The following is a 288,358-nucleotide window of genomic DNA, read 5'->3' as shown; positions in this document are numbered from 1 at the left end:
AGAAACAAAAAGAAAATTTAAATGTGACCCTCCATCTTCCCTGGCGGTCCCTCCCTAGGGCTATTGGCACCCGCATTTCTGAGTTGAAGCCCACCTTGTCTTGGCTTCTCTTGCCCTTGCCTGGCCGGCCTGCCCCTTGAGCTCAGCGACGGTCTGCACTGTGGCTCTTCCAATCCCAAGTGTCTCTGTCAAAGCCACCTATGTGTCAGGTTGATGTCACTCTCCCAGCAAGTGCGGTTTCACTCTGCTCCAGAGCCCACAAATTCAGCTCTCCGTTACTACTACCTTCACTTTCTGTCAGCCAAACACAATCCCTCTCTAGTTTGGGAAAATTGCTTTTTTCCACTCAATGCTTCTCCAGATTTAAAAAAAAAATTGAATCTTCATCTTCTAAGGGCTTAGGCATTTGCTTCCAAAGGTGGGAAAAGAAGTCTTTTCTTCAGGGCCTGCCACAAACCTCCTGAGAGTCAGAACACAGTCAACATCATTTGCTTGAATGGGATAGGAAAAGGCGGCACAGGCAGGAAAGAAAGGAGAAAATGACAATGGGGATCTAGCTAAAAATACTATCTAGCTGACACGCCACACACCGCAGCTCTCCTGGTTTCCTTGAGATTTGGATGCCAAGCATCTGTTAGGAAATACCATCTCCCCCCCACCCCCCCAGCCATGTTTCCTGATTTCTGTGGGTTCAGGAACCTGTGGCCTCACATACAAACATGGACAGCAAATTACAGGGAAGGACTGGAATCTTGGGGGAAAAACTATCCCCTTCCTGAGAAAGGAACCCTGGGTGAGTTCACTGAGCCACAGGATCAAAAAAAGAAAAAGAGGGCTGGGGATATAGCCTAGTGGCAAGAGTGCCTGCCTCGGATACACGAGGCCCTAGGTTCGATTCCCCAGCACCACATATACAGAAAACGGCCAGAAGCGGCGCTGTGGCTCAAGTGGCAGAGTGCTAGCCTTGAGCGGGAAGAAGCCAGGGACAGTGCTCAGGCCCTGAGTCCAAGGCCCAGGACTGGCCAAAAAAAAAAAAAAAAAAAAAAAAAAAAAAGAAAAAGAGCCATGTGTCTCTGCACCCCATGGCAAGATGTGAACTGTTCTGAGTGGGTTTCTCCCGTGCTTGTGTGCTGGACTGTAGGAGTCAAACAAGCTACCCAGAGGGGCTCAAGGAAGGCAGCTCCCCACCTGCATCTTCCTACCACCACATTCAGGCAAAATGAAATACAAAAAAAGCAGGGAATTGAAGGTGGAAATGTGTGTCTCCAGCCAGAGAGAAACTTAGAGTGAGCAGGGAGTTCAGCGCCCATAAGCAGCTGGAGGAGGTATGGAAGATGGCCCAAGGTTGGCTGGAGGTCACAGGCACCACACCGAAGCTTTGGCTGGTCTGAGAAAGCAGCTACAGATAACATCATATACCTGCCGGAGGACAGCAGAGAACAGCCGTGCCTACTGCAATGTCCCATTGCCACTGAGATGCTCTCAGAGACATGGAAGAAAGGTGAAGAAAGATGTTCTGTCTTCATGTCACTGAGGAACATGCTGGGGAGATGACTATTATTTTAGCAGACTGAAGGACAAGCTATTAAAAAAGTTAACAAGGATCTGTAGTGAGAAGGAGCCAGAACAGTTACATAGCTCCACAACGACATCCCTACACTGTATTTTCACCTAGGCACCTTAGTGCATTAAAATGTGCCTTTTGTCCAGCTGATCTTCAGTTTAAGTTCTACATCTGTTATTTCGTAGCTATGAAGCTCACATATTATGTGATTTTTGTTTTCTGATCCTGGGGCTTGAACTCTAGAGGGCCTCGGCATTGTCCCTGAGCTTCTTTTGCTCATGGCTAGTGCTCTACCACTTGAGCCACCATACCACGAATAGCTTTTTCTGTGATTAGTTGGAGCTAAGAGTCTCATAGACTTTCCTGTTCTAGCTGGCTTCAAATAGGCTGGCTTTGAACCGTGATCCTCAGATCTCAGCCTCCTGAGTAGTTAGGATTCTAGGCATGAACCACTGGAGCCTGACTATTATGTGATCTTGCTAAACCTCTGTTGTTTTTTTTTTCTTCTTTGTTCTCATCTAAAAAGAGAATACTAGTTTTTAAAACATCTAGTACATTGTCTGCCATTCAATAAGCATCAAGTAAATGAGAGTTACTATTGTCTTTGTTATCAATATGATTAACACCTGAGTCCTCAGTCTCTCCATTGAAATACCACGTCAAGATCCTACTGCTAAAGGCATTCAGGTTGTTGTTTTTTTCCTTCTAAGAGCCAATGTTAGATCAGATGATCAAGCACAACCACATGTCCGATGGATGACTCTTGTGAGACCTTAGACAAGCGGTCACTCTTTGCTCACTCATCAAAGTCACAACGCTTGAGTTGCCATAATTTCACTGAGTGTATTGAGACTAAGTCTGCAGAAGTGATGGCATTTGCTGAACTCGAGCTGTGAACAGCTGTGCTGGGCTAGAAATAACTTTTCAAACGGCAAATTCCGCTGCCAAGGCAAAGATGGAGCTTACAGTCAGCTCAGAACCACAAAAGTGTCTAACAGAGAGGTCTCCTTTTCAGGCTGACCCAGCCAGCCATCTCTCACCTTCAAAATAGGGAGCTGGCCAGCTCCTAGATCCTATTCTTTGGACTCTTGTGGAATGATTACAGAAAGAAAGATTCAGGGGAAAGAGGAGCTTCACTAATTTATTAAGGTGAGATAGATTCATCAAATCAAAATCCCAGTGGGAGCTACAGATTGTGGCACTTCAAGCTTTTGGCTCCTATATTCTTTTGTTATCTGTTGTCTAGAATATTTATGGATGTAACAGTCAAATCTGTGTCTTTAAATCCAAGGCCTAACTAAAGAAAGCAGCAAAAACGAAGTGCTATAGAAAGATCCTGTTACTATCTATGACCTACTCTTAAAAAAATTCATAACTCATAGAATGTTGGCAATGGAAGGAGCTTAAAGGTGTAACACATCACCTCACTGTCTCCCAAAGACTTCAAGTTAATATGTGTTAGAATCAGAACTGGAACCCAGGGCTCTAACTCCCAGATGGAAACTTTCTGCCATCTAAGTAGATGTCTCAGGTTTAGGCAAGAGCACACATTTTTTTGGAAAATTCTCAAAGCGCTTTAAAGAACAGAATCACCTAACCCACACCAACATTTGCCTCTGTGGATTGGGAGTGAGCTTAGTTCTGTATGGTGAATCTAAAGGGACCAGGCCAACCAACAAGAAGACAATTCCTCTCCCACTTCTGATTAGAGCTAAAATCCATTTGCAAACAATTTGTTTGGATACTTTGTTATTCCTCAGATAGAAACTATGATATAAATGATCATTGAATTCCTAAGTCAGTTTAGAGAAGTTTATTTAATATGCAATTTTACCCAGAGTATCCAACTATTCTGACAAGGTGTCAACTGCAACAAGCCACTGTGTTTTCTTTTTCTTTTATTTCGCTTTGAGATAAAGTCTCACTACATAGTACAGACTCCCCTTGAATTCACAATTCTCAGCCTCCCAAGTACTGGGCTTACAGGTAGGCATAATCATAAAAACATGAATAAGCCACTATTAAAAACTTTCGTTTGTTTTATAGAAAGCAAATTCCAGTCTCCATCTCAGAAGGTAACAGCACAACTCCATTTTTTTTCCCTGGCAGTTGCCTAGACTGGATTTTGGGGTTCAGGCAATCCTTGAGAGCAATCAAATCCACTCCTTGATTGTGCTGAGCACTGGCAAGGGTTCCCCTGATTTCAAGGGAAACATTTATGTCTAGTGCAGAATATTTTTTTTTTAGTTAAAAACCCTTTGATGGGTGTTGGTGGCTCAGGCCTGTAATCCTACCTAGCTACTTGGGAGGCTGAGATCTGATGATCACAATTCAAAGCCAGTGGGGGTGGGCAGTGAAGCACCCTAAGACTCTTATCTCCGATTAGCTACCTAAATAATTTTTTAAGCCAGAAGTGGCAATGTGGCTCAAGAAGTAGAGCACTATACTTGAGCAAGAAAGTTCAGGAGCAGGTCCCTGGTCCTGAGTTCAAGCCCTAGGACCAGCGCATGCATGCGCGTGTGCATGCACACACACACACACCAAACAAACCAACAAAAAATATTCCCCCCAAACCTTCATTTTACTTTTTAGTACTAAGTTGTCTTTTTGGAAATGATTGTCACAACTGGTATTTATTTTCCTAATGTTCTCCTTTTTGGATATAATAAAATACATTTAAAAAATGGACAACATATGTAAACGTTTTTCTTTGTCACAGGCTTCAGAATATAGCATATCAAGCCCAGACTTTAAATCTCTGCAGTGGACACAGGAGGAGGAGAGAGGAAGGGAGAGGAGGGAGGAGAGAAGAAACATCTTCATTGTTGACTCAGTAAACAGTTTAGTTGATTTTTCAGGGGATCGTGGAGTATATATGAATAAATAACAGGTTTTGTTAAGCGTACAACACACAGAAAAAATCATACATACAGGATCTCGTTGCAGAGTGAGAGTATCTGCAATGAGGAGAGACACAGAATCTTCGTGTTGCAATGATCACTTTAATGTAGTGTCCTAAAAGCCTTCCTTGGAAATTAACAGAATGCCAATCCTATGTTATTAGTCCTCAGAATTAGGTTCCAAAATTCTGGGAACTTCAGACCTGAGAAACACTGCTCAGCGCTTTCCCCTTCTTTGCTGAGTAGGGGAAGGATTATGTACCAAAGGCTTCAGGAGAGAACCAAAGGGGAAAATGAAGGAGCAGATGAGAATTGGGAGCAAGGGTCTCTAATGCTTTCGTTCAGGCTGCCATAATAGAATCCAATGGGCTGGGTAGTCCAAATAACAAAAGGGGAAAGTGCTTTCCCCTAACTACTACAGCTTTCTTACCTCAAAGTCTGCATGCCATATGTTTAGCTACCCAGGTGTTGTCGTAACTCAAAGACCAGCATCTTATTTTTATTCATCTCTATTATCTCTAGGATCCAATGTTATCAGTACACAGTTGACTAGTGTTGTGGTTTCAATATGAAATGTCACTCGTAGGCTCATGCATTAGGAGATTGGTTGGCATCCGATAGACTTTTGTGAAGTGATTGCATCCTTAGGGCTCTGACCTAATCAAGGAGTTCATCCCTTGTTGGATTCATAATGTGATGGCATTATTGAGAGGTGGTTAAAGTAGGAGAGGAGGCCTAGTTGGAGGAAGACAAGAGATGTTTCTTGTCTCCTGTCCCTTCCCTTCTCTTTCTGCTTCCTGTCTGCTATGAGGTGAGCAGCTTTACTTCTCTAAGTGCTCCCTGCCATAATGTACAACTTCACCGATAGCCCCCAACAATGGAACCAGCCAGCCATGGACTGAAACCTTTGAAACTAAGCCAAACTAAGTATTTCCTCTTTTAAACAGTGTCTCCAAGGTATTTCTCAGTGTGGTGGAAAAAAAGTGTGATTGACACAATTTGGAATCGCAAATTGGTTTTATTTCACAGGCCGATTTGTGTGGATAGTTACTAGTTCCTTGAAATGAGCGTTATCTGTGGTAAGTGCCAGTGCTATTTATGGATCACCTATTTGGAGCAAGTCAAAGATGGATGAGAGCCTGGGAAATACAAGTTAGCACCCTGGCACCTATTCTTGCATTCCAATGAGATCTAAGATGCAACTTGGGTCATATAAGCTTTAGGAATAACAGTTTCTGAAGAAAACAGTGGTTAAGAAATAGTCATCAATGCTATAACATACACTCTTATAACCACTCATGTAATTTCAATTGATTTATTACAAAAAAAGTTCTGTATCAGAGTCATTTTTTACCAGAATGGCTAAAGGAGCCACATGTGAATAATAGAGTCCTGAAATCATTGGTTAGTTACAAGTTTCTCCAAGGCCTTTGATCTGGCTTGGCTTGCAAAAGGGACAGAGTGAGGATGAGAGGGCCATCTTACAGTGGTGACATTTAGACTGAAACACGGTTTCTTAGGGGAAGGAAGGCAACCTGTGTTCAAATCTTATGCTTAGGTCAGATGTGATTGACATCATCTGCCACTGACCACTGTCATCTGCCATGATGCCCGAACAAGAGCTGTTGACATTTACAATAAGGAAGTTTGGACAGCTTGTACCAGAACTCTATGATTTTAATTGGTGAGATAGGTCTGTAGTCTGAACCACTGTTGTTTGGGTAAGGGGTAGGGGGAAGGTCCTTCTTAATGTTTTCACAAACATGATCAGGACCCTCCCACCCTTTCTGGAGGCAGCAATTCAGTTCCAGTCAGATTGTTAAACCCAGATTGTGAACCATCTGTTCTTCATGTTTTCCCAGGTTGCAAACTTAATCCAGGGAAGATAAAGTGTTTTGCAAGCTCTGCAGCTATTAGTTTTCCTGCTGATCACTCTTCAGGGTGGTGGGATGTCTCTTTAATGGTAACACTCCTTAAGCTGGACTCATTTAAAATGTATGATATCAGCAGTGTTCAGAGGAAACATATTACAGCTGACCAAGCAGTAGGCCTCTGGAAATCTCTTTGCTTCTGCTCTGTTATTTCATTGTCCTGTTCTTTTTCAAAGAAAACATTTAACCTTCAAGGAGGACGGAGTGGATATTTTCTCTGTCCCTTATCAATAGCTTTCCCAGATGCTATTCCCTCCTCCACTTTCTCAGCAGCAGGAGATGCATTTTTGCATGCATCGGAAGGTACCTGGGAGTCCTGAATATTTTCAGCGGGTATGAGAACCGACAAGACCCCATCCTACCCATCTCACCTGGGGAGACACGCCTCAGGGGGCTCTCATCACTGACTTTATTTCCATGGATGTTTCGTGCCAGCTGAAAAGTACCTGAAGGCTCTCTTGGATTGTGTTAGGGAAGGCATTTTGATCACAAACCTTGGTAACTGGGGAGATGAAACTGTTTATGTATTAATTGGCCATTAGGACTTTACCTTCTGTACCTTTGCTTATTCAGATCTTTCACTGATATACTAGTATTTTTTTTCAGCTCTTGATCAAGGGTTGAAACACTGATCCACTGGCCAGCATACTGTTTTCATAAATGATGTTTGATGGGACATGCCCACTAGCTTATGCATTATTTGGGGTTGCTTTCTCTGCTTTCAGGGTCAAGTACTGCAACAGAGGCTATGTGGCCTAAATTATTTACTATCTGGCCCCTGAAGGAAAGTGTTTATTGTCCTTGTTTCACTACTTCAATGGTTGAACGCTATCTAGACAAAAAAAAAATAAGGCAATGCATAAGCCAAGGTTATATCATTTCACATACCCATCAGGAATTATCACAGAGCATAAAACTAAAGAAGATTGAAAAACAAATGCCCTAACATCAAGTCTAAGCTTTGGACTTGTGTTCTTGAGAAGCAAGGATCTTGGGGAAAAGATCCCACTCCCTTCTGTCAAGTTCTGAAGGTAAACCAACTTCAAAGTCATCTCATCTAGGTATCTACCCTTTATCCTGGCCCAGCCTTCATAGCATAGTCAATCTTGTTATAGGTGGGATGTGTAGATGAAAAGACACCATTCTCCTGAATGGAAAGACAGCACAGATAAGCAGGTTTGGAAAAGGGATTTAGTTGACTGAATTGATTTGGGATTGCCCACATTTTCCTTCATTTTCAAATGTGATGCCTTAATAGTTTTCTATTGCTGTAAATGAAATACTTGAGAGTGGTAGTTTGAAAGCACAGAAAGGTATTTGGCTCATGATCCGGAGGCTGGGAAGTTGAAGAGCCAGGCATTAGCCTCTGAGACCTGGTGAGAGCTACTCTGGTGGGCCGTGGCATGGTGATGGGAGCATCCTGGGATATATTTAACTCTTCTTTACAAGAAAGCTAAAGGCAAGCCTGCATTATGCCTGAGCTACAGTAGTTCACAGGACCTAAGACGTGATCTCTGGTGGTAGTCATGGTAGCTGGTGCCTCTTCCCATCCTCACTTCTTCTTATTAATTTTCTTATGAATATTCACAGGGGCTGGGAATATGGCCTAGTGGCAAGAGAGCTTGCCTCGTATACATGAAGCCCTGGGTTCGATTCTCCAGCACCACATATCTAGAAAACGGCCAGAAGAGGTGCTGTGGCTCAAGTGGCAGAGTGCTAGCCTTGAGCAAAAAGGAAGCCAGGGACAGTGCTCAGGCCCTGAGTCCACGCCCCCAGGACTGGCCAAAGGGGGAAAAAAAAAAGATTAAAATATTAACAATATAACTATTCTGGCTTGGACCACAGGCCTACACTTTGGGAAAGCAGATGAAGGCCTACTGACTGACAGTTCTTCTAAGGCACACACTATGGGTAAAAGGTGGTTTCTCAAAGAAAATTAGTCTGTTCAGTCCAAGAAGATAAAATGGATGCTGATTGGTCAAAAGCACCTTTGAGAGCCCTAAAATTCAAGAAACTCTTGCATGTGGTGGGGCATGGGGAATGAATGGAGCCTCTCAAGTATGGCTGAAGGCTCTTTACTCTCTCCAGTGCCACAGAAGTGGTGAGAAGTGGTGAGAGATGGCAGGAGTAGATGGGGAGGTGGGGTGGGAGTAATAGGAGAAGGGTTAGAGGAGGCCCTCTAAAGGAAGCCAGTCTTTAACCAAGGACTTTGGCCTCTTTAAGGCCTTGTGAAATTGTTTCCTGGATCTCTTTTCTTCCAAGACCAGAGGGCAACAGGTAATTCTGAAACCTTTTGGCAGTGTCCTAGACTAAGCTTAATGGAGGAGGGAGGTCAAGTAGCTCATATTTTCAGACAATCTGGAGGATAGTCCCCCAGAAAAATGTTTAATTATGAAAAATTTGTAAAAAGGTATCTAAACTAGAATCAGAGCTTATGACACATAGACAATTAGAAGCTAAGCTCTTATGAGGACAAGCATGAGATCAGGAATTATTCACAGGAAAGGGGAAAGCCTCGGGGGGTTTCCAAACCAGCTTCAAGTCTAGGTCTAACCTGCAAGCTTTGGTGCCAGGCACAGCTGGGGACATAGTTAGGGTCGTTTTAATCATTATATTCACTTGATCCTGTGCTATAGTTCCAAGGTAGAGAAGCATTATAACTTGAATCCTACCCAACTCTGTCCTTACATCTGAAGGATATATGCTACCCAAGGTCACTGAAATGGAGACTCAAGCACAAGTATGACTTGAGTACAGTGACCCTAAATGTCTATGGAAAGGATGTCTGAAAGGATTAGGCTGAAGAGTTCTGATGTGCCCACCTTTGCCCATGCTATTCCCCAGCAGGGGCAAACTGTGAAGCTGCCCTGGGTTGTTACTATAGCAAAAGGCTCCACGTCCAGGTCTCTTCATCAGATCATTGCTATACTCATTCGATAGTCCTCATGAGAGTGTTTGCCCAACACTTAATCCAACTTGGTCAACAGACACTAAGACTTGACTCAGCACCCAAGGATAATCCTTAGGCACATCTGTGATCAATCAGAACAAGGCAAAAGAAAGAAGCTAAAAGGTTGGGTTAATGTGGAAACAGTTAACATACCCTATAATACACCAACAAATAGCCTGGCTGGCTGGTAGCAAAAGCCCTAGACTACTAAAGGCACCCATACATGGTCTGCTAAGTAAGTTTAGTAAGTAAAAGCCCTTCAAAAACTATTGTGCCCACTCAGCCTTTACCTTCTCACCCTTCCTCCCAGCAGTTAGTTATAATTTATCTATGTAATTCCATCTATATTAGTGTCCTTTCCTTTTTGTATCTGTCTGAGCCACTAGATGACAAGTTCCTTGAGATGAAGGATGGTGTCTTATTTGTCTTGTTCTCACTAGAATTGGATACAATTTTCCCTATACTGTCAGACTACGTTCATTATGGCTGTGTTGGATGGAAGGTGGTATAGAAATGGGACTATTAGAGAAGGTACAGTGTCTCCACCTGTGCTCATCTACAACCAAGGAAAACTGTAAATGATAACAAATCCCTTACCTGACTTCCAATCACAGACACTTCAGAAACAATGGTTCTATTTGAGCACACTGACATGTGTCTGTGACAATCTAGGCATCTCTCTGCCCTTCTAAGGAGAAAAATGAAGCATCTACCCTAAATAGAGCTATCAGCCAGCCAGCCCAGTTCCTGCCCCAATTTTGGACATTTCAGCAGCTTCCTATCCTACCTCTTAAACCTCTGCCCAAATTTATCTCTTGTTGACAGGCATCTGGCCGGAAAGGTCTTGTGGGTTATCAGTGGGAACGGAGAAAGGCACTTTTCCACCTAAGCATTTCGAATCCAAATGCCTTTGTTTCATTGGCCAAGAACCTTGGGCAGTTTGCAAACAAGTTCAATAGATCCAGCCCTGCACTGGCATCCAGCCAGCTGTCCTCCCTCCCCCTGGAAAGCAATGCCAACCATTGGCCTTCTGCTCACGCTGACTGTGCATGTGAAACCGACATTTTGATAGGAGGAAGGTGCAGTTCTGAGAAAAAGTTATTTCTTCTACTTAAAAAACAATGTTTACACGATCTAGAAGGCCTCACCCTGCATCTTACTTGTACCTCCAGTGCTGTGAGTTGTTGGGCAGTTCCTTCCTGGACATGGCCTGACTGCGAATATGAATGAAAACACTTCCCTTGAATCCCAGGTGAGCTCTGGGACTAATCATTGTTCCAAGGGCTGCAGTGTGAGCTAGTAGTTGAAGGGCAATGACTGCGCTTGGGTGCTGAGGAACAGTCACGGCAAATAAATGTATCCCAATGCCTGTAGTGATTGTCTATGGAAGGTGCAATTCTGGGTGACAGTTATTTCTGCCTTATACTTTTCTGTGCCAGTTGGCTTTTTGGACAAGAAGCAGGGATGACTTATAATTGGAAAAAACACACATCCATTTTTCAGAAAGGTCCAGCAGGCCCTTGCCTTGTTTGCCAAGCACGTCATGCTTCAGGGACCCCAGGCTCCATTCAGGTACTTCTTGCCTCTGATCAGAATGCTACATGTCAGGCCTTCCCTTCCACACAGCACTTCTGAGAAGCCAGCCTCCCTCCTTCCCACGAAGCTCAACGATTTCCTCATATTCCTCTATTGATACAGTATTTGTCAGTATTTTGAGTAACTTATCTTCAAGCACTCAAGGAATGATATAAATCTGCCCTGTAAAAGTAAAATTTCCCCTCATCTTCCTTCTCCCTTTCCAGAGTTAAATCACCACATTTAGTGGTTATAGTTCCTTCTAGTTCTTTCTGTTATGGACATACTCATAGGGGCCCACATGCCATTAGCTGCGTCTTTTTTCACCTTTTTCCTAGTTTCATAAATAGCTCTATTTTCAGTTCCCGCAGGCTCCTTCGGGATAATAATTTGTCATGAAGATCATGAAAAATCAATTTTTGTTGGACATGGCTAGGTTTTCTGCTGGAGTTTGAAATTCTTAGTTATTGTAAACGTTTGCCTGCAAAGGTAAGGCCTTATTTATCTTCAGTTGTCCATTCCAGGGAAAAACAATTTTGCCATTAAGTATCCTTTTCTTTTAAAATGTTGCATCGTATTCTAAAGTATGCTTAGTAATTTCTCACTGTTAGATATTCAGATTACTTCCTCTTTTTATTGCTATAGCATTGAACATCATGGATATGCATGGATTTGCATAAGGATGAGTATTTGTTGAGAATAGTTACTAGGGTGTGAGGTAATTTGGTTAAATGAGATGAAAATTTTAGTTCTTTTAGTAGGTTCTTTCTACCAGATTGCTCTTCAAAGTGGCCTTCTAATTTACATTTTCATTGGGATCATGTGATCCCATATCTGCTTCCCCACTCTGGCCAGATTCCATCTCAGGACATTTTTTTAAATTGTTACCAATGTGATGGGTATGTATATTATTGTTTTGATTTTTCTCTAATCATCAGTGGAATTGAACACATTTTCTTAAGTTGATTTGCATTTTCTCCTATGTAAATTGATGACTTTTTTCCCCTTATTTTTGGAAGGCTTGTAGAGATTCTTTAAGTGTTCTAGACAATACACCCTAGTTACCTAGATGCGTTGCAAAGATCCTTCTTTAGCTTTATCGTATTTCTGACTAGATGAAGGATGTCTTTTGTGCTATGGAAAGGTGTGTAGTGTTTTGGCTTTTTTGGTCTATTATCCCTCTATTTTTATTGCCTCAAAAATAGTTGTGGATTACACAGGACTTCTTGTCTTTTCTTTTGTAAACTTTATTGTGTCTGTTCCATCTTGCTGATCTTGGGGTGCACAGCCATGACATCCTGGGGAGAATGGACTGGCCATTCTCCAGCACCTTGCTCTTGAATGTCTTACACCAACTCCAATACCCAGGACCTTCTTCCCTTGCCCGATCACTGTGAATAAACAACTTTTGTCAGAAATAGGTAGGTGTCTTCAGCTGGAGTTGGAAATAATTTTTCAGAAATTTGTAAAATGTCTTGCCAAACATGGTGGCATATGTCTACAGTCCAAGTACTTGGGAGCTTAGGAAGGAGGATTTCATGCAAGTTCAATACCAGCGTGGGCCAACAAGTGAGACTCTGTCTCAACAAAAGACAAAATAAAAATTCCTGCCATTAGACAACTAAACATACATGGAGCCGAGGGACAGGAGGAAAATGAAAGCTATTATTTTCATTGCTCATTCATTCATCCATTTAGGTAATCAATCAATCTTTCAATAAATGCCTACTACTTATTAAATGTTTAGTCTGTAGGTACTAGGATATGAATATGGGATATAACTCCTCATCTAAGGTTTACACTGTTTCTGCCTGTGATCTATTGGGCACTTTCTCTTCTGCCTAGAGCTCCAGTTCTCAGCAGTCCTCCAATTGACTTTTCCTCCATGGAGCTTAATATTGAAATATAGTTTCTTCAGGAAAAACAACCCAAGGCAAACAAACCTTTCAAACAATTATTATGCCTCCCAGCTTCCAACTCTACCTCTTCAGAGTTTTCTTATCTTTGTCTTGGTCTTCTCCTCTTCCTCCTCTTTCTCCTCCTCCTCTTCTTTCTCTTCTTCCTCTTCCTTCTCCTCCTCCTCTTTTCCCTCTTCCTCCTCTTCTTCTTCTTCCTTCTTTTCTTCTTCTTCTCCTGCTTCTCCTTCTCTCCTTTTCTCCTTCTCCTTTCTTCTTCCTCTTTCTTTTTTTCTCTTCCTTTTCCTCCACCTTCCTCCTCCACCTTCTTTACTTAAAATAATATTTATTCCCTCATAGATCTCAAGATCAGAAATCAGAAGCCAAGGTGTCTGGAGAACCTTGGCTTCTGATTTTTAGGAGTGCATTCTCTCCTTGCCTCATCCAGCTCCTGGTGCTTGCTGGCATACCTTGGCTTCGTTCATATCACTCCATTTATTTTTAATTTATTTTATTTTATTTTTACTGTCAAGTTAATGTACAGAGGGGTTAGATTTACATACTTAAGGCAGTGAGTACACTTCTTGTCGTACTTGTTACCTCGTCCCTCATTTTTCTCTCACCTTCTCTCTTCCCTAACCCCCTCCCCTGAGTTGTACAGTTGGTTTACAGCATATTGTCTTGTAAGTATTGCTATTGCATTGGTTTGCCTATTACCCTTTGTCTCACCATTTTGATGTTCCCCTTCCCTTCCCTAGTTCAAATAAACATATATACAATACCCAGGGTACCATAACACACTAGAAAGAGAACCTTTTGTACCATAAGTCAGATCCTGTCACCCAGTCCAAATCTTAGCCAGTAAAACCCTAGGTCAGGCCAGTTTCCTCTCCAATCTTGCCAGCAGCTGCCCTTGTTCATGTTCCAGCCACAATGAGCACTTGCTGCTCCTGCAATATTCCAATTATCCTCCCACCTCCAGGCCTTTGCACTCACCTGTCCCTCTGCCTGGAATTCTTTCCCCCCAGATATCTGTATGACTTACTCCTTCACTGGTTTGACTTTGTTCACATGTCAGTCTCTCAGTCAGTCACACCTATCATTGTAAATTAAATGTATCCTCCCAAAAGATAGGTTGACATCCTGATTCATTCCTATGAATTCTACCTTACTGGAGCCTTTGTAGATGAAACCAAAGTGAGAGGTTGAAGTTATGCCTTCCTAAGCCAAAGCACACTGGCGATCATTACACTACCCCAAACTAGAAGAGTCAGGGAAGACTTCTCCCCTGGGCTTCCAGACAAGTGTGACCTCTCTTACACGTTGGTTTATGACTTCTAATTTTGATAAGTGTAACAGAACACATTTCTGTTGTTTGAAGCCATCTCAGTTGAAGTATTGTAAGGCAGCCCCAGGAAACAATACAGTGTGTGTGTTGGAAATGGGAAAGCCCCAGTTTAGCCAATTTCTATCTCCCTTTCCAAGTATATATTTAATAACATTCATCATTTAAAATATACTATATAATTTATTTAATTTAGTTATTTAAAAACTGGATCCCTCTATAAAACCTCTGCTCCCTGAGTTGGGAGCTGAATCCTGCAGGTCTACTGTAGGATTTGGAAGATTGCAGATAGACCTTCAACAAATATTTGTTGATGAGTGGATGAGTGAGGATGCCTTTTCTCCTTTAGCATAACTCTGCTGTATAGAATGTTAAGAGGGTCACAGCTTACCCAAAAGCTCTTCCATTATCTTGGCTAGATAAGGACAAGGCACTAGAAGGAAATTGAGTAAACTCTCTGTTTCGAGGGCAGACTAGCAGGAGGAGAAAAGCACCATCCTGTCAACAGTGCAAAATTGTCTTCCTTTTAGCCTGTCTGATGTAGACTATAAATTTTGGATGGATATATATATATATATATATATGTCTCTCTCTCTCTCTCTCTAGACATTAAAGTCAGTATGGAAGCCTCCAGGCTTGCCAGCTGAACTATCTCTAAACAGTTCTTGGTACTATTCTGGGCTCTTACATTTGAAGATAAAGCCATTAAGTTTTTCCCCAGGAAGCCATTGAAGCCTGGTTCTAACGGGTCAACTCCAGGGCTGCGGTGGACTGGATATCCTGCATTTATTTTTGCTTCTGCCATTGCCTCTGCCTCTGTATGGATTTCCCAGCACTTCTCTCTGCTTCAAAGGCTTTGGGGATGGTTCTGAAAAAATAAAGAGATACTTATAAAAGAACGCATTTTTATTTTGAGTTCACTATTCTCTGGCAGTGTCTATCCAGATAGCAACACATGTTTCTATTTAGTACTTAGGGGATATCGGAATACAGTCCTGCAAAGAAATATTAAGCCATGGTAATAGAACATTAGATCCTGAATTTACTGAATGGGAAGAATTAATGAGCAGGAAGTTCAAAAGCTATATGCTCTATGATGCCATTTTGCATAGCATCGTTTCAAACAGAGACTTGGAATTTTTCAGAATCGGGGTGACAGTGGATACTGAGCAATATTTTGCTTCACAATGAAATATAGATTTCAACATGTCATGCTATGTTATCTATAACAATTATCTTATCATATCTGAAGGTTTTGCAATAAGAATAGATGATCTTACAATTAAAACTTAAGATAATCTTAAAACCTGTTTCTGTAGCTTTGGGTAATTATTTTGGCAATGCCTGTAATAAGTATCCTAGTAATCTAGACACAGTAGGGACTCCTACCTGACCTCACACCTACCATCCTTATTGTTTAAGTAGTTTCACAGGGCATGAAGAAGAGGATTTATTGTATAAACAATTAGTACTTTATAAAGTACTTTATTATATAAACTTATTAAACAAATTTATGATGTAAACAGATGAACACTTTATAGATTCATGTTCATAATAAATTATTTCTCTTTATTATTGTTTATTCTTTCTTCTTAACATATTGAAATGATTCCACTTTTCCAATAATTGAAAGGGGTGGGTTCTAACATCTCCATTTGACAGATAAAGAAATAGGCTCTTAGGGGCTAAATCCCTTGCTGCATATTACAGTATACTTAGAGCATTTGACCTTTACAAACTGGTTTGAGCCCACTCCAGCCTCGTGTTCTCTCTCTCCCTCCTTCCCTCCTTCCCTCCCTCCCTCTCTCTCTCTCTTCCTTCCACCCCTCTTCCTTCCTCTCCCTTTTCCTCTCCCTCTCCCTCCTCTCTCCCCCCTCTTCCCTCGCCCTCTCTCTCTTTTCGTTGCTTCTTGGGGCAAGGCTGAAAACCAGTTTGATTTTTTCCCCCCAGGAAAGTAAATTGGGAACTGAGTCATGATCCACTTGCTTGCGGCTGGGATCCACCCAGGAAGTGGGAAGCCACCGTCTCCTGCCTGCCACTAGGGCAGAAGCTTAGGGAAAAGCAGAACAGTACCCTCTTTCCTGTGGGTCCAGACAAATTTCCTTTCTGAGGCCCAACTGTGGTCCCACGTTGAGTCCCTCCAGACACTTTCCTATCTTAGCTCTGTCCTTCCTAAAACCAGAAGAATCCCAAGACCCTAAGTCAGGAAATGACAGAATCAAAAATCCAACCCGAATTGCCCAGCCCAAGGGACTGCTGTCCGTGAAGCCTGGCCTCCCTTGGCTGTCTCCTCCATTCCTGGAGAAGGTCTCCATTCACGAATGCTGTCAGCAAGCGCCCAGGCTCTCCATGCTTCTACTGAGGGCGGGGTGGAAGTGGTGAGAACAGGCTGCTACAATAACACAGCTGTGTGACAACTCTGGCGACAGATGTGCTGCTTGAATCACACTTATTTGGCTATAAACACTTCACAAATGTGTGGGGATGTGAAGGACACCTTTGTTGCAAACAAACAACAACACTAGGCTGCATCACCTCTCCCTAATTGAAGGATTCCAGTGAGATGTTTGTTGTTACTTATTAATAATTATCCATAAACACATCCACCATCTCCTGTGCATTCCACAGGACTGCCTGCTAAAGGAGCACAGGTGTGAGGATGGGAAAGGAAATGAAAAGTGTTTGTAAGACTCACCTCCCTTCCCAAATGGAGATTTGCTCACGGAGAAACTTAGAAAGTTTACACAAATCTCCTTTATCAGTGGTTTGCTTTCCAAGGTTTCAGTTACCTGTAATCAACAATGGTCTGAAATGTCAGTGATCCCTCACCTACGGTGGGAGTTATGTTCCAGAGACCCCCGCTATAGGTGAAAATCGACAATGTAAGGACATTAGACAGTCGTTCCTCTCTTTATCACGGTTCCCCGTATTGCTACTTGGTGGATTTTTCCATATCGAGGGGGCCTCTGGAAAGTAGCACTCACGATCAGGGAGAGATCACCATGAATTAAAAAAACAAAACAAACAAAAACAGGCGATGCAGTGAAGCCACAATAAGTGAACTGCGGCGATATAGCAAAGGATGACTACATACAGTAAAAAATTCCATAAATAAACTATTCATGTTTTAAATGGTGGGCCATTCTGATTATCTCTGACAAGTTCTTTTATTGTGGTATATTATTGTTCTATTTTATCATTTGTTTTCCTTGGTAATCTCTTACTAGGCCTAGTGTATAAATTCAAGTTTATTTAAATTATAATAAACTTAAGTCTTTTATCATATGCATATGTGTATAGGAGAAAAGATAGTATATGTAGAGTTCAGTACTAGCTACAGTTTGCAGGATTCCCCTGGTGGGAGGGATTTGGAGGTGGGGGTGTCTTGAAATGGATTTCTGTAGTCCAATTCTTCATCTCTCCTTGCGCCCACATCCTGTGCCATGTAACTATAACCCATCTCTCTCCAGTTCTGGATCCAGTTATGTGACTTTAGCTAGTGGAACATTAGCAGACATGAGAGCAGCAAAGGCTTCTCACCTCCTTGCTCCTGTGTATCACCTTGAGAGCCTTCAGGAGGATGAGCTGAGCCTTTATCAAAGCCATAGGAGCAAACTCAGCTAAGGCTAAAGAACTGCCCTTCGGAGCCCAAGCTAATCCAACCTGACTCATGCACATAACAAATGCTCATCGTACATACATTTTTGGTGTGGCAGCTACTATTTTGGCAGTAGATAGCTACTTTGTATGATGTTGCATCTATTTGCTCACTCATTGATATCTTTATTTCTGTGTACATTAAGACAGGTTAGGAGACCTACTAAGGAAATCAGATTTAAATGTAAGCCCTTTATAAATTTGGCCTCACCATCATTGAGCAAGAAAGGGAAATGCTAAATCCTTACTTTTACCAAAAGCAGAAATCAACACCTGGGGCTTTGTGGTTGTAATCTATTCACTTCCTTAGAGCTCATGATTTTTGAAAAATCCATTTTCAAAAATTGTCAAATGGCTATACTCACCAAAGAAAAGAATTAAGATGCATTGAAGCACGTCCTCCAAGCAGGCTGAGAGGACGTGTGGAGTTGTGCTCACTGAAGAATTCCAGTCCATCTAGCCTTCTGAGAAATTGAGCTCTAGGCCAGGAGTTTCTCAGATTCAAAGCAGTAAGGTCAAAAACGAGAAGGGTGAATGTTTTCTCACATCTAAATCAGTAAAATTAAGAGAGGAGAGAGAGAGACAGAGACAGAGACAGAAACAGAGAGACAGAGAGAGAACTACATAGGATAGTCACGTTTTAATCTTGGCAAATTGTAACCAGAATCCGAGGTCAGAGACCTGACTCTGGGAAATCTCAACATTTCCAGACAGGTCACTCACACTAAAGAAAGCACACAAGAGTAATGATGAAAAGGTAGGAAACTTAGTCAAATCAGCCATTTCAGAAAGAGATGAAACATTTCAGCAGGTCTTCATGGTACTGACTTGAGTTTATGTTTAAATAGAGGAAGAGTTGGGACAGGAATGAGAATGTACATAATTAAACAGTCCTAGTCAAACTGGGTCAAAATGGTCTGGTTGATCATTATCACACTTCGGTTCTTCAAGATGGTCCTGGAGATCCTTATTTGAAGGAACTATCTGGTTCCCATGATATGACTGCCCCTGCTTGAGGTGATATCATCATGAGATGATGCATAAGTCTCTCCTGTTTCTTTATTGTTAGTCATGTACAGGGGTTACAGTTTCATACATAAGGCACTGAGTACATTTCTTATCCAACTTGTTACCTCCTCACTCATTTTACCCCGCCTCTTCCCTCTCCTCTTACTCCCCGCGCCATGAGTTGTACAGTTGGTTTACACCATAGACTTTTGTAAGTATTGCTGTTGCATTGGTTTGTCTTTTTATCCTTTGTCTCTCCATTTTGGTATTCCTTTTCCCTTCCCTAGTTCCAACACATGTATATACAATACCCAGGGTACTAAAATCAGTTACAGTGATATCAGTGGGAAAACCATGGGAAAGAAAGGCAAAGGAAAAAGGGCATCATTTCACATGGTATGTTAAAAATAACAACAACAATAAAGCACTTGTTTCCATAACTTGGAGTTCATTTTGCTTAGCATCATCTTATAGGTTCATATGGACATAGCTATTGAGCTATTGTGATCTTCTGCTAGGACTATCCTAGACATTACTTATTATTCCCAATGAGGGAAAGCACAGAGTCTATGTTTCTTTGGGTCGAGCACTTAGTATGATTTTTCCCCCAAGTCCTTCCATTTCCTTACAAATGGGGGCAATATCCTTCTTTCTGATAGAGGCATAGAATTCCATTGTGTGTATGTACCACATGTTCTTGATCCACTCATCTACTGAGGGGCATCTGGGTTGGTTCCATATTTTAGTGATGACAAATTGTGCTACGATGAACATAGCTGGTGGCCTTGGTATGTTCTTTCTTGTAATCTTTTGGGTAAATGCCCAGAAGTGGCACCACTGGGCCATAGGGGAGCTCTACGTATAGCCTTTTGAGGAACCTCCATACTGCTTTCCAAAGTGGTTGAACAAGTTTACACTCCCACCAACAGTGTAGTAGGGTTCCCTTTTGGCCACATCCCCTTCAGCATCTGTTATTATTAGTATTCTTGATAATGGACATTCTTACTGGGGTGAGGTGGAATCTCAGTGTTGTTTTAATTTGCATTTTTTATGGCCAGTGATGTTGAGCACTTCTTCATGTGTCTCTTGGCCATTCTCATTTCCTCTTTAGACAAGTCTCTTTTTAGGTCTTTAGCCCATTTGTTGAGGGGGCAGTTGGTTCTTTGAGGATTTGTTTTGGAGGAATTTAATTTTTGAGTTCTGCGTATATTTTTAGGTATGAGGCCTTTGTCTGTTGTATGGCCAGTAAAGATTGTCTCCCAATCTGTGGGCTTTCTATTTATCTTGCAAGCAATATTCTTTGCCTTGCAGAAGCTCTGCAGTTTAATGCAATCCCATTTGTCCAACCTTTCTTTGATGTGTTGTGTTTCTGGGCCTTTAGTAAGAAAGTTTCATCCTGTGCCAAGGAGCCCAAGTGTTTCTCCTATTCCTTCTTGCAATGTTTTCAGGGTATCTGATTTTACCTCACAGTCTTTAATCCATTTGGAATTGATCCTGGTGCAGGGTGATATATAAGGATCTAGTATTAGTTTGTTACAGGTGTTGAACCAGTTTTGCCAGCACCATTTGTTGAAGAGACTGGCTTTCTTCCATCCTATTTTTTTTTAGCTCCTTTATCAAAGATTAAGTAGCCATAGGCTTGCAAGTTCATTTCTGGGTCTTCAGTTCTATTCCATTGGTCCTCGGGCCTGTTCTTGTGCCAATACCAAGCTGTTTTTATTGCTAGATCTTTGTAATACAGCTTGAAGTTTGGTATTGAAATTCCTCCAGCACTGTTCTTTCTGCTTAAGATTGTTTTTGCTATTCCGGGTCTTTTATTGTTCCATATGAGTTTCTGGATTGCTTCCCCTATTTCATTAAAGAATGATGTTGGGATGTTGATGGGTATTGCATTGAATTTATAGATAGCCTTTGGCAATATTGCCATTTTCACAATGTTAATCCTCCCAATCGAGATTTTTCTATTTCCTTAGTTCTGCTTTAATTTCCTTTTTCAGGTTTTTAAAGTTCTCATCATAGAGGTCTTTCACTTCCTTGGTTAAGGTTATTCCTAAGTATTTTATGCTTTTTTAGGTTATTGCAAAAGGAGTTGCTTTCCTGATTTCAGCCTTGCTCTTTGCATTGTTGGCATACAGAAAAGCTATTGATTTTTGAGGATTTATTTTATATCCTGCTACTTTGTTGAAGCTTTGGATCAGCTCAAGTAATCTGGGAGTAGAGTCGATGGGATTTTTAAATACAGGATCATGCCATCTGCAAAGAGAGAGAGTTAAACTTCATTTTTCCCTATTTGGATCCCCTTTATATCTGGCTCTTGCCTTTCTGCTCTGGCTAGGAATTCTAGTACTATGATGAAGAATAGTGGAGAGAACAGACATTCTTGTCTTGCTCCTGGTTTTATTTATTTATTTATTTATTTATTTATTTTATTTTTTGCCAGTCCTGGGCCTTGGACTCAGGGCCTGAGCACTGTCCCTGGCTTCTTTTTGCTCAAGACTAGCACTCTGCCACTTGAGCCACAGTGCCACTTCTGGCCATTTTCTATATATGTGGTGCTGGGGAATCGAATCCAAAGCTTCATGTATATGAGGCAAGCACTCTTGCCACTAGGCCATATTCCCAGTCCCTTGCTCCTGATTTTAAAGGAAATGGCTTTAACTTTTCAACATTAAGTATAATGCTGTAGGTTTGTCATAGACAGCCTTTATTATATTCAGGAATGTTCCCTGGAATCCCAGTTTCTCCAAAGCTTTCATCATAAATGGGTGTTGGATTTTATCAAACACTTTTTCCACATTTAAAGAAATAATCATGTGATTCTTGACCTTGCTCCTATTGGTATAGTGAATTAAAGTCTCTCCTGTTTCTGGAATCTAAGGTGACTGCAAGTTTAGGGCAATGACAAGAAAGTTTCAGGTACCTTTTCAGGGGTCTGGACAGAATATTATAAAAGTTACCAGTTACTCTGTGCCATCAGCCTTTAAGGGGGATGATCTTCAAAACAGATCTTGAGGTAACACCAGATTTTAGACAGGTACTCCTTGAATAACTATGCCTATGTAGACTTGACTAAGAGTCTGACCCACAGTAAAAGAAAACATACAAAATGAAAGCAGAGATACCAGGCTTTTATCCTATTTTTAGTCACTTTGAGACCCAGGTGAGTTATGAATGCTTTTCAGCAAAAGATAGTCTAAGTTCCTATTATAAAATGATAAATTAAGGCAGGCGTTGTTACTCAAGTGATAGAGTGCCAAAGTAAGCATGAGTCCCTGAGTTCAAACTCTAATAATGCCTATCAAACAAAATAAAATGACAAGTTAACTTCTAAAAGAATAAAACCAAACCCCCTTATTTTTTGTCATAGTTTTATCACTTACTCATCCCCAAATAGGTGATTAAAAACCTAATTTCAGCATAATAAACAATATTTCTCCCTAGAAATAATACACTATCCTCCATCCATGCATCACCTATATGTAACAATTTGTCCACTGGTCAATCAACAAAGGAAGGCTATCATCTCTGTGGGGTGATGGGTGTGGCAGGCAAGACTCAAAGTCCTCAGCACCATGAGGCATCGGCATGGGTCTAAGATGTTCCCCATTCCAGGAACTTACCTGAAACAGTCTCAAACAGCCCCTGCATTCCCTTCTCCCCCACCTCCACCCCAGTTTTCTCTTATCCATCTTCCTGTTCTTCCTGTTCTTTCAATCACAGTGACTCATAGAGCAGTACTGATACCAAGATTACAAGTCATTAACAAATCCTGTACAATCTAGGTCCTTGTTTCAAAATTCAGATTTTAAAGTGTGTATCACCTGTTTAGAGAGAAAGGGTAAGCCAGAATTGCTTCCTGCAGCTGTAAAGCATGCAACTTCAATTCATCATCTTTATGCTCTCTGCTGTGACAGCAGATGTCCTGGGACGGTTCCTGCACATGTAACATAATTGAACTTCTGAAGGGATTACTGCAACCCATGGCTTGTTCTTATTAGCAAATAGGGAAAGGTAAAAAAAAATGCTAATGGTGGGCTAATTAGAATAGATTGGGACTCTCAGGTATTTGCAGGTGTTGAGACGTGAACAATATAATCATTTAAATGTAAAGAAACTGCTCAGCTACTTCCTCCCCAAATTACTGAGACTAAATAGATAAAGCTGGGAAATCACCTTCAAGACAGAACCATAGGCGGTCTGTAGAGTTTCTCTGCCTGTGCAAATGCTGGGCATCTGAGTATGAATCCAACAACAGTGGGAAACCAATGTCGATCAGAAAAAGCTCCCTACCTTCAAAGGGAGGGGTGGGTAGACAAATGAAGAGAGGGAGGGGAGAATGCAGTCATAATATCCAGTGCATATCCTAGGAAAGTAGGAAAATTGAGGGAACGGATACGGTTAAGAGAGACGGGGGAGAATGATGAAAGGGATGGCATGGATCAAGATCATACTCATAAACTGTCAAATGGTATCCCCTTTATACAACTACTTAAAGTTAATCAAATACAATTTTTTAAACTAAAAAGCTGCCTTCACTCCAGCACTACTGAAGGTTGACAATAAACTCTTGTGATTAAAGTAATTCTTTCTTTTCATCTCCCTTCCCCTGTTTTTAGGTCAGAATTAACATCAGACCATTTGAGTAGTTTAAAAATGGTAACAGTTCAAGTATTTCTTTTTTCTTTCCTTTCTCCTTCCTTCCGTCCTTCCTCTCTTTCTTTCTTTTTTTTTCTCTTTCTTTCTTTTATCAGCAGCCTTGAATTAAGAGAGTGCAACTGGTAATCTTCTCACTCCTACTCAGGCCCAATTTATCTTATTTTCAGCCCTTAATTTGCTTCTCTGGGGACCAGGAGGCTTGAAACACTGGTGACTCTTCACAGACTTGAAACACAGGTGACATTCAGTTTTCCCATTAATATTGAAATGGAAAATGACTTAAGAAAGACACAAAACCAGGCTTTGGGTGTATAAGAAGACAGGGGTTGCAGGCTTAGGTTGGCACTGGTGGACTATAATGCCAGGTAGCTGTCTGAGATGAGACCTACCATGCAGCCAACTACAGTGCTAAAGAGTTGTAATGCTAAATGTTGTAGGAGAAATGGGATGGAAAATAGTGTTCACCGGAATTATTTTCAGGAAGAGATTTGGAAGCAATCCTTTGGTAAGCTGCTAAAGGGCAAAAGGGAGGTGCTGAGAGTACGATGGAACTTTTTCAAGTAAAATATAGGTGAGGGTTGTGTTTGAGCAAAAGCCAGAGCTGAATTGCTCACATCAACAGAAAAAGGGCAGAATGTCACTGGCCAGGCTAGCTCCAGAGAACTGCTCAAGCAGCCTTTTCTCTAAATAGATGTGAACACATCTTCCACCCCTATAAAACCATGAAGAACCCATTGAGTACTCTGAAAGGCCATAGATTGGGAGTGGATTCATCTGTCAAAATGATCCTACAGTGCATCTTAGCACATCAATGTCACATGCCAGTGGGTGGATCTAACTACCTTGAGCGCTTCCCCTTTTCCACAGCGGGAGCATTCCCTGCGCTTGTACCCATGGGTGGGCACCCCAGGGGTATCTTGGAGATTGTGGTTTTGGAGGTAATACATACAGCTTATGATGCCAAGCCCTCCAGACTTTCCATGTTCTCCAAGGTAGGCCTGGGCTTCATGGAGTGGGTTTATTATTTTTTTTTCCAGAAGATTACACCAAAAACATCAGAACTGTGATCCAGTCAGCTCACCCAACTCCAGCTGGGTGTGCTGGACCAGAGAGGTGCTAAGATTTTGAAAGGAATTATTTTGAACATGTAAGCAGCTTTTACCTTCAAATAGCCTAGGTGAAGAGCACGATGGTGGATTCAGCATGGCTCTGCAGGGCAGAAACCCAGAGGAGGGGAGGGGCCCAGCCTTTGTGAAAAGAGGTAAAAGCTGGATCCTGGAGAGTCTTAAATATCTCAAGACTCCACCTCACCCCAGTAAGAATGTCCTTTATCAAGGAAACTAACAATAATAAATGTTGGAGGGGATGTGGCCAAAAGGGAACCCAACTTCATTGTTGGTGGGAATGTAAACTGGTTCAGCCACTCTGGAAAATGGCATGGAGATTCATCAGAAGGTTAAACATGGAGCTCCCCTATGACCCAGCAGCCCCACTTTTGGGCATCTGCCTAAAAGACCACAAACAAGAACACACTAAAGCCAGCAGCACAACAATGTTCATTGCAGTACAATTTGTCATAGCTAAAATATGGAACTAACCCAGATGCCCCTCAGTAGACAAATGGATCAGGAAAATGTGGTACACATACACAATGTAATTTTATGCCTCTATCAGAAAGAATGACATTGCCCTACTTGTAATGAAATGGAAGGGCTTGAAAAAAATTATACTAAGTGACGTGAGCCAGACCCAAAGAAACATGGACTCTATGGTCTTCCTCATAGGGAATAATTAGCACAGGTTTAGGCTAGTCACGGCAGAGGATCACAACAGCCCAATAGCTATGCCCCTATGAACACATAAGATGATGCTAAGTGAAATGAACTCCATGTTATGGAAATGACTGTTATATCACTGTTGTAATTACTGTCAACATGCCATGTGAAATTGTAGCTTCTTTTGTTGATGATCCTCTTGTATTCCCTTCCTGTGGTTGTACCTGCACTATCTCTGTATCTTATCTGAGTACACTGGATACTGTATATACTAGTATTAGAACTAGGGAAGTGAAAGGGAATATCAAAATCGAGAGACAAAGGATAAAAAAAGAAATGACCCCAAAAGCAATACTGCAAAACCATTTGGTGTAAACCAACTGAACAACTCATGGGGGGAAAGGGGAAGGGGGGTGGAAGGGGATAAGGGAGGGAATAACAAACAGTATAAGAAATGTACCCAAGGCCTAACGTATGAAACTGTAACCTCTCTGTATATCACTTTGACAATAAATAAGAAAAAAAAAAGAATTAGGTGGGCGTGGGAAAGCCCATCTATTTTGCCCTCTGAAACCACTGTCTCTTATTCTTTATCTTAGTAACAAGACCAAGGCTTAGCTGGGCATGTGGAGAGATTATATTTACCAGCTGTCTTGATGGCTTGGTAAAGGCATGTATGTTAGTTCTGGCTGGTTCTAAGAGAAAATGATGCATGCAACCTCCAGTCACATCCCTAAGGGAAGCTGTTCACTTCTTTTTCACCTTCCTGTGGGTGGAACACAGATACAGTGGTGCTGAGCCAGACATCATGAAGGTGAAGGCCATGTCCTAAGAAGAGTAGACAACAGGGAAAGAGAACTCTGGCTCTCTGGCCACCTTTTCCCTACAGTTAGATGTGTGGAAGGGAACTGAACCTCTGTCCTACTTGAGCTATAATATTTTTTTCAATAGCTTAATGGATACTCAAGTTGGCCCATAGCCCAAAATTACTTTTGGAAAGGAAACGTTAAATCATTATAGGAATAATTCTCAACCAAGTGAGAAGAGTAAAGGGTATTTATTCAGATCTGCCTTTAGGAAGAGAGTCAGCCTTTATCATTTATTTTAGTCAAAGACTCAAAGGTAGGGACAAAGGACACTTGAGCCTGTTGGTCTCATTTGAAATGGGACATCCTACAAATTGGTTGGTTAGAAGTGCATATTCAGCTTTTCTGTAGTTCTATATTGGATACAGGGACAAAAATAGGAAGGTTCAGTTGTTAATCAAGTCAGAGATGGATGAAGTGTTACACAAATGACAATTTAGCTTTCTTAGACATGGTAGTTTGACTCATTGCAAGGTTTGTCTTCTTGGGCTCTTTGTAGATAAGCGGGGAGTTTCCTGGGAAGGTTGCTTTAGCTCATAGGTCAGTTCTATTTTTACATATGGTCTAGCCATGTCCATTTGTATATTAAATGTCTCATGGCTAATGGGAACATCTATTGCTGAGGGAATGTAGCAGGAATGAGGCGTTGTTTTAAAACATTATCACTGGCACACAGCGGTGTAAGTCAATAGAGTTTATTCATTCCTGATGGGTATAGAGAATGCACTGATGGGCTGCACTAAGAACTGGTCAAAACACAGTGGCAAAACAGGGGCCCCGAGGCCATGGTCTAGCCAGGCTGTCCAGGGGCAGGATTCCTGTGGTGCCCATGGTTAAAGGGCACTAAGGTTTGAGTTGATCCTGGAGCTTGCCTGAAAAAAGAAGTGGCTGGTGGTTTCAGTACTCTCCATCCCACAAAGTTTCAGGGAGGGGACAATGCACCAAGCCACTTTCTTCACCCAGAAGCCCAGCAAACCCCACAACATACTTGGTGGATTTGACAGACCAGTGTCCAGCAAAATAGTGCACTTTTCTTAGCATGAAGTCAGCTGCATCCAAGACCAAATGCACGAGGGAGCTGCTGATTGTCCACAGATGTCTGAACGGTACCCAGCTGGCGGGCCTGAGCTCGCTTTCAAATCTGGTTTCCATTCCAGTGGCGTGTGGAATGAGGGACCCTTCATGGAATGGAGGGCAGGGTGCCAGGAGCTGGCCTCGCTGCCTTCGTGATTGGGTAACACCTCTCCTTCTGGTCATTAGCTGCAGACACTCCAGCTCCTGTACTTCAGTTTCCAAGAACATTGAGTGTTGGTCTCTGCTGGAGACAAGCGCTGCTTTATGCTTTGTTCTCTTGGTTCTTTCTCATCTCCAGCGCTCAAGGCCCTTCCTTCCCAGGCTCTCTCATGGCCCTGAGAACACGGAAAAATCTCAACCGAGTTTGGGCTGTGTTCACATCCAGGGAAGAGCTCAATCCTAAATCTAGGAGCTGTTCTCAATTCTGTTTTGTCCTCCATCTCCAACCTTAAAAAGTCATGTCTGTGTTCCAAATATCTGTGGAAGAGATCTAGTTCTCTTCATCTGTTTTGTCATGATTTCTTGCAACAACCTCTGCCCTTCCCTCTCTGACTTTCTCTCCATAGCAGGTTATATGGTTATTTCGTTACTTTTCTTGATTGCTCATGGTTTTTGCCATCCCTTCACGCTACAGACTAGTTTATGATAGTTTTTCTAGTGCCTAGCACAAAGTAGTGCTCTAGAAATAATTCTTGAGTTGATGGATAGATGGATGATTGGCAGATTGGTAGTTTTCTTGGGGTGGCTTAAGTCCAGACCAAATGCCTCATAAAAGCTACCTAGGTCTATAATTCCCAGAGCTAAGCCAAACCAAGCCAGCTCTTAGTTCATAATCTCAGACAAATGCCAATTCACTCACTTAATTCAGTATTTATGGAATGTTTACAAATGTGCTAGTCTCTAGGGATACAGCCATGAACAATAGAGACATGGAATTCGCAAGAAAAAGAGGGTGGGAGAAAATGAAATCTACAACTAGAGAATAGAGCAGGTAATGCATCATTGTGACGGGAGAAGTAGAGGATACTCTCAGAGCACATCAAAGTAGCATCTAAATAGGGTCCAGGGTATTCAGGAAAGGCCAGGCTGCCTTCCTGGGTACCACAATGGCCCCTTCTCTAATTATCTTCTGGTTTGCAAAGGTGGAATTGTGAATATCTGAGTCTCACAAAAGCTATCAGTTTCCAGTGCCTATTTTTTTTCAGTGTTAGGTTGAAACTCAGAATCTTGAATTTGCTAGGCTAGCATCCTTATCTCTTGATCCATAATTTTGCTTTGACTTGTTTTCCTGATAGGGTCTCATGCTTTTACCACACTGGCCTGAGATGATGATTCTTCTGCCTCTACCTCTCCACTAACTGGGTTTACAGTTTACACCCTTAAACCAACCCTCTTTTGCCTTAACCAGGCAATGTTCTAGGTACTTTACATATTGCAAACCTTCCAGGTAGGTATAATTACTACCTCATTACAAATGAGAAAACTGTCCAATGAAGTATTTGCTTAATGATTCTAAAAACAAACTTCTGGCTCTCTGCCTCTCCCTGCTTCCTCCCACAGCTTTCCCATGTCAGTGAATGGCACCTCTAGTCGCCCAGCTGCTGGAGCCAAACACCTTGGCTTTTCCCTTTCTCTGACCACCCTCATTGAAGTCATGAGGAAATTCTTCAAAATATATTCTACAGCAGCTGCCTATATCGCCCAAGGCAGCTGCAAATGGCTCAGTTACTCTTGGTTGCCTCAATCAACACAACTCATACCCTGAGGCTCCCCATTCCTTGCTGTTCCTTGAGCACTTCATGTATGTTCTGCACCCTAGGCCTTGCGTGGAACTGTCTCCATGTCTCATGTCATCATTAGAATTCACTCCTTCACTTCCTCCAGTCCTGCCCATTATGTCTTCCCTGTAAAGTATCCTGTCTCCCTATTTCTACTTAATACCCTCCCTAGCACCAGCCCTCTGAGCATATGTGTAACTGTGTCTCTGCACCAGCACATAAACTTGGTGATTTTTCTGTTTCGTTCACTTCTGCCTACTTGTGGCCTGGCACAGGATGGGCACAGAGGAAACACTTGGGGGTAATGTTTGTTGATTGCATGAATGAGTCAAGAGAGGAGACATTCAAAGGTAGATCTATCTTGCTCCCACTGTATGGCTTGGTCATGACCTGTCGCTATTGCTTTCCTATATATTTGACTCCTTCAAGATGCCGAAGGGTCCAAAAGCAATTCTTGGCCAGCCATGCACAAAGTCACATGACATAGCTGGCTAGGGTCTGGGTGTAAGAAATGATTCTGAGAAGGCTTCAATAACTGGGCCAAAATCATTTCTCAAGGTGCTTTATAGACCAAAGAGCTGGCCCCAGCCCACCACGCATGACTGGAAAGCCAGTGTCAAAGTTCTGAAGCCTGCTCCCAGTAAGACAGGTGTGAGTTTCAGAGTCACTCCGTGATTTATTGAGCAGCTGTACGTGTTCCTTGCTGAGGTGGGGAAACCTGACCTGCAGGCTTACGTAACAGTCACTCTGTCTATTCATTAAAACAGGCCCAGTCCTGACTTTCCACATGGGCTTCCCACCAACTTGCTCAGATTCTGAGGCTATTCAGAATCTATTGCTAAAGGAAATCAAGAGCAAAGGAGTTTGACCGCATCTAACGGAAAAAGAGCAGCTTGTAAGGAGTCCTTTATGCACAAATGTTTTCTTTTGTTAAGACTAGAGACAGTAACAGGCAGTGGAAAGATCCAATCTTGCAATTAGAAACCCAAAGACAGACTAGTCCTGACTTTATACTAAGAAGTATTAGAATACTAATACTCAAGGATAGAGCCTTGAAAAGCTCATTTTTGTCTAGGTTGTGTTTCCTGCTTGCCTTGGGGAACATTAGATGGTGTGCCAGGAAGCTGGTAGGTTCCAGGTAGAATTCAGCCAGCACATGGGCTCTTTTCATCTTCAGTGATTTTCAAAACTAGAATCTGAGAGCCAGGAGTGGCGACACGTGCCTGTGTATTTCAGCTACTTAGGAAACAGAAAGCAAGAGGGTCATGGTTGGAGGCTGCTCAAAATAGAAATAAAAGTTAATGAAATCCCATTTCAACAAACAAGCTGTGTGTGGCATAGATAATCTCAGCTATGAGGGAGACATAAGTAGGAGGATTGCAGTTTGAGGATAGCCAAGACAAAAATGTGAGACCTTCTCTGAAAAAGAATAAAGCCAAAGGAGCTGGAGGCATAACTCACTTGATAGATAGAGCACCCTGTCTAGCAATGTTGAGATTCTGAGTTCAAACTCCAGTACTATTAAAAAAATAATAAAATAAAACCTCAGTATTTGTAGGTGGGGTTGAAGTCTCCATTTTGCTATAGTTTGTTCTATTTCTGTTGTCTTTTGTCTGGATGGATTCACTCATCCGTGCTCCCTACCTAGCCTGAAAGCATAAGAGCTTCCCTCAGAGTCCTACCAATCCAAATCACACATAGCTGTCTTTCTGTAAATCAGGGTGCTGCGGCAATGATGGAGAAGAGCAATTTCTTTGGGGGTTATAGAATGAAGACAGAGTTTACACAATGGATACAAACAGAGTCTGTTATATGCTAACCTATATTAATTTTGCTGCAATTCATCCTCTAAAGCTTGCACTGTCAGGGTTGGAGATCCTGAGTTTGAAGTCCAGTCTCAGACCTAAAAAAGAAAGAAAGAAGAAAGGAAAGAAGGAGGGAAGGAGGAAGGAAGGGAGGGAAGGAAGGAAGAAAGAAGGAAGAAGGAAGGAAGGAAGGAAGGAAGGAAGGAAGGAAGGAAGGAAGAAAGGAAGGAAGGAAGGAAGGAAGGAAGGAAGGAAGGAAGGGAGGGAGGGAGGGAGGGAGGGAGGGAGGGAGGGAAGGAGGGAGGAAAGGAGGGAGGGAGGGAGGGAGGAAGGAAGGAAGATTGTATAGTCTTAAACAAGGTCTATGAACTCAATGGAATCTATGATGTTAAGCAAGAAATTTGCTGTAGAAAGGAGGATGAGAGTTTATGTAAAAAAGCCCCCACAAGACACGGGCTCAGAAGTACCAGGAAAAGTGTAATAGACACTAAAAATGGAGCTTTAGGAGGGGGATGGGAAGAATAATTCCTTCTTTAGATAACAGAAATAAAGAAATCAAAACTAGTCCATGCCCCTGAGCTGATGTGGAGGTAGCTCGAAGAAATTGGACACAGGCAAACTCCCGGAGTGCCAGACATGGCCTTTCCAAAGTGGGTATACTGGATATAACCTATGTCTAAGAGCCTCAAAGAGGGGCCTCTGATCAAATTATTAAAGTAACACTATAACTGAAGTCATTAAATAAAAGAAAAGGAAGAACAGTACAATCAAAAAAAAAAAAAAAAACCTGAGCGTTTGAAGATCAGAGTTTTGCTTTGACTCGAGCAAGCTCATCTATTCAGGCTCTCAGACTTTCCTGAACCAGTACATGAAAGGGTGAGGTATTTTTTTCAATTGACAAATGAAAATGATATACAAGCTCTCAATAAATTAAACAATTGCATACAGGTTTGTGGTATGCAGGGTGATGTCTTAAAGTATGAAGACATTCTGGAATGTTCAGCTACTTCCGCACTTCTCTTCTGTGAGACGGCACACAGAAGGGTTTGGGGGGGAGACTGAAAAGCTGCTTTCCTCACTTAGCAAGGTGAAGCACGTGCTCCATCGTGCACTGCCCTCCTGAATACATTCCTCCTCACAAGAAGATGGTGTTCTTCCACATCCCATTCTCCAAGCATCTATGTTTGTGGATGCTGAGTACACACATCTTGAGATTTCAGGTCCTAGGGCGCTTATCTCAAGCTTCAGCATTCCTTGGCTGCCTGCTTTCTGGCTGCCTGGTGGTTCCTGTCCTGCAGGTCTTAGGAAACCACATGGCTTTGCTGTCATTTCCCTTGCACCACCTAGATTTACAGGATTGGGCCATGAGAATGTTCCATCATGAGAAAAACCAGCATGATTTCTACTTCCTCTCCCGTGTGCCTATGGCTAAGTTTGGATGGAAATCTTTTGCTCAAGGCTAGCACTCTGCCACTTGAGCCACAGTGCCACTTCTGGCCGTTTTCTATATAGGTGGTGCTGGGGAATCGAACCCAGGGCTTCATGTATATGAGGCAAGCACTCTTGCCACTAGGCCATATTCCCAGCCCGGAAATCTTCTTGTCCTGTTTTAATGTGATTTTTTTCACATTCCTAATATTAAGAGCTATTTTATTGGTGGCAGGGGAGGAAGTTTCAGGAAGGTGTTCTTAGTTTTACTATTCTCCTTAAGTATATGCTAAGTCAAATTATAACACAGTGTACAACCCTGTGTGCACTGTTATACAAGATATTCTAACATAGGATACGAAGAGGCTTAGCAGGATTCAAGATGTTTGGAATGGGGAAAACAGCATTTTCTTTTTGTAAGGATAAAATATCACCATGTGTTCTCTGAATCAGATTTTTATGACATATGCCCTTTAGTCGAACGAGAGTTAAAAGAGGAGAAGAGCATAGGAGAGGTGATATACCACCTAGCACTTTTGTTGTTGTTGTTGTTGGAGGGCAGGTAGTACTGAGATTTAATCTCAGGGCCTTATGCTCACTCAAGCTTGCTTAATCACAGCTGGTACTCTACCACTTGAGCTATGCCTCCAGTCTAGCATTTTGCTGGTTAATTGGAGACTTTTTTGCCTTTTATTCAGCCTCCTGAGCAGCTCTAATTGTAGACATGAGCCACCAGTACTTGGCTTTGTTCCATTCTTAGCAAAAATGTCAGGCCCCTTGGAATCAGGTCTTTTACTTCAGGCCCAGATAAGATCATCATCCCTTGCAAGGTTGAATACATGTATCAGTAGGATGTCTGAAGGTCACACTTGAAGGGTTTCTGCTTCATGAATGGAGGAGACACAATGTTCCTAGCAGCCCACAGTTCCTCTTCCTGCATGGCTCCATTCTCCTGTGAGAACATACGGGAAAGGTAGCGAGGAGAAATCCTGCAACATGGACAGCCCACAGTCTTCTGGGAATGCCCAGCCCAGGTATCCAGGAATCCAGAAGAAACTGTTTTCTTCATTTCAACTGCCTTTATACAAATGCCAGCCAACCCAGCCCACGGGGCCTGTGCAAAGTGAAGGGAAGTGAAGGCAGAGTGTTGAAGTCTGTTCCTTTGGCCATAATGGATGTTCTTTTGCAAGCAGGGGAAGAGCTATCTTATTTTCAGGAATCTTTAATGGCATGCTCATTTAAAAATTGTTCTGTTATATAGACGTCACCAGTTCCTTAATAGTGTTTAGCTTCTGAAGGTGATATTATTTTTCTGACCCAGTTAAGACAACTGGGCTCCACATCTCTCTTTCCAGCCTTTAACACATGGAAAATACATTACTACTGGGTTTCCCGAAGTAGATGAACCCTAAACTTCCACTGCCCACACCCTACCTGACACCCTCTCCCCCATTCCACTGAGTTCAGCTACCATTTGGAATGAACATTCACTTTGCAGAGTACATTTCTTCCATTGACCCACAAAGAATGAAAAGAGAAGTTTCCTTTCCCCTTGGGCCATTGTCAAAGGGAGAAACTTTCTAAATAGTCCTCTACAGAAGTCACCAAGAAACAGAAAATTAAATAAATTATGAAGAAAGTCATCCTCGTTTCCCTTTCTGATTAATGAAGACAAGATGCTCCAAATACAACACCACACAATTAAACAATAAGACAGGGGTGCAAACATTACAATTTTTTTTGCCTTTTAAGTATGGAAATCATATTACAAATTTTCTCCCAACCCCTCCCTAACATTTAGGGAAAATGACATTTCTTTTATAAGAAAAAACTAGGAATTTGTATTTTGTTTGTCAGTGGACTAAGCCTTTTAAGTTTCTTGTGACCTTGTTGAAAAGATGTGTCTTTGATTTTGCTTTTTAGAATAAAATGTACAAAATGGTGAGAACAAGTAGAAATGTGCTTTGATCAAATCATATTGATCAAAATGCTACCACGGAGTCAAAACCCACTGGGCTTCTGTTGAAAGCTCTAAGCATAAAAACAAGCAAGCCACAAACAAGTATGACAACCAAATAATAATACAATCCCTACACAGATCACAGCTGGAAGAGCTCTAATTTGTGATCCATGTAAGTCCCCCCCAAGGGCATTGGGAATGATTAAACCAGCATTTCAGGGTGATTGATGGGTAATTGATCTACTCTGAGGCCTCCCCTGGCTGCAGGGGCTGCTGGGAGTATTTCTAGTATCACCAGGAGATCAGCTTTTTATTCTTTGGTGTCTCTGTGCAGATCCCAGGAGTCTCTCTCTTAACCTCAGGACCCCATTCCACCCAGCATCGCTCCTGCACTTTCCAGCAAGCCCACACATCCCAATATGGTCCAAGCCAGAGCAGCACCAGCCAGGGCCAACAGGTCCATCCCTACCCAGTCACTGGCTGGAAGAATGCAAAGCCAGAGGCGGGCAGACTGTTGGGTTGTGTGTTACTTAGTGCGTTGATCTGGGAGGTTCTCTGAAATATTAGTCCCCTGTTCCAGCAGCTCTCCTTGCAAGGGGCTGAACCAGTGTCATTCCAGTCTGTGTGTGGCCACCAAAGATTTTACACAGGCTCAACTTCACTAGGAGTTTTCTGGAAAAGAAATTAGCTAGGCTTTGCCAATAATGTGCACTAGAACCTCGACTACAATTATTGCTTGAGATTCACCCTGTTATTTTCCAAATGCAGGTGTTTTGTTTTAATTGAGGATCAAGTAATTAAAATAATTGAGACTGGTTGTACCTTTTCCAGTTGAAAGGAGAAATGTGTAGAGTTTTTCCAAACCATTAAACTAGCTCATAGTTGTATACTAAGGAACAATGAAAAATGAAAGTGTAGAAGATTATTTGTCAGCCTATAATAATATCCTTGCCATATTATGGAGTGGAATATACAACACAAAATATCCACTTACTTTTGGTCAGACATAGGACTTGAACTCAGGGCCTGAGCACTGTTCCTGAGTTCTTTCTCTCAAAGCTAGTGTGTTAACACTTTCAGCCACAGCTCCACCTCCAGTATTCTGATGGTTAATTGGAGATAAAAGAGTCTCACAGACTTTGAACTGTGATCCTCAGCTCTCAGCCTCCTGAGTAGCTAGGATTATAGGTATGAGCCACCAGTGCCATGCTAATATCTGCTTTTTACAGAAAGTACAATATTTATATTTCATAGGTCAATTTCTATTTCAAGCCCTCAGGACATGCGTATGTAGCATCTTCATCAGTCAGCTTATGCTTCCTTCCTCTTGTCTGTGATCACATCTAAGTTCCCAGGACCACACAGACCATATTGGCATGAAGCCAGGTTGAGAAATCTGGTTCCTTACCATTCCTCTGCCCAGGTACCTGCTGGGGTGTCGTCATCACAGCTTTGTCTTGGATATTAGGTCCACACAGGCCAACTTCCTCATGAGAGCCACAAGCTGCTGTGAATCTAGCCTCTGATCACTTCTGCTGTATCTAGGAACCACTCAGCAGACCCCCTATACTTTCACTCAGCTTTTTCACTCATGGCTACTGCTCTACCACTTGAGACACACCTCCACTTCTGGCTTTTTGCTGATTAACTAGAGATAACATTTTCTAAGATTTATCTGCCTGGGTTGGCTTTGAATGCCGATTCTCAAATATTAACCTCCTGAGTATCTCGGATTATAGGCATAAGCCATTGGCACCTGGCTTTTAGTCTTCAAATTTTTTTTTTGTTTTGTCCTCAGCTCTTAATCACAAGTTACGAAAGAGTATCAGACATCAGAGGGGAATTTTGAACTGAGAAGATAGGCACAAACAAAGTATAAAGCAGCCTGAGGAAAACCAGGGAAATAATGTTTATTAAACAAACCAACAAATATGAATTACATAATCCAAGAGCTAAGATACTGTTTCCATGAAATAAAAACAGGACACTATATGCTATCTCTGCACACAGAGAACCAAAGAACTCTTGAAAGTTAAAAATGTAGCTGAAAAATTAAGAAGAATATCACTAAAAGAGTTGGAAGATAAAGTTGATCTCTGCCTATGCTAGTGGATAAAAATACAATTGATTTTTATGTCATGATCTTTTATCCTATGCTGCTGCCATACTGCTTTATTATTTCTGATAGGTGTGTGAATGTGTGTGTGTGTGTGTGTGTGTGTGTGTGTGCGCGCGTATTCCTTTGGAATTTCTTTATATAAAATGTCATCTACACATAGGAATAGTTTTATTTCTTCCTTTCTAGTGTGAATACCATTGGTTTCTTTTTCTTACTCCAAACTACACACACACAAGACTCTTATCTCCAATTAACCACCTGAAAACCAAAATGTGGCTCAAAGTGGTAGAACCCTGAGTTCAAACCCACAATCAGGAAAAACAAAGAGAGAGAGAAAAAGAGAGATTTTGAGGTTAACCTCATCACTTTTTATGAAGATGTATGTGGTGAAATCCACAGTCATGTGATTAAGGAAATATGAATTCTTCTCATTTAGGCTTTCATCATTCTGTGTCATTTGTGAACCCTTTTCCTTGTCATCCTTCTTCATTAAAAGGAAATGAGATAGGAGAGGTTTTTATTCCCTCAAGGCTAGCACTCTACCACTTAAGTCACAGCTCTATGTCTGGTTTTTCGGTAGTTAACTGGAGATAACTTTTCTGCCTAGACTGTCTTCAAACCGCAATCCTCAGATATCAGCCTCGTGAGTGTCTAGGATTACAGGCGTGAGCCACCAGCACCTGGCTTGAAAGTAGATCTTGGCATAAGTTCCTTTACAATCATTAAAGACAACTATCTTTCCTCTGAAATTTCTGAAGGTTTGTTGTTTTAAAATTACAAAAAAATGAAACAAGGTAGCATTGTCATTATGAAATAAGTTTATTTCTGATGTAAAATAAGTCTATTTCCATTTAAAAATACCAAACATAGAGTTAAAATCATAATTCCTCTTCACAAACAGAACAGCTTCTGATATGTGTCTGTTATTGGTCCAGACTTACTTTTCTGTGCACAGAAATTATAAATTTTCTACAAAAACACATAGCAAATGTTAGGTCTTCAGGCAGGAGAGAAAAGTTTATTACCGAACTGCTGGCCTCTGGCAGAGATGATCCATGGCCAGAGAGAAGGGAGATGGGGGGGGGGGGAGAGAGCGAGAGAGAGAGGGAGAGAAAGAGACAGAGAGACAGAGAGACCTCCACCCAGCACTGCCTTATCTTGGGCAGAGGCAGGGGGTGTGGCCAGGTGGATTAGCATGTGACCTCAGGGAAAGGGGAGGTAACTGCTTCCAGGTCTGGTTACCCAGGTAACTGGGTGGAGACAATGAGGTGGGGGCATCTACATGGAGCCTTCCAGGGATGACCTTACATTCCAGCCTTTTCATAGTTATGAAAAAGGATGAAGACTCTCTCTTGCTGCTTCCTGCTGACAAGGGGCGTCGACATTAGGGGTAAAAGGCAGAAATGCGGCCCCTTCTCGGCCCCTCCTGGAGAAGGCGAGCAGCAGAGTCCCTTGGTGGTAGATGCCAGTCCTTGAATGAAGCCTGGAAGAAGTCTCATGAGGCAGGGGCTGGATAAAAAAAAAAAAAATATTAAGGCAAAAGGAAGGGCTTAGGGCACAAAATTAAAAATTGGATAACTTGGATACTTCTTATACTCAGGTGTGGACATTAGATGGACAAGCTACTATCTCTTGATCCCCCCTGGCTCTGATTAATTTTGAAAGGGCAAGATAAAGTGACTCCATTTAGGATGTAACATTATTCTCCTCTTACTCCTCTCCATGATCCTTGTTCCCTGAAATGGCTGAGTCCCAGGGGTCTAGGTGCTTGTTGCTGGGATGGCTTGCCCCTGTTGGCATTCACAGGGTTTGTATATTTGCTACTGCCACTAAGATCTGCACCTGTGGGTGGCTCCACCCAGGCCCACGCCCTAGGCTTCAAGGCTCACCCCAGCAGCCCTCCTATTTGTCACGGTTTAGCGTCCCAGGAGCTTTCCTCCAGGCAGGCGGCGGTGGGCGGGGAGGTCCGGAGACCCCCGCGATCCTGCAGCCCTGCAGCAGACTGCCGGTGACGGCCGGATATGGGCCCGACGCTCCAGCGCCATCCATTTTCAGGGCTAGTTCATCCCTGTAGGCTCCATGTAGACGCCTCCACCTCATTAAGTCTCCACCCAGTTACCTGGGTAACCAGACCTGGAGGCAGTTACCTCTCTTTTCCCTGAGGTCACATCCTAATCTACCTGGCCACACTCCCTGCCCCTGCACTAGATAAGGCAGGGCTGGGTGGGGATCGCCCTCTCTCCTCTCCCTTCTCCTGGGCTGTGGATCATCTCAGCCAGAGGCCAACAGTTTGGTAATAAACTTTTCTTTCCTGCCTGAAGACCGTGTGGGGTTCTCGTTTACCGGCTACCTACTTTAAAAACCTAACATTTATGGTGCCGTGACTCGGACAGGGCTGAAGAGTCAGGACAGGTGGAATTCCCCTCTATTTTTCTTTTTTTTCTGGGAGTACCCCCAGTCCTGACGGCCCTTTTTCCGCGAACCCAACTGCTGCGAGTCGCCACAAGGCACTTTTCACTAATACCATTGCTGGCCTCCACACCCACCTCCACCTCCACACCACTTGTCTACCCTGGTGAGTGAAACTGCTGCTGCTCTGGTTCTCTGCCGCTCCGTCAGCCGCTTCTGTCCAGTAAGCTCTCATCCACTCACCTGGTGCCTCCCTCCCATGCTTTTTGGGTTTTTGCATCACAGTCACAACCAAGCCGGGAAAATGCTAGCATGCCTCTTGACAGTGCAATGAGGCCTGCTCGAAATACTTGCACAGATAGTTTTTGCCACTGCAATGGTAAATGGTCAGGAGTCACTTATATTCAGGCTCTCTCTCTTTCTCTCTTTTCCTCTCTTTCTCTTCCTTTTTCTCCCTCTCCCTTTCATCTGCCTGCTTACTTTATAAAACTCCAAGTCGTACCATCCTAGTAAAGTGCCTTGCTCACAAAGCTGCCTCTTTTCACAGACCTCCAAAACTGAGGCTTGACCACCAATGTGCTTCGTCAGCAAAGATATCTAAAAGTTATTTTCTCTAGCATTGACCACGTGGTGGATATTGGGTTTAACAGGCACCAGCTCAGGCGCCACCATTATGCCATGCTACATGTTCTCTGTTAGTGTTTTGTTTTTTTTTTTTTTGGCCAGTCCTGGGCCTTGGACTCAGGGCCTGAGCACTGTCCCTGGCTTCCTTTTGCTCAAGGCTAGCACTCTGCCACTTGAGCCACAGCGCCGCTTCTGGCCGTTTTCTGTATATGTGGTGCTGGGCTCTGTTAGTGTTTTTGTGTCCTCTTGCCCAACCCCTCAACATGGCATCCCACTGTAGTTTATCAAAATATGGTTTCTCCATTTTATAATCTGAAAATTTTTTTTTTGCTAGCAAGATTGTTTTTCTAACTGACCACGTGGTTCTAAAGTATTGGGCAAAAAAAAAATATTCATTTAATCTACTGGAATTCCAAGAGTCTACCGCTGAAATTCATTTTTGTATGCTGGAAAACCTTTGTGCACAGTGTGTATGTGTGTTCCATGTGTGTATATGTGTGTAAATGTCGTTTGTTAGTGAAGTCTCAGAAAAGAGAATTGAAGAAATAGTGTAGGAAGAAGATGATATGGGTATGTCTTAAATTCATACAAGACAAAGCTTGTTAAATTGGTGTATAATTGTTGGCTGTGACTTAAACTGATGTAACCAGTATGCCATTCTCTATATGTTAGGTTTTTAAAGTAGGTAGCCGGTAAAAGAGAACGCCACGCGGTCTTCAGGCAGGAGAGAAAAGTTTATTACCGAACTGCTGGCCTCTGGCTGAGATGATCCATGGCCAGAGAGAAGGGAGAGAGAGAAAGAAAGAGAGCGGCCCCCACCCAGCCCTGCCTTATTTAGGGCAGGGGCAGGGGGTGTGGCCAGGGGGATTAGGCTGTGACCTCAGGGGCAGGGGAGGTAACTGCCTCCAGGTTTGGTTACCCAGGTAACTGGGTGGAGACTTAATGAGGTGGGGGCATCTATATGGAGTGTTCCAGGGATGGACCATACAGCAAACATACAGTTAAAATGAGAATATGCTATGCATGCATTTTGTTACTTGTTTCTTTTATTCATGAATGTGTTGTAGCCACAAGAAATATGGAGCTACATCTTAATTTGTTTTTATTTTGAGACAGAGTGTCATGATGGAGTAAAGGCTGTTCCTGAACATGTGATCTTCTGCCTCTACCTCTGATAGATAATCTTGGAGTTTCAGAGAAGATGGCGGAGGAGCAGCAGAGCCCTAGCTGAGCTACCTCCGACATCACAGTTTTCCCACTCCAGAGAAACTTTTCCTCCTAGAAAGACAGTCAAAGTAAGTTCTAACAGTACAGGGATTCTGGCCAAGAAGGAAAAATCAACTTTGCTGGCCTGAAAACACAGACTTGAGCTCCGGGCGGTGACCCACCACCACGCCAGTGCTGGCACCGGCCCAGCGCCCCGCAGTCCGTACCGAAAGCACCCAGCAGCGACGAGGGAGAAATCCTCCAGACAACAGCAGACACATGCGGATCGCAGGCTGAGCATGGACGGGCTGAAATCACAGAGAAAGCGTGAGTACCCCACAAAAGACATTCTCACTTACGCCCACAGAGCAGCTTCTAGGAGGTAGCCCTTCCCCCACCGCCAGAGCAAAGCGCCATCTTTGACACTGGCATAGGGTCAGACCAGACTGGAACTAAAGCGGGCCTGGGGAAAGTGAGGACAAAGGAGCCATCTTTGAAAAGGGCAAGAGGGACCGACCAGTGAGAGCCAGCTCTGCCCAGGAGAACACCCCTGCCCTGGGCTGCACTCAGTCAGAGGCACCCCGCCCCACTGAGTCCACAGCCTATTCAAAGCCAGGCATTAAAGGCAGCGGCCCCACAGCAGATGGGAGGAACCACAGTTCCCGAGACTGCTCAAGTCCCCATCTACAGAGGACGCCCAAGTCTTACCTGCAAGCTGTGGGAACCACAGAGAACCAGGATTGCACCAACAGGGGAGGAGGGTCAGAACAGATCCAGCCCCTCCAAACTGAAATCAAGTCAAGCCAGCCAAGTGGCAGAATAGACGGCAGACCATTGCAAGGAAGCCAGAGACTGTAGAAAGCCCACCCAAACAAGGAACACTCCATTTTTAAAACTTTTTAACACTTTTTTTTGTTCATTTCTGAGACGTTGTTGGGTTTTTTGTTTTCCATTTTTATTTGTTTGTTTTATCAGGTTTTGGGGGGGGTTGTTTGTTTTTCTGGTTTTTTAAAATAATTTTTCTCTGTTGTGCATTTGTCTTTCAGTATTTTTTCTTTGTTTCTCTCTTCACATTCTCTTTCGTTAAAATTACTTTCCTAGAAATAACACCTTCACTCTTTTCTGCTAACTCTCCATTGTCTATCATTTTAACCTGTTCTTTCTACTGATTCTACTCTTCTTCACATTTCCACGTCACTGAAACTAAACCAAAATCATCACCCCCCCCCCATGTATTTTACTCTATTCTCTTCACTACCTCTAACCTACCCTCCTGATTTACTTCCAGAACCTCCAGATTCCATTGACCCCTGGTTATTGGATAGAGGGTATCTCTGCTCAATCAGAGTGAATCAAAGGGGTTCATAGAGAAAGCTAGCCAGTCCAAAAAGAACTAAATATAAGAACAAAAATTGCTCATAGGGTTGTAACAGTAAATAAGTAACTACTGAATACAGGGCTCAGGAGTGGATGTCATATCGAAATTGTATTCTTTAGGAATACCAAATCTAATTTTATATACAAGTATACAAGGTATCTGTATATGATAGTGAACTTCTAAGATTTACACAACAGTTCTTGGTAAGGTCTGCTTTGGGTCTTAAATGGTGCTCACAGGTGCTTGTAGATTGGCATTCCCAATCCAAATGGGCAGAAGAAACACAAGAAAGATGGCAAACAATGGAGTCTCATCTCCCACTCAAAACAAGCAGGAAGCAGAGCAGTCAATCAAAGACAGAAGAGAACCCTCAAAATGCTCTACAAAGTCTACTGATAACCATGATAAATGAAAAGTTTGAATCAACACATCAATCCACCCATAAAGCAAAAGACGATGTCATGGCCTTGACAAATAGAAAGATAAATGAACTTCAAGAGTCAAATGAAAAGATAGCTAAAAGATTTGAGAGACAGCACTCAAAACCAAATTAATGAAGTTCAAGTAAAGGAGTCCATGCAGGACCTAAGAGATAATTATACGAAGGACATGGAAATCATCAGGAAAGACCAGTCAGAAGGAAAAGAGATTCAAAATCAAGTAGCTAGCCTACAGTCCTGACTAGATGAAGCAGAGGATCGAATCTCAGGAGCTGAAGATAATCTTACCTTTTAATGATTATATATTGTTACGTATATGGGACATATTATAATCTTAAAAATATCTATTAGTAGATATTGCTTCTGAGTTGGTGCTATCTATACTTGCTCTTCCTGTCTTCTTATCACTTACCACTACAGTATAAATTCCTAGAAATATAATTAATAAGTATAATATTTTGATATAAGTACAAAATTTCACACAAGAAAGAATTAATCAGTTTTGTACCCAAAGGTGTTAATAAAAGTTGTCACTTTACCAACATTAGGTATTTCTGAACTTTTTAATCTCTAGTGATCTGCTATTAAAATAAGTAATATCTCATTTTTAAAGTTTGTCAAATTGTACAGTAGGTACATTTCTTATCCAACTTATTACCTCCTCTCTCATTTTTCTCCCAATATCTCATGTCTATTTGCCTTTTAAACACAATATTTAACACATTTTCATGTGTATATTGGCCATTTGTTGCCTATTTTTGTTTTTCCATATAATGTGCTCTGTAACATTTCTATAGGAATGTTATATCTTAGTAACCGGTTAGAACTCTGTGTATCAGCAATACTTATTCTGTATCCTTCCTAATACACAAGAGTCACATTTAAATACTTTTTTTTTGCCAGTCCTGGGACTTGAACTCACGGACTGGCACTGTCCCTGAGCTTCTTTTGCTCAAGGCTAGCACTCTACCACTTGAGCCACAGCACCACTTTCAGCCTTTTCTATTTATGGGGTATTGAAGAATCAAACCCAGAGCTTCATGCAATCTAGGCAAGCACTCTACCACTAAGCCACATTCCCAGCCCCTAAATATACTTTCTATAGGCAGGAACTGCCTATGTAGAACTTCAGGGGCTCAGCAAATATGAGGAAAAAAATTGTCAAGTGGATTGCATCAAGTTTAAAAGTCCTACACAGCAGAGAATATAGTTAACAAGCATTAAGCACAGACTACAAAATGTGAGATCTTTGACAAGAGCCTAATATCCAAATTATACAAGGAGCTTAAGTAAATAAACCCTCAATAATAACCCAACTAATAAATGGGCAAAGGAGCTAAATAAAGACTTCAAAGGTCACATACACACATGCGCGGGGAGATTGCAATAGTGTAACTCCTTTGAACAACTAACTTACAGTTTAACAAAATAAATATCAGGAAATTGAATGGTGTGTTGGAATGCAGGAGGTAAGGGGAAAAGGAGGGCAAACAAATGGAAAGAGAAAGGATGGGCAAATAGTCATAATATTCAATGTACACATATAAAAATGGGACCAGGTCACTTAAGGGGATGAATGTGGTTAGAAAAGAACAGGGAGAATGATAAAAGAAATAACACTGATCAAAGATGCAGTATACTTATAAATTGACATGTTGAATTGAAACCCCTTTGTACAACTACCTAATACAGTTTTTTTTTTAATCTAAAGAAAAGTTTGGGTTAAATTATTTAGTTCTCATCATAGAGACAAAAGTCCCTTACTTGTTTGTCCTTAAAAGCAAATACTTAATTTTCACTTGCCACATGAAATGAGGGTACATATTTTCAAAGCATTGCAATCTTATTATATGCTTGGCTACATATGTATATGCCGCAGGGTAGCCACTCAGAACAGGACATGAAGATCAACCTTAAGGAACATTTTCTGTGGTGATGTTTGTTTGTTTTTTGTTTTGCTTTGCTTGTATACACTAGGAAGTATTCACAGAGTGGAAACTCTGGTTCTTTTTTTTTTTTTCTTTGCTGAGAGGGAGGAAAATTATTTTAAAACTGAATGAAAGATTTTGCCTAAGGAAAGAACTTGTGTTTGTTCAGTACACCTAAACGGTAAAGTAGGTGCCTAGCCTCCAAAATGGTCTTAACCATCCATCTAAATTGTTCCATTTAACAAGCAGGAGCTGGGGAAGCTGGAGATGCAGCTGAGCAGTAGAGAGTGTTTGCCTTGCATGTGTAAGGTCCTGGGTTCCAAGAAACAAACAAACAAACAAATAGGAATTTGGGGGAGAGAAGAGGCTGCATTTCTGCTGATTGAGCAAGGGTATGAGATAGAGAAAGGAGCCTGAGGAAAATGGAATGGGAGGCAAGGATATGACTGAAAGGATCTCAACAATAAGCAGTCTACACTCAATTCCCCTCTCCTGCAGTTGTCTGGATCCTTCCATTAAGTCTGCTCTAGGGCTTGCATCAGTGGTCCTTTGGGCTCTGAAGGAACCATTGCTGTGATAAATGCCTTGTCCTGATGTAGTAAGCCAATTAGATATATGATGTAAAACTCAGAATATACAAGAAATCACTCAGGCCCAGACTCTCAAATCCGCCAAAGGAAACTTGAGAGCTATTGAGAGGAGGCTCAGTTTTTGTAGTGTATAAAGCTACAAAGCACATAAATTATATAAAGAATGTAAGGCAATTTAATTAAGTCTTAAAAGAGAAACGAACCCCTACAAAGGAGAAGACTTGGTAGACAAGAAGGCTGCTGATATCTAGACTGTACTGCATTCCTTATAGTTCCTAATTTGTACTTGGACTAGCTAAGTCAAATGGTTCATTATATGTGAATACATAGTATCTAAATAACAACACCCTCTGTGATATTCTTATTCCCTTAGTCCTCTCCTTCAGGAAATCTTTGTCCTTTGGTTACTCTTCTATCTCTCAACATTGAAAATGGCCTAGAAAAACTAAACACTCTGGATATAGTACCTGGGAGGCAAAGACTAACCAAAGACAAGTTCAATTATTTAAAACTTGCCTTGGTTTTATTTTTAATTAATTTATTCCTATAGCACTTATCTTCTTATAACACATATTATGTCATTTGTTATTTATTATATCATTTATTATGTCAGACAGCACCCAACTCCATCCATTCTTCAATACTTCCCTTTGTACAATCAGGGTTGTAAAAATCATAAGCTACTCAGTGGTCTCTCTCACCCATACTTTTGCTTTGTGAAATTTCAGTTGCTTGAGATCAACTGCAGCCCAAAGATATTAAATAGGAAAACTCCATATAGAAGTAATTGATTACTTTTGAATTATACCTCATTCTGGGCAGGGTGATGATGAAATCTTATGCAGTCCGTCTCTTCCTGATCTTTCCCTAGAGTATCCATGCAGGCTATGCTGTCTGCCTGTTAGTCAGTTAGTAGCTCTCGTAGTTATCGGTCTGCCATTTCAGCCCAGTATTTGTGTTCAGAGAACCCCTATTATACTCAATGAGTCCCACAATGCAATTGTAGCAATCCTGACAATTTGTATATGTCTTTTTTTTTTTTTTTTTGCCAGTTCTGGGGCTTGAACTCAGGGCTTGAGCACTGTCCCTGGCTTCGTTTTGCTCAAGGCTAGCACTCTGCCACTTGAGCCACAGCGCCACTTCCAGCTTTTTTTCTATATGCAGGGTGCTGAGGAATCGAACCCAGGGCTTCATGTATAGGAGACGAGCCCTTTACCACTAGGCCATATTCCTAGCCCCTGTATATGTCATATAGAAGCTGAAAAATGCTGCTGTTAGGTGAAAAGGTAAAAGTTCTTGATAAAAAAGGTATTGCTATCTAAATGTTTATTGATAAAGTTGTAAAGAAGGAATTAGATTGGCTCAAATTAAAAAAAAAACCCAACAATCCTGTGACCATAATGTGTAATAATTGCTTATTTAAGATAGAAAGGCATTCAATGATTGGGCTTGTTGTTATATCTACAGTTTCATGCATCCACTGGTGGTCTTAGAACATACCCCCCATGGCTGGGGGGTATCTACTGAATTTTCTGGACCCCCTGTCAGCTTTATTCTGGTTGGTGGCTGTCACTGGAGACAGCCATAGGAGCTGTGCAGGGAAGGGGACTAGCAGGGACAGCAGGGGTGACTTTGTTCATTAACTTCTGCCGATTAGCAGAAGCAATGCCTCCACCACTGTGGAGCTCATGAGTTCCAGCCAAGGGGTGGGAACAGCTTTCTGACTTCTGGTGATGATGTTTCCAGCAGCACTAACAGTAGTCTCCAGCAGCATTTGTAGCCGTGACAGTGTCTTCATCACCACGGTGGTAGTTGGCTTGTGGGCCCTCACTCAAGGGGTTAGTATTGTCCAGATTGCTGTGTTAACCTCCCACTTTTTACCCTCCAACTCCAGGAGTCATGCTAATTTCCGGATTTCTTCATGCTTAAATTATGCCTTGGCAAAGTAGTTAGTTCAGTGGAACATCCTTACATACATTTTCTAACTCTTATTTACCAATCTTTTTCCGCAGAAGATCTTTGTCCTTTTTGTGACCCTTCAACCAACCATACATTTTAGTAGAAGATAAAATGAAAGAAATTCTTACATGTCTCTCTGGGGTCTACTCCTGGTGGGCTGCTCGGCTGGCGGTCCTTATCTAGGCAGGTTGTGGCTGGGCAACTGGACTCTGAGACATGACATCCCATCCTCTTGCATGGTAGCTTGAGCCAGATAGTCTCAGGGTGTGAGGCAGTCCAAGCAGAAAGGTACAGGGCCTCACCAGCCTCACCTCCAAATAGGCTTGCCCTCACTTCTACTTCACAAGTCACAGAGAATGGGGACACAGACTCCACTTTGAGGGGAGAGACTACAAAATCACATGCCAAGACGTTGGAATAACAGGAAGAGTAAGAAGTAGAAAGCTTTGAGTACCACACCAGATCATATACCTGTTCTTCTTCTTTGGTCTTTTGGCCTTACCCTGCAGGTTTTTGCCAGTGCCAGGAATTAAATCTGTCTTTGCTTGAGATATTAGAGAGGATTCTGTTTTTCTAACTTGATGCTGTCCTTCTGTTGAGTGTAACATAGTCACTGGCTCTGCAAATTTGGATGTGCACATCTGTCCTGCCAATGACATTGTTTATCATGTCTCCTCTTGCTAGGAAATCAACTCTGTGAAAGGAGAGACATTATTCCATCCGCAGATACAACCCAGGTATCTAGAACAGTGCTGAGCCTCAAGTGGGCAGTCAATCAATATTTACTGAATTAAATAAATGAATTTATTGAATGAAGTTTAAGTTTTGTTTATGAAATGAATACCTTTCTCACTTCCTGCCCACATTTTCTCCTATTTAACCTGAAGCCAATGTCTGTATCCCTGAAGAGAGCTGGAGAGAGACTGAACTGTTGTCTTCCCATGGCTACCATGTAATCAATCTTCTTTCTCTGTCCTTCACCATGTCTCTTTATGGAATATTTGAGTGAGTGCCAGACCTGGTACGTGCTACACCTGGAATTTGAGCCTGGCATCTGGAACTCCAATTCAACTCATTCCTGTTCTCATGTGTTTATATAAGGGAGTTAATTACACATACTTCTAGGTATGTATGTTGCTAAGGATTATGTTAAAAATAATACATATGCAGCAGATATACAGTTAACATAAACATAACAAAACTGTGTGTCTTCCCTTTTACATTCACTCCATTCAGCTAGAGATAGCCTTTTTACCTTATAGGGAGTTAGGATTATTACAAAAAGAGACCAAAGTAGAAGTGGGAGGTTATGTATAGTTTTAACATTCGACGTAGGACATAAGGGGATTAAGTTTCACAGAAAGATAAGAACTTTCAGACTAAATTTTCTTGATAAAGAAACTTTTTAAACACCTATTAATAGTAACCTCATAGAATCTCTTTCCTAGGTAGATAGGACACCATTTCTACCATTATAGCTGCACGGTGAAACCCTTTTGGAGAACAGAATAAACTTAGGAGAGACTCATAGGAGACATAAAAATAAAGTACAAATTTAGCCCTGCCACTCTGATGGAATTACAAAGAAATGATAAACAGGAAGAGGGCAAAGAGGTAGTGCATGAGAAAGTTCTGGGGAGAGGAGATTGAGTCATTAGGAAGCCATGTTGACTAGGCATAGTTTGGCTAGGGCTGCCAAGTCTGGAGGACACAGCTGTCTCATAGAAAGTTAATGTGAGCCATAGATGTAGTTCCACATTTTCTAGTAGCTACATTTTTAAAGTAAAAAGAAACAGGTGATGTTTGGCCACAAGAAAGGTTAGGAAGGAACTGTTTAGCTTTTCCAGTTTCTAAAATGGAGTTTAGCAAAGCAAGAGAGGATGAGGAATGAGCTGCCCCCTCAGGAATGTCCAGAGAGAACCACTTTGTGGTGCTGACATGAACCACCAGTCCTTTACTAGGGGAACAAACCATGATGAGGTCCTTTGGTTTCTTCCTGTTGTGGCATTCAGATGTACATTAGATTAGTGATCTCAAGGTTTCAGGATACAGACACATCTTAGGTTGCTTCCACTAAGGAGGGTTAATTACAAGGCTCCATAGGGACATAAAGGAAACAGGAAGTTGTCTCAGGCCACAGGGCCAGCCTTTGTGGTAACTAGGATAGGGTCTAGGATGCAGCTGTAGTCCTGTTATTCCAGTGAGAGATCTGGTGACACTGTCACAAGAATACCTACCGGGGGACTCTTCTGAATTGAGCCCCTGAAGAGCTCAGCTCCAGGAATGCACCCTGCTGGGGATGTGTCCGTATAGACTGCCTCCTGCTTTCATCACCAGGCTTTTCCATGTGTCATCTCAAATCCCCTAAACTAGGGTGACATCCTTCACCACCTAGTAGAAGAACATCCATTGGATGGGCTGATGGCCACCTCAGGCTCTGATCTATCAATGACTCCCTTATGCCATTAGTGATGGTCCAAGTGCTGGCACTCCTGTCACCCTCAAGGAGACCATGTGGGTGAGGTGGGTTTATGAGGCTTTTCAGGAAAAGCAGGGAAATAAGGGCTGGTGCTGGCCCTAGGCTATCAGCTGAGCCAAATTATTCTGCCAATGTTTTGACTTGTACTTATGTTTTATTATTTACAAAGTTGTGTATCTTCCTATCTTCATGTGCTTAAGGCTACAGCCCCAAAGCTTTCTACTTTGTCTACTTAGATCAGGACAAATAACTAAAACAAACCCCAAAAAGCCTAGAAAAAAGAAGGAAGAGGGTAGGCACCAGTGGCTCATGCCTGATAAAAATCAGGAAAATCATGGTTCAAGGCCAGCCTGAGTACACACATGTGATACCCCTTTTTAACCAATAGCTGGCAGAGGGGCTCATGACTGTCATCCAAGTCGTGTGGGAGACTGAGATAGAGAGAGGCATGGTTGTAAGCAATTCTTGGCAGAAAAGTCCCTCCAAATAGATTAAAGAAGCTGGGTGTGGTGGTGTGTGCTTGTCATCCTAGCTATAGCAGAAAGCAAAAAATAGGTGGATCACAGTCCAGGCTCAGGCAGGGGCAAAAAGTGAGGCCTTATTTCAACATAACTAAAGCAAAGAAAGAGCTGGAGCTGTGGTTCAGCGGTAAGGCATTTACTTAGCAAGCGTGAGGCCCTGAGTTTGAAACCTAATACCTATAAAAAACAGAAGGAAATTATAATAACTTTAGTGATATATCTTATTTAAATCAATGTATCTAAAATAGTATTATATCCACATACAATCAATATAAAATATTAACAAGGTATTTACCTTTTGGGCTCTGACTTTGAAATCTGATGGATATTTTATGCAGTACATCTAAATTCAGAATAAACTCTTTTCAAGTACACAAGGAAACTTCTAAAACTCTTGCAACACACACACACACACACACACACACACACACACACACACACTGAATGATGTATTTATGCAGTGATTCTAGAGGTTTCCCTATGCTTCAGTGAAGAGACAGGAGGACATGAAAGGTTGACTAATTGAGTCCCAGAATCAGGACAAAGCAAACTTTGTATAAATGGATGTCATAACCAAGGACCAGGGTCAAGGATAATAGAACCTAGTGAGAGGTGTCAGTGCGTCATCATGAACGACCTGGCACCTTAGTGGTCCCCAGCCTGAGGGCGGGATCAGACCATTCACTATGCACTGACACCAATAAGGATAGAGCAGGGGTTGGAGGGAGAGGTTGAAGGGAAGGTTCAGCTGCAGTCCCAGGCTCTATCACTCCCCATCTCTTTCCAGTCCCAGCTGTGTTTGGAAGGTGTGCCCAAGAATGTAGACTCCTGATAGCAGGTCCCAGGCCAGATGTCACCTCCCTACTCCCCCAGTACAGCTTCTCTTTGGCCATGTCCTGGGCTTAATAGTATACAAGGAGAAGGAATCTGGGAAGAAGCCTACACAGTCCCTGGAAGCAAACTGGAGAGAAAAGATACCAGTTATCCCATGAGTGGTGCAGAAGTGCATGTTTAGAGTCCAGCAAGGAAATCCCCTGGGCTTCCTGGACTTCCTATCCCCTGGGTGTGGCCTAGGACGAGATGAAGGCCATGGTTCTCTCTTAGTCACACCTAAGGACAGCACAGCTCCAGGATCTGACTCCCCTTCCTGACATGTCATTGAGGGCCTTCAAAAGCCACATTCCTACCCCCAAATCAAAATCTTATTGTAAAGAGAATTGAGTGTGCAGAGAGGGAATCTGAAAGGTTGTGCTCTAAGGGGATGGAGTCATAAGAGAGAGTTTAAGTTGAAAGAGATTGATGTTATAAATGGTCAAGTTTAAATTCCACTTGTGTTTAGCCTACAATTCATCCTGAAAGGGAAAGTGGAGATCGGTAGGCAAATAGAACTCATTGTGAGAACAATGTTTTCTTTGTATATTATGGTATAATATGGTGTATACATTTTTGGAGCCCCATTACGTATACAAAGTGTCATTTGGTAAGAACTTGCTAAAGTGAGGGGATTCTAATGATGATAAGGATGCTGACGATGGTGGTGACTGCAGCCATGCAATTCTGACATGACTTAGAGGTGAAAGACTGCAGGTCCAAGGTCACAGACCCCACACAGCTCTGTTCTCTACAGACATCACCTGTTACATTCGAGGGCTCTCAGAACACTCACTACAATTCTTAAGTCCTTACTAAAGCCTCCAGTTCAAAAATTCACTAGAGTGACTCATAGAACTCAGGAAAGTGGTACAGTTACAACTGTAGTTTTATTGTAAAGGATACAAATCAGGCCCAATGTAAAGAGGAAATTGGAAGGACAGAAAGGCTCCTTTAGGGCAGAGTTTCTGTGTTCTCAGGATGCCAAATTCTCCTGGACATCCAGGTATCACCAGCAAGGAAGCTTAACTCAGTCTTCAGCTCGGAATTTGATTGGATTTTATTCTACAGGCATGATTGGCTGTACAGCCAACTCCAGCTCCCATCCCCCTCTTTCTGAAGAAGGGAATTTAGGCTCATAGCACACAGCCCAAGCCCTAGCCCTCTAATCACATGATCAGTCTTCCTAGCTTAGCCAGCCCCATCTTGAGTCCTGTCATGAGCATATACACAGGTATGAGGCCAGAAGTGGCCACCTATAATAACAATGACCCTCAGCAAATTCCATGAACTTACCATTCAGGAACTAAAGTGAAAATCCAGTCATGGTTCCTGCTATATAACAATGACAGGGATGTAATTTCTAGTGTCCCTCACGACTCCCACTTCAGGAATAAAATGAGTCTAATGCGGCTGCATACCTATCTTTTGAGAGGATGCCTACGATATGATTCTCATAGGACAATAAGAGGCACAAGTATGGAGCTGTATTTCAAATACTGCTTTGGGACAGAAACTTACTCATAGCCTCAGCATTAACAAAGAAGCTTCCTGTTGGTTGATCCTCCCCAGTCCTTACTCTGAAATCTTATCAAGCTGTTAATTTCTTTCCCTGTGATAACTTCAGTTAATAACCATTCCCTGAGCAGTTTCCAATGGAACATGGAGTTGTTGGCTTTCCCTAGCTCCTGTTTTACTGCCCAGCGAATTAAAAGATGAACCAAGAGGTTCCATACTGATAGAATACAGGTGGAAGATTGAACACAGGAGGATGTCAAGTAGTTCATCTGAGTCCATTGGGATCAGTGGAGGGGAAGACTGAGAATGATGCAGAGACTGAAACAGCAGAAGACACACTATGTAAATAGGAGCTGTTATAATGAGAATGTGTCACCTCAGAGCCAACAAGAACTTAGCAGATGGGATGCACCTGTCTCCTGAGAGCCTCACAAAGCAAAATCAAGCACCAGAGCCCAGATTGGAAACAGGAAAACCAAATCAGACTCTTCAGATCAACTTCAGCAAATGAACTCTCAGCTCCCCAAACAGCAGGTGTTAACTTAGAGGGGGTGTGCCTAACAGTCTCCCCCCACCCATCTCCATCTTCTGAAAAGGGAGGGCTATTCAGGGAATCTCAGAACCACTTTACTTGATCATTCTTAGAGTAACTGTTTTTAACCACCAACACTCATCAATTTAAATTAAGTCAGGTTGCTTTGGCTACCATGAACAGCTGGAGTTTGAATGGCTCGAATCTCTGGGGTTTCCTTTGCAAGAGGATGATTTGAACTCAGGTAGTAAATTCACCAGGCTTTTGGAGCATAAGGACAGTCGGTTTGGTAGAGGTTTTATCTAGCTGTTTGTTGTTGTTTTTTTTTTAAATAGGCCCATAGAGTTCTTGGAACAAAGTAGAGCTAAGAGACGGATTGGCTGGCATTTCATATCTACCATGCAAACCCATCTCAACCTCCAAGGAATTTTACTGAGACTTGCCATCTAAGAAGATCTGGTGAAGAAGAGGCCTATTTCTCTATTTCTCTATTTCTCTGTGCTTGCATGATGGGGAAGCATTTCAGGAGCCCCAGAGACAACAGTGGCAATCCCCCTTACTATAGAATTGCTGACCTTGTAGCCGTGTGTAAACATGAAGGAAAGATTATTCTATAATGTTTGCATTCAGTCTCTGGAGGGTGTTGTTCCCAGGGACAAGTTTCTGCTTTTCTGAGCTGGGGTTCATCAAGACAGAAGCCAATAGTGATTTAAGGAGAGTAAAAGATGGAAAGCTGAAACACAATAATAAGTGCAGCCAAACCAGGGAACAGAACGAGAGCTATCTTCCCACCCAAGGTATAATTCCTTTTATTCCAACTAACTCAAAACCTTTGTGATAACCTCTGTAGATTGTCCTTCCTGCCTGGCAAAGAATTGCTACTACTTGAAAACTCTAGGATCTTCTTAATTCCCTAAGAGATTTCCAACTTGCTGCTGAGAGAAAGAAGCATGTTGTTCCTTGTTTTTTTAGATTGCTGCTTAGTCATAAAGATCAATGTTGTGAGGTAACAAAAAGCAAGAGGTGGTGGTAGATTGGTCTGAGACTCTGCTGCTATTTTCAAGGGATTTCCCAAAGGAAATACTGGAAGGGAGGGCAAGGATGACTTTTTGCATCTTTAAGAGTTGTGGGCCTTAAGCTCAAGCTAGACCCATCACAGAAAAAGGAAGGGGAAGAAGCCTTATGTCTGTGACCTTCTTCCCTGTCACTTCCTCCTTGATGATTTATTTTCCTATTTTGCAGAAATCATGCCACTGGTGGTGATTGCTGTATTTGGTGGTCATTGGTGGTGATTGCTATATTATCTACCCTAGAACCTGGAGCCACCTCTTAATTGAGATTATTTATATCTTGTGTGTTGTTAGTTTCACCTGGTGATGTGGATGTATGGTGGGGGGCGGGCAGACTGTGGGAAAATGAGATGTTTAACCATTTATTCAGTCAACAAGTCATTACTATTATCTATCATTATTCTCTAGAATCTTGTCAGAGGCAAGTTGGAGGGTGACTTTTCAGTCACTTGGCATCAGTGCTATGGATAGTTTCTGCTTAAGTGGCCCAAGGGCCGTATTTACCAAAGTAAACATTGCTTTCCTTTCAAAGTCAACATTCTTCCAGTCTTAATGAAGAAGCATTAAGTATTAGAAAAATTGAACTTTCCTGCATCAAATTATATTACCAGGGGTCCAGTTCTGAGCCATTGGTAGTTGGTTTCAAATACAAGTGTTCTTAGCATTCCATGCACATCTCTCCATCTGCCCACCAATCAGTTCTACTCAGCTCACTATCTTCCTTGGAAAACCTCTGCTCTCCCCCTGGGTGCCCTGTGTCACTGAACAACTTCACCTTCCCCTGTGCTTAGGCTAAGACCTCCATCTTTAAGATTCTCTCACTGTTGCAAACCAATCACCAAGGCCTATTGTTTTCCCCCATAGAGAAGAACGAAGCTTTGCTGGGGGTTTGGTCAAAGGCAAGTTTTTAATTTCTAGCATCTTTATGAAGAGGCAACTAGTCTACGCAGGAATCTAACACACTACTGTGGATGAGGACTTAGTGAAATTACTATGCACAATTTACATGAGTAAATTTACTATCTCATAAAAGACCAAATGGATGACTGACGTGAACAGTTTCCTTTTTTTTTGTAAACATTTTTATTGTTATTATAAAGATGATATACACAGGAGTTATAGTTAGATAAGTCAAGTCAGGAGTACATTTATTTTAGGACAATGTCACCCTTCCCTCACTCTCTCTCAGCTTCTCCTTCCTGTCCCTACAGCCAACAGTTTCTTAAAAGACTGTACTTTCTATCTCCTGGGATTATTGCAAACCTTTATGGTTCATATTATTATATGGTAAATATTTTATGTGTATAGACAGTTGTGTATTTTGGCAGACTTCTTGTTCTTTCTCATGGAAGGCTTTAAAAACAGAGAGGAACTGGAATCATAATTCATGACCAACAGCATGTACATTTTAATTTTACTGGACACCTTTGCTCCACTCAAATTATTTTTCATCATAATCCAGGAGATTCTAGGATGCAAAATTTCCACAAATTTTTCTTCATTTTTTAACTGAGAAAAGCAATAAATAATATGACATTTAATTTCTTAAGTTACTTATGTCAATAGTGTAATTGCTTGGGCTGGGGATGTGGCTTAGTGGCTTAGTGGTAGAGTGCTTGCCGAGCATACACAAAGCGCTTGGTTCAATTCCTCAGCACCACATAAGCAAAAAAAGCCGGAAGTGGTGCTGTGGGTTAAGTGGTAGAGTGCTTGCCTTGAGCAAAAAAAAGCCAGGGATAGTGCCCAGGGCCTAAGTTCAAGCCCCAGGACTGGCAAATACACACACACACACACACACACACACACACACACACACACACACACACTCCATACAAAGAGAAAAAATTACACGACTTTTGTTTTGGGGTGTGTGTGTGTGTGTGTGTGTGTACAGGAACTAGTTTGAAATCAGGCCTAGGTACTGTCCTTTAGTTTGTTAGTTTGGTTTTTTCTTTTTCTTTTTTTGGTATTAGTCCTGGGGCTTGAACTCAGGGCCTAGGTGCTGTTCCTGAGCTTTTCTGCTCAAAGATACTGTTCTACTACTTGAGCCACAGCACCCCTTCCAGAGATTTGGTGGTTAATCAGAGAGAAGGCTCTCATCCACTTTCCTGTCCAGGTTGGCTTTGAACCACAATCCTCAGATCTCAGCCTCGTGAGTTGCAAGGATTACAGGCACCCAGCTTCGTATGGATTTTTATAAAATGTCATGGTGAATCATCTTCAGTTTGACATGAGGTTAATAGAATCACAAGATTTACTTAAGACCTATTTATTTCATTCCATATCTCTAAAATTCTCCAGTTTTTAAAAAATCTTCTTTCTGGGCTGGGGATATAGCCTAGTGGCAAGAGTGCCTGCCTCGGATACACGAGGCCCTAGGTTCGATTCCCCAGCACCACATATACAGAAAACGGCCAGAAGCGGCGCTGTGGCTCAAGTGGCAGAGTGCTAGCCTTGAGCGGGAAGAAGCCAGGGACAGTGCTCAGGCCCTGAGTCCAACGCCCAGGACTGGCCAAAAAAAAAAAAAAAAAAAAAAATCTTCTTTCTCGCTATTTCCATTGACACTGCCCTAGCTTAGGCCCTGTCACAATTTTCCCAGAAAACTGACCAGCTGTCCCTAACAGGTACACCCCATCCAACCTCACTACCTTCCCAACATTCCCCTACCTGAATGTTGCTTCAATGAAATAGAAATAATATAGAGTAGCTTAATAGGCCTTGAAGTTCAGGACCTCTGAGTAAAAATAGAGTCACACAATTTCAGCTATCTCTGACATGCTTAAGTCAGGCAACTTCTGCTATCAATCTAGTCACTAAACTAATACCCAAATAAGAAACCACTTCCCTTGTGTTCTTTACTCTTAGGGGGAGTCATTTTTTTCTTATAAAAATTTTAAACATACATAAAAGTTAAAGGATAAGATAACAAAAAACATATCTGCCTCATAATTATTTCTAAAGAATGAGGGTATTCAAGTATGAAGGAGGCATAGGAAGGAGGATCATGATTCAAGGCTAGCTAGGATAAAATACATGAGACACTGCCTGAAAAATAACCTAAAAGCCAAAGGGAGTAGGTATGGCTCAACTGGCAGCATACTTGCCTAGAAAGCTCAAGTCTCAATTTGAAAAATAAAAACAAAAGGAGCCGGAAGGGCTGGGAATATGGCCTAGTGTTAGAGTGCTTGCCTCACATACATGAAGCCCTGGGTTCGATTCCTCAGCACCACATATATAGAAAAAGCCAGAAGTGACACTGTGGCTCAAGTGGCAGAGTGCTAACCTTGAACAAAAAGAAGCCAGGTTCAATGCTCAGGCCCTGAGTTCACCCCCCAGGACTGTCAAGAAAAAAAAAAAAAGGAGCCAGCATATTACTATGTTATGATTAGCATCCCTGACAAAATAAATAATGAAACCCTAATATGATTCCATATATAATCCATATGAAAATTTCTCCCAACGTTTGTTTCCAAAGTATCTTTAAATAGAAATTTTACTGAGATATAATTCACATCTCCAAACATCTTTGGTTGTTTTAAAAAAAGATTACTAACCAATTAGGGAAGATGGTTCAGGAAAGATGGGAGAACAAAAAACAACAATAAAAAACACCAGAGTCTCTCTATCTGGCAAAATCTATCTGATAGAACTATTTTTGGAATTCTGGTGTCTATTTGAAGGCTTGCAAATTTAGGCGCTGATTTGTGTAGTTAATTTTAGTTAATTTCAGCTGTTAGTATGGATGTCTAATCCCATCCTACAGCTGTATAATAGACAACATGCACATGTTTCATGAGCAGCTTGCAGGCATTTTGTGGGAGCCCAAGTGGATAATAAAAACCCTGTTCTTCAAATAACAAGGATCTGTACTCTGATTGCTGATTGTTGCTTCTGATTGTAGAGATACAGACATAGCCTTCTTGTAACCAATGCCTTTGACTAAACAACTTACAAGAAATTCCCTGCTCTCTATATTTCTCTTTTCTTCCTCTTGAATGTTAGTCCTGTAAGGACTGAGACATCCAAAATTAACTACATTTTTTGTTTGTTTTTTGCCAGTCCTGGGGCTTGAACTCAGGGCCTGACCACTGTCCCTGGCTTCCTTTTGCTCAAGGCTAGCACTCTGCCACTTGAGCCACAGCGCCACTTCTGGCTTTTTCTATATATGTGGTGCTGAGGAATCGAACCCAGGGCTTCATGTATACAAGACAAGCACTCTTGCCACTAGGCCATATTCCCAGCCCCCAAATTAACTACATTTATAAGGGAATGTTGCATGACAGAGAAAAGAGATAATACACTACAATAATTAAAAGCAAAGTAGACAATTCCCAGGGAAGGGAAGAGATTCAGATCTCCAGAGTTCTAAGGTCAAAAAAAATCACAAGGTAGCCAGGTGCTAGTGGGTCACACCTGGTGCTGAGCCAGCCCAGACAGTGTTAGTGTGGCCTTGTTTGTGGTCATCTGGGTAAATGCCCAGGAGTGGTATTGCTGGGTCATGGGGGAGTTCTATGTTTAGTTTTTTGAGAAACCACCAAACTGCTTTCCAGAGTGGCTGAATAAGTTTACACCCCCACCAACAGTATAGTATTGTTTCCTATTGTTCCCACCAGCATCTGTTATTATTGGATTTCCTGATTATGGCCATTCTAACTGGGGTGAGGTGAGATTGCTATGTAGTTTTGATTTGCATTTCTTTTATGAAGATGGGCTGTATTTGTAAGCTGCTTTGTTGAATGGCAACTCCTTTGTACAACTACTTACAGATGATAAAAATATTAAGAAAATAGGGGCTAGGAATATGGTCTAGTGGTAGAGTTATTGCCTCGCATATGTGAAGTCCTGGGTTTGATTCCTCAGCACCACATATGTAGAAAAAAGCCAGAAGTGGCACTGTGGCTCAAGCCCCAGGACTGGCAAAAAATTAAAAAAAAAATAAAACAATAATGTACAAATAAAATGTAAGTATCAGTAACTATGGAAAACATCAAAAACAACTTAAAAATCTAAAGCTGGAAAGTATAAAAATTGAAATTAAAAACTCATTGGGGGGTGGTGTTAAGTATATATTTTTTGCTTTTATTATAATTTTTTTTGTCAAGGTTAAGTGCCAGAGTAGGTAAGTAGATTTTAACAGGCAGGAGAAAAATCAGTGAGCTTAAAGCAGGACAACCGAATCCTCTCCTGATAAACCAAAATAAAAAAATGCTGAAGGAAAGTAAACAGAGCATGAGTGACTTGTAAGGTGAGGAAGGTCCGGGAAATGGAAAGACAGAAAAAGAGAAAGATCATCTGAAAAACTAATGGCTGAAACCTCCAAGCAGGAAAAATTCAGAGACCTACACAAAGGTACATTATAATAAAATGTTAACAGCCAAGAATAAAGAGACAATCTTGAAAAGAGGCAGAGAAAAAGTGACTTGTCATTTTCAACAGATCCTCAAGAATATTACCAGCAAATTCCTCATTAGAAACCTTACAGCCCAAAAGGCATGGAGTTGATTTGTTCCAAGGGCTCTTGGCGGTATGGAGGTAGGGGGACCATCCTCAACCAAGACTCTCACATTTGGTAAAACTTCCCTTCAAACATGAGAGAACTCAAGATATTCCTGAATAAAAGAAATTTTTGTCAATAAAACTTTTGTGTCAAAAATGACACTAAAGCCACTCAGAAAGAAATGGTAATAGAAGTCCTTCAAGTTGAAATGAAAAGACACTGGACAGAAACATGAAGCTCTGTGAAGGGAGGGGGTAATATTGTTGAACAAAAAATGCACTTTTTACCTTACTTAATAACCCCTCTGTACATCATCTTTACAATAAAATTAAATTTAATTAAAAAAGGGGCTAGGAATATGGCCTGGCGGTAGAGTGCTTGCCTAGCATGCATGAGGCCCTGGGTTGGATTCCTCAGCACCACATAAACAGAAAAGGACGAAAGTGGCGCTGTGGCTCAAGTGGTAGAGTGCTAGCCTTGAGCAAAAGAAGCAAGGGACAGTGCTCAGGCCCTGAGTCCAAGCCCCCGGACTGGCAAAAAAAAAAATATTATTATAAAAAGTGAGTTTTGAGCTAGGTGCTGGTAGCTTATGCCTATAATCCTAGCTATTCAGGATGCTGAGATCTGAGGATTGCTGTTTGAAGCCAGCCTTGGCTGGAAGGTTGGTGAGACTCTTATCTCCAATAAACTACTCAGAAAGGGCCAGAGGTGGCACTGTGGCCCAAGTGGTAGAGTGCTAGCCTTGAGCACAAAGAAGGTCAGGGACAGTGCCCCAGGCCCTGAGATCAAGACTCAGGACTGGCACACAAAAGAGTGAGTTTGGACCAGGCATTAGTGGATCATGCTATGATCCTAACTACTAAGGAGGCTAAGACCTGAGGATCACAGTTTGAAGGCAGCCCTGGCAAGAAGTTCATAAGAATCATATCTCCAATTAACCATTAAAATGTCAGAAATGGAGCTGTGGCTCAACTGGTAGAGTGCCAATGTTGAATTAAAAAGCTAAGGGACAGCTCCCAGGCTCTGAGTTCAAGCCCCAGCACTGACCCCCAAAATATGAGTTTGGGTTTATAATTCCACTTTATGTTTTGTGCATGATTCAAGACACTAGTTTATATAAAAATATTAGTCCATGTTTTTTGGACTATGTGTATAATAAAGATATTTATGGGACAATAAAGTTCAGGAGTAGAGTTTTTAATGGTTTTAATATTAAGCTGGAATAAATTCAAGTTATAGTATTATAATACTTTTAGTGCTAAATGTAATCCCCATGGTACAGCCACAAAAAAGTAACTATGAAATATATTCAAAAGAAACAAAAAGAAGACAGTAATGCACCACAAAATGACAGAAATGAAGTAAAACATTTATTAGTAATTACTCTAAATATACATAGATTAAATTTAGCAATGAAAAAGCAGTATGACAAAAGGGGTAAAATACATGATACAAGTAAATGGTGTCTAAAAGAGACTCACTTTAGACCAAGAGACACAAAAAGGTTAAAAGTGAACAGATGGAAAGAAGATATTCCATACAAATAGCAACCAAAAGAGAGCAAGTAAAATTCTAATAAACTATAAGTTAAAAACAGTTACTATAGAGAGAGTAGAACATAACATTAGTAAAAGGTTTACTATATCAAGAAAATACAATTCAAATATTAATGCACCTAATAAATTCTGACATGCTGTAATATGGGAAGAACTTAAAGCTAATTTTGTAGTTTATTGTATTATATGTTTACATATTGAACCATCCCATACTTCCCTAACTCCTAATTATCTATCAACTAAAAAGATAATTTTGAATTGTTCTGATTGGTTGTTTGTACCAGTTTCCCTAAAAGCATGGTCTACTGGGCAATGCTATTTGCTTCCACCATGAAAGGGTTGGCTCACATCTGTGTCTTGCTGCTCCCCTCCCAATCACCACTGAGTGCTTGGGATCATTCTAAGTGTCCTTCAGTGTGCCAGTGCATGATGCTCTCTCAAGTCTGGACCTTGTTGCAGGAAAATCCCCTCACTACTGTGCTCTGAAACATTCTGGTGAGGGGGTGCTGGCATGCTTGTTAGAAAGGATGGTACCAGAGCCTGCAAAGGCTACCAGCGGGCAGGGCTCCCTGACTCATCCTCATAAACCCTCAGGTGGGACCTTGAGCCTCTATTAAATCTGGATTCCCAGAGCAGGGAGTGAAAAGTGAGAGAGCAGATGGGTGCATGTACGTATGCTTTTTACAGCTTCTGGCCAGATGCCATGCAGAGGTTCTTCATAAAAAAAGAGGCTTCTTGCACGTCCATAGGGATGCGTTGGAGCTCCATCACAACTGACTTCTTAAATTCTTACCCACCTGAAGCTTCATTGTTTTGCAATGACAGTGTTAATTTTATTTCTCCAAGTGTACTATAAGGGCTCCTATTTAAAATTCTGAGTGTACATTAAGTTGAAGACTGTGGTTATAATAATCTATATTTATCACATGAGAAAACGGAGATGCATACAGAATATCTAAAATTTGAGTGGCACCAGGCACCAGTGGCTCATGCTTGTTGTAATCTTAGCTATTGAGGAGGCTGACATCTGAGGATCGTGGTTCAAAGCCAGCCTGGGCAGGAAAGTCCCTGAGACTCTTGTCTTTAACCACCAAAAAGCTAGAAGTAGAGCTGTGGCTCAAATGGTAGAGTGGTGAGCAGAAAAGCTAAGGTGTGCTAACACTGTCACTCCCCCCCCTCCCACCCCGCACCCCGCACAGGGGAAGGGTTATCAAAGGGGGTCTGCCCCATGCTGAGGTCACCTGGGGCGGGGTGGGCGGGGGGAGGGACGGGTATAAGAGGGCCGGGTTCTAGTCAAGAGGAAGAGCCGCAGAGGAAGAAAGGCAGCAGAACCCCAAATCCAGGCCTGTAGGACTTTGCCTGCAGAAAGGAGAAGCCTGTGGAAAGGAAGAAAGGAAAGAAACGCACCCCCTTGGAGGCTGCAGCTGCTGCTCCTAGTTCGGGGCAGCCCAGGGCAAGGCACTTGCAGGCCGACTAATAAAACTCATTTGTCACCTTTAACGGAGCCTAGGTGGATTTTCTTGCCCCCAGGTCATTACAAAGGGACAGCACCCAAGCACCAAATTCAAGCCCCAGTACTGGTATAAAAATGCACACACACACACACACACACACACACACACTCACAGAGAGAGAGAGAGAGAGAGAGAGAGAGAGAGAGAGAGAGAGAGAGAGAGAGAGAACCTGAGCAGCCAAGCCAAAATTCTAAACTCTCAGCTCATTTCTTAACTACCAATTAGAAGCTCCTATCATGCCTTTGAACCAAACTTTGAACCAAAGTATGCCATTCCAATATACAGTCTTGATGGTTTGGTAAATCTATAACTATTGAATAGATTAAAAAAAAGATCTAAGACAGTATTATAAGGGCCAAGCAATTTTGTTAACAGAATTGCTGTTAGTTCAGCTAATACTGAGAGAATAAGATTCCTCAAAAACAGTATTGACATTAAGTGAATTCTTATTCTCTTGAATCTACACAGGCTTAATGCCTATTTAATAGGAAAACTATTGGAATTTTTTTTTTAATTTTTTGCCAGTCCTGGGGCTTTGACTCAGGGCTTGAGCACTGTCCCTGGCTTCTTTTTTGCTCAAGGCTAGCACTCTACCACTTGAGCCATGGTGCCACTTCTGGCTTTTTCTGTTTATATGGTGCTGAGGAATCGAACCCAGGGCTTCATGCATGTAGACAAGCACTCTACCATTAAGCCACATTCCCAGGCCCGGATAGTTTTTATTTTAAGTGACTCAAGGACATTATTTTCTAGTGGCAAGTACATTAAACAAGAAAAAATGTCTATGAGCAATTCATACAATTACTTAAATCTCTTAGGAAGAGATTGAACATTACCTATATATACTTCAGCATATTTAAAAGTAAAAAGAAGCATGTTTTAAAATTGGGAGCTTATGTGTCTTTGAAATGATATTGATGTCTCATTTGTTGAATTATTTTTATTTCATTCTTATCTATTTCCCAAGCCTCCTCTCATCATTTCTCCTCTCACTCTGTGTTCCAACAGTTCTAGAAATTCTGGAATATTCAGCTCCCCTCTTCTTGCAGCTTGCTTGTTCCTCCTGCCTCAATACCAGCCTTAGCTTCTGAATTACGTCCTTGGGGAGATCCTCTGCTGTCTGGAACAGATCGAGTTGCCTTGCTTTGCATTAGCAGAACCTTCTCATCAAAACCTCATCAGCCATTGCTGAGATCCCTTCATGAGGGCTTATCGTCTTGGCCAGGCTACCAGCCCCACAAGGGGAGACAAAATCCAGTCTTGTTCTGCTTGAGCACTAGTACCCACCAATACCCTTGAGCACGCTAGCTGGTTACCAGCTATGCCATGACCAAATGAACCCTGCAAAGCCCTTTATATTATTAGCCTTTAAATGAATAGACTATGGAGATGTTTGTTTGTTTTTAAGTTGGCCATTGACGTTTTCTAGAAAGTTAAGGTCAAATGATTTTCCAAAGGAGTTAAAATTGGGATTATTTTCTAGAGTTCTTGCTCCTCTTCCCTCCTGCAATTTGCCGTCTTTAGCTTTTCTTCATTTGAGCCTGAGCAGGCTGCTGGTGTTGGTTTGGCTCTGGAACATTTTGATCCCAAGGCTTTTGCTTGCTGCCTTTTGTTTTTCTTGCTGCTTTTTAAAACATGCAAATGTAGTATTTAGTTGATCTGTGGTTAAACACTTTTTAAAAATTTCGGACCTTGGCTTGTTTGATGATCTCATAAAGTTTCCACAGACTGTGTGTCATTCACAACCTAAGGATTGGAAGGAACCCCAAGTTTCAAATGCAGTTCCCAGTGATTTCAGCTTGAAAGGTGATATGTCTGTTTTTCTAACATCTCAAAGACACTGGAATGTGCATTGGCAATACTTCTAGACCAGATTTCTGGGGAACTGGCTCACTCATCTGAGAGACACAGTTAAAGACACTAAAATCCCAACAAGCCTCTTGGCTACTTCAGCTATACAGATGGCCACTTTGCTGATGCGCATGTCTACGAGCTGAGATAAACAGACATGGAAGAGTATTGTCCAAGAGTATTGTCTGCAGCAAAGCTTCTGAGAATGTCATGAGAATAGGATCTTTGCTACAAACAGTGAGACACTGGTGGATAAAGCTCAACAGTTTTTCATTCATTCAACACATATTTCTGGCACAGGGACAGTGGACCTAAACTGATCATGAAATAACACCTGCAAGGAATCATTGATTAAATAGCCATATGACTAAAGCACCAAGTCTGCCTTGGAGAAGGTTATAGTTCATGCGTACAAATTAATAACTACAGTTATTCGTGGAGGTGGTGTGTACCTGCATTGTGTAGCATGTTCTGAGGCACAGAAGAAGTGACCATCCCTGCCCTGTGGGAGTCAGGGAGGGCCTCTGAGAGGAAGCCCATTTGAAAAGGACCTAGAACACTTAGGGATAGACTTTATCAAGTCTTAGAAGAGAATGGCAAGGGAAACTAGAGACAGCAGTGTATCCAAAGCATACAGATGGGTGTTCTAGACATTCTCCTGTGGCTGAACTATCCCTCCCCCAGAGAGCATTTCTCTGTGGAGTACCCACTTTTAATTTGCATCGAGAACACTTCATGAGGTTAATAGGTTCCATTTATAGGTTCCAGGCTATGTAAAGATGTACTTCCTTCAATGTGTCCAAAAATACTTCTCTAAACGTTCACCAGCCGGGTCATTTGTTCCTCTTTTGATAATTGCAGTGTTTTGGCACTCCTACCTAACCTCCAGGCATCACACAGATAAAGAATAGATTTGAAAGGCACCATTGAAACTGCCGGGGGCAGCCATACCCACCTAAAAGCCCAAATCCACCCTCGTTTTCCTTCCACCAAAATCCCACAGGCTGCATGGGGCTTTTTTGTAACACTTTTTCCTCTTTGATGACCTCCCTTGATGTTAATGTTAGTCTTTTATTTGTTTTCAAACCCCCCAAAAATCAATTTATTAATGTGCAATGAGAACTAGTTCCACTAAGTGACTGGTGGCAGCCAGAGCAGAACATTCTCCCCAAGCAGCCAGGAAGAACCCAAGTCTAGGCTGCAGATTAGAAGGATCTAGAAGTGGAACGGCATCCAATGCTGAGAGCTTGCAGTACCCATCATTACACTCACCTACCTGGCACCTGGACTAGTCCAGTCTGATCTGCCCAGCTAGGGCCCAGGTTGGCCCAGCCATGATGAGACTCCAGAAAGCCTTCTTCCAACTCCACAAAGAAAGACAAAAATGTTAAGTAAAAGAAAAGGCTTTGGCAGGTACAATAAAAAGATGGCTTTGCAAAAATAAAAATGACATGCTTCAGAATCCCTTTAGACTGTCTTGAAGCAGGATGCTTTCCATCTGAGTTGTTCTGGCATTTTTATAGGAATGCTCTACTCTCTGGAATACACTGTTAGTTTCTGAAGTCTGACTCTTTCCTTCTCTTGCTGGAAGAACTTGCAGAGCTCTTCCTTGAGTCCTTTCTCCTCTATTTGGCTTTAATTCCTGGCTCTGCTCACCCACCCTTTCCACCCCCAGTCCCACCCATACCTCAAGCTGGGTAAAGAGCACAGAGAAGTCAGACTTCCAAGTGAAGGAGAGAGGGAAGGAAGGCTGGCTGGCTGGGAGCTGCCTGAAGAGACCCTGCTGAGATCATTCTCAGCACAAATGTGTCATGGGTTTCAGAGTTCTGCAGCTGGGCTTCTTGTCAATTAAGATCCTCAGTATTGAAGGTGTCCACGGTTCATGCTGAAGGCCCCCACACCTGGACACCCCCTTTACCTTTTCCCTACCCACTTAAACATGATTTCTGTAAGGTTATTCAGCACTAGATGTAAGGTTCACCAGAAAGGAAACCCATCACATAGTCAGAAAAGCGTTTATTGGGAGGAGAGCAATCTGCCGGCCCACGCAAGATGGAGACACACAGACAAAGAGGGAAGGGAAGAAGAGAAGAGAAAAAGAGCCAGAAGTCCCATTGAGCCAGATTATATAGGGAAAGGCGGGAGGTGGGACCACAATGACACCAAAGTGATCTCAGAGCCTGGGGAACCTCTCGCTGTTCATGGAAGGCATGGCCAGAGCGGTCCAGGATGTGACCTCAGAGGATGAGGAAGTGACCTCAGAGTCTGGGGTTCTTTGCTGACTCACAGTCAGGTGATTGACAATCAGGTGATTACTGGTTTCAGGCTAGTAAAGAAGGGGAGAGGGGCTGTTGTCCAGAGCTGACCTAATAATTCCCTCCTGGAATCCATTCCAAGCCTTATGTGGGCTAGACTTCCATGCTTTCCACTCCCCATGGACTCACTTAACTGTAAGTTCCTGTTCTCTTATGTGACTCCTCTAATTCACTCTGAGCTCCAGGAGGATAAAGAATGTGTCCACATTGTTCTCCCATGGAATGCACAGTACTTGGCAGCACCTGGTCCCGGAAAACACTCAATAAGCATGTGCTGGATGAATAAGGGACTACTCACTGTGTGCTGGTGAGATAGCTCAAGCTGTGACCCTCTCAGTTTCAGGAAATGAGCTAATGAAATACATTATTCCAGACTCAAGCTTCACTCTTATGGGCATTGCACTTTTCAGGCTGTTTCAGAAGAATTTAAGGATTCTCTGAAGGAAACATTTCAAGTGAAGGCAAGGTTCCCCATCACAGTGGCTATTTTCCTAATTATGTTTTGGCAGAGAGTACAGAGCAAGAAGGTTCTGGACAAGGGGATTCAGTGGGAACCCAAGTTCTAAGTCTTGCTTCAGACATGAGCAGGGACTTACATTTCTTCTTTAAAAACCAGTGTCCATTCTGCTATTTGGGTTAATAAGAATCCTAAAAGACATAGGATGTTGAAACATTTGGACTGTTTCTCAATGCCAGCCCAAATTTGAATTGTCTTGCTATTGCTATTGCTTATGGACTACAGGCTTCTGGGAAGGGGACCAAGACCAGGGAGTGGATATGGATGTCAAACTGGGAAAAATCTATGCCTAGGAACAGATAGGGGTTCAGAGAAGAAAGCAAATCAGAAGTGTGTGGCAAGAATGGAAGATGTATATATGCCATGAGAGATCACTCACATGACTTTGCACCAGGCACACAAACAGAAGCCTAGGTTGCCAGACTCTAAAATGATCTGTCAGTTCCAGCTAATATTGTTCATTGGGGAGAATGTGGGCAGCTCTGTGGTATGAAGCAGTATGTCCTGACAAAGAAGTCTGCCGATCCACTTAAGATGCTTAGAACCGCGTCTCTCAAGATGTCTGATGTGCCTCAGCCAACTTGGCCAAGGCCCTAGGAAACATTACATGCTGCCGGGAACAATGTGTATTGGCAAAGAGACTGCCCCTGAGCTCTATGCACAGTCCGTTCAGCCTCAACGCACCATGGACAAAAACCCAGGGACCTTGTCTGGTTCCAGAGCAACCAACAGAAGCACCTGGGAACAAGAGTAATTTTGTGGTTCCTTGAAATCACTTGAAGGCATGTTTGGAATAAATATGGAAATCAAAGAGCCCAAAGACGTGGGTTCAAGGCCAGAGCTAAGTCAACCATGTGACCTGGAGCTATTTCACTAACTCTGACTTACAAAAATCTTCAAAAGGAAACTTGAGAGGCTGGGACTATGACCTAGTGGTAAAGTGCTCACCTAGCATACATGAAGCCCTGGGTTCGATTCCTCAGCACCACATATATAGAAAAAGCCAGAAGTGGCACTGTGGCTCAACTGGTAGAGTGCTAGCCTTGAGCAAAAAGAAGCCAGAGACAGTGCTCAGGCCCTGAGTTCAAGTCCCAGGACTGGCAAAAAAATAAAATTAAAAAGAAAAGAAAACTTGAAAACTTGTCTTGCAGCTTTTTACAAAGATTTCAATAACATATGCCCAAATCTGGGACATCTGAAGAGCTTAATAAATGTGAACTTTATTGTTGCAATTGTTGTTATCAGAGAGGAGAAATCAGAGGAGTTTGGCATTTACTAAGGTTTGATCTTGGGCAGGTTATTTGGTCTCTTTGAGCTCCATTTTCTTTTATTTAAATTGGAGATGATATTAGTTAATCTTCAGTGATATTATATGAATCAGAGTTAATTTAAGAAAAGTCCTTGGATCAGAGTAGTACTTGATTAAAGTTATCTAGTATTGTTTTTCATTGATCAAAGCAAAAAAGACAATTATTGATTTTGGTTCATGTGAAGCAATTTGTGAAAGTATAACATGCTCTTTGGATTGTTCTGTGGGAAGTAAATTCTCTTCTAAACGAGTCGCTTTATTTCCCCAGGTTGGACAAATTCTAAGGAACCTGTGAGCAGCAGCAGAGGCTAAAGCTGGATAGGAGCTCTCTCTTCACCCCCTCCTCTCCGGGAATCCTCCCTCATCTGACCACTTTCCAAGGAGACAGTTCCTGCTCCAGCCCCGCATCCCTGAGGAGAGTCAGAGCAAAGGTCACTATTAGTTAAGCTGCCGCAGAATTTTCAGACCATGAGACTCTTGTCTTTCGCCACTTTGGCCTGGTCCATTCCCAAAAAGAAAGGAAGCCAGGAAAGGGGGAGGGGGTGTGGTTATAAAGCCATTTTATATCTGTTTTGTTTTTAATTGATTTCACAGCAGGGGAAGAAAAATGGGAATCTTTCCCTTAGAACCTTTCGATGTGGTAGTCCTCTTCTGGTCAGGAAACCCAGCTGGGACTAGCTGGGATTCATCTGTGTGTGTTTGCAGCCTTCTTCCCTGCTCCTGTCAGTGCCGTGAGGACTGCTTATGTACTTCTCTTTTGCACATAAGCTTGGGGCAGAGCTAGCCCTGCCTCTCTCTCTCTCTCAGCCTGCCTGGTCTACATAGAGCTAGCTCATTTCCACTTGCCGCATAAGCTACAGATCAGCTGGGGCTTCCCAGTTAGATCTTGGTCCTCTTAGTCCTCTTGGCCCTCGGGTATGCCCCGTGGGAACCTAAAGTTCCCTTGACATTATTTCTGTGGGTGCTTGGGAAGGTAGAGAGGGATTCCAAACATTACATAATTACCATTGGTCTCAAATTTTCACCATTTTGGGGTAGGAACTTTGCCCCCCAAATGACGGCTGAAGCCTTTTGTGAGGATTTGGTGGTTGGAAAGAGTTGCCACATGATGCACTCCAGAGAAAATAATGAAAGCAGGCCTGTTTTGTACTTTTGTTCTTAAAAGATGGTTCACTGATCTAGCTATGGTTGGGGAGACGATGGGTTCTCAAAACTTGTTAAATTTTGTTTGATATTAACTCTGCCTCTTGGGAAAGAACTGGATGAATAGAGAACAAGGAAACAGGGAGAATATAACTATGCATAATTTTAACCTCTTGATTTTGCATCCTGTATACATATAACCATGATGTGTATACGTACACACACCATATCCCCTATATACACATCATATTCCTTATGTTATTGCTGTCCCGTAGTGCCCTCGGCACTCTCTCCACTGAGCCAGTTCTTTGAGGGCTGATTTCAAAAAGTTCCAACTGTTTTGGTAGTCTCAGGTAGGATCTCAGTTACTTCAGCCCAAGAGCATAAGGCCAGTTTGGACCGCATGCCATAGCTCCTGTCTCTAAAAACTTAACAAAATATTTTAAAATGATAAATAATAAAAATGTATTTAAAATAATATTTAAACATTTCAGCTGTCTTTTCCTAACTCCTCAAGCCTTCCACAGACCTTTCTGCTATCTATAAACCCAAAGAGAACTTCCAGTCAGCCTCGCTGAAGTTGGAGTCATGCAAAAGTACCTGTATTGATGGTAGCAAGGAGTTCTGTGTGCTGAGAGCGAAATGGGAGAATTAGAGATAAGCAGGACCAGTCAAGTCCTGGGATAAGGGCACAGCACAAGAAAAATGCCCTTTGGAATCAGAATTGAACACTGTATTAGCTCTTGTTACTCCCAGAACCAGCAAGAATGACCACGAAAGCTTCTTTTCATTGAGCCTATTACCTAACCCTATTCCGTTGCAGTGAGACCAGCTTAGTCTTTTTAGGGGGATGCATTTTGAACCATCAAAATTACAGGAAAATGTAAATCTATAGACAAATAAATGTGGACTAAGTGTCTGACACTAAGATTTTAACTTTTCCCCCTTCGTTTAAAAATTAAACAAGGCTGGACATGGTGGCTCATGCTAGAATTCCAGCTTTTAGGGAAGCAGAACTTAGAAAGACTGTGGTTTGAAGCCTGCCATCACAAAAAATTAATAAGACTCCATCTCAACCAAAAAAACTGGGCATGGTAGTGTACACATATGATCCCAGCTACAGAGAGGTATAAGTAGGAGGATTGTTGTCCACGATCTTCAGAGCAAAAACATGAGACCTTGTCTGAAAAATAAATAAAGCAAAAAAGGGGGGAGAGGGTTAAGAACATGGCTTGAGTGATACAGTACCTACCTAGCAAACATGAGGCCCTGAGTTCGAACACCAGGAACACCACACACACACACACACACAAACACACACACACACACACACACACAGAGAGCGAGAGAGAGAGAGAGAGAGAGAGAGAGGCAGAGGCAGACAGCATCAAGTATATACATATAGATGAGGCCCCTCCTCAACAGGAGGATGAAGGAAGAAAGAAGGGAGGGAAAGAGGAAGGGGAGCTAGGGAGGAGGAAGAAGAGAGGAGGAGAATGGAGAAAGGGGAGGGGAAGAAAGGGGCAGAAGAAGAAAGGAGGAGAGAGATCACTTCCTAAATACCTAGAGGCTCTTCCGTGGAGAGCTGTGTTAAGTATGAACAGATTCCCTCTGCTGATGTTCTATTTAGCTGCTCCAACTTTTAAGATCTAGGTCTGCTGAGCCTGTTGGTTCACCATACACAAAAGACAAATGATGGTGTCCTTTCTACCTCAGGCGTCCCAGAAGCTCATCTCTCGGGGATTTCTGCATAGAGAAGCCAGGACATCAGCCAGACTCCACCATGGTCTCTCACAGCCTCTCTGCTCTTGATCCTGAAACACTACCTTCCAACCAAAGCCCAGAGGTCTGCTTCACTAGCCTAGAATAAAAAGCTCCTCTCGTTTTTCAGACTCCCACCTGCATGGGATTAGCAGAACAGACAGGGAGCTGGCCAGAGTCTCCTCTGCCATTTCTGGGAGTCCCTGAGGGCTCAGCCCAAATGGGTACATGCCCCTCCCACCTGCCACTTGTACTTCGCACCCTCAACCTTCTGGTTCACTTAAGGCTCCTTAGTGACTCGTTTCTCCAGATGTCTTTGCCCACATGGAAATTCACTGTGTGTGTATGTAGTTGATTGCTTGAAGTGCTTACTGAATGTTTGTTGTTCCTGCCTGGGCTCTCGAACCCTAAAACTCTGACCTTGAGTATATCTAGCTTCTTTCAGGCTGCCCCTACCGCAGCAAGCACCTTTGTGCTCAGTCAACACTGAGGCTAGATCTCCCACCGCCCTAACCTGCCCATCCGAAAGGGCAGCAAATATCACACCCTTTTCCTGGCCTACAGCTGTCCCAACACAACAGGTCCTGGCATTTCTTTCCAGAGAAAACCTCTCTGATGCCATAAGGCCCAGATAAAACCTCTGTATTCGGGGCATAAATGTCAATACTGTGTGGGGCGTGAAAGCAAAATAATAATGTCTAAAGAGACACGTATCCTAATCCCTAGAACCCGTGAATATGCTAGGAGAAGTGGCAGGGCACAGATGGAGTCTGGTGCAGGGATGTGGTTCTATAATTCCAGCACTCAGGAGGTTGAGGCAGGAGGATCACAGATTCAACATCAGCCTGTACTACATAGTGATCGAGGCTCTATCTCCAAAATTAAGTAGAACACTCTGGACCATCATAAAGGGTCTTAAAAGGTGGAAGAGAGAGATCAAGTTTAGAAAGGGACACACACGTGAGGACCGAAGAAGGGCTTCTGAGAGACTTTGGTTCCTGGCTTTGGGGACACAGAGAGGTACCAAAGGCTGTGAATGGCCTTAGAAGTTCCAGAAAGGAACACAGCTCTGCACACGCCTGACTGTGCCCTGCAAGAGCCATTTATACTTCTGTCTTCCAGTGCTCTAAGATAGTAAGTTCATGTTGTTTTAAGCCACTAAAAATGTTGCTATAGTTTGTGTCAGCAGCTAGGGTACCAGTACACCATGACACCAATGATTCAGTCTAAGTCCTTACTTTGAGTTCTAATTCTTTATCATTTTACATCCCACCCTGAAGCTGCCACATGCAGTTTTGTAATGTCTTCATCATTTCTTCCAAGAACAATTTCCTTTATTTTTGTTTGTAACTACATTGTTTGTCCTGATGACTTGCTTGAAAACAAGACGCTCTATTCCCAAATTAAAGTGTCCATCTTCAGGAACCCAAAATGACAGTTCTCCTTGCCAACAATCACCCAACAGACAGTTCTCTTGCTACAATAACATGTACTTTAAGTTTTCTTTTCTAAGCACCCCACACATAAGCCATAGCAATTTCTCTAAGTCCTTCTTCTCTGCATTCCAATGATACTACTATGAAGGTACAATATAAGTCTCACAATACTCTTGCCCTGCCTTCATTCTTCCTGTCCATACTATGTTGGAAGGATCTTTCTAGAATCCTGAGCACCCTTATAACCACCCATTGGCTCCCCATCGCTGTTAGGGTAAAATCTTTATAGAGCCCTGCATAGGATTCTGCCCCACACCTCTGCTTCCATTTCTAGCATGTGGAGAGCCAACACCCTTGTATTTCTATCAGATAGATAGCCATCGAGTACTTTCAGGGAGAGCTGTGGGGTCAGCTGTTGTGCAAAGCAGATCCCCATGGTTCTGCAGAATCAAGCCTGTAGGATGTAACTGTGGTGATCACAGATAGAACTGTATAACCCTCTTCCCCTGCATTCATACGTTGAAGATTCTAGTGTCTTGGGATGTTACCTTATTTCGAAAGAAAAGATTTTTTTAAAAAATGTATAATTAGTTAGATGAGGTCATACTAGAGTGGAGTCCAATATGAGTGATGTCCTTATAAAAGTTTGGACATAGACACACACATGAGAAGATTGCCAGGTGAATATTGGAAGTATACTGCCACAAGCCAAGAAACTACCAGAACTGTGAGAAAGGTTGGAACAGATCCTTCCCTCTTGCCTTCAGAAGGAGTGTGTCCTGCCAACACCTCTGTCTGGAACTTCCATCTTCCAAAACCGTGAGGCAGTACATCTGTACTGTTTTGAAATGCCCAGTGATTGGCACTTTGGGATAGAAATCCAAGGAAATGATGGCCCCACTAGTTCCTCATTCCCCATTAGTTCCATTTCTCCATCTTTTGATGTGAGTACAGTGCCTGGATCTATGTATGTAAATGTGTACAGCAAAGTAGGGACCTATGTGAGCAGAAATCTGTAAAAATTATCTAAGTGGAAACCAAGAATACCAAAAGTGAGGTGCTAAGAAGAATCTATTAAAAAAGAAATCCATTAGTCAGTTTGATCCCCATGGGTTGGTTTTGTTCTCCAATTCCTCAGAATAGGACTCAGCAATAATGCAATATTCTGAAAAGATCAAGCTTTCCAATGAGAACAAAGTGTAGCTTTCATCTCTTTGCTTCTGTTTCTTACTTCCACAGTTTAGCTCACGCTTTGTGTTCTTTTAATTAAAATCAAATAAGACTTGACTCCTCAGTTCCAGTTAACAAGGGATGAAGCCAGCTTGGCATGTCTGTGTTCTGAACACTTCCCTGAGTAAAAAGCATGTGTGAAATTTAAAAAAAAAAAAAAAAGACTTTGTTAGAGGAATAGCAAATTCGGCCCTTCGGAGCCAGGCTGCCTCTTTTCGGATTGGGAAGCCAAAGACGCATCCCAGGCAAGCCCCCAGTGCTCCTGGAAGGAAGAGGAACGGGATACAAGAACTCTATTTTGGTCAGGCAGTGCCCTGGTCAGGGATTTGTGTGTGAGGATGTCCTCTGGGCTGAATAATGCTCATGGGTGAAAAGTGCATGTGAACCTGAGCTGGGGAGAAATAAGAAAGGAAGACTGGAGAATAAAAGGGGTCCTAAAGGAACAAAAGAGAAAGAGGTGTGGGACTGATCCAATTGCCTGATCCAATGTCCTTTGGTCAACCCTTGGGAGCCATCTTTAGGACCCTCCATTCAGTCCTTGTTGACCTAACCACCTAGAGGTATGTTGTATACCAGGCTTTCCACATAGAAAGACTAAGTAGAGCCTTGGTAATGTCCAATACACTCCCTAAATATTGTTACAAGTCTGACATTTGCCTCAACTTCCTTTGGCATCTGTTTCTTGCATTGAATCTTTGTCTTGGTGCAAATAATTCTAAGACCTCTTGAATATTTACATAATCTAAGCATTGCTCCAAGTATTTTTCCTTTATTAACCTATTTATTCTGTGTAATAGCTTTTGAGGTAGGTGCTATTATCCTCATTATTTCCATATTTCAGAAAAGGAAACTAAGGCACAAAATGTCCATGCAACTTGCCTATTGTCCTAATGCTGGTCAATAGAAGAGCCAGATTTTGAACCCAGTCTGGCTGACTCCAGAGCCCACATTTTTTTCCATTGTACTATTCCAATTCCCCAAATGAAAACCAGCGCATCAGGAAATTTACCACCACTGCTGTCTAAACCATGTGCTGCTCCCTAATTGGGGTTTTTAGGCCGAGAGTTTGTTTTGAAGATAATTAATGAGAAACATTTGGTACCCTGGCCTCTGAACACCTTCCTATCATCCTCCAGCTGGGTTCTCTGTCAATTACTGTTCACACTCTCATGCCTAGTACCTCCTAACCCCCCCTAGGAACAACTGAAAATCAATAGATTCCATAGATCATAAAACTCAGTCTCATTGCTTTATACTTCAACAAGGAACGTATCATATCGACTGGCTAATCTGTTACATCAATTAGCATTACTTAATTTGGGAAGATGATCAAAAACTAGTCTGCTTGTCATTTGAGTTCACCATTACCGTTCTGTCAGGAAAATACTGTCAAAGTTTCTAACATCAGTGAGATTATGTAATAGTATTAATGACAAAAACAATGACAACTATTACAAAAATAGCCCTCTCATGGACAACTATTAGGTGTTGCAAATGAATTCTGAATCTGGAAACTACCTGCTCTACCCAACAGTCGAGGATACAGAGGAGCAGAAGGGATCAGGCTTAAAATGATTCACCCCAAAGTCATGTAATGAAGTCATACAATGTTGGGCTCTAAATCACCCAGTTTTGTTACAGAAGTCCCAGAAAATGAGCTGAGTGGCCTCACTAGTTGCTCATCAGCTTCAGATTCCTCCAGCTTTTTCCACTAGATCAACACCTAGTTCTGAGGGTTGAAATGATAACACTGAAGGAGGTATGTACGTGTTTGAATCGAGGAGCTTGAATCTGCAGAGGTCAAGAAAACTTGTTTTTTCAAACTGAAAAACAAAAACAAAACAAAAATGGTAGTGCTTCTGTTGAGCAGCAGTGTGATAATGTTTTCAGAATCTCACATATCACCCAGGGAAGCTTCTAAATAGGTAAGTTCTGGGTCAGGACAGCTTGGTTGGGACCTCATGTGAGTGAATTTGAAGAGTAGTAGGAGATAAGAACCCTCAGATTCATTATCAGTAAAAATCCAGACCTCCTCTTACAATGGATCCATAACCCCCTACTTTTCCTGCCTACTTTTCCTCTTGTTCCTGTTATTCCCAGGATATATAAAACAAAAAAAAACCAGGTGCTTAATCATCTGTGTATACACTTATTCATCAGACTTTCAAACAACATCTCCCTGCCAATGTAATAGCCTTCTCTGTATTCAGAGTACTTATCACACCCCACCGGAAGATGATCCTCTGGTCCTGCACCATACAGAGTGATGTCTTATAAAATAAAAAAAAGTAACCTCACTTTATTCAGATTTCTATACCAGATAACAATCCCAGGTCCTGGTACAAAGTAGATCCTCAGTAAATTATGATTATATGATTAGACAATAGAAAGGAAAATGTGAGGAAAGCTGTTGAATGCATAGATGAATAGAAATAATTAGAATCTTTCATTCGTTGGAACCCCAAGATACCCTGAGTATAAGCATTCCTGTGTGTGACAGTATAGGACACACATCACAATTACTTAAAGGACCATAAGGAAATCCCAGTCGATGGCACAAATGAGCTGATATACAATGTACATCTGTTTTATCCATATAAATTCTGGATAGAATATAATAACAGAAAGTTATGGCTTCTGCTGTTATCAGCATCATCACTTCATAACCAAACTCAATAAGCAAGGTCCCAACACGAAACAGAAAACCAAGTCCATAAAATTGAGCAGGTGCTAAAAAACCAATGTTTCAGTGGGATATCATAAACAGGTACAGGCCTCGCCTGTGGATGATAAGAAGGAAAACTGACCTCCTTGAATAAAGCTAAAAGCCAGAAAAAAAAAACTGTTCCGTCCATGAAACAAAGACTAGAAAATTGCTGCCCTGGTCTAAGTATGTATGTGTCAGGAAGTTGACCATCTGCCCATGTGGTGGGTGGTAAAGAGTAGACCTCCAGAAATCAAACTTCCAAAATTATGTCATGTGTGGGTGTCAGTCCAAACTTCTCCAAACCGTAACGAAAGGAAGTTATGGTGAAAAAATAAACAGAAAAAATTTATCTAAGAATGGCCCCAGCAAAGGGAAATGGGAGGCAAATCATACAGATGCCTGCACGAGAAAGGCTCATGGGATTCAACAGGAAACTATTTCCACTGAAGATGAGCTCATGGCAAAATGTGTCTAAATAGTCGACAAAAGAAATTCTCCTGAAGTTCAGTCAACACATGAAATGGTTGGGAGAATCTTATACTCTAGAAATGACGAATAAGGGAACTATATGTAAAGGTTTTTAAATGAGCATATTTAAAATCGTTAAAATGTTCAAAACTAGACAAATATACAAGACACAGGCAACAAGAGTATATTATGACAAAAGAATCTCTGAACCCCATAAAGCACCATTTTCTGATATTGCGATGTACCCCTGAAAAAAAAATACAAGCATGTGAATTAGAAACTATAAGGGACACAGCGAAGTGGTTGGGACAAGACTCAAACAAAGATGATCATTTTTCCTGTACAAATGCAATAACCACTTGGTACTCAGAGCTGGAAGAATCCTTAGCAGCAGATTGCACATTTAAAAAAAAGGAGAGAGAAGCACTTTTAAGCTGAGTTTTATTTTTAAAAAATCCAGGCCCAAAGCAACAAAGATTGCATGTTTTCCCTCATATGTAAAAGATGGAATTAGCTTATAGACATATAAATAAATACATTGGGTGGTAGACAAGTGTATACAAACATTAACTGAATTAGGGTCGAGTCAAGAGAGAACTCAAAAAGAGTGTGCTTCCTTAGAAAGAAGGAGTCAAAGCTCAACAAAATTATCCCCAGGAAATGTGTACATGAAAGGGGTGGGAGTGAAGGGGAGAGGGGTAGATGGATGAAGCGGGAAGGGGGGAGAGAACGAAGAGAACGGAGTCACGAATCCAATGTATAGCCAATGTATATTAGGAAAAAGGGGAGGAGCAGTTCAAGAAGGCTAGGTGAGAATGTTGAAAAGGATGACATTGACCAAGATACATTGTATTCATAAACTGCTTTTTTTAATTTAAATTTCATCAGAAAGGCGATGTACAGAGGGGTTACAGTTACTTCAGTCAGGTAATGAGTAGATTTCTTTCTGAACAGTGTTACCCTCTCCCTCATTTTCATAAACTGCTTTGTTAAGATGCAATTCCTTTGTACGACTACTTAAAGATAATTAAAAAAAAAAGAGGGGGGGGGGGAACTAGCAAGATGCCTGACTAGAGGCAAGCAATGCTCAGTGACATGCACACAAAAGAATTTAAAAACTGTTGAGTAGTATTTTATAGGACATCATGGGTTTAAATGGGACATTTACACTGGGGCCAACAGAACAAACACATGAAGTTGTAACCAACTGATTGGTTGTAGTCAACTGGTTGGTTGAGCCAATTAAGTTGTCTTGTTTCTTTCTCACCTTTATAGCTATAAATGTGCTCTAATTGTGTACTGTGTGGGTTCCCCAGAACCTGCTGTGGGAAAAAAGGAAGGGGAGAGATTGATTAGTGGGAGGGGAGAGATTGATCTGTTGTTGATTACTGATCAACCTGATCAGAGGTGAATCAGGAAGTGAATACAAAGTTCATCAGATTGATCAGAGGTGAATCAAGTACAAGAACTTCTGGTGTTCTGTTGACAGTAGCATGACTGCCGGCAGCAATGATACACTCCAAAGTAAATAGTGCCCATGAAACAAGATAAAAGTTATCGTCATCTTTCCAGGTACAGCCCCCCCCCCCATGCATGTAATGTGTTTAAATGATAAAGTCAATAGATATGTGTTTGGAGGGAGTTGGGTGGCATTATGGAAATGCATGGAGCATCTGCAACACAACACTTTGCATCTTGAGTATTCACAGTTTTTCCTCGGCAATGTTCTCTTTGAAACCATACACCTACAGATAATCTTTTTCTGGGCTTTAGTAGTTTTCCTAGACTATCTTCATTGCAAAGATAAACTTAGTTTACGAGTGGAAACTATCCAAAATCTCTACCTTTTCACCTGAGGTTTGCATGATTCGTGTGGGTTTGGTGACATGTGATTCAGGTGGTCAACTCAGGAGTCCTCTCCATCATCCTGTCATCCAGCCATCCGGCTGCAGGTCTAACTGTGGCCAGCAGAGGGAGCGCTGCACACAACCTGCTCAGGGCCTTTTCATTGTCGGGAGTTGGAGACTGTTTCTCCCTATATTCATTGCTTGTGTCTGGAAGAATTGCCTTATAATTGCAGAAGAGCCTGGTTATTTTCACAGCGCTCAGCTTTTATACTTCTGAATCACATTTAATTCCCCTGAATGTTGATGCTGGCCTCTGCAGGCTAAGGTGAACCCCATACCTGAAAAGTTGCAGGAAGAAGAGCCTGGGAGGATGAGGATGAGCTCAGAGATCCATCCATCCATCCATCCATCCTAAGAGGCAGTTCTGCCCAAGTCGAGAGCAGAAGTCCCCCACTCCTTGCCATGTCTGCTGGCAAGCCACCCCCTCTCCCTGTCCTCCTTTCCTGAGTCACTTTCCACCTACTCGCTTTCTGCACACTTCCACCCTCTCTTCTCCTACACCAGCGGCAAAGCCGGGACTCAGGCCTGTGTACCCTCCTTGCAATTCTTAACTGTAGGTGTGGGTATGACATCTTTCAGAACCTCCATCTCCTAGAGGAAAGCCTCCTGTCTGGGCTCCCTCTAGACCCCCTGAGCCAGATGTCAAAGAGAATGTGAATTGGAAGACTTTCCTGGAATCAGTGACCTCAACACAGATAGTCCTCATTGCTGTGCTTCAGCTCCACCTTCTTGGAGTGTACCCCCATTTTCCTCTAGGGAATCAACCCTTCTGTTCCAAGTCTATGTGGCCTAGCTATTTCTCTTCTTGCGTTGACCTTGTTCTACACATCAGGGCCTAACATCCTCTTGGCCACAGAGCATGGGTTCAAGAGGGACAGGAGAGAGCTGCCTAATGCAAAGACCTCTGCTAGAATTATCTGGAAGGAAATCATTTTCCCTGTTGGAAAAGATAGGATAGAACTCTGATGGCTATACAGAAAAGATTCCTGGGCCAACCTAGGAAAGCAGGATAAAATAAAAAGAGAAAAAAAAATCTAGTCCCAGCATCTGATCCCTGACTATCCTGGGCCAATATATCCCATATTGAGCCAATGTGAACTGAGTTTCCTATCACTTGTGAAAGAAAAAAATGAGGACTCCTGATTAATTATAGTCATTATTATCCTCAGTATCTCAGGTCTCCTCCTATGTTTTACTCCTTCACCGTGGGGTTTTTTTTTGTCATTCTCCTGTCCAATATATGTAATTCTGATGCTAGTAATACAATTTCCATAGTCTTCTTTCTACACTGAATTCGGTCAGCAATGGAATTTTGGTTCTCAGTTCTGTAGCATGATCCAAATTCTCACTTCCAACCCCAAATTCACCACAAAACCTCTATCCTCAGCTTTTTAATGACTTGCCACTCTTCATTAGAGTCCTTGAATTGCCTAAAATGGAATTTGTCTTTCCTAAGTCCTTATTCTCTAAATCCAGTACTTCCTCTGATTATTCTAATTTTGATCAAGATAATGACATTTCCTACTCTCCTCCACTCTTAAGCCCTGGAGTTATCCTTAATTACCACTTTCACCCTGCGTCCTAAACCCTGGACCTCTTCCTCTCAATTCACCCTCAACACACACAACTGCCAAGTCTTTTTGTCTTTTAGCTTCCAAATAGCTTTTCTATCTCTCTCATGTGTTCCTCCTCACCTCCATTATATCCTGACCCAGGGCTCTAACTTCCCTTACCTAGATTCTAGTCTGTTCTTCTGGATCCTGCCAGGGATATCCCTACAAGGCAGTTCTGAATCTGTCAGCCTCAGCTATCTGCACAATGGGCTGTTTGCCGACTTCTACAAAGGCCCTTTCCCTATCTGACATGGAAGCCCTCAGAGGCCCAGTGATCTGCTTCATCTCCACCTGTTGTCTCTACACCTGGTGGCCTTTCCCTCATTCATGCTGTCCATCTGGAACACTCACACCTACAGACCCTTCCCCTCCCTGTGTCTACTGAGACCCCACTCCGGGCCACCCAGCCTAAAGGTCATCTTCTTGCCTCTCATGGAAAAGACAAGGAAGAATGGAATTAATGACACACGATTCCAGTGCCTTGACCTGCCAGCGCCATCATGTCCCTGGAACCCTGGCTACTCATATGGATGTGAACTCATATGGGTGTGAACCCTACTGGTGTGCTACAGCCCGCTGAGATTCAGAGTGTGGGCTTGGTAGTAGAGAATGGGGTGAGGCAAACAGTTGTGGGGTAGACAGCTATTGCATGGACTTCAGGCTCCATGTGAGCCATCAGAAGGTTCAACTTGCTGAGAACGTGAGAGTCATGGTCAGCTTTGTGAACACAGCTGGCTGGGTGCAGAGTCCCCAGTGCCCTGTCCAACATGGCCAGGATCTGAGGGCTGGTCTGTAGCCCATGTCCACAGCGACTGACTACAGTAGGCCCCGAGGAAGGGGTAGGCCCCGTGACCCAGGATAACGGAGAATTTTGAAACCAGAACAACTGAGGCACAGTTTAATGTTGGGCTGATAAAGATGCCTCCGCAGGGATGTGGGAACCATTTTGGAACACTTGAACACCACTACCTTGCCTTTTGGAAGAGAGTTGACCTCTACTGGGTAGATAAGAAAGACAGAAGCAGGGTTGTGGGATTTAGAAAAAAAAAAACTTTCTAGATTTCAGGTTTAGTTTGCTTAGCAATGAGAAAAAAATCATGGCTTGCAAATCTGTTCATCTGTGCAATGGAATTACAAGGGCAAGTTTCATTCTGTTCCTGTTCTCAGTGGTTTGGGGGCCTCTGTTATCCGGGTCTAGTCATCAGCACACGCCATCCATGTTCACTGGATAGTTCTGTGGGGGAGGGGGGGTCAGTGCTGACTCAAGCTGTGCTAAGGAAGAATTGTTGAAGACTGGGAGGAAGGAGAGATGACCTTCCAGCCCGGTTGCTGAGTAGATGGGAGTTCAGCTGTTGGTGCTTGTCTTGCTCCCACAAGGGGAAAGTCTGCAGCGGTCAAGACCGTGTGGAACGGGTCATTCAAGCCCCTGCCTCAGCCTCGTCTGAAGCTCCACCTTTCTCCTGGGCATTTCAGCTATATGAGCTCTTCAGTGACCCCTTTGGCTTCAAGGAGGCTGTCAACTTTCTGTCTGCTATAAGCAAAATAGGGCTGATCACTACTGGCTGAGACAAATTTTGTCTGCTGTTGGTATTAGCAATGCCAGAACTGTCTGGCCATGGAATTGACTGCAGGTAATTAAGAACCTCCTTAATTAGTGAAGGAGCCCTTAAGGGACTATGAATGTCCTTTCAGATGTTCTTTCAGACCCCGTGAGCCTGTTCTCAGTTCGCCCGTGAATGTGCCTCTTCCCATTTGGGACTTGACCTTGCCTTCCCAGGCTCCTTTGTTTGAGGTAGATCTTGCATGATACCCTATTTCCCACTGACTCTGCTAGATTCTGACCACTTTAAGTGAATGTGGTTTGGAAGGTTTTATTCTCAGCTTCGTGAGTGTTTCTGGCAAGAAAGAGATGGAGGAAAAGAGAAAGAAAGAAAAAAGGGAAAGAAAAGCAAGTCAAGAAATAGATTCCAGGGCTGGGGATATGGCCTAGTGGCTAGAGTGCTTGCCTCATATACATGAGGCCCTAGGTTCGATTCCCCAGCACCACATATACAGAAAATGGCCAGAAGTGGCGCTGTGGCTCAAGTGGCAGAGTGCTAGCCTTGAGCAAGAAGAAGCCAGGGACAGTGCTCAGGCCCTGAGTCCAAGCCCCAGGACTGGCCAAAAAAAAAAAAAAGAAAAAAAGAAATAGATTCCACTGGGTATGATGGTACACCTTAGCACGTGGGAGGCTGAAGCAGGAGAGTCCTGAGTTCAAGGCCAGCCTGGACTACATAGTACCACTTGGTCAAACATTAAAAAAAAATAGGACTGGGTATGGAACTCAGAGCAGTTGAATAGCACGTACAATCTCCCCCAAATCTACTCTTCATGGTGGTTTAAGTTCTGATTTGTGAAACTCCATCCAATCTTGTAATAAAATTCTTGATTATAATCCCTCCTTGGGTGGCTACACTGTAAAGTCCAAAATACTTCTCTAGGTTGTTGGTTTACTTTTCTGAAGAGAAAAAAAATTAAAATGTACAGACAATGGTGCTGTTTGGAAATGATAGCCTGCATTGGAAGTTTCCATACCAAACTCCATCCAGTTCTATGCTTTCTGACTTATTCCTCTCACTTAACTCTATATGTTCTGGCTGTTTTATACATTCCCTTAATAAGCCTTCTTTGTCAGGAAAAAGTGCTCCAACTACAGGTACTTGAATAACAATGGTGCAGCAGGGTAATTGCAGGGGAGCCTGCCAAAGGTATTGGGACAAGTGACACTCTCTCATCTGCCTTGCTAGGGAAAACCAAACACCAAGATCACAAACCATCACCTAAACAGATGGTTCATATGCACACGTGTACAATGTCCTCCTTTCAGATGGGGATAGGAAATCAGAGGGGCACTCAGTTAACATATTCATGTGTTTACAACACCTGGAGAGGTTTAGAACAATATTGGATCCTGGGCTTCAGCTTACACAAATAATTGAGAAATACCTGAGTATAACCCAGGCATAAACCCAAGCATTACTGTTCTTACTGGCTCTTCCCACAGATTCCATGATAATAACTAGATTGAAGAAAATTTTACTTAATGCAGAGAGACAATGGATGTATCTTTTCTCTCCCATGTGGAAGTTGAGATCTAAATTTAGAAATATATGTATATATATATATATGTGTGTGTGTGTGTGCATATATATACATATGTATGAAAACATATATAGGGTCATATGCACCTATGCACAAACCAATTGATGAAAGTATGGAATATGCATGGAAGGACTGTAATGACCTAAGTCCCTAGAACAATTAACTTACATTTTAACAAAATGAATACCAGAAAGCTGAAGTTTGTGTTGTTGGCAGGGGTGGGGGGGCTTGGTGTAGGTCACAGGGAGTGGAGGCAGAGAGGAAGGAGGGGTGAATGCAGTCATAATAGTCAATGTACCATGTGGATGTGGAAGAGGTAAGTTGAGAGGATGGCTGGAGTGAGGAGCTAGGGGGGAGAATGATGGGAAGAGGGGACATAGATCAAGACGCCTTGTTTTCATAATCTGGCATGTGGAATTGAAACTCCTTTGTACAACTACTGAAAGATAATAAAAAGGAGAAACTTTCTCCTAAGTCCTACTTCTTTTTGAAGACATGGATCCGTTTGCTCTTCTTGCTGTCCCCACCAGAAAGGATAACTATTATTGATTGGTGTGAAGATCTGATTACTTCCTTCAAAGAAACACACAGGAAACCTTAGAGAAGCACAGAGGAAATTTCAAATGATCGTCTGAGATCACAGACAAAAGGAAAGTGTGGAAGGAGAGTCAGCACACCACAGCTCTGGGACAATAGCACTCTCTACTCCCAAATTGACAAAAGACAAGGGCCAATTACCAGACCCTGAGACGGGCCAGTCAATCCAAATGCAGTTCACTCTCCGAACTAACATATTTCCCAGGAGCCACTTGACTTACTTGAAAGTTCCTCTGTTCATAAATTTGGCATTCAGTTGTTATCTGGACCCAAAATGAGAAATATGTGTTACTTTACAAAACTGGAATCCTAGTGGTCCAGAGTGTGGTTCATTGGTGACTACTTGCATGGCCCGTGCAAATCTTTGTGGGTTCAATTCCTAACACCCTAAAAACAAAAGCAACAAATCACTGCCATCTCTGGGAAGCCACAGAGACTGGTGTAGATTTTCTCCTCCAAAAACTCTATCTTGTGACCATATTCCCACCCAGTGCAGGTGCAGAGTCGCAACTCACGAGGCAAGCTGGACCACCATGTTCCAGAACATTCTTAGGCACTGACACTGCCGCCTGGCTGGGCAGATGAGGCTTAGTCTTGATTAAAGCTGTCTTCCATTTCTCTTTGTCTGAGTGAACCCAGCCAGCCAACACTAAGCCACTTGTCCAGAAGACTCTAACCTAATCACTAGCACTTGTGGCCACAGCCTCAAATGTCCTGACCCACCTCTCTCTAATTGTCCTGACCAATATTTCTGCCTCTTCTCCCTGACAGCTGAGGCCAGGCCAGGCCAGGCCAGTCTCCAAGCCCTCATTCTGCATGGAATTCATCCCAAGTATCAGAGATGCAGACTGGAAACTTTTTATATGCTGGAGAAGAAAAAGTCCAACTCTGAGAAAAAGGAAATGTAAGCTTTCAAGTCATTGTTCCTTGGGATATGTGCAGGATGCTTTGTTCAGAAGCAACAGGCTGTCCAAAGTACTAGAGAGGCTCCAAAAGCTTACGCAAGGCCTAGTGCTTCATGAAACAAAGAATGTTCTCCTCACCAGAAGTCTGGTCTTCAAGCTCACTAGGACACCCAATCTCAGAGGGATGTAAACCTTACAGAAAATATTTCAGCATCACAAAAATCTTCCCTCTTGTTCTCATGCTGTGTTTTCTTTTCTTTTTTTTTTTTCATTTCTTTTTTTTCACATTTTTATTATCAAACTGATGTACAGAGAGGTTACAGTTTCATATGTTAGGCATTGGATACATTACTTGTACTGTTTGTTACCTTGTCCCTCATACCCCCTTCCCTCCTCCCCTTTTCCCTTTCCCCCCATGAGGTGTTCAGTTCACTTACACCAAACAGTTTTGCAAGTATTGCTTTTGTAGTTGTTTTTCTTTTTTTACCCTGTGTCTCTCGATTTTGGTATTCCCTTTCAATTTCCTAGTTCTAATACCAGTATACACGGTTTCCAAAATACTCAGATAAGATCACAGAGATAGTGTAAGTACAACCACAGGAAGGTAATACAAGAACATCATCAATAATAGAAGCTACAGATACATATGGGACGTTGAAAGTAGTTACAACTGTGATTGGGAATAATTAGTACAGGTTTAGGCAAGTCACAGCAGAGGATCACAAGAGCCCAATAGCTATACCCTTATGATCACATAAGATGATGCTAAGTGAAATGAACTCCATGTTATGGCAAAGATTGTTATATCATGCTGTGTTTTCTGAGAGACAATGACGCCCAGTGCTACCGTCTCTCGTCTCTCGTTGCCTCCTGACTCTGCTGGCCCTGGGCTATGGGGTGAGATCAGGCCACAGGATTACTTTCTGTTCTCAGTTCTCCTGCCCTGGAGCTTCAAAGGTTAGGATTTTTAAATGTCACTCAGTGCAGGTCTGTAATCCCAACTACTCAGGAACCAGATTGGGCAATTTAACATCCGCCCAGGCAAGAAGTTAGCAGGAGTCCCCCACCCTATCTCAACGAATAGGCTAAGTGTGGTGATACAAGCCTGGCATCCCAACTATAGAAGATCTTGGTCTGAAACTGGCCTGGGGGAAAATGTGAGCTCCCCGTTGCCAATTAGGCTGTGGTTTTCCTTGCGTTGGGGAACTTGCCGTGCAATGACTGTGAGTATCCTCACCCGCAGGGTGGGCTCAGCTGTCCTGGCTTTCCAATGTCACCCAGGCCTCCAGCCTCAGGCACCCCTCAACTCAGCCAGACAGGCATGGATTCCTCTGCTGCGTTCTAGAACACCAGTGGCCAGACACCTCAGTGAACAAGTAATCACATCCTTCAGGACCAAGCTCCAGAAGAATGGACCAGGGAATGGGGTCTTCTCAGCCCGAACACCAAGTCTCCTGGCCACCAGAAGATCCCCGTCTCCAAGAAGTGGGATTTTTGCCATGTTGAATGCAGATCAATGTTAAGACATGGTGGCTTCAAAATGGCTCATCTCAATGAGGTCAAATATATTCCCAGTGACAGCCCTGGACCAATGGTGGCCCTGCAGTCACGAGGACTTCCAGCCTGGTCCTCTTTTCACTCGCGTTCACTAAGAAGTCCTACTTCTGGTCAAAAATAGAGACCTCCTCTAGCGGGCTGGGGATATGGCCTAGTGGCAAGAGTGCTTGCCTAGTAGTACACATGAAGCCCAGGGTTCAATTCCCCAGCACCACATATACAGAAAATGGCCAGAAGTGGCGCTGTGGCTCAAGTGGCAGAGTGCTAGCCTTGAGCAAAAAGAAGCCAGGGACAGTGCTCAGGCCCTGAGTTAAAGCCCCAAGACTGGCAAAAAAAAAAAAAAAAATAGAGCCCTCCTCTAGCTGAGTTTACCCTTCCTTAAACAGGCTTGGGAGAGGAGTGGGGAAGGCCTCTGGAACCTTCTAGTAGAGAGTGCCCCCACTTGAGCCAGAGCAGCAGGAAATGTGAGACGCTTCTGGGGGAAGTAGAGGGGTTAGATGTATGAAGTCACCACCAAGTGTTCTAGTGTTCTACTTGCTCGTTCCACCACAGTCACTTCGTTTCGGCTACCGGTTACTTTATTAAAAACAATATCGTTCATTTATCATTACTGATATTCTCTGTTTGATGAGATAATGTCATTACATCTCCATTTACTCCCCCTTTTTAAGCCTATATTAATTATACAGAGCAGTGGGTTTTATGGTAGTACTGTCACGTGGGGATATCACAGGTCAGTTGGTACTACAGTAGTCTACACATAGCTTTCAGGGAGGCAAAGCTGAGTAAGCCTTGCTTCTGCACTAGCCAACTGGGCCCGGGGATCAAGAACAGAGGATGCTAACAATACTAATGTGCATGGAAACCCACTTCGTTACCACAGAAGGACTTCCTCATCCTCATTCAGAAAAAAAAAATTGGAAAAGTGATTTATCTTTCATTTTTGTTCCACATGGTCTCTGAGAACAGCCCTTCCATGACTCTGGTTCTTCCAACTTGTCTGCTTGTTTCTACTGGTGACTGAGTTGTGTCTGTCCAGGTTGTGACCAAGGCATTTTTCTTCTTTAAGAAGGGGAAATGTGGCTGGGGATATAGCCTAGTGGCAAGAGTGCCTGCCTCGGATACACGAGGCCCTAGGTTCGATTCCCCAGCACCACATATACAGAAAACGGCCAGAAGCAGCGCTGTGGCTCAAGTGGCAGAGTGCTAGCCTTGAGCGGGAAGAAGCCAGGGACAGTGCTCAGGCCCTGAGTCCAAGGCCCAGGACTGGCCAAAAAAAAGAAAAAGAAAAAGAAAAAAGAAGGGGAAATGAAGCCAAGTGCCAGTGGCTCACATCTATGATCCTAGCTACTTAGAAGGCTGAGATCTGGGGATTGCTGTTCAAAGCAATTGTTGAGCAAAAAAACCCATGAAGGAAGGGAGGGAGGGGGAAGGAAGGAAGGAAGGAAGGAAGGAAGGAAGGAAGGAAGGAAGGAAGGAAGGAAGGAAGGAAGGAAGGAGGGAGGAGGGAGGGAGGGAGGGAGGGAGGGGGGAGGGAGGGAGGGAGGGGGGAGGGAGGGAGGGAGGGAGGGAGGGAGGGAGGGAGGGAGGGAGGGAGGGAAAAGCAAAAGCTCAGGTACTGAATTCATACAGGGTCTGAATTCAAGCCACAGGACTAGAAGTAAGGAGGAGGAGGAGGAGGAGGAGGAGGAGGAGGAGGAGGAGGAGGAGGAGGAGGAGGAGGAGGAGGAGGAGGAGGAGGAGGAGGAGGAGGAGGAGGAGGAGGAAGAGAAGGAGGAGGAGGAGGAGGAGGAAGAGAAGGAGGAAGAGAAGGAGGAGGAGAAGGAGGAGGAAGAGGGAGAGGAGGAGGAGGAAGGGGAAATGTAGGATTTCCATACAGAAGCATGTACCTTCAGGTGCCCTACCTCCAACAGTGCTGCTCTGTAAGGCAGTGTGAGGCCCAAACCCAGATCAAGGAATAAGTAGCCCAAGTAGCAGCCCTCCAAGTGGCTCGTGGGAAACACACATTAGTTAAAGAAAAATGTCAGAGGATGTTCTGACACTAACCTTTGCATCCAAGTCCCTTTTATCTCTACCCACAGAGATATGATGGCCCACAGGCCATCTTTGTCCACCACAGGGCCTGCCTTCTGGCCTCTGGAGTCCTCTCCATCTCTCAGTCTCCCCTCTCCAGAGGAGGTTTGGGTGGTTATTCCTCAGGTGCCTGCTCTTGCTCTGTAGGCCAGGCTGGACATAAACTTGTAATCCAGCTGCTTCAGCTACTTGAGTGCTAGGATTATAGGCCTGTGCCACCACTCCCAGCTAGCTGCGTGCCTTGGGTTTCCTCTTATGGCCTTCCCATCTCTTCACTCTGTGCACTCTCTGGTCATTGTGTCCTAAAGCAAGAACTAAGGCCAGAGCAGTAGCTACATCCTAGGAGATCAATATGCCAGCATCAAAACCATGTAGGTCCCTGGTTTTAGGTCACTGCTTAGGGACCTGGTTCCTGACCCCAAGTTTTATCTTTAGTGTCACCATGTCCATATTGCTGCTTACTACTGTAAAAACACTGCCACCGTTTCCTCTCCTCACAAGCCTCCAATGGCGTTGTTCCTTCATGTCCATCTTGGGCATAAACGGCATGCTTCCTGTGTCTTTCTCCATTGCTTTGTTCGTCCTCTCTTCTGCCCTCCAGTTTTTTTAAACCTTAAAAAAAAAAAACCTCTTCAAATGAATGATAAAAATAGAACTAAAACATTTGAAGTTTTTGTATTTATTTGGTGCAAGTTTTGACATTCATTTTCATTCTTTTGAAGATACATTTCTCACTCTGGAAGAAAAATAAATGCATTGCTGCTTAAGTGGCCTTCTTCTGAGGCAACAAAGGTAGACAGCGCAGTACCAGTGACCAGGAGACCTGGTCGTCTCGATCACTGTCTAATGAGGATTTCTTTTGTTGCTGTTGTTGCCAGTAATGGGGTTTCAACTCAGAGCCTGGAAGCTGTCCCTGAGCCTCTTTGTGCTCAAGGCTGGCACTCTACCACTTGAGCCACAGCTCTATTTCCACCTTATTCTAAGTAGTTTATTGGAGCTAAAAGTCTCATGGACTTTCCTACCCAGGCTGGCTTCAAACCACAATCCTCAGACCTCAGCCTTCTGTGTAGCCAGGACTACAAGCACAAGCCACCAGTGCCTGGCTAAAGAAAGACCCTTCTTCCCAGATCTCAGTGACAAAGGGGAAGGTGATATCTTCCCTGGTCACAGAGCCATAGATTCTTATGAGAACAAAATAAGCAAGTACGTTGGAATGAAGTTTGAGAGAAGAAAAATGTTAACTGTAATACCTGTTAGTCAAGTATAGTATGACTCTACAGCTTTGCATGGAAGATTTTTTCTGTCCTCGTTCTCTAAGTTTTGGCTACATTGGAAACTTTGCTTCCCTTCATGTGAGCAGAGTTCCTGTTGGTCTAAAGGAGGCTTTTCTTTTTCTGTGAAGGATGTTCTGTTGCCTGTCTGCTGTTTTCTCAAAGTTCCATTTCAGGAGCAAGCCCTGGTGAGATTCCATCTCGACATCTGCAAATCACATCCACAGGGAAAATGTGACTCACCCGAGTTACTGTGTGAAGTTTTCATGGATATTATTCAGGGAGTAGGTGTTGTCTTTGGGCCAAATCACTTGGAAGCATCATGACATCGGCCTTGTCACTGAAAACTGCCTAAGCACCCATAGCCAGCAGGGAGAAGGGCATGTACTAGGACCCAAACTGATTCTGAGAAAGGGTCTCCCTAACTATGAGAGAGCATGGATGAAAGAATGGGGGCAGAGTGTCCAGGGTGAGGTAGAGGAGCAACAAAGGGCAGACCAGTTACAGCGCTCTCATAAATAACCCTATGCAAATACCAACCAGATGACTCAACTCCTGGTGGAATGAAGACAGGAACAAGCATCCTTTAAGCTTCATAAAATGTAACTATGTGAAATCCTTGCTCCTCTCCTCTTCCTGGGCTGCATCTGATGCCATGAATTGATTATTTCATAGTTGGTGGCTCCAGAATTCTGACCCAGTTTAAGTAGATGCTATCAATCAGTGCAAGGAACGGGTGGCCATGAAACTGTCAGACGGGCCAGTATAAAGACTTCCGTAACCTACTGGGTGCATGTATCACATTTGGTCCAACACCCAAACCACATCATTACTGCTGGCATATTCCTCCTCCTCATCTTCACCTATGGTGTCTTTGAGCGTGCCACCGGAACACATATTTGGGTTACTTTCATTAAAAGGCACTTTAGTTTTGATGTAGGTCTCTGCCAAGATTTCGGCGCCTCTGATTCCATGCTTTGAGGCTTCCGTTTCAGTGGCTAACTCTGTTTCCTAATGTTTTCAGCAGAATTGTCCTTTATTGTTCTTCCAGTTCCAATCAAAACAGAACATATTTTCAAAAGAGGGAGAGAGAGAGAGAGAGAGAGAAAGAGAGAGAGAGAGGCAACCCATACTGTCTCTTGGGTATAAGGGCTTCTCCTCTGATAGAAGTATGGTACCATAAGGCCAGTTCTGGCTCTTAATAAATTATAGAATGCATAAGATCAGACTACTACCATGGAGGTGGACTCTAGGGAAAGGAAGAAACAAATGATAAATTGTGAAGGAATTCAGCCCACACACCTATCAAAGGGAGGCTCTTGCAGGAAGAACAACACTTTATGCTCAAGGTGAAACATTTTCAACAGTGGAAACAACACATTACCATTTGATTGCTCGAGAGCTTCCTGGCGTAGTCGCTTGGAAAGGAGCACTTGCCTGGGCCTCCGGTGGCTTCCTCTCCATTTGGTGGCCTCAGTCCCAGGAAGCCAGCCTGCTCCAGAGACAGCAGCCAAGTGGCAGATGAAAAGGATAGACTCTGGAGGGGTTTTCTGGCTCTTAAGGAAACAAGAGGCTTAGCCCTACCCCTTGGAGTGCTAGTGTCTTCAGAGACAGTTTAGCAGGTTCTAGATACTTCAGCCATTTTGATGGCTGGAGGGCCAGAAGCATCTCCAGAGAATCTGCCCTGATGAAGATGCACAGGAGTCCATCTCCAAACCAGATGAAAACATCCCACCCCATGGCCCAAGATGAATCTGAAAGAGCATCACAAGATTCCAATGCAGATGTAGCCAATAGCCTCATCTCAACAAACACTCGAGCTAGAAAACATTTACAGAAGCCAGGCTGTCCCAACCGCAAGAGTAGTGTGAGAAGCAGGATGTGAGTAGAACCTCACCTAGTGTGGAAAGGAGAAGCTAAAGCCCTGAACTGCCTGAGTCTGGGCTGTCAGAAGCTGTGGAACTCAGAATCTTACAATTTGGGCCTTTAAAAGGCATTAGCAGTTCCCAACCCCAGCTTTAGCAAGCTCTGTGATCTAGAAGAAATCAAGATCATGTCCATGGATGGTCTCCTGCCTTGTAGCCTAGACAAACAAGAGACTTACTTATATCCATGTGTTACATGTAGGTTAGTAGAAATGTAATGGGCATTTCCTCATGCTTGAGCAAAGGGAACTTGGCTCTGTAATTTAGCTCTTCCTCCCCCAGATAAAAACCACTCCTGCAATAGTCTTGGCCTGTGCTGGCCCCAGAATAGTAGTGAAGGATTATGTACAAATCATCAGCCACTGAGAATTCCCTCTGGTTCCTCAGGAATAGTGTAGCACCCCCACATAAGTGGATACTTTATAGAAGTGTCCCATTTGTCTCCGTCTTCCTTTCTGGGCAGGACTGGGCCATTATGACTAATCTGAACAGACCTTTGAGTTCTTGTGACCCATGCTATCACTTCCGGAAGGACGATTTTTCCAGTGTCACCTCTTGTTCTCTGTCATCTCTCAGGTTAGATGGGGGAGGGTGTCTCTCCTTGGAATTGTATAGCATCTTGCCCGCTATGAGATTGCTGAGGGTAGAAGCTGGATGTGTCCTCAGAGTCCTAGCTCAAAAGCCAGACTCACACCATGGTTCATTAAATGGTTCTGGGAGGGAAGGAGGGGCTAGCTATGGCAGCCCTAGGACTTTCATGGTTTGGACATTGAATCCTGGGAAACCTTTCAGACTTGGGCAAACGGAGACAACTGATCACCTTGGGAAGAGAAGAGGCAGGCAGACTAGAAAAAGTGGCAGAGTGAATGAAGTGATGCCTGGGGCAGAACCCCCATGTGCTGGCATGAGGAGGTGGCAGCTGAGTAACGGGTTGAGTTATTGGGGACCACAGGGAGATTCAATGAGCTCATCTCTATAAAGAAGCAGAGGGACATTGGAACAGACTTTATCCAGTCACAATTGAATCCTGAAAATAGAATTCTATTCATTTGGGAAGCATCTGTTGAAAACTTACCCTTTGTCAGGCTCTATACTCAAGGCCAAGAATACATTAGAAATAAGGACAGACCTTTGCCTTCCAGGAGGGCAGAGGAAGCAGGACACACGGAGGAAATGTCCCACAGCTTCCGATCGCATGCCTGGGGTGAGGCTCTGCACACGTGGCCTATCGGGGAAGTCTGTCTGCTGGGCTGGAAGCCCTCCCTTGAGAATCCTGAAGGTCAAAGTGCCCGCAGCCCCTATCACAGGCTTCCCCACACATCCTCGCATCTGTAAAACCCATACAGAAAGAGGACTGTGGCTTTGTTTGCTTGGAAGCAGCATTGTAGGCCTTCGCGAAGGGTCACTGAGAGGATCACCAAGCCCTTGGATTAAATTAGACATGACATCATGGCCAGGCAGACATGAGGCTGTCCAGGGAGGCTGGGGGTGGGACACCAGCAGAGGCCCAGAGAAGAGGAAGGACAAGAGGTTTGCATTGAGCTCAGGACAGATGGGGCTAATCCCCAGATAATAGCCCTGCCTCCATTTCTGGGGCCCAAGAGGACAGTGGCCAGCCAGCTGTCTCTAGCTCAGAGCTATAACACAACCTGGGATGTGAAATTAGACACAAGACCAAGAACTGCCCTCATTTTAGGCTACCCCTGGTTTTACATTCTTAGGAACAGGGCATGGCCCAATAAGAACTATTTGGTGACTTTTCATTATGGCCAAACAAAGACTCTTCAAACATTGAGTAGAATGGGCCATCTATCTTTTGGTTGATCTTGAATCTATCCTTCGGGCCAACGTCCACAGACCTGACACTGTGTCTACTTGACTTTTAATAACTATTAGCTGCTTTTCTTCCTAAACCCCCATAGGCTCCTACACTCTGGTGTACAATGAGAGAATAGCAAAAGAAACATCACATTTCTCTAGAAATATAGAAAGCGCTTCGCTTTGCTGACCAGAGTGACATGTATTACATCCTCTCAGAATTAAGTTTAAGTTGCCATGCCTATACATTCACTCTCTCTCCTTTTCTGACCTATCCAAAGGACTTTTTCCCCTTCCTTCATTCCTTGCCTTGTTTCTGACCATGAACTGGGCATGTCAGTGAAATAAAGACTTATTTTCTTGCTTTTGAGTATTTGTAAGTAATAAGGGTCTTTTACAAACACAAGGCAAAGGCTCATCTTCATAAGCAGACTCATAGATGAAGACTTTCCTCAGCCATCTGCCCACGAGATAACAGATGTGAACAAGTTTCCTAAATGTGGGTGGATAGAAAAATCAGTGGGGAGAGCCTGAAGAGAGTATGAAAAGAATAATCAAAGACGGCTTCACAGAGGAGGGGACATTAAGACCTGCAGAATGAATAGGAGTGGACCACACAGGTGAACTTTAATAAAAAAAAATTTCAGCAATTCATGATTAACATGTCAAATATATTTTTAAAGCAAGTTTACAGTAAGAATTTTGCCTTTCCCCTTTGGTGTATGTTCCAGCCAGGCAGGGCAACTTCCTTCTACTGCATCCTTAATATTCACATTCAGAGTGCTGCCCTTGAAGAAGCCTTAAGATCTCATGTTCAGAGCTGGGCATGGTAGCTCATAGTTGTAATCCCAACCACTTCAGAGGCAGAAGCAGGAAGAAGGATCGTGCTCCAGTCCAACCTTAGCAAAAAGATAGCAAGACCTTATCCTTAAAGCAAAAAACCACCACCACCATCAACAACAATAAAAAGGCTGGTGGTGGGACTCAGATGCACACAGCCCTGGGTTTGATACCCACTGGGGCAGGGGCATCCCAGCTCCTCTATTTGTAACAGAGGAAAGGAAGCAAATTCCCAGAGTGTGTGGAACCTTTCTAAATTCAAGGTTAAGACAAAAAAGAATTTAACTTCAGTTCACTAGAAACTTCCTTCAACCAAAAGTCCTGTACTCCAAATGGGCTGTGGATTTGAGGTTTGGGGGCACTGGTTTTGTTTTGTTGTTTATTTGCTGAGGCTCTCCTTTCATTCTGGGCTTCTGCCTTTGCACTGCATCCTCTTCCCCCCCCCTCCCCTTCATTCTCCAAGCCTTGCTTCTCCTCTCTCCCCTCCCTCCCCTCCCCTTTCCCTTCTCCTCCCATCTCCTTTTCTCTCCCCTTGCCTCCCCTCCCTTTTCTCCCCTCCCCTCCCCTCCCTCCTCTCTCCTCTCCACCCCCTCAGTTGTCAGTGTCTGACTCAGCTCGAGCTGGGTGGGAACTGAGGAGCCCCAATGGATTGGGACAGAGTTTCCTCTGTACCTGATGGCGCACACCTCATTACCCCTCAGCTGACCACTCTCCTGAACGCTTTTTCTCCTGGGCGAGGCCATGATCCTAGACCCCAGGCAGCGTATAAAAAGCAGAGACTCCTGTTTCCCAGGGTGGAGTTTGGCATTTTGACGGGAGACACAGCTGGGTGAGGGAGTGAGCTAGAAGATTCTGCCTGGGGTGAGGAAGAAGAGGAGGAGGGGCCCTTTAAATAGCAGGTGGCTTCACTGTTTCTATAAACGACATAGTACGTTTCTACTGAACACTGATTAGGAAGATGCTCTTTTATTAGACAGCTGTACCGACCCCCTAGGACAGCCCTTAAGGCTGCAGCGGGGAAATGGCCCTGTGGTTCACTGCACCTTGATGTCTGCTATTTCCTTCTGTCTGAGGATGTTGCACAGGTCTGAAGTGAGCACTCTTTGGGGAGGAGGACAGTCATGGGCCAGGGTTTCCTCTCCAACACTGCCAGACACAGTTATCTAAGAGGAGCCCCTCGTGCACTTGAGGAGATTTCGAGACACAGGTGGGGGGGGGAGGAGAGGAAGGAAGGGGCTGGCTGAGATGAGGGGAGGTTAGTGAGGACCTTTCAGGTCTCCATAAGACAAAGCTGAAACAGCTCTGTCTATCTTCTCCTTAATCAACCGGAAAATCTCTTGTGAAAGGGTGGAAGGGGGTGGGCAGGGGTCTGAGGAGGATCTCTCCTGCCTTCCGGTGTTCTTGCTTTCAGGAAGCTGAAGCCTACATCTCACGGCCCTCCCGGACCCGCTGTGGGCCACCCCCACTGGCCAACCCCCCTGAAAACATGGCAGCCCGGGGGGCTGAGAAATCGCACGCAGCGCCCACTCAACACTCACTGCCCGGGTTCCCTTGCGACGCCAGGGGTCTGCTTCTTCCCCTTATTGAGGAAGAGCTGAGGACAGCTAATGCCTTTGACATGCCTAGGATGCGCCAGACACAGTGCTTGTCGCTGGGGTTCATGAACTCCCTCCATGCTGTGTGCGGCTGTGTGTCTCAGTGCTGGTCCTGGGGCTTCAGGGAATTCAGGGCCTGGGTGCTGTCTCTGAGCTGCTGCTGCTGCTGCTTCTGCTCCTTCTCCTTCTTCCTCTTCTTCTCCTTCTCCTTCTTCCTTTTCCTCCTCCTCCTCCTCCTCCTCCTCCTCCTCCTCCTCCTCCTCCTCCTCGACCTCCTCCTCCTCCTCCTCGACCTCCTCCTCCTCCTCCTCGACCTCTTCCTCCTCCTCCTCTTTCTGTAGGTTATGGGGCTTGAACCCTTAGCTTCTTTTGCTCTAGGCTAGTGCTCTACACTTAAGCACAGCTCCCCTTCTGGCTTTTTTTATTTGGGATAGTTTATTGAAGATAAGAAGATAAGTGTTTTATGGACTTTCCTGCTCAGGCTGGCTTCGAATAGTAATCCTCAGATCAGTCTCCTGAGTAGCTAGAATTACAGAAATGAGTTGCGCCAGGTGCTTAACTCCTTTAACTCTAACAACTCTGTGAAATAGTTTTTTCTTTTCAGATTAAGCCACCAAGACTCGCTCTCAGAGACTGTACCGGAAAGTGGCAGAGCCAAGACTCAAACCCAAGTGCTCTGGAAATCCAATGCTCTTTCCCTTCTACCCCATGGTGCCTCTCCACGCGGCACTACTGCCTTCCAAGTGTACCCAGTTCCTCCCACCTCCTCTTCATCTACTCCCCTGTCTCTCCCCCCTCCCCCACGTGTGTGGCACGACAGCATCGACCTTGATGCCAATATCAGTTTCCTTGGTCAGGGTTGCTTAGTGGGAGAGTTGCTGCTGAGATATATCAGGATGTCACTACTGTGAAAACTACAGACAGAAATGTGCTGCCATCCACAGCAGATGGATGAGTGAAAAGGTTCCTTGGAGACCACCTGGTGGAGACCTACCTTCCTTGGAAACATAAGAAGGCCAGGAATTTATAGATGGAGCCAAGGCTCCCTCATCTAATCTAAGTCCTTCCAAGACAGAACATCATCAACATGGAATAACAGTTTGACAGTAGCCCTGGAAGTGAGAGAAGGGGGGAACTCTAGGCCTTGGACATTCAATCAATTTGGAAGCTCAGCTGGATTGCACAAGTCAAGAATGTGTAGCTTATAAAACTTCCCTTCTTCCCTGAAGGACAGCAGCCTGGCAGAAGCCCACAGGCTCGGATTCAGACTCACAAGACCCTCTCAGTGTGTCCAGCTCCCGATGGGAACAGAAGGTGAACACACTCACTTCCCAGATGGCAGGTTTGGGAAGACACAGGCTGGCTGCTCCCCAAGCCCTCTCTTGACCTGATCTTGGCTTGGAGCATTGGAGTGGAGGCTGTTCCTCTGAGAAATACATTTGCCCTAAGGTTGCAAAACATCTCCAAGTGATTGATGAACCTGTTTGGGGAAAGAAAGGAATGTCACCAAGATCTGAAATACAGCCACCTTAAAAAAAAATACTCTTCCAGGAAGCCTCAGGCCATATAAGATATATAAGAATAGCCTGGAAAGACATCAGATCGCAGTCACAGTAGTGGGGATATAAGGCAGGGTAGTGGGGGAGTAACAAGATAAGAAATTGTTCACACTAAATTGTGACCTTTGTTTTCTCTCTTGGACAAATGTTCCTGGTAGCAGGTCTAGCCCTTAACAGGTGCTCTAACCCTTTCTCAGCAGATAGCATCTGCCAGCCTTAGGGAATGGGCTGAGGCCTTCCTGTGTAGGTGGGAAGGTCACAAACCATTTCCGCACAGGCTCAGGATGGTACACTGTTCTGTCAGCTTCTCTGTGGGAAGTTATCACTGCAGTTTTGTGACCTCATGATGACAAGTTATTTCATCTCTTCAGGCCTTTGATTCTTTTTATATATAAGAGCGATATCAGACTTGATACGTGTTGTCAGATTTTTATTAGCAGCAGAGCCCATTTTCTAAACTAAATCTTATAAAGCACCTGACAACACATGGAGCAAATATAAGTGGCATTCTTCAAGGTGATTACAATCCAACTCTGCCCTTATTAGTTGGGTGGCTGTGGGGAAATTATTTATCCATGGAACCATTCTTTTCTCATCCATGAAACAGAGACTAGAATAATACTATTTCATAAATTATTGTGAAGATTAAGGAATTTTGATCCACATATATTACCTTGTAGGGCATAGTTTAATACACATTTGCTACTGTCCTTTTGATTCTGATACACCAACACGCATCTCTTTGTCTGCCTTAGTTAGCGTTAGGACCCACTTCCAGATGACCCTTGGGGGCTAGAGACCACTTTGGCCAGATGGATGGGGAAATTGCTCTCACCTATCTCTGTGGCACCTGCCCAGCCTACTGCAACAGCTCAGGCTCACCCTCTTACCCTCCTGGACTCCAATTCTGTCTTCTTGGCCTCAGCTCTCTTTCTTGGCCCTCAGACTATGCCTACCCAGAACTGACTTTTCTGTTCAACGCTCTTCTTCCCTCTTAGCCTACCCTATTCTATTATTGTCAGCGTCCTGGTGGGACAATTTCACGGGGAGATGGAATCTGTGCATTAGAGTAAGAAATCTAAAGAGATGCCATTTTCTGCCTAATCTGTTTTCTCCCCATGGGTCAATTTGGCTGCACTTTTTATTTTGAAATAAAAAGAATCTAGAAACAAATGGGCAAACACCTTATTATTGAGAACCATCTGCAGAAAATCCCATAGAGAAGCTCCAAGGTCAAAGCTATCTGTTCTGCCTCATACACAAAATAGCTGACAGTGGGGCAGGATGGAGAATCATAGGATCTGGGAAAGTGCGGGTAAAACCGAATGCCTTCTTTTCAACTGGAGGGAAAAGCAAGATTTCTCTCCAAATCTTCCAACTAAGAACATTTGTGTATTTAACGGAAACAACAATGATCATGTGGAGTTGGCTCGGTGGTCAGGAAAATTCAACAGCAACCTTGAGACTCATTCTTGGCTCTTTCCTTCTCTTTGATCCCAGATTTTCTTTCTTTTTTTTTTTTTAAAGAGTGCCATCTGGTCTTTCTGGAACTTTTGAGTTAAAGAAAAAAAATATTTATATTTTGAAATTGTGCATTTTCTCTCTTGTTGCTAGCCTAACTCCTTTCTCTGAAGAGGTGAGGGAGGGAGGCTGATTCCCAGCAGGAAGGAGCGGTCTATGGTGCCCAGCCACAGAGCACAAGTAGGAGCTGTGCTGTGGAGTTGGCTTTAAGCCAACAAGACGCCGTTCTCAGGTGAGGGAAGCGATTCAACTATGCTGCCTAGTTCAGGAATCACCAGCCACTTGTGGCTACTGTGCATTTGGAAGCATTATACCTTTCAGTGCATTTCATTTGAGTTATCTTGAAACTTCCTTCAAATTGAAATAAGTGACACAGCTCACTGGTGGGGGAGAGCTTGGGGGAAAGAAGCAGAGCTGACTTCAGGCTAGAGTCCCTTATGTCTTTTCTGGGTCTTTTCCTTGTGTTTAGTCCTTCCACAAACCACCACCAACTGCCTAAATATCTCATGAAGCAATTTCCTGCAGCATATGGCCATATAACTCTTTTCGTAAAGGATCGTGTGTATCTTCCAGCTACTGTTATTACATAGGCTCTCCTGATCTAACAATACTTTTTGAATCTTCTAGAATTAAAAAACAATAGTTACATCTAGGATACTAATGCTAATGCAAACCATTAAGCATTTTGTGAAGAAGAAGCTTAAGTCCAGTTTCACTTCAGTCAGCAAATGTGCCACAATCCATTAGTTATGTCTGCTGAGAATGACAGCACTGCTTCTTATGTTACCCATCGTACAGCCCATCCTGCTGTAGTTTTGCTTCAAGAACTAAGGAGCCCATTAACTTCACTATTCAAGACCTTGTAAATAGGTACCTAGACAGAGCCTTCTTTATTTTACACCACCCAGCCTCTTGTGTTCTCTTTTTTGTGTGTGTTTCCTAATATCTGTGATATTCTAAAGACTCTCCGCAATACACAGCTACTAAAAGAGTAATTTGTTATAAGACAAGGATAAGCAAACTCTATTGTTGACATTATAGTTAAAGTCCTAGGTGAATTTCCTTTGGTGTATGCCACGTGGCTACTGTATATGTTTTTGGTACACTGTGTATTGCATATATGTCTACCTGATCTAGGGAAGGGAAAGAAAAACAGGGTGTAAGATATCACAGGAAATGTACACACTGCCCTATTATGTAACTGTACCCCCTTTGCACAACACCTTGTCAAAAAATTAATTAATAATTTTTTAAAAAGAAATAGACTCTCATGCACTTGCAAAAAAATAAAAAGGTAATTTGTATAAAGTTTAATCTTTGGTTACACACAGACTAAACTCAGCCAAACTTTAATTAGGAACAAGAAAACCAAATCTTCCCACCAGTTCGCCACTCTGGACTGAAAGACAACAAAGAAAATAACTGATGTTCCTCCAACTCAGTATTGTATAGGTCTTGACACTTTTTAAAGGCAGATTGGGCATCAACGATTTCATTGGATTCTTATAAACTGATATGAAAAGGGGCAGCTGAAGAAATGAAGGCTCAGGATGCACAATTGCTTTGCTGGTAACCATCCATGGCCTTTTCTACTTAGCACAGGATTCCAAGATTGAAGCCAAGGGGGGATCCAGCTTGGCTCTCTAGAGACTTGTGGTGGAAAGGCCTGACCTTGCTGAAAAGAATGAGGCGAGGCTCACAGCCCTCTGGGAAGGGAGCATGGTATCTGTATCACCTGCAACCCTGAGCCAACCTGATTTTTCGACATCACAGTCTATTGGAGAAAGGGTTCCAGGCGCAGGGCGGGGTGGGGGATAGGGGCTCAGGAAAGATTCCACACCGTTTCTAAGAGCCGGGTACCACGTGGGACATGGGACGGATCCAGCATGTAAAACTTAGTGCTCTCCCTGGATCTGAGTGGAGTACAAGAGGTTCCTCAACCAGTTAAAGGCAAAGCACACAGTTCTGCAACTCCAGGCTTTACCACTTGGGGACAGCAGCTGTGCATTTGAGGGGTGCAGGGGCTAGGGGCTGCCATCAAGAGGGAGCGCAGGAGAAGGGGCCCCTGCTTGGTTGCCTCCTCTGTCAGTTGTTGGAGACTTGGGAGGGGGAGTTGCCACTCACCACCAATGAGAGACTCAGCAGTGATGGTGACACACGTGCCCCCCAGGGGATTCACAAGCAGGGGAGCTGAGAGGGGAGGACAGGAAAGATCACAACGACTTCAGTGACACACTGTGAGATGCCATCCCCCAAAATCATGGGATGAGACTTGGAAATGCATTTGTCAAAGCATGTCCTGCCTTAGTGTTGGGAGGGGGGACCGAGACCGGCAGTGACACATTGGATTTTTTGTTCATTTGACTTCTCTATTAAGGCTGGTGAGACTTAGAGACGCCGCCGAGACCCAGTGCTGAGGTCTGAATGTTTGTGACTCACCAAAACTCATATTAAGAGCTGCATTAAGGTGGTATTAAGAGCTGGGGTTTGAAGTTGTGATTAGGTCCTGAAGGTTCCACCCTCGAATGATTAATGCTCTTAGGAAAGAGACTTGACGGAGCCTGCCTGCTCTCTATGAACCAAAAAGTCAGCTCTCAGCAGACAGGGAATCTGCTGGTGCCTTGATCTTAAACTCCTTTCCCTCTCCCCACCCCCCTTGCCTAGAACAGAGAGCAGAATATTTCTGTTCTTTACAAATTACTTGGCCTAAAGTATTTTGTGATAGCAGCCAGAATGTGGTAATAACCAGAAAAATAAAGGTTTGAAAATATCCTCAGAATTGCCTTCAGAAGACGCTGTGTAGACAGACTTGCAGCGTGGCCCAAGGCAGAAGGGGGAGTTAAGGAAGTCGAAATAAACCATATGACTTTTGTAAAATGCCCACTCACCTGCAGAAATCTTCAAAAAAAAAAAAAGAGAGAGAAACAGAAATGGAAAGCAAAGCAGTCAACCCTGGGGTATCTTAATCGTGGGCCAGTGAGAAATCTTGAGGAACAAGCACTCACCAAATACCCATACTGGGTAATGGAGTGATGAAAAGCAGGACCTCATCAAGAAGCCCACCTTGGTGCTGGCCAGGTCAGGAAGTCTAGCCACATTGTTTCTGGGGTGGCTTGCCACCTCACCCCCACCCCTACCCCAACACAGGATACTCAGCAAAGGCTTGTTAGCTGATTGTCTAATTTAAAATTCTCACACATTTACATTTTCCAAGGAAATTTGGCAAAGGAAACCAAGTAACTATTTCTAGTTCCTCTTTAGGTTACACTTTTATTCTGCACAATTGGGAGCCAATACAGTAAGAATATATAATGGCCTAGGAGGTAGTTTTAGCAGCTTTACAGGAGATGAACTTCCTGCCACTGGTATTTATGGTCTGATACAGAAGACGTGAGAAGGAGGTATTAGTCAACAGTTCACAGTTCTGGACATTTTACTCTCAATCCTTACTTGATCTTTTTTCCTTTTTTGTTTCCTCCCTTGGTGATACTGGGGTTTGAACTCAGGACCTCACACCTGCTAAGTAGGTGCTATACTGCTTGAGTCATACTCTAGCCCTGAATTTTTGTTTTTATTTTAGTTATTGGCCACATAGGGTCTTACGGTTTTTGCCAGGGATCAACCTTGAGCCGTGATTCTCTTATCCATCCTCCCACAAAACTTGGGTTACAGAGAGGCCACCAAACCCAGCATGTTCTTTGAGATGGGAGGTTACATACACTTATTGCCTGAGCTGGTCTTATCCCCCTAATCTCTACCTCCAAAGCAGCTAGGAATACAAGCATGACCTACCATGCCCAACCCCTTATTTGATTTTCTCTTTACCTATTTCCATGTCTTTTCCTTTTTCCTTCAAGGACAGGGAACAGAAAGATCCAGAACTCTCTCCTTTGACCCATAACTGTAGTGACTCTGCAGATTCTTTTCCTTCAGGACCTCAGTAAATGCACAAAGAAAATTTCTGCTAGAATCATACTAAATCATGAGCCTCTGGGGTCCATGCCTAGAACAAAGGGGAACAAAGAAGTCTACTTCCCTTCCCTTCCAAAAAATGGCATCCTATAGAGCTAGAGGCCACTGCCAACAAAAGGCAGGAACTGACTGCACTAGAATTCGCTGCTGCCTGTTTCCTCCTCAGTCTCTTTCACTCAATTCTCTAAACAGAAAAAAGTTTCACTCTCCCCGTGTGTGTGTGTGTGTGTGTGTGTGTGTGTGTGTGTGTGTGTGCGTGTTCCTTTCATTTTATCTTTGCTATAGTTTGGATTTTTAACGTTCGCCCCAAGGCCTTCATGCTAAAGGCTTCATTCCTAGCTTGCTACTATTGGAAAATGGCAGAAACTTTAGGTGATGGCCCTAGTGGGAAGTTTTTAGTTTATTGGGCACATGGTGGCACTGGATAGTGGGACTCCAACCCCTTCTTTCTCTCTCACTTTACAGCCATAAGCAAAGTGACTTTTCTCCACCAGCATTTCTGTCATGAGGTACTGACTAACCCAAAGCAATGAGGCCAACTGATCATGGATGGGAACCTCCACACTTTGAGCAAAAGTAAACTGCTCCTTGTTATAGGGGGATTATCTCAGGTGCTTGTTACACAGACAGAGCTGACTAATGTATTAGTGTGTATGGTTCCCGTGCTATTGTTAGCCTTACTTACTAGCATGCTTTTAATTTCTACCTCATGGATCTTGGTTTTTATTTTAATCATGCATAGATAGCATCATTTTAGTTTTCAATTTCTATTGGAGTTCAGCCATTTATCTTATGTTACATTTCATCTAGTTGTAGCTTATCTTTTAAAAAATACTCTTACCATTCATTTATTGGAATTGTAACTTTTGTTATAACTTCCTAGATATAACATTTCTTTTTTTTTTCAAATTTTTATTATCAAACTGATGTACAGAGAGGTTACAGTTTCATACGTTAGGCATTGGATACATTTCTTGTACTGTTTGTTACTAGATATGACATTTCTTAAATTTTGTTTTTTTATGTGTCTCATTTCTAAAAATTGCTTTATTTCAGCTCCTTTCCCTTTATATTGAAATTTCAAAAGAAAGTTGTTCAATTTTAAACATGGTTTTTTTTGCTTAAAATATTGGTTTTAAATCTTTTGGTTTTAAAGTCATGTTAATCCTGTATTATTGGATTTAAATCTTCCTATTACCTTTCAGTTCAGCTTACGCTCCTCCCTCCCCACCCCGCCCCACCACTTGTCATTCATATGGTAGCAGAAGATGTAGCCTGGGAAGTGTTCATATGGGAATGTTCCTTCCCTCCCCTCCTTCCTCAGGTTAAAGGTCACCATCCCTCCAGCTGCCCTTCCTGTTCTCTTAGCAGACAGAGCATACCCTTAAAGGTTGTCTGGCAAAACCCACTCCTCACCTAGCTGGAGAGAACCTACCCTTGTCCCAAGCAGTAAGTCTCATTATATGGAGGAGCCTTGGGAAAAATAATGCATGGGTCTTCTCCCTGCCCTATGCTCTGAAACTCTTTGGAGCCTAGGAATCTGACTGAGTCTGTACTTCCCTCATATGCTCTGTTCAGCCTGGAGAGAACAGGATACTCTTCAGACGCTGTCATAGGTCAACCCCCAGAGCCCACCTCAAATGATAAGATGCTAACCCTAAACAGTTTACCCCCAGGTAGCCTTGAAATTCCAAGGAGGAAGTCCCAAGAAAGCCCATGTTTTTCCAAGGAGGTCTGACTCACCATTACCTAATTCAACACTGCTCTCCCACACTATTTCAAGGAAAAGTATCTTCCCTAAGCCTTCCCTAAGCCAGGAGACTGTCCATTTAAAATTCCTTCATCTCATGCCAAATCCACGGGCCTGGTAGTGACCCTTTGAGAATTCTTCTTCAACTCTGTAACCAGTGAGCCCCTTCCTGCCACAGATTACCAAGTTCAGAAGTCCTATGAGCCCCCTTAATTTTAGAAACATTGAGTTGTTATAGCTTGAAGGAGCTATCTTGGGAAAATCTCTACCAAATCCATTCTAAGGAGCTTGACCTAAAGCCCTCAATTGTGTACCCAGTGGAGAAACGGGTAAAGAATTACAATTCAATGTGAACAGACTTCTTGATCTCTCTTTTTGAGTTCCTCCTGGCTGAGGAATGTGCTGGACATTATTCCATTATTCTCTGGTGAGCCAAGAGCTGAAGATCATTTCTTTTTAAGTAAGCATAGCGCTTTGTACTTACCACTTACCACAATTCACCCTGCTTCTGCCCATGATTCTTGAGGAACTCCTTTCCAGGAAAGTCTCCTGTCTGTACCTAGGGGACCCTCTAAGAGTAGGGGGAGGTGAAACAGGGATGAGATCCTTGGAACTGGTACCATTAAAAAGTGCTCAAAGAAATGAAATCTTGGGTGAACAAATGCAATAGTGGTCCTTATTAGAGACTATGTTGAAAATGAACTATACAATGTGTGGGTAGGGATGGGAGGGAAAAACTGGGAGAGAGTGAGGGGTGACCTTGCCCAAAGAGAAATGTACTTATTACCTGATTTATGTAACTGTAACCCCTCCATACATCACCTTTATAATAACAATAAAAATTAAAAACAAAAGAAATGAAATCTTGAGTGGCAATACCACTCAAGGTGGTAGAGCGCTACCCTTGAGCAAAGAGCCCTGGGACAGCACCAGGCCACACCCTCTCCCCCAAAATGAAATGAAATCTTGTCTGTTCTACAACACTTACTTAATATGTCCTTTCATGGCAGATACTCACTGAAGTGTTGTATGTTGACTGTTCAGTGCTGCTGTGTCGAGGTAGATAACATCCCTGGGAAGGTAAACTAGATAACTACTCTGAGGTGTAATATGGTCATAGGAACACAAGAGCTTTAAAAGAAATGTTCATATCCTGAGAGGGCAGCTGATGAAAAGCATGTGTCTGTCCTGTTATGAACATGTAGGTGTCCTGTCTATCCCATAAGGGACATTTTCTTGCCTGTCCCTCTAAATTTACATTATTATGATAAGCTACTTAGTATAACTTGATGTTATACTAAGAAAAAGTTAATATCTTGAATTCAAGGACTAATTCTAAAAGGAAAAGGAAACTATTTGGAGCAAATTAGGTATAAGATAGTTTATCATAGCATTGTAAATCATGCTAAAACAAAGTGGTAACAATAGCAACAACCAAAAATAAATGCCAAAGTTTGTCGGTATGATCACAGGGTGAAATATTTTGTGGTTATTACCTATTTATGGACATAGGAAGAGGATCTCACATAACAGCTATCTTTACAAATCAATTTAAATTTACCCTTTCTCAGCAGAAGAGGCACCAGAGTCGTAACAAAAAAAAATTAGGAAGAAATAATCATATAACATTATGAATGCATTAACTATAAAAAGAAGATAAAGGAAAAGAAGGTAGAATAAGTGAAATAGAGTATATTTTTGGTGATGTCTTACTCTTTGGGTTTTGTTGTTGTTATATTTTCCAAATCTTTAATGACAAACCTGATTGGATTGGGGGGAATGCCTAAATGCTGACATGTAAGACAAAGCTCACTAACACACCCCTTTGTCCCTCCCCCCCAGATCACTTTCACTTAGGGAGGCTGAGAGAGATACTAGATTGGTAGGGTTAGAAGAGACACTAGAACTACCAGCATCTGCTACTCTGGTTCATTGGACTCCATCTACCATCCAGAAGCAAGTGGTTTGGTTTATCCTAGCTCATAGAATGATTAGAGTTAAGAGCCCAGCCCTAAAGGAAGACAAGAAGGTTGCTCTTATTTCTCAGTACTAATCCCAATTATGAGGGCTGGGGTGGGGGGAGGGGAGGCATGCTACTTATTAGGCTCCAACAAATTGGCTGAATTTTATAGTCAGAAAAAAACATAATAGCAAAGGATGTTTCTGGCACTGAGCTATACACAGGCTCTGTGGATGGAGAGGGACCCAGGCTTGGGGACTGGATTCTCTGGACAGCTGAGAACAAACACTAAACATTAGGCAGGGCTGCCCCCTTTCCCATCCTGTTCTCTAGCATCTCAGTTCCAAGATGCCACGGAGAGAAGCATCTGCTTTTTCTTCTCCTCCAGCAACTCTTGGTTGCTAAGCAGATCCCTTGGGTAACTATGTGGGCATAAAACCTTTGCAGAACTGCCAGGAATCTGCTTCACCCAATTGTCAAAGTGAAAAATGAAATCATTCCTCTCACCTGTCACTACTTTGCACAAAGCTCCCATTATTGAATGGCGGTGGCCTAGAATGTTATTCTCACCTACTTGCAGGAATATAAATGAGTTTTGCATAATTTACCTTCAAGAGAGTAGGAGGGGAGGAAGGGAGTTTAGGAACCTCTCCAACTGATACTCCAGGGAGCCAATGGTTGGGGACAAGTGGGTGGAATAGAGCAGCTTGCCCTCTGCCCTTGGCCAATTGGTGCCTCGAGCAGGTGAAGACCTATCTGCTTTAAGGCAATCTCTCCTTAGGTGCCAACCTATGGAATCAGCATCTCTGGGGGTTAGACCAAGGTATTCTGTGTGTTGAAGGCATTTCTTAGACGAGTTTTGTGAACACTGTATTTAAAAAATCACTGATTTCACTAATCCAGTTGTATGTACAAACAAATACAAAACATTACCGGTGTTAGGAGATCTGTACGGGAAGGAAGGAGACGCCATTGGAGGAGGAGTGAGTAATTTTAATGCAGAGCACAGGAAAGTGCTGCTTTGAGCCTTGGATATTGAGGAAGAAGCAAAGAAAGACCTTGGAGGCAGAGAGAACTGCCAGCAAAGACACAGAGAGGAAACTGACCTGAGGGGAAGAGATTAACTCTTGATCTGCAAAGCCTCGGTGTTAGGCGAAGCATAGGCAGAGATGAGGCAGCAGAAAAGGACAGGGAAGCTGAGGAATTTAGAATCTGTGTTTGTCTGTGATCAGATACGCAATTAAGAAGCATCAGTCCAAAGCTAATACCAAATATAGATGGAAAAGAGCAAGGCAGGAAGCAAAAAGACCACCGGAGGGCTCTGCCAGCAGCAAAGCCCGGGCTAGATAGAAAGGTAGTAAGTAGCAAAGAGGTTTCCATTGGTCCTATCCCCTCTGCCTTCAGTACACAGCACTGAATTTGTATGCCACGATACTTTTCAAATGGCATTTATTTTTGAAAATTAAAATATCAGCAATTTTTTAGAAAGCATCCAACATAATGATGGTGTTTATTTAAAACGACTTAATTAAAAATAACATTTGAAGCTGGCCACCTGTTGCTCATGCTCCCAGCTGCTCAAGAGACTGAGATCTGAGATTCTTGTTCAAAGCCAGCCTAGGCAGATAAATCTCCAAGACACTTATCTCCAATTAATTAACAGAAAGACAGAAATGGAGGCATTCATCAAGTGGAAGATTATTAGCTATGATTGGAAAAGTCTGAGAGTATTAGGCCCCAAGTTCAAGCACCAGTACTGTCACACACACACACACACACACACACACACACACACACACACTATTTTAAATGATCTCATGAAGCACACTGGCTCTCTGCCAGTGAATGAAGCTGGTGTTTCTGAGACACAAGTGTGATGGTGCTGAGTTATATAAAACTACAACATAAGAGAATGGATCTTCTAAGGGAATACAATCTAAACATGAGGGGAAATACTTTTGTTTGTTCAAGTGCAAGCTCCATGGTGGCCCAATTTGGCTGGATGTTTTGTTCTTCTCTTGGCTCACCCATAAAATTCTGGGGTTGGATTTGATCATCTCTAAGGTCTGTTATATCCAAGCCTGCAATGATTTTTTTTGCCCCTAGCTAGTTAATATCCTCATCTTTTCTCTCTTAGATTTTACAGAGAGGTCATTTTTTCTATTTCTGTAAGGTCACCCTCCTTAATTCATATTCTGGCTGTTGACAGCTTTTTGCCCAGTTCTTAGATCCTTTTCAGCCCAGAGTGGGTCCTCTCACCCTCTGGTCCTGCTCTGGCTCTCTCTCCATCTATCTTCTCAAGGGCTTGTCACTACAATGGAGGGGGAGCACTAAAGACAGAGCAGTCCTTGGCTTCTGAGAAGGGAGGCACCTTCTCCTCCCCCATTTGACTTTTCCCTTAATTACTGCTGGTGTGACATTTTCCCCTTCCTTCTGAGAAGTCCCTCCTGAACTCTCTCACTTGGAGTTTGAATTATTTTGCATTCAATGACTTTTCAGCTTTTGATTTAACATTTAACATCTTTGCCTGTCAGCCTCCCTTTTTCCTCTAAAATGCTGTAAGGGAGCTGAAAGGAGTTTCCCCCACTTAAAGTCATAACAACACTTAGGGTGGAATTTTGTTGAAATTTATACAGAAATTGGACTGCCTTCATCAAGCAAGAGAGAGGCAGAGATATAAACTCAATGTTGCTAAGTTTATTCTGTGAACTTTCCCAAACCTTTGATAGCATCTTTCTCAATCTCTCTCTTAATTTCTCTCTGTCTGTTTCCCTCTATTTCTCTGTCTCTCTGTCTCTGTCTCTCTCTCTCCCTTTCTATCTCCCTCCCTCCCTCTCTCTCTCTCTCTCTCTCTCTCTCTCTCTCACACACACACACACACACACACGCACACACATATTTTTAAGGGATTGTGGTCAAGGGGTGGAAATTTTTGTCACGAATAGAAGAATATAGAACAGAAAATAAAGGAGCAGGAAAAGTAAATTCATCTGTCAATGGAGAAGAAATCACAGTGGGGCTCCCTGGAACCATGGTGGGGAAATTCTTATTTCAAAATTTAAAAAATGAAATCCAGAGGAGAAAGAACTCAATGAAATCACCAGTTTTAAGCAATTTAGTGCTAATTTGATCAAGACAAACCACAGAATGGTTTCTCACAGGTAAATTGGCAAGAGTTTTGAAAAGATCAGTTTGAAAAGGTAATTAGTTATAAATGTAGGGGGAACGAATTTAAATTATACCCAGAAAGCAATAACATCAAAGTTTTCTTTTATGTCTTAAGAAGAGTATAGCATCACGAATCAAGAGGGAAATACAAATTAAAACCACAATGACCTATTTCAATGTATCTGCTAGAACAGCTAGTACGGAAGCTGGGGTCATCGGAAATGTATTGAAGATCCTCACAGCTAAGTCTGTAACTAGAGTGAATGCTTTTGTGCATTTTGGAAGGACAGAGGAAACAAAGTACATATGCATTCATGATAATAATCATGATTATAACAACAGGAGAAGGTACATTTCTACTGTACCTACTCATGTGCAAGTCCTATGCTTTACATAAATGCTCCTGTGTGTATGTGTGTGTGTGTGTGTGTGTGTGTGTGACTAATTTCACAACTCAAAACCAGTAATGAAAGCAATTGGTTAAAGAATCACTGTAATTGTTAGTATCGAGTTTCTGGATGAGGAGAAAGAAAACAAAAGTTACTTCTCACTGTACAGAGACAAAGGCTAGGTAGTGTTCTGACTAAAGCTTGCGCAACTTCAAAAATTAGGTAAGCGTCATATCAAAAAATAAGTAGAGGAACTGAATTGAAAAATACTGTCAGGTAGTATATAAAAGTTACCAAATATAAAAATGTTTATTGTAGGGTAATATAAAGACAGAAATACTGATCAGTACAACAGGATGGAAAATTGACACATACAATGGCAACTAACTTCCAACAAAGGTGTCAAGACTAAATGTTGAAAGGATAATAAATGATGCTGGAACAATTGCACTTACTTATAAAATGAGAAGAAAGGAGAGGAAGAGGAAAGGAAGGAAATTGTAACCTCACATTACATATAAAAACTTCAATCTGTGGCTCGCAGACTTAAATGTAAGAACTAAAACTACACCATTTCTAGAAGAAAACACAAAGAAAATCTTAGTCATTTTGGATTATTAAAGGAAAAATAGGAAAGTAAGATAAAAAATAACAGTAAACTATTCTTGTTATTTTCTGAGCAATTGAAGTTCTATTTGGAAAAGCATTACCTATCCCTTTATTTTCAGGCACTTTCACATTTTCTGGTCTTACATTAAGATCTTTGATCAATTTAGAATTGATTTTTGCACAGGATAAATAAGGCTCTTTTTTTTTTCAGTCTCCTTTTCAAAGATGTTCACTTTTCCTAATACCATTTGTTGAAGAGACTATCTTTTCTCCAATGTCTGTTTTGGCTTATTGGTCAAAATTTAGATGACTGTGGCTTTGCGGGCTTTTTTTTTTATTCTGGATCTTCTATTGCATTGATCTGCATTTCTGTTTTTGCAACAATAGTGTATTGGTTTTGTTACTACAACTTTGTAGTATAATTTGAAGCCAGGCATTGTAATACTTCCAGTGTTGCTCTTTTTGCTAAGAAATGGTGTTAGTTAAGATATTTATGCCTTCCAAATGAACTTTAGGATTGATTTTTTTTCTGCTTCTGCAAAGAATGACATTGGAATTTTTAAGGTTATTGCACTGAATCTGTAGATTGCTTTTGGCAAGATAGCCATTTCCACAATAGGGATTCTGCTAGTTCCTGAACAGGAGAGGTCTTTTCATATTCCAATGTCTTCAATTTCTTTCTTCAGTGGTTTATAGTTGTCATTGTAGAGGCCTTTTTCCTCCTTCCTTAAATTCTCTGTGAGGTTATGATAAAAAGAATTGTCTTGCTGCTTTTCTTTTCTCAGCCTGTTCATTATTAGAATACAGAAAAGCTACTCATTTTTCATGTTGATTTTGTATCCTACTCATTTGCCAAAAGTGTTTATAAGAACTAAGAATTTTTTTTTGTGAACTCCTTAGGCCTTTTAAGTATAGCATCTTATCTTCAAATAAGGATAACTTGGCTTCTTCCTCTTCTATTTGTATCCCTTTTATTTATTTTTCTTATCTAATTGCTCTGGCTGAGAATTCTAGTATTATATTAAATAAGACTACTTCATTATTGACTTTTGAGGAAATTGTTTTAGTTTTTCCCCATTCCAGATTCAACAACGTTAGCTCCAGGTCCATGATATATAAATTTTACTACATTGCGGTACATTCCTTCTATTCCTAGTTTCTTCAAAGCTTTTATCATGAGGGGCTACTAAATTTTATAAAGGGCTTTCTCTGCCTTTATTGGGATGATTGTATGATTGTTGCCCTTGATTCTGTTTGTGTGCTATATTAAATTAATTGCTTTGGGTATGTCAAAGTATCTTTGCATCCCTAGAATGAAACAAACTCTGTCACAATGTCTGATCTTTCTAATGTATTGTCTAATTTATTTTGTACACATTTTTGAGTATTTTTTGAGAATTATATCTTTACCTGACATTGGAATGAGTGCAATTGTGGCTCCCAAGGATGAGTTTTGTAATATTCCTTTCCTTTCTACTTTATACAATAATTTGAAGAGCATTTGAGTTATTTCTTTAAAGGTCAAGTCAAATTCAACAGTGAATCAATTATGTTTTGGGTTTTTCTTTATTAAGAGACTCTTTATTACCATTTTAATCTCATTGCTTGTTATAGATCTGGGTAAGTGGTAGGCTTCAGCACAACATAGGAAACAATTACCAGTACCAAAATAAAACCTACACAATCTTTGTCAGTTACCCATCTGATAAAAGATTAACGTCTAGAATGTACAAACAGCTCTAAAAGCTAAAAAATGAAAGAATAAATAATTCAGATAAATAATGGTAATATGAATTGAACACACAGCTTTCAAACAAAGAAGAAGAAATGGCTAAGAAATACATAAGAGAAATTCAACCTCCTTAACATGAAGGAAATGCAAGTCAAAACATCATTGAGATTCTGCCCCAATAGCAATCATTAAGAAACAAAGAACAACAAATGCTGGTCATGAAGTAGGGAAAAGGGAAAGCGCATATACTATTGGGAGAAATGTAAATTAGTGCATCCCACTATAGATGTACCTTTAAAACCTAAAGAAAAAGCTGCTATATGATCCTGCTATACCACTCCAGGGCATATATGCAAAGAAATGTGAATCTGCATACAACAGATACATCTTTGTATCTATAGCAGTACTATTCACAATAGCTGGAAAATGCAACCAGTCTAGGTGTGCACCAACGAATGAATGGGTAAAATAAATATGCCATATATACACAATGGAGTATTACTCAGTTATAAAAAAAGAATGAAATTATTTTATTTGCACAGATAAAACTAGATATCATCATATTGAGTAAAATAAACCAGACTGGAGAAACAAATATTATATGGTCTCTTTCATATATGAAATCTAGCCCTTAAAAATGAATCACAAGAATCAGGTATCAGTGGCTTATGCCTGTAATCCTAGCTACTCAGGACTAAGGATCATGATTCAAAGCCAACCCAGGCAGGAAAATCCATAATACTCTTATTTCCGATTTAATCACCAAAAGGCCATAGTGGAACTGTAGCCCAAATGTTAGATTTGCTATCCTTTAGCATTACAACTTAGGGACAGCTCCCAGGTGCTGAGTTCAAGCCCCAGGATCAGCATTCAAAGAAGAAAAATGAAAAGAAAAAAGAATCACAAGAATAATATTAAACAGGCTCTGCTTGGAGGTGGGTACTAATGGAAGGGAAGAGGATGAAAAGAGAGGGTGTAGAGAGGCGAAAGGGATCAGAGCACTTTAATAAACATGTATAGAAAACATAATGCTAAAACATTTTGAAATTTTTTAAGAAAATATATTACATTATATACTTTATGTTCTTTTTGTATTATATATTATATATTACATATAATTATATGTTAACTATATATGACATTCTATTTAGTAAAAGGTGAAAGATTTATACGATCTGAAGAGAAACCAGAGTATAAGACATTCTATTTAGTTTATTGCAAAAGTACCTGGAAAAACTGATCATCTTCCCTAATTGCCAGAGAACTTCAAATTCAAACTTCGATGACCAGGCACAGTGGCTTGCCCTGTAATCCCAGCTACTTGAGGGTGGAGATTGAAAGGATCACAGTTCAAGGCCGATTCTGGCACAAAATCAGTGAGATTCCCCACTCAACAATATAATCAAGTACGGTAGGATGAACCTTCCATTCTGGGTACTGGGGAGGTAAGAGGGAGGGATGTGGTCTGAAGTCAAGCTGAGCAAAACAAGTAGAGAAGAATAGGGCTGAGGACATGATTCAAGGTATAGAACATCAGCCTAGCAAACATGAAGCCTTGAATTCAAACCCCAGTGCCACCAAGAAACAAAACAAAACAGTAAAAATGACAGTGAAGTGCCTATATATGTGTTCTAGATTGTCATGAAAAAGACTTGCTGAGTCAAATGTTGGTGAGAAGGTAGAAAGATGAATTTGCACACTGCTGAGGGAGTCTTAAGTCATTCATGCACATTAGAAAATTTAGCAGTTCTCTTAAAACTTTACATATACATGTATCCCATCATCCTGACATCCTAGTCCTTGATATTTACCCAAGGGAAATGAAAGCATCGGTTTATACACAAGTTTCTACATGATTGTTCATAACTGCTTAGGTAATCATCAAAAGGCAGGAACAGGTAATACACATTGTGGTACATCAACACAATAAAATACTACTCAGTGGCAAGCAGGAGTAGACTTGATACACCCAGCAATGTAGAGTCTCCATAGTATTTCGACTGAGTGAAAGAAGCTAGACCAAACATAAAAAAGAGAATGTATTGTATATTACATCTATACTGAATTCTAGAGAGTGTAAACTAATCTATAGTGATAGAAAGCAGAAGTAGGGTTGTGCAGGAGATGGGAATTGATTACAAAGAGTCTCAAAGAGGCTTTTAGGGGTGATGGATCAGCAAACTGATTAATATAATGACAGCTTTATGGATATGTATGCCAAAATGCATCAAGCTATGTATGTGGAGTAAGTATAGTTTATTGCATGTCAATTATGGCTCATGTCATTATAAAACTACAAAAAGACAATGGGAGCCTTTTTAACCTTCTGCCTGATTTTTCTGAACAAATGAAAGAACTGGGGCTGGAGATATGGCCTAGTGGCAAGAGAGCTTGCCTCGTATACATGAGGCCCTGGGTTCGATTCCCCAGCACCACATATACAGAAAACGGCCAGAAGTGGCGCTGTGGCTCAAGTGGCAGAGCGCTAGCCTTGAGCGGGAAGAAGCCAGGGACAGTGCTCAGGCCCTGAGTCCAAGGCCCAGAACTGGCCAAAAAAAGAAAAAAGAAAGAAAGAAAGAATTGTCTCGTTTTATGCAATGGACAGCCAAAGGAAAGAATTCTTTACATCCAGGATGAAATGACGAGTGCTCTGGGGATTGCAGTACTCTCTTTTCTAGTAAGGGAGCCTGGGACATTTGTCCTTCCCCCCTCAATCCTCACCCCTTCTAGGCCCATGCAGGACAAAGTTGTCCCCCTGCAGTGACTACAGATGGAGACTGAGTGCTGGGAGAGATGTCTACACAAGAAACGTTTATTGTGGTTTGTGGATTTTTTTTTTTTAGCTCAAGGAAGGTGGACTCTCTTACATATGGATTACAGAGCAAAAACTTATCACTCCATGAATTCTAACCCAGGGATATTAAAAATCCAGATATATACCTCACCTGTCATGTTGAATTGCTGCCAACCTTCCAGCATCCTGCTGTGTACTCTCCAAAGACCGTCTCCCTAAATCTTGTTCTGGACGTGAGAATCGATGATGCTAATGTAATCACTCCTTTTTGTGGAGTCAGCATTTTCCAGTCTCATTTCAGACAGAGGCAGCACAAGCACAGAAGTCCTGGAAGGAGGGAAGAGGCCCTGACACCATTCTCAGCTGTGGAACTTGCAAGTTCAGTTACGGAATGGAAGAATCATCGATTCTGACATGCCCTCTCATCACATATAAAATGGATGAAGGTTGGGAATTCTTGGAGCACTCTGACTTCTTGAGAAGGAAGACATCATACATATGGAGGTAGAACTTGATGTAAGTTAGTCTCTAAGCCAGAACACTTTTGAAGGGTCTACTAATAATTAGTCTAGGACAGAAGAGGTGGCCAATGTCTCTCATGAGAAAACCAGAACAAATAATCTATCTAAGGATGGCATAAATGTTGTGTGAAGGTTGGGTGGTGGGGAACTGATTCAAGGCCAGCCTGGGCAGAAAAGTTTGCTAAGCTCCAATAACTGGTAAAAGAAAAGAAAAGTTTGAAGCATGGTTCAAGTGGTAGAATATCAGGATAGCAAGTACACACTGAACTACTGTACACACAGTGAGAATGTTGAAAGACATACAAAACATATTTGAACATGTACACACATATAATTAAACCAACTATGATTCGCTAGTTTCTGGTATCAACAACAATTGGATGGGGTAGCCCAATGCTAGAGCAGCTTGTCCAGTGTGATAAAGGCCTTGAATTCAGTTTTCAGCACTGAAAAATAATGTTTTGAAAAAACAATTCAAGTATATGCCGTAAGTATATAGGGCTCATATATGGAGTTGGATCCATTTTTCCCCATGATCAAAAACGTTGACCTTTATTTCACACCACACAAAAAACTATAATTTATATCGCTGTGTATAAAACATTTATGTACATATGTAACCTAAATGTGAAAACTAAAATCAAATAAAAGAATTTTAAATGAAAATATCTCCATGACCGTAGGACAGGGAAATCTTTCTTAAATTGAATACAAAAACTTCTAGCCATAAAAACAAAAAGATAAAGTAACTCTTACCAAAATAAGAAATTTTATTTATCCAGAACCACTAAGATAGTAAAAAACGAAGCTTCCGAGAGATATTTGCAAAACACATATCTACCGAAAGACTCATATTTAGAATATATTTTAATAAATCTTACCAAAAAGACATATTATAGAAAAATGAATAAAATATTTGAAGAAATATTTTAAAATCCGAATGAATATAAATACATGCAATGGTGTTCAACTAATTTAATCATGAAGAACATGCAAATCTAAACTATAGTGTAACACCACTGTAATACCAGTGACAATAAGGATATAATGCAACCTCTGGTCGAAGGATAAGTTGAAGCATCTTTGGAAACACTTTGGCACTGCCTTCTAAAGCTGAGTATATACACACCAAGATTACTGATTTGATTTCTCCAGTGAGTCTATTCCTAGTTATTGACTCAACAGATAGTTAAAAAATAGTATGCAAGCATGCTCATAGCAGCAATAGTTGTAAATATCCCAAAGCTGGAAGCAACTCCAATGCCTATCAATAGTAGAATAAATAAATCAATTGTGCTATATTCACAAATTATACTCTTAACTAGCAAAGAGAAAGAATCAGTAATGTTATATATGACAGCATGGATATATCTTACAAATATAATACTGAGAAGAAGGAAGTAATCATAAAATAAAAAAGTCACAAAAATGACAGGAGGGAGGGTGAGCAAATGCACTATGAAAAAATGAATGATACAACTTGTGGGTAGGGACAGGAGGCAGAAAATGAAGGGCAATAAAGGAAGGGATAACATTGTCCAAGAAGCATTGTATCCATTACCTAACTTGTGGAATTGTAACCCCTTTGTACAACTCCTCCATAATAACAGTAAAAATTTAAATAAAAAAAGTATGACTGACTCCATCCGTATATAATTCAAGAACAAGCAAATCTAATTTGTACTTATTCTCAGGTACTGATCATGTTCAGAGGTGGGAGTGACTGTAAGTCATTTGTCAGTAATGATAATATTCTTTTCCTTAATTTGAAAACTGTCCACACATATATTAGCTATGAAAAAGCTCAGCATTTTATACATTTGTGATGTACTTTTCTGTATGTATATTTCAATAGAAAGTTACTCTATTGACTTAAATTTATAAAGACTTGTTTAACTTGTGGAAAAATTGAAAAAACCAAACAAATAATAAAAATTTAAGCACCCCCAAATACTAGACCAAAAAATCTGAGAGACTAGGCTTCTGTCATGTCTACTTCCAAATGAACTTTTGACACTGCAACATGCTACATTCTTCAGGTTATGCTAAGCAGTCTTTACTGTACAACACTGCACAACTTTTTACTGCACAACACTTTAGAGCACAACACTGTAGTTCTACAGGGCCTGCTTATTCCTAACTACCTTCCTTTTCCCAGTTTCTTTACTCTTAGCTTATCCCCACTCCCTCTCCAAAGACTGCTTTTAGTTACCCAATCCCTTCCTTAGAAGATAGCTTATTACCTGCTCTAAATTATTATTCTCTTTCTTGTGTGGGTACAGAGTCATGAATCCAGGGTCTTGCCTTCTCACTTGGCTTTTTTACTCAAGAGTATCGTTCTATCACTAGAGCCAGTTGACCAAATCCAACATTACTAGTGTTTCCCCCCCCCGCCCTTAAAACCTACTTGAATCCTTCTAGGCCCAGAGTATATTTCAGCTTGCCTGAAATGTATGTCTCCTGTGTTGCAATTCAAATACACTTCTTAAATCAATCTGTGCCTTGGTTTCTCATAAGGATCTAGGGACAAAAACTGAAGCAACAGAACGTCTAGAGGTAGGCTAGTGTTTCAAGCATACCATTTAGAACTCAGACTCCTACCTTCATGCTCCTTCATATTCACCTTGTGAATATCATCTTCCAGGTTGTAAGTTGCCTGTGACACTTCCAGGCCTTGTAGCTGCATTATGGGAAAGGACAGGCCAGAGGCCAAAAGCCAAAGAGCATGCCAATGAATCTAAGTCTGTGACAACAAGGACTCTTTTAATTTTAGTCATTGAATTTCCTTAGCATTTCCAAATGCTCTACAATTATACTAGTTGATGCTGTTTTAAAAAGAAAGCTTTGTTAATTGGAAGGCAATGAGGCAAAATCATTCTCAATTTTTGAACTTTATGTTCTTTCGAAGCAATTCGTAGGGTTTCCTATTGGGTTGAATAATTGGAAAATCCTTTCTATGACTCTAAGGGGCAAAAAAAAAAAAAATAGCCCTGATCCTATTCTTAAGAGAATGCAGAACAATGTGCTGCTGCTTGGTTCTAATAAGACACATAGAGAGACCTTCAGTGGGGGCCCAGAATGGCATTCTTGCGGAGCAGAGGTGTTTCTGACCTAAAATGACTTAGAGAAAATGGCAGCATCCCACACAGCGAAGGCTTGGTGTGTAGGTGTCTGCTGCTGGTGCTCAACACTCAAATGCATATTTTATCCATTTTCTGGAGTTCTGCAGGGAAGAGCTGAGCTCAGAATAATTAAGGAGAAATGCAAATCAAGAAATAACTTTGGTGATCATTTAATTCACTAAGACAAAGTAACAAGCAGTATAAATGATATTTCAAGGAAGAATTAATTTCCTGAAAGATAGCATGGATCAACATTTTTTTTTCTGTAGAAAGTGACCTTTTGCAATAGCCACGTTTTAAACAAAGCAATATGTTTTTTTCTTGACCCAAGTTTTCAAGCCTTACCTCTTTTTCCCACGTTACTGAGAAAACTTGGTTAGAAGCTAACAAATTTCATGGAAACTTCCCCTTGTAGAACCAAAGGCATAGTTATTCCTTCTGGTTTTGTAATCCAATAGCCATTTGAAGAGAGCCTTACATTTTTCCAGTGAAGATAATTAGGAGGTTTGTGTGTGGTAGGTTTAAGTTGTGAGAAAAGAAATTGTGCTCAAAATGGTATTCAAAAAGCCTATAACATTTTCAGAATTTGCCTTCAACCACATTTCTTTCTTTGTATAAGATTCTGTGCTAAAGCCTGGTAAAATAGAAATATTCTTACCACAATAAACTCCACTGCAAATATTTACCCCATCCCCCCCCACCCCACAACCACCCCCGCTAGAATCACCTTTTGCCAGCACCTCCTCAGATACCCTTCACAACCACACAGTGATCCCATTAAGCCCCAGATTGTTCCTTACTCCCTATGCGAAGAACACTTTCTCCTTGCTTCTCCCATCTGTCTGGTCAGCTTCTATTTGGCCATTAAGTCTTGGTGGCAGCATTTCTTTTAAGCAAGACCACCCAAGTCCTCCCCAGCTGCCCTGCCTCTGCTTTTATTCAGAGCTCCTCACTGAATAAACTTAAAAGGACACATGGAGACAAAGTTACTTTCATTACAATGTTTTAGAATTCTTCCATTTGGCACAATGATGACAGGCAGCTAACATTTCTTGAACCATTACTATGTGCCAGACACTGTTGTAAGCACAACATACAGGTCAAATAACTTTTCTCCCAGCAGCTCCAAGAGCAAAATGAGTAGGCCTATGACTGTCTCAATTTTACAGATGAGAAAACGAAAGTATAAAGAAGTAAACTTATTTCCCTTCAAGCTCACCTAAGTGGCAAGGAAATCACTTAATGCAGACGATTCTCAAATATGTTCGTGTGCTCTCCATGAGCTGCAGATTTGATGGACAACACTATTGTGACAATCCTAAGCTCGACATATCCCCAGAGGAACTGATCTCTCAGCCCTTACTCCAGTTATGTGTTCTTTGTTGCTTCTTTAGTTAATGGCACAATTATGCTTTCAAGAACCCAAGTCCAAAAGTCTGTATAGTCTGTGATTCTGCTATTTATCTCCCTTTGTAGACTGTAGACCCTGCATCATAAGGGGTACTTCAGCCCTGCCCTCTAACACTCCCTACTCATTTAACCGAATTTGTCTGCAGTTTCTGCTCCTCTGCCTTGCTCCACTAGAGAAAAGATTCCTTGACAATTGGGATTTTTGTGATTTACTGACTTCCATTTGCCCAGTGACTCACTCGTGTTCAGCCCATAGCAAAGACCAATAATTATGTGCTGAAAGTATGGTTCTCTTTCCCCATTTCCCTTTTTTCCCCATTATTTCTCTTACTTCCCCCTAAGCTATAAAATTATTCCTGTAGCACATTGGCTCCAGAAGGTGCAGCAGTTCCCTTAGAAATCCTTCCAGCAGTGAAGTCGGGCATGGCACTGGGCAGCTCAGCACAAACTATTAGAACGGCTTGGGTTGAAAAGGGATTTCAACCATTAGCCAGATCTTCAGAAATGTACTAAAGGTGTGCTAAGGCGATGCTAAGAAGTAATGGCCAAATTCATTTTGAGAGAAAGGCTGTTCTTTGGTTTAATGTACTTTTTTAGTTCTGCAAAGAGAGGCCTAGAGCTTGTGGAGCTTGTACAGAATAAAAGAGCCAGCGATAAGGAGGGAAAAATTTTGCTCTTGGACTGTTTTTAAGATGCTTATCCTAGTCAGGGAGGTTTTTATGTTTTGATGTGTTCTAGTTCTACTGCCTGATCAGAAACATCAAAGTCTGTGCAGAAGTAAGACATGGAAAGAATAAAGGAAAACGGAGAAATTAGTGTGTTCGGTATAGCAGTAAGGCAGAACGGAAGACAAGATCAGAAGCAACTCCTCACAGAGCAGATGCTTCACATTCAACTTTGTGTTTTATGTTCTTTGAAAAATGCCTCTGGCTAGCCCCAAGTCTTCAACCAAAACTGTGTTAACCACTCGCAGTGTGGGCCTCTGTTAGTACTGCTGGGAGAAAGCTGAAGAACACGAGGTCCACATTCGGGGATGATACAGACCAAGTGTGGTGGGATGGCTACAGGTGAAGTAGAAGGTTTGCAGGGAGGAAGCCAAAGAATATATAATCACCTAGAAGAATTCTAGAAATTTGAGATAAGAAACAGAACTTCTAATCCTCATTGTATCTGCATTTGGATAGTGAAGGAATTGAAAAAGAATAGAGGACTTAGAAGCACTCATAGGTATATTGGAAACCGGGTATACTGGTATTAGAACTAGGAAATTGGAAGAGAATACCAAAATCAAGAGACACAGGGTAAAAAAAGACAAACAACTACAAAAGCAATACTTGCAAAACTGGTGTAAATGAACTGAGCAACTCATGGGGGGGTGGGGAGGCAGAAGGGGGAGGGGAGAATGAGGGATGAGGTAACAAACAGTACAAGAAATGTATCCAGTGCCTAATGTATGAAACTGTAACCTCTCTGTAATTCAGTTTGATAATATATATATATATATATATATATATATAATTTAAAAAAGAAGCACTCATAGTCACAGTGCTCAGCCTTGAGGTGATTTAGGTTTTAGATTCTCAAGAGAACTTTTCGTCAAAGGATTTGTTGAATGGATCCTAATGTACAAACTAGAAACCATGCTGCCGTGATGAAATGGGCTAAGGTTTGAATTTGCCCAGCTGGCAAATTCCCACTAGGTCCCATGTTGGCCTTTGGACACCTCTGTAGAATGCCAGTACCCCGGAAACACAGTTGGAAAAAAAAACTCTGAACAACAGGAAATAAGTTCATTCTTTGCTATTCCAGATAATTGATCGTTCTGCTCAATTGAGTGCTCAGTGCCTGGAAAATGGTATGCCCCTTCCTGGGGGGTGTTCTTCCTTCTCTTAAACAAAATTCCTCTTCTGCTACCCAATGGCGAGATTTTTAACCAACAAATCTAGTGGACAAGTAAAAGTAAGCCTACTTCCTTCCATATAACAGCTGTCCAAATCTTGGAAGGCTGCTTCTATTCTTCCCCAAGTTGTGTGTGGTCCAAGTTAAATATTCTCTAGCCTCCAACTATTCTCAAACTCTTTGTAAGTTCATATATTCCTTGAAATTTTGAATTTGCTAGCTAGCATCAATTAGAAAAACAAGCACGACATTGAAAGTTATTCATTTAAATAAAGCAGGGCAGCTATACAAGAGGGTACAACCACAAACACTTAAACATCAGTAGAAGAAAATGAAAAGTGTTGATCTGCTCTAAAGACAGCTTCCAATATGTTATGCTTCTGGAGCTCTACCAAGCAGCTGGACATCAACCCAGCTCCATTCAGCTCAGGGATGTGCTTGATCACTCCCTGGGTCCAGAAGATACTAGATCAGAAACATGAATGGAAGGGCTATCAGCAGCAGAGGCACTCAGCCTTTACTAATATTATCCTTGAAATGCCCCTCAGCAGCTGGGCTTTGGGCTGCAGAGCCATAAATGCCTAATGTGGATGAATTTCAGCTCACCTTAACTGACCACATGTGTAGTGATAGAACTCTTGACCCTGGACAATGGCATGAATCCTGGTATGTGAAAACAAAAGACATTGTGTAACACTGGAAGGACCAACTGCTTCAAGGAGCCATTGGATGCACTGGATTTATGATTTGCACTTGGTTGAGTGGAACCTCTTGGGAAGGGGGGGTAGTGGGTGTTTCAAGGGTTGGAGATAGTCACATACCTAGAAAGTGTCCATGTGACTATGAAAGGCTCAGCTATATGAGTGCCCCTGTAAGAGGAGGAAAAAAGAGGGAAGAGGAGGGAAGGAAAGAAGAGAAGGAAGAGAGGGAAGGGGAGGGGCAGAAAGAAGAAGATATGCACCTATACATACATGTATGTATAGGTGCATAATACACCAATGGAATTCACACGTGCCACATATGATGAGAAGATGATCTACAATTTTTTTTTTTTTTTTGGCCAGTCCTGGGCCTTGGACTCAAGGCCTGAGCACTGTCCCTGGCTTCTTCCCACTCAAGGCTAGCACTCTGCCACTTGAGCCACAGCACCACTTCTGGTCGTTTTCTATATATGTGGTGCTGGGGAATCGAACCCAGGGCTTCATGTATGTGAGGCAAGCACTCTTGCCACTAGGCCATATTCCCAGCCCTACAATTTTTTTTTAAATGAGGCAAAACATCCTTTTATTCTTGGTTCAGGATATGAGCTATAATTGGCCCACACTCTGCCTCCTGCTGGCTGTGGATGTGAACAAATTATTTAACTATTATTTAACTCTGAAACTAGTTTCCTCATCCACAAAGTGGTTGTTTTCACTGTGCAAGCTCCTGATAAAGATTGAAGGAGAGGGAACAATATACTGGACCTGTTATTAAGCCATCAAACACTGAAGGGAAAGGGAATATCAAAATCAAGAGACAAAAGAGAAAAAGACAAATGACTCCAAAAGCAATACTTACAAAAACCATTTGGTGTAAACCAACTGAACAACTCATGGGGGGAGAAGGAAAGGGAGAGGGGGAGGAGGGGGAATCAGAGAAGAGGTAACAAATTGTACAAGAAATTTATCCACTGCCTTACATATGAAACTGTAACCCCTCCATACATCACTTTGACAATAAATAAGCAATTATTAAAAAAAAAAAAAACCACACACTGACAGGTTTTCAGAGGAGTCATGTTGACAACAACTTGCTGACAATGTGTTGTATGACGAAGAAAAGGAAAGGGAAATGTTAATCAGAGAAGATAGAGACCCAGAGGAGAGAACTACTTAACACAGGGAACTGTGCTACTTAGCTGTCTGTCTGCACTACAGTAACCTCCAAAGCACCAGGCAGAAAATCACCAGTCACTCCCATGCAGAAGCAGCTAGCAGGATGCTCTGCATCCCTTGGTCCTAACTCCCTCCATCCAACTGCTGCAGAGTTGGATTTAAAGGAACTCTGCAGCCCCTTGTCACAGTGTTTCATAACTATATTCTATGTGCTTGAAAGCAGAGCTTCAGAATCCAAGCTGTTCAAAGAAGGCATCCAGTAAGGGCTCCAGTGAAATTCAAATCTAGTTTTTCTCACTGTGGTAATATTCTCCTTCCCTTACTATCCAGACTGTTTCCAACATGGTGGCCAAAGTGCCTGCTACCTTGCTCATTTGCCCCAGCTGACTGAACTGCAGCAATAGCAGCTACACTGGATAATGTTCCGCTGCTACATGTGCCCTATTGAGTACCTGTGCTTTTCATTAACTCTCTCTCAGGGTCTTTTCAGGAACTGGAGAGTTGGCAGGGAATGCAGTCTCAGAAGATGGGGGATGAAATTGAATGCCCCTCTAGGCAATGCTCCATCCACTGAGATAGGTTAAATGCCAGCTTCTGGTCTGCTCCATGTGGTTTCCAGAGGGGTCCTGGGCTCAGGTTGTCTATTATAGTAATAATCCATTCATAAAACAAGATCTTTATTGGTGTCTTCCCTTCCTGTATCTCACTTTCTCTACTTGCCCAAGCATTTCTCCAAAAATGCTTTTGGATAAACACAAACTGAAACAAATTCTGAAGCTCTTGTGGTTCCTTCTACAGCTACATTATATCATATCCCCTTCCAAAGAAAGGAAGGAAGAAGGAAGGATAGAAGGGAGAGAGGGAGGGAGGGAAGGAGGAAGAAGAGCGAGAGAGAAAGAACAAAAGAAGGAACACAGAAACGAAGGAAGGAGAGAAAGAGAAGCTAGGCACAAGTGGCTCACATCTGTAGTCCTAGCTACTCAGGAAGCTGAGATCTGAGGATCCCAGTTTGAAGCTAGCACTGGCAACAAAGTCCATGAGACTCATCTCCAATTAACTACCCAAAAAGTCAGAAGTGATGCTGTGGTTCAAGTGGTAAGCTCAGCCACAGTGCCTAGGCCCTGAGTTCAAGACCCAGGACTGGCACACACATGAAAAAAAGAAAGGAAGGAAGGGAAGGGAAGGGAAGAAGAAGGAGAGAGGGAGGGAGGGAGGGAGGGAGGGAGGGAGGGAGGGAGGGAGGGAGGGGGAGGAGGTGAAGGAAGGAAGGAAGGAAGGAAGGAAGGAAGGAAGGAAGGAAGGAAGGAAGGAAGGAAGGAAGGAAGGAAGGAAGGAAATAATGGCCTGAGGTGGTTTATCAATGAGATCCTGAGGATAACACTTTCAAGCCTTGAGAAAGTGAAGATAACTTCTACAAAGCAGTTACTCTTCCAGTTTCCAGGTTCACAAAGAATCCTTCTTGCCAACAACTGCTCAAATTTCAAGACAATATGGTAAAAGCCTTCAAGGGGCTCAGTGAACACAGACTCAGATCCAGGGTAAGTATTCTAATTATTAAACAAATGCTAGAATATATCCCAAAAGTCAAAGGCTATTTCTCAATTTAACAAAATAACTGAATTCATAATATTAAAGCTGAATTCACAGTATAATGTAAATATGAATAAAGCATTTACACAGAGCAAGAACAATCATCTCAACATGTATTCTAGCCTTATCAACTTTGCACACACTTTTGGAAGAGTTTGACAAATTTCAACAGGATACTTAAATATAATGAGCTATTTTTTAGTAAAATGATATTCTCAATGCCTGGCAGTTTACTTTAAGTCAGTTGTATGAACTCTGTGAACTGAGAGTATCTTGATTTTTATAATATATTAGTACAAAATTCTCACATAAAATAAAATTCTCACATGAGAATCAATAGGAACACAACACACACACGTGTGACAAGATATTTTCTCTGCAGAATGGCCTGGCCCAGAAATACTAGACTGGTAAATTACCCAAAATAAGTTCACACACATTGTTTTGTTTTATAAGACTAACCATTTATTTAACAAAATGGCAAGTTCTAATATCTCATACTTTCCTACATTTAAAATTACAAGAAAATGAGACTTACATTCTACAGAATACAATATTACAAAAGAGTTCATTATAAATTTAGATCACCTAAAATGCTTTCTCTAATGATTAGGATTCATTATCCTTTAGTGAAGTGAGGTGACATTTTCGTGTGGAAAATGTCCCTGTCTCTTTGTCAGAGGAGAAATTATCACTAGCACAATATTCTCTTCGCTTGGACATGCCCATCAGGGGATTTCTTCAGTAAGACAGGGATACGTCCATTTCTCTATTTTGGTATAAGTCCTTTTAACTTAGGAAAGAATTTAAATACATGTGAACCAAAGGGTAGAGGTTAATTTTCAGCCTTTTACCTACACACTGTCTACCCAGTCAAGGTGTCCTTATAGGTGTTGCTTATATGCTGATCGCTGTGCTGTTAGCTTTTATTAATGTGAATGTGTGAGAAACTTTTTGAATAATATGTAGCACCTAAGAGTAAGAACATCAGATCACACATACACGCACACACACAAAAAGTCCAATTCTTGCTCTTACAGACTCTGAAAGGCAAGGATCATTTATGCCGTACAGAATCGGGGGGCTCTCTTCCCAGGTGCAAAGTGCATTTTCCAGGTTTCTCCAGAGCAAAGGCAGGGTGAACGCCCTCATTAAACCTGTGCCTCACAATGAAGAGCATCTGCCCACTCTCGGCATTTATAAATAGAAGTCTCTGGTTGTTGTAGTCCAGGAGAATGCCCAGTCTCGCTGCCTGCTCAGTCACGTGGACATCACTCACAATGCCACTGTAGAAAAACGTATATCTGAAAGCAAACAGAATGGATTTTTTTTAAAAAAGAGAAAACTTTGCAAGTCTTGAAGAATTTGAAAATCATTTGGAAATAACCAAGTTTTCAGTTCTGAATTTCAATTCACAGTATCATGAGTTGTAATAATTTTGTCCCAAATACTTTCACCAGATTCTTCCTAGATGCTAAATGCACAGCGCTTCCCAACAGAGGAGCGTTTTTAATCATTTGTGCTCCTCTGCATCAGGAGGTAATCCCAGAATAACCAACATATGCTTCCCTTGTGATTTTTTTCTCAACATTCTAATTCTTTCCCAGCTGCCCACATGTTTTAACTACCGCATTCATGGTGTGTCATTCTTTTGAACAAGACTCCTTTGTAGCTGCCATGTATTATTTTGTAAAAAGTACTGCCGGCTTTCCTTCTATACCATGTATTAATTGTACACTTTTGAAGATTTGTAGGTAACTTACATAAGGACTTTGTGAAGTTTAAGAATGATGGCACTGGTTTTGCCAACTGGTTTTGCCCTCCTCCTGCCCCCAAACCAAAGGCCTTTCAGCCTTTGATCTGTCTTGATTCAAATAAGTTCAACTCAACAAGTGTTCTGTAGGCCTACCTATGGATTCAGGGTTTTCCTGGGCACTCTAGGACACAGGAAGGACTGTAGAGTCAGCAGGACAAAACGGTTACTGATTGAAACAGGCCTGACTGACAACCCTCATGAGGGCACAGACCGTTCAGGTGCTCACTTGCCACACAGTTTCTCTGCACATTTTGGTTCTGAAGGGGAAAGTTCAATGCCAAAGAAGGAGGGAGATATTGCTGACCAGAAAAAGAGTAATTGCCCTATTCAAAAAAGTAACCCAAGTTCAGAGTTTTCCTCCAACCATTTTTAGATACCAAGAGTGAATCCCTGAAAGCAGGAGAATGGAAGAAAACAAGATAAGAGGCAGGGCTCTCATCTCAAGTGGTAGATATGTGTGGTATGGCAAGCAGGCAGGCAGCTTGGGGCCTAATTTAGACCTATGATGGTGGCCTAAAGTCCAGAAGCTCAAGGGCAAATAAGTTGGCAGCTTCATTACACACAGAAGGGAGGTCAAGAGTCAAGGGTCAGGGATGGGAAACAGTGAGATGCATGCACTGATCATGCCTAGCTATGAGATGATGGAACCCTATGAAGGTCCGGAACCCAGAGGGTGTTTTGGTGATAGTGACAGGGCGCATCAGTGAGGGCGGGGCCACACTTAGGGAGCAGAGGAGCTCATGCTCAGCCAACAAGAACAAGCAGAACTGGCTTAGGCATGAAGAAGGAGGAAGAGATCCAAGCTGAGAGGGTAGCAGGACCAAGAGTCAAGTGTCAGAAAGCCTGCTGGTGAGAGGGGAAAAAAAAAAAATCACTGTCTGCCTGAGTGGTTGGAACAGATAGGAGAGTGGCTTTTAGGGCATTAGGTACAGAAATAAGTCAAGGGCAAGGCTCCAGACATGCTCTGTTGAAAATAGCAGCCACTAGTCCCAAATGCCCATGTAAATGAAAATCAATTAAGAACACATAAAATGTAGATTTTCCAACCCTGACTAATCACAGTTCAAGTGCTTTATAGCCACATACCACATCATTTTTCTAGCACTGCAGAAAAGACTATTGTACAACACAGGTCTAAAAGGTTCTAAATATGCCCAAGAGCTTAGTAGGTGCCTATCCCAGAAGGCCCAGTGCTGCTCAGCCCCACGTGATTCTCCAGTACAGAGCCCGAAGAGGGAAAGATGTCCCTAGAAGCCTTGATGCCACCAGTCCCATAGGACCTGTAATGTGCCCAACCCTATGTCTGTCTCTGCCTTCTACTGAGCACACCAGGTCCGCCATGTGATGGTTTAGATCTTAAATGAAAACGATTGAGGGCCTTGGTCCCTCAAAGGCCCACATGCTAAGGGCTTGTTGCCAGCTTGTGAGGACAATGAGACAAAGGAGTCTTCTCCAGAAGGTGAGGCTTTGTGGAAGGAAATGAGGTCAATTGAGAACATACCTTTGAAGGGATATTGAGACCCCCGCCCCCCCACACCCCGATTCCCAGCCTCATTATAGGAACAGTTTTCCCTCGGACATAGGTTCCTACCACTACAATAACCTGTGCTGATAGAGGTGCAAAGCAAGCAGGCCAAGTGACATGAACTGAAACCATGAGCCAAAATAACCCTGGGAAACTTCTTATTTTTAAACTCTGTGGGATTGAGGATGAGCCTTAGGGCCATACATATATGACAGAGAAGCACTCTACCACTGAGTGTTTCATTTTATCCCTGTCCTTTCATTTTCAATTATTTAGGTGCCTTAGTTGGCCTCATACTTACCATACCTCTGCTTTTGCCTCTGGAGTATCTGGAATTACCAGTATGTCCTACCATACCAGGTACAAAGTTTTCTATAAAGGGACAGATAGTAAACATCTAGGATTTGAGTCCCTGCCAGGGCTGTCATTATCACTCAAAGGTAGCTATAGATAATACATACACAAATAAGCATGACTATTCTAATAAAACTTTATAAAAGCGGGCAGGGGGTCCTTTCTAAGCCTATGGGTTATAGTTTTGTTTTTTTTCCAACCTGTGGTACAGACTAATACTAGGGAAGGAGCTGGGGCTCTACTTCTTCTATACTTCTGTTGATTTTTTTTCTGCAGAGAGAGCCCTCTGAACCTCAACTCGTGGTCTCTGTCCATACTGGGGTGAGCTTAGATGCATTCACTTCTGATGTGAGGCATCGCTCAATAGCCTCTTCCTCATGGTCATGAAATAACTGAAGAGGCACATCTGCCTTTCCATAGGGGTGAAAGACTGAGGCTGGCTGGGTGGGTATGTCTGTCTAATTAAGAGAGGGTAATAGAAGCCCTCTTGTCTTCCAGAATGAGCCACATCTCTAAAACTAGCTTCCTCCATAGCCATAGTTTACTCTCCATACACTTGACTCTGATTTCTCTTAGTTGCTTCACAACTTCAGGACAAGGAAGAAGAGGTGCTCCTTATGGCTCAGAGCCTCCTGCTTAGCCATCTATCCATGATACTTTGAGTCGGCGAAGAGAGGCTCCAGCTTACCTCTGTGGTTCAGAGCAGTGCATGTACCATGAGGTCTCCCCTTGTCCCAGGGCCCCGGCCTGCGCGGCTGAGCTGGAGCAGATGCCCAGGCGATACGCTGAGCAGTCTGTGACTGTAGTTTCCCAGTAATGCTGGCCACACGCTGGCAGCTCCTCACCCAGCACTGAGGGGATTCTGCACGCAAAGTTAGTCAGATTAAGCATCGCATGGGAATAGCCAAACTTAATCTCACAAACACTACAACCTTGCACAACCTCAGGAAAGATTCTTTAACTAAACAATTTGTTCTTTGTCCTCCTAATCCTAGCCAGATTACCCCCAGAATTTCCCCACACCCCCACCACGCATCTGACATACGTCCATTGCCTCACACACAGCATGCATATATAGCAGACTCTTTGTCTTAAGGGAATCAGGAAATAACTAGAATAATGGCAGAAAGGAAGAAAATGGCACAATTGCTGCTTCTTTGCAAGGGGAAGAACAAAAAAGGAAGGAATATAGCTTACAAAGTTTTCTCCCAAAGAAAGAAATCTCCAAAACCTTTTTGTTGTTTTGTTTTGTGAGACAGGCTCTTCCTATGTAGCCCAGGCTGGCCTCAAACTCATAACATTCCTGCCTCTGACTCCCAAGTGCTAGGATCTCAGTATGTTCCCCATGCCTGACTTCTAAAATTGCCTTTAGCTGAATGCCAGTGTCTGCGGACCTTCCTAGTCAAGAGACCCAATGAGGTTCAGCACTGAACCTGCAAGACAGCTGGTAAGGCCACAGCAGGTCCATGTGGAACTGATCAGGGGGCTTTGTGGAGGCTGAGGGACAATCTCCAAGCCTCTGGCCTCTGTGGAGTGAAGTAGCTGTCCTCTACTTGGTTGGTTAAACACTGTTATTGTTTCACCTTAGCTATTTTTACAAGAGCACCATGAAATGAACCAAAGCACTTTCAACTACTGGTGGTGACCTTGTTTGCCTGAATTGTTCGATTTTGCTTGGAAATGGCTGAGACAGCAAGAAGGCTTTTTTTACTTCAGCTGCGTTGATATGCAGTCAGCACCCTGTCCCTCTCCCTCTCCCCTTTAGCAGATGAGAAAATGATTAATGCCCGGCAATGTACTTCACTTTCTCATGTCTTTACCTCATTTGAGAGAGGCGCCTGGTGACAAGCCCTCACTCCCTGGAGCAAAGCCTGGCCGCCTGATATTTATGAGCTAATTTTCAGGTTAATAACAAATAAACAAAATTCTATGAAAATACATTACACTTTTCATCACTTATTATCTATGAACTCTTGCCAACCTCCAGTCTACTCTGCTTGTAGATTTTTTTTGAGAAATCCAAGAAAGATAGAAGTCCAATCTTTTTTTTTTCCCCTCAGAATTCATGCATGGGTATATTTTTAGCACCTACAATATTCCAGACCCTATGGTAAATTCTGGGGATTCAAAGATACATAAGACAGAGTTGGTGCCCAGAAGATATTCATGATTTAGTGGCTGTCAAGTGACTGACTCCATGAGGTATTAGTCCTTCGGTACAGATTCAGTTCAGGGGGCTCCAGGACCAGAAAAAGACCTAGCAATTTTCAGAAGCAGGTAGGACCTGAGCTAGATCCCAGACAGGTGAGGAGCCTGGGTGGGGAAAACCGGGCCTGCTACCAGGGACTGTGCGCCTCAGCAACCCCTGCCAAGTGTGTCTCAAAAGATTTTCACATACGTTGCTCCATTTGACCATTTCCACCCTCAAAATAAACCTGAGAGGGTGCAGGAGAATCTCAGGACCATCCTCAACTGTCCTCAGCTTCTAGTTCTTTTTCTCTTAATGTTTCCTTTAGTGACAGCCACTAGCAGGCAAAATTCTGTGGCCAGAATCAAGAACTCAACCATCCTCAAAATATCCTTCCCTCATGGGGCTGGGGAAATGGCCTAGTGGCAAGAGTGCTTGCCTCCTACACATGAAGCCCTGGGTTCAATTCCCCAGCACCACATATACAGAAAATGGCCAGAGGTGGCAAAAAGAAGCCAGGGACAGTGCTCAGGCCCTGAGTCCAAGCCCCAGGACTGGCCAAAACAAAAAGTATCCTTTCTTCAGGAACAGAAAGGCACAATGCCTGGAGGCATCTGACCAAATGAACTAATATTTATCAAAATGAGCTCCAGGAAAGGGCAACAAAAGGTTGTTTTTGTTCTTACTGTTGTCATTTTCTTTCCTTTTTTTGTTTTGTGTGTTCATGTATATGTCTTTGAGAGTGTAAGGGGAGACACAGAAATGGAGGGACAAAGGGTCAACAAATGTAGCAATGGTACTCACTGGACACTATGTTGAAAATGAACTACACAACTTGTAGGTTGGATGGGAAGGAAAAACTGGGAGAGAACAAGGGAAGGGGTCCAAAAAGAATTATGCTCTTTACCTGACTTATGTAACTATAACCCTTCTGTACATCACCATTATAGTAATTTAATTTTTCTTAAATGTCTAATATGGAAAGTTCCTCTCACTGAAAAATAAAATTCTCAGCCATTCAACTGACACTTGGATTATATTCTATAAAGGAAAATGGTGCTCTAACATATACATTAGAATATAATAGCTGGATTATGTGGTAAAAGAAAAATTCATCCTGTTCTCTATGCTTGTCAAGCATTTGATACCTAGCTTGCTATGGAAATAATAGGATTATTACCAGACCCTTTTAATACCTTAAAACAGCCACTGTTTTAAATAAAACCACCTGTGCTTGTAAACCTAATAGAAATAACACACTTGCTCCATGTTAGGAACTCTCCCTGCCAATTTTCTCCTCATCCTGAACATGACTGGTGTTGACATATGCACACGCCTGTATTTCTGCCACATCCACACACATTCACCAAACCAAGAACACACTTGGGTGAGGGCACACCGAGGCAACCATCCCAGGGTCCTGTTGCAGAAGTTCAGCCCGCTTGGGCTTCATACTACTTACTCTGTCAGCCGTCTCCTCTCAGTGAAGCTGATCACTGTCCCATTAGAGGAAATCTGTAGAGCGGGATGAGCTGTTTCTCTCAACAGAAGAAATCTGGTTCCTATGTATGATAGTTAAGAAAATAAGATGATAATGTTGCTGCAATGTCAAGTACTAGGCCAAGCCAACGCTTAAAACTCTACTCTCCAAGTCACATCCTAGTCATCTGTTCCTGCGCCACCCCCCCCCCCCCCGCCCCGCAGTGTTTTCAGATCCATAGCTGGAAACTTCATCCATGAGGAGGCATCACTGGGGCCTGGCTGTTCATCTCTCCCTGATGTTGTTATACAAATATATCCTTGGACCAGCAGCCCCCATATCACCCTGAAAACCAAGTAGAATGTAACATCTCAGTGCCCCCCCTCAGGCCTACTAAGTCAGAATCTGTAATTTAACAATGCCCTCAGAAAATTTGGGTACACATTAAAGTGAGGGGTGCAGGGGCTGGGAATATGGCCTAGTGGCAAGAGTGCTTGCCTCATATACAAGAAACCCTGGGTTCAATTCCTCAGCACCACATATATAGAAAATAGCCAGAAGTGGCGCTGTGGCTCAAGTGGTAGAGTGCTAGCCTTGAGCAAAAAGAAGCCAGGGACAGTGCTCAGGCCCTGAGTCCAAGCCCCAGGACTGGCACCAAAAAAAATTTTTTTTTAATTAAAATGAGGGGTGCAGCCAGTATAGCCTAGAGAAGAGACTCCAGTGGTGGATGGTACAGGTGCCATCTTGGGGGCAGGGGATAAAGCATTCTCCAGGCAGGCAAACTTCCTATCTTCTCTTTCTGCACCCCAGGCTGGCCTTGCCTCTGTGATAAACAAGGCATAGAAGTTGCTGCTGGTTAAGCAAAGGACTTAACCTGCCCCTCAATCTTGTGCCATCTGTGCATCTAGGATAAGGTAATAAGAGGACCACCTTTCCATTCATCAACTTCTATTTTTTTTTTTTTTTGGCCAGTCCTGGGCCTTGAACTCAGGGCCTGAGCACTGTCCCTGGCTTTTTTTTGCTCAAGGCTAGCACTCTGCCACTTGAGCCACAGCGCCACTTCTGGCCATTTTCTGTATATGTGGTGCTGGGGAATTGAACCCAGGGCCTCATGTATACGAGGCAAACACTCTTGCCACTAGGCTATATCCCCAGCCCCCCATTCATCAACTTCTTTCACAATAATTACTGGCATTATCTGGGCATTACCTTAAAATGACATTGAACAATCTTATCACTTCTTTTAATTATTCATTAATTCACTCACTCAAAAAACATTAATTGCTAGGCACCATTGGCTCATCTGTAATCTTCATTATTCAGGAGGCAGAAATGTAAGGATCATAGTTTGAAACCAGCTGTGGCAGTCCAAGAGACTCCTATGTCTGATTAACCAGCAAAAATCTGAGCAAGAGCACAATGTCCTAAATTCAAGCCCCAGTACCAACACATACCCAAAACATTTAATTAGCATAAACTAGAATATGCAAAAGAATAAGAGTGGAAACTTGCTCACAAAGTTCAGAGTAACAGAAGAATGTCCTTACATTACACACACACACACACACACACACACACACACACACACACACACACACACACCCCTTACCCACAAATCATTGTGGGAAGAGTTCTAGAACCACAAATGTTCAAGCCCATCTCCCAGTCAATTAAGTCCATTTGCCCAGTAGTGGAGCCAGCATATCAGTAAGTATATTTAAGCACTTTGGCTGATTACTAGTGGCAGTCAAGCTTGAGAACCTTGAACAAGAAAAGTAAAAGCAGTATCTTGCCTTTGGACCAATCTTAGAACCTCATGAGGACCATCTAGCCCTGACAGCTTTATGAAGTTGCCTTCTAAGACACCTTCTCTGGAAGGTAGAAGAAGAGGAACTAAGATGTCTGCCCACCGCTTGCTGTGCACACAGAACATACCTCTAGTGGATATGAGGGCAGCTTCGCTCTGTTCACTTGTCCCAAACGCATTGATGGCTCTCACATAGAAAAAGTAATTGTCATTAGGTTGGAGGTTAACTTTCAGCTGTAGTCCTTTAATTCCAGAGAAAGATCTGAAGACAGAGGGAAAAATCATATCAAATATAGTACCATGTGCTAAATGATTCACTTCATTTAATTAGTGAATTAATATCTTTTGTTAACAACAAGTAACTATTTGCTTCCCTTGTTATGGCCAGTGGAGATAGCCAGGTAGATTCTGAAAATTTCCCCTTGTCTACTAAGATTATGTTGTATCAAATCATTTCTATTTTGGCCAGTTTTTGTCAACCAGTGGGTGCTTTCCAGAACGCTCTTTGGAACAGATGAGATAGACAGATAGATAGATAGATAGATAGATAGATAGATAGATAGATAGATAGATAGATATAATTTTTGAAAAAGAAAAGGAATTTCATGGTTAATGAATCTACAAGAATTTATATTTTTTAGTAATTTTTGACTGAGGGGATACTTTTGGAATAAGATACAAAGAGAATGTATCATCTGAAAGGTCCTAATTATCTTATTAACATGTCTGAACTGTGGAAAACTTGGGGTGAGTGATAATTATGTTCATGGCCATCATGTCAAATCCACTGAAGTTCATCTATTAACCTTGAAGGAATAACTGTCAGTCTTCAAAGAAGACTATCTTATAAAGCAAATTTAAACCTATTAAGAAAAGAGATTTTGGGGCTGGGGATATGGCCTAGTGGCAAGAGTGCTTGCTTCGTATACATGAGGCCCTGGGTTCAATTCCCCAGCACCACATATACAGAAAATGGCCAGAAGTGGCGCTGTGGCTCAAGTGGCAGAGTGCTAGCCTTGAGCAAAAAGAAGCCAGGGACAGTGCTCAGGCCCTGAGTCTAAGCCCCAGGACTGGCCAAAAAAAAAAGAAAGAAAAGAAAAGAGATTTTTAATCCCCTCCCTCCCCCCTTTGACCACAACACACACACACACACACACACACACACACACACACACACACACACACACACACAAAGAATCTCCACGATGCTTTTCCTAAGGCACTCATTTAAATGGAAAGGATAGTGCGTGTACTGGGAGCTAATAGCAGTGGTTCAGCAAGTGCCCAGTGTAACAGTCTGGTCATTTAAATGCAAGTGGACTTGCTGGATTTGAAGATGACGCTCTCTGGTCTTGCCAATGAGCTGGAATAACTTCCATGCTTCTTGCCCATTCTCTTTCCTCTGCTTATTATGATGGAAAACAAAAATAGCCACACCAAGCTTTTTTCCTATAGTCTCTGTTTGGAGAAGCCTGGAGAGAGGTATAAGTTGGGCAAGAAGCTAATGAAGGAACTGTTGTCAAGGCGGCTAGAGAGGAGGAGTCCTGTTTCCAGGAGATGTGTGTTAGGGATCCATAAAATGCATGGCACATTTGTCTTCCTGATCATTCTTCCATAGGTAGTTTCCTTTATTTTTTTCCTTGTCTTTCCTCCTTCCTTCCCTCCTTTTCTTCTTTCCTGCTTTCCTTCCTTTCTTCTTCTCTTCCTTCTTTCTTCCCTTCCCTCCCTGCCTTCTTCCTTCATTCTTTCCTCCTCTCTTTCTCCTTTTCTCTTTATTATTGATGAATGTACCACAAAGTATTAGAGTCATAGCACTGTTGGCATTTTTCCAGGGTATTTCTACCTTTATTGACTTTTTTCACTTCTCAATATCTGCCTTAAAGAAGAACATGAAGAATCGCAGACAAACAAACACTGACTCAGAAACAACTGCTGTAGATATTTTTTTCCAGTGCTGGAGACTAAACCTAGGACCTTACAGCTACACTGTGTCCTTGATGTTTTAAGACAGGGCTTTGCTGTGAAGCCTCAGCTAGCTTCAAACTTGAAATCCTTCTGTTTCAACCTCCTGAGACCTGGGGTCTCAGACATATGCCCACACTGTACCCAGTGCCTAGAATTCCTTTAATGCAAATAAGTCTTTAAAGCAAATAAGTAAAACTATCCCGCTTTATGTCTAAAAGCACAAAATTCACAGGGTAATTCACAGGACAGGAGAAGGGGACAGGCTGCAACTGTGCTATTTAGTGCTTGTGCTTGGGAAAGGTCAGTACAAGCTCATCAAATGATCTTGGTTGTTATTTCTGAACCTATCACCTGACCAGGCTCTCTGGGGCACACTATATTTAGATGTACTGCAAATGGATGGATGAAATTGAGCCACATGACCATACACATTTAACTCTGCTGCAGTTACTTAATGAAAACCATGTCCTACAATTGACAGTGTGTAACCCAACTAATATCTACAACATTCTCAGGCAGATGTATTGCTTATCTGATTTAAGTTGAAAATTTTTAAATGAATATTGATTATAATTAGGAACAAAATTATTATCTCAACCTGTACAGGAGAGTTGTTACACTTTATTCATTCACTTATTGAGTAAATACTTATTGGTCACTTACAGTATGTTCAGGCCCTGTCATTTGCCTGTCACCCTAAAGCCTAAAAATTATATGACAAGGACAGATGCGGAATTTTAGCTCTAGAGACCATACCTGACATACTGGCTTCGGTTGTAGTAATAAAGATGTTATAAACCAAGGATGCTGCTTTCTCAGGTATTTGCTCCTAAGGTTTATGTGGTCTGTTGAGGGGAAAGTTCTACAGAGAATTATATGCCATGTCTCACCACTTAAATATAGAGTAAAGGCTCACATGGCACTAAGTCAGAAAACAAGAAGAGAACCCACTTTCACTATATAAAAAAGGCTTTGCAGGTTCAACAAGAATGCTCTATGCCCACACAGAAACTAAAATAAAAGCACCAAAGCGGTATGAAATGTAGAGGCATTTTATTGTCCACAAGTTGCCATCTCATGCTCAAACACTAAGAACAAAGTAAAGAAAGGCAAGTACAAATGGTGCATTGCCGTGGCTCTTCGTCCTGTCTGATTCTACTTAGATGTCACTGGCGTTTTCATGTCAGCTCTCTTTTTAACTGAAGAAAACCTTTGAAAAGTTTGAGATTTGTGATCTGTAGAGTGGCATCCTTCAACAGATTTTAACTGTCTTAATTCCAAAATGGAGTTGCAAATGAAGCCACATGACTATAGAGAATTTGGCAAATTGATCAACAATCAGCAGGCAGATAGTAAATAGTCCATGCTTAGTTAAGAAGGGATCTAGGCTGGAAACAATGTGACCAAGGTGGATGACTATGACTAAAATCAACAGCCAACAAGGAAGTTCAATAGACAATAGAAATGTCTAATAGACTTACTTTGAATCCTAATCATGAGATTTTCCCTACAAGTGACACAATACAATGGAGAGAAATGGTTTCTGTGTGAATGTTCCAGGGATGTGAGAACAAGGAACACCTTGAAACCTAACATGTCAGCAGATTACTGACTGCTGGTGGAGCATTATTAGCCCATGTGATGCTGGAGCTTCCTGAGCTCTATGCTTAGCTGAAGGACTCTCAACCTGCTCATCTCTCCATCAGTAAGACAAAGGACATTTGTTATAGTCCCGTGCTGAAAAGCAGGCCGTGACCTAGCAGAAACCTACAATCTCTTCAGAAGGCCACAGATTGCTGTGTGAATGAGACATCGGTCTCCTCTCTTGTTCCAGAAGCCAGATAAGTGGAAGGTACCAAAAGGCTGATGAGTACTCTGTCTGGAAGGCCTTTGAGGGTCCTCTCACTCATTAGTCTTTTAAGGAATGACTAGGAAATTGGCCACACCTAACCATGGTGAATGAAGCAAAGATAATTTTATGTGGAAATGGAAAAGAAATTTTGTGCAGTAAGAAATAATTAGGGATACTATGTGTATGGGAAACTTACTAAAAGTATTCCTATCAAGTCAGAGAGGTATGAGCTTAAAAAACAAATTGGGAGGTTGGAAATAAAATTATTGCTATTTGTAGATGGTGGGATTGTTTATTTAGAAAATCCAAGAATATTATCTATAATAATAGAAGTAATAAAGAATTTAGTAAGATGGCTTTATATGAAACTAATAAAAAAAAAAAGTCAGTGGCTTAGAACATCGGTCAGTGGTAGAGTCCATGCCTAGTATACTGGAAGCCTTGGGTTCCAGCCCCAGAATCCATCCACTCTGCAAAAGGAAAAAAAAAGCCTATATATACAACTAACAAACAGAAGATGAATCAGATCTTTCAATACTCTCTACTATTCTATCACGACTCTGTGACAAACATAAAAATGTGTAAGACTTACATGAGGTATATTTTTAAGATGTTACTTAGGGAAGACACACACACACACACACACACACACACACACACACAGAAAAACTTGAATACAAGAAGAGTCACATCAGTTCTTCTTACAGAAAAACCTTCTTCTATTCCCCCTAAGTGAATCTATCAATTTAACATGATCTCTAAAAACTAACAAGTTGTCTGGGCCTAGCTAGCTTAAACTGACTCTAAAAAATAAAATAAAGTTGCAAATAAAAAAATTCATGGAAGGACAAGCCAGGGATTCTAACTTATAAAGCTATATGAATAAAAACAATATGGTATTTGGAAATAATTAAATGGATAAAAGGAACAGAGTATAAAGTCAGGAATTGAACAAAAACATAGACTCCTAAATTTAAAATATTTAAAATGAAAACATTATATATGTGTGTGTTATATATAATGAAGCATCTCAGATCACAAGAAGAAATGATGGGTTTTGTTGAGACAGTTGTATAGCCACACTAAAAATTAATAATTAAATAAAGTTAGATTCCCACCTCTAACTGAGATAAATTCCTAATGATAAAACATCTGGTTTTACAAGTGAAAGTAAGAAAATAGAAGGGAGAGGCATGGTGCAGGTGGTAGAGCACCAAATAATAAGGAAAACATCAGATACCAAGTTTGAGTTCTAGTCTTAGACAAAGAAAAAAGAAAATAGGAGCAGGAAGATAGATAACAGATAGATAAAAAGCACCTTAACATATCACATAAACTAAAAGCTACTTTCAAAAGATACTGACAAAATCAACTAAATTAACATTTTGAAATATATTTTAAAGGATTTGCAACTCATGCCATTTCACACATGAAAGTGAATAAAAAGAGCTTCCATTAAAAAATAGAATACCATAATCTAAGGCAACAGGTAAAAGAAATGAACAGTCCACAAAAAAGAAAGCAATGGCTCTGAAACCTAGAAATACTCAGTGCAGTGAAAGAAATGCAAAATTAAGCCATATGATTCCAATTTTGATCCATCAAATTGCTAACCATCAAAGGTTCTATCATACCATATGCTAAGACCCAGAACCAAGCACCTTTAGACACCAGCAAAAGAGAAAAGCTACCACTTCTACGAAGACAGTTACATAATGCCTATCACAACTCCATATGCACCTACTTTAGGAACCTTTTTTAAAGGAATATAAATACAAAAAGAGAGAATTCATCCTACAGAAACATTTGTACATCTGTGAAACTGTGTGTGTGTGTGTATGTGTGCATAATGCACTACAGCGTTGGTGGTGGTGATGGTAAAGAGAACAGAACAGAGCAGCTTACATGCCTCTCAACTTGATCAAATAAGTTAAATTCCATCCTTAACAGAGAAAACAATGGTATTGTTTATTTTTAATTGAGGCAGTTCTGTATGCATTGGTATGGGATGCTCAAGACAACTTTTTTTTTTTTTTTTTTTTTGGCCAGTCCTGGGGCTTGGACTCAAGGCCTGAGCACTGTCCCTGGCTTCTTTTTTGCTCAAGGCTAGCACTCTGCCACTTGAGCCACAGCGCCACTTCTGGCCATTTTCTGTATATGTAGTGCTGGGGAATCGAACCCAGGGCCTCATGTATATGAGGCAGGCACTCTTGCCACTAGGCCATATCCCCAGCCCTCAAGACAACATTTTGATAAGCAAGAAAAGCAAGATGGTAGAAATATACACATGTAGTATATTACCATTTATTAAATGGAAACTATAGATGCTTGTATGTACACAAACTATCCAAAGGCTAAAGATGAATCAACTAACATTTTCATTGGGGATGAAAATTAAGAGGTGAAGTTTAGGTAGAAAGAAAATTGATTTTCACTTATTCTTTTTCCCTTTTTTTGATTGTCTATTGAATTTGTGCTGTAAATAGCTTTCCCTGTCCAAAATTAAATAATTTACTTTTAATAGCTATATTGCCAGGTCAGGACGGAATGTAGGAGTTTGTTAGACGTGCTTGGTTGAACAAGGACTTAGATAATTCAATAACTTGAGTAGGATGGAGGAAAGGAGTTCCTAAGTACATGCACATGCTTGCAAGCAGCTGCTTTCAGAAAGAGCCTGCATATAGACAATATGCAGGAATCCAGTGCCGTGACTCCTGGAAGAAGCCTACGATGGTGCCATCTCTTCAGTGCTCAGCAGATGGCTAAGTATGAATTGTTGTTTAAAAACACAGTTGGCTCTTGCTGCCATGCACATTGGCAGCACCAACATCCAGCCAGTCAGTCAACACCACTTACTGTGAACTGTCAGCAAAGCACATGCTGAACCCTGTGGGACCCACAAGGGAAGCAGTTTCCCAACCTGCCTGGGCATCTTAAGCCTTCTGAACTGGCTCCTCCTTCCCTCCCCGGCCCTCCCCCAGCTCTTTTTCTCTCCCTGCCCGCCCCCCACTTCTCTCTGCTGAGACAAAACATGTACTCCAGCCGCCTCTCAAACCCACTATATAGCCCAGACTAGCCTCAAATTTAAGATCCTCTTGCCTCAGCCTCCCAAGTGCTGGGGTTACAGGCAAGCACCCCACACCCATTTTCTTTTTTTTTATTTATTAATTAAATTTTGTTGACAAGATGTTGTGCAAAAGGGGTACAGTTACATAATAGGGCAGTGTGTACATTTCTTGTGATATCTTACACCCTCGTTTTTCTTTCCCTTCCCTAGATCAGGTAGGCATATATACAATACCCAGTGTACCAAAAACATATACAGTAGCCACGTGGCGTACGCCAAAGGAAATTCACCTACAACTTTAAATATAACAACAATAGAGTTCGCTTATCCTTGTCTTATATGAACGTACATACATAGCTTTTGAGCTATTGTGATCCACTGAGAGGTCTATTTTAGACCTTTTTATGTTTAGTAGTTGTTTGGTTTTAGTTACCTAATGTAAGGTCACTGACCCAAACCTGTGGGAAATACCATTTGACAAGAAGTTTTTTGTTTCGCAGACCTGGTCTCTAGTGTTCCCCCCCCCCCCGACACACACACACCTTCACAGTCGTATATCAAGGAGATCATGCCCCTTTGTGTTCTGCCCACACCCATTTTCTAAACTAGAATATCTTAAGAGGAGCCTGCACATTTGAATGTTTAACAAGCATCCCAGTTAATTTTTATGATCACTGAGGTTTAGGAAACATAATCAAGACATCATATGAGGGTGAGAAAGGGTAGAAAGGACAGAAAAGGAAACATGAGAACACCAGCAATATTAAATACAAGCCCAACTAATCAAACAGCCATGGCTGAAGCTATTTATAAAACCTTACCTAACTATAAAAATAGAAATTATGTTTAAAGTGAAAAAAATGGGTTAGACAGGACAAAGAAAAAATTGCTTATGTACTTCATACTCCATATATTATATAACTCGAATTCCTTTTATAAAACTTGATAAATATAAATTTTAATGGAACTATTTTTCTTTTGATGTATAAGTGTACTAGGATATTCAGTGTTAACTAAACTTCATTTCATGACCGGGTTGAAAAATAGTACAAGGGCTAAGTGCTAATCAACTGGAGCCAGGCTTCCCTGTAGTTAGAATGTCTCATAAAATTAACCAACATGACAGTTCCAGAGGAAATATCCTGGACATCTGTTTTCTGTATAGTAACCCCCTCAAAACCTGGACGATACCATTATATTGCAGGCAGAGAAACCCAGGAGACTTAGAACATTCGTTCTCCCAGATTCTCTAAGCTCTTCCTTATCACTCCTAGCCACATTTGTCGACAATTACACACATTCCTATAGATCTGCCTGTATGGATTTTAACACAATACTTTTCCCCCAGATTTCTTTTTTAAAAAATGGTTGCATAGGAAATGTTTTCACATCTTGCGTAAAGCTGCTCTTAAAAGACAATCGCTATTATCTTGTTTAATAGCCCTTATATAAAGGTCTACATGAAAAATTCATCTTAGAGCTGAATGTCAAGAAATATAATTGTCTCTCTTAGTGAAATGTTGTGCTTCCTTTTTAAAGTGATGAGTTATGTAATCTCTTTCTTCCTCTCTCTTGCTCTCTCCCCCTCTCCAGTTTTCATTTCAGCTGCCAAGTATTCAGATTTGAATTTTATATTCCCTTGAGGTACTATTTTCACCCTAAGCTCCTGATACAAGTCTCCTCACCTCTACATTATCCGTCTCAATAATTATTCTTACAGGACTGTTTGAGCCCTGTTCTGTTATGTCTAGGTCTTTTATTATGAACAAGTTGGATGCTTTTAGAAAGTGACAGAGTCTAAGTTCCAAGTGAAGGAACAGATTCTATTTCCATTGAGGGAGGTTTTTCCACTACAACCAGGAGATATATGTGACTTCTAAAGCCCAAAGTCAAGTTGGATTCATTTAGGAAGAACAATTTCATTTAGAAAATGCTAGATACTAAGAACACAAGGGGAAGTCACCTGCCCATACCTCCCTGTGGAAGGAGCTCTCCCCGTGGCGAGGGCAAAAAAACCACCACATACAGGCAGCAGTTAGCTCTTCATATCCAAGTGTTTGGGCTTGAACATCTCACCGGCTCGCCTGTCATCCTCAGAAGCAACTACTACTGGTCAGACATCACCTATCCACCTGAAGGCTGAGTAAGGAAGTTGTGGTGGCGTTTTGTTTTTGAAGAGCAAGAAGGGCTGAGATTTCCCCACACCTAATTTAGGCAGAAAGTTCATTAGGAAACTCATTCTTCCTTGTTTCTATTGTATAGAGGAATAGCCAGCGCTCCTAACTGGAATATACACATGGTTCTGCTCTCCCAAGCCAATCTGTTCCTCCTCTGCAAGATGGCCCCATAAGCTGGACACGGGAGGAGAATATGGACAAGCCCAGCACCAGAAGCGGACCTCTCCTGGGTAGGCTCACAAGTAAGGTCTCCCAACCTCACAGACTCTTCAGGGGCCAGGGAACAGGAAGCTCGCTCCTGACTGCCTTGTGGAGTATTGAGTCTCACAGATTTGTCATTCGCCACACAGATTTTCTCTGCACAGCCCACACAGCTAATCCCTGTACTATATTTCTCTCAGCTTTCCCTCCTCCACCCACACTTCTGCTGACTTCTCTCACACAGGAGAGACAGAACAGCTGAGGAAACAGCCGAGCAGTGGAAAAATTTTGAAAGTGTGTTGAGCCCACCCAACCTGAGGAGAGCATTCAAAGAAAAACAGGAAGAGGGCGAGTAGGAGCTCCCTTGGGCCCACACACAAACTGAGGATTGTCACTCCCGCCCACCCCCAGGCCCCATCAGGGACCGACTGCTGGGATGGAGCCTCAATGCCCACACGCCAAAATATGCAAATTTCTGCATGGATTATGAAAGAGACAATTGCTCAGCTATTTCAGACACTGTGTCATGGAACTCGAGGGCACTGTAGGCTTGCTTCATTCAAACACCCACCAGAAGAGTTCAACCAGGACCTTTATTCTTAAAGTGGAACATCTAGAGGCCGTCATTCCAGAAGAATGAATTCAGATCTGAAGATGATGTGATTCTGCTCTGGCAACAAAAATGAGATTCCTCAATCTAGAGGACAATCAATGTCTTCGCTCGTGTGTGTGTGTGTGTGTGTGTGTGTGTGTGTGTGTGTGTATCATCTGTTTCTCCTTTTTCATTTCCTTTTAACTTCCCTTCCTACAGAACACCAGGTTTCTGTTTATTTGTTTTTTGTTTTGATTTGTTTTGTTTTCCCTGGTACTGGGACTTGAACACAGAGCCACATCATTGCACTCTGCTTCCTGCTCATAGCTGGCTTGCTCCCTCATAAACCAAACCTCAAATCCTACATTTGGCTGGTTAATTGGAGATGGAACTTCACAGAATTTTTTCCCCTCCAGGTCTCAGCTTTCTGAGTAGCTAGGATTACTGACATGAGCCCAGCAGATCACAGTTTTTTGTTTTTTTTTTTTTTGTTTTTTTTTTTTTGCCAGTCCTGGGCCTTGGGCTCAGGGCTTAAGCACTGTCCCTGGCTTCTTCAAGCTCAAGGCTAGCACTCTGCCACTTGAGCCACAGCGCCGCTTCTGGCCGTTTTCTGTATATGTGGTGCTGGGGAATCGAACCTAGGGCCTCGGGTATACCGAGGCAGGCACTCTTGCCACTAGGCTATATCCCCAGCCCCAGAGCACAGTTTTTAAAGCTGCCCATTTTTGTCAGGGACAAAATAAACAAGAATTGTTTAATTCTTATGCCCTCTCTGTTTAGCTTAGAGATAGATCTCAGCCAGTTAGGTTCATAAAGTGGGTGATGTCAAAAGGAGGCTGGCCAACTTCGTTTCTTCACTAGTTCATTTTAGCAGATCATTATGAAGGATCTACACAGATAAGTTCCCCATCTTCACACTCTTTTTAGTCTAGATCTGTCCATCTGAGCCACAGCAAAAGAAGTAATTTGTATCTACTTTGCTCCCCTCCTAGTCAATTTTGGGATCTAATCAATTTGGGGATCTCATTTAATGTAAGACTTTCCAGGGAACCCAGAACTTGAATAAGGGTCATAAAACCAATAGATAAACAGGATTATAACTGAGCCATAGAAATTATGGGGGAATCATAGTTTCAAAATGCCATACCACAATGAAATCTTTTAAAGCTGGTTATGAGAACCAGATGGTTAAAACACGTAACACCCTTGGCCCCTTCCAGAGAGCAGAATTCCCTTTCCTTCCTGAACCCTTTGACTTGAGAACCAAAAGACATAAATGGGTTTTGTAGTCCTGGAGTTTGGGAATTACAGATGAATTATTTCACTGTCTGTTGAGACCAGCCTGGAATACAAGATGTAAGAGGCTTGTGGTGATGAGAGATAACTCTGATACGATGTGTCAGCAATAGATCTGGCAGATAATCAAGGTAACACTTTGTGGCCAAAAATATTTGCTTGCTTCAAAAAATTACTTATAGTAAGGCTCAGCAGGGAGTCAGAGGCTAAGGAGTCACACTGGGCTATGGATTGGACATTCCATTGCATTCCCTGGTCCCAAGGAGTCTTTGAGCATCTACTTGGAAAACAGCACCATATTAAACTCAGCTCCAAACTCTCAACAGTGCTCCACATGCGGACCTTCCCTTACTTTTTAAACTTATTGAACTGGATGCAATATATAACAATGGACCCTGAATTGTTCTAACACTAGTATAAACTTCTGTTTATGCAGCTCCTCATATGCTCTCTTGCAACATAATAACATTGAACTTGATAGAAAAGTCTCAAATAGAATAAACTAATGACAAGGTTTATGTTTCAACAAACCCTACCTTTGCTTTGGTGAAACTGGTAAATAGCCATTTGATTTCCTACAAATGGAAGTACCATTGATCTCTTTGGCTTTGGTAGAAAGATTTATTTGGAATGGATTATTGACATCAAATGCTCCCACCTTTTGTTTTGTTTTTTGCCAGTCCTGGGGTTTGAACTCAGGGCCTGAGCACTGTCCCTGGCTTCTTTTTGCTCAAGGCTAGCACTCTACCACTTGAGCCACAGCGCCACTTCCAGCTTTTTCTATATATGTGGCGCTAAGGAATCAAACCCAGAGCTTCATGTATACGAGGTGAGCACTTTACCACTACACTATATTCCCAGACCCTGCTCCCACCTTTTATAGATTTGAAGCCCCAGGATGATCAAGCAAAGGAACAAACAAGCGAGGAGATTTGAATGGTGATGCATTCTCTCTCATTATCTGTTTTCAGGTAACAAGGAAAGACAACTGGGCAATTCCCGGTCGTCAGGCTGTTGGCTATGTTAACTCACTTTCTGTCATGACAACAGTTTAAGAATAAGATAGACCTGGATTTGAATCTTTACTTTAAACTCTCTCTCTCTCCATCACCTACTACCTTGGCCAACTCACTTAAGTCTGACATCACAAAGATCATTGCCTACCTTATAGAATTGTTGAGAGAGTTAACTGAGAGTAGAAATAATTCCTGGCATGTGAAGGCCCTCACTGGACACCTTTGCCCTCTTGTTCCCCCTTTCCCTTCTCCTTGTAATGTTAATAATGAGATGACATCACGGTTCCCTCAGTGAGCTGGCTACAAAGTCTCAAGATTTCCAGATCCCTGCTGATTTAAGTATCCAACTACACTCATATGATTTAAGCAAATGCCAGCTGGGAGCTGTTACCATAAAAGATGACTGCCATCAGAAAACTTGTGAACAGTCTGGTCTGGCCTCAGAGAGAGCTAGGCTTCCTCTGCTGATACTGAGGGAGATTTCTCTAGGACTCAAACACTCATAAAATCATATTCTCACAGTGTCTAGGGGCTCCGCACAAGGTCCAAGATACTTCCTTGTACATCTACCATATTCTCACTTCTGCTGAAATGCCTCTACTCCACCCCTACACACCCACCCAACTCAATTTGATCATTACTTTGTGAAGCCTGCCTTCAACTTGAAAGAAACTATAATTACTGCTCAGTCATACGAAAAGCCTCACATCATATCTAAATAAATAGCTGTACATTGATCATGAAGATTATCAAGAGGTTAGACAAGACACTTCATTAAAAAGTTGTCTCGTTTCATACCATTAGTCCTAATTTGCATATCCTACCAAAATAGTTTATCTCAATAAGTCTGGATAGAAAGAAAAAGTAAGTATATCAAAACATGAGCATTCATAATGGTATGTGAAGTCATTCTATCATTGGGACTTTGGAGATGAAGAAAGGCATCTCATAGGTAAGCTAACATTTATTAAATGTCTAGTGGTTACATGGCCCTTTATTGACAAAATTTAGCTTATCATTTTAGTGAGAGAGGTTCCCATTTCTTTTCTAGTAATAGATTCTCTAGATTCTTCATGTTCTTATAGAGGCAGGTATGTCTCTGTAACAATAAACATGTAATTAGCTCATTTATGTTACCCATATATCATGCAGACATTCCAATTTGCATTACACACAGCTCACTATTAGTTTCCTGAGTTACGTGTACCTATTCTGTAGTGCTAGTAAAAAGTGCATAAAATATGCATAAATCCTGTCTAATGACTCAAGTTAAATATGCCTCAAAGAATGTTCTATCTTATTAAAGTTCACATACATTTTCTTACAAGGGAGTTATTATTCTGTATTGTAGTGTGGGTTTTATTACAAACACGCAGTTCATTGATGAATAGTGAGGAAGCTGTAAATCAAGCCAACAGCTTAATTACCACTGCAGGGTTTGGAGATACTTTTCTTGCTTGATGAGCATAAGCTCAGAGGTTAGCTATGAGTCTGGCATTTGGTTCCTAGAGCTCTGGACTGACTCTTCCTGGAAAAGGACTCTTACCTGAGACCCTGGCCCTCAGAAGAGGGCTGTCTACAGTACTCTAGAGTGTAGGTCTCTGTGGCATCTGGGTTGGCAGGCCGCCACCGGATGGTGGCTGTGTTCCAGCACACAGTGCAGTCCTCAGCATGAATTACAGGGGTGGAAGGTGCTGGAGAGAGAGAAGCAAATCAATCACGAGCAATGTCAGCTTGCTTTCCCTGCTCCTGGGGAAGAAGGCTGAGGTATAATTTTATTTTTAATACTTGTATTGTTAATTTACTGAGATGAACAGAATAATTTTTATCAAGAAAATTCATTCTGTGTTCAAAACCCAACAGAGATAACAATGTATATTGCTAATATAATGTCCCTCTCTCCTCTGCTTTGTAAGTAGACAATTTTTATCCATCCCCAAACAGCCTGTAACATGGGCTTGCTGTAAACCCTACTCTACTTTATACATTTACTATACATGTAAATAAATAAATAAACATCCTTGCCCTTCTCTCTTTGCATAAAATGTAGTCATGATCTTGTCTTCAGTAGGTGCTCAATAAGAAATTATTTTTAAGTGCAAGAAGAAAGGATAAAGTTGTAAAGGGCAACAGGAAGCTAATTCTTCTCGGAGACAGATACAATTGTCTTAAAACCAATTCAGCTAGTTTGTGGCTGTGGCTCCTCCCTCAGCCCCTTATGAAAAGATAGCAACATTTATCAGTTGAATATCATTGCTTAAAACATTTTGTGGTTTCCTAGCACCTACATAATGAAACTGAGGTGTCTCACTTGACAAAAACAGCCTCCATATGCTAGTTTTTTTTTCTATCGATCTTTCCTTATTTTTGAGTCTAACAAATAATACCAGACTTCTTATAGTGTCCTGTATGTTTTTACTGTTTCCTACTTTGGAGTCTACGCACATACTTGCTCCAAGTGAAATATGCTCCAATAATGTATTACTTCTTCCTGATCCTTTAAAGCAATTTCAGCAGGTATCAGCTATAAGAAGCCATTCCTGGTGCTGCCCCTCTGGTGACTGTCTTATATGCTCCTCTAGAATGCTCTCATAATAACTTGTATCTGGATTAGGACTTTTATCAAATATTTTCAGTGATCTGTTTTTCTTTTCTTTTCTTTTCTTTTTTTGTTGGTCATGGGGCTTGAACTCTGGGCCTGGGTGCTGTCCTTCTGATTTGCTAGTTAACTGGAGTCTCATGAACTTTCCTGCCTAGGCTGGCTTTGAACCATGATCCTCAGATCTCAGCCTCCTGAGTAGCTAAGATTACTGGAATGAGCCACCAGCACCCAGTTTATGGACTGTTTTTCTAATAGCCCAGGTGTCTCTGCACTTCTTCATTTTTTTAAACAGCCCAAAATCTTTATTTTGCACTTCCCCTACCCTTTATCCCCTTCTGAAAAGCACTAATGGGTAGATTTGTGCATGTGAAAATATTGTATGAAGTATTTAGTATGATCTCAAATGAATAAAACAAAAACCACATATCTCAACATGAATTTGGTGGGGGGGCAGGGATAGAAAAATTCTGTTTTCTAGAACAAGGAGAGCAATTATGTCCCATACTTTTGGAAGGTCTACTCCATTTCCACTGATTTGCAATTTAACATCACAGCTGAAAAACCACTTTTCTGTAACCACATAATATTTTAGCATAAGATGAATTCATACACTAGTGTCAATCGACTTTGCGATAAAACAATTCACATTTTCTATTAATATATTTGTATTAGATTCAAAGTCCATATTTTAGCATTCAAGATATCTACCACATGGGTCCAAATTAAGATTATTTCAAAATCAAGTAAAAGGTCATAGTTATTGGTTATTCCAAAGTCACTAAAATATACTAATAGTTAAATTTGATGTCTTTTTTTAACATTAAAAATAAAATATTTGGGGCTGGGGATATAGCCTAGTGGCAAGAGTGCCTGCCTCGGATACACGAGGCCCTAGGTTCGATTCCCCAGCACCACATATACAGAAAACGGCCAGAAGCGGCGCTGTGGCTCAAGTGGCAGAGTGCTAGCCTTGAGCGGGAAGAAGCCAGGGACAGTGCTCAGGCCCTGAGTCCAAGGCCCAGGACTGGCCAAAAAAAAAAATAAAATAAAAAAATAAAAAATAAAAAAAATATTTGGTTTACCTCTCAGATACCTATAACATATAATACATAGTGGTCTCTGAGCTTCTTATAAACAGGAACTCAATCTTTCTGATTATTTTATATCCAGCATTTTGCACAACAGTCAACGTACAACAGGTACCTCATCAATACTTACTGGCTGATCTCAAGAATCTATGGAGAATTAAATATTGTCTCATAAACCCCTCCCCATAGCATCTCCTTACCTGTTCTAAAAATTGCCCGTTCACTAGGCAGGCTACATCCAGTGAAGTTCACAGCCATTACCCATACTTGATAGCATCGGTCGGGTTCCAAATCTTCAAAAACACAGTAGCTTTCTTTCACTGTCAATCTGTATTCTTCTACCAACTCTAGCATAAAACAAAACCATAAACTCTAAGGTGTCTTTCAAAGTTAACTAGATATTATAATTTTTAATGTAATTTGATTTTTTCCAGTGGAAGACTCAAACTGACAACTTACAAATATCATTATGTGACAATTAGCTCTTTAGAATATATAAAAATGCAATAGAATTGTGAAAAGATATTTAGAATGATATAGTATTTCTGGGTGTCTCTGGCTCATGTCTATAATCCTAATTTTTCCAGCCCAGGCTGAAAAGTTTGTGAGACTCCTATCTCCAATTAACCACCCCTCAAAAAGCCCCAAAACTAGAAATGGAGCTGTGGCTCAAGTGGTAGAGCATTAACTTAAAGCAAAAAAATGTTCAGGGACAGAGTGCAAGCCCCAAGGCTGTCAAACAATAGCGACATGGTATTACTTGTGGATACTTATCACCAAATAATAATAATAATAATAGTAAGATTCTGAGCTTCAAATACCACAATTAAAGTAATGTGTTTCAACCACAAATATTAAAATTACATGTTAATGTTAGTTTCATTTCAGGAATATATCTTCAAGAAAATCCTTAAAAGGGGGTTGGGGATATGGCCTAGTGGCAAGAGTGCCTGCCTCGTATACATGAGGCTCTGGGTTCAATTCCCCAGCACCACGTATACAGAAAATGGCCAGAAGTGGCGCTGTAGCTCAAGTGGCAGAGTGCTAGCCTTGAGCAAAAAGAAGCCAGGGGACAGTGCTCAGGCCCTGAGTCCAAGCCCCAGGACTGGCCAAAAAAAAAAAAGAAAATCCTTAAAAGCTAGTGCCAGCATTTCATCAGAATACATCATAAAAAAGGACAACCTTGTGTTTGCTAAACTGCAAGTTTGAAAGCATTTTTGAAGATTAATAAACAATATTTGTATTCTTATGACTTTCCAAGTGTCAAATCCTGGTTCTTTCTTATGAAGTCCAGAATTCTTTCAACTACAGATTTTTTTTTTTTTTTTTTTTTTTTTTCTGGCCAGTCCTGGTGCTTGGACTCAGGGCCTGAGCACTGTCCCTGGCTTCTTGTTGCTCAAGGCTAGCACTCTGCCACTTGAGCCACAGCGCCCCTTCTGGCCGTTTTCTGTATACGTGGTGCTGGGGAATCAAACCTAGGGCTTCATGTATGAAAGGCAAGCTCTCTTGCCACTAGGCCATATCCCCAGCCCCAACTACAGATTTTGATCGTTTATAGAAATACTTGGATTGATAGGTTATATGCTATTCTAAGTACCTTTGCTCAATAAAGATACTTTCTTTTTAAAAGCAATTATTTTACTTTTAATATTTTTACAGCAAACATAACACAATACTATTCGGTATACCTGCTCTTTGGGGCCAACCTGCTTATTATTACTACTGAAATGTGTTCTTCTTTAAAAAGAACAATTTTTAAAAGTAGTCTATAGTGACTTCAGTTATTTACTCCTATTGGTCCTTTTAAAATTCCTTCAGTTAAGAACCCAAACTGGGGCTGGGAATATGGCCTAGTGGCAAGAGTGCTTGCCTCCTACACATGAAGCTCTCAGTTTGATTCCCCAGCACCACATATATGGAAAACGGCCAGAAGGGGTGCTGTGGCTCAGGTGGCAGAGTGCTAGCTTTGAGCGGGAAGAAGCCAGGGACAGTGCTCAGGCCCTGAGTCCAAGACCCAGGACTGGCCAAAAAAAAAACAAAAAAACCAAACAACAACAACAACAACAAAAAAGAACCCAAACTGTTACCTTAAAAGAAAATTAGAATTCCAACCTAGCCAAACTCTTCAATCACCTCCTTTTTTTTTTTTTTTCCAGAATGTACAGTTCCATTTCACAACCATCATGAAGACTCTGACAAACATTTTCCCCATGGCCCAGACACTGTGGCTGCAGTTTTCACTTGAGTCATTCCTTTAACAATGCACACGGCACGTGTTACTGGAGACCTTATCACATACAGCATGGTGTCTGAGGGTAGATCATTGGACAGCTGGCTGTCATCAGCACAGGTCAAGGCAGGAAACCAATGAGACACCCAACAGAGAAGTATTTGAGTGAAGGATGATGGTAAGCAAAGTATGGCGATACAAAATAAATACAGCAAAAACATAAACTTCTGTTTATAAGTCTGGAAGATTAATGTTTAAATCTTGTCCCTGTCATGTATAAGTTATGTGGCATTGGACAAATTACTTAGCCTCATTTCAATTTTCCCTTTGTAAATGAGGTATAACAATTATTTTGATGTGCAGTCCCAGGCATAAGGTAATAGTTTCTGAAAAGACTTATAGGCTGATTTTATACATACAAGTTGTTGTTTTTTTAATTTCCTATACTGTTCAAAAAATGTGCCAATTACCTGGATTATGTAACTATAACCTCTCTGTACATTACCTTTATAATAAGAAATTTTATTTTTTTTGTCGACAAAGTGATGTACAGAGGAGTTACAGTTCCATATGTAAGGCCGTGAGTACATTCCTTATTAAATTTGTTACTTTCTTCCTCATTTTTCTCCCATCTTCCCCTGTCCCCAGGTCCCCCCCCCCCAGTTATACAGTTGGCTTGCAGCATATTCTCTTATAAGTGTCGCTGTTGCAGTGGTTCACCTTTTACCCTTTGTTTCTCCATTTTGATGTTTCCTTCCCTTCCCTAGTTCCAATAAACATATATATATATATAATAAAACCATTTAAAAATTAAACTTTTTTTCCCTATATTACCACATATTTCAAAAGCCTTAAGTCTTTTTAACAGAATATGGTGTAATTCCTTCTTGATTATAAATAGAGCCCCTGAGTTTTGTAATAGGGTGTTAGTCCTTCCCATGTGGTTTCCCAAGTGTGTGGGTCTGTCTTCAACAAGCCACAGAGAATGTCAGCCGCCTCAGCTCTGATTCATCAGGAAGTATAATCTCAAGCCGCCTGGCTCCTGGTCAGAAGTCCTGCTAAGAAGATACTCCGTTCTATTCACATATTAATTTGAGACACTAGATAACTTCTCCATTTCTGGGCCCATGCCTTGAGGATTATGAACACTGAATAAACCTATCTGGTTCATCTGTGGTTTTTATGGAGGCTAGCAGACCTGAGAATAAGCCAACCACAGCATCCAGTGCTCTATGTGCATTAAAGTCATTAAGGTAACATTGTTCTATGTGTAAGGTTTATTAAAGTAGGTAGCCAATAAAGGAGAATACCACATGGTATTCAGGCAGGAGAGAAAAGTTTATTCCCAGACTGCTGGGCTGTGGCCGAGATGATGCATAGCCAAGAGAAGGGCAGAACCACCAAACGGCTATTTCTTATCTAGGGCAGGGGAGGGAGGTATGGCCAGGTGGATTGGATGTGACCTCAGAGAAGGGGTGTGCCAGTTACCTAGGTAATGCAGACACTGGGCACAGACTTAAACAGGTGGGGGGGGGAGGGGGGCATCTGCATGGAGCCCTCCCAGGGGCGGACCTTACACTATGCACAATTCCTTCCTCCTCTACAAAGTGGGACATGTAGAACTTCTTTCACACTCCCTATTGATCAAAACTCCCTGAAACTCTGCTATGTTTCCTCCTTAGGAAAATGAGACTCACTTAGTTGTTACTGTTATTCTGAGAACTCAAAGTCAAGTCTGAATCTCAATGATGATATTTAGGTTGGCTTTTAAGACAGGTGTGTGTTTTTCTTTCCTTTGATCCTTATCATTATGTCTGTTGACAGTCTTTTGCCATTGTGTATAAGTGGCTATGGATGCCTTGTGTATATTTTGGTATGCATATACATACATACATATGTGTCTAGTTAAATATTTCAACTGAAGATGCAGAAATGTACACCTGTCATCGTATTTGTGTTAGCAATCCTACCATTTAATTCTTGGTCATCTTGTGGCTCCTCCATGCAGTAAACCTGGAATGCGTCAACGACATCTTCCTTGTTCATGCTCCAATAAACAGCAATTGTGGTGCTGGTGGCAGAATTCGATTCCTGAGGTTCTAGTCTTGGAGGCTGGGGAACTAAAACACATACACGATTTATTATGGCTAATATTGTTTTCATTGAAGAATTGTTTTGCAAAAATTACTTATGTATGGTGAAAAACAATTCCAACAATACAGAAATACTTAGAGTGAAAGTAGGAGAGCTCCTTGTTTCCCATACCCAACCCCAATTATATTCCATGGAAACAATCATGGTTACAGGTAAATGTGACAGAAGGTTGTGTAGACATTTTCTTTTTTTTTTTTTGCCAGTCCTGGGCCTTGGACTCAGGGCCTGAGCACTGTCCCTGGCTTCCTTTTGCTCAAGGCTAGCACTCTGCCACTTGAGCCACAGCGCCACTTCTGGCCATTTTCTGTATATGTGGTGCTGGGGAATCGAACCCAGGGCCTCATGTATATGAGGCAAGCTCTCTTGCCACTAAGCCATATCTCCAGCCCCATGTCCAGACATTTTCATACGTGCAAAAAGGTATCCCAAATCAGAATCACTATATAATACTCTTCTGTAGTCATATACAAACAGACAGGTAGATATAGATATAAATAGAGATCTAAAGGTATATAGGCTAAAGGATGTATCTAGTAACTTGTTTTTTTTAAAACAAAAAGTATCATTTTAATAGGCTTTTCTATATAACACTGCATTCTTCTATATTAATATAAAGTCTATATTCACAATAGAGACCAATAAAATCCGTTTCGACATAGTTATAATAACTTCAAGGCAAAAAAAAACCCCTGAATGTCATAAAATAAATACCACTGCATACTTTTTGAAACTACTGTCCCATTTTCTCTTTCACATATGTACACGCACAAGTTTTTATTTTTGAACTAGTAGTAGGGCTTGAACTCGGAGCCTCATGCTCTCGTTTGGGTATTCTATTCAGGGCTGGTGCGGCCTGAGCCATACCTCCATTTCTGGTTTTTGCTGGTTAATTGGAGGTTAAGAGTCTCTTGGATTTATCTGCCCAGGCTGACTTTAAACCATGACTCTTTGATTTCAGACTGCTAAGTAGACAGGATTACAAGTGTGAGCCACCTATGCCTGGTAGATTTCTTTAAAAGCTATGGTTGCTGGGAATATGGCCTACTCACAAGCGTGCTTGCCTGGTATACATGAAGCTCTGGGTTCGATTCCTCAGCACCACATATATAGAAAAAGCCAGAAGTGGCACTGTGCTAGCCTTGACCAAAAAGAAACCAGGGACCATGCTCACGCCCTGAGTTCAAGCCTCGGACTAGCAGGGGAAAGTTTAAAGCTACATAAGAGGCAAAGTTTTGTGATAATTAAATTATGTATAAGTTATATCCATCTGGTATAACTGTGTTGTCAATTATTCTAAAAGTTTAAAGGTGATATTCTCAAGCATTTTATTAGAGTTTTAAATTTATAATTATTCATGTTGAATATAATGGTATATACTACATATAAATCAAATCAAGCTATATAATTTTCTTTCAAAATTTATGACACAAAAATTATTGAACACATTTTACAAGTTAGTAAAGGTTATTCCCATAGTTAAAAAGATACCATGTCTTTAAATTTTCATGTATTTTGGGGGCAGTTAACAATTTCCTTAGAGACAAGCTTGCTGAAGTAATATTGGCCAAATTTTCTAAGATAATTTTGTTAGAAAAGAAAAACAAATAAAAACAAAGGTCAGTTCAATAAGAAGATAAAAATGAGGAAAAATGGATCTAAACAATGAGATACAATGAGACAAAAACGAAGAGATTCAATAGTGATAAAGAGCTGAAGAAATGCAGAATTGTGAAAAATATGCAGAGTAAAATGGATTCCATTTGTGGACTTCATAACAGAGATGCTGGGCTGGAGAGATTCCAGAACCCCAACTAACTAGCTGCATTGTATTAACTTGCTTCCCAGTCTTCAAACTAAGAAAACAGTAATAATACCATTACTTCCTAGGATAATATGCAAGTCATTCAGGCAGCCCTCCTACTATCACTCCATGAATTTCTGTATTGTTTGAATTGCTGTTTAAGATAATATACATCAAGTGCTTAATAAATATGCCCGATACACATAATCAGTGGGAACATTCACAGGGCAAGATGGCCTTAGCAGGAGCAGAGAAAATGGAAAGGAAAGGCAAGAATCTCCCAAAGTTTGGGGGCTGGAGAAGGGCCCTGCCATTGGTACATCAGAGAGGCCTTAGTACTAAAATACACTGAACATGCTCTATGGCTTGTTTGCCACAGTCTCCTTAAGGATGGACAGTGGTTCAGAGATCCTTGTTCTACCTTTGGCTTTATTGTTTTGTGTCACATTCTCAAGGTATATCCATCCCCATAGACATGATCAGGGACATTTTCATGATACCCAGGTTTATTGAAGAGCCAAACAAAATGTTTCCATTACTGTCAATGGCCTTCAAAGCAACGTTGGAGAGTTCCTTGAGGCCTGAATGATGCAATCCATCTCATCCTATAAGTGATGTATTAAGCTATGTCTGCATTTTTATGGTAACATGTCTTTACACTTTTTCTCTCTGTCAGATAACAAACATAAAAAGTGATCATTGTCCTACCCCCAAATCAACTTATTTTAAGGAAGAAGTCGTTGTAGGGAATTAAGCAAAGCATTGACTCTAGCAGTAATTTTGTTCCTAATGTGCTCATTCTCATAAAAAAAATTAAAATTAAGACATCATTTTTTTCAAAATTTTTACTCTACAAGTATTTTTAAATGAAAAAGGGAGCAAGATCACTCCATAGATACAATCTAGTAGATAGTGTTGAATACGTATAGAGTATTGGTTTTGCAAGATGAAAGGCTCTAGAGATGGATGGTGGTGATACTTGTGCAGTGATATGAATGTACTTAATAAGAGCTGGATGCCAGTGACTTACTCCCAGGCAATAAAGTCTGTGAGACTCATCTCCAATTAACCACCAAAAAACAAAAACAAAAAGCTAGAAGTGGAGCTGTGGCTCACACGGTAGAGCATTAGCATTGAGCAAAAAAGTTCAGGGACAGTACGCAGGCTCTAAATTCAAGCTCAGTACCAGCATACATACATATACCATACACATACATACACATATGCGCTCTCTCTCTCTCTCTCTCTCTCTCTCTCTCTCTCTCTCTCTCTCTCTCACACACACACACACACACACACACACAGGTAATAAGTTAAACATACATATTTGATTACTTGTTTTAATATTTAGGATCCAGCACCAAGGAGACACAGCAATCACTAATCCCTGGGGTTGTTTGCCAGTATTCCAGGTAGATTTTTTTTCTATTGTACAAGTGATGTACAGAAGGGTTACAGTAACACAGTCAGGTAATGAGTACATTTCTTCTTTGAACAAATGTCACTTCTTTCCTCATTTTCTCCCAGTTTTGTCCCTCTCAATCTCCCTCCTCCACGAATTGTATAGATCATTTGCAACATCATTTCTAGTGAGCGTCACTGCTGCATTACTTCACCTTTGTCTCCCCAGTTCTGTGCTCTTTGTGTGTGCATATGGATGTGTACATGTGTTTCAAGTACTCTTTACGTTTACTTGTTAATGTGGTCTTGGATCTAGATACAGGTGTTCCAGACACACAATTGGCTGAGTCCCTGTTTTATCTCATCTTCCCTAGCAAGGTCCTTGCCAAAGGATAGTGGATAATGTACAAAGACTTTTGAGGCCAACTTATTATTCCACACACTCCTCCCCCCGACCAGTTGTCTAGTGCTGAGCAGTTCATTTTCTGTTCCCCTCTTTTCTTAACAACAAAACATACCTCCCAGGCCTGATGTAAATTGAAATGATTGAATCTGCATGGCCATCTCCACAGAGCCGGGACTTGAATAAATAGGAAATAAGTGGCAGACACTGCTGTTTCTCATGGGAAACTCACATCCTTCCTGAGTCTGCTTAGATTTGGCATAGAGTAATCAAACTCACTTTTCAAGTACCAACTGAGGGCTTTATATCTGAGAAGTGTCATTGGTCACCAAATTATTTAGGAATGAGCAATTAGCAATTCTGTGCAACAGCTTCAGCATTTCTCATTCCCATGAGTCCCAGAAGTCTCCTTCCCCCCTTGAGCCTCTAGGGCTGTACGTGCACTTTCCAAGCTTAATCCTTAACATTTCCTGACACTATAGCTCTGTGACCTCTTGTAAATATGTAAAACATCTTCCCATTGCCCATCAAATATTCAAACAAACAATAATATAAAATGAATCTCTTAAAAGCAAAAGATCTTCCCTATCAATCCAATTTCTTAGTCTGCAATTACTGCCCTAGTTTAACACCTCCTAAAGTCATAATAAGGAAGCATCCTTTTGTTTTGAGCTATTTCTAAGCAATGGGCGTGAGCCCATTAAGATAAAAATGACTGAATTCATTATTGTATAAAAATTATTGGGGCTATAGAGGTGGTTCAAGTGGTAGTATGTTTGTGTGGCAAACAGGAGCTCTGGATTCAAACTCTAGTATCTCAAAAAGAAAAAAAATAGAGAAAAGATAAAAGATAAAAGAAAAACTTTCAAGTTTAGGGTTTGGAATTTTGTAGGTTTATTTTGAGGGGTGTGGTTGTATTTTTATGATGCAGTAACCTTTTAATAGTCACTAAACTAAAACTCTTCCCATAAGAATGAGTTTTAAATACAACTGTCATCTTAAAGATAATTTTGGAAGAATACAACATCTTTGGTCATGGGTCTTGAACTCAGTGCATGGGCACTGACTTTGAGCTTTTTTGCTCAAGGCTAGCACTCTACCACTTTAAGCCACAGAGCCATTTCTGGTTTTCTGGTGGTTAATTGGAGATCAGAATCTCTTGGACTTTCCTGCCCAGGCTGGCTTTGAACCGTGATCCTCAGATCTCAGCCTCCTATGTAGCTAGGATTACAGGTATAAGCCACCAGCACCTGACAACAACATCTCTTAAAGAGGCCATTTAAACACATTGAACACTAAGTGAAACTTGATAACATGAAATACGGAACTTTGAGAGCACTAAATAAGTTCCATTGTCTTGTTTGTTAAAATAGAACAATAAAAAATATTTTGAAGACCGGCAGGATGCTTCTGACAGCTGAGTAGGAGGTTCCTGGCTATGGACCGTGATGCTGAGCTGTTAGTTCTCTAATCTGTTTTGCTTTGAAGAAGAACAAAAAAGGAAAAAGAACTGAACCAAAGAGGGGAAAACCACTCAAAGGAAAATTGTTACAACTTCCTTTTTGCTTCCATATCCGGCTGATGGTTTGAAGTAAATAATTATCAGAATGACGAAAGGGAAGAAAGAAGGGAGGGTGAGAGGAAGGAAAGGAGGGAGGGAGGGAGGGAGGGAGGGAGGGAAGGAGGGAGGGAGGGAGGGAAGGAAGGTGACACATAGATACATGAGTAGAGATAAGTATCCTTTTCTTTTTGGAAGCTTGAACTCAGGTCCTGGGGGCTATTCCTGAACTGTTTTGCTGAAGACTAGCACTCTACCACTTGAGCCACAGTTCTAGCTTTTTGGTGGTTAATTGGAGTTAAGAGACTCGCAACTTTCCTGCCTAGGCTGGTTTCAAACCAAAATCTTTATATCTCAGCTTCCTGAGTAGCTAGGATCACAGGTGTGGGCCACTAGTGCCCAGACAATGTCTTATTTTTAAAAGAAGACAAAATATTAAGGAGTGCTTGGGTTCTTTGGCTCCTTCTTTCCACCTCCTTTTAGCCCAACACAGTCATAAAGCTTCAAATAGAAATCCCTGAAGTAGAATGTTGATCACCTGCTTTATTTCAGTCTTGCTGTAAAATCTGCAACCAACACTTTTCTTTCTCTAGATATAGAAATGTTTCAAAACAAACAAGTATGAGCTGCCAAATTTTATTGAAGTAATTAATATATCAAAATGGTTACCAGCTACTTGTTTCAACATCTGGTCACTTCTCGCTGAGCTGTCATCATAATGTTCAAAAAGGGAGAAGGCAGCAGGCATATTCTCCAAAGAAGCTGTTCTGTCCATCGCAGAAAGCAGCCTGCCGGGGGGGACAGACCTCTGTGTAAATTAAGAAAGTACTAACCGATGTACAGGACAAAACCCAAAACAATTGTTCAGCAGATAGCTGGGGTTAGTGGTGGTTTTATGAAGCAAAGCCCCACTGTATTCCATTATGGCGTGACCTGTTGTTCACTTTTAACATTGGTGTATGACAGGGCAAGCGTACATCTTTTAGCAAGTAGATCCTACAATGGTAGAGATTATCTTTTTCATTATTACAGGAAAGAGCAAAAAGAGGAATAACTACAACTCCCTAACAGGATAGCATTTCCAAAATAAAATGAGATATGCAAATATTGAGTCTAAATGTGTTTGACAGCATTGCTTAATTTAAGCATGCTTAGTGTTGAGAAAAAAGAATTTAATATGCAAGTGCTGTCCTTCTTGATAAAATATAAAATGGAGAAAAAGCAGCATGGTGAAATAAACTAGATACCCATCATGTCTCCTAGAAGGAACACACCTGGAGACAGAAGTTTTCTGAGCACATGAAAGTTAGTTTTGTGTATGTGTGTGTGTGTGTGTGTGTGTATATATATTGCTGTACACATGCTTATGAACTATATTAACAGGACTTTCAATTGTGTATATTTCTGTACCAAATCCAATAATTTTCTTGTCTTTTCCACTTCAGAGATGCATTCTCTTTAGGTAACATACAGCTTTAGTAAAGATTAGCTCATTGCCAATTAGACAACAATGAAGTAAAAGTTAATTTAAATGACGCAAAATGAACAAGTGTAAGCGCAAAACCAAAGATATGAGGTTTAGTATCAAATAGTTTTCAGTTTGCATTAGTAATATCCTAATGTTTTAGAAAAGTAAAAAGAAGGAAAGATCTCAGGACTTGCCATGAGGCAAAGGGTAAAAGGGTCAGATCTCAGTATCAGATGCCCCAAAAGGTAAACCTAAATCTGGGAGTGTATGTTTTTATAGTCAACATTTTCTAATTTCTTGTTGAGTGTTTTGCCTTTCAGAAGAATAAAGAATCTCTTAGACTGACTGTATAAGACATCAACAAAACAATATCAAAGGAGTAAGATTCATTTAGGTTAGCAGCAGAGAGAAAAGATAAATGCATGACTATCTCTTGAAGAGAAAATGGGATTGCATGGTACATAAAATTGCTCAAGGCAGACATGAAGGATTCTTTCATAGTTTCATATTTAACCAATAAGTCTAACCATCTATAACTTTTTTTGTACACACTGACAGGAAAGATGGTCCACATTGAGTTGAAAATACAGATTACATCTCAAGAAAGCAGTTAAGAATCTACATTATGATAATTGTTATTTAACTAAAGCACATGCAATTTTCTTTCAAAGCTATCATTTAGCTTTTAAAAGCACTGTGTCTCAAAGTGAAAATCCATCAGTTCACTAAATGTATTTTTTAATTGGCAGCTCCATTTCTATAAAGCATCAAAATATTAAAAATAAAGCGTCCAGTCATGCTATTCCCAGTCACCATGGTTTATATACCTTTCATTGATTTCCTCAAATGACTTATGAAGACAGAAAAAGAAAGAAGAGAGAGGAAAAAAAACGAATTAGCAAAACAAGTGAAGTGAGCATTAAGATTACACATGACCCCTCAGCTTCCCTAAGGCTGTTTTTCTTTGAGGCTTTTGTCTGGAAAACTGAGGAATGAGTGTGTTCATAGAGTTGGATATGAATTGGGGGCAAGGGAGGAGGAATTAATCTACACATTACCTCTGTTCTCTTTTTATCAGCAAGGCAGCGAACAGGTTGTTCATATTCTAGTTCTCTCTATTTAGTAACTAATGGCTTAGCTTCCAAAAGGAATACTCTGAAGCAAGAAAAATGACTTAAATTTTCTCAATGTGGGATATATAAATTTAAAAAAGTATAATCAGTAATTATCTGAGTGATACCTTCTCTATGCTTTCCTGTATTTTCTAATTTTTTAGAATAGATACAGATCTATCTCCTAAGCAGAAAAAAAAATGCTTTTTCTTCCAACCTTTCTTCTAGAAAGAAGAAACTATTTTTTCGCAAAGAAAAGGTTTCCAGGCAACACATGAAGCATTTTACTACTGCTATGCTTCACACAAGGTGCCCCATTTAAAAATATTAAAGCTTTACCTTGACTAAGTAGAAAGCAACCCAATGATTCTAATTATCCCTTAAGAATGACCAGGTCCACTTGACCCAAATTTACCCTGGCTAGAGGTGCTACAGAGACAATGTCCAAGTCTAGAAATAGAACACAGGATTTCCCAGCATAACCCAGGCTGGCTTAGAATTTACTATTCATCCTAACCTCAAACTCACAATCCTTCCACCCCAGGCACTAGGATTACAGGTGTGAACCACTACACCTGACCTGTGGGTGACATTAAGGAACATAGAAAGATGAAGTTTTACAAATCGACTGGGGCCAGCGTGGGCTCCAGGTATAGAGACCCACTTCCCTTGGTGCTTACAGTCAGGAAGACAGTCTCGTCCAGCTCCTCTGCGTCTCTCACAATGGTCTCCAGAGTATCCTTGGCAGTGTCCATGCTCTGCAGAAAGTGGACCATCTGGTCATGCAGGAACTCCATCTTCTTCTTCTTCACTTCCTCAAAGCTCTGGGCTTTCTCATCGTACTGTGCCAAAACTTTCTTCATCATTTCCTCATTCTGTTCTTCCAGTCTTTTCTCCTTTTTGCTACAGTTTTCCTAGAGGATGAGAACAAAGACGCTTCAGAATGACACAAGAAGTACATATGTGACCCTTCCCTCCAACTTTTTTTTTCTTTTAAAGAAGTGGCCTCTCACATCCTGATGAGAGAATCAAAGAGCAAGTGCGTGCTCGAAATTTCTCCCCCAAACAACCTCCTTTGCCATGATTAACTTTGCAATATAATGCAATGTGAGATGATCACCAAGAGAGCTGGAGGGGCTGCCCATGTGGCTGAGGTGTAGAATGATTGTCTAGCATTCACAAGGCCCTGGGTACATCTTCAGCACCCCAAAAATAAGTACATAAACATTGCAGAGAGGGAGGATCCCAACCATCATATAGTGGAGCGGAGTTTGTTTTATTTCCAGCCAACAACTAAAATGTTCTTCAGAGAGGGGGCAGGGCAGCTTCTGCCACGGTAAGAGAAACTTTATCACCCATCCAGACACACCCAGCAGACTGGGTGCCCTTCTCTCTAAAAGAGACACTTGGAGGAGGAGACAAAAATCATTAGCTCACTGATCTACAACTGGAGCATCGGAATTATTCAGCAGCCTTCAGCGGTGGCCTGGAGCTGTCCACCACTCTCCTGTTGACAGGTGAGGGTGTCTAGGCCATCTCTGGACCAGGATGGGCACTTCTCCCACTCCTTTCCCTGTGGACCAGCAGGAGCCATCTGCCAGAAGACGTGGTCTCATCCAATTCAGCGGTACTATGAGAGGCCCTCGCTGACCCTGGGCTTGGAACAGTGGGCAGTAACTTGGAGCAGTTCTTCAGGGTTACCCGAGTGAGGGGCAAGAAAGTAATGTACTTAATTCTAAGTCTCAGACTCTTATATATAAAACGAATTCAAAAGTAACGCCTAACTCATATGCTAATAATGAGGATTCATTTGGGTAAAGTAGATTAATCACTTGCCTTATTTTGGTAAGTTCCCAATCAGTGTGTATGTTTAAGGACAAGTCCTTGATCCTTAGGCAGGTAATAGTCTCACTGATTACACACAAAGGGAAGACTCTAAGAGCTTTCCTTTGAATCAACAAAACCAACAGTGGCAGAAAACTCTCTCTCTCTCTCTCTCTCTCTCTCTCTCTCTCTCTCTCTCTCTCTCTCTCTCTGACACACACACACACACATTCACACACACACACACAAGTTCAGATCTTTTTAGGTCAGAATCACTTACTGGTAATATTGTGAACAAACCAGGCTAGAATAAAAGGGATTTTGTGAACTTACCTCAATGGTATTAAAAAAGGATTCTATCTCGCTAACAAAGGCTTCAATCTTCAAGGACTTTTCTTGTAAATTTTCAAGAAATTCTGCTAATTGAACCTGAAGAAAAGAATGAAAAGATCCTTAGTGTACAATACTTGGAAAAAGAACTTCAAGGAGTAGGGTCCACTTGTTCTTTATAAATGTAACATATTTGGTAGACACTTACTATACCATATTCACTAACAAACCATTCCTTGAGTTATTTTTGCTGTTTCATCTAGACTGAGTGCAGGAAATACCATATGATAAGCAGGAGCTTGCAACTATTAAAATTCACTTTAAATTCCTCATGCAAGAAAGGTAAGAGATGGACTGGGGATATGGCCTAGTGGCAAGAGCGCTTGCCTCGTATACATGAGGCCCTGGGTTCAATTCCCCAGCACCACATATACAGAAAATGGCCAGAAGTGGCGCTGTGGCTCAAGCGGCAGAGTGCTAGCCTTGAGCAAAAGGAAGCCAGGGACAGTGCTCAGACGCTGAGTCCAAGCCCCAGGAATGGCCAAAAAAAAAAAGAAAGGTAAGAGGGTGAGCTCAGAGTGTTTTATATAGTCGGACCTAGCAGCCTTTTTGCTAAAGTGCTTCAATATACCTGAGCAGTTTCCCCACGTATGCACATCTGGTATTGAAGGCTATCGGGTGAGCTGAGGGCCTAGCATACCACATGACTATTAAATGACCCAAAAGTTATGGCAACCTTCAAAAGGTTAAACTTCTCAAGAGGTGACCAGATTAAAACCAGATTAAAAATGTATGGGGTACCGGGCACTGGTACCTCAGGCCTGTATTCCTAATAACTCAGGTAGTGGAGCTCTGAGGATCACAGCTCAAAGCCAGCCCAGGTGGAAAAGTCCCTGTGAGACTCTATCTCCGATTAAACTCTCAAAACCCAACCAGAAGTGGCGCTGTGGTTCAAAGTGGTAGAGCACTAGCCTTGAGTGAAAGAGCTCAAGGACAGGGCCCAGGCTTTAAGTATAAGCCCCACAACCAAAAAAATAATAATAATTTTTTTAATGTATGGGTTGATGGAAGGGCAGGGTGTATACTTTAGCTGTAGTTATAAGCTTAGTAGAAGTCTACCCTGCTAAACTAAATAGCAAAACAGATGATCAGAGCTTCAACCATCTGTCTATCCACAGAACCGTGATGACATTACATTGATCCACGAGGCCTCTTCAGGATCTACCCAGTCCTTCCCTCTACCACCCATATCTCCAGTGCCTCTTGGCCTCTAGGCTCCTACCAACAGGCTGCCTTTCCTGGACTCTTTCATCTTTCCAATGGTGTTCTCTAACTCTAGAATGTTCTCCTGGCCCTTGACTTCTACAACAGCACTCTATCTCACTTAAGGCTCAGCCATGTTTTCAGAGACCTTGTCCACAGCACTCCCCCTTCTACTCCACTGTATCCCTCGTAAAAGGCTGGTTCCTCAGTACTCTCTACCCCACATACACAACCCTGTACTGACTTGGGGTCCTACCAGATCATCTTTTATTTTGTTTTGTTTTTCCTCTTACTTCTAATGATAAAAATCATTCTGGGGGCTGGGGATATGGCCTAGTGGCAAGAGTGCTCGCCTCGTATACATGAAGCCCTGGGTTCGATTCCCCAGCACCACATATACAGAAAATGGCCAGAAGTGGCGCTGTGGCTCAAGTGGCAGAGTGCTAGCCTTGAGCAAAAGGAAGCCAGGGACAGTGCTCAGCCCCTGAGTCCAAGGCCCAGGACTGGCAAAAAAAAATCATTCTGGACATAGACCAAGTCCATAAACACTAAGAAGGGAAAAAAGAAGAAAAGGAAAGAAGGAGGAGAATGAGTGATGGACAAAAGTTATGCCACAATGAAAGGGTAGAGGAGAGAGGAGAAGTAAAAATCTGGGTAATTTGTACATGCAGTGCCTACAGAAATACAAAAGTCCACCTATAAGAGGCTAGAGAATTTTCAATGTACAACTTTTTTTCAATTGATTTTTATTTCTAAAAAGTTGTCAACCAACTATTAATCTCATGGTTGGCATAACATAATGAAACAAACTTCCCTGGCTTTAGTCAACCACTTTGTATTTTCTCCTCATACTCTTTAGATAAGATCAAGGAGAAAAAAAAATAAAAATATTTTAAGTAACATCTCTACTTTTGAAATATTTCAATTAACAATATTTAGAAAGTTATTTTTTAGGGCTGGGAATATGGCCTAGTGGCAAGAGCGCTTGCCTCCTACACATGAAGCTCTTGGTTCGATTCCCCAGCACCACATATATGGAAAACGGCCAGAAGTGGCGCTGTGGCTCAGGTGGCAGAGTGCTAGCCTTGAGCGGGAAGAAGCCAGGGAAGGTGCTCAGGCCCTGAGTCCAAGGCCCAGGACTGGCAAAAAAAAAAAAAAAAAGAAAGTTATTTTTTAGTTTCTAAAACTCAGAGATGAATAAAACATAATGAAAAGATTTGAAAAATCTGTTTCTCCTTTCTTCTGAGAGGATTGGTAGCTTTAACTTAACAAGTAAATAACACTATGAAATGGGCTACACTTCACTGAGCCAACATCTGAGGTTTAAGATTTCACAAAAGAAGTTGCTCCAGCTACTTCCTTGAAACTTTAATAAGTGAAGTTTTAACAGAATTTTTCCCTGGAAAAATAGAATCAGTTGAGACGGATTAATTTGGTAGGGAAATAAAAGCCAAGATTCTCATATGTAATTTAATCAAAATGAGCCTGACAGTTTTTAACAGCAACCTAATTAGATGGTTATTGTGAAAATTACTGTTATTAACAAGCTTCTGAGCCAAGGAATATGGATATGCAATCAATAGTGTGAACTCTAGCATCATCCTGCCCTGGGTACCAATCCCAGCTCCACATCCCATCACCGTGGCAAACCACTTAAACAAACTGAGCATATTTCATTATCTGCAAATTGATGGTGGAGACAAGGGAGCTATAAGATCTCAAAAGCATCCTGTATATAAGTAACATAGCATAGACCCGGCACAGAGTAAGTACTTGATTCATGTTGTTATCCACTAATTTTAAGATCATTCTGGCTGCTGTCTAGGAAACAAAAAGGCAGAAGAGAACTGTTAGAAGTGATTGAAAGGTAGATGGGAGACTCAAAGGCTCAATGCTAATTTCCAATGGCATCTCTGAACAAGTGGGATCTTTAGAATCATAAATGTAGGGTATGTGTTGTGACTTTTATCTTGGACAATAGAGTCCAATAAACACAGCAAGGAGAATGCAAAAATTGCCCACTTTGAACAGATTGAATAAGCCAAAGTAAAAATCAAAATTTAAAATTGTATTGTTTTCCATATTTTTATAAAACTTAAATAGGGATGGAGGTGTGGCTCGGTCATAGGGTGCCACCTAGCAAGTGTTAGGTCATGAGTTCAAATTCTAGTAACACCAGAAAAAAGGAAACTTTAAATTTCTCAATGTAATATATGCATGCCTCAAAGGACAATATTGCAGCTGATATAACTAAGTTACATTTTCTATTTGGAAATATATCTTTTATTTGGGGAAATGGGCAGTCCTGAGGCTTTCACTTAGGGCCTGGGTGCTGTCCTTGAGCAATTTTTTTTTTTTTTTTTTTTTTTGCTAGATTAGTGCCCTACCACTTGAGCTACAGCTCTACTTCCAGCTTTTCAGAGTTTCTTGCCTACGCTGGCTTCAAACCACACTCCTTTAGATCTCAGCCTCCTGAGTAGCTAGGATTTACAGGGATGAGCCATGGGAACCCAGCTCATTTGGCATTTTTTTTTTTTTTTTTTTTTTTTTTGGCCAGTCCTGGGCCTTGGACTCAGGGCCTGTGCACTGTCCCTGGCTTCTTCCCACTCAAGGCTAGCACTCTGCCACTCTGCCACCTGAGCCACAGTGCCCCTTCTGGCCGTTTTCCATATATGTGGTGCTGGGGAATCAAACCGAGAGCTTCATATGTAGGAGGCAAGCACTCTTGCCACTAGGCCATATTCCCAGCCCTCATTTGGCATTTTTGAAAATGTAAAGATAATTCCTATAAGATGATAAGCCCCTCGAAGGCAATGATCCTATGTTATTTCTTGGTATCCTTAGGATTTAGAAAAATGCCTGGCACACAATATATGCCCAACAAGTACTTGTCAAACTATTCTTTTCCCTTTTTTGTGCCAGTCCTGGGGCTTGAACTCAGAGCCTCGGCACCGTCCCTGAGCTTTTCCATTCAAGGTAGGGCTCTGCTATTCAAGACACAGCTCCAGGGCTGGGTATATGGCTTAGTGGTAAAGTGCTTGCCTCGTATACATGAAGCCCTGGGTTCAATTCCTTAGCACCACATGTATAGAAAAAGCCAGAAGTGGCGCTGTGGTTCAAGTGGCAGAGTGCTAGCCTTGAGCAAAAAGAAGCCAGGGACAGTGTTCAGGCCCTGAGTTCAAGCCCCAGGACTGGCAACAAAAACAAAACCAAAAAAACAAGACACAACTCTACTTCCAGCTTTTGGGTGGTTATTAGATATAAGACTCTTCCAGACTTTCCTTCTCAGTCTGGCTTTGGACCACAATCCTCAGATCTCAGTCTCCTGAGTAGCTAGGATTACAGGTGTAAGCCACTGGTGCCCAGCTTGTCAAACCAATCTTAACTAAACCATTAGAGAAGCATTCTTAGTTATCCCTCAGACCATTTTGCTTAAAGATGAATTTACTCAATATCAGTCCTTTTATAATTGAGAAAATATAAAAGCAAAGTTAATAATTATATTGTCTGCTTTAAAATGGACGTACCTTAACAGCATTTATCGCTGTGTCAAGTGTTGAAACTTCATGGTCCTTGTGGGTATCAAATGCCTTGTCCACTGCAGAAATTAGGCTTTTGCAGGTATAGCAATATGCCTCAACCTGGGACCTTTTTGCTTCCTTTTGTGCCTTTTTAGCCACTAATGTCGATTCTAATTGTTCTTCTTCTGTCCTCTCTTTACCCAACTCTTTCTGTTCAGCAGACATACTTTGTTCTGCCACACTTGCAAACTCATGTTTCTTGAGGTGTTCAAAGGATCCTTTTTCTTGAGATAACACATTTTCAGATGGGGGTTCTGCATGTAGTTCTTCCGATAAAATGTTTTGACTGGCCACTTCATAATTCATAGACTCAACAAATTCATATTCATCCTGTACAGGGCTATTGCGGAGTCTCTCTACACTTGGCTCAGCTGGGATTGATATTCTAGATCCTTCTTGTGGTGTTTCTTGTACATAGGTAGCACCAGATGCAAATTCTTCCTCTGGGAAAGACACTTGTATTGGGACATTCAAATTGACCTCTGGACTTGCATTTCCTACCTCACTGTCCTGACTGCTTGGTTCTTCTGCACTCTCTAGAACTTGACGGGTGTCTTCAAATGGAACTGCATAACTCATTTTTTGAGTAACCACTCTGACTTCCTCAGTTATGGCTGCTTTCTTCTGCATTGCCGCATCACCAAAAGTCTTTACGTGGGCTACTGATTGTTTTTCTCTATAAATAGCCTTAGGTTCTTCCTCCAGACTTTTCTCCCAACTGGTTCTAGGCTTCCCCCAAATTTCTCCTTCTGCCGCTATCAGTTGGTATGACTCATCTTTAATAACTGGTTTTTCTTCTAGACCTTGGCCTCGGCCCTTTGGAGTTACAGACGTGTCAAGAAGAATGTCATCCTTGAGTGTGTATTTCTCAAAATACATTCCGGCGCTGTCGTCAATGTCAGAATGTCTGCTTGGGAGTGATGCCTCAGAATCCGCGCTGTCACCTTCAGGAGCTGTCTCACCTTCTCTCCTCTTCTGCCCGACGGCCTCATCATACAAATCCTTATATAAAAATGCAAGTGGCTCGCCCAGAAGCTCCGGATTCACAGTTTTGACAGTGGTAGGAAGTGTCTGAGCTCTTGACAAAACTCCTTCTTCTGCACCAAACAAAGGCATTCCAGGTGACCTAGAGTCCCCATCTCTGTTGATGTCCCTTGAAGCAGTTCCACCTGCTGATTCTTGGATACCTAAAGGCTTTTGTGTCTCTGGAGGAGATAAGTTTTCGTGGTCCTTTTCTGATCCATAAAAGCTTTCATCTAATTTCACCAAGTCATAGTCGTGTTCTAGGGCGCTTGGCTGTGAACTTTCCCGGGAAGTTTCTTCTTCGGCTCTCTTTGGGAGTTCCTCTTCAGAAGTTAATTTCCATGGAGCTTTCTGTTTTTCTGGGTCTGGGGAGATGTTATAATCGATCAAAGTATATTTTTCAAAATAATCTTCTCCACTGGGAATTGTCTGCTGAGTAAAAATCAAATCGCCTGCCTCTGGATTAGTGGCTCTCTCCTCTTTTGTTTTATGAGTTTCCTTTTGTTCACTTTCCTTCACTGGTTTTACTTTTCTATCAGAATCATCTATGTTGCTCTTTAGTGTTTCATGGGAAGCAACTCTCTCCTTCTCCTCATGAAGGGATATTGTTTTAAATGAGGATTTCTCCTGCAAATATTCTAATTTATCTCGCACCTGTTCACTTTCTTCCTGATCCATTGAAGGAATAAAGGCAGGAGCATGAATATTCAATATCTCACAGCCTTCAGAAATGATACTGAAGGCACTCTTCTGATCTTCTGAAAGTCCAGCTGGCGTACTAGTTGCTGTAAATTCTTCATCTTTTGCATATGTGCCTTCAGGCTCCTTGGACATTTCCTTAGTGGAAGTTATTTCATCTCCAGTGATTGCTGATGCATTCATTATAAATTGAGCGTAATTGCTTGTTGCTGAAGAGTGTGGTTTGTTTATGTGGGCATCTCCTTCCATCTCAAAATGGCGCTTTGAAACAAGAATGGATTGTTTAGGTATCTCAGATGGGTGGTCTTTAAATGTTTGCATAGTATGGACAGTAGGTCTATCTGGAGTTAATTCTGACCGTGGAACTTCCTGTTTCTTCACTGTACTAATTTCTGGAGAAGTTCCTGAAACAAGAGGTTGTGGCTTCCCCAGTGACAGCAAATAGGGTGGTGTTTCTAATTTCTTTGTTTCATCAGAAGGAAGATCTAATGTCATTTCAGAGTCAGGAGATGGCAGTCCTCGCTCCATACTTTCATTTGTGATAGCTACTGAACCATCATTGGATAGCTCTGAAATGGTAAACTTTTCCTCTTTGAGACTTGACATGACTTTTCCCGTGCTTGACTTTTCTAATACCAGATTTCCTTCCTGAGGTAATGAGTGATTATTTATTTCATCATGATGAGGAACCACAGGGCGGAAAACCTTGGTTTTCTCCACCAAAACTTTACTTTCTTCTAATAGATGTGGTTGAGTTTCAACTGTCTTTCGTTCCCTGATTTCTAAGGGAGCCTCTGAGAGCACGCTTTCTGGTTTTTCAGTAATTGCTGGTGTTTTAATGGATGAAAGTGGTTTAGGTTCATCCAACGAATGACCTAAAGAGACAGGTGGTTCTTCCGGCATAGACCGGGCTATAGTCAAAGAATAAGGCTCACTTTCCTGCTGCTTTCCTTCTGAAAATACCTGTGCCTGCCTGTCTTTTTCTTCTCTCTTCTCCTCAGAACCAGCAATATTGTCAGACCTTCCCTTGTCTTCTTTTAAATAGCTGTGCTCCAGCCTTGCAGCAGCTCTTGATTCCTCTAGTTTAGTAGGTCTAAAGTCAGCTACCATTTGGGATTCCCTTATTCCTTTATTTTCTCTATGCTCAAAGGAAACCATCACTTCTTGTTTTTCTACCACCTCCTTCTTTTCTGTCAAAGCATAAGGTATAATCTCCAAACTATCTTTCCTCTCTTCAGAATGTTTCCAAGTAGGTTTGGACATTTCCTTCTTTAATGTGTCTTTGCCAAGATCAACTAAGCTATCTTTTGATTCTTGTACTGACAAAATTATTTGCTGTGGCTTCTCTGATTCCATCATTGTATTTTTACTTACAAAGTTAGATGACGCTTCTTTGGGCTCTTGTGGCATCTTACCTACTACATCAAAGGAAACACGTGACTTTTCTTTTTGATCACCACTTGGCTCTTCCTTAAGAATACCAATATTCCATGAAGATGAAGGAATGCTTGCTGGCTTCTGGTGGATTTTACTCTCAGTAACAGGAAATGGAATCACATTTTTGGCTTCTTCCATAACTGGTTTCTCACCCGTAAGGGAATAAGGTTGAATTCCATGATTCTCCTCAACAACAGACGTAACTAACTTCGTGCCCATTTCCCCTGAATAGTCTGAGATTTCTTTCTTCTCATAATCTTTTCTAGATACCTCAAAGTTTGATTTGGGTTGTTTTAAAGCTTCCCCATTTGATAAAGACGTGGAGTTCTCTTTAAGGTCTTGACCTTCCGCAGATTTAACGGAAGTACCTGTGCATTCTTCAGCCATTTTAAGTTTTACCCCTGGTGCTGAAAGATCAGCTGTTTTCCCACTTGCTCCAGCATCAAGAGCAATTGCACCTTCAGGCTCTACCACAGTCACTGCTTTTTCTACTGAGGGACTTGGCTGAGTTTCTAAGTCTTTTTCAGCAACTTTGTCTTCTGAAGTGCTTGATCCAAAAAATAAACTGGACATCCATGATTTGAAAGATGACATTCCTTTCTTTCCCTTTCCCTCAGGAAGACTTTGCTCGACCACCTGAGGCTTTTCAGGAAGCTTTTGTGTCTCTGGGGGTTGAGGTTCTTCATTTGCTTGGAGGGAGGGGGTGGGTTTTCTTCGTGTGGGTATTTCAGGAGCCAGATTCCTTCCCTCATTTGTGTTATCTACAAGCTTTGACTGAACCATTTTTGATTCTGCAAATGACTTCTCTCCAGGTAGAGATGTGCTGCTGCGGGCTTCATTTTCATTGCCCAATGTAGGTTCCACAACTTCTGCCAGGGAATGGGCTGCTTTCACTGGAGAGGGGACAGTGCCTGGCTCTACTTCTTCCACTGATGGGCCAAGCACTACTTTCTGGCATGTTTGTTCAGGAGGTAGTTTGATTTCTTTCTGGTTCTCTGCTTTAGAAGGTTTGGAAAAGTCATCGTTTACTTTCTCCAACATCAAACTTTCCTTCCCCATGGTAGAATGAATCTGTTTCTCCTCTGCTATGTTTCTCTCTCTACTTGGTCCTTGAGCCAACTTCACTTCTTCAGAAAAGGAAGTTTTAGTTGATGAAACAAAACCATCATGATTGGAGGTCTTGAGAGCAGACACTGGTTCTTGTAATTCGGCAGAATGTGGCAGAGCCTGCTCTCTGATTCCACGTGTCTGATGTTCGTCGGATGCAGCGGCCTTGAGCTGCTCTGTCATCGGAGCATCGCTGCCAGGGGAAGCCAGCTGCTCAGACTCTCTTCTCCCTCCATGCTGACCAGCCAAGTGATCTGGCTTTTCCAGCATCCTGTTATCATCCTTTGGAAAACGAAGAGACTCTTTCATTGCGGCTTCTTTCACATCTGCAGGCTCAGCTGAAATAAATGATTTCGATTGTTCCACAGGCAAATTGTCTTTCATAAATAAAAATTGTTTGGCACCCACATCGGGCTGATCTGCATGAGAACTGCTCACATCAGGCAACTGAACAGCTTGATGCGACGGAAGCGCTCTTTCAGGCTTCTTTTGTTCCACAAGGAGGTCAGAGGAAACAATCGTGGATGGTTTTGGAGCAGACTCATGAAGTTTCCTGTTTCCTTCACTTCCTTCTCCTCTGTAACTAAGCTCAGCGCGGCTCTTTTCTAAAACAGAGTCCCCAGTTTCTGTGACAAGAGATTTTACTACATCTATACCTAAGGACTCACTTTGCCTACTTAAGCCACCAGGCAATTCTGACTTAGCAGTTGGCAGTTCTGCTAGGTGGGACAGCTTGTCTTTCTTAGGCTCTCTAGAAAGCTCGGCCACAGCAAGTCCTTGTTTTCCTGACAGGAAATCCTCTTGCACTGGAGAAGATTCTTCCTCTGCTTGTTCGTTCTCACCTTCCCCGAGAGTCAGCACAGTTGGGGCTAAATCTTTGGACACTAAATGTTCAACCTTGGGAGGAGAAATTGTTGTCTCCTCATTTTTGCTTTTTGGCATTACAGATTGAGGTGCAGGTGACACCTTTGGTGCAGCAGGAAGTTTAGTTTCTTCTTTCTTTATCTTACCACCTAGGTCGAGTAAAAGAGAAGGTTCTGGCCTTGATGTCTCTGAGGCAGGCAGCAAGTTCTTCTGTGATGAAACCGAATGTTCAGAGCTGAGGCCTGCAGAAAATGAAGGACCTTGTTTGTCTTCTGCTCTTGATTCTGCTCTTGATTCCTCAGATGCATCTGAACGCTGGGAGGGTGACACTTTAGATACTGGCATCTCTGGTTTAATTTCTTCCATTTCTACTTTCGACAAACTAGCAGGCTCTGTTACAGAAGATCTACTTGGAGATGAATCTAATGTAATTTCTTTCTCTGATTCTGACCAAGCTGAATCTTTGGATAAAGAAGTTCCAATGAGAGAAGCACTTTTAGTTACTTTTTCTTCTTTTAGAACAGAAAGCTCATCCATCAATGTTATGGTTGACGGCAAGCCTCTGCCTGATTCATCTGCTCCTACTTTTGCTAAACCTACATGTTCTACAGTGGTGTCAAGAGATGGATCTGCTGGGATATCTTCTCTTGCTATCTTGGTTAAGATGGAGTCAAGCTTAGTCTCAGGTACTGTGGTTGTTGAGAGGCTGGGTTCTGCTCTTATCTTTCTTTCTTCTGGCAAAGCCAAAGTGGTTGGTGCAGGTGGACCATGTTCAAATTTCTTTCCTGTTCCTGCTGAGGCTGAGTGAAGCTCTCTGGATATTTTGGAATCCTGTTTCACTTCTGTTTTCACTCCGGAGAAAATCTCAGGTCCAGAAATAGCTGTTTCCTTTGGAGATGAAGCTGGTTTTGCCTCTTCAGGCTCATTCCTTGACAATCTTCTCTGTTCTAGTTCAGAAGTCACAGTTGGAGTTAAACTGGATTTGACATCCTTCTTTGACTCATCTACCAAGTCAGACAAAACTGAGTATTTCATCCCAGACCCTGGAATATTTGGAGGCTGAGGCTCCAGTTTTTGATTCTGCAATCCACGTGCTGTAGAATTGGGGACCGTTTCTTCTGTGACTTTTGTCAAAGCCATCTGCTCCTCTGCAGCTTTTAGAATGTGTGGTGCTTTGGGCTCCTGTTCTTTCTTTTCATGGACTGAGTCAGGTGAAAACTGAGATGCAGGTGAAACAAGTTTCGTTTCTCCTTTTGCCGTGGATGATTGTGCAGGTGATAAGGGAGACGTTATGGCTGCCGATGAACTGACCGCAAATTCTCCCTTCTCTGATCCACTGGTCAAAGATGGTAGAACCATGTCTCCAGGTTCAGATGATTGAGTTTTCTGCTGATGTGCCAAAATGAGAAATTCAGATACAGATGTGGAGATTTTTTGAGCATCTGACTTAACTTCTGCTTGGTCAGCTTTGTTTACTACAAGTGGCAGGCTTGAGTCTTCAGACTCAGACATGACAGAGAAAGGTTCAGGTATTTGCTCATGCACTGGTGTAGCCGCTGTTGATCCCATCTCTCCCTCCTCTGTTTCTGAAAAGTAGGAGTATCCTGAAGCAGATCTTGCAGTTAATAGTGGATCTGGCTCAATTTCATTTTTCTCCATGAATGGAGTTCTATAGGGTGGGATTGAAACTTGTGATGCTGAGTCTGGAGAAAACAGTTCTGTTTCTTCAGTGTCTTCATCTGACAAAATAGTTTGTTCAGATGGTGATGTTAAACACACTGGTGAATCACACTCGAGTTCCCTTTTCTCTGTTTCCTGAGTTGCATAGGGTGAAAATGAGAATTCTGATGCAAATGCAGAATCTGGAGAAAAAGGGCCAATGTCTTCTTGTTGTTGCTCTGATAGATTCGTAGGTGAGGAGGCACTTTTTAGATGTAGAGGGGATGTCTGGATAATTTCTTCCTCCTGGGGCTCTGGTGTTGTATATGGTGGTGCTAATAAATCAGTAGTGGACGTGGAAGAAGGTGAAAACCATTCTGTTTCTATTGTCTCTCCTGATAAGGCTACATCTTCAGATAGAATGGCTGGAGGTGGTGAGGCCTGGTATTCAGAAGTCATCTCAGTGTGTGGTGAGAAGGTACCTTCAGGGGCAGAAGCTATAGCTGGGGAATATAGCCCAGTGATTTTCTTTTCTTCTTTAGACAAAGCCCTGTGCTCAGAAATGCCTTTTTGTTTGCGTTGTGGCACATCATCCATCATCTTCCTTTGGGATTCCTGAGTTGCTTTTGGTGGAAGTGTAGATTTGGAAGTCAGTTTTGAATCTGGTGTGAAAAGCTCACTCCTTAGGTCCTGTTCATCTGATAGGACTGTGGGATCTTCCATAGCCGCAGGCAGTGGTGACGGGCTTGCAGAAGTTGTCTCAGTGGTGGGTGGGGGGAGAGAGCACTCAGAAGGAGAAGTCACAGTGGGAGAAGATGGAGAAGTGTCTTCCTTCTCTTCTGATTGAACGATGGGCTCAGAAGCACGTTGGGGTTTTAATGGGGACTTATGACCCATTGTTTTCTCCAGTGAGTCTTGTGTTGCATGGGATAGAAGTGAATATTCAGAAGCAGATGTGGAGTCTGGTGTGTAAGGGCCACTTTCTGAGGCCTCATCTCCTGAGAGGATCTCTGGTGTAACTGCTGAAAACAACGGGGACTGGCATTCAGAGGTCTTCTCAGTGGTCGATGGTGACAGAGAGCGCTCAGACACAGAGGCCAAAGCTGGAGAATAAGGCTCCAATTCCTCATGCCCTTCTTCCAAGAAAACTGCTTTCGCAGTGGATGGAGAAACTGCCTCAACTTCTTGCTTCTCTTGTTCACGGTTCAAGTCTTGTGGGACTGAATATTCTGAGGCAAAAGCAGAATCTGTGGAAACAGATTCATTTTCCTCTCTTTCTTCCTCAGACAAAATGACATGTTCAGGTAGGGATGTTGTCTCTAAAGGTAGAGGGGGCTTCTCTTTTTTGTGCTCCACTTCCGGGGACAAACGTGATGGGAATGGCTCCTCCGAAACTAATGGACTTTCTGGGTAATCAAGTTCTATGATCTCTTCTGCTAAATCAGAGTCTTCAAGTTCAGTAGTAGCAGCTGCTGGTAGAGCCTTTTCTACTTCTTCTTTCCCCGGCTCTTGCAATGTTAGAGAGATGAATGGCTCAGGTACGTGTTCTTCCTTCTCTCCTTGGGCACTGGGATGAGGAGGAGGCAGGTGTTCAGAGACTGGTCCTGCTCTGTCTAGGGAGGCCAGCTCCAGTTCCTCTTCACCTGGTGCAAACACTTCCTGGGTGGATGTTCCCAAGCCTGATGTTCCCAGAGCATCCTCCTCTACTTCCAGTGCCCCAGAATGGTCAGCAGAAAGTGTATCTCCCTTCTTTCCTTCATCAGTGAGAGCTGGAGAGCTAGGAGAGTCAATCTCTGATGATTCAAAATCTTGTGCATCTGGCTCCAGTTCTTCCTTTGCTGTTTCCAGAAAGACAGTGGCAGGTGGATGGGAGGAGGGCTCTGTTTCAGGAGTGTCCCCCTCATCCTCATTCTCTTGTGGCACTGAGTGTGGAGGTCTGATTTGTCCTTGCTTTGTGGTGTCATTCCTTGCATAAGAGGAATCTGTGTACTTGGCACTTGGTGTGGCGTTTAGTGGTGAATCAGCATAAGGTGTCTTCTGCTCCTCATGACTGAATAATGAGGTGAAGGACTTCGATCCCTTGGAGAGAGCCCCTCTCCACGGGGGAGCAAGCTCTTTCCCTTTGTCATCTTCTATGCTTTGGGCTACTGATTTGCCTCTTTTTGAAACTACATTAAAATCGCGATTGTCCAAATCTGGCTCTAGACTAATGGATGCATCTTTTCCTTTTCTGTAATGTATCTCTTTAATTACATAACCCTTTGGCAAAGTTCCATAAAACTGTAGCGGAATTAGTTCTTCTTTTACTGAGTTAAACATCTTGATTTTATATTGCACTGTGCCAATGTAGACAGGCCTTATTACCAATGGCTTGTGTTCTTTGTATATTGCTCCAGTAATAGGAGGAGTATTTGAGGTGGTTTTCTTTTTCCTTGTTTTATCATAAATGCCAGCAGAAGCCTTCTCCTTCTCTGTGGTTAGTGCTTGGCTTTCCGAAATTAAAGGATTATCTTTTTTGTGTTCTGGAAGACTTTGGGATTCCAAAGAATTTCGTTTTTTACTGCCTTTCCGACGCAATGATGGTGAACCATGCTTTGACTTATGAGTTCTCTTCCGAGCCTTCTTAACTTCATCTACAATGAAGGAAACATTTCCTGGAGGAGAATTCAAAGTTGACCCTTCCAGACTACACACACCGGAGGTCTGACTTTCTTCCGAGGCCCAAGGAGTGGAAGACCTACTTGAGTTGGTCTCCCAGGTGATTCCACTGTCTGCCTGTTGAACTGTCACCATGGAAAAGGAGGGGTCGGAGATGATACACTCTTGCGTGGTCTTGCCCTCTTCTTCCTGGTCTGATAACCTATAGTGAATAACACAGTCAACAATTATATTACTAGAATAACAAAACAATATTCATATGAACTATTAAAATAAGTAAGTGTACTTTAATAAAGGATATGAAGATGACCAATGTTGCCATCTAGATATATAATGAAAAGCTGTATATAAAGTTGAGAAATTGAAGGCAGGATATCAAAGATAGTAACTCATCCCAGGCCAGAATGAATCAATATCCCTCACACGCAAAGGAAGCCAAAGCTTAGTTCAGCACTGTCCCCTCTCTAGACTGCCTCCCCATCTCACTGATCATAGTTGCTCAGTCCCCAGGACTCTTGTCATGTCTCTTGTAGCTGTGTCCTCTTTGTTACCCCTGTCTTCTCCAAGCCTAACTTCACTCCTAGATTGTTGGCGCCCACTTCCTAACTGGTCAGATGGAATCACATCCGGCTCTTTCCTACCCTAACCCCACCCTCCCCTGTCTATCTGTCTAGCCTAGCTAACATTTTCATTCTGGTACTCCTCACTCAAAAATCTCAGAAAACGTTTCATACCTCCATAATAAGAAAAAAAAGTTCAAAGGGGTGGGGATTCGACCACTGGTAGATCATTTACCTAGCATGTACACATTCTGAGTTCAGTTTCACAACACAGAGAAGAGGAATTCAAACTTCTTAGCACTCTGACCCCTAACTGACTTGATTTTGTAGTACTGCCCCTTCCATAATTTCAGTTTTAACTACAATCATGTGCTGCATAACAACATATTGGTCAACAATGGACCTCATAAACCACCATGGTCCCAAGACATTATAATAGAACTGAAACAACCTCTACTCCCTAGTGACAAAGTGGCCATGATATGTCACTCAATGTGTCATTCATATTTTCAGTGATGCTTGTAGAAACGAACATACTATACAACAAGTCCTATAAGAATATAGCATGTACCGTTAGGACAGTGTGATAGATTATGAGGATAAACCATGTTTATATGTAAGTTAATTATTTGTTGCAATTGTTTTGGTATACACTGTAATTTTAAAAGTTTACTGTAGGGCCTGGAAATAGAACTCACTGACAGAGCATTCACCTAGCATGTGAGATGCCTTTGAGATCCCAGAATTGCAAAGAAAAAATGTTTATTGTAAAACCATAATGCCATGTTATACTATAGAAACCTCATGGTCTTTATATCTCTTAATTTCAACAATTGTGCAGAAAGGGATAAGGGCATAGCTCAAGTAATAGAGCACTTGCCTAGAAAGTGCTTGAGGCCCTAGATTGAATCCTTAAAACAATACTAAGAAAAAAAAGGGGGGGAGAGCACCATCACATACAGTGATTGTGTAACCATCCAAGTTTGTGTAACACTGATATTCACACAATGAAATCACCAAATGACACATTCCTCAGACTATATACCCTCCAGTAAATATATCATAGGAACTCTGAGTCATGCCATTGATTAAAAGGCAGATGACAGAAAATGCCAGCTTGCTATACTTCATTTTCATCATCAGCAAAAGAGAGATAATGATTTATGGGGTGATTATAAGGATTCTGAAGTACATCTAAAGTCCTAACAGAAAGTGCTTGGCATATAGCTGGTACTTCACAAATGTTATCTACATTTAGGGCGCCCATAAAATCCTTGAACTAAATATCAAATTTGCCTTAGCATAGTCATTTCCAACTGGGCTTTTCCCATATCTCCTATCGAATGCAGGCTTTGGCTGACCCTTTGCCTGCCCTTGCATCTGTCTCTCAAGATTCGGAAGCTTCTTCAATGGATGGCCCCCTCCTCTTCCCATTTCTTCGTTTAGAACGTTTACCACCCCCACAGACTCCACCTTTCTGGCATGTTTAAACTCTAGCTACCCTTCAAGAGTATTTTAAAACTTGCGTTGCAATTTCCTGACCAAGTAGGCAGCCATGCTGGCCATTGTTTTACAGACATTAATCTAGAGATTAAAACTCCAAGAGCTTTTTTCTCTTAGGAATACGGCTGGGTACAACTACCAAAAAAAAAAAAAATCCCAACTATTGATTTGCATGTATTTTTTACAATAATAGAAACAGGGAACTCACTACATTAAAAACCACTATAACATAAACATTAAAGTGGTTAAAACTAAACAAAAACACACACATAGGGCCTGGCACCTGTGGCTTCTGCCTGTTGTCCTAGCTCCATTCTACCTTCCTGAGAGGGTTCTAGGCCAGCTTTGCAAGAGCAAAGTCTGTGAACCCCCATCTCAATGGAAGAAGCTGGGCATGGTGGCGTGTGCCTGTCATCTCACCCAGCATGAAAACAGGCAGTTCACACACAGTCTTAGCACACACTGGGGCGAGAATTGAGAGCTTGTCTCAAATATACTCAGTACAAAAAAAGTGCTGGAGGCATGGCTCAAGTGGTAGTCTGCTTGCCTAATACAATGCCTACCTCCCTTATTAATTCCTTTCCTTCCAAAAGTAAATTATCAGGCACTGCCTTTTATCAGTGCTTTACTCCATAAAACTTAAAAACACCTGTGGGGAACTTTATTAAAATATTGATAGTAACCCACCCATGTCCCTCTACCCAGTGACGTTGACTTTAATGTGTTAGGATATAGTTTGGGCATTGCTGCATTTTTATCTTTTAAGTTTCCAAGTACTCCATAGGCATTCAGTTGAAAAATCATGATCCTAAACAATCATAGCTCCAAAATCTAGTATATACTTTCTTGCTCACTGTGACTCTTTCCTGGTGTGATGTTGGGTTTGGCTGAGGACCAGGACCTTAAATTACAGGTATGTTCAAATGCCATTTGCTAAACCTCAGCATTCCCCAAGCACTGACACACAAAGGGAGAAGGGTGTGCTAAGATCTTGATCTCCCAAACTCCCAGCATGGTGAGTTGGAGCCTGTTGCAGCCAGAGCCCAGGACACTAGCTGTATTAGTAGCAGCCTCATTCATTCACCCCAGTGGGCTATAACTTACTTTCTTTTCCTTTTTTATTTTGCCATTTCTGGGGCTTGAACTCTGGACCTGGGCACTGTCCCTGGGTTCCTTTTTGCTCAAGGCTAGTCCTCTACCACTTACCACTTGAGCCATAGTGCCACTTCTGGCTTTTTCTGTGATTAATTGGAGATAAAAGTCTCAAGGACTTTCCTGCTCTGCTGGCCTCGAACCATGATCCTCAGATCTCACCCTCCTGAATAACTAGGCTTACAGGTGTGAGCCTCTGGCGCCTGGGTACGTATAGCATTTTCTATGCATATTCTGAGTGTAAAGGATAGGAAACAGGAATAGCTTTTCCATTTTTCCTGGCAACTCTGGGCTCCCTTATTTGTGTAGGTATTAAACTCTGAATTTAATTAGAAATTAATCTTGGTACTGGGCTACATCTTATTTTGAACTGTTTTCTCAGGCTCTTTTACATACCTAATTAAAGTTATTTCACAGAATTTTTAACTCATACTCCTTCATGTCTTGTCACTTCACAGAAATAGGATGAAATTAAAAATGAAGGTTATGATATGATCTGGGAAGTCAGCATTTGGAATGCCTGTGACTATAGTTGCATTATAAAAGCAATTACAAATTCAATTTAGAGTTCGTTATTGATTGTAAATTCAGTGTACCCAACCAGAGACATTTTCATTACCAGCTAGAATGAGCTCAAGAGTGCTGAGCAGAGCTTCCAAATGGCAATCAACAAAGGCGGAGCCCTGCTGAGGAGACCCACTTGATCAATCACCTGCTTATTCAATCATTGCTTGTTTCTGCATTTAATAAACTTTTGTTAAGTTTAGATAGAAAGAATTCCAATGTAGATGCAGAACTTTCTTTTAAGAAGTTTAAATATAATGATGAGGAAAAACTAAGCATTTCAATCCTATTACAGAAGACAGCCAAGACCCAGCAGGAAGAAAAGGCCTCATAGGGACAAGATACTTGAGTCAGAAGAGTAAGAGTTTGCCAAAAGGGTACATTCCTTTCTAATTGATGTCTGTCAAAGAAACTTTCTTATTTTGACTTAGCTTTCTATGCAAATTTATGTAAGGAAGTGAAGTGAGAAAGTTCTAAGGACCAACCCCACCCCCACCCCCACCCAACCCATGACAGAGTTGGGCCACAAGGTTCAACAGGTCTAACAGCAAAGAAAGGATAGGCTGATACTACAGATGACCCCCAAAGCTCTTTTTGAGGATATCCTCCAATCAAAGCTCAAATTATCAACTGTAACTATGGAGTTTATCATGGTTCCACCTTTATCTTATTAATGTGGTGAATTATAGTGATTGCTATGCAGATATCAAACTAAGTCGAAACACCTGATCTGAACTCAACATGACTGTGGTGGAATTGTACTTTCTGTGTATAATGCTGGATTTTATTCTAATATGCTTTTGGGAATTCTGTTCACATGATCATGAGTAGTATTGGGCTGTAACCTTCTTGTTTATAATGTGCTTGTCAGATTTTTATATTAATATTACATTACAATTTCTTTAAAGATTAGCTGCTTCATAAAGCAAATTGAGTGCCTGCAATCCCAACAATCAGGAAACAGAGGTAGGAGAATTGTTAGTTTGAGGTCAACTTGGGCTATATAATAATACCCCGCCCCCCCAAAAATAAAGTTAAGAATTCTTCCTTTCTTTACTATACTCTGTGTTTGTTGCAGACTACATTTTTTTCCTCCTTTACCAGTTTGGTAGAATTTCTTAAAGTTCTTTGGTCCTGTAGTCTTCTTCATGGTAAGATATTAATTAATAACTTATTTAATAGTTAAATGACTGGATTTTTATGGAGGGGGTTGTATTTTTATAAAGAAAAAAACTTGTGTTAGTCACCTAATTTTTTTTTTAAGTCATTGAATTGCTGGGTACTTTCTTCACTATTAGCTTCTCAATCACATTCTAATTCATTACTCTTTCAGAGAGTATACATCCTGACTTATTAATGTCTAACATAAACTGGTATTCTTGTCACTTTCTGGATCAATTTAATTTCAGCATATATGTCATTGTAATTAGATATTTTAAATCTACAAATGTTTTAAGTTTCATAAAACTTATTTTTATTGTTTTAAACTGTCAATATTTATTTAGATTCCACCTGGACACTGAAACTTGAATCTTACTTCATTCATTTCTTTTTTTTTTTTTTTTTTTTTTTTTTTTGCCAGTCCTCGGCCTTGAACTCAGAGCCTAAGCACTGTCCCTGGCTTCGTTCTGCTCAATGCTAGCACTCTGCCAACTTGAGCCACAGCGCCACTTCTGGCCATTTTCTATATATGTGGTGCTGGGGAATCAAACCCAGGGTTTCATGTATACAAGGCAAGCACTCTTGCCACTAGGCCATATTCCCAGCCCCTGCTTCATTCATTTCTTCCTGTTCCTCTGACGTTTTATCTGGAATCAATTTCCCTCTCTCTGAAGGACTCCTTTAGTATTCCCTCTGGTAAATTTTATGGTGGCAATTTCTTACTACCTTTTCTATGAAAAGATTTTAAAACCTTCCTTCTCGAAGAAATTTTTTTACCATATAGAATTCTAGATTCTCAGTATTTCACCACCGAAGACACTTTCCATTGTCTTCTGTCTTCCATTATTTCTGCTGATAAACTAGCTGCCAAGAGTAACTTTTAATTTTTTTATGATAATCCAAACATTTCCCTATAACCCCCAAGTATTTGGAAGATTTAGTTGTTTTTAGTTTTCAGAAGTTGTTCTTGTGCTCTGAGGTACCATAGATTGCTTGGAGACTGATTTTTTTTTTGAGTCTATAGATTAATGTCTTTCATTGTTTTTTGGTGGTATTAGATTTGAACTCAAATCCTTATGCTTGCTAAACAGGTACTCTAACACTTGAATCAAGTTAGCAGCTCTTTTTTGCTTTAGTTTTTAAAATAAGGTCTCACATTTGTGCCAGGCTTATTTGTACTACGAACCTCCTATTTATACTTCCCACATTGCTAGAATAACAGGCACACACCACCATCACCAGCTTTTTCTTGGTTGAGATGGAGTCCTGCAGACTTTTTGCCTGGATTGGTCTTAAACTGTTATAGCCTTCCAATCTATGCCTCCCAAGTAGCTAGAACCATCAGTATGAGACACCATATCAACTCTCATCAGTTTTATTCTCAGCCATTGTCTCAGTATAAATGCTGTTTCGGCTTCATGGTCTCTTTTACTGCCTAAGACTCCAAGTTTTCTAAGATTTTTGTAAGTCATAACATCTTATTATATCCTATCTGTGCTTTATTTGGTTGTTTTTTTTCCCAGTACCCTTTTCTTTTCTTTTGTATTTTTGTGTTTTTTCCAGTATGTCATCAAGTGTACTAATTCTGTATTTAGTTATGTCTAATGTGCTTACTAAATCACAAAATGTGTCATTTTTGTTGTACTTTTTTCAGTTGTAGAATTTCTATTCTGTACTTTCTAGGTAGCTGACAAGTTCTGCCCTGTGTTTCCATGCCCGAATTCCTATAAATAAGTTCAGCATTACATAAACATCATTCTTCTACAGAAGCCCTTGCCATTCCATAATAGTTTATCTAGGTCCCAAATAAGCACTAGTCCTTACACAAATGCAGGCATATGTAAACATTGAGGCTTGAACTTGTACTATACTCTTGCTCTGCTTGCTTGCTCACAGTGAAACTCTACCAGCTGAGCCAAGCCATCAGTCTAGCTTTTTGCTAGTTTATTAGAGATGGGGGGTCTCACAGATTTTTCTGATCACACTGGCTTCAAACTGTAATCCTTCAGGTCTCAGCCTCCTGAGTAGCTAGGATTACAGGTGTGACCATCAGTGCCTAGCTTCATAGTTCATCTCTCTCTGTCTCTCTCTGTCTCTGTCTCTGTCTCTGTGTCTCTCCGTGTGTGTCTCTCTCTGTCTTTCTGTCTCTGTCTTTCTGTCTCTGTCTCTCTGTCTCTCTGTCTCTCTGTCTCTCTCTCTCTCTCTCTCTCTCTCTCTCTCTCTCTCTCTCTCTCCACTTCCCCCGTCCTGGGGCTTGAACTCAGTGCCTCACACTGGGTGGCTTCCTTGCTCACACTTGGAACTCTGTCACTTGAGCTCTATCACCCCTCCACCTGCCAGAGGTAAATTTCCAAAAAGGGAAGTGGCTACCAAAGTAACAACTGCCTCCATTTCACAGTAAATGTTTTTCTTTTGGGTGGGTACTCCCATTCATTTCTTTAAGGAACAAAAACCTCCCCTTTTATAGAAGTGGAATGGATCCTCAAAAATATTTTTATCTGAATGTTAAGATTTATAACAGAAAATTGTAACTTATATTTTGTCTCTTTGGAGATCAAGATTTACATTCTAGGAACTGACAGTTTCTCTGACCAACAGTTAAAGAAACATTAAAGTTCTTTACATATAATTATGGACAACATAATAACAGTGAGTATTACAGATAACTATGAACAATGCATTATATTTGCATGGTGCCTAATTCTACTCACAAGTAACCACATTCAAACAAAAGAAGGCAGTGGACAATTTTTTTCTCAACTAAATCTTCTCAAATGAGTTAAATATCTATTTTTAGACCATAACAATGAGGAAGCCATATATGATCCTACTTAGAAGAAAATTACACTTTGAAGCATAAGCAAGCTTATAAACTTAAGATATAAATTGTTACTGTTTTACATGGGTCTTTAAAAAATCAAATGTTCTTAATAGAATCATTAATTTTACAATTTATATTTCATCAAGAATTAAGTTCATATCTATGTCATTAACAGAATAAAATATATTACATGCATTGCTAAACTAGCTAAACTTACAAAAACAAGTTTATAAGCTATTAAGGAGGTAAGAAAAAAATCTATGCAAACATTAATGAAGAAATTATTATACAGTATTATTATGCCATAATAGAAAACTCTTACTTTATAAATATACTGAAAACCATTTCAGGCTCATTGTGGATGAAATGAATAAGGATCTTATTTTCACAGTGGCCAGATATTTCAGAATGCTGGCAATTAAGGCCTATGCCACTTGACACCCAGTTATGTTCCCCTTCATAAACTCTATGACTCAGCCAAACGCAAGCCTGCCCTGTAAGCTTGTGCTTACATCTTGTTCTCCACGTAGAAGCAATCGTCTCTGCACATCTTACCATTTCTGCCTTCAGAGAACAGCTTATACATCAACTTTTCCAGGTAACTGACACTGGGAGAACCAAGGAAAAGTGTAGCTCTCCGCCCCCCCCCCCCCCCAGCCAGATCCTAGAAACAATAGGGCTTGTAAAAGTTTCACCATCTTAGAATTTACTCTTTGCTTCTATTACTCCATTTTGGTGACTCCATGCTAAAGGGCTGCATCCCTACCCATGAGACTAGTTCCTCATAGTTTGACATTTAAAAATATGTGTAGCCCTTGTTCCTCTCTGTATCTAGGTAGCAACCATAGTAACAGACTATGAAAATGATCATAGTAATAAATTTTAGAAATAATCATAGTAGTAGTTATAGAAATGTCATGACGACTGTCAGGTTGGTTCAGTTATGATTGAGTACTGGATTGTTTCAGCCTGCTCATGATTGCTTAGTTGATATTAGGAGAACATGGTAACAACTGTTAAAAATAAAGTTGATTATAGGTCAGCCTGACCACAAAATTCTGCTTCTGTAAATGGCTTGCTTAACCCACTTGTGACTTGCTCTGACCCCCTGTGTTGACCATCTGCTGTAAAATGCATGGCTTCTACCTTTTACAACCCAGCCCTACTGAGGCTCAGTGCTGTTTCTTTACCATCCCCACGGTGGAGAGCAGACACGATGCACAGCTAAATAAAGACTCCTCGCCTGATTGACTGAGTGCTGGTAACTTTGTTGTCATGGGTTCAAGTCCTGGGTGATCACAACACTTCTGCCAGCCAAGGTAATTCCTTTCATCTGAACTTCCAGAGCCTTATGTAAACTTGTATGGGATTTGCTCTACTGCATTCCAGTTCTTTTCAGACACCATAACTCCTCTACAAGGCTATGAACCTCTGTGAGAAGCTATTGTGTCATTTGTTTTTTTACATTATCTTTAAGTAGTTGTACAAAGTGGAGTACAAAGAGTTTCCAATTCAGCACATCAGTTTATGAGTGCAATACACCTTGGCTTATGCCTCTCCTTCCATAGCTCTCCACCATCTCTCCCAACTCCGCCCATTCCCTCAAGTTAGTGTAATTTGGTTGGTTGGCTGGTTGGCTGGTTAGGTTTGTGGAGACTTTTACTACTCTTCCAAACATCTCATTTTATTTTCAGAGTAACAATTCTTTCATGTTTGGGTTCACATGTCATCAGCTCAAGTAATGTTTCATTAAATCATGTGATAACAATCACAAGTACAACTAGTATAAAACAGTTCAAGGACATCACAATTGCCCTTTTGTAAAAATGCATCTCAAAATAAGGGGAATTATTAGAGAGTAACCTGCTCGCTGGACTGGTTATCTTGCTTTGGGTAGTAGTCTGGTTTGTGGAGAAGAGAACTTTTTATTACTCTAGGCAACGGGGTTTAGTAAAAACGTGGCTTCAAGGCTGGGTACAGTGGCACACATTTGTAATCCCAGCAATAAGTAGTCTGAAGTAGAAAAATGGCAACTTTGAGACTACCCTGAATTACAGAGTATACATTTTTAATGTGATTTAAATGCTTTGTATTATACTTCCTTTACACTACCTGTTTCTACTCATTGGCATCCCATAAAGCTTTAGGTGAATCTATAAGACTTCCTCAATAACTAATGATTTTCAACTGATTTCAAGTTTAAACCCCAAGTAAAATGCATTCACTCAATAACTCAAGCTATAAACTAGGACAATATTCAGCCTGTTTTTTCTTTTTACACATATATATTTTTTTATTTTTTTATTTATTTTTGCCAGTCGTGGGGCTTGAACTCGGGGCCTGAGCACTGTCCCTGGCTTCTTTCTGTTCAAGGCTAGCACTCTACCACTTGAGCCACAGTGCCACTTCCAGATTTTTCTACATATGTGGTACTAAGGAATTGAACCCAGGGCTTCATGTATGCGAGGCCAGCACTCTACCACTAGGCCATGTTCCCATCCTGTGTTTTAGTAGCAAGAATTATTGTTAGGTACAATTATTTTTCTCTAAAAATTTTTCAAATTTTTTACTTCCAATTAACTGACTTGGTCTGAGCTACATATTTGTGGTAGAAATATAAATCAATTTTGTCTTATTTCCTTCTTCTGAAGTCTAGTATGTATTTAGAAGGTGCTGCTCCAGGCAGCTCCACTGGAAAGCAAACTGGGTGCTTGCCTAGACCCTCATCTGCACACAAGAATATCACTAGACACGATAATACTCTCCCAACTTCACTCGCGAACATTCAGATGTTGTCTGGGATCCGTTTCCTGCTTAAATCTATACAAGTGTATACAAATTAGTTACGTGATATAATGATATACATATTTCTTAGCACTTTTTTTTTTTGCCAGTCCTGGGGCTTGAACTCAGGGCCTCAGAACTGTCCCTGGCTTCTTTTGACTCAAGGCTAGCACTTTACCACTTGAGCCCCAGCGCCTCTTCTGGCTTTTTCTGTTTATGTGGTGCTGAAGAATTGAACCTAGGGCTTCATGCATGCAAGACAAGCATTCTACAGCTAACCCTATTCCCATCCCCTTTTTAACACTTTTAAAGGAGTATTTTTTCTGTAAAATATCTCTAAATATATGATAGTAATTTACTTAAAATAAGTATTGGGGCACTAATTTCTTATTCCAGATGTTTCCTTTCATGTAGAAGGACATCTTTTAGCTTAACTTTCCAGGTCTAGCTTCCCTTTACATATCTTCCCCAGTTAATTCTGTTCTTGCCCTGTGACGTATATGTGATTCAGTATCTACAGCTGTCTATTTTGAAGTTTTTGTATTTGAGAACACATTATTGTCCATGTACCTAAGCCACATTCCCTGATAGCAGCATTATTAGTTAAAAGTTAATGGAGATTTTTGTTTTGGGGCTTGAAATCTGGGTCTGGGTGCTGTCCTTGAGCTCTTTTGCTCAAGACTATCACTCTACCACTTGGGCCACAGCACCATTTCCAGTTTTCTAGTGGTTAATTGGAGATAAGAGTTTCAAGGACTTTTGCTGCCAGTAAAGCTACTGTTTTTATCTCTATTATTTCTTTGATTCATCCATTCATTGCTTTAGAACTTAGACAAGGAAAAAAGGGTGTTGTGTCATAAGACTACTTGTACACTCACAAAATGAGCAAGTGGCCACATGTATGTACAACAGCTGGTCTGACCTACAGGATAGGCCTTGACAATAAGAGCAGTTATGATAAATAATCTAATCACAGTCATCACTAAATGCCTCACTCTCACACTAAACAGCTGTACTTCCTGGCATTAAAGACACATTTTTAAGAATTCATATGTGTGTATATGTGTGCATAAACATATAATTTTAATTATATTTGTAAATGGAGACATTCTTACTGTAAAAAAGCATAATCTAACATCATCAGACTGTCTCATCCATTTACCATCACTACTGTCTCTGTCCTGCAACCAAAGATAACTCAATCAATAACATTTTGTAAATTAAAAAAAAACACTGAGGCTAGAAACAGAAATTTTGTTTTCAAATAAGTACCCCTAATGAGAAAAGTAGTGGGAATAAGAAGAGAAATACCATGATTCCCATTTTTTCTGGAACCCAGAGGTTAATGTGGGAGATTTATGACACGTGTTTCCACAGAATGAATGTACAAAATGCATCAGCTGTGGTACAAAGATTGTGATTTGTCACTGTGGAGTTGAGTGTAGCAGTCTGTGCAAGAAGGAGCCCGGAATACAACTTTCAAGTACAAAAGCTGATGTGAGGTTTTGTAAGAGAAAAATGAATTTTTCAGGAGAACCAGGATGCAGGTGCCAATGGAGGAAGAGAGGAAACCACGCCATATGTCTGGGAGCGTTTGGGGGAACCTACCCAAAAGTCTGGAGTCACCTTGAAAGTCACAGGACCTAAAAATGTTAGCATTATGCAGATGCCTCCAAATGCTGTTCCAACCTTCAAAATGTCTATTACCTTGTTTTTTCCCAAGGTGTGAGACAGTCAGTGGTGGACTATGCATATTCTTGTTATTAACAAATGGTTGAGTTACACAACCTTGACCTTATTTTCTTTTAAGTCAGTCTATGGCTGAGCTTGTGTTCATTGATAGCACAGGTCCCGGGTCCTGCTTGGGGGAAGGAAGACTGAAAGGGGGAGAAAGGGCACAAGGAAAGAAGAAAGCATGGGAAGAAAAGAGGATGAATAAAGGGAGGGAGGATTAGAGGAAGGGAGGGAAAGAGGGAAGGAGGGAAGGAGGAAGGAAACCCAACTTCGTCTCCTGTAATTGGCAGCACTCCACCTCTGACCAGTTGTTGCACCAACGTTTTTTTTTTTTTTAACTACAATTATAACTCCTTAAGTGCATGAAGTATGAAGGTTAATTGGTCTAAAAACCAGGACCAGATGAAGAAGTGACCCATTTGAAAGAAGGAAGTTTCAAAATAGTGACTAGCTTCATTCCTTCTGAACCAAAATACCTCATGTAGGCCACATGCATAAATTCTCCATTTATGTCAAGCAGAATATGTCTACCCCATGATGGTAGTGGCCCATCCAGAACTCAGAAATTGTTGAAACCACTTTTCTGAGCATGGATTTAACGTGAGAAATTAATTTATAGATATTTAGGGAATGGCCATGAGCTGGGTGTCCTGACTCAATTACATATGAAAATATCTGAATCAATTAGGAAAAGGAGATGAATAAGTAGAAATTCATCCATTGCCAAGTGGAGTGGTACATTCCTATCATCTTACCCCTTGGGAGGTTGAGGCAGAAGCAGGAGGATTTCAAGTTCAAGTGTAACCTAAGGCTACATAGGAAAATCCTGTCTCAGAAAGTAAGGAGCAAGAAATGTAACTCCATGCATGGTAGAGCATTTGCCTTGTCTGTGCAAGGCCATGGGTCCAAACCTCAGGACCATCTAAGGAAAAAAAAAAATCTCACTGTTCTTGACAATAAAGGGCATCCCGAGATGCCACAGGCAAGCATAATTGGGTGTTTCTATCATCCTAGATACTCGAAAGGTTGAAGCTGAGGCAGAATCAGGATTGCAAGTTTAAGGCCAACAAAATGCTTTCTGAAAACAAAATTTCAAACAGCTGCAGATCTATATAAGTGACAGAATACTTGCCCAGCATTAAGGAGGCCTTGGGTTCAATCCCCAGTACTGCAATTAAAAAAAGAAAACAGGGCACCAGTAGCTCACACCTATAATCCCAGCCACTCAGGAGGCTGAGATCTGAGGACTGCAGTTCAAAGCCAGCCTGGACAGAAAAGTCAGTGAGACTCCTATCCAATAAACTACTCAGGAAGTAGTTCTTTGGTCCGATTAGTGAGCTCTAATCTTGAGCAAACGAAGCTCAAGACAATGCCCAGGCCCTAAATTCAAGCCCCAAGACCTGTGCACATGCACGCACATGCACACACACACACACACACACACACACACACACACACATACACGATGATGATAAGGTTGGCTCATAGATTAGTGACCGCTTCAGACCAAAATGTGGATACTCCAATTATTTGTGATCTTGGGAGCTAGCCAGTTTCCAATAGTGCATTTGGGAGCTAGACAATTCGTTGTTGGGGGTAGGGAGCTGTGCTTTGTGCTAATCACATTTAGCCACTCCCTGGCCTCTTTCCATTAGATGCCAGTAGCATCCCATCTCCAGCTGAGACACCAGAAATGTCTTCACGCCTGTACTAGCTAAGCACTAGAGTGCTACTGGGGACCCACGTGTGAGAAAAAAAAAAAGAAAACAAAACAAAAACCAAAACCACATGGGCTGGGGGTGCAAGTGAAAAACTATGGGAGATAAGAATATTCTTGTTCTTGGAATCCCAGCAGAGAAATTAAACACAGGCTTAACTGGTTAGCACTCAAATTCTTCAACAGCTCCTGAGTATTAGCGCTAAGAAGAAACTGTACCCACCATCCCCTGCTGTCAAAATTCCTGTGAATGTTGAGTAGTGGTTACTAAGAGACAGAGCACTTCATCTGAATAGAATACAGCAAGTTGAAATCTTTTCAAAATAAATCCAGGAGCAAGGATAGACTTGTACCCAGCTATTGCACTGACTTCTTAAAAAAAAAAAAACAAAAAACAACCAAACCTACAATTATAACTCCATAAGTGCATGAGGCATGAGAGCTAATTGGTCCAAAAAGCAGGCAAAACCTGGTAAGATTTCCTTGGTGGCTCTCCAACTATTTTTCTTGCTAAGTTTGCAACAAAGAAAGAGCTTCTGTGTTAGGGCTTTGAAAATAATTATAAGGATGCATTAGAAATAAAACCTAGCTCAGCTATTAAATGGAATCAGGGCTTGTCCATATACCTAGTTCGGTATGGGGTGACATTTTTTGCTTCTCTTTTCTTTTTAAGAAGAAAAAGAAAGCCACTAAGGTCTCCCAGCAGCCGATGCTACTGAGATCAGCCGGGGTGGGAGAATCAGCCCAGCTCTGGGGCATCAGGCGGGAGAATTCTTTTGCCAGGAGGAGCAACAGACTTTGGTGGTTTGGAGTTGGCTCTCGTGAGCGTGTTTGGATTAAAGCTCAGAAATGGAAGCTCAAGGAGAAGCATGAAGAAAAGCATCCATGAGAAGCACCGCGCAGCGCAGGGAGGATGGGCGGGGTCACTCAGAAAGTGCTGATTGGTCAACGGCCACATAACCTTCCACTTGCAAGTTCTCCTCCACTGAATTCTCATCGACTTCCCAGATTACACTGCCAATAAACTACCAAGGAAAATTAATTATGATGCTCCAATTACTGACAACTCCTTGAATATTTTCTGCTACATCAACTCTAGATGATAATTCATTAACACCATTAATTCTGTGGTGGGTTTCTTTCTTTTTTGCAGTATTGAAAAGTATGTTTTCCTATGCACAAAAAAAAGTGCTTAGAAATATTCCTAAAGCCTCATTTTTCCTGTATTCTCAAATTAATGATCTATGAAGAGTAAAAAAATACATCTGGGGTTGGAGGCATGTCTCGGGTAGTTGAGCATCAAGCCAATAAGTGAAAGCATTTAATACCAAGTTCAAGTCCTGCTCTCTGCCAAAAAAGGAAAAAATATATAAATGTGATATATTTACCTGGAAGAATCATGTGTCATGAAAATAATTTAAAATTTTGTATTGACCACTCAACTTTGCATCTTTCCTCCTCAACTTTCTAAGCAAGTTTCTAGGATTTTTACACTCTTCCTACCCCTGTTGACACGTCAATCCAGTTCCGCCATGTTGGGTTGGTGGCAAGAGTACCTGATTTCCTGTGAAGTTCAAGTCAGATCAGCAGAGCTACCAGATAAGAAATACTTAGAAGACCTAGCTAATGGCCCCATACCAGACTCAAATCACACCATTGGAAAGGGGAAAGAAAAAGAGATCTCCTACACAGACAGTAAAACAAAACTCAGTAAAGGGAGTCTCTAAAATTCCAAAAGGGGGGGGGAAACAAATGAAAAAAAAATCCTGTTGGCATACCAGGAAGTAACTTGCTAGTAGTTTATAAAACCTCCCAAGTGAAAGTCAGCCTAGCAGAGCTAATAGTTTAACTCATTTTTATGGCAGTCTGTGTTGGATAAATGGGATTATTATCAAATGATATGTACAAGACAGTAAAACATTTAGGTCTCTCTGTAGCAGTTCTAAAAATTAAGCTGAATTTCACATAATATCCTCTTATTAAATGCCCACAAAAGAAAAAAGTCATTAAAAAAATTTTTAATCTGCCTTCAACCTAGTGAAATGATTTTTAAAACCTAACATGGTGGGGCTGGGAATATGGCCTAGTGGCAAGAGCGCTTGCCTCCTACACATGGGTTCGATTCCCCAGCACCACATATATGGAAAACGGCCAGAAGGGGCGCTGTGGCTCAGGTGGCAGAGTGCTAGCCTTGAGCGGGAAGAAGCCAGGGACAGTGCTCAGGCCCTGAGTCCAAGGCCCAGGACTGCCAAAAAAAAAAAAAACCTAACATGGATCATCCTTGTTTAAACAAAAGAAAAAAAACATTTTTCTCTACTCAATTCAATTCAACTCAGAGGCAAATTCAAATTTCTTAGGTCTTACATTTAAAGTATCTACATCTATCTCTCTATCTATCTATATATAATTACCAAATACAAAATTTACTGTAAGATGTATTGAAAACAGGAAAGAGCAAAAATGAGAATAAAAAAGAATAGCAATATTCAAAGATGACTACTTTAATATATTTTGTTTATTTTTTAATTTTCAGTCTATCCCAAGAGATGTGCTTTTTGTAAAACCATAAATGGTGTGTTTTATAAAGTTCATTTTGTTAATTAAAAAATATTCTGAGGCTGGAGATGTAGCTCGCTTGTAAAACACTTCCCTGGTAAACATAAAGATTTGGGTTTGAATCCCAGCACCACTGAGGATTAGGCACTTTTTTTCCACGCTAAAATAAATTTTTTTTTACAACATCTGTTCTCAATTTTTTTGGTCTCAAAACCACTTTATACCCTTAAAATTTATTGAGGCTTTCAAATGTTTTTGCTTATGTGGCTGAACCTATCAATATTAATAGTACTAGCAATTAAAACAGGAACTTCAAAATTGTTAGTTCATTTAAAATAAAAAATACCACCAGGTGTGGTGGCACATGCCTGTAATCCCAGCACTCTGAGGTTGAAGCAGGAAGATCTTGAGTTCAAGACCAGCCTGGGTTACATAGGGAAATCCTGTCTCAAAAACAAACAAAATAAAAGCCACAAAACCCAAAGAACTTATTTAATGTCAACATTAATAATATATTTTTCAGAATTCTATTTTCCAAAACACAGATACAAAATCATTCCATGAGAAAAAAAATGGTACCCTGCATATTTTGCCATTTTTTAAAAATGTGTGGCTTAGTAGAAGACAGCTGAATTCTCAAATATGCTCTGCATTCAAAATGTAGATGTGTTCTATTAGTAGAAACATATGAAGGAAAAACAGCCTCTCACAGATAAGTAGTTAGAAAGGGGAGGGATCCTTTTCAAATAATTGTGGATAATTTCTTGTTCTCTGGCAGTGCTGGGGTTCGTACCCAAGTCCTCATGCGGGGTGCTCTACGGCTTGAGCCACGCGCTGCACTCCCTCCTTCCCTCCCCCCATTCCTGGATATTTTCTTTATACCACACCAATACTTAAAAACGGGTAGCTTTTTAAAAAAGATAATTTGCAATGTAGGATATGAAAAAAAAACATGAACTTTCTACACACACTCATGAGAGAATAAAAGTGGAAAATGAGAATGAGTTCTTAGTGCTACTGTAAAAATATTTTTTGCTCAAACTATATGTTGAACTAGGGGCATGGCTCAAGTGGTAGAGCACCAGCCTCGCAAACAAAAGGGCCTGACTCCATCATCCCAGTACTACTGAAAGAGAGAGACAGACAGAGACAAAGACAGAGACATCATCATTTCAGAATGGTAGTTTCCAAGGTTTTGCAAAAAGAAATGGAAAATCTGAGTCAGATATGGTAGCATAGACCTGTAATTCCAGCACTAGGGAAGATGAGGTAGAAGAACCATGAGTTTTAGGTCAACCTGGAATATAAGCCTGTGCTCCATAGCAAGACCTTATCTCAGAACAAACAAAAGAAAAGAAAGCCCTTACGAAAGCGCACATGCTTGGAACAAGCATCCTTCCACAGACCTCTTTTTGCCCATTTGTTTTCTCAGAATAACACCTCAAGAAGTAAAAGTTGAAGGTCAAAAGCAAGATAATGTTTTATACAATTTTGCTTGCATTTCTATTAACAGTATGTACTGGAACCTTACAGTCTTACTCACACCTTTGTCAACACTAGTTATCATGTGAGTCTGTCCCTGCTGTTTTTAGAAAATCCAAGTGTTGGTTCTTTGTGAGCCCATGGCCTTATATGAAGTCCACTACTTGAGCTTTCCGAGGTCTCCCGTGCTTACGGAGTACTTTTGTGACAATTTCACCACAGTACTATTAAAGGCTACTTTGTATTATGATTGTATTTACCATGTATACTTTACCAGGAGTTTCTTAAGAAAGAAGCCTTGTCTCTTTATTTTAGCATGCACTGCAGTGTCCCCAGGGTAGAAACCGCGTTGGGTGGTGGTAGAAATGGCATTTTTCAGCTTAGTGGGACCTGGGTTTAAGTCCTAGCTTCACTGTTTACAGCTCTGTGGGCCCTGGAATTCAAAAGCCAGACATTGATCACGAGTGTGAGAAGATCAAGAGGGTTAAGGTGATTCAGTCATGAGGATGAAACCCTCACAAATGAAGTTAGCAACCTCAGAGAAGAGACTAAAGGTAGCGTCCCACACTGTGTTCCTTCCCGCCTGTGAGGCTCAACAAGATCTCACCAGATACCAAATCTATGGCACCCTCATCTTGGACTTCCAGACTGCAGGACTATGAGCAATAAATGGTTCTGTTGTTTATAATTTACCCAGTCTCCAGTATTTTGCAACAGCAGCCCAGACTGGGGCACTGTATGAAGGTGGATAAATTACTTCCCTGTCCTTTCTTGATCTTGAAGGTCATCATTAAAAGGGAAGACAAATGCCTACTGCATAAGGCAGCTGCATGAAAACAATATGTGTAAAATATGAAATAGTTTCCAAGTGTCAATGGCTCAACTTTCAATTTATCAGCTTTAGGATGATGTGAGAACCATATACCTGCAGTGGAAATTATGCATCAATATTTTGAATTTTGGTCATTTCGTGGGCCAGTGATAAGTGGCCCAATTCTCCTGATTCGCGGCAATGTCAGCCAGCCAGGACTTCCACTGAGCCCGGTGATTATGGCAGTGAACAATGGATCCCCCATGGTGCTGCTAAGCTACGGTGCTTAAATAGGTTAGGTGTGTGATTTCCGCATTTTGGGGAGTCCTGCAGGACACACTAACTGCAGCAGCTACTTTCCCAGGGTGACCATCGCCATCCTAGATGTGAGGAAATGGGGGTGGCAACCCCTGGTTCTCTCTGGTACAAGCAGAGGTTACAGTCGCTGCAATGTTGAGTTCCAGGAATGGAAACAACAACAACAGATGGTGACATTTCATGCCCAATACTAATGGCAATGGTTTGTCTTCCAAACAGCTTATTAAGGTATGACCACATGCTCTATAATTCACGTAAGGTATACAATTCAGTGGCTTGAAACGTATTCACAGAGCTGGGCAACCATTTGGACAATTGATTGTAGAACATTTTCATCATCCTAAAAAGAAATCCTCTGCCCCTCACGACCACCTTCCCAGCCCATTCCTGGTCTCCTATCCATATAGAAACAACAACGAATCTACTTTCTGTCTCTGCCGTGTCACTGATTCTAGAAATTTCATATAAATAGACTCACTTCACCTACTGTCTTCAAAGTTCATCCCCATGGTCCCGTATATTAGTATTTCATTCTATTTTGTGACCAAAAAATACTACATAGTAGAGACTATGATTTTCTTTATCTAATCATTAGTTAATAAACTCTTTCCACTTTTTTGGCAATTATGAATCATGGTATTGTAAAGATTCATGCGCAAGTTTTTAGGCAGGCAGGCCTTTTGTTCTCTTGAATATATATCTAGAAGCAGAATTGTTGTGGCACCTGTCATAGTTCTGTGTTTACTTCCCTAAAGAAGTGCCAGCATTGTCTAAAGTGCCTGCACCATTGTATATTGCCGTCAACACGATGCAGATTTAGGTTTCTCACACCCTCCCCCAGCACTGTCCTTTTAATTACTGCTATTGTAAACAGGGTGAAGAAGGATCTTGTTATTTTAATTTGCATTTCCCTGATGGCTAATGATTTTAAGCGTGTTTTCTTGTGCTCATCAGAAATTTTTAAATTGGATTGTCTGTTCTAATTGGGTTAGGGAGTAATTTATCAGACCAGTTGTGAATTATGGTTTGAGGCGTTGGTCAGAGCTACTTAAAACTCAGTATTCGGGCTGGGGATATGGCCTAGTGGCAAGAGTGCCTGCCTCATATACATGAGGCCCTGGGTTCGATTCCCCAGCACCACATATACAGAAAATGGCCAGAAGTGGCGCTGTGGCTCAAGTGGCAGAGTGCTAGCCTTGAGCGGGAAGAAGGCAGGGACAGTGCTCAGGCCCTGAGTCCAAGGCCCAGGACTGGCCAAAAAAAAAAAAAAAGAACTCAGTTTTCATGCAGGTGTGGTGGCATAGCCTGTAATCCTAGCATTTAGGAGGCTGAGGCAGGAGGATCCAGAGTTCAAGATCAACTTGGGTTACATAATGAGACCAAAAGCAAACAAAACAAGTTTCCTGACATAGAGCTGTCAATCCCTGGTCACATGTATCATCATCTGAGAAATAATGGAAGTAAACCCCAGCTGTCCATGACTATAAGCTACCAAATCATCGTGTGCTTAAATTGATCACAATTAGCTACTATCACAAGTCAAAGCCTTAAATAACAAAAATTTTAGAAACCAAGACAAGCATCCTTTACCTAAAGAAAAACAACTGTACAGCCTTAAGTTTATTGCAAATTGAAACCTTTTCAATGGTAGTATTATTCCTAAAGCCCAAGTTTCTAAATCCATGGGTCTAAACTGCCAAAGTTCATAAACTTAGTTAAAGGATTGACAGGTAGAAACTCTGGCAGGTTGAGCTGTAAGTATGAACTAGAGCAGAGAGAAATAGAAAATGCTAAGAACCGGCTGCCATTTCTTGTCATTTTTTCCTCAAAGCTAAAGTAGGCCAGTGATTCTCCTAAGTTATTCAAAATGACAAGACCCTGATTTTCTAATGCCAATAGTGTTGTTCTCTCCTGACCTTGTCACAGCCCTGTGGCTGCATTACCTTCGCCCCTGTGCCAGTCTAGGCTGATATCCAAAACTCCACCAGCACTTTCTTCCAGAAGGCCAAGTATGAAAATGAAACGGGAACCCTAATTCTATTGAGTTAACCAAATCTTTGTTTGTCAAGGAATTTCACTTTGTATGCCAATACAGCTAACTTTGTATTTGTTATTCCTCCCTCATACTTTTTGGTTAATCTTAAGAGTCAGAAAAATAAGAATGTCACTGGCCCTGGGAGTTGTCTCTCAGTGACTGGAAATGAGGAGCTGGAGAAAGCTGTTTTCTAGAGATATCCTAGGTTCACTGCTATGAGCAAATTAGACTCCGGCACAAGTACACTCCCAGTCTGCTTTGTATGTCTACTCATTCCTCTTCCAAGCACTCACTTTCCCCCAAGGTAGTATCCAGATGCTACAGTTAGAAGGACTGGCTCAAAGTAAATCCAATCCAAAATCGATGCTGATAGGCTTAAACTATTGACTTTCTAAGAGTTTTGTAGTTCTATATATTACTAATATCTCCCCATTGACTTAAGTCTTGCCAAACCCAATGACCACTCCTCAGTTCTCATTCCCTATGCCCTTTATTTCAACTGTCAGAGGATAACAGTAGCAGTTGTATTAATTAGACAAAAGGAGCTGAGATTCTGAGGATGAAATGTTATGGTCATTCAACAATCATTTCTTAAGCACATGGGTGTAGGAGACATTGTGATCTACTTGTAGAAACTGCATCCAAGAAGAGAAGCCAGGCTGCTGCCCTCAGGGAGCTTACATTCTAGTGTTAGCAATAAAGAATAAATAAACCCAAAATACCTTTCAGACAGTGATAGAACTATGAAAAGCAATGCAAAACAATGCCTGGTGAGCCCACGAGAACTCAGCTACTAGGCAGAAAGGTGAAGGAAAGGCTCTTGAAGAAAGTGGCATGTGCTCTGAAACTCCAGCAAAGGATCTGGAGTTGCAGCATGTCAGGCAGAAGGCACAGCAAATACCCAAACCTGGATGAGCCTGCTAGAGGCTAGGAAAGAAGCCAACATGGCTGGAATACAGTGAACAGTAGAAATGGCAGGTGAGCTGAGACAGGTGGACGAGGAGCCATACATCCCAAAGCTAGAATGGGACACAGCCATAAGCTAGAACCTCTCAATACTGTCTAGTATTTAAAGATATAGTTTAACACAGTGTATGCTCCAACTGGGGATGAAGAGAGAGAATTTATGGAAGCCCTTAACGATCCCAACACTCTAAAGAAGACCCAGGCTATTGTATCACTCTCCTCTGGATATGAAAACATCAAAGTTCATCGCCCTAAGATGAATCAAAATTCTTTTAAATTAAATATCAGACTATCATAGATACTGTGGTAAATAGTATTAAGTGTTTGTCATACGATCCCTACAGAGTATGTAGAGAAGTGCTTTTGGTGTTGCTATCTTTGACCTTATGGAAATGCAATCACTGGATTGCCTAAGGTCTATTTTTAAACATAAGATCTACCGTCTCTATTACACACTATGAAACTTAATATAGTTACACTGATGAGCAGGATTAGCTACTACATAGATTGTCAGGGTGGTTTTTTTTATGTTAGCTTTTTTGAAAGTTTGAGTAAATTGAACCACTTTAAAATAATAATATTTTGCCCAAATATGAAAAGGAATACACTGCATAATAGGTGGCTCATGTCTGTCATCCCTGCTTATCAGGAAGCAGAGATCAGGAGAACTGAAATTACAGGCAAGTTAGGGGGAAAAAATTTAAGAGACTTTCCATCTCAGTCAATAAAAGCTGTCATCCCAAGATGTGGGAAACATAAATAGGAGGATCAAAGTGCAAGCAAGCCTAGGCATAAATGCAAGACTCTATTTAAAAAATGAGCTCAAGGGCTGAGAATGTGGCTTAGTGGTAGAGTGCTTGCCTAGCATGCATGAAGCCCTGGGTTCGATTCCTCAGTACCACATAAACAAACAAAAAAGCCAGAAATGATGCTGTGGCTCAGGTGGTAGAGTGCTAGCCTTGAAGCTCAGGGAGTGTGCCCAGGCCATGAGTTCAAGCCCCAGGACTGGCAAAAAAAAAATGAGATCCAAAAGGGATAGGACCATGGTTCAAATAGCAGAATGCCCATCTAGCAAGACCCTTAGTTCAAATCCCAGTGCTACGAAAAGAAAAAGAAGAATGAGAAGGAAAAGATGGAGGAGGAGAAGGAAGAGGAACAGGAGAAGGAGGAGGAAAAAACAGTTGTCTGAGGTGGGCATGGAAGTACACACACCTGTAATTCTCATACTCAGGAGAATCTAGAAAGCAGGCCAGCCTGGTATACAAAGAAAGACTACCTCAAAAAGAAAAGAAAAAGGGAAAGAACAGGAGCCTGTTTAATATATGATGTATATGTTGTATATATCACTATGCATGTATAATGTATATATAGTTTTAAGATGAGCACTAAATTCATAAGAGTTCTAGTACAGATCATGCTACCAGCTCAGGTTTGAATCTAGCTAATATACAAACCTACCAGCTATGGAAATTCATACATTACTCAATATTGATAAGCCTCCATTTTCTCTTAATCCTCTCAAACACAAGGCAGTTGGGGAGGTGATGTATGAATCTCTTTTAGGGTAAGAGTCAGTAGCAGCCAGGTTTTCTTGCCAGATCCTACTATACCACAGTGAACACTTAGTTATTTCTTTTGTTTTTGTGCTCATTCTGTGGTTTGAAGTCAGGGCCTAGGTGCTGTCCCTTAGGTTTTTTTGCTCAACACTCTACCACTTGAACCATAGCTCTACTTCTGGCTTTTTGGTGGTTAATTGAGGATAAAGGTTTCATGAGCTTTCCTGCTCAGGCTGGCTTTGAACTGTGAGTCTCAGATCTCAGCTTCTTGAATAGCTATGGAATTACAGGAATGAGCCACCAGCACCCCACATTTTAGCCACAGGGCTGGCCAGAAGGACCCAAAGTCTTCAGATAATCAACAGAGGTCTCCTGGGATCAGAATTTAAAGGACTGGGGATCCTAGTAGACACTGCTTCAGCTCCTTAGGGACAATCCATATTGTCATGCATTGGCCTTTTCAATAACATGTAAGATTACTTCTTCCCTACACAGAGGCTAAAGTGGATAGATTAGGAACATTACCTGTTTTATTCATTGCATATTTAGATTGCCTGACACTAAGTCCATAGTAAATATCTGTTGCATGAGTAAGCATCGTTGCTTACTAAACACACTTCCTGAAAATGGAGGAAATCAATTTTATTTATTCATTTTTAATTTTTATTGTAAAGGTGATGAGCCAAGGGGTTACATTACACAAGTCCAGCACTGAGTACATTTCTTTTTGTCAATTTTATTTAAATCAACAATTTTAAGTGTCCTACTAAAATGCATTTATTTTAGGGGTACCCTAGTGGATGCTTAGCATATGGATTTTCTTTTAAAAGAAAAAGATAGCCAGGTAAAGAAAACACAGTAATAGCTCCATAAGTGGGCTTTGAGCCTGAGAGCCTGGTAGACTGAACAGTGGTTTCAATTAATCCCCCACATAGCTTGGACTTTACCAGATTAGGATGTGGCATTTGGGAACTGAACTCATACTGCTTTGCCTTAATAGAGGACTTTTCTCTGGACAAAAAGCAAAGCTTACTCTTATCCCTCCATCTATGATCTGGATCATGCCACAGAAGGTGGGAATGAACTCTGCAGACCTCATAATTGAACAATCCTTCAAGACTTATCGCTCCTCTCCGAGCTACTCTAGTTCCACAGTCCCGGGACATTATCAATCTCTAGTAAGTGAGCAGTCAACAACCACACAAGTTTGATCTGATCTGAGTTCAACATTCCAACTAAATTTGCTTTGTGAAGATGTCCAGGCAACTTCATTCCTATAATTCACTTATCCAATCAAAGCAGATATTCTTAACCTGGAAAGTCCTGAGTGATTCTGGATGAAAAAACAAACAAACAAAAAAAAAGCAACCAAGGTCTTAGACAGGGTTGGAATTGGCAACTCAAGTGCCAGAACCAGAAATTTAAGGGATATTGAGCTATACATCTTGTGCCTAAAATACCTTCCTTCCCAGCAACAGTGTACTCTACAAAACCTTTCTAAATCTCATTTCAGGAAAAATGGCTTTGCTTAGTGTCCTTTGTGTAGTAAATAGGACAATATCATGGAGTCATATGCTCCTTTTATCAGACTGTGAGCTCCTTGAGAGAAACAATTGCAGCAGCCAAACATTTTTATCTTCCTAGAGCCTAGCACAAGAACTGCCATATAGCACTCATTGCCAATGAAACAGCTCTACTGATTCCAGTGAAGCTAACAGGTTTTTAGATCCCTGGGTTTGTATTGACCAGCCACAGGTGGCTGTAGTTAGGTAGGCAAATTAACATGGGCTGCAAATATAAAATATGCATCAAATTTCAAAAACTTATTACTAAGTGTTGTTAAAAAAAAAACTCAGCTTTTGGGGCTGGGGATATGGCCTAGTGGCAAGAGTGCTTGCCTCATATACATGAGGCCCTGGGTTCAATTCCCCAGCACCACATATACAGAAAATGGCCAGAAGCGGCGCTGTGGCTCAAGTGGCAGAGTGCTAGCCTTGAGCAAAAAGAAGCCAGGGACAGTGCTCAGGCCCTGAGTCCAAGGCCCAGGACTGGCAAAAAAAAAACCCTCAGCTTTTAATGTTCATTTCATGTGAAATGATAGTACTTTGGCTATTGGGTTAAATAAATACATTATTAAAAGTGAATGTCATCTCTTAATTTTTAATGTAGCCATTAAAATTTTTAAGTTACACATGGGGCTGTGGTTGACATTATATTTCTACTGAATAACTGTTTTCATGTACAAATTACAACCAGTCTCTTGTATCTTGTTCTCTTTTAAGTTTCTTGATAGGAAGGGGAAATTGACTATGTCTAAATAAAGACAACCAAGCATTTGTCTTCAGAACAGCCATGATTCATAAGGTATTTTTCAGTTCTATCAGTATGTTCTACAATTTAGCAGGTTCACTGCTTTAAAAAAGAAACAGTAATTCCAACTCTTATAGTATTCCCCTTAGTGGACTCAAATTTCTTACCAAGAGTATGTAATATCCATGCAGCTGACATTTGACCACCACTTCAATATCTAACTCAAAATGCCTCTGAGCTTTGTTCTATTGTTGTTATTTTTCTTTTTCAGATTAACTTATTTTATTATCTTTAGTTGTACAAGCGAGTTGCCATTTAACTAAGCGTTTATGAACACAAGGCATCTTGATCAATGCCACTCCTTTCAACATTCTCACCCATTCCACTTTACCCACCCCTCTCACACTTCTTAATGTTGTAGGCTATACATTGAACTCCTGACTGTATTCTCCCCTTCTTCTCCTCTTCATTCATCTCTACCTTTCCCCTTGACCCTACCACCCACCCCTTGCAAGTACCCATTTCCTTTCTTATTTTGTTGAACTTGGACTTGGCCTTTCTAAGGATTTACACTACTTGAGTTTTCCCTTGAATCTACCATATTTCAGTTAATGCATTTATATACACTTGCGTACCACCCAACATCTTTACTTATAAGTTTATAAGCGAAGAAGGCCTCTGTTTTCTCTTCTCCTCCTTCAGCCTCTGGCATCCTGAAGCGTTGGGCAGCTCTCCCGGTCCCAGCTCTTTCCACCGACCTCACAAGAGGGCTGGCTCAGATAACAGCCTTGTCAGAACACCTTGGTAAGCAAATCAGTGGAAGACACCCCATAAATAGATACACGGAAACAGAGTGCACTGTACTGATAACAAATTCCACTTACAACCTTCCTTCACCTCCACAACATTTGTTCCCTGTAATGATTAGTCAAATGTGAATGTCACTAGCAATATTAATTCTATCATCTTAGACAGACATGTTTTATATAGGCCCTGGCAAAGCTGTAAGTTGAAGGTGATTTTTAAGCACTGGGTAAAATACCATAGCAAAAACCAGCTGTGCTTACATAGAGAAATTAAACTGGGCCAACTCAAATGTATCCAACAACAACAACAACAAAATGATAGAATGGGTCTAAGTGATATATGGGAAAGGCAAAAAAGTGCTTGGTCTCATAGTCAGGAAAGTACAAAAAACAAAGCAAGTCAAGGGTCCACAAGGCCTACAAAGCCTGACATGACGTGGGACCCACCAGTCTTGGACTCCCCTTCGTCTCTCCCCTTGCTCATTCTACTCCAGGAAACTGGACATGTGCTCCCACTTCAGTGCCCTGGCGCTGCTCTTCCCTTTGCCTGCGACACACAGTCCTTTGCTTTCTGCTCAACGTCATCATATCAGAGAGGCTTCTTCACCGGTCTATCGAAAACAGCCTAGCTCGAACCCCACTGGATTTGTCTTCATATAGTTTATGACCACCTAGCATATTATTTATGTGTTTCTTCCTCTATCTAAACTGGAAAGTCAGCTTCAGGAGGCAAAAACCTTGTTCTGAACCTTTTGGATCTAGCACACCACAGGAGCCTAGTAATTATCTGTTGAATTAATAAATGAATGAACACAATATTGGAGTCCAGACACTTGGGGGTCTAGTCCTAGTTCCATCACTAAAGAGAATGTCCACTTGGAGAAAACATCTCAACACTTGCTTTCTGGATTTGTAAAATAATCAGCTGGGAATAGATGTTTCCAAAGCCTCCCCTAGCTCTCAAATCTGGTGATTTTATAGAACTGCTTTTACCAATGACCTTGACTGAAGCTTGCACCACAAGAATGCTTTTGATATCTATGAGGCACTTCACTGAGATTTGAAACCTGGCTCTAATGGTAAAGTCCTCCAGGTGTAGGGATTCCAGGAACTTCTCTCCACTTTGAGGTGGTTCTTACCTTTTCCTCCCTCAGTCTCCTCTAACAGTGAAGGATACAATTATGTTCTGTTTCTCTACCCAGAATATGAACTCCTTGAGGGCCGTTACAGTCACAGTAATGTTCATATGCCCAGCGCCTTGTCTGGCCCATGGCTCTCTGTTCCCTGAATCATTGCGCAGATTGACAACTGCCACCAGCCCTCTTCCCTTCCTGATGAACTGTCACCAAGAGGCAGAACTTTGCCAGTGAGTTTTCCTCAAGAGCGAAGTCTAACTTTATACACCCACGTACCTTGTGAATTAGGCATTATTACCATCCTTAATGGATGAAATAATTGAGCACACAGAAGACAGAATTTGTCCTTGGTAGAATGGCTAACAGGATGCATACCCAGACCTCTTGATGCTGTATACCATAGTCACATATGACCAGTTGGTAGGACTGGTATGTCAAGAGGGTAATTCACTAACCCAGTGTAAGGACTGGGCTGGGGCTGAGGTATAGTCCTATGGTGGAAAGCTTCACTAGCATGAGTGAAGCCTTGGGAATGATTTTTAGCACAAAGAGGATGGAAAAAGCTTTTTTTACCCTGTACTATAAAAGCATTTTTGTAATTAGGAGAGATTTTTACTTGTTTCAGAAAGGTAGTTATAGGTAATTCTATATATTATACTTGGAAGGATAAAAGAAAGCTAAGTTGCTTTTTGTCTTTTGAATTTTGTTGTTGTTGGCAGTACTGGGGTTTGAACTTAGGGCCTTCTAAGTGCTCTAGTACTGGAGCTATGACTAGTCATGCCATTTGAGTGTTTATTATTTTATTTTTCCTGATAATAAAATGTACTACATATTTGTTACAGACAAACAGAAAAGTTCAGATAAATATAAAGAAAACACCTGAATCCACCATTATCCCTGGGAAAACCATCTTTTAATCCCCAAACTAGCCTGGATTGTGAATATTAATTTTAATTAACTCTTTAGATCTCTTTTCCAGCACCTCAGTTTGATTTTACGCTTGACATCATTCTAAGTTATACTATGAAACTTTTTCAAATTCAACATAAACATTTTCTGCATTGGTAGAATCTTCATAAACACCATTTTGATTGTGGTTTAGTAATGAGATGTCAAATAACCATTCTGTTATTACTTAAGCTTCATTTTTTTAAAACTTTTAGGTGTCTCTTAATTTATAAAATTCAGTTTACAAACTGATTGCAACATCCAAGACTGGTTCTGGCTTCTGAAAAACAAAAACAACATTAAAAAAAAACTTTAACTTTTTCACTTTAGTGCTGGTACAGGTGCTAGTGGCTCACTCCTATAATCCTAGCTTATCAGAAGGCTGGTCTGAGGATCTTGGTTTAAAACCAGCCCAGGCAGACAAATCTAATTATTGAGCAAAAACCCAGGAAAGTGTGTTGCTCAAGTGCTAGAATACCATCCTTGAGCAAAAAAAAAAAAAAGCTAAGGAAGAGGGAAAGACCCTGAGTTCAAGTCCCAGTAACAGCAGAGCATTTTTCCCCCTTTTTCTCTAATAAGCTCTGAAAGTCAAAGCTAGATGAAGCCATGTCAGCTTCCCTTGTAGCAGAAAGAGGGCATCCTCACAGGGCAGGGGTAGTGAAAGTCTTCCTGCTTGCATGCACAGACCTAGGCTCCCATCGTGCTTGCTTTGCTCTCAGTAAGTGATATGAAACTTCAGTTCCTCATCTGTAACAGGCCAGCCACATGACAGTGCTCCTACGAGGGTTCAACGGGAGTCAACACAGGGCACTGAGCACCATGCCTGGTGGTGACTCAGGGCCTTATTGTGGAAGAGCCTGAAGAAAGGAAAGAATGACTTATCATTGTCACCTTCCATTTCTTAGAAAATATTCGGAGTCCTCATTTCTAGTCTTAGAAGGACTCAGAAGGTGAGGCCACATTTGTAAAGGCAGTAAGTGAGGCCCAGGGAGGCAGGCAGGGATCGGAGGCTCCCCATTCCATGAGGACTTGCCCCTCGCTGACCTCTCCCTTCCTCTAGAAACTTCCCCTGCCTCCTTTCCCCATTGCCTCACCCTGGTGTGCACCCTAATCACCTCAGTGAAAGTCAGCTTCCCAATTGGCCTGTCAGACTACTTCCTATAAGACAATCCGTTATTCTTCAAGTCCAGATCAGAAGTTCTACCATTACTCGTGTTGTCAAAAGCCAAAAATGTGATTTTTTTAAAAAGGGCTCTCTTGTATTTCTTCCCACTCTAACTTATTCTGATATCTTTCCATCCATAGTAAGAATGGGCTGAAGTTTACTGAAGATGAATCCTATCTTCACTTCAAGGTCCTGACCTCTGTCTAAAGGCAATGCAGCCTGGTGGTGCTTCAAATGGTCAGCTGCTCACATTTTAGTATAAATGAGTTTTCAGAATCTCTTGGGGATATTCGTTTCACAAGGTTAGGCACAACCTAGGTGCTACTATTATAAAGGCGAGGTTGCCACACATTCCCTTCTCAATATACCCAGGATCACTGGTCCCTATCTCTATTCCTTGTTCCTTGTCGCATAGGTACCTTTTCTGGTTATTCCTTTATGCATCTCCTGCCCAGTTTCCTTTTCTTTTTTTTTTTTTTTTTTTTTTTTTTGCCAGTCCTGGGCCTTGGACTCAGGGCCTGAGCACTGTCCCTGGCTTCTTCCCGCTCAAGGCTAGCACTCTGCCACTTGAGCCACAGCGCCGCTTCTGGCCATTTTCTGTATATGTGGTGCTGGGGAATCGAACCTAGGGCCTCGTGTATCCGAGGCAGGCACTCTTGCCACTAGGCTATATCCCCAGCCCCCAGTTTCCTTTTCTAAAATTTACTTTATTATGATAGAGTTGATTACAATTACATGAGTCAGGTAATGAGTACATTTCCGTTTGTACTGTGTCTTTCTTCCCTCCCTCCCGTCTCCACCCACGGAGTTGTATAGTTCACTTTCGTCACTGTCCAGTGAGCGCCACTGGTGCACTTTCTCACCCTTTTTCCTGGACCCTTCTGCCCACCCTCCAGAAGATATACATGCAAATAGACCATATGTAAAGAAAATGAAACAGAGTAACCAAAAAAAAAATTTTTTTAAAGAAGAAAAAGAGCTTAGGTTTTTCCAGATTGATCCCGTGCCTTGGGCCAGGGTAAGTCCATTTTACAAAGCCCAGCTGAAGCCTATTCCTAGGAGGCAGCCAAAGCTTAACCCGTTCTCCTGACCTTCCACAATCTGTCTTCTGTCTCTAATTTTTAAGCACATAGTCCCATACTCCCCATATTGCTCCCTAACTTCACCCATCAATGTATTGAGGGAAGAGTCTGTGCCTGCTTCCTTTTTGATAGTTGCTTGGAGAACAGGAGACACATAATTGAAGACTTACTTCCTATCTGACTGTCGATTTACTCTGGCCAATACCACTCTATGAGCTACTTCTTCATGTTAGCTTGCTGGAATAGGTTGGGCACTGTTTTTTAACATCAAGTGTGCATGCATGCTCAAAATGGTACACACCCATCCACCACCTTCAGACTCTTTCTACTGAATATGCTAGAGTCACACTGACTGACATAAACTCAGAAGAAAAGCAAAGCACCAATATTTAGAGAACAAGTAAAGAGTAGAAACAGACCCCAAAAGAGATTATTTCTACTATTCTCATTTTAGTGCCTACGTGAGAAGATCAAACAATACCAACGTTTTATTATGTAGTTGCAATGTTGGTTAGATCTTGGACCAGTAGGAATTTAAGGGCAGGAGTTGCTAGCTTAAGTTGTTTGTTGGCTGGTTGGTTTATGCAGTAGTAGAGTTTGACCTCAGGGCCTATGCTTGCTGGGCAAGGGCTCGGCCTCTACAGCCACACTCCCAACTTCGTTTTGGTTTGTGTTTGAGACAGGGTCTCCAGGCTATCCTAGAATTCACATTCCTCCACCTGTGGAGGGCCGGCTAGGCATGCCTTCACTTCAACCGGCCTTGAGTCTTCTTTTCATCCTAAGAAATTTATGGATGGGTCTTTGTACCATAACAAAAATCCCTTGATAGGCACCCAAGAGGCTACCATCCGTCTAAAGAGCCACCTTCTCAGCCGCCACTCCTTCCCCTGTAGCTTAGGTTTTTCCAGATTGATCCTGTGCCTTGGGCTAGGGTGAGCTTCCAGCCAAGTTCTGGAGTTCTGCAGGACCCTATGTAAACCTCCAAGAATAACTAAGAGCAGCCAGTGCCCAGGAGCTGGGGCGCAGGGAGTTGGGGGAAGGGATGGTGGTAGTAAGCTCTGCTGCAGGCTGGCCTGTCACTCCGGCAGCCAGGGAGCACCTTCTCCGTGGGGTTCAGAAAAGAAAAATCAATAAATAAAGGCAGAGACTACGTGCTTCGTTGCAAGGCAATGAACTCCAGATCGCATAGAGGACAATGCAACCGGTACGCGGAGCGGCTGGCGGCCGGCCCTGCTGGCACCTGTGCGGGCCGGGGCACAGCACCGCCCGCGGCTGCTGCTAGATACCTGGCGTCGGGCTCCTCCTCCTCCGACTCGGCCGCCGTGTCCTCCTCCTCGCCCTCCGACTCCTCCTCGCTGTCCAGCTCCCGGGCCGCCGCCTCCTCGTCCCCGTCGGAGCCGAGGAAGCTCTGGGTGGTGCGGCTGCGGTCGCTGCTCGCCATCGCGCCTGTCCCGGGCCGGAGTCGGAGCGCCCACGCCGCGCTGCGCCTGGTGTTCTCCCTCTGACTGCGCCTCTGGCCCGGGTACCACCCCGTGCCACCCGGCCCTGGGCGGCCCCGGCGCGGCGGCTCGGGTTCCCGGCGCGGGGGAGGGGGAGCCCGGAGACTTTAAATAGAAGGCGCCAAAAAGTTTCGCCACCCAGCTTCAGGGGCCCGGCTGGGCTTCTCCTCCCCGCCTGTCTGCCAACTTCCCGCGTCCTCCTTCCTCCTGGCTGGGCCCAGCCCGGCAGGTGCGCGGCCCGTCTGGGGCCCACTGCAGGCCCCCCGCGTGGAGAGGGACCGTGGCTCGGGCTGCACTCGGACTCAAAAGGATGAAAGGGCCCCCAGCCCTGCTTTTTCCTCCAGAATTTGGTCAGGCTTAACGCTTCTGAGTTGAGCTTTTCACTGGACCCTTTACTCCAAACACTCCTTCCTAAGTAAATCCCTTACTATCCGTTACTCGATGGAACTTAGTTATCTATCTTCTAGAGGAAACTGAGGCTCAGTGGGAGCTTAGGTAGCTCGCTTAAGAGCCCATTCATTTCAAATGAAGGGCCTCAATGGAAAATGCTAGGCTAGCACAACTCAAGATCTCACTTTTGGATCATTGTTCAGAACCGACTTCCATTCTCTGCCTCAGCGATGTCTGACTGTTCAGCCAGGACAGTTGTAGCTCCACTGACTTTAAATTCACAGTACTCAAAAAATCTAAGTTTTGCCTGAAATTCAGCCTTTAGGATCCAAATCTTACTGTACCATGTAACATCAGAACAGAAATCCCCGGGGTGCTCCAAGACTGAAGCCCAAAATCCTCACAAAGACCAAAAATCTGCTGAGCAAACTACATCTTACCTCTGTGTTCTCACTTTTAGAGGGGCTCCCAACATCATCTCAAGTCCCTCCCCTGTACCTTTACAGTCTTTGTGATTGTTAAAGACTGTCACTGCAATCCCGAGGTTAAACTGAATGTTCTTCCCAGGTTCCCACAACAGCCGACATTAGAGGTTGGTAGCCAGAGGTCTGTGGCTCACACCTGTAATCTGGCTGAGATCTACGGCCCAAGGTTCAAAGCCAGCTCCAGCAGGGAAGTCCATGAGACTTTCATCTCCAATTAACTATCAAAAAAGCTGGAAGTGAAGCTGTGGCTCAAGTGGTGGAGTGTTAGCCTTAAGCAAAAGCAGCAGCTCAGGGACAGTACCCATGTCCTGAGTTCAAGCAACACGAAAGGAGAGAGAATGAATGCTGGTATCTCTGTCCCCAAGGCACTTTTAAAGTTCATTACTCATTTTCCTCCCACCATTCCCAGCCCTCACAGCTCAAAAGCTGGCCAAGTACCTAGTGCACAGCACTAGAGAACATTATTAAATGTTCCCCAAATACCAGACCAGACCATATCTGCTGAGTATTGTTGTCAACCAGGTACATGTGCCTTAATAACTCATATTCTTTACTAGTGGGAATGACTATAGCTACCACAGCAAGTATTTAATTATAGCATATTCTATTTATAACTGATGAATATTACATCTGGAGGTAGGGTATTACCAGCTGCAATGGCATGAATGCAATACATCCCACTTCCACCTTTGTGCAGCTAACTGGAGGTAAGAGGCTCTTGGATTTGTCTGCTAGGCTAGCTTCAAACTAAGAGCCTCAGGTCTCAGCCTCCTTAGTAACTAGGATTACAGGGGTGAGCCATCGGAGTCTGGCTAACAATTCCTTAACACATCCAAAAATGTAGAAATGGAGAGGTCAACACAAATGGAAAACAAAAGAATGTAACATTCACAAGACAAATAGCCAAGACTGAAAATAGTCTTAAGTGTTTCAACCCTTTGATTTAGAACACAAACCTAACTTACCAATCTATTTCTTACAATAAATGGGGTGAAAAGGAGTAAGAGTGGAGTCATTAAAAACTGAGCCACAGTGAGTGCACACAATAAATTGAGTCCTCATTCATTCCTAAGAACTGTATAGTATTCCTAAATAGTACCATGACAATGCACTACGATCATGATCACTCAAGATGCATCACTAGAATATTAATTATAGTCAATATATTTTGATGAAAGTTGTATAATGTAAATTTTTCAAGAAAGACTCAGATTTCTATGTACAAAGTTTATTTGACATCATATAAAAATTGAAACTTAAATGAAAATATGCACCTTTTAAGTCAAAGAAAAATTTTAGCTTAACTTTTGAACTGGTCTGCAAAAAAAAAAAATACATGAGGTATAAATTGTACTACAGTAGGCCTAAAAGAAGTTGTTAGCAGTTCTTTTGCAAAAGTTAAAACTGTTTTTGAGATTTGTTTTTATACTTAAATTTACATGTAACAATTTACAAATATTTACAAAAATCAAAAGCAACTTTAACAAACACTAGCTTTTTCAGCAGCCTCTACAACCTTGTGTGAAAAGAAATACTAAATTCCAGTTTAGATTACTGTACACAGAAAAACAAATCTGATTCTACAAACAGGATATAACCTTAACCTTGATGTTTCTGTTGCTTATCACGGGTAAAAAAAAAGGCAGGAAAACAGAAGAACAAGTGCACACTGCACTACACTGTGACAAAGCACAGCAGAGGCCAAATGTCCTTAAAACAATCCAATCACAAGTCACTAACTGCTGCGTTAGCACTCACATTAGCACAGTGTAAAATGTAATTACTGTTGTTTTAACATAACGTGTAATCTGAAGAATCCATCAAAAGCATGTAAAAACACTGATGAAATGCTAGTACAGACATACTCAAAGCCCATTTGTCCAAGGAGTCAGATGAAGACTTAAGGTAACAGTCCAGTATTTAGTGACTCCAGTGATTTCATTGAAATAAAAGATTTCATTTTGTTTCAAGTAACTGAATGACTTGAATCTTTACTTCATTAAAACAGACATAGACAACAACCTATTGTAGGTGATACAGTAATAAACATGTATGAATCAGACCCTTTTCAAAATACCACACAACTCTTACAAATAACTGAAGTTATATCAAAACCTTTCATTTGTTCAGGTAATTTCTCAAAATATATTTTATCTAATTGTCTGAAAATTCACGTAATAATATTACTAGTCATCAATGTAAACATTTTCAAAAATACATTTTTAAACCAAACAATTTTATTAGGAAACATCATAATAAAATATGCAATCTTTATATATGTCCCTATAAAAATGGAACATGAAAACAAGAACAATTAAAAAAAACATGATGGAGGTAAACAAAATGCATTATGAAGTAATTATTGTTCTTTTATTTCTTGAAGAATTTAAGAAATAGAGGTGAGTTATCTTTTCACGATAGCAGCTCTTAAAGGTAGTATACTGTTCAAATCTCTTTTGTTTTTCAATCTCTGCCATGACTAGGAAAGAAAGAAAGAGTCATTCTTAAAACGTAAGACATACAAAGAACAAAAGACTGAAAGAAGTGTTAAAATATTAATAGTGGTTATCTCTACTTAGTAAATTTCTGGATGATCTTTTCCTCTTTATATTTTACTTCACAGTTTTTAAAAGCTACCCAAGTATTGTCCTTATCATTAGAAATACTTTAAAAACCTATAGATGTATATTTCCAGTTCATTAATTTTTTAAAAAATTGAGGGGCTGGGAATATGGCCTAGTGGCAAGAGTTCAAGGCCAAGGACTGGCCAAAAGATAAAAAAATAAAAAATTGAGCACATGAGTAGTATCTACAGATGACATTTATTGAATAATTCATCTAAAATAAATTACTAAATAATTACATCTGAATAGTAAAGTATTAAAAACAAAAAAAAATCCTTAGATTTGAGAGAAAATAGGATTACATCAATTATTTGACTTTTTGCTTTTCTTAGCATTTTGGTCTTTCTGAACTTTTCTGGGAAAAGAACAATGAATAAAAAATGATGGGGGAGAGAGAGAGAGAGAGAGAGAGAGAGAGAGAGAGAGAGAGAGAGAGAGAGAGAGAGAAAGCGAGAGATTGAAATTCTGGTTCAAAGCTAAAAATCTGGGGCTGGGGAATATAGTCTAGTGGCAAGAGCGCTTGCCTCGTATACATGAAGCCCTGGGTTCGATTCCCCAGCACCACATATATAGAAAACGGCCAGAAGTGGCGCTGTGGCTCAAGTGGCAGAGTGCTAGCCTTGAGCAAAAAGGAGCCAGGGACAGTGCTCAGGCCCTGAGTTCAAGGCCCAGGACTGGCAAAACAAACAAACAGAAGCTAAAAATCTACTACTAATTTATTCTCACTTTAGTTGACCAGTTGACTGAAAGTATTGCTTTTATAGCTTATCATTTATCACTAAAAAAAAACAATTTTCTATTCTGCCTAACAAATTTTATGTTGTTTAATAAATTTAAACAAATTTATTCTGAGCCCAGCTACTCGGGAGGCTGAGATCTGAGGATTGCAGCTCAAAGCCAGCCTGGGAAAGAAAAGTTCTTAAGACATTGTCTCTATTTAACCAGCAAAAACCCCTAAGTGGAGATATGGCTCAAGTGGTAGAGGGCCAGACTTAGGTGAAAAAAGAGAAGAGAGTGTAAGGCCTTGTGTTCAAGCACCAGGCACAGACACAGAAAATTAATTAACTAAGGGGCCTGGTTTGAAAGGCAGTTAATTATGAAAACACAGTCCACTTTTGTCTAAATAATAAAAAGCTATGCTTCTAAAAATGATCACAGTTCTTTCTTCTATAAAGCATTCCTCCCTAGGTTTCATAGAACACAGTGCACCTCACACTATATACTCTCATCTAGCAAAACCACTGATTTAAATTCATACTATGGACATAGACATATACATTTTTTTTAAACTTTCAAAACATAAAAGAGAAAAGGCCACTCTAAATTCCATCTAACAGTGTGGTAAGCAAAAAAAAAAAAAAGGACATAGCTGAGACATAGCTTCCTTCCGAGATTGTAATAAACTCCCTGGTATTTTATGGAAAGAGATTAGTTCATTGAGTTTTATTCCATTATTCTGGAAGCTTAATAAACTCCAATAATATATTTATTTCCACAAAAGTGAAAGTCATATGAAAACATATGAATGAACATATGACAGTCATATAACTGAAAAACAGAGCTAACCTTCGCTGGCAGAAAAGTGAATCTAAACTCAAGTGGTAAATTCCCTATTCTGTTACATTAATGTCACCACAGCTTAGAAATCAAAATTATTTGATACTATTACATACTTATTTATATTTTTACTTTTAAAGCATAGTTCACTAATATTTCTAGAATTAATCTGACAATGTTTACCTTTAAAAACTGATCCTTGATCATGTCAAATTTCTGCTTTTCATGCACAGCTCTGGCTGTATTTGTTCCATCAAAAGGTTCTGCAATGTTAGAGGAACATTTGAACAACAAATCATTAAAAGGACAATTTTCTATCTTTATGCAGTAATGTGAGTCAAACCTAGGGTTCTGTATATGTAAGGCAAGAACAGAACCACTGAGCTACATCCCCAGCCCCAAAACATTTATAGATTAGGTTCAATTATATGAAATTGCCAACATGTAACCATTTCTGACCTACAAATACAGAATTTTGTATGGGTTAGCCTAATATCTTTACTAGATATATGTCCATAACTCATAACTATAGTGTATCTAATAAGTTAGTTAGAACTCCAGTGAGAGGGATGACTAAAAATGAAAGTCATCAGCTCTAAGTATTTTAAGTTTATATCATGAAAGTAGGTAAAGTTTCTGAAGACTTACAGCATGTCAAGGACCTACCCTAAAGGAACACAAATAAATTAAATAAAAAGTGACCAGAAACAATGAGAGGTGCTTACTGTCAAATGTACAGTAGGATAATTTAAAACTTAATTTTAATTTAAAGGCTAATTTTGCGCATAAGGAAAAAGGATCTATATCCTTTCAAAGTAGAGGTTCAATGTGGAGAAAATGGAAGCCAGTTTCAAGTTATGGTGTGAGTAAATGGTTTAGAAAGAAATTCAGTGAAACAGTAAATTTGGAGAGAAATTGATGAAGAACAGAGAAAAATGAAATAGTAAGCAGAAAAGACTGGTGGAAAACTAAGGAAATCTTTATGTACGTGTGTCCCCAAATCTATCCTCGAGGGCCATCACCTCAATTCCCATTCCATTTACCTACCCTATGCCCACAAGGTAAGAGTCTACTACAAACATAAGAAAAACAAAGAGGAAGAAGAAAAAGGGGGGGTGGGGAGTGGAAAGGTAGGAAACAGAAAAGATTAAATGTTCAAATTCAACTAAATTTCAAATGTTAAAAATTTAACACTGTAATCACTTCAGAACATACATGCCTTACTTTTAACTCGAATCCAAACTGAAATTAAATTATTCCCTCTTACTAATGTTAATAAGTGGTAATTAAAGTAAGCATAGGAAAACTACCTTCCACACAGATATATTTATTTCTCCATTCAATACCATCAGGCCTTGGAATGACTTTGGCTTCACGAACTGAAATCATTTGAGTATTCCAGCTATAATAAAAAAGATATATAAACTGTGTCAATTTCATTATTTCCCTTTTATTTTATCAGTTAGTAGTATAACCTATACTGATTTTCTTACACAATACTGGCATTTGCCTCAACCCTCGGCACCCCAATCTCTACTTCCCTCCTCTAATTTTCTCTACAGCTTCTAACAACTGCTTACTTATTCATGCTTATTATGTATTGTTATTGTTTACTGTGTACCTCCCAAAGTAGAATAAAAGTTCCAAGACATTAAGATATTTTTCTATTTCTTTTGCTATTCAACTAGTTATTTAGTACATACCAGGTATTCAAGGTTTCCTGAAAAAATGTAGTACAGAAAAAAAATTGAATGCAAGTAAGTGAAAACAGGAAAACTATACATATGGTATTTAAAAAAATTAACAGTAGGATACTCAGCTAAGAATATAGTCATAGTAATGAATTAGTTAATATGTAAAAGAATTTTGATAGCTGATAAAAAAAATGTAGGGGCCAAAGGCATAACTCAAGTGGTAGAACGCTATCTAGCAGTGTGAAGCCTCGTACTGAGGAAAAAATAGATTATAAAGATTTCTAATGCAATTTAAAGTACTCAATAAATTCTTCTCTTTACTTGAAAAAGAATTAAAAGTCTGATAAAGAACACTTGAGTATCTGACATAAATGTCTCAGGACTTTTTATGACCACTTAAGATTTACTGATGTTTAGCCATGTATAGTGGTACACTTCTAAAATCTCATTTACAATAATAGAGGCTGAGGAAGAAGGACTAAGCCTAAGAATTCAGGACCAGCCTGGGCAATGTAGACCAAATACCATCTCTTAAACTAAATATTAAGTTACTTCATTATTTGACATTTTGCTGCTGAAAATTCTTAAAAGCCAGGCTTTGAGAACTATACATAGGGGTGGGGACTCATTTATCCTGGGTGACCTGTATTGCCACAATGTCTGTCTCCATATTGCTCTTGACCAAAAAAAGTAGAAAAATCATACTTTTAAGATTCCTTCCTGTGATCTAATTTCACAAAGTACAAATTTTTTCCTATATCATTCTGGAATGTAGTAAAACTGAGGATTTTGTGTGTTTGTGTGATACTGAGCAGGCAGGCACAATACCGCTTGAACCATACCTCCAGTCCATTTGCTCTGTATTAGTTTCTATAAATTTTAAGTTCCTGGAAAATAGATGTCCCAAACTATGAAATACCTTTATGGAACTAAACAGAGGGTTCAGAAAGGCACTTCTCAAAAATGAGGCTTTATATAAAATGGGATTACAAATGCAATGAGCTAAAACCTGGCCTAATATATTATAGTCTTGTACATTTGCTGGGACTATAACATCTAGAAATTGTTAGGGTTTTTTTAACTAGATATTTCTGGACATGTTTACAGCACAACAATTAACAAATACAGACTTTGACCCAATTTATAAAATTAACATATATAAACAAACATAATTGAAAGCTTGACTTACTCAAACTCTACAGCATAATATTTAAGAAAACCCAGTAAGAGGTCCCCAAGACTTGATTCGTTCTTTGAGAGGTAAGGAGGAACATTACATGGAGCTTGATGTACAAGGTGCAGCTGTATAGCAGGGCTAAAAGATTCCTGTTAAGAAGAGAAAAAAGCTAAGCCATTTAAACACATACTAAAAATCCATATACATTTTTTAAAAGAAGAAATCAAACTTCTGTGTGTTGGAAATTTACAAATTTGATTGTCTTCTACTACAGATTCCACCAATATTTGAAGTAAGACAGAAGGTACCTGGAAAACTAAGATATTTTAATACTTGGCTTGGGAAAATCACTTAGTTATTATCTCTATGATAGCCAAAGACTTCTAACTCATACAGTAACAGTACACGTATCGTAATTCAACCTAGCAAAACACACACTCATAAAGGTATCACCTTCACTATTTCCACAAGGACCAGAAGTACAGAAAAGATATAAAGGCACAAAGCAATAAACAGCCTTTTCTAACTGCTTCTTGGTACTCCTCAAAGGCCAAAAGAGTAGCTTCAACACATGAATAGTATTCATTTAAAATGTTTGTTTTACTCTGCACCTTTGTACTTTGTGTTTTAATGAAAACAGAAAATCGAAATGAACTGAACTCAAAAAGAAAAAGGCAAGGGGGAAAATTATAGTACACATATTAACAATAACAGCCAGGAAACTTTCACCAGATTACTTATAAAGGACAATAGTGCATGTGACCCAGGTCACAGTTTGTTGGGAATTTCTCTCTCTCTCTCTTTTGTGGAGAGGGAGGGGGTTGTTTATTTGGTCTGTTATACCATTCATTTTCATAGCTGATTCTTCTTTAGCACCAAGTTATAGATTTAAAAAAATACACTAAGTGGAAAAAAACACGAAATGAATATAGATACCTCCAAGTAATAAATATCCAAAACTGGGACACAGCCTAAGATAATTTGCACAGTGTCCTAAAAAACAGCTGTGTTTACCCACTGCCATCCAAGTAGAAACAGATTTTTCATAAAACTAGTTAAAGTAGCAGGGCACCAGCAGCTCATGCCTCTAATCCTAGCTACTCAGGAGGCTGAGATCTGAGGATCGGTTCAAAGCTAGCCTGGGCAGAAAAGTCCATGAGACACTTATCTCCAATAAACCAATTAGAAAACTGGAAGTGGTGCTATGGATCAACTGGTAGAGTGCTAGCATTGAGCCGAAGAGTTCAGGGATAGCGGCCAAGCCCAGAGTTCAAGCCCCATGACGGACAAAAAAAAAAAAAAAAAAAAAAGGAAAAACTAGTTAAAGCAGCAGAAATGCCAACTATAGCTAAGGTTCCTAATTCTTTTAAAAAAAAAATAACCTGGAGTTCACAGTTCTTCATTCTAAATAACTTTAAGAGAAAAATAATAAAATAACTGGTAACTAATCAAATTGAATACATTACCTAAATAACTAAGTGGTAACACACAGAAATAGTGCAGCAATAAATGCTAGTCAATAAGAACAAAGGAGCAAATAAAACATCCCTGTATAATCACCAATAAACATGATTATTTTTCTCTTAGAAAAAGAATTATATTCCAATCATTACTGGGAAAGCTAGCAATCTTCAGCTTGGGACTTTGTTTTACATTTCTACTACTTGTAGTTATTAGACTCAAAATGAAATTTTAATTAGCCTGAGGAAGGAGTAGGGTATGTAGAAAGCAGCCTCAATGTACCAATAAGAATAAGGCAGGGCCAGGCACAAGTAGATCATGCCTGTAATCCTAGCTACTTAGAAGGCTGAGATGTAAGGATCATAGTTCGAAGCCAGTCACACCTGGGCAGGAATGTCCATGAAATTCTTATTTCCAATTAACCTCCTAAAAGCTTGAAAGTGGAACTGTGGCTAATGTGGTAAAGTGCTTAAAGGAAAAAAAAAGTTTAGAAACAGCAGCTAGACTCCGAGTTCCCACAACAACAACAACAACAAAAACAAAACTGTAAAAGAAAAAGGATGAACAGATGTAGTATCTTTACCTTCCCTCATATCTTTTACTTGTTAGGTATTAAACTGTACTTCTGGCAACACTACTTAAAATTTGTTAAACCACCTAGGCATTGGTGACTTATGGCTGTATTGCAGTTCAAAGCCATCCCAAGCAAAAAACTGAAAGATCTATCTCCAATTAACCAGCAAAAAGTAGGACTGAAGGCATGGCTTACAGGCACAGTGCCAGCGGTGAGCAAAAGTCAAGTAAATCCAAGGTCCAGAGTTTAAGACAGACAGACACACACACACAAGACACACACACACACACACACGAATACTATTTTCTTGCCAAGAAATTAAGAACTATGCAGGCCAAACAATAAGAAAAGCAGGATACACAACTATTATGGGTCAATTAAAAAATTTAAAGTAGGTCCCTATTTAATCATCTTGCTTATTATTTTGATCCCCAGCAACAGAAAACTAAATATTCAATTTAAAACAATTATCATGTTCTTACATAAACCTAAAATTGTTTGAATTCTAAAATTATCTTAATAACTTAAAGGAAAAAGATCAAGAAATATCCAGTCCGAATCTATTCTATTAAATTGTGAATGACTTTCAGACAACAATGCTAGTGTTCTTTTTAGCTCTACTGTTCATTTTTCATGGCTTTATATAGAGCCACATGCTAATGGAAAAGTGAAGGAACTATCCACACAGTTAGTTATCCACAGTTTTTTTTAAAAACTGAAGACAATTTTGCCAGGTGCTGGTGGCTCACACTGTAATCCTAGCTACTCAAGAGGCTGTGCTCTGACAACCAAGGTTCAAAGCCAGCCAGGGCAGGAAAGTGCATGAGACTTTTAGTAGAAAATCAGAGACTAGAAAACCAGAAGTGGCACTGCAGCTCAAAATGCTACATAGAGCACCAGCCTTGAGCTCAAAAACAGCCCAGGCCCTGAGTTCAAGCCCCATGACCCCCCCCTACACACGCAAAAAAAAAGTTGTGGGGAGATTACAGGTTCTTCACACCTGTAATCTTAGCTATTCAAGAGGCTGAGATCTGAAGATTGCAGTTCAATGCCAGCCTAAGCAAGAAAGTCTGTGACTCTCATCTCTAATCAACCAGGAGAGCTGTGACCCAGTGGAAGAGCAGCAGCTTTGAGAGAGAGAGAGAAAAAAAAAAAAAGCTACAGGACTGCAAAAACAGGCTTCTCCATGATGGCTACGTGTTTAAAATATATGCTACAGTAGATAGAATAAGTAATGCAACTTCAGCTAATACATTCAAAGGCACATTAAAGAACAATTTAAAAAATCAGCCTTAAAATTACAAACCAAGTGAAAGGAAAACCAATTCAAATGGTAACATCATTTCCTTGAAAATACATTTTATTTGTTGCACCAACAATGTTCTATTGTTGTTTTTGTAATTTCTGAATTAGATTATCATTATAAAGCCCGTGTTGGTTTTGAACCCAGTATACCTTCCAAGTACTGGGACTAAAGGTATCTCTCACCATATCTGGCTTGTTTTTTCAAGTAGGGTTTCTTTACTATATTTTTAGGATTGCCTTACTTTGAGCTTCAAATCATCAAATGTATAATGATCTACAAATTTCAGGAAATATTTTCTAAATAATACATATGTTGACATTTTGATACATAATATTGCATTTCTCTCCCATCAGTTCCATGTTAAAAGAAATCTAAAGACCATCTTTTGAAAATATCTAAAATGTCCCATTGTTTTTGTCCATATAATCGCCTACCAGCAATGGCAAAATACACCATTAGCCAGTCTATCATTTCCTGTGCCATAGTAGTTTGCTTTATCTCCAAAGCTTAAAATTTGGACAATTAAATACTTTCTAGAATAAGCAATTGGCTTGTTTCTTATTACTAATAATAACCATCACCTGCTGGGCGCCCGTGTCTCATGCTTGTAATCCTAGCTACTCAGGAGGCTGATATCTGAGGATCATGGTTAAACTACATGTTTTATTTTAAGTTAGCAAGAGTAACAATTAACAGTCCCATACCTTAATACTTTTAGGAACAATATGGTTATAATCTTCCGTCCTATCTTTCTCATTGACTAACAACTGAGATATACTTTTTTTTTTTTAAAACAGTGCTCAGCCCTCAACCCTTCTACATGATAGGCAAGATCTCTGCTACGGACCTGCATTCATAGCCCAAAATACAACAACTTTTAAATATTTTAACTTGGGGAAGGGATAGACTAGTATGTGCCTAACATGCATGAAGCTTTGGGTTTGGTCCTGAGCACCACGAGAAATAAACAAAAAAAAGCCAGGTGTGGCAGTGTATGCCTATCATCTCAACACTCTGGAGGAGGTTGAGGTACAGGATGAGAAGTTCAAGACCAATCTAAGTGACACTACCAGTTCAAAGGACAAAAATGACTTGAATGATCCAAGACACATAATCACTAATGATGGGTCCAGAACTTGGTATTGTTTTATGCTGTTTCCTTGGTCAAGGCCAAAATTACAGTAGTATTTACTAAGTCATTTTATTTAATTTCTGCAGAATTTGTGATAATTACTTAAAACGTCTAATCACAAATGATGGATCCAGAACTTGGTATTGTTTTATACTGTTTCCTTGGTCAAGGCCAAAATTACAGTAGTATTCACTAAATCATTTTACTTAATTTCTGCAGAATTTGTGATAATTACTTAAAACGTTAACAGGAAAATTGTTACTTTACTAAGAGGAAGCAGTATAAGCAGTATAAAACAATACCAAGTTCTGGATCCATCATTTGTGATTGATTACATGTCTTGGATCAATCAAGTCATGTTTCATCCCTAAATGAGGTATCTTACAAGTTCATTAATTGAAAAAAATTGTGTGTAAAATTTTGGGTATTAAGTAGATGTTTTGTTTTCTTTTCTTTTGCCTGTCCTGGGGCATGAACTCTGGACCTGGATACTGTCCCTGAGCCTCTTTGTGCTCAAGAGCTAGTGCTCTACCAATTGAGCCACAGCACCACTTCTGGATTTTTCTCAGTAGTTTACTGGAGTTAAGAGTCTCATGGACTTTCCTGCCCAGGACAGCTTCAAACCTAATCCCAGCTCTCAGCCTCCTGAGTAGATAGGATTACAAGCACGAGACTCAGGCATCTAGCAGATGAAGGTTATTATTAGTAATCAGAAAAAAGATAATCTGTATGTTCAAAAAACGGTAGTACTCTGAAACACTGCTCTGTTGAGCAGCTTAGTTTTGTTGTTTTGTTTTGTTTTGTTTTTTTTAAATCATGGGCTGGGAATATGGCCTAGTGGCAAGAGTGCTTGCCTCTTATACATGAAGCCCTGGGTTCGATTCCCCAGCACCACATTTATAGAAAAAGGCCAGAAGTGGTGCTGTGGCTCAAGTGGCAGAGTGCTAGCCTTGAGCGGGAAGAAGCCAGGGACAGTGCTCAGGCCCTGAGTCCAAGCCCCAGGACTGGCTAAATAAATAAATAAATAAATCCTTAATTAGTAGGGCTCAGTTCTTAATCATCTAAGCATCATTTTCTTTCTCTCTTTGTGGTGCCAATTCTGGGGCTTGAACTCAAACCCTGAGATCTGTCACTGAGCTTCTTTTGCTCAAGGGTAGCACTCTAACCACTTGAACCACAGCTCCACTTCTAACTTTTCGGTAGTTTACTGGAGTATCATGGACTTTCCTGTCTGGCTTCAAACCTCAACCTTCAGCGCTCAGCCTCCTGAGTAACCAGGATTACAGGCATGAACCACAGGTACCTGGCCTAATTTCATTTTTTTGTTTTTTGTGCCAGTCCTGAGGTTTGTGCTGTCCTTGTTTTAGCCCAAGGCCTAGCATTCTACCAGTGGCTTTTTTTTTGTTTGTTTCAAAGTAGTTTAAGGAGTAAGACTCTTGTGGACCTTCCTACTCAGGCTGACTCTGAACTACGATCCTCAAATTTTAGTCTTCTGAGTAGCTAAGATTACAGGTGAGCCACCAGTGTGCATGGTTTTTCTTTTTAAAGATGGTTTAAGTTTGAAGAAAGCAATGTAACTATAATACCTAAATGCAAATTAGGATCACTACTCCAGCACCATATTGTGATTAAATTTTCATTGTTGTTGCTGGGGTTCTTGCACTAGAATTTCCCTATTAGGCTGGCTTGGACTTCAAGGTCCTCTTGCCAATGTACCTTTCCTGTGCTGGGATTTTAAGTATGGATCACCAAGCACAGTTGGTGTTTTGCACAGGTTTGGAGCTAGAATTACATTAAATTAAAATCATTTAAAATGTTAAGTCATAGTTAATTATTTCACATGATAAGAAAATAAATAGAATTATTAGCAAAACGGATGAAACTGTAGGGTCAGAGGTGGTAGATGTGAATGGAAGTCAGGACTCTTATGAGAGTAAAGGTAAAGGGCTGGGAATATGGCCTAGTGGTAAAGTGCTCGCCTCATATACATGAAGCCCTGGGTTCGATTCCTCAGCACCACATATACAGAAAAAGCCTGAAATGGTGCTGTGGCTTAAGTGGTAGAGTGCTTGAGTGCCTTGAGTAAAAAGAAGCCAGGGACAGTGCTCAGACCCTGAGTTCAAGCTCCAGGACTGGCAAAGAACAAAACAAGAGAGTAAAGGTAAATACTAAAAAAACCCCACAAAACTGATGCTAGAGCTGTTCAGAATGTATTAATAAGAACTTACGGTGAGTTTCTCCTTAAAATTATAAATCTCTATTCCCAAACACAGCACGCTGTCCTATACTGATTTCTCACAGCACAGGGGCAAGGTTAAGGGGTCCACAGAAGCAGTCTGGCCTCGAACTAGTAGTACTTCTCCAACCTCCCAACTGCTGGGATCACATACGTGCAGGTGCCACAACAACTACCTAAGAGTGACTGATTACTCAAAGACTTTTCTGCTTAGGCTGACTCTGAACCACGACCCTCAGATTTCAGCCTTCTGAGTATCTAGAATTACAAGCACAAGCCATTGGTGCCCAGCTATTAGGTTCTCTGTTTCCTGAATCACATGTTGCTCTTCTTTTAACATTAAAATTTGGGTCTTACAATAAATAAAGTTGGAATAAAATGAAATAGTATAAACATATATAAGTATGAGCTAAAAAATATATAGAGGAAAATATTTAAGAATAAGGCCAAAAAATTAAGTATTTCTTTACTTGCTAATATTTTCACTTTTCATAATGTATAAAAGCATAAAGTCTGATCACGAACTACATTACCATGCACCAAGATCAACTCAAAATGGACCAAGGACCTCAACATCAGACCTGAATCCTTGAAACTATTGAAGGACAGAGTAGGAAAGACGCTAGAACTTATAGGCACAGGAAGGAACTTCCTGAATAGAGTGCCAGGGGCACAACAGATAGGGGAGAGACTCAACAACTGGGACTACTACAAAATAAAAAGTTTCTGCACAGCTAAGGACATAGCCACCAAAATAGAAAGACAGCCAACCATATGGGAAAGGATCTTTACCAGCACAGCAACAGACAAAGGCCTAATATCTGTCATCTACAGAAAAATAAAAAAACTAAGCCCCTCCAAGCCCAGTAAACCAATTAGGAAATGGGCAAAGGAGCTAAAGAGAGACTTCACAAGAGAAGAGATAAAAATGGCAAAGAAACATATGAGGAAATGTTCAACATCCCTGCTAGTAAAGGAAATGCAAATAAAAACAACCCTGAGATACCACCTCACCCCAGTTAGAATGGCCTATACTCTGAACTCAGACAACAACAAATGCTGGAGGGGCTGTGGGGAAAGAGGAACCCTTCTCCATTGTTGGTGGGAGTGCAAATTAGTACAACCACTTTGGAGAACAGTATGGAGGTTTCTCAAAAAGCTCAACATAGACCTACCCTATGACCCAGCCATACCACTCCTAGGCATCTATCCTGAACAGCAGGTCCCAAGATATCAAAAAGACATTTGTACTTCCATGTTTATCGCGGCACAATTCACAATAGCCAAAATATGGAAACAACCCAGATGCCCCTCCACAGATGAATGGATCCAAAAAATATGGTACCTATACACAATGGAATACTACATAGCGATTAGGAATGGTGAAATATTGTTATTCGCAGGGAAATGGTCAGAACTCGAACAAATAATGATGAGCGAGACAAGCCTAGAACACAGAAAACAAAGAGGCATGATCTCCCTGATATATATGACTGTTAAGATGGGGTGACGGAGAGACAGTAGAGACCAGGTCTGTGAAACCAAAAACTGCTTGTCAAATGGTATTTCCCACAGGATTGGGTCAGCGACCCAACAGTATGTAACTAAAACCAAACAACTACTCAACATATAAAGGTCAAAAACTGACCTCTCAGTGGAATACAATAGCTCAAAAGCTATGTATGTACGTTCATATAAGACTGTCGACATATTGTCTAATGTCGACATTACATTTAAAGCCCTAGGCGAATTTTCTTGGGTGTAAGCCATGTGGCTACTGTATATGTTCTTGGTACATTGTGTATTGTATATATGTCTACCTCACCTAGGGAAGGGAAAGAAAAACAGGGCATAAGATATCACAAGAAATGTACACACTGCCCTACTATGTAACTGTACCCTTTTTGCACAACACCTTGTCAAAAAATTTGTGTTTAATTAATAAATTACAAAAAAAAGCATAAAGTCTGATCACTAACTATATTAGAAACTCATTTTAATAGTTTAATTCTAAAAAGAGGACCAGCTTTTAACCATTCCTATCATAGTCTATCCCAGTTGATGATCCACCAAAAACTGAGAAGCCTCCATTACAGCTATGAAACTAATGCTTTTATTACAGTGAACCTTTATTTTACAATGTTACATGTATGCATTATAACTAATGTTCAAAACAAAGATAACGGTTCTTTTCTTCTCAATCACCAAGGACTAAATCCTATTTAATTCATGTTACAACTCATGTATATTTTTTGTGATACAATAAGTTTTCTAAAAACTGATCATACATATATATATACGCATAGCATATTCTCCTTTGTACCATTAACCTTGCTTAGAAAACAGCTCCTCTTATATGGACAAATACATATTGACACACATATATGTATAAAACTAAAATGTACATGATTTCAGATAAGTCATTCCAAACAAGCAGCTTAAATATTATTTTCAAAGAAAGTCAGGAACAAGGAGGAAAACAGAAATGTCAGCAATATAAAACAAAGAAACAGAATTTATGGGAAAGCACAGAAGAAAACAGAGGAAAAAATAAATGAATACATTATGAATAAGTACATTATATATTACCTGGGTTTCTCTAAACTCAAATTTGAGTTATACACTAAATTTTCCCAGTGGCCATACTTTAGTTTTTAGTATTTCCAGTTTCAGCAGGATTAATATTATGCAGATAAGAATAGCATGCTAATGTTACCTCTTTGGTGTATTATTTAGCAAGACAAAAGATTATCCAACTATTCAAATGTTTAGTTTCATTCCCTATTTTTCAAAGGATAAAGTTGGCTGAAAAAATTGAGTTATGAAACAAAAGCTCTATGCTAAAATAGTATGGAGAGGATAAAGTCAAATAGATCTTGACCACCTAAGTATATTTAATCCCTATTAGTAATAGGCATGCATGTCATGCAAAAAAATTCTACAAGAACATAAATGACCAGCTTCTCTGCCAATAACTAAAGTATGAGTTTTCTGAAAATACTACATGAAATATTCAAATGTTCTAGTGGCAAATTCCTGTCTATACAAAAAATGTTATCATGTATTAGCCTTACATATTCACATTTATACAACATATAATAATTCTATATACACTTGACATAATATGTATTATAATTTATAAGAAACACTTACTGGGTAAATTTTTTGTAGGGACGGAAGGATGGGTTCAGGTAGGGCTATAAAAAGAAAAAGTTTAAAGCTTCTGTGATTCACATGATTCAATTTATAATGCAATAATCTGTTACCTATACCCTAGGAATGAGACTATTGGGTTTATGATACAATTCAAGAATTGCCATATAATATGATCAAATTAAAATACTGGCCCAAATTAGACATATATACAAAATAAGAAAGGATAGTTCTACAGATATTAGGCCATTGCTAAGATGGCTGTAGTTACCAAAAATGTAATTTTAAGCAATCAACAATAAATCAGGAAAGAATATCCCTATAATTGTCCTTTTATTATTTAATTTTCACTAACAATACTAAAATTGAGAATTCCAAGAATGACTTACTAAAAAAAAATTTTTAAACTAAAATTAAAAAAAAAAAATCTTCAACAATCAGCATACATTAGTTTTACAAGGGAAATTTTATTGCGCCATTTCCACACATACATAAACGTATCTCAATTTAACCCCTCTATCATTCTCCTTTGCCCACTACATTTTTAGAGTCTCAGCAGAAATTAGAAATTTCAAACAGGAAATTTGCACAGCTAGAACGTTAAGTGAAATTACATACAAAGAAATCATTATCTTCCTGTCAGTGTTGTATTTTTTTGTCACTCTTCACTATCCAGTAGTTTAAACAAATCCAATCTCATAAAATGTACTATCAGTAATTTTACATTATTATAGTATAACACAAAAGGCAATATCATGAAAGGTATAACATAAAAGGTAAGATAAGAAATAATTATAAAATACAATGTCCCAAGAATGGTAAAATTTAAGCAACATATTTTCAAAATGTCTTAAAGACTAGAAACCAAATACACTACCAATAAAATAAGCTTTGTATTTAAGAATTTAGAATATACTACATACAATTAAGTTCAGCAACAAGTTTTTACTTGGCCAAAACCTCTAAAAACAACCTCTAGATTATACTAATGTACATTTAATCAACCATTATGACTAGCTCATAAGAATTTCAATTCTGATCTGAAAGTATGTATTTCTACCATTTACAACAAGGTCCAATTACAACACTCCTTAAATGGCCTTTGCCAAAGACATCCTGGACTCAACCTCACTTAAAGATTTTTTTGGAGATCAGTGCTAGGGCTTGAACTCAAGACCTGGATGCTCAGGCCTTTTGCTCAAGGCTGGTGCTCTACCTACCACTTGTGCTACAGCTCAACTTCTGTTTTTTTGATGCTTAACTGAAGCTAAGAGTCTTGCTGACTTTCCTGCCTGAGTTAGCTTCAAACCATGATCCTAAGACCTAAGCCTCCTGAGAACTAGATTTCCAAATGTGAGTCACCCCTGGCTGATAGCTGTTATTCTTTAGGATGGACCTAGAAATGGCTGATGGTGTCATTAATCTCATCCATTTCAGCAAATAGAATGTTTAACAAAGTCAAAACCAAATTGTAACATTTTTTATTACATTGGCAAAACCGTTAATTCTTCTTTGAATTTTCAATTTGTTTGCAAATCACCTTAAGTAACCTATGCTTAAAATACATTTTTCTACAGATGTCAATCAATGGTTTTAATGTAATCAGCAAGATAGGACACATATGCAGATGTTCATGCTATATGTTTTAATCAAACCAAATTTAGTAAATCTCATTTTTACATCACTAAAATAAAAATAGTAACAGACACTGACCAGTGATACTAGTTATTATTATATGCTAATATTATTTATTTATTCATATATATAAGAAACCCATTCAATTTTAATGAAAGTAAACTGCAATGTACAAGAAGTTAGGTCACTTTAAAAAAAAAAAAAGCAAAACTACCCAGGTGACAGTGACTCATGTCTGCAATCCTAGCTAGTCAAGGAGGCTCAGATCTGAGGATCAGTGTGAAGCAAGCCTAAGCAGAAAAAATCCACAAAAGTTGTTTCTAACTAGCCAGTAAAAGAGCTAGACTGAAGTTACAGCTCAAGTTCCTGTGAACAAGAAAGCCAAAGAAAAGCATGATTCGTATTAGTACATTCAAAAGTCTATCTTCAAAGTTTCTCCATTTTCTGTTAAGTTTTGCTAATATATTAAGAATAAGGCTGGTGGCTCACACCTATAATCCTAACTACTCCGAAGGCTGAGATCTGAGAATTGCAGTTTGAAGCCAGCCTGAGCAAGAAAGTCAGTAAAACTCTCTTCTCTCCCATTAATTGCCAAAAAGGCTATAAGTAGAGTTGTGGCTCAAAGGGAAGAGCACTAGCCCTGAGCAAAAAAGCTCAGAGATGGCATCCAGGCTCTGAGTTCAAGCACCAGGACAGGTGCACAGGCAGCGTGCACACACGCATACACACACATGCATACACACACAAAAAACAGTAATACTCACTGTCCAAAAATTAACAAAATTAAAACTGAACTTTCCACTTAAATGTTTGGCTAGAAGATACATTTTGAAACCTTTATAAAGGAAACAAACATTTACACAAACAATATTGCGAAAATATGGGTTTTCTTCTTTATACTTCAGAGTATTTTCAAAATTCCTATGATAAGCACAAATTATTTAAGCTAAATGTGAATAAAATTATTTCTAAATTAATTTTATTAATTTTAAATAAACATCCTAAAATTTAAATTAGTTCAAACGTATTTGTTCAAAAATTAAACACTTGACCAGAAATCCTACTCATGTTTCTACTTTTTAAAGTGCTAAGGTTGTGTAAATAACTGAGAAATAACATGGTTCAAACATTTAATTGCTTATGGTGGACCAGGGCTTTGAAATTAGGTAATCTGTGACAATCATCCTTACCTTTAGGAAGCTTTTCTCCTGTTCCCAACTATTCTATCCTACTGTTCCAAGTGACTCACCAAAGAAATCCCAATGTGGCATCATCTTCCCATTCGCAATCCAAACAACCACAGTTTCCCACAACTTCCTACCCCAATTCTTAGCAACATACCAAGAAAAATGTGCCTTCTCTTTTTCCCAATAACAGCACAGAAACACTGCTGTAAAGGCACCAAATCATTTCAGTGTCCAAGCCTTTACTTTTCTACTGCTTTTAATAAAACTGCTCAAACGTTATCTTTCAGAATATAAACATTAAGAAGCACCAAGTATAATTTTTTTTTTTTTTTTTTGGCCAGTCCTGGGCCTTGGACTCAGGGCCTGAGCACTGTCCCTGGCTTCTTCCCGCTCAAGGCTAGCACTCTGCCACTTGAGCCACAGCGCCGCTTCTGGCCGTTTTCTGTATATGTGGTGCTGGGGAATCGAACCTAGGGCCTCGTGTATCCGAGGCAGGCACTCTTGCCACTAGGCTATATCCCCAGCCCCAAGTATAATTTTTAAAAAGATCATAAAATAGGCTTAAAAACTCACTGCACCATAATAATTCTTCTGTTAGAGATGATAGACTGGTAGGGATCTAATAAGTGGACTCAATTCATACAACCATGTCTAAAGAACACACGTAATTGATAGTCAATTCTTAACAACTCTGCTTGTTTTAACAGTTCAGTTCTAACAGTTCAGTTCTGGTTTGTTTTGACAGTAAGGACCGAACCATGTGCCAGCTAGGTAAGCTTTTCTACCATTTTATTTTGATTATTTTTGTTTATTTTTCAGATAAGGTCCCCTTTTTTCTGCCTAGCGAGGCAGATCTGATCACAATCCTCTTACCTTAACTTCCCCAATTATTGGATTTATTATATGTATTTACCTCCATCCCCAATTTACTTTTGAAGTAAGGTCTCACTAACTTTTGCCTCCGTTAACCTCCAATTATAATCCTCCTGTTACTGACTCCCAAGTAGCTGGAATTTTGTTTTGTTTTGAGAAAGGATCCCATTCTGTCCTCAAAACAGTGTAAATAGTGTTGGAAAAAGTGTAGAATGGTGCTGTCACACCTAATGATTTTTACATTTTGGCAATGGCTATTAAAATAATTTTTACACATAGAGCATATAACTTTTTATTTTGTTCACTGCTGAACTCCCAGGTCATGGAATAATACCAGGTATTTATTTAGTGGCAAATCTTCTTAGAAGGAACAAATAAGTATTATGTATACTAAAGAACATAACACCCTCTCCATTTATATAATCTTCAAAAACCACAATTCTAAACAAGAAATATCATCCCCTAGACATGTTGGTAAACTGTTGTGGTTTCTTTTTTGTTTTTACCAAATTCATATCAATCTTTCACTCAATCTTGAAGCCACCAGGTATTAAACATTCAAAGTGCTGCTCATCAAACATCTCAAAGCCCTGGTTTAATTATTTTAAGTCCTTAGTTTCTCTTCAACATCTCTCAGCATCCAGCGAAGTAAAATATATATGATATCTCACTTCTTGGATTACATACATAAAATATTACTCTATATGAAGGTAAAGGTTTCAATAAGATCTGTCATTCCCTTCTATGTTTGTAGGAATTTTTCAATACTATAAAAACTTTCAGCCAAGTGATTGTGACTCATAGTTGTAATCCTAGCTACTTAGGAAGCTGACATCTAGAGGACAAAAGTTTAAGGCCAGCCTGGGACAAAAGTTCACTAGATTTCATCTCCAAAATAACCAGCAAAAAAAGCAAGACTGTCACAAGCTCAAAGTTCAATGCTGCTAAAAAATAAAATAAAATAAAAACAAAACCCTGCACACTGCATTTAATGAAATAACACAAATTCTAAGTGTTTACTGCTGCTGTTTTCATATACATAGAACAAATGTATGGTTTTTACTAGATGGCTAACCAGACTGAACTAAACTCTGGAGACCAATCCAGACATTGCAAGTTTGAATGTTGTAGCAGAGCAGCACAGGTACTTGAACACTCTTGAGTAAACAATAGTTCTCTGACCAGGTATGCAGCTTTAGGAAGGATGCACATGGGAACAGTAAGAGAGGAAGAGGACCCCCACCCCCACCTAGCCACTAACATCAGCTAACCTGACCTGGGGAGGCAAATGGCAAATATTCCAACCAGTTTTCCCTGACATCCTGGAAACCAATTGACAAAACAGTTCTGCAAAGATAAAATCTAGTTGGGGAGTGTAGCTAATGGGGATTATAAACCTCTTCAGCCAACAAAATCATTTAATTTCTGCCCCAAATGGAAAATAAGAATAAATGGTGCTTGAAGTTATTTTTGTAGTCCTTCAGAAAAGATGCATGTTTCAAAATAATTGGTATACATGTGGTGCTTAAAGTTCTTTGAATACAAATACAGAACAACTTTCAAAAAATACATATTGAAATTTCCTTATAATGCTTTCCAGGGAATAATGTTTCTTAAATATTAGTTCAAGACAATAAAATGGGAAGCATAATTTTGTAGACTTAAAAAAAAAAAGGACTTGACATAAGAAGGAAAGACACTATAATCAAGTTTAGCTGAATTTGAGTTTTAAAAACTAGAAAAACTCAAATACTTACTTTGTAAATAGTGCAAAACCATCAACACAAGACTATAGCTGTTTAAAGTACCACGACTGGCATCATTAATATCATGGTGACTTGCCCATTTCTTAATCACCAGCACTAGTGGACGAACTCGATTTTCAACTACAAGTAAAATTAAAAAGTCAGTAGACATAGAGTTTCTTTGCAAATTTACATAATTTCCTAATATCTAAAAAGAAATATTTGTAGCAACTATTCACCATTAATGAACTTCTAAATGTGACTTACCTCTAGTTTGCCTTAGTTACCTTTTAAAAACTATCAATTAATTAAATGCATCTGAGTGCCAGGTAGGATGGTTCATGGGTAATTCTCTTTGCTACTCAGAAGGTTGAGGTCTGAAAAATGCAGTTCAAAGCCATCCTGGTCAGGAAAGCCTGTGAGACTCTCCTTTTCAACTAACCACTAAAAAAACAAAATGGAGCTGTGGTTCAGGTGGTAGCCCCAGTCTTTTGCAATAAAGCTAAGGAACAATACCCAAGCCATGAGTTCAAGCCCTAATACTGGCACACAAAATATTTTTAAAAGCATTTGATTTACCTTTAACTCTGACAGCACTCAGTTACCTCAACAACATATTTTGCAAAAAATAGGATACTTTACATATCAACACAACTAAGAAGGTACTGCTATTTACTATAAACAGGTATTTTTCTTTTTTTGGGGGGAGGGGCAGTCCTAGGCTGTGAACTCGGGGCCTCAGCACTGTCCCTGGCTTCGTTTTTGCTCAAGGCTAGCACTCTGCCACTTGAGCCACAGCGCCCCTTCTGGCCATTTTCTGTATATGTGGTGCTGAGGAATCGAACCAGGGCCTCATGTATACAAGGCAAGCACTCTTGCCACTAGGCCATATTCCCAGCCCCTAAACAGGTATTTTTCTTATTATGTGATTCTATCAATTAAACACAGGGTCTTAGGCAAGCACTTTATCAGGAGCACACAGTCTTAGCCCTTAAACATCTTTAAAAAGCAAGCAAAAGCTCAGCCTATCATATCCTGTGATAACAGGAAACATAAAAAGGATGAAAGCTGAGTCCAATACAAACATAAATCAAGACCTCATCTTGAAAAGAGGAAAAACAACTAATGCAAATCATGGCAGGAGGTATGGCTCAAGTAGAAGAGGGCCTACCTAGTGAGATAAATTACCAGTACCAACAAAACAAAACTTTTAAAAGCAACCAATAAAGAATATAAAACACAGCAGTTGTACTCACTAGACACTATGTTGAAAATGAATTATTCAACTCATGAGTAGAAATGAAAGGGAAAAACTGGGAGAGAACAAGGAAAGGGACAACATTGTCTAAACAGAAATGTACTCTTGCTGGGCACCAGTGGCTCACACCTGTAATTCTACGTGCTCAGGAGGCTGAGATCTGAGGTTTGTGGTTTGAAGCCAGCCTAGGCAGTAAGTCTGTGAGACTCTAATCTCCAATTAACCAACAGAACCAGAAGTGGAGCTATGGCCCAAAGTGGTAAAGACTTAGCCTTGAGCACAAAAGCCGAGGGACAGTGCCCAGGCTGAGTGCAAGTCCTACGACCCACAGGAAAAAAAATGTACTCTTTACCTGACTTATGTAACTGTAACTCTTTGTCTATCACCTTTACAATAATTTTTTTTTAATTTAAGAAGAAAAAACAGAAGCTGCTGGTATTTAGAAATGAGCCATTAACTTACGATATGCATAAGCTCGGAGAAGGAATGTGTTTCTTATTCCGACAATGTTGTTTACATTCAAGTCAAATTCCATACAACTATTCAAAAAAAAGTAATACAAACTTTAGTTCATGCCCAAATAACCTTCCCCATCCCTAGTGAATAAACTGATGTCAATGATGTCAATTCAATTGATGATATAAAAACAGCATGTGTCCTAAAGATACAAATCTTATTTTTAAATGAGACACTAAAGAAATAAAGAATACATATTCAGTATGATGTTTAACATGATTTGATATACACTAAAAATACAAACTAGGATTATTATTGAGAGTCATAATGTACTGGCAAATCTCCAAGTACCTTAAAGGAAATTAGAAAATACTGTAGCTGGTATTCTGGGCAAACTATACCATGGAGTTATATATTCCCAAAGAACATGGAATTATAAAAAGAAACACAAATACACATTTTGTGCTGATCCTGGAGCTTGAACTCAGGACCTGGGTGCTGTCTCTGAGCTTTTGTGCTGGCACTCTACCCACTTGAGCCAAAGCTCAACTTCCAGCTTTTGGTGGTTAATGGAGATGGAAATCTCAGTCTTTCCTGCTCAGGCTGGCTTCGAGGCAAGATCCTCAGGTCTCAGACTCCTGAGTAGCTAGGATTACAGGCTTGAGCCACTGGAGCCTAGCTTAAAATTATATTTTTTAAATAAGAATAAAAATCCAAATAAAATGTAAGTTAAAAAATAAAGGAATAAAGCCTCTGCCTGCATAAAGGCTCTGTCTCTATAAAAAAAAAAGCTGATAAATGTTACTCATATCTAGGAAGAGTTCTAATTCTTAATACAATGAAGGGAAAGATGTCTTTGAAAACAGATACCAGGCAACTCAGAGGTTATAAAACAGGGTAATAATGATGGACTCTACAAAGTAAAGGATTACCCTGTAAGTTCCATTCATACCCAATATTATGAGATCAAATTTCTCCAGAATTGGAAAAGACTGCCTAAAATAAAAACAATATTTCAGGTTATATGTGGTGGTACACTCCTGTAATGCCAGCAACTTGGAATGTTGAAGCAGGTGGATTGTGCAGCATGGGCTACTACATACATAGCAACACCCTGTTATCAAAAATAATTAGTCCAGGCACTACTCCGGGCTCACACCTGTAATCCAAGCTACCCAGGAGGCTGAGATCTGAGAATCATGGTTCAAAGTCAGCCCTGCCAGTGAAACTATCACTTCTAATTAATCACCAAAAAAAGCTGAAAGTGAAGCTGTGGCTCCATTCAGGCCCTGAGTTCAAGCCCCAAGACCAGTACCAAAATAAAATAAAATAAAGGTACTTGATTAAAAATTCCTTCCTATAGCTTTTCATTACAAAGTTGCAAATTCATCATTTCAGTTTTTTATTGCAGGGAGCCAAAGAAATTTTCTATCTTTCCATTATCACTGCTTATTACCAAAAGTGGTACTAACATTTCAGATATGTACATAACCTAGCTTTGGGAAATTTAACCAGAGTTCCATTCTTTAGTTAGGCTTGCTTATATCTTAACACTAAAATCAGATTGCACTTTTTCCGCATAAAATAAACACCAAAACCACACGTCTAGAATTTTAAAGTTTTTCAAGTACCTAGCTTAATGGTAGCACGTACAGCTTCTGGGTACAAGCCCTAGGCACCAGGAGGAATAAAGCTTCCAAAAATATGAATATCTAGCCGGTAGGACACAACGTAAGAAGGTTATTCTTACATTTAGTAAGGTTAGCTATTATCTCTACTATGCTTGAAGGCTACTCTGAACAATGAAAAGGCATAAAAGTATGAAAAAACTTGGTAGACTGCAAGAAGATACTTGTTCACAGCATGAAAGCCAAAACAAGAAGGTAATGTCACTTTATCCAACCCAACTGGTAGTATGAGTGTTAGACTACTCAAAAAATTTTGCGATTCTGTAGCATGTCCTTCTGAAATGACCAACATAATGTATAAATATTAAAATAGGGGGATACAAACAAATTTTAGCAAATAGAAAATTTCTTACATATATGTGTAAGAAAGCTTAATTCTATAAATATGTATGTGCTTGCCCATGTGTTTTTATCTCTGATTTCAGTATTACCCTTGTAGAACAGGCCTAGAAAAACCTAAAAACCTACCCTACTTTATCACAATTCTATTTTTAGAATACATCAATAAATCTTTTAAACAAATCAGCAATTTACTACTTACTGGTACTTTTAGTTTTTGAGATAGTCTCACTATGGTTTCTCATGTACTAAGATTATAAGCACACACCACTAACACACATTTTTATGTCCATGTATTATATAAACGTTCTAAATCCAATGTCATTAAGAAATTCAGAACCTAAGCTAGGAGAATATATAGAAAAAAATGTATTTTGAAATGGACCAAATATATTTTGCTGCTTTTCTTTTATATACCTACTATTCCTGGTATAAATAGTAGATAATTTAAAGATACAGTTATATATATTTTAGAGATATGGTTGATATAGTTATACATATAATTTCATCTTTCTGAAGAAAGCTTTACACTTTTATAAGGCAAAAGATCATTTAAAAACCCAAGTACAAATATGTACATATTTTTTAAATTGGATAGATTCAAATACTCATTCATCAAATAGATTTAGTCTAGCTGAGCCTCAGGAAGACAGTTCAGACTATTTTAAAAAATTATTCCAAACACCAAGTGATTTCTAAAGCCTGATGAAGATAAGCTTTTGTGGTATTACATACAATTCTTACGCATATTAGCTGAATAACTGAAAATGATATAAATCAACTGGAAAAAAGTTAGGATTTACCTGACTTTATCCCTGAACTTCACAATTGGCACTTTTGCTCTTATCAGCTGAGGTCTCTCAATATAGCCACCTGAATGATAAAGATATTGTGAATATCTACCAATGTTTCTCAAATTCACAATGTTCTACTCAACATTTAAAATATTATTTCCTTAAGCTAAAATAATTTAAGAAAATGTTGTCTTCGAGAAAAACAGTAAAGAAATAAAGACATCAAATCTGTGTAAGAGTGAAGAATCTAATCTTACTTAGAAAGCTTAATATTAAGGTTATTTTCAGAAATGTGGTCTAATATCAAATAGTATAAAACAGCTAACAACAGAAGATAAATTCAAGTATAGCACACATTAACAAATCACAGCCACAGAAATGATAGTTACAAAAAGTTGTAAATGTGGAAATGCGTGTACTATCGTAGGACAACAACATATTCGATTAAGCATGATCTCTACAAGAAAAATATGTACATATTTTTTCTTAAAACATTTTGTGGAATCTTAAAATAGTGATGAGATAATATAAGATATAGAATCTGCTGGGAATGGTGGTGTATTCTTTAATTCCAACTACTCAGGAGGTAGAGATGGGAAGGGGGAAGATCGAAGTTCAAGGCCAGGCTGGTCAAAAAGCTAGCAAGATCCCAATTCAAATAATAAACTGGGGACAGTGACATGTGCCTGTTTTGCCAGCTGCACAGGAGGTGTGGGTTAGAGGACTGTGGAAAGAGATCCTATCTAAAAACATTACTAAAAAGCAAAAAGGGTTGAGTACCTGGATCAAGTGATAGAGTACATGCCTAGTGAATACGAAGTCCTAGGTTCTATCAAAGTCTTAGTACTATCAAAAAGCTAAGTAAACTTTTAATGATTTGATATTACAATAAATATTATCAAAAAGCAAACTAAATAAATTTTAAGTGATTTTATATTACAATAAAGTGGTCCAAGTTAACTTTATTTTCTGTTGGAGTAATGGCTTCAGGCTTTGTGTTTGTAGCTTTTTAAATCAATAAAGGTGTGTATTATTGCAAAACAGATTAAATCTCTTGCTAACAAGAAAATCCGCAGGATATAGTTTTATCACTCAGCTATTTACACCCCATGCATTACAGCTATTCATGCTTTATTTTTCCTAATAATCTAGTAACTTTTTCAGAAAACAACTGGTATAATCTTTAAATCCTTTAATTTATAAAGTGGGATAATTTGCAAGTAACCTCAATAAAAAATTTCTTGAATAAATGTTCCCACATTTTAATCAGAAGTCAAAAGGAAGCAGATGGTAGTGTCTCACATCTGTAACCCTACTCAGGAAACTGAGATGTTGGTATGGAAGCTTGAAGCCAGCTGCGACAGACAAATATAAAGGACTCTAATAACCACTGAAAGGTGATTTTGAGGAGTTGTGGCTCAAGTGTACAGTACAGCCTTGAGAGGGAAAAGTTAAGCGAGAGCTTGAGACTCTGTGTTCAAGTTTCAGTATGGCACCAAAAGCAAACAAACAAAGGTGTAGCAGTGCACGGCAGTAACCCCAGCACGGGGCTGTACAACAATTTCTAGGCCAGGACAGGCTATGGCCACAGCCACATAAGCTTTAGAAAAAATTAACTAGCTAATTAATTAAATGAAAGGAATTTAACTGGAAGAAAAAGATCCACATTTCATCTATCTTGACAAGAAGATAAAGAATTCTTGCCAGAAAACAAAGTAAAATACATTTTAAATATAAACACTTATGTCAGATGAAATACCAACTTGACTTACAAAGTCTAGTACAGAAGTGCTTATGGACTAAGGTGAGTATATGTCGTGCTTCAGTCTTCTGATTTACCTGGGGGGAAAAAAACACCGAAAAGTTAAAAATAATGCACTTTCATTATTTTTCTTAGCTTAGTATTTCATCTTCTGAATGTAACAACCAAAAATAAAATGAGGCAAACTTTTCTTTTGAGTTATTTTTCAAAATATATACATTACAGAAAAAGTTAATGGTAGTGCTATCTTTCACATCCAACCTTCTAAATCCATTCCTGATTTTAAACATACAGCACAATTTTTAAACAAATTCTGACTAATTCTGACAAAATATTTGAACCATATCGCCAATTCTGAAAAAAATTTAAGATGATCTTTTTTCCCCTATGAAGATTCTTAAATTTTGGAATCTGAATAGTTGATTAATGCTTCTACATTTTACTTGGATCAAAACCTGAAAGTTTTATCTTGTGTGTAAATATTATTTATTTCACGAATATATAGACAAAGATAAAACTTCTGGAAAATAAAAAAGTAAAAAAAAGAAATTCTGAAAGAGCCATGCTATTTTTACCTTTAATATACATGCACAAAAAAATATCTTCAAGGGTAAACAAATCTAGCAGTGGTATTCACTAGACACTATGTTGAAAATGAACTATATAACTTGTGGGCAACGATGGGAGGAAAAAGTGGAAAAGAGTAAAAGCAAGGGGTGATACTGCTCCCCCCAATATACTATTTGCTTGACTTATGTAACTGTAACCCCTCTGTTATATCACCTTATAACAATAAAAACTCAAATACATTTTTAAAAAATCTCCAACAAACTAGATTCTGAACTGACAAAGGATAGATTCTTACCTATGATGCCTCCATTTAGCAACATGATTCAGACATGTTATTAAGACTGGAGGATTACTATGTTCCTGAGTATACTCTAGTAATATAGTTATCTAAAAAAGTTTTACCTAAAACTCTTGCAAAAGCCAGGCACCAGTGGCTCATGCCTCTAATCCTAGCTATGAGAATCATGGTTCAAAGCCAGCCTGGGCAGGAAAATTCATGAGACTCCAATTAATCACCAAAACAGATGGAAGTAGAGTTGTGGCTCAAGTGGTAGAGTACTACCTTGAGCAAAAAGTCTAAGGGAGAGCATTCTGGCCCTGAGTTTGAACTTCAGTACCAGCACAACAATAACAATAGAAATAAAAAAGTATCACTGTGAATTCAAATGAAAATATATTAAGGTAATACTGACACAGGGTCTTCTTTGATACATCCAAGCCATGACACTTCTAAATAAAGACAGAGTGCATTAATAACACATAGTAAAGTTAGTTCATTTTAACAACTAAAAATAAAATTTGTTATGTGCAACATGCACAAGTCTTAAATGGAAAAGTATGATAAAACCCTTGATTTTTCAGAAATTATGATAAACAGGAAAGCACCAAAAAGAGTAAAATAAAAACTTCCTTAAATGACTTATTTATGGGAAGACATACTAAGAATAAATGTTTCATTACTTACAGGTTCTTCTTTAATCACTAGGCATAAATCACCATCACTGCTCCGGGCACCAAATCCATTTAGAGAGGAGCCAACCAAAAAGAGTCTGCTTTCTAGAGAAACAGAAGATTGTAAGATATTATTTAAAATTTAGAGCAGAAATACACAGGCATAAAGGACATGTAAAACAGGGCAACATACGTGGAAATAAGAGTTGAATTTCTCTCTGCAGCTGTGCTCGACAGAGTTCTTTCTTCTTTAAGTCACTTACTTGCTGCTGACATGTTTCAAATAACTCCAATATCTGCTGACTCAACTTGAATTCAACGCACACACATACACAAAAAAAGCAAGTTTTGTTCAAAAAATGTAAAACAATTATCAGGCAAACTGTACACAAATCTTACAAAGTACAATAACACTGACGTCACAAAAAAGTAGTTACAGATAATTCATAATCATAAGAAAATGGATCAACAAGCTATAACTCTTCATCACTGTCTATTTTTACAAATGAACATTTTTTTCTATTTTTAAAGGGTCACAAAAACAAATAAGAATATGTACAGAAACCATATGTGAGTCGCATATTCTAAATGTTTACTACTTCACATTTTAAAAGAAATTTTCCCAATCCATTATAGTCACATTGGTAAAACAGACTTTTAACAAAGCCATAGCTTCTAAGCTCCTTTCCATTCCAGTAACACTGCTCTAAAGCCTGACATCTTCAAATGAAGATGCTATCTACTGACCTTCCTTGTTTAGTAGCTACCTGTATCACTTTCCTTCCTTCCCTACTCTCTGCCATCACCACAGGTGGTTTTTGTATTTTTGATAAGATATACTACTAATCACAACCTACTCCACACTCTTCTGGACTTTTTATACTATAATATTTTCCATCAATGTACACTCAATAGCTATTATGTGGTCTTTACAATACACTGCAATTCCTCTAGTTCTGAATCTCCTGCCTCTCACTTCTTCACTATCCTCATACATGGCTCTTGATCCTCATACGTGGCTATTGATCCCATTGTCATCATCTCAGTGGTATGGTTTCCTTCCCTATGCAGTTACTTTCCTTCTAAAATGCACCCTTGAACCATTCTCTTATGCCTTAGCAACACAGTCTCTGTGTCATACTCGCAAAACTCTAACTTTAGATTAACAGAAAAATCACCTTCTTTGCTCTTACATCTAAAGCTCTAAGAGATAAAATTTTGTAAAAACCGGGAGTCATTCAAACTCATAGCTTAAGGGTTATCCTAAGGTTAGGTGCTCTTACCCTCACTTAGCACCACTTCCATGTGTCTGACAAGATCCTATTTCCCCCTTTCACCATACCATTCCAAAATCTGTAATGCTTTCCTCAAGTACCTTAAACTCACTTTAATTAGAAGATGAAATCAGTCAAGGCACTGACTGATATGGCAGTGAATTAGGAGACCTGATAGCTGAAAATAAAGACTTGGATACTGGTAAGGAATCACTTGCTGGACTGCTAACATTAACAAAACAATTTGTAACATACAACATAGTCTTGCTGACCTATAACCCTTGAAGCCCTCAGGAAACAACAGTGCTAGTCTGATCATCCAAGGATCAGACTAATTAGATTAGGCAGTGCTAGTCTAATCATCCATCTGACTTGTAGGAAGAACTGATGACACATAATCAGTTTTCAAAAGTTATTAACACATTAGCTCAAGTTTCTGGGACTGACCAAATCTATAGAGCCCAGATCCAGTGACTCAAATCTGTGACAGCACTACTAACATTCATCTGGAATTTAACTTCCCTAAAGCCAGGTCTCTCAACTTTCCAAAATGCAGTCAAATTAATCTTAACAACTCTTCTCTCTCTTTCTTGCTTAACAACTTAAAAAAAGAACTGAATAGTTTACTACTTTAGACTGAAGACAAAGGAGCCTTGTATGATTCTCCCTTTCCCCAACTTCTCCTGACAAATCGCCACCCACTTTCCACCTAATTTACCAAAACTATGTCTCACCTTCGTCTGTTTTCTGTTCTCATACTCCATGCTCCTTTGTGATTAGGACCTTCAAATAATCTATTTCCTTTTTCTTCTCCTCACCCCCATCACTCTTTAACTAGCTAACTCCTAACTCATCCTTTAGATCTCAGCTCAAACACTGCTCTTCAAGACTTTCTCTGAGACACCAAAATATATTTTCTCAGTACTCAGAAATTTCCCATCGTAGTATTAATAAATCTGTAAATAATATTATTTGCACAATGTTTCTCTTTTTGCATATTTCTTTTGAGTGTTGGTCCCGGGGTTTGAACTCAGGACCTGGGCACTGTCCCTGAGCTTTTCTGCTCAAGGCTAGCACACTACTACTTGAACCACAGCTCCAATTCTGGCTTTTTGCTCGTTAATTGGAGAAAAGACTGTCACAGACTTTCTGCTCAGGCTGGCTCTGAACCATGATCCTCACATCTCAGCCTCTTGAATATGCTAGAATTACAGGTATAAGCCACTGACTCTCAGCTTGCATGATTATTTTGTACACAAGTGATAAAGGAACCATGCATATTTAGCACAACATGCTATTTCCCATGCCCAGTACTCAAAAACAAAAATACCTGATATGAAAATTAAAAAATCAAATCTAAGGCTGAGAATGGTGTGCACATCTATAATCCCAACTACTCAAGAGATATAATCACAACTATTCAAGGGCAGAGATCAAAGGATCATAAAAATTTAGGGCTGGCCAAGAAAAAAAGTTTGCTGACTCAATGGTAACCAACAAACCAGGTGTGTTAATAAATAAAGCCTGTCATTCACCTAATAGGAAGACCTAAGTAAGAGGATTAAAGAACAATCTGGGAAAAAAAACAAAAGACTCTCCCTAAAACATAAGTAAGCATTAAAAAAAAGGCTGAAGGTGTGGTTCAAGTGATACAGTACCTACCTAAGCATGAAATTGTTCAAGTAATAGAATACTCGCCTAGCAAGTACAAGGTCTTCAGCTGGGGAAAAAAAAAAAATTTGAATCTCTTGTTGAAGTTTGGTGCATTCTGATCTCATTTTGTATTCGTGATAAACAAAAATGTAACAGGAAAAACCCTTAAAATATCCAGTATTTTAACTTTATTCATAAAGCTTGGGACTTCAAAGTGTCAATAGAGGATGTTGAAAATGCATTTTACTTTTACTTTGGTCAGATGACTGTGATCTGATTTCTTAATTTCTATATTCGAAATCTTTTGACTTAGGTATATAATTAAAGCCTAACATTAAAAAATGGTGTAATTCAGCAATATAATTCAAGAATAAAGTTTTATTTTCTAGATAAAATATAGCTTATTGTATCAAATTTAAATGTTACTTTATAAGGGTAAATTCCTTTAAAAGAATATTTAAACTATGTTGCATACTTCCTACCCCCTCCAAGACATCAAGACATTGTAATTGTGTATTAACTATGTAAATTTTGTCTTATTCAACACTGTGCCTTACTTTATTAAGTTTTGTTGAAATCCAGCTCTATATTTCAGGAACATAACAGCACTTTATTCTTAATGAATAACAATTTACTCTTAAAAAAATATAAAATCCTCATGTTTGTATTTGCCTATTATATCATTGCTTATCTGTTTATTAGTCTTACTCAATACATGAATCCATAAAAATAAAAATAAATTGAATCTCTTTCAGGAGTTTGACCTGTCACTTTTAAGATGTCTTTGAACATGTATCTATGGCTTTGACTTTATTTCTGAACTACAAATATATCAGTTCAGTTACAAAACATTTGTTTCTATAGTATTGGTAAGCTATTATAAAGAAATGGAAAATCAGTGTAGGGTACTAATGTAACACTGAAGTGGATCTGTATGTAATTTGTACACAGAACAGAAACTGTAAAAATTATAATCTTCACGATAAATAAGACAGCTTTAGGCATTTTGTAAAACAGTCCACTTGAGTCATACTTTTACTTCTTTTTGCTTGCCAACTGGAGATTAAAGCTTCAGACTTTCCTACTCCAGCGGGCTTCAAACCTCAATCCTCAGATCTCAGCCTCCTAAGTAGCTAGGAACACAGATGTGAGTCACCAGCACCCAGCTCAATTATTCCTGACAGTGTTCTGAGTATAAAATATTTTTGCAACTCAAAATTACTTTTGAGTACTCTGCTGTAACACTATTCCTCATAAATCCTATATGCTTAGCAGGATATTTGTAAAATTTTAAGGTTTCTTAGACCACAAATATTACAGCATATTTTTCCATTGTCCCAAATTATCTCCTAATTATTTCCTCAATCAACTTACCCCAAATCTTGGGTCCTGAACTCTGTTCATAGACAAGAATCAAATCACTAGGGCCACTCATGTTTCTCTCTCCCTATTTCCCCTAATCCATCCATTTTCCCTAGGTATTCTCCTATCATTTCCACTACCATCTGTCACACTGTTCAGCACCTCTCATTTAGTTGTATTAATAGTCTTCAATGTAATTATCCATCTTCTAGGTCACCTCATTCAAAACCAAATTCTACTGTGTTGAAAGACCTATCTCCCTAAAAATATACCTGTGTTATTTTCTCTACTTGAAAACCTTCAGTGATATTCTGTTGAGCATCCAAGACCCTAACATAAACCCTTTATTCACTTTATATTCTACAGGGGAAAACAAGAGATAACTGATGAAACTGATGAATACACTGCTGGTAAAGATAAGTATTCAATAAATATTAGTTAAGTGACCTGGCATTACAGTTAATTTGAAGACTATGATCTCCTTACCCTTGATTAAAAGCATGTTATTTTTCTTTGTACTTTTAGACAGAGGTCAAACCTTAGTTTTAGCACTAACTAGCTGTGATCTTAATCAAGTTATGTAATTTTTTTGAGCTTCAATACAATTTGGATAATATCCATGTCATGGAGGGGGGGTGGTTATCGAAAAGACTGAATGATACAAAAAGGAGAATGAGTAAAGAGTGGAGACACCAATGAACATAAGTTTTCTTGAAAGAGTGTTTGCTTAACCCAGCCATCATGGTACACGCCTGTAATCCCAGCACTAAAAAGTAGAAACAGAAGGATCACAGTTGAGGCCAGGCTAGGATACATGCCAAGACCCTGTCTCAAAATAAAATGAAAACAAAAACCATTCACTCAAAGAACAAATCCAGAGAACACAAAACATTGTTTGCCTTCATTCTCCCACAATTAGTCAGGAAGAAAGTAGTATTCAAAGAAACTGGTTCAGTTGCAAAATCCAATTGTCCCTTGAGGTAAATGCCTAATTCCAAAAACATTATGTTTAGGACAACTCTTCTACACAACACAAAGAAAAATTTATGATGGGACATCATATTTTACCAGGTGAGTTTTATTGAGTAACATGAATTATATGTTACTAAATTTACTGAAACTCAACATTTGCCTAATGCATCTGCAGAACTAATTAATAATTATGTTTGTAGTTTTAAAAGTTGGAAGTGGTGCTATGGCTCAAAGTGGTAGAGGGAAAAGTTCAGAGACAGTGAGCCCAGGCCCTGAGTTCAAGCCTCATGACTCAAAAAAAAAAAAAGAAAGAAAGAAAAGGAAAAAGAATTAACTATTTCTTTCTACAAAGCACTTCTAAACTGTGGGTCAACTGTTTAGTTACAAGAGTTAGCTCCAAACATATAAACAGATACAAACTAGAGTATTCATTGTCTATTCATAATAAATCCCACTATAAAATAGACCCTATTGGCATATTACAAACCCATATACACTAAATGTTTACATATTCATTCATTTATACCACATGCCTTTTTGTTACATTATCACAAACATTTATTTATACTGAGAAAACAAAAAATGAGGAAAGGGGAAAGAGGAAAGATTCCAAAAGGTGCCATATGATATCTATTATATTTTCCTTTTCCCCCTCTCCCACTGCTTTTGCCTATTGTTTCTATTTCACAGTAAAGAAAGTATTGCTGAGAAGGAAAATAGTCTTTTCAACAAATTATGTTTGGACACTGGACTGACATCAAGAGAATAAAAGCCGACAGATCTACTTTCTATCATATATAGAAATTAACTGAAGATAGACTAGCATCCTAAATGTAAAAACTAAAATTACAAAATCTTAGAATACATGGACATTGATCATCATGACCCTAAATTGAAAATCAAACACTTAAGATTGAACACTAATAGCACAAGCCACTGAAAAACAACCAATGCATTGGACTCTACCAAAATGAAGAGATTTTATGCCTCAAAAGACATGAAGAAAGTTAAAAGAAACAAAGCACAGAAATTTTGCAAATCATATTTCTTAAGAAACTAGTATTTAGAATAAATAACTCTTAAAACTCAGCAACAAAAAGACAAATAACGGGCTGGGAATATGGCCTAGTGGCAAGAGTGCTTGCCTCTTATACATGAAGCCCTGGGTTCGATTCCCCAGCACCACATAAACAGAAAACAGGCAGAAGTGGCGCTGTGGCTCAAGTGGCAGAGTGCTAGCCTTGAGCAAAAAGAAGCCAGGGACAGTGCTCAGGCCCTGAGTCCAAGCCCCAGGACTGGCCAAAAAAAAAAAAAAGACAACCCAACTAAAAACTAGGCAAAAAGGAGGTGACGAAAGAGTACACTTTATGGTATACTTGTAACCCAGCTAAAAATAAAAGACTAATAGAGAAATAAAAAACAGTACAACTAAGAATGAAGTGGGTATTGCTTTTCTGACCCACCACTTTCTTCACATTTGCTGTATTATTCTGGATGCTAATAACTCAAAGATAACCAAGATAGTCATACTCTCTTCAGGCTCCTTCTCCTTAGCTTACAAATGTCCTACTGCTGAAATATAAGTGGGACAACTCTGAATAGAAGCAAGTGTAAACTATAAACAATCACACAGAATATCGTTGGTTTCATATAAATCCTTTCCAATTACCTACAAGTATGTTTAACTTTTATCTACAGGAGTACACTTTTATCTACAGGAGTATGCTTCTACTATTGGATATAACTCATTGTTCTCAATGTTGACAACATCATTTTCCAAGAATTATTATCTAAATCATTACATTTCATTTACCTGAAATACTAAATAGTTCTTATTACTGAGTTTCTGTTGTTACGTTGTCACACTAGAGTTTGAACTCAGTGCCTTTGCTGGAAGCAATGCCATACCCCTACCCCCTTTTATTTTGTTGGTTTTTGAATAGGGCTTTGTTTTTTGCCTAACCAACCTGGGCCATAATCCTCTCATTTGTGCTTCCCTCTCAGGTAGGAGGACATGTGCCTATTACCATGCCTAGTTTATTAGTTGAGTGGGATTTCAAATGTTTTGCCCTAGATAGCCTTGAACAAAGCAAGACCTTACCAGTTAGTATTACAGGTGTAAGCCACCATACTCGGCTATTGATTATATTTTTCCGAAATCTGATTATTTGCTAACTTGCTTACATTAACAGTACAAAAGAATAAGATGTTTAACATCTTTACAATAATTATATGAAAACTATTTTTGTAATAAAAATAAACCTCTAAACTAAGACATTAAGTATTTGGGGTTCTAATCCTAAATATTATTAGTAAGGTAAAATCTGATAGCTTCACTTACATACAGTCACTACCAAAATATCAGGTTAAACAGTATTGCAAACAGTGCAAAACAGGCACATTGTACTTGATACATTAGATATTCCTGATTATTTAACACACTCTTTATATAAAACTTTTAAAAGATAAAACTTAATCTGCATTATTATTACCTTATCTTTAGCCTCAGGCAGAGGGATTTCTCTAGGTTCTAAAAGTGGTATTTCTCGAAAAGGTGTAACACATCTGACTATGTCTGGAACATAATGTGTATGAAACAGTGGTGGCATTGAATATCTTCGTTCAGCTGACAAAGGCACTATATGGTTAACTATGGCTGGGTCTTGGTGGGGTGAATGGAAACGTTGCCGTTTACCATCAAGAGGAAGGCCTTTTTCATCGCTTAATCTCCTGAAAACAAAGAATGTACCTTAGTGATTAAAACTTTCAACAAATACAATTAAAAATACATAAATACCATATCACATGACAATATTATATCTCTCCCAATAAGGCTAGAGTTAGTTCCAATTAGTTCCATAATGAACTGTAAAATATTTATTTTCATCAAAAAATAACCATTTTCATCAAAAAAGTAGCAAAAAATAAATAGAAAAATAAAAAAATCTATACAGAAAAAAATCTTCATGAATACACTAGAGTCAGTCCTATTTCTTACCCCAGTGTTTGATTTCAGCAATAAAAACATTGCAAAAAAACCTTCTAAAATCACTAAGAACCATATATCCATACTTTCACATAAGTGCTGTATATAAAAAAGGCTTGCTGGCAAGACACCAGTGGCTCACATCTATAATCATAGCTATTCAAGGGGCTGAAATCTGAGGATCTGGGTTCCAAAGCCAGCCTGGGCAGAAAAGTCCGTGAGACTTCTAATTAACCATTAGCCCAAAGAAGAAGGAAGAAAAGAGAGAGAGAGAGAGAGAGAGAGAGAGAGAAAGAGAGAGAGAGAGAGAGAAATGAGCAGAAGACGACAATAATATTTGAGTGACTTTTTATTATTCCAAACTGCTCATTTAGGCAGTAAATTATGCCATAGTAAAGAGTCTAAAATTCTGTAAGTCCTAACCCCTTTCAAGTTTTTAATATGATAGTACCCCTTTGGGATCTTGCCAGCTCCTCTCTTCTTTAAATCCACAGAGTAACTGAAATTCCTACTCATAACTAAAAATTTACAGTGCTAACCAAGTATAATTAGTATTTCTAAACCTAAAAGTAATTCAGAGCTATCTATGCTGAATAGCTTCTGACAATACCAATTTTAGTTTTAAAGATATGTCCAACATAAATTACTTATTTTCACTCATGATTCACAAATTGGGTATCAAAGCAATTTCCAAAAAAAATAAATATGAATGTAGTACTTTTAGCACCACTATGTAATGTTCCCTCATGGAGAACGTGCAGTGACTATACACCTGCATTTGAGAAGCAGCTATGCCACTTACACTGAATAACTACTTATTTATTTCAGCTTTCTCCTCAACAGAAAAGGGATAATATTATCTACATTTTCATGAAGTATTGTGAAACTTAACCAAATAATTTCTTATAAAGTCTTTAGATTAATACCTACTACACTGTAAATATCTACACATTCTTATTACTCTTAAACACAGAATGTTTAAAGTTTTTAAGTAGTACATTCATAAATATAGTCAAACGTTATTTTACTGTACATCTCTCAAGTTCTATTTTATTTTCTTGTGATACATGAATTCTTTTCATTAGAACTGTTAAAATTAATTGGCTTCTAACTAGAGAAAGCTTTAGAATATGTAGAAATTTTCGCTAAAATAGTACTTGTTTTCATAGAAATTTAACCCTATATAAAGTTTTGGTAAGTCAAAACAACAGAGTAAAGTTTACTCACAAGAGAATGTCATGAGCTAAAAGGAATCTCCTTCAGAAACTTAGGTACTAAAATACTAAAGCCTCAATATCTCCAGCTATGATTATACTGTGATGTAGCCCTTAAAACAACAATTAAATTATAATGGGTTTCTTAAGATGTGCTGTTATCTACTATGATCAATGACCTTAAAAGAGATTAGGACATAAAAGACACAAAGGGATGAAAATATGTGGACACAGCAAGTTAATAGTCATTTACAAGGAGAGAAGCCTCAAAAACCATCAACCTTGCTGATAAAAATGATCAACACTTCAAACCTCCAGAGCTGAGATAAATAAGGTCTGTTGTTTATGCTACCCAACACCAGTTTGCAGTACTCTGTTTTATGATAACCCTAGTGAACAGATATACAATCACCTGATTTGACTAAAAACCTCAAAAGTAATTTCCTGCCATCACTAGTGTCTCACATCTGTAATCCTAGGATAACAGGAGGCCAGAGATCTAAAGGATCATGGTTGGAAGCCAGCCCAAGGAGAAAAGTCCACAGAAATTCCATCTTCAGGGCTGGGGATATGGCCTAGTGGCAAGAGTGCCTGCCTCATATACATGAGGCCCTGGGTTTGATTCCCCAGCACCACATATACAGAAAATGGCCAGAAGTGGCGCTGTGGCTCAACTGGCAGAGTGCTAGCCTTGAGAAAAAAGAAGCCAGGGGGGGCTGGGGATATAGCCTAGTGGCAAGAGTGCCTGCCTCGGATACACAAAAAACGGCCAGAAGCAGTGCTGTGGCTCACGTGGCAGAGTGCTAGCCTTGAGCAGGAAGAAGCCAGGGACAGTGCTCAGGCCCTGAGTCCAAGGCCCAGGACTGGCCAAAAAAAAAAAAAAAAAAAAAAGAAGAAGAAGCCAGGGACAGTGCTCAGGCCCAGAGTCCAAGCCCCAGGACTGGCCAAAAAAAAAAGAAATTCCATCTTCAACTATCCAGCAAAGTGCTGGGATGGAAGCATGACTAAAATGGTAGAGCCCCAGCCATGGAAGAAAACCAAGTAAAAATGAGAGGTCCTGAGTTTAAACCCAGACACCAGAAATTAATAATAATAATAATAATGATGATGATGATGATGATAATTTTTTGAAGAAATAGTTTCATTCTACCTAAAACTTTTTTTAAAAATTCTACTACCAATCTGATTGTACAGACCCTAGAAATCAAAATTTAGGGAAAATATTCATAAAATTTGATACAACTGTTATAGTTCTTAAAACTGCAATTTTTTTCTGGGAAGGTAAGGGGGAAACACAGAAATGGAGGTCAAAGGACAAACAAATGCAGTGGTACTCACTAGATATTATGTCAAAAATGAAGTGGGTGGGCATGGAAAGGAAAAAGTGTGAGAGTTCAAAAGGAAGTATACTCACTGCCTGACTTATTTAACTGTAACTCCTCTGTACATCACCTTTATAATAACAATGAAAAAATAAAAATAAAGTAATTTTTTCTTTCCAAATAATTGAGAGATACTTACTTCCTTCCTCGAAATAATGGGGATGCCGAGGTCTGTATAGGACTGACATTTCCATATGTCAGCTGCTGTAAGGACACAGCTCTTGACAAACTACCAAAACACAAAGAAGAGTAATAATATATGTATTTTTGTTATGAACAAAAAATAATTTCATAAATCTAACTACTTTACTGGAGAAAAGAAAATAACATTTTCTCTAGCTTCAGAATTTCACACAAAAATTACATGGGTCAATATAGCAGCATACTTACTCTGCATTTTGAAAATTGAATTGTGCATCTATAAGCTGCTGAGGTGAATAAAGAGCTGGTGAGAGGGCAAAGAAGTTATGCTGTTGATGGGTTGGAGTGAAGGGTGGACGACCCAAAATTGAGTTTGGGAACATGCTCTTGCTTACTGAAAGTGAACATGTATTCTTCTACCTGTAATAATTTGAAAAATAATACCAAATTATTATATTTTAGATACTGAACTCTATAACTTCTCTGTTATTTAAAACAACTCGTTACTAAGTTACTGGTTTCATCTGAAAAGTTATTTTTAGAAGTTTAGAACTACAGACATGGCTTCAGTGATAAAGTGCTTGCCTAGCAAACTCAGAGCCCTGAGTTCAATCCCTAGTAGTGCAAAAAAGGAAGTTTAAATAGGTCTTTTTAATTCTACTGGAAATAACCCTCCCCAAAGCAAAAGAAAACATTACTGAACTCTAAATCTAAATTAATCCTATTATTTAAGTAATACGTTTCTAGTTTTCTGATGAATTTATCCTGTTTATCTAATATCAACAAATCCTTTTTAAAAGCCAAATTATTACCACGTACCCTAACAATAAGAAGTCATGCAATAGAGTATGTAATGAAATCCCAGATTTCCACATGTATTCACATGAAGAAATGCACCATCATATAGAATCTGATTCCTAGAATTTGAATCTTACAGATCTGATGAATAAGAGAGGGGATGTATATTACTCAACAATCTATAAAAACTAGAACTTCCTCTCCAAGTCTACCTAAGTTTTTGCTTGTTTTGTTTTTGTTGGGCTTGCATTCAAGGCCTGGGAACTGTCCCTGAGCTTTCTCATTCAATGCTAGTGCTGCTCTACCACTTTGAGCCACAGGCGCCACTTCTGGTTTTCTAGTGGTTTATTGGAGATAAGATCCTAAGATCCTAAGTTCTCAGCCATCCAAGTAGCTAGGATTACACATAGGATCCACTGGTGCCTTGCTTCTACATATGTTTTTCACAAGACTTCAAAAAGGTTTTATTCCTGAGGAAGAGGAAACATTGCATGAAGCAATAAAGAACTCAACACCAACCCATTGAAGGAAATTACCAAAACAAATAAAACAAGAAGATATATCTAGAACCGAAAGATACCAATCCCTAGAAGGGCCCAACAAATATAAAGCACACAAGCAAGAAAGCAGACAGACAGACATATACATTCATACCAAGGGACATTATCATTCAGAATATCAGGAGAAAAAAATTATAAAATATTACAGAAGAATAGAGGAGTGGGTCAAATGGTAGAGGACCTGCATAGGAAGCACAGGCCCTGAGTTCAATTCCCAGTAACACCTACTCACTTGCCAAAATATATATATATATATATTCTAGAGGAGGAAAATGTTAAAAAACAGTTTGGAGAATCAATCAAAAAGAAGTATTTAAACTTCCCAACAGTAAAAACCACAAAACATGAATGCTTTCAAAACCCTGAGAAAAATGTTCTCGTTAAAATGCTACTCTCAGCTATGTTATCAATACACTTTTTAAATATGAAGGGTAGACAGAAAAAGGAGGTCAGACATGGTGACCAGTACTGGGGAGATTGAGGCAGAAAGATAGTGAGTTTGCAGCCAGCCTGGGCTATATAACTAAACACTAGAAGGGAGGGAAGAAAGAAGGAAAAAGAGAGAATAGAAGAGAATGGGGAAGGGGGGGGGAAGGAAAGGGGGGGGGAAAAGAAAAAGGAAAGGGGAAAACAGAAGGGAAAAGAGGGAAAACCTGAGATGTAAGAAAAAGGAGATCCTATGCAGGGCAAAAACAAAGTAAATTCCAAGAATGATGGCAAAAAGAAATTAACAGCTGAAAGTTAAGAGCAAGAGGATGGCCAAATAAAAATAATAATTGGGCTAAGCACTACCTAGCCTTAAATTTGAGGCCAGCCTAAGCTACACAAATATTTCTGCCTTAAAAATAAAAAGGTAGGGCTGGGGATATAGCCTAGTGGCAAGAGTGCCTGCCTCAGATACACGAGGCCCTAGGTTCGATTCCCCAGCACCACATATACAGAAAACGGCCAGAAGCTGCGCTGTGGCTCAAGTGGCAGAGTGCTAGCCTTGAGCGGGAAGAAGCCAGGGACAGTGCTCAGGCCCTGAGTCCAAGGCCCAGGACTGGCCAAAAAAAAAAATAAATAAATAAATAAATAAATAAATAAAAATAAAAAGGTAGACTTTTGATATATTTTTGGATCTATTTATTTATTTACATCTGAGGACCTGTCTACCCTTTCAACCATGCCTCTCTAATATCTGGTGTATTTGACAGGAAATTCTGCTAACAGAACAGAAATGCTACAGAAATATAGAAATGCAGCTAATCAAAAATAAACTACTGAATTACTTTAATTTACATTACTCACAAGGTAATATATTATATACTTGATTTTTACAATAATATACTCATTAAATACACTGATTCAAACAAAAAGATGTAATGATCATTATATATTTATCTTATATTAATTATATAATGTACTTACATGCTTATTTATTACATGGAGAATAAAATGGGATACAAAGTGCTAAACTTCCATTCAGAGTATATATAAAACAAATGAGCACCAAAGCTTTTTTATTTCTTTTAACAGATGATGGTTTTAACACCTAGCCAGTTAAAAGAACTGATGTGCTTATTATGTCTCTAGGGATTGAGACAAAGAGTGTTAGGAAAAACTCTTAAAGAGTTAACATGTAAAAAAGACCTGAGAAGAAATCAGCAAGTCCCTCATACAAATTTTGTTCCTTATATTTTAATTCTGTATGATTAAAATTCCCTAAGTTGGCCATAAACAGTGAGATTCATAAATGCAAGATTCATACAGACTTAAGGACTGGAGTTCTAGGACCATCATCAGATCTCATTTCAAATGCCAGATCTTAATGGACCAGAAGCAAAGCGCTACATCTAGGAAATAAGTGTTTGTCAACTCAACTTTCTATAGCAGGCTCCTTCTACATGTTCTAAGAGATTATTTTTAAGGAAGAATAAAAAGGAAATCACTATCTGCTGACCCATAATCCTTGACATACACTGCTCAAATGAAATGGAAATCTATCTTGAACTGAACAATATTCTAAGAGATCCCTTATTAAAAGTACATTCAATAGTCTAGCAATTAACTATCTGTTCTACCCTTTGCCCAAGGTTTAGATAAAACTTAAGTCCTCTTTATTGTTTCCCTAACCTTAAAGCATAATTCCTACTCGGTAGAATTGATAAGAAAATATTACTAAGTGTTATGCTATAACAAATTTTGCTTATTATATCATTGTTAGAATACAGATATTTAGACCAAAACAATAGTAGCAATTTATATTCAGAAACAAAGCATTTAGAAAAAAATCCATTTCAAAGCTGAGTGTTGTGGTGACTGTCATCTCCGCACTTGTGAGGCTGACGGAGGAGAAGCCTGAGTTCAAGGCCAACCTGGGATATATAGTAGGACTGCTTCAGGAAAAGAAAAAAAAAAAAAAAGGTTCCATTTCAGGTTTATTTAAATTCGTTCATAGCTCAAAACCTAAGTGTTTTAATTTAGACCTGTAAATAATATGCTCCTCTTCTGGACTCAATAAGGTCCTGTGTTATCTGCATTCAGACTTGAAGATGCACAATGATCTAAGGCCCAAGCCTCACCTATTTCTATCCTATTGCAGGATCAAATCCAAATTAAGTATAAGTAATAAGGAACAAAGTACTAAATTAGCCCAGATACTCTGGTTTCTCTTCAGATCGTATAAATCTTTCACCTTTTACTAAATTAGCCCAGGCTTAAAAGCAAAGGATGATTTCATAGCCAAAAGTTTTTTTCTAGAGTAAATGTCCAGTTTAGCCTATCCAAAATTCCCAGATAAACACTGATGGTTTGGGGAAATAAAATCTGTCAGGTTCTCCTCAAATGGCTGACCCTTAAGTAACCAACCATCTTAACTAGGGCAGCCTTCAAAATACAGATATATTACTAGGGAATTTAACCAATGACATTTAATGTTAATATAGGGATCCCATATGACCATCTATAGATAACAAAAGTAAATCAAAAGCACATGAATTTCAATTCCTTTTCCTAATACATTTGATAAAAACGACACCAAAATAATCATCGACTATAGTTTGACAAAATAAAATCAAGTAAGGCGATTAATATACCAGAACTTGACAAAATGTCTACAATTTTCTTTATATTCTTTGTGAAAAGCCTCTTCACTAAGTAGATGTACAACTAACATATACACAAACACAAAGAATGACAGGAATGTAAAACAGGCTTCCCTGAGAGGTGGTTACCATTTAGGATAAGGGGAAGTAAACAGAGAGGGTGAGGAAAGGTGATTATGTCCAAGTACTTTATATACATATATCAAAGTAGAACAACGAACCTGATGAAATTATTTTAAGGGGAGAATTAGAGAAAGTAATAAAGGAGATAAATTTGATCAGAGTACATTTCACACATGTACAGAAATATCACAATTTACTCGCCCTATAACTAATATGTCCTAATAAAAAATGATTTAAAAAAAGACCTGTGACTTTAGGGCTGGGAAAGTAGCTTAGTGGTAGAGTGCTTGCCTAGCATGCATGAAGCCCTGGGTTTGATTCATCAGTACCACATACGCAGAAAAAGTAGGAAGTGGCGTTGTGGCTCAAGTGGTAGAGTACTACTAGCCTTGAGCAAAAGAAGCTCAGAGACATTGCCCAAGTCTGACTTCAAGCCCCAGGACTGGCAAGAAACAAAACACACAAACGAACCAAAAAAAAAAAAAAGCCTGTGACTTTACCTTTAGCACCAGGTATGACAAATTTTATGATAAAATCTAGAAACTGACAGCATCCCACTTTTCTACCTTAAAAGTTATCAGTTGTTTAATTTGTACTCACTTAAAAAAACAGAACAATCTAAGTAAAATTTAAACTTTTTCAGACAATTACTTCCTGCTTTGAGTAGAGAATCTTAAAGTTTGCTTCTTAAGTTTACCCAGTAGGATATTATACAGGCTTATTTGTAAATAATCAACACATGAAACAATACAGTAATGAAGCATTTGCAAAGTATTATAAAGTACTCCAAGAGATACAATAGTTATTGCTATAATTTACTGGCTAAAATTTTTGTCCTCAACTTGCCCTGTCTTACAAAATTATAGAACACTCAAAATTACATAATTTTTATCACTATTCCTTGGAAAATACAATCTCCACTAACACAAAAACCTGAACTGTATTGACTAAATCAAGTCAACTACTTACTTCCTCCCAATGCCTTAGGTCCCCTAAACCTTCTTCATTTTTAAAATCCTGCTACATTTGTCAAAACTACCTTCGGGTTTCAAACAGGACATTCCAAGCTGGGCATCAGTGGCTCAGGTCTAACATCCTAGCTATTCAGGATGCTGAGATCTGAGATCCTCCTCTCAGGACCTTCCTTTCAAAGCCAGCCCGCGCAGAAAAATCCCTGGGACTCTCATCTCCAAATAACTAGCAAAAAGCCAGAGTAGAGGCATAATTCAAGTGGTATAGTACCAGCCTGGAGCAAAAAAAAAAAAAGTCCAAGCAGAGCATGTTGAACTGAGTTCAAGAAGTACCCGTTCAAACAAAGAAATACATAAGCAAATAAATAAAAAATGAATCCTACTCAAGTCTTATAGTCTCATGGGTCCCACTACAGGCAAGTCCCACATGATTGATATGTGACCTGTTTCACATGGAACCTATGTGTTACAGTAACATTTACAGGCCACACAGAACTGAGGCTAGTCACACCAAGAAAGTAATGTCAGGGGCTGGGGATATAGCCTAGTGGCAAGAGTGCCTGCCTCGGATACACGAGGCCCTAGGTTCGATTCCCCAGCACCACATATACAGAAAACGGCCAGAAGCGGCGCTGTGGCTCAAGTGGCAGAGTGCTAGCCTTGAGTGGGAAGAAGCCAGGGACGGTGCTCAGGCCCTGAGTCCCAAGGCCCAGGACTGGCAAAAAAAAAAAAAAAAAAAAAGAAAGTAATGTCACCATTATTGCCTAATAACCAGCAAAATTTAAGAACTTCACGTTGTTAATCCATGTACTTTTAAAATCCTGCAGTACCTATATTGTAGTAGTTACATAACGGGTCACTAAATCTACCTGTGTGACAGACAACATGCTACTATTGTAAATTACCCTTATTTCTTTCCTCGCAAAACCCAAAAGAGCCAACATGATCTATAACAAGCTGCCAGCCCGCCTGGACTTGGACAGTTTCGGTTTCTTTTCCGTTCCTACTTAGCGGTATCTGAAATCCAAGTACGTGAGAAACAGATGGGGTGCTTTAAACAGTACAAAAGTTATGATGAGAGAGCGAAGTAGTCCTCGACGTTAAGGAAAAAGAGACGCGAGAACCCCACCTACTACAGAAGCTGAACGAGAACAGAAGGGTGTACAACTGACCCGACCGACCGTCCGTCCGTCCCCCTTCGTGTGCGATTCCCGTACAGTCAAGGGCAGGGACGGCTTCATTTTAAGTCTTACGGGATTAAAATAAAGGTCCTGAAGATTAAGCGGAGGAAGGCTCCACCAGCGAATTTACCTTGATTCGACGACGCCTTTGGAAAACAGCCCGCGGGAGTCCCCAGTCTTCCTCTTTGGGAAGGGAGGAAGCTACGGGAGGAGGCGGCGTGGAAACCGGACACGGGGACGAGGGAGACAGAGAGGAAAAAAAAAAAAAAAAGGAGCTAAGTTTCTCCAAGAAGTACAGCAGCGCGAGAGCCGGGGATCGGTCGGGGGGGATGGGAAGGGGGGGGTCCGACGGGACCAGGCCCGATCCTCCCCTGCAAAACAAAACACTAGTTTCGGGAAAGTTTCGCCGCCCCGCCCCCGGCCGGGGCCTACCCCGAGGCTTCTCCCTTCCTAAACCCCGAACTCACCAGTGTCCGCGGACCAGGGCTGCGCGGGCCCCGCCGGCGCCCCCAAGGCCGCCCGACGACCCGCGGCCCGGGCAGTCGTTGGGAGCCCAAGGCGGTAGAGGTGGCACCGCGAGGCGGATAGGCCCAGAGGCAGCGGCGGCAAGCGAAGTACGGCCCGGGGCGCGGCTGGTAGGGGAGGAGCGACTCGAGAAAAGGGAGGGCGGCGGCAAAAAGAAGAAAAAAAAAATAGCGGAAGACCCAAAAGTCACCGGAGAGACGGCGTCTGAGAGTCCTGTTAGAGAAACCCAGAGATCAGCGTGACCCGGAAGGGAAAGACAGCGGGAGCAAGGTCACACTTCCGGCAACCGCCTCCTCCACGGGACAGTTTTGTTGGAATGCGCAGGCGCCAAGGGCGGAGGCGAGAGGCGGGAGGCCTGCTGGGCCGACGCGAGTGGGGCGGGGTGGCGGCGGAGAGTGGGATCCGTTCCGGCTGCTCGAGCCCTGCGGGCCCCGAAAGGGATCCGGAGTCTAGGGGAGGGCCTGCGCCGTGTGCGCCTTTGCCGGAGCGCCCCAGCAGTTGCTCTGGTTCCCGTGGTTGACTGGGGGGGGGGGGGGGGCGGGAAACTTGTGAAGCAGTCGGCCTCCTCCCCTGACCCTCGGCCGCTTCAGGAAATCTTGCTTGGCTTTCCCTTGTAATAAACCGAGCTACTTGGGTTCAAAGAACGAGTGTTCAGTAGCTAAAGCCCTGAAGTAGCTGGCCTTCTCTAATTATCTCACGCTGCTTCTGGAGGGAGTTTAGGAACGTGTCTGATTGCTTGATTGATGGAAATGTGTCAACCATGTTCTCTTTTCGTCCTTTTAAAATCGCTCTTAAAGACCTGGGGCCTCTCTCCTTCCTGAAATTCGAAATTTGTGTCCTTCCCCCCCCCCACCCCCATCTGACCAGCGGCTTATCAGCTTCTTAGATCTCAGTTCTCGGATCTCAAGGCCTGCTTTGGCTTTTCCTGGATTTCTCTCCATTGTTCTGGTTTCCAGTTCATTGATGTCTTCTGTTTGTTATGTCCTTTCTCTGCTCTTTACAAGTGTTGTTTTTTTTTTTTCCAGTTTCCCAACTCAACTGAAGTCATTGCTGTGAGATCTCTTTTGTACTATAGGCATTTAATAAGTCACTGCTTCTGGCTGCATTCCACATATTTTGGTATATTGCTTTTCTTCAAATTTCCCATCATTTTTTAATTTCCCTATTGCTTTTTTACTTTGGTCTCTGGGTTCTTTGTAAGAATGTTATATAGTCTGAAATTACCAAGCAAGTGTCTAGATATCTTTCTAGTTTTAACATCTAATGTAATGCCATTACAACCAAAGAGCTTTGTTTAATTTGAATCATTTTTAATTTCTTTACACTTTGTTTAATCATTCATTGGGTGACTAGGGCTTTTTCCACTTTTTGGTTTGCATGAACAATGCTAATGTGACAATGTATAGACAAAGTGCGTAAGCACATCTTTAGTTATATTGAGAATGAACCTAAGACTCAAAATGCTGACTCATATAGTAATTCGGTGTTTACTTCTTTGAGGAACTGCAAAACTATTCTTCTGATTAGAAATATAGAAATATATAACTTCTTCACATCCTTGCTCACACTTGCTACTGCTTTTTTTGTGGCGACATTAGTGGATATGAAACAATACCACATGTTGATCTGCAGTTGCTTGCTTTTGAACCATCAAAGCCAATCTTAACAGTCTCATACAAAAAATATTCTAACATTATGAAAATAGTTTTGAACTCATGACAGATCTAAATGTGATCCATTTAACCACGTGGCTAAAGTAGCATAGTGCAAAAACCTTGACAAGTATTGTTAGGTCCTCTCCCGGAGGGCTCCACGTAGATGCCCCTACCTCATTAAGTCTCCACCCAGTTACCTGGGTAACCTGCAGACCTGGAGGCAGTTACCCTCCCTTTCCCTGAGGTCACATCCTAATCCACCTGGCCACACCCCTTGCCCCTGCCCTAGATATAAGGCAGGGCTGGGTGGGGGTCTCTCTCCTCTCTCTCCCTTTTCTCCCGCCATGGATCATCTTGGCTACAGGCCAGCACTTAGGTAATAAACTTTCTTTCCTGCCTGAATACCGCATGGTGTTCTCCTTTACCGGCTACCTACTTTAAAAAAACCTAACAAGTATTAATAGGTTATTGGGAACTTACTATATGCCAAGCAACTTGCAAATCCCTTTATATAAATTGCCTGTTAGAATTGGCACAACGGAGCTCTAACATAACCATTATCTTTATATCCACTTTATAAGTAGGAACTGCATCTCGGGTGTTTTACTTCACTAAACATGATTTTTTTTTATAGGTTCATCCATTTCCCTGCAAATGGCATATTGTTCTTTCTGATAGGGGAATAGAATTCCATTGTATATATGTACCATGTTTTCTTGATCCACTTATCTGCTATAGGGCATTGGGCTGCTTCCATATTTTGGCTATCATGAATAATGTGTGAACTTGCTATTATAAACTGCCTAACTACTGAGTTGTTCTGCCCTCCTTCAATTTAAGTGCTTAACTCCTAAGTAATGGCACCCTTCAGAGCAATTTAAAATGGATTTTGAAGAGAAAAATATCTACTGTGTTTTTTTGTTTAAAATCAATCCAAACACCACTACTTCTTCTAAAAACAAGATAAAAGACATCTTAAATTATTCTGATAATTGTGTGTGTGTACATGTCATGAAGTAGCTGGGTAGGATTTAATTCATGAGACCCATATTGTAAGCTGCGTTCTCTATAGTTAGAACAGAAGGTTGAAAGAAAACTTAGGAAATGCTTTTTTTTTTGGCCAGTCCTGGCGCTTGGACCCAGGGCCTGAGCACTGTCCCTGGCTTCTTTTTGCTCAAGGCTAGCACTCTGCCACTTGAGCCACAGCACCACTTCTGGCCGTTTTCTGTGTATGTGGTGCTGAGGAATCGAATCCAGGGCCTCATGTATACAAGGCAAGCACTCTTGCCACTAGGCCATATCCCCAGCCCTGGAAATGCTTTTTTTTAAGTAAGGCCACACAGAGACTTTCTCATCAAGAAGTAGTAAATGAAACCACAGAAATATTTCCAAGATGACACTTTTGTGTGAATGAAACAATTACAGTATTATACATCTTCAAATTCTTCAAATTTTCTCTATCTGCAATGACATTCTACATGTCCCTGATACACTTTTTTTTTAATTATGTTGCTCATGATAACATAAGACTTGAGTCCTTTCCTTCAGTCTCCCAAGTAAATAGGATCACAAGCCTATGCTACTGCATCCAGACCTCTGATACATTTTTTCCCCTTTAAACTGGGGTTTGAACTCAGGGACCTGTGCTTGGTAGGCAGACACTCTACCACTTGAGTAAGGCCTTCACAGCCTCTTTTCTTTTATTATTTTTTAAATAGGATCTTGTTTTTGCTATGCTCAGCCTGGACCCAGAACATGCTATTTATGCTTTCCAGGTAGCTGAGGTGACAGGCATGCCCCATGATATCCCGCTATAGATTGAAATGGGTCTTGCAAACATTTTTGTCCAGGCTGACATCAAACTATGATCCTCCTGATCTCACTCACCCCAGTAGCAAGTATTTTATACTTGTGAGCCACTGTACCTGACTCCTATATACCTGTCTTTTTTTTTTCTTTTTTTTTCTGCTTTTCTTTTTTAGGTCCAAGCTGGGGTACCTGCTGCTTTTGCTCATTGGTTAGTACTCTACCAAAAGAGCCACACCTCCAACACCCTTACCCTTAAAGTGCATTCTTTTGTGGGAAGCTTGAGAATATTTATTGTTATTAAACTGAGTAGTGTTTTGACAGTGTATTGATTCATAAAATGATTTTTTAAAAAAGGAATGGTAGCTTAAAGGAGAAAATTTGGAAAATATCAATTTTCCAAAAGAAGACATAAGAAATAACAATTCATGAGCTAGGCATGGTGGTCCATGTCTAATCCCAGTGCTCAGAAAGCTTTGACAGGAGGATTACAAATTAAAAGCCAGCTTGGGCAATAATTAGTAAGAAAACATAATCTGAACAAAAGATTAAGCATGTTGGATCATACTTGTAATCCTAACTATGCAGTTTAAAGGACTATGGTCTGAAGCTGGCCAAGCAAAAAAAAAACGAGAACCTTATCTAAAAAATAATATAAAGCAAAAAAGAGTTGAGGGCATAGCTCAGGTGATAGAAGATTTGCCTACCAAGTAAAAGGTCTTAGTTTCAAACTCTGCCTAACCCTCCCCCCACAAAGCAACAACCCCACAAAACTTAAAAGTACAAACTTAAAATACACAAAATAGAGTATCACTTAATATTATGGGCCTGAAAATTGTATTTTTAAAATTACCTTTAAGTACTTGTACAAAAAGAGTTGCCAGGGCTGGGAATATAGTCTAGTGGCAAGAGTGCTTGCCTCTATACATAAAGCCCTTGGTTCGATTCCTCAGCACCACATATATAGAAAACCGGCCAAGAGTGGCACTGTGGCTCAAGTGGCAGAGTGCTAGCCTTGAGCAAAAGGAAGCCAGGGACAGTGCTCAGGCCCTGAGTCCAAGCCCCAGGACTGGCCAAAAAAAAAAAAAAAGAACTTGCCATTTACCAAAGCAATTTAATCAATGCTACTCCTCTCACTCACTTTTCTACCCCACTCCCTCTCTTTTCTTAATTTTGTAGCATATCAAAGTGCTTTTTAATGGTTCATTTTTATGAAGACAAAATCAAGAATTGAAATAAATGCAAATTATAACCATTTTTCTTTTTTGTCATCAAGGAATGTTTGCAAACATAGACAAGACTTATATTATAGTTCTTTTATTACTTTAAAAGGCTTCTTATTTTTTTATAAAAAAAACATGTAAAATAGTATAAGAAATTCAAAGTAAAAGATGAATTCTGAAAATGGAAGAACAATTTACAAGGCAATGAGGATCCAAAATATGTTTCTTCATTATAGATGCCAAATAACTAGAGAGAAGAGCTGCAGTCAAATTGAAGTGACTAGAAGAAAAATCATGATTTTTATCAAATGAATAGTAATGTTTTAGATTAGCATTTGAGTTTTTAAAGATGAGAACTATATATATATATATATATATATATGGACTTTTTATGCTTCTACAGCTAATAAACACTAGGACCATGTTTTACAACGGAATTTTAGGCACTTCTTAATATTTATTAGTATTTCACCTTTTTATCTTGTTTCTTTGCTTCTTGATAAAATATTCATTCACTCAATCATCAGTTCATTAATTCAGTCTATCAGACAATTAATAAATACATACTTTTGAGCACCCATCATTGCCAGATTCTGTTTTAGGCAAATAGTTACAAGAATGGCACTGTTTGAGAGGTAAGAAAGGCAGTAATTAAAAGCCTGACTAGGAGAAACAATTACATAGAAAAAAGCCCAAACTTCAAAACCAATCTGTATGTGAATAAAGTTAAACCTCAACCAAGCTGGGAAATGTAATCAAGGACAAGGATTTCATTCAAAAGAATCTCTCCACAAAGAAAAAGGGTGAGGGGAACACTAGAAGATAAGTAGGTTTATCATACCGAAATATATTTATCAAAGGTATCAGAATTTTTAATTCTTTCTCTCTTGTTTTTGTGTTTACTTCCACTTGTAATTTGAGGGATTTTTCATTGTAATATTTCAGTACATGCAGGTAGTGTACTTTGGAAAAATTTACCCCCTCAGTATCAATCAGAATTTAATGCCTATTTTTAAATATTTCTATTTGCCTTCTGCCTCGCTATACTCCCATCTCTTATATTTTCTTCTTAAGGAAGTTCCACTCAGAGCATTTTTCAGGGTGATGCTAACCAGATGGTGTCTTCTAATCCTCTCCAGAAAAATGCAAAGTAGAGTTTGAAACTAACACTGCCACCTACAAGTAAGTACTTTGAAGAGAAAAAGATTGAAATACCAGTCATCTGGGTAGATGTCCAAGCTGTCAGAGATCTAAGAATAGGGTTTTGGAGTGGGGCTTCTGATTTACAGAAAATAGAAATGTGATTAAAATAAAATAAGAAGAAAAACCTTAAGTCTTGGCATTAGACAAAAACATAAAGTGGAATTGCCTATGTATTTTATCTCTGTATTAGCTATATCATCCCAGTCATTGCCTGAGTCCAACAAGTTACTTATACCACCTCTGCATCTCAATTTCCCTATCTACATGAGGGTAAAAATAGTACTTACCTCTTTATGCTGATGAGTAAGATTGACATTTATTATAGTAAAATCAATGCCATTAAAACTAATATCAAAAGTATATTAAGAATATAACAACAACTTAGACATCCATGTTCATTGCTGCACTGTTCACAATAGCAAAATTATACAAACAATATACCCTATAATAGATGTGTGAATCAAAAACTGTGGTGTCTGTACACAATGGGATTTTACACAGCCATTAGAAAGAATATTATATCATTTGCAGGGAAATGGATGGACCTAGAACAAATTATGTTAAGTGAGGTAAACCAAGCTCAGGATACAAATGGTACATGTTTTCTCTCATATGAAAAAGCTAGATCTACAGTACACTGGGACATGATAAATTATACACAATTCTAGGCATTCACACATAGGAAGACCAAAGGAGGATACTCTTAGGAAAGAAATGCAAAGGCACAGTGGCTATCTGCATCTGATCATATAAAATAACATTTATTGAAATGAACTCCAGGAAATGGAGAAAAGGTTTTTGTTCTTTGTTACTGTTTTTGTTTTCTTTTTGTCTTGTTTGTTCTTTTTCCTATCTTTAAAGGGATATTGGGGGCACAGAAATGGGAGACAAAGGGGAACAAATGCAGCACTAAATACTATGTTGAAAATAAACTATACAAGTTGTGGGTGGGGATGGGAGGGAAAAACAGAAAGGAAAGGTGTGACATTGTCCAAAAAGAAATGTACTCTTGACTTATGTGACTGCAATCCCTCTGTACATCATCTTTATAATAACAATACTTTTTTAAAAATAACACAATAGCATTGAGAATGGTGGGATTTCAGTTCAGATGTTTATTTTGTTTTTCCTTAGTGTTACCATGCTTAGACTTAACTACTACTAACAACCCAGACTCCTTCCCTCTTACCACCACCACCACAAAAATTACCAGATTCTTTCTTCCCAAATGTAGTTGTACATATGCATAGGACCAATGGATTGAGAGTATTCTCTAATCCACCCAGGAATACCTAGACAACTGGGTTGCTACCATAAAAAGAGGAACCCTAAGTTGTGTTGTAGCATTAAAGCTAATAGAGTGTATCTGTAAGAAATGTTTTCTGAATTGAATTGTTCTTTTATTTTCAGCAATTACAGAATTCAGCAGGTGATTTCAAATTCTTACCACACAAATTCCTAAACACATAAATATTTATCTTGGTATTTAACTTGTACTGATAAATGTCAGAGGCCATTACGTTTCAAGTACTAAAGTCACAGAGATTTGATCCTCAAGGAAACAAGTTTTGGCAAAGATGGGTTATATAACTGAAGGAAGAAGAATAATCCAGGCTACTTTGAGTATTCCAGACCCTGGTCAGTGCCAATGAATAGCAATGTATTCATCAATCAATCTAAACATCAACAGGACTTTACTCAGCCTGTGGGAAGTAAATTTACTTAAAAAATCATAGATTAAAAAACATTGAGAGGGCTGGGGATATAGCCTAGTGGCAAGAGTGCCTGCCTCGGATACACGAGGCCCTGGGTTCGATTCCCCAGCACCACATATACAGAAAACGGCCAGAAGCGGCGCTGTGGCTCAAGTGGCAGAGTGCTAGCCTTGAGCGGGAAGAAGCCAGGGACAGTGCTCAGGCCCTGAGTCCAAGGCCCAGGACTGGCCAAAAAAAAAAAAAAAAAAACATTGAGAGATATGAGTTACATATGAAAGTGATAAAAAGATACTTTTTAATCGAGGTTAAAGTTGAGCCCCAAGATGAAATGAAGAAAGATTTGAAAAAGTAAATATATGCTTAACTATCTGTTAAATTACAGTATAGTAATCCAATATATTGATAAGGGTGAAGATTATCCTTAATTTTAAGAACCCTTATATATACCTGGGGGTCATGGAAATTGTTTGAAGCCACTTTGGAACATACCACAACATATTAAAGCTTTTTGAATATTTAATCCAGCAACTATACTCTTAAGTACAAACTCTAAAAAAAATCCTTACCAATAGTCTTAGCAGAGGATCACAATAGTTCAGTAACTATGTATATATGACCATATAAAATAATGCTAATAAAAATGAACTTCAAGATATGGAAACAAGAGGGTTTTTATTGCTGTTTTAATGTACTGTGTGAGTTATTTCTTTCTTCTTTCCTTTTCTTCTCCCCATGGTTTATCCTCTTATCACTTTTTGATTTTGGTAACCTGTGTCTTATCTGATTTGGGGAAGGGAAGGGGAATAACAAAATGGTGAGACAAAGGACAAAGGGTGGACCAATACAAGAGCCGTACTCACAAAACACTCCGTTGGAAATGAACTTTACAACTTGGTGGGGAAGGGCAGTAAAGGGGAGGGAAAAGTGGGAGAAAACAAGGGAGGAGGTAACTGTTCGACAAAAAATGTACTCATTACCTTACTTATGTAACTGTAACCCCTCTATCACCCTTACAATAAAATTAAATTAAAAAGAAAGCCTTACCAAAGAAATATTTCCCATTATGCTAATGCCAGGATTGTCTCAAATAGAAAAATAAGAAGTAGGGGCTGGGGATATGGCCTAGTGGCAAGAGCGCTCGCCTCGCATACATGAAGCCCTGGGTTCGATTCCCCAGCACCACATATACAGAAAATGGCCAGAAGTGGCGCTGTGACTCAAGTGGCAGAGTGCTAGCCTTGAGCAAAAAGAAGCCAGGGACAGTGCTCAGACCCTGAGTCCAAGACCCAGGACTAGCAAAAAAAAAAAAAGAAAGAAAAAAAAGAAAAGAAAAATAACAAGTAAATCATTCACCAAATAAGCATGTAAGAATGAATAATTTGTTTTTATTCATATAATGGAAGGTAACACCATGGATAAATTTACAGGCCTCTATGTGGAGGAGGGAAAATGGTCAAAATGTATGGGAAAATAACAATATGATCCCAGTTATATAAGTTTAAGAAAACATGAAGAGCTAAACAATTTATTATTCAAAGTTGCAGCCATTTGTGTAAAACTATAAAGAAAGGCAAGAGAATGATTGGTACAAAATTCAGAGCAGTATATACTCATGGAAAAGGGAGGGAAAGAGAGGAAAATGGCAGAGGGAGAAACAGACAGAATATTCTAGTTCCTAAGCTGAATAGTAGGTATATGATATTCATACACACACACACACACACACACACACACACACACACACAGAGAGAGAGAGAGAGAGAGAGAGAGAGCACATAACCTTATGTTTCTTGGTTCCAGGAATTCTTTTCAATTCTTCAAAATATCTGCCTTATCAAGAGTGCCTGCCTCGGATACACGAGGCCCTAGGTTCGATTCCCCAGCACCACATATACAGAAAACGGCCAGAAGCGGCGCTGTGGCTCAAGTGGCAGAGTGCTAGCCTTGAGCAAAAGGAAGCCAGGGACAGTGCTCAGGCCCTGAGTCCAAGGCCCAGGACTGGCCAAAAAAAAAAAACAAAAAAAAAAAAAAAACAAAATATCTGCCTTATGACCCCTCTTCTGTCCCTCTCTTCTAGTATGTCTGGAAGATGGATCATATAAGCTCTCTTCTCAGAATAGGTAATCCTCCAATTAATCAAACATGAGTAGTGTCTAGGGGATGTTGCTAGCACTCTACCACTAGAGCCACAGCACCACTTCTGCCTTTTTCTGTTTATGTGGTGCTGAGGAATCAAACCCAGGGCCTCATGCATGCTAGGCAAGCAGTCTACCGCTAAAGCCACATTCCTAGCCCTAGGGGATGATTTTTAAAACAGTACTTTTTTCCTGAGATTCCTTCTACACAGAGAAACCATCAAGGACATTAGCATCTCCTTTCACTTTTGTCTGCTTCTCTCTTTCAGTTCTTCCCCTCTGCCCTAACCTTGGATCCTTTCTCTACCCAGTCAATGCCGTGTATGGTCAGATGTATGGAAATTCTTGTCTAGATCATCAATGGTGAGACCTCCTTCTATTTAATTGGCGTAGGTCTTTTAAAATATAGAACCTACAAAAATAAAACCACAAATTTATTTTTTGGGTGGTGCTTGAACTCAGCGCCTGGGTGCTGTACCTGAGTTTATGTGCTCTACTACTTGAGCCACAGCTCTGCTTCTGGCTTTATGGTAGCTAATTGGAGATAGGAATCTCAAGGACTTTACTGCCCTGGCTGGCTTCAAATGAGGATGGTCAGATCTCAGACTCATGAGTTGCTAGGATTACAGATGTAAACCACCAGTACTTGGCTACAAACATATTACCTTAAAAAAAAAAAAAAAGACTTTTTCTCCACAAAAGTTGCTCTCCTAGTTGTATACTGGCTGTTATTTTGCTAAAATACCTTCTTGCCATGTGGAATAAGGAGAAAGAACAGGGATGGCATGCGTGAGTGCTAAGAAGACAAGTGCAAAAAGAAAAAAAAAATAGAGTATTGGGGGAAGGGAGGAGGAGGAGTCAGGATGGTGAAGAGAAAGGACTTCTAGAAATGGAAATGGTATACTGAAGGCTCGAGAGCTAAGAAGACAGAACATTTGTGGGACTTAAAATAAGGCCAGTATAGCAGAAGCTTTCTCAGTGAGATGATAGTGTTTTTCAAGCTCATGCTAAAAATCAGACAAAACAGAGCATTCTGGGTCATATTTAGGACTTGGCTTTTTTTTTTCCTTGTGAAGAGTTGATTATGGTAGGAATGGGGAGAGAGGGAATCCAGTGGCAGGCTAGTTAACTCAATTAGAAAAGTTTGGCTGAGAAACATTAAGAAGTTGTCCCATTTGATCTTGGCCTTTTGGCACTAAAAAGATTGTTACATTTTGCTTTTTGAAGTCCTGGGAGATCAAATCCAGGGTCTTCTGTACGCTAGACAAGCAATCTACCTCTGAGTTATCTCTCTAGCAAATGTTTTTAATTCTCTTAATAATGTCTTCTTTCTTTTTAGCAAGTGTTTGGATTTTAATTCAGTGCCTGCCTAACAAGAGTAAAGCTCTGAATACATGCCCTAATACCACAAAAAAATTGACAATTTTGAGATGGTATCAAACTAAGTAACTCTATACAACAAAGGACACAATTGAATATAGGATCGAGTCATGGTGCTGGAACAGGAAAAAAAATCTTTGCTACTCGACAAGGGAGGAATAAGATAGTAAAGAGGTCCAAAAACTAAACACAAAAAGGACAAACAAAATGGCCACTAAATACATGAGGAATTGTTCAATATCCTTAACATTAAATGCAAATCAGAATGGCAATATCAAGAAGACAACAAATGCTGGTGAGAATGGGGAGAAGGTAACCCTCATATATTGTTGGTTGGAGTGTAAATTAGAGCAGAGTTCCTCAAGAATCTCAAAATAGAACTACCATATGACCCTGCTCTACAATTACTGGCCTTTATATGAAGGAATGTAAGGAAGCATGCAGTAGCAACAACTGCACACCAATGTTGATTATGGTGCTATTCACAATAGCAACACTATGAAATAAGCCTAGGTGACAATCAGTTTATGAATAAAGAAAATGTGGTTACATGTACACACATAGATTATCACTTAGCCATAATGAAGAAGGAAAGTATTGCATTTGTAGGAAAATGAGTGGAACTAGTGATCATTCTGTTAAGAAAAATAAGCCAGATTTAAAAAAGACAAATGTGATGATTTTAGGTCTGATATATAATCAAGAGCTAAAATGACTGTCGTGCATGTAAAATGGTACTTTGGTGGGGGGAATACCCCTTAAGAGTGGGTGGGCTACAGGAAAGAGTAATGGGGGTGAATATAATCAAAGCACTTTCATGCTCATGTATGAAATTATCTGTATACTTTGGGAAAATATCTATTCTTTTTCTTTGTCCATTTTTCTCTCCTCTTCTTTTTTTTTAAGTTCCAGTACCAGGCCCTCTGCTCTTGCTCACAGCCAGCATTCTACCACTTGAGCCACATATCCAGCCTAGCTTTTATGCTAGTTAATTGTAGATAGTGCCTCTGCCCTGACGATATGCTTTACTAAGGTATAAGCCAGGGGTGTAGCATGTATTCTAAGAATAGGGCCATTGTTGGTCCACATGGTGCCTTTATTTACCATTAGAAAAAGGCATAACTCTCCCCAGGGTACCTTGTCACATTCCAGAGCCACATATAGCCAGTATTGCATAGCATTTGATGAACATTGCTTAGTTTGAATTCCACTCTTCTTCTCTTTCTCAGTATAGCCAGTCCTGGAGTTTGAACTCAGGGCCTGGGCACTGTCCCTGAGCCTCTCATGCTCAAGGCTTGCTCTCTACCACTTGAGCCACAGCCCCACTTCCAGCCTTTTCTGTTTATGTGGTACTGAGGAATTGAACCCAGGGCTTCATGCATGGTAGGCAAGCACTCTACCACTAAGATACATTGTCAGCCCAGAAGTTTATACTATCTGCCAAAAAACTGGCATCTACTAGTTTTTTTTTTCAGCTCAATAGCTCAAAAGCCCTGTTTCATTAATAAAAGTAACCCAGATATCCTAGGCACAATAGTTTGACTTGGCTTGGGTAGGAATGGGTATAAAAGCCAGAAATAACTTTGTATGGATTGAACATAAGAGATATCAGGCACTCTGGAGGTAGCTTCACTCAATTTCTGTTTTGTACCTCTATTCTTATTGTTGTGAAATAACATCAGATACACCAACCAATTTCTATCTTTCCTAATTAGAAATACTATATGAAAAAGGAAGAACTGATTACTCCAGTTTAATTGGACCAATTCATAATTTATCATTTTGAGGGATATTCAATGTTACTATTCTTATGCAGTGCCCTACTGGGGGCATATGGAAATTGGGGAACTTTAAGTGAGTTCCTGTTATGAAATCCCCAACAGAGAATGTGATGTCTTTCGAAGGGCATCTGATTGGTACACTGACTGGTCATTTTCCCCATCTGTTGTTTTGTATCATTCTGTAAGTTCTGCTTCTCTCTCCAGTCAGATGCTAGCTTCCTCAAGAAAACTTCCCTGTCTACTCTTTAACCCCTGGCAGAGTACTGAGCACACTTAGAGCAGTTTTTCAATAAATTCTAGAAAAACACTGTAACTTTCTTGAAATTGTTAGTGATTCAATGTAAATATCATTCAACTAAAGGAAATGTGTAAGACTATAAAAATATAGCCAATGTAAGTTGGTATCCACATGCCTTTTTCTCTTCTCTCAATTACTGTGCTCAAAGATTTTTGTGGTTAACCATTTTCCCAGCCTTTTTAGTGCACAGGCTTTTATTTTACACACATATGTCAGCAAGACCCAGATGAGAAGCAAACAAGGAGCATGCATGTTTGCCCTATCATGTAACAATTTCGAAGGCCTTATATGGCCCAATAGCTTCCTGTCCCTGTAGAAGAAATAGGCCTTCTTCTGCAGCAAAATAAGACAGGAACTTATACTTGATTATCCTTGAGGAAACCATGAAAGTGACCTAGAATAACCCACAATAAAGAATATATTTGAGGCAAAACATGACATAACATGCCTATAATCCCAGTACTTGGGAGCCAGAAGCAGGAGGATGTTTTGTTAGTTACCTTTGTGTCATAAGAAAATACTTAAGACAACTAACTCCTAAGAGAAAAGTTTAGTTGTACAATTCTAGAGGTTCCCGGATAAGATTGGGCAACTAATAAAGGCAACACATTATGGCAGAAATGTGTGGTGGAACCACTTACATCATGATCTAAGAATAGGCCAGGACTCCACAGTCTGCTTTGTACGCATGCTCCCAGTGAGCACAAGGAACCTCCTACAAGGCACTACTGCAGAAAGGTTCACCATTTTTCATAACACCATCCTGGTGAAAAGAGTTTTACCACATGAACCTCTGAGAGACATTTAGCAGCTGAACTGTAGCGAACACAAAGAAATGTCTGCTGTGAAATGAGCAGAAAGGTCTATGAAACCTTTATAATCACAGCAATCAATTATAATATACCTTCAACTGGTTGATGAAAGCATGTGTACCACTAATCTTGCTTCCAAAAGACCTAAGGTTGAGTTTTAGCTTTACTATTAACCAGTTCTATGAAAATGTGATAAGCACCTAAGTTATATCATGGAAGTAAAATTTTTGTCTTGGTTTGGTTTTTTTTGCCAGTCCTGGGGCTTGGATTCAGGGCCTGAGCACTGTGCCTGGCTTCTTTTTGCTCAAGGCTAGCACTCTGAGCCACAATACCACTTCTGGCCATTTTCTGTATATGTGGTGCTGAGGAATTGAACCCAGGGCTTCTTGCATACAAAGCAAGCACTCTGACACTAAGCCATGTTCCCAGCCCTAGAAGTGAATTTTTTAAGGATCATATGAGTTATCGTAGATGAAGAAATCTGAGAGACTTCCACAAGCTGTAGATATAATTAAGATAAAGAGAATAAAGGAAATCCTCATGAAAATAACATTTCAAAAAGTCCTCAAACTAAGAATTATTTCTCCCAACCTCTACTTAACTGTCGTGCAAAGTGAAGAGATTCAATTTAATTATTGTTCCATTTGCTTACACAACAAATTAAGAGCTATAAAGAGACAGTGCTTCCTGTAGACCAGATAGTGTTGTAATTGTTTTGTATTTATTTATTTTGAATTTTATTATTTTCTCAAACATCAATAAACAATATGTCATATTTATCACATGAAAATTTCTTGAGTAAAGAATTGAGATGCTTGATAGTCTCACTATAGATGTTCTATAACTGTGTATATTATCCTGCATTACATTTCTGCATTTCTTTGGTGAATGTTTTTCCACTACAGGATACCTCCATTTGTTCTATTATTTCTTTTTTTCCAAACTGTAAGGCTTAATAACCTTTTCTTCTCTCACACAGTTTGTCCTGTTTTTATACCTCAGTGTACTGCCATCATAGCATATTAAAATACAAACAAGAAAATTCAGTATTGCTGGCACAGAGTACAATTTTTAAATGCATAAATGCACCAACATATGTTAAATAATGAAATAACTCATTTGAAGTATAAATCTTTCCTGTAAAAAAAATCTAAAGAAAGTGGCACTGTGTTGAATGATGTGAAAAACTATGACTTTTTAATATATGTGCTGAATTTGTAGTGAATAGTATCAATAAAACATGCAATTAGAAAAAAAAGAAAGAAAGAAAGTGGTGCTGTGGCTCAAATTGTAGAGTGCTAGCCTTGAACGCAAAGAGGCTCGGAGACAGTGCCCAGACCTTGAGTTCAAGCCCCTAGGATTGACAACAACAACAAAAAAATCCAAAGAATTATGAATACTAATCCATAAACCAGATGAAAATATATCAGAAAATAACATGAGTATGCTAATATAGAAGTAACTTATAAAATAGCATCACTAATACAATATGCTAATAGAGAACTATGCCATTACTTCCCATTTTCCTTTGTAAAGAATTTACTTTTTTTTTTTTTTTTTTTTTTTTTGCCAGTCCTGGGTCTTGATCTCAGGGCCTGAGCACTATCCCATGCTAAAGAATTTACTTTTTTATAATAACTATCATGTGAGTCCCTTCGCTAGCAACCAATAGACTATTAGATGTTCCTAGAATTTGGGCCACCTCCCAGCAGCTTCTTTGTGTCTTGCCTACAGGTATCCCTTCCCATCATCCTCTGTAACAAGGCCTGAGAGAATGCCACCCAGCCGCCGGGTCCCGAAGTAATGCAGGAGGACAGGAGCCCACTTCTCTAGGTAGTGACTGCCAGGTCTTTAGCTAGTCCTTATCTCAAACTCATCATTTGCATCAAGCTGGAGAAGAAAGGGAAGAAGGGCTCATTGCCCAAGCCTGCAGGCTCTTGGTGGTGCTAGATATCGGGCAGCTATTGCACAATCTGCTCTGTGGTGGGGTTTTCCAGGGCCAAGGCACCTCTTCCAAACCTTTCTGCTCCTCCGTAACTTCCATCTTTGTGGCACCTGACAGGTCTAAAGTGTCCTCAGCATCAGGGATCTGGGTGACTGCCAGTAGCTTGTCCTGGCACTCTGTGCCCTCGCCTGTAAAGCACAACAGCTCCTGCAGCTCCTTTTTCACCTCTTTCTTCTCCTGGGACAGTTGACACACTCATCTTTCTCCTGATACGGCTCATCCAGGACTTCCACCTGTTCCTTATAGAAAATGATAGACTCTTCGATGGCAGTAATGTGTTCTGGGACCTGGCTGCATTGATGTTGGAGGTGATCCACTTGACTCTGGCAGCCCACCTTGTTAGGGGCAGATCAGAGATGAAGCATCATGGGCCTTCTGCTCCTGCAGCTGTTGGCTAAGCTTCACCTTCTTTGATTCAGCAACTGGTATCACTGGAAGGTAAAAAATCCCACATGGTCTGTGGGTTATCTACATCCTCTGGTCACATCAGGGGGAGTTGCCTCCTCACCGTTTTTTCTTCTTTGTTGCTTACTCCTTCACCTTCTTTAGGGAAAGCCAAGAAGCTCAACTGGGCCCGCAGCTGCTCATTCTCATGACTTATTGCTTCCAGGCACTTCAGTGTGTCTGTAACTTTTGAGGTACTGGTTGGTCCTCCCACTCGCTCTGCACTTGCTCCTGCTTTAGTTGCTCCAGCAGCTGAGTCTGCCTTAGCCAGTGCTGCTGCAGGGCCTCCTTCTCAGAGGTCAGCTGCTGAGTGGCGGCCATGTGCTGTTCACAGGTGGCTCTGAGCTCCTGCAGCAGGTCCAGGTACTGGCCACACAGCTCTCAAAGATTCTAAGCCACTTGGCACTTTGACTCAGACATGTCCTTCCATTTTTCTAACTTCTCCTCCAGCGTGTCCAGCTTCTCCTGCAGATGTTTCTTCCCCTGCTGCTCTAAGTGCAGGATGCTAGCGAGCTCCTCCTTTTCACCGCTCACCCTGTGGAAGGCATCCTGCAGCTGGGCCAGTGGATCTTTCAGCTCTCAGCACAAGTGTGCATCTCATGGTCTCGCGTTCCTTTGTCATTGTCTGGGGGATCTAGTGCTTATCCATGGCATGCTGATCCTATTCCTTGGCCTTCTTCTCCAGCACCCACAGCCACTCCTGCTGCTCCAGGTTCTGGAGACGGAGGCTGATTTTCCTGTATGTGGATGTGAACTTGTTCCTCCAGGTTCTTGAGCATGTTCCTTCTGCATGTGGAAGGCCTGGGCCTGCACTCAGCCTGAGATGGTCCCTCAGGGAGTGGCGGGGGAGGCAGCTTTGCCAGCTGCTTTCTCAGTTCAACCAGGCTGGTCTCCAGGTCCAACCCCTGCCTCATCCCTTGCTCTTTCTCCTCTCTCAGTGGGCTCATCAGCTGTAAGAGCTGCTGGACCTCCTTCCACGTGAAACTCTGCACCCTCAGGTCCTCCGCCAAGTTGTTTCTCTCCAACTTCAATCCTGTCACCAACTCTTTCATGTTGTCAGTTGTTTTTCCAACGCTGCCTGCTCCTCTAGTGCTTGTTGTAGCTCCTGAATTTTGCTCTTCATGTCGGCCTTCTGTGTCAGGAGCACTTCCAGCCTCTCCTGCAGCTCAGTGTTCTCTTCCTCCGGGTCCTTTTCCTGGAGCTGCAGCTTCACATTATTCAAGTCCTTACTTAGCTCTAGGTTGTTCTTGTCAGTCTCATTCTGCATGGTGGAGACTTCAGACAAAGTCAATTCTAGCTCTGCAATGGGCAGCTGGCAAGATCTTCATGCTTTCTTTCACTGGCCATCTGCTGCATGTAGATCAAGGCAGATTAATAAATTGATTTTTTTCTGAAATCAACCTCTGTATTAATAGCTTGTGGAGCTTGTGCTAGTGCTTCCTGCATGGCCTGTGCCATGTTCTCATTCTCTTTCCTCTCCTGATCCTGCAGGTCTTTCTTTTCCAGCTTCAGTTTGATCTCACTGCGGAGCTGCGGGTTTTGTGTTCTGCTCGAGTCCAGGGCAAGCACCAGGTGTTGGTAGAGCTTTTCTAGACCCTTGATATTATTGAGATCTGTGACCTGTGGCACTCTTTTTGTGTGTTTTTTTGCCAGTCCTGGGGCTTGGGACTCAGGGCCTGAGCACTGTTCCTGGCTTCTTTTGCTGAAGGCTAGCACTCTATCGCTTGAGCCACAGCGTCACTTCTGGCTTTTTCTGTATATGTGGAATGCAGGGCCTCATGCATGCTAGGCAAGCACTCTACCATTAAGCCACATTCCCAGCCCACCTGTGACACTCTTGACCCTGGCAGCTCTGACTGTGCCCAAAGGCAGGGAAGGCTCAGAGTCTTCATGGTCTTTGGTCACACCCTCATTCGAGTTACAGTCCTCAGTGGCATTTGTCTTTGCATTACTTCCCTTTTTTGTTTTCTTCTTTTTCTTGGACACCCCAGGACCATAAGGACAATTCCTCTGCTGGTAATTCTTGTAGAAGTTTCTTTCCTGCTTCTAATTTTTTGTCTTGTTTGTTCAAACATCCCAGTACTGGTATGGCAAGGGTGCTGGAGCCACATTCCCAGGCTCTCTGAAATCACCTCTCTTCTTGCAATCACCAATAGCTATGCCTACTGCTTACTGCATTTCTCCAAAGCCACCTTGATTCTCTTACTACTCAGCATGTCTACAGCTTCTTCAACTGCTGGTAGTGGTGTAGGCCAACAGAATACCAGTGCTGCTAGGTAGTATATGGGGCTGACCCACATTCTTCTATCCCATTGGTCAGAGAGAAACATGAACAATGGGAGGCATGGCCAGAATCTTGTTATCTAGACAGAATGGGTGGAATCAGGATGAGTGCTTTGCCTGCAGCCCCTCCTCCTGTCCAGTTTGGTTGGGAGAGGGTGGGACCTGCTCTTGCTGGATAGGTGGACAGCTTTTTAAATCACCTTTCCTGGCTTCCATCACACAGTTGCAGTCACCAGAGTTTCCCCTAGGTCTCCAACTGCTCTTCAGGAAGTGGCACCAAGAACATAGCTATATTCCTACATCCAATGTCTTCAGATCTTCACTCCATTCAGAATTAGCCCTATTGTTCTGACCACTGATACTTATGTTCTGATTCGGGAGACATGGGTGTTCATAATGACCTTGATATAACCTGCTCTTCCAGTTGTTCTCATACTGGAGGCTTCAGGGACATCACGGGTCTAAGGCTCCTCTCCATGAATATTGGCCATGCTCCATATAGCAAGCACACCCTCGGCCATGCATAGCAAAGATTTGCTATATTAAAGTGAACTTGAGGCAGTGGACATCTTTCTTCTTTATACATTTCAAGGAAATCTTCCTGCAGCACATGTTCCATATACTTTGGCTGGTGATCGCAGAGGATTCAGAAACACAATCATGGGAGGAATGAAATCTGTTGCCTGAGCAGTCAACTAACTAACTATATTCCAAATGATGTCCAGTATGTCTAGAATCCAGGTTCTGGGACAGCCATCTATAGCTCCAAAGCCCTTGGGCATCTACTTCAGCACTGGAGTGATTGGTTGTCCTGTGGTGATTGGCTGAAGCGATCGATAGGCCTCAGACTGGGGATTTGACAGCAAGCGTGTTTGCCGCATCACTATTTACTGGCACACTCACCACCTTGCCTTGATCCCTCGCATGACACACATGACTGTTCTGTATGTATTGACTCTTTTCATCTTCACAACAAAACTGTAAGGCAGGCTTGGCTTTGCTTCCTGTTAATAAGTTTACTCATTTTTTAAGCTATGATGTAAGGTTTTAGTAATTATAAATTTATTTACAGATCCTCTTTTCTTACTTGAGAAAAAATTAATACAGAGAACTTAGTTATCTAATAGTGTATAACAAACAAATCACCCCCAGGTTTGAGTGGACTTAAACAATAAGCACTTATTATGCCATGGTCCTGGCAACCATTAATTATGTTTTATTTGCCAACCTCTCTTCTGATCCCTTTACTTTTTCCTAGTACTCCCTTTACTACTTTTAAGATGCTTCTTTAAAAATTATTATTCTAGCTTCCACATATAAGAAAGCATTATACTTGACCTTCTGTGTCCGAGTGATTTCACTTAATCTATGTAATTTCAAATTGCTGGTTGAGATCCACTAACTTGGTATTTTACTATTGGACTTTCCCATGATTGGAGTCTGCATTTGTTCTTTGCAAAACAATCTTCTCAGGTCTATATCTAGCCATTGTGGAATATACAGATTATGGCAGTTTAAACTTTACAAAAAAATGCAGGCTGGGAATGTGGCTTAGTGGTGGAGTGCTTGCCTTGCATGCATGAAGCCCTGGGTTCCATTCCTCCATACCACATACACAGAAAAAGCGAGAAGTGGCACTGTGGTTCACGTAGTAGAATGTTAGCCTTGAGCAAAAAGAAGTCAGGGACAGTGCTCAGACCCTGAGATCAAGCCCCAGGACTAGCAAAAAAAAAAAAAAAAAAAAAAAAAAATGCTCTTCAAAATAGTTATACAGTTCCTTTCACCCCAATCAACTTCCATATTCAAGGTTTCAGATTATTCATTTCTTGCCATTGCCTCTATTAGGTCTCAATTAAGGTTTGAATGAAAGCAGACCTGAATAAACGTATTATTTATTTTAGTGGGCAGCAAAAGTACAACTGGAAAATTCTCTCCTATGTGTGTCTTCATGGATGTTATATCATAACTGAGTTCCATTACTGGAAAATACAATACACAAGTTAAAGGCTTTTACAGGGCCTTCCCTCAAACAAGTCACAGAAGCTTCCAGAACAGTCAGACTTACCTTCCAGATTCTCTGTCTCTAAAGGAGCCACTTTAATCCATTTAGCACTTTTGTCAAGCCTTCCCCACGCCTTTCTCATGTTCAGCCACCATTTATTTTCCTGCCACAGATAACATTAAGAGCTCATAAAAATTCTTTTATATCCACCTTTATCTGGAACCTTAGTTATATCTGCTCCATTCTCTCCTTCCCCTATGGTTTGGGTGTGTTCCTTGGAATTCACATATTGGAAACCTACTCCCAAAGTCTTATGTTAGTGGTGTTTGGAGGTGCAGCATTTGGGAAGTGATTGGGAATAGATGAGGTCCTGAAGGTGATACCTCCTTGATTGCATGAGTGGCTTTGTAAGAAGAGGAAGAGAGCTGAGACAGAAGCGTGTTCTTCCTGATCAAGGGAAGTTCTGGGCTGCTAGAGGAATCTGCATGGAGTTAGTTCTTTACCAAGCAGTAAGGCTCTAATCACATCAAGTTTCTCAACTTCTTCAAAACAATGAGCTAAATCAATATTTACTTTTTATAAAAGACCCAGTCTGTGGAATTCAGTTTCAGGAATAGAAAATGGACTGGAATACTCTTTAGTATGTCCCAGAGCAAGCACTAACTTTCGTTCTGACCAAGACTAATTCTCCTACACCGGAACTGAAATGCATCCCTTCCCCCCGCCCCCCCCCCAGGGCTCTTACTCCTTAAATGGTGCATTTTCCCTCCTCCACCCCCCCTTTTTTTTGTCTCTGTCATTAACTGTCCCTCCCTTCTCTCTACTTTCCTTCACATCAGCATGTTCAGTTTCTGCTTCCTGAATTAGTTCTTCCTTTGGGTTCCGGGGCCTCTCTGACTTACATTTACTCACCCTCAAAGCCAAACATCACCTTCTCAAAAGGCATTTTTGTTTTGGTTTGTTTTTATGCCAGCATTAGGGCTTCAAGTCAGCGCCTGGCACTGTCCCTTTTACACTCAAGGCTGGTTCTCTACCACTTGAGCCACAGCTTCATTTTGGGCTTTTTGGTGGTTGAAATAAGTCTCACACATGGGCTGCTTTGTACCACAGCCATCAAATCTCAGCCTCCCAAATAGCTATGATTAGAGGTGTAAGCGTACAGTTCCTGGCCTTGAAAGGCATTTTCCATCACCCAGAACACCCATCCTTTTCCTTCACAGAACTGATTCTAGTGAAAATGCATATACCTATTTGCAGACCTGCCTTCCCTTCTATGAAGTCAGCTTCAATGGCCAGAGACCTTGTCTCCCCCAGTGCCCAAGAAACTAACTACTACAAGCACTAAGGCCATGTCTACTGAACCAACAAGTGATTTCCAACTGAGACCTTTACCTTTTATTCTACCTCTTATACCAAATGACTATTCCCCAGGGAAAGCCTGTACCTTTCCCCACTTGAAAAGTGCTGGTGGCTCCTCAGCCTGCAGAAGAAATTTCCAAATAAAATGGTTCTAGGAAAAAAAAAAAACTCAGTTCTCCTCCCCACCAATGCCAATAAGTAAAGTTTTCTGAGGAAGCTGCATCTGTATTAAAGATCCTGCAGATTGCTTGACCTTGGCTAGCTAGAACATTGTGACTGTGGAGAGATAGAATGTTGTAGGTCACCAACCCAAATTATCTTGAAGCCCTTTATAGCCTTTGGACCTTTAATAGCCAATTACCTTAACTTTCGTATCTGACCTAACGTTCCATGACTAATAATTTTCTCAGAACATATCACTGAACTTAGCAACTTAGCAGACATCTAGTCTCTACCAACCCTAAAGCTAAGAATTTTATAACATCCTAGCCCAGATGTTATGGAAGAATTTTCTTCACCTTGCTACAGATTGGTTCCCTGATGCTCCCACCAATGTGACTGGTAAATGTCTTGATTTATAACTTTTGTTTGTTCTGTGACTATAAAAAATGGTGTAACTTCAGGGTATCTTGAATCACTCACATTTGGTTCAAAATATAATATTTTATTATTTCCTTTAAAAGCATTCTTGATCATTTGTTTGCACACTTGTGGTTCATGCCTATAATACTACGTCTGTAATCCTAGGTACTCAGGAGGCTGAGATCTGGGGGACTGCAGTTCAAAGCCAGTCTAAGCAGACAAATCCAAAACATTTACCTCTAAGTAATTAGTAAAAAACAGGAACGGGAGGCATGGCTCAAGTGGTAGAGTGCCAGCTACTTTTAGCAGAAAAAGCTAAGCAAGAGAGCAAGGCTCTGAATTCAGGCCCCAGTACTGGAACTAAAATAAAATATAAGCAATTCCATTTCTTAAGTCCCTGACACTATCTCTTTCTAGTAGAGGAAGCTGGAGAAGAAAAAGTCAGCTATTAATCTTATTAACAGCCTTGATAAAAGAAGAAGCATAGATGATAGCTCAGTAGGAGAGTATGCAATGAGCATATACCAGGTGTTGGATTCCATCCACACTACCTATTCCTCCCCCCACCAAAAATATGAAGAAAGAGTTTAGAATCTATAGATAACAAAGGATACAAACTCATGTACAGATTACATCCATTTCTTGTTATAGTCATTTTCCTGATTATTTTCTTCTGTGAAAAAGCATGTGTTCATTTTTTTCAGAAGGAAAGGAACCTAGCATTTTAATGAACACTTCTTATATGCCAGGCATTGAACTAAATGCTTTATTTATCCCATTTTATGTATTTATTTTTCAAAACCAATGTCATATCCCCTTCCAAAACTAAAATGACTGAAGCCAAAGCATCATATGCACAGGGCAAATGATTTCCATATTGGGAGAAAGCACAAAAAGGCTTGTACAACATATGCATTTTTATTAGTTAAAATTAGGCAGTGGGTCATCTCTGGCATATGTACTACTTGGCATGGGCCAGTATTCCACATGAACTTGCATGCATCTATTTCTTTCTCCCTTCTCACTGGTGTTTTCCTCCTCTTTCCAGTTTTTCCCTTTCACTGAATTTGAATACTTTTTACCTCTTCATTTTTCCCCTTGCCTACTAAACACATCAACACATTCACTGTTTCCTTTCAGGCTGAAAAGGTTACTGACCCTTTGTCCAAGCTGAAGTGAAATCAAACAGAAAGAAAGGCTTCTTTTTACAACCCTGGGCTAGGTTATACACTGTGTTGCAGTACAGTATGTGATCCAGAGATAAAGTCACATACATTACACAGGCTTTCAGCTTCTTCAAAGAAAGGAAAGCTGTTCTCTGAGCTCTTTGTGAACCTCTAGGTCATTACTGATAACACTGAGGGTCTCATGTTTCCATTCTGAATAAATGACTTGTAATCAAATGGCTTAGTCCAAATGGTTTAGTGTTTTATGTGCTAGTGAGAAATTACAGAGAAAAATTTCCCTAAGGGTTAGAACATGAGTAAGAAACCTATTGTAGGATAGGACTTACTTTATCAAAATCTAAAAGCAGATCTTAAGAAAAAATTTAAGAATATGAAACTAGTGGTCAATTAAAACCATTACAATAGCTGCCCCCAATTTGATGTTTTCTAATTTCTCCACTTTCAGGCACATAAAAATAAATCTGAGATAAATAATTGCTTGGGTTCTATTTGAAGAAAAGAGTATTCTCCTATTTTGCAAGACTTCTCAGGGCTTTCTGAACACTAGACATTTAAACAAACCAAATCTTGGAGACCAAGCAGATGCTATAAATCATCTAAATGACTCCCTGTTTTCCCTCCCCTTCAAACAAACAGGCATTAGGAGAAAATTAGTGTTGAAGAACAGAGCTTTTGGGTAGGTGGTTTATAGCTTGTGGGTTGATGAGCTGACAAGATTTTATCAGAGAACTTTGCTGACTGGCAAAAAGCAATGAATTGCTAAATGCCGAGAGACCCATTATTAATAAATAAGGACAAATATATTATTGCTTCTGGAGATAAGAACAATATTCGAACGCTGTAACCCTACATCTTTCACTGTTCTTAGGGACAAAAAAACTGTTTCAGGAGGAAGTCTCTGTCACTTGATCAAAAACAAGGCGGCTTCTTCCTCTTTAATAAACTCCCACTATCCCCCTGCATTCCAACATACCTTGTTGGTTCATTAAGTCTTGGTGTCATTTTTGACACATGTATTATTCAAATGAAACATACAAAGCTATAATGTCTAATCTATGTTTAATGAATTTGAAGGCTGTACTTAAAAGATGAGAAATTTTGAATTATTCAGTCGACTCAGGAAATGAATCACAGGCCTATTGCTGCCATTGGAGAGAGAGAGGAGTAGTGGTGTGTGTGTGTGTGTGTGTGTGTGTGTGTGTGTGTGTGTGTGTGTTTGAGAGAGAGAGAGAGAGAGAGAGAGAGAGAGAGAGAGACTCCCCTGCAGCTTAAATTCAAAAGATTAAAAAAAGCTCTTTTCCATGATAATTTTAGGGATAAAGTACAGTCATGGTAGTTCTAAGGAAGTTTCGCAAATTGGTGCTCCAAAAAGGAAGCTCCACTAGAGCTTTTTTGGCTAACTGCATGTAACTGGTTCATTGAATAAACTGGACTCCATTAGAAACAAAGGAAGCAACTTGACTCTTTTGACTTACAGTGCAAAGCATTTTCCTCCTTTTGTGACTAAAATTTCAGGCAAAGCTAGCAGCTTTTCTGGTCTTGGTTTGATATCAAAAAGTTACATTCTCATTTGATTCAAAGTGTCTCTCCAAGCCTCTCTTCTTCCTTCCATCCTGGGAACTGAATCAAGCTTATAAGCCTAAATATGGTAAATGCCAGTGTGTGTGTGTGTGTGTGTGTGTGTGTGTGTGTGTGTGTGTGACAGGGGCCCCCAAAAGGCTGTTCTTTCTTCCCAGCTCTTCTACCTTCTATACTCTCAGCAGCTATTTACAGTTCTTCTATGTTCCGGTCAGTGGAGGAGGCAGAGCAGAGATGAAGAACAGTGTTCCGCAGCTGGTACAATGGATGTTTGGACTTTCCAGTTCTGATGGCTTCCTACCTCCAGATTCCTTTGGTAGATAATGTTCTCACACAGACCACTGCTGTCTCTTATCACTTTGCACATCACTGTTTCATGTCAACTTTAGATGGCCCACCACAGCCTTAAGAAAGAGTACTTTGGAAAATCTAGCCCAGGAAGGAAAGTCTGTGAGACTCTTATTTCCAATTAATGACTAGAAAACTGGGAGTCGAGCTGTGGCTCAAAGTGATAGAGCACTAGCCTTGAGCACCAAAGCTCAAGGACAGTGCCCAGGCCGGAATTCAAGCCTCACAACCAACAAAAAAGAAAGAAAAGAAGAAATAAAGATTATTTGGGGTTGAGGATGTGGTTCAGGATGCAGGGCTTGTCTAGCAGGTGGAAGGCCCTGGGTTTGGTAGTCAACACTAAGAGGGGAAAATGACAAAGTCCCTGCAAAGCTAACAAAAAGCCAGCTCTTCTCAAAGCAATCCATGGGAAACCTATATGCTTATCTACAGACTCTTCTTTTTACTGCATTAGCCAGTTGGAAGCTTTCCAAAGAAACCAGACCAACACCCCATTCATACAGTTGTCTCTTGGTTCCAAGACCTCTCGATACCAAATCCATGTATACTGACACCTTTCATACAAAATCGTGTTGTGTTTGCATGTAACCTATATGTATCCTTCCGTATGCTTCAAAATATCTGTAAATAACATAGAGTTAATGGAAGGAAAATGCTATATACATTGTTGTTATACTGTATTATCTAGGAAATAATGGCAATAAAAGGTACTTTGGTCATGTTTAGCACAGATGTAGTTTTTTAAAAATACTTTTGATCTGTGGTTGGTTGAATCAATGGATGTAGAATCTGCA

At 40.6% G+C, this 288,358-nt stretch overlaps 2 protein-coding genes across 7 annotated transcripts; both read right to left on the bottom strand.

Annotated features, from left to right (window-relative positions):
* Window positions 1–126,671: 126,671 nt before the first annotated feature.
* Window positions 126,672–212,497, bottom strand: Cmya5 (cardiomyopathy associated 5). Its single transcript, XM_048331291.1, has 13 exons — window positions 212,281–212,497; window positions 170,327–180,029; window positions 165,540–165,635; window positions 164,063–164,296; window positions 163,098–163,120; window positions 161,472–161,590; window positions 155,456–155,605; window positions 151,456–151,602; window positions 149,112–149,259; window positions 135,528–135,661; window positions 133,575–133,674; window positions 130,613–130,786; window positions 126,672–127,533 (listed from the first exon to the last, which is right to left on the bottom strand). The coding sequence occupies exons 1-13, from the start codon at window positions 212,433–212,435 to the stop codon at window positions 127,287–127,289; spliced, it is 11,430 nt and encodes a 3,809-aa protein (XP_048187248.1). The 5' UTR covers window positions 212,436–212,497; the 3' UTR covers window positions 126,672–127,286.
* A 2,078-nt stretch (window positions 212,498–214,575) lies between these two features.
* Window positions 214,576–262,186, bottom strand: Tent2 (terminal nucleotidyltransferase 2). Of its 6 annotated transcripts, none has more exons than XM_048331121.1 (16): window positions 261,959–262,186; window positions 261,374–261,426; window positions 254,774–254,944; window positions 254,523–254,612; window positions 251,294–251,531; window positions 243,734–243,848; window positions 243,554–243,645; window positions 242,030–242,096; window positions 240,267–240,336; window positions 237,443–237,519; window positions 235,735–235,863; window positions 230,283–230,326; window positions 220,433–220,569; window positions 218,860–218,951; window positions 217,733–217,812; window positions 214,576–215,847 (listed from the first exon to the last, which is right to left on the bottom strand). In XM_048331121.1, the coding sequence occupies exons 3-16, from the start codon at window positions 254,905–254,907 to the stop codon at window positions 215,773–215,775; spliced, it is 1,440 nt and encodes a 479-aa protein (XP_048187078.1). In that variant the 5' UTR covers window positions 254,908–254,944; window positions 261,374–261,426; window positions 261,959–262,186; the 3' UTR covers window positions 214,576–215,772. The 6 variants fall into 6 exon arrangements, with proteins under 6 accessions (XP_048187078.1, XP_048187077.1, XP_048187076.1 ...); XM_048331120.1 differs by lacking the exon at window positions 261,959–262,186 and adding an exon at window positions 261,711–261,927 and having other exon boundaries at window positions 261,374–261,444; XM_048331119.1 differs by lacking the exon at window positions 261,959–262,186 and adding an exon at window positions 261,711–261,927.
* Between the last annotated feature and the right edge of the window lie 26,172 nt (window positions 262,187–288,358).

Source organism: Perognathus longimembris, chromosome 22 (assembly GCF_023159225.1).
Source record: "Perognathus longimembris pacificus isolate PPM17 chromosome 22, ASM2315922v1, whole genome shotgun sequence".
Classification (NCBI taxonomy): Eukaryota; Metazoa; Chordata; class Mammalia; order Rodentia; family Heteromyidae; genus Perognathus; species Perognathus longimembris.
The sequence above is the reverse complement of the archived record's forward strand: the minus strand, read 5'-3'. Positions and strand labels throughout refer to the sequence as shown.

Bases quoted from the DNA above. Each gene is read 5' to 3' on its own strand.
- Tent2 (XM_048331121.1), bottom strand. From the start codon at position 254,907: ATGTTCCCAAACTCAATTTTGGGTCGTCCACCCTTCACTCCAACCCAT. The intron at 240,337-242,029 runs GTAAGTCAAGTT...TTTATCATTCAG, and splicing joins GCACTTCTGTACTAGACTTT to GTGGCTATATTGAGAGACCT. The intron at 235,864-237,442 runs GTAAGTTAATGG...TTTTACTTGTAG, and splicing joins TCTCCGAGCTTATGCATATC to TTGAAAATCGAGTTCGTCCA.
- Cmya5 (XM_048331291.1), bottom strand. From the start codon at position 212,435: ATGGCGAGCAGCGACCGCAGCCGCACCACCCAGAGCTTCCTCGGCTCC. The intron at 135,662-149,111 runs GTAAGAGTCCTT...CTCTGTCTTCAG, and splicing joins TCTGAGGGCCAGGGTCTCAG to ATCTTTCTCTGGAATTAAAG. The intron at 133,675-135,527 runs GTATGTTCTGTG...TATCATACATAG, and splicing joins TGCCCTCATATCCACTAGAG to GAACCAGATTTCTTCTGTTG.